The sequence below is a fragment of the Periplaneta americana genome, chromosome 14 (genome assembly GCF_040183065.1).
Source record: "Periplaneta americana isolate PAMFEO1 chromosome 14, P.americana_PAMFEO1_priV1, whole genome shotgun sequence".
Classification (NCBI taxonomy): Eukaryota; Metazoa; Arthropoda; class Insecta; order Blattodea; family Blattidae; genus Periplaneta; species Periplaneta americana.
Window position 1 is genome coordinate 115116455 of NC_091130.1, and position 288358 is coordinate 115404812.

The 288358-nt window shown below is 36.0% G+C and overlaps 1 long non-coding RNA gene and 2 other non-coding genes across 3 annotated transcripts; 1 reads left to right on the plus strand and 2 right to left on the minus strand.

Annotated features, from left to right (window-relative positions):
* Nucleotides 1–4691: 4691 nt before the first annotated feature.
* TRNAT-CGU (transfer RNA threonine (anticodon CGU)) lies at nucleotides 4692–4764 on the minus strand. The gene has a single exon. It is a non-coding gene; the product is annotated as a tRNA-Thr (tRNA).
* Nucleotides 4765–18302: 13538 nt separating this feature from the next.
* On the minus strand, nucleotides 18303–168779 carry LOC138712963 (uncharacterized). The gene is made up of 4 exons (XR_011335773.1): nucleotides 168082–168779; nucleotides 118527–118568; nucleotides 62182–62216; nucleotides 18303–18680 (listed from the first exon to the last, which is right to left on the minus strand). It is a non-coding gene; the product is annotated as an uncharacterized lncRNA (long non-coding RNA).
* An 88289-nt stretch (nucleotides 168780–257068) lies between these two features.
* On the plus strand, nucleotides 257069–257142 carry TRNAS-GCU (transfer RNA serine (anticodon GCU)). The gene has a single exon. It is a non-coding gene; the product is annotated as a tRNA-Ser (tRNA).
* The last annotated feature ends 31216 nt before the right edge of the window (nucleotides 257143–288358 follow it).

A 288358-nucleotide genomic window follows, 5' to 3' on the forward strand; every position in this document is an offset into this window, starting at 1 on the left:
TTGTCCCGACCGGGAATCGAACCCGGGCCACCTGGTTTCGCGGCTAAAAGCGCTAACCGTTACTCCACAAGGTGTGGACTATTTCTTGGTATGTTGGATAACTGTTTTATAGTAGCCTATCTTGTTTTGGTTGTTTTAGATAAGATTTTGGATTTGAAGATTTTATTAAGACGTGTAAAGAAGCATTATTGGCATTTGATATTCTTTGTTGACTTTCAGATTCCATTTGTTTTGCTATGTAATTTTGCAGCCAAGAAAAGGTAACATTTATATCTATATAAAAAGTAGACTATGCGCGTTTTAGGCTTCCACAGTGAATATGATCAGAATTAGGCTTTTCCACCGTGTCCTGGAACTTAACATTTTCGACGTTTCGGAAATACACAGAGGTTTCATCGTCAGGGGAAATAGTGGTTATTAGAGATGAACAAAACTAACTGCCGCTCTCGCTCATCATTCTCGAAATAGCATTTGGTCGGCGTGGAAAGATTTAGTAACTTCGAATAACATAGGCTACATCATTCAAATAAATAACATTATAAATGTTTAAATGAGACAAAAAGACAAAACAGAACAGTATCTTAGTTGTCAAAATGTTCTGGTTCTATTATATGAAATTATCTATGGTTATATAAATAGGAAAAAAACAATTCTCAAATAAATTTGCATTTCTAAGAAACATAAAGCATAACGTTAATATCTTTTTACTTGAAATTGCACGCTTGATATCAAACATATGAAAAGAAAATTCCTAATTTTTTAATAAGGGCCTAGTAATTAAATAAAGATTGGAGAACGGATTATTGTACACTGAAAGGTAGAGATGATATTTCAAATAGGCTACTTGATTGTTTATACATATATAACAATTGCCAAAAGTAGATAAAAGTTCAGTCAGGTATAAACTGTGGCGATTCAAGTCTTCTTGACGTTCGGGACTTCGGGAGTGATCAATCTCGACGTCTCGAAACACTCACAAGCAGTCTTTACGTCAACGACGCGACGTATACAACATTGTCGTGCGGGTTTTCGGCTTTGCGGGCGCTGTTAGTCTTGCTTTCTCGATCGTTGTTCATCTGTAGTGGTCATATCAATTTGCCCTAATCTACCTATAGATCTGAAACTTTATAAATGTTAAGTTCCAGTACACGGTGGAATATCGAAAATTCTTCGTATTCTCTCTCTCCTGGTTTAGGATATCACTGTCATCGCTCCACCACCAGTCCTTCCGAGGTCGTTTAGGAATACTGTATTTTATTTCGAGGTACACGCAGGACGTTCTCACTACATTTCGTTTTGTATTTAATTTTTTTCCTCGGACACGGACAGAACATCTTGTATGCTCATTTGTAAACCTACTCTACATGTAAGGTTTGTTCCAGCAAGCAATTAATAATAATAATAATAATAATAATAATAATAATAATAATGATTTATATATAAAATATATACAATATAATATAAGATATTTACTAGAATTTCAAATGAAAAAATTAAAAAAACATGCTGAAACTTTCCTTCTGGAGTGTCAAAATGGCTTTAGAAAAGGAAGATCATGTGTAGATCCATTATTTAGTATCAAACTATTGTTAGGAAAAAGAAGAGAATTTAATTTAGAAACCCATACAGCTTTTATTGATTTTGTGAAAGCTTTGATAAAGTCCGAAGAGATCTTTTATTCGACATATTACAAAATAAAAAATATTCCAAATTTGCTATTACAAAATATAATAGAAATCTACACAGACAGCAAAATAAGTGTCAAAATAAATAACTGTATATCCGAAAGAAAATTAGTTAATAATGGAGTTCAACAATGTTGTCCACTATCACCAACTTTATTTAATATTTATATAAATGAAATTATTTTAAAATGGAACCAAATCTACACATCAGGAATCAAAATAACCAGTGCTCTAACATTAAATACCTTACTCTATGCCGATGATCAAGTCATAATTTCCAATTCAGAAGATAATTTACAAAGAGGATTGTATAAATTAAATAAAATATTAAAAGATTTTGGAATGGAAATTTCAGCACAAAAATCAAAAGTAATGGCATTTTTAGGACAAGACCCAGTCAGAAGTAAGATAATACACAATAACCAATGCCTCGAACAAGTGCAAAATTTCAATTATCTGGGTTGTGAAATATCTTATCAAAATGAAAAAGATGTGAACAAGAAAATTACCAAATTTACACAAATTCTAGGAATAATAAACAATACATTAAAAGCTAAATAAGTACAAAAATCTACAAGAATAAAAATATACAATACATTAGCATTACCCTCCCTTTTATACGGAAGCGAGATTTGGACATTAAAGAAAAAAAACATGAACAGAATCAAAGCAACGGAAATGAAATTTTTCAGGAGGACAGCAGGATATCTCTTTTAGACCGAAAAAGGAATGAAGAAATTTTAGAACAATTAGAAGTAGTCGGTAGAAGAAAAAATCAGTAGATACAAATTCAATTGGCTAGATCATGTAAGAAGAATGGAAAATTCAAGAATCCCAAAAATTATGATGCAATATAGGCCTAAACCTAGAGGACATCATCGACTAGGAAGACCTTTAGGAAGACTGCTAGATGGGGCCGAAACAGGTCTAGAGAGGCCTAATTCGTGAAGGATGATGATGATTTATTTAACCTGGCAGAGTTAAGGCCATACGGCCTTCTCTAACACTCAACCAGGAATAAAAGTGCGTTACAAAAAACACTACAAATTTACAAAGTACACTACAATTTTACACACAAAACTGAATAAGATAATAATAATAAAATGTAAACAACAAGTAAGTAGAAATCAGACATAATATATAAAATACAGAAAGAAAGAAAAAAGCATAATAAAAGCAATTCAGAACGCGTTACGAATATACCGAACATCTTTCGACGTATACCCTAGCTGAGTACGTTCTCAGAACTTGTTCGTTATTTTACGTTGTTGGAACGTTTCTTGAACTGTTCTTTCGCGGCCTTCGAAGTTTCTTCTCATATACTAATTGTATTTATCTTCCGAACTTAATTCGTAATAAAATATAACACTATCATCATCCATGATCGACTATTTTTTAATTTTAAACCGCTCAGTCTCGAAGCATTTTAACCTCAATCTCAAATTAAGCCATCTGCGCATGCGTCAGCAGTTCAGAATTCCTAGCCAGTTCCTGCTCTTAATCGACAACCAATTTCATTCGTTCCGAGCGAATTCCAAAGCACGTCGGAACTGGAAACTGGGAGTTAAGAATCCGTTCAGATCAGTTCATATCTTGTTGAAAAGTACAGTAGTGGCAAAAAAAAAAAAAAAAAAAAAACCGGACCGAACCTTGCACCTGATTTCAGAGCCTTGTTCACTATATCCGACGTTCACTAAAACCGAAGTGTCTATTTTTATACTACTGATGTTGCTATACATACAGTATTAATGTCCTTTGGGAAAGACCACGTTCAATAGCAGCACTAATGTTCTCTTTATCTTAGCTTAGACATCTGATGTTCACAGTTCGAAATCTAAATCTAATCTGGCCATTTAGGTAGTAGGCACTGATGATTTCGCACCTCTTCCCACTATTACATATGCCAGTAAAAATTTTTATACCCTCCCTAAGAATGTAAAAAAAATCGAACTTAACCCCTTCAGGCCTGATGTACATTATAGTGTACATTATTTGTTTTTTTTTTTTTCTTTTTTGGAATGTCTTCGATACTTTTAAATTTTTTGAAAAATTCAGTGTGATAGAAATGGAGAATATTATTTTTGAAACATTTCTATACCTGAATTAAAAATAAAATTCAAATTTTGGGGCCCCAGGGGTCAAAACTGTTCCAAAATTTTGATTTTCTGTGAAGACTTGATTTGGGAATTTTGGATCCCCGGAATGAATATGTAACCTGTTTTTTTTTTTCATTTTTTTTTTAATATAAATTCAGGGCTTAAGAGGTTAAAACATAACATTGTTTATGGTCAAATTAAAGAAGTGCCTAATATTTCACGCTTTCTATTCTGTAGGTGAATTTATGACATTCAACAATGGTGCATGAATATTTGTCTTGTATTAAGTACACATACTAACCCCTTGTGTTGTACTAATATATTGTAAAACTTGTGTATTTCAACTAGACTTTGACTATGAATTAAAACTTTGTAGTAGGTACTATTATTTTTTTTTTACATGTTCCATATTCTAGCTGTGAAACAATGTATGTATACCATGGAATGTAAATAAATACTATACAATACAATAAAAAAAACTCAGATCTGACCAGGAGTAGAGCCTGAAACACCTGTGCCTATATAATGAAGGACTACATTATGTTTTCAAAATGTTTAGGACATCATTGAACATAATTATTTATTATTTATTTATTTATTTATTTACTCTGGTGAAGTTTTTTTTTTTTTTAATTTAGACCTGCCAGAGGCCGTTTACCAAAGTTATCTTTGTTTTCTGTTTACTTTTTTCGTTTGTTTCCTTTGTTTTACTAACACTAATACAAACACAAACACAACACCCATGCCCGAGGCGGGACTCGAACCCACAACCCTTCGGACCAAGCGATAGAGATATGCCGTGCCCCTACCGCTTGAGCCATCCGGGCCGGCAAGTTAAGGAATACAGTAGAGACCATTTCAGTTTCAATCTGATATAATAAAACATTGATTATTAGAGGATAAAAATTCGCTCCGGCGCCGAGAATCGAACTCGGGTTCTTGGTTCTACGTACCAAGTGCTCTAACCACTGAGCTACGCCGAAGTTCAATCCACAGCACCTGATCGAATCCTTCTCCTCTTGTGTTTTTCCCTTTGGCAGTTGACTATGTCAACATATGTCGAACTTGGAGTCAGACAACAAAGGAAAAAACACTAGAGGAGAGGGACTCGATCCGGTGCTGTGGATTGAACTTCGGCGTAGCTCAGTGGTTAGAGCACTTGGTACGTAGAACCAAGGACCCGGGTTCGATTCCCGGCGCCGCAGCGAATTTTTCACCTATAATAATCATTGTTACCGTAACATATATTCTGTAGGATCAAAATTAATCTTTATGTATAATAAAACATGTTTGCAGCAGACCATTTTGAGTTATATCAGGATCAACGCCCTCGAAACCAGAATGGAGTTTAAACACGTCTCGTCTCTTAAAAAGATTCATGTCATCACACAAAACCGGAAGTCATAAAACTGGTGCACTTACATATCCGGTCGGAAACGTCGAGTAATGTTTACAACCTGAGACTTTATGAAAGCTGCCATATATAGATCAGTAAAATGTTTAAATATAAACCTTCGGACAAACTGAAGCATTTCCCAGCGGAATGTTCGCTGTATGCAAGCCGTTGTCCCCTTCAGAAAGAGGAGAAGTGAGCTATCTGACGTCAGAACTTGGCACGTGTGGCCCGTGACATCATCAAAGAAGAAAAAAAGCGAGGTGAATGAAATAAAAGATTGACACTCGATGAAGGATGGCTTCTTAAAACGTGAGACGTCTGTCTGATGACGTAGCGGGCGCCGATGGCTTGCATGCTAATTCCTATTTTTCATTATGGAATAAAATGTAAGTCGCGACTGAAATGTACGAAGTAGATCTAGTTATTACTGGATACTGCCTTCTCGACGTCACTGCCTACGCCGGGCACCGTGGTGGAAAGAATGTTATTTTCAGCCTAATTAAGTTAGTTTAATTATTGCACACCATTTTTTGGGATGTTCCCGTTAGCTTAGAGTTGCCAGGTCTAAAGGCTGGTTCACAATAAACCGGGAACGGAAACGACAACGAGAACGATAACGGAAATAATCTATACTAATAATAAATCTGTAGCCGAAAGTTTTCTGGTAATTTTCGATTTTCCAAAAACAATTGGTGTTAACATGTATAATTAACCATCCTGAAACCGAAAATCGCTTTTTTGAAATTTTTGTTTGTATGTCTGTCTGTCTGTCTGTCTGGATGTTTGTTACCTTTTCACGCGATAATGGCTGAACCGATTTATATGAAAATTGGAATATAAATTAAGTTCGTTGTAACTTAGATTTTAGGCTATATGGCATTCAAAATACTTTATTTAAAAGGGGGGGTTATAAGGGGGCCTGAATTAAATAAATCGAAATATCTCGCTTATTATTGATTTTTGTGAAAAATGTTACATAACAAAAGTTTCTTTAACAATGATTTCTGATAAGTTTTATTCTTTACAAAATTTTGATAGGACTGATATTTCATGAGATAAATGAGTTTTAAAATTAAAATAACGCCATCTAAGACGGTGCAATGAATTAAGAACAAATTACTTCGTCTATAAGGGGTCTTGGACAACAACAATTGAAACAGGGGCTTTGGACATCAACAATCGAAAGCTATTAAACATAGCCTACAGAGAATGCTTCTGTGTTTGTATGAAGTAGTATCAGAAGCTAAATTAACCGATTTGTATAATTAATTATTATTTCACCATTGGAAAGTGTAGTTTCTCTAGAGGGACATATTGCTATAATGTTATTACAGTAACGTCTGAGTAAATCGAGGACAGGTAAGATTAAAATAGCTTCTTATGCACAGAAAATTTGATAGGCTATTTTGTACATTCGTTTTCTGTATTTCTTAAAATAATATTTATGTACAGTCATTTTAATCTCAGAGAATTAACGAACAACGAGAGTGTATTGATTTAGTATGCAGTAATAGTACGTTAGCTTAGCAATCCATTATTTTATAATTCAAATTTTAACTATGCTCAATTGAATCGTGTTAAAATACATAAAATATATATGTAATAAATGCAATGCAAAAAGATGAGGTAATGAGCGAAGCAGATTATCTTGCGCTGTTGTAAAAGTTGTTCCCTGGATCAAACGTCCTATTTTAATTATGTAATTACTTTATATTTATTTCTAGCAGGTGCAGCGGAGCACACGGGTACGGCTAGTGTTAAAATAAATGTATTTAAATGTGAGCATTCACAATTAACTATTGTTACAAATACACCTTGTTCTTTCGGAGAGTATTCCACGAAAAGTGGCCATAAAATCCATATATTTTGAGTTATATTTTGCGTGATCAACTTATCACATTCACCGTCTTATTCTTACAAGGAAAGAGAACAAACTGAGAGATAAAATTCGTAGTGATTCTTTAAGTTCATCCAGTAATCTGTACTATTTTGTTAGTTAGCATTTCAGGGGAAGATTCAAATAAGAAATGAGAGTTTTTCCCCACTCTTGCAACCAATCTCCGACGCGAAACCGGCCGGCCAGTGACTGAGCTTTCTTTTTCCTAGTCGACAAATGACACCACACCCAAGCACCTGCTCCTTCAAAGGCGCTGAGTTACTAGCTTACCCTAACCTCTTACCCCGCAAGGACCATTCTCCCCTCACAGGGATTCTATTGTTAAACTTGTACGTACATTAGAACTATTTTACTGCATCTCTTTTTTGTTTCTAGGTATAAGTGTGGCATTAAAACTATTCACTGTAGAGAGAAATTGGTGCAAGATAACCGATTGATTCGTTACCTCTGACGAAAACTTTTAAGGACAAAAAAAATTAAATCATGGCACAGAGCGCTTTTCTTTTCCGTATAGAGCTGCAGTAAGTTTTCAGATGTATCTGCTCTCTCAAACAAACCCTTCAAACTTCCTTACCAAAACGTGGTAAAAATCTTCTATTGTAATGAACGGTAACTTATGTTATGGAGAGACTGTCTAATTGGTAACGTAAAAAAATGATATTCCCATCTCCATTCCAACCAGAGTGGCTTGTTTTCATTACCTACTATGTTCACATAAATAATCTGATCCCTGAATCAGAGCTAACAATTATGTGCTAAATTTATCTTCTAGATCTTCGCTTCTGAGTTACATTTAGAAAGTCGCCCTGAGTGGCGCAGTTGGTATAGCGCTGGCTTTCTGTGCCGGAGGCTGAGGGGTACGATCACGGCCCAGGTCGATGGCATTTAAGTGTGTTTAAATGCGACAGACTCATGTCAGTAGATTTAGTGGCATGTAAAAGAACTCCTTACAACTTACTTACTTATAATTGGCTTTTAAGGAACCCGGAGATTCATTGCCGCCCTCACATAAGCCCGCCATTGGTCCCTATCCTGTACAAGATTAATCCAGTCTCTATCGTCATATCCCACCTCCCTCAAATCTATTTACCTCTCGGCTTCCCCAAAGGTCTTTTTCCCTCTGGCCTCCCAACTAACACACTATAAGCATTTCTGGATTCGCCCATATGTGCTACATGCCCTGCCCATCTCAAACGTCTGGATTTAATGTTCCTAATTATGTCAGGTGAAGAATACAATGCGTGCAGTTCTGTGTTGTGTAACTTTCTCCATTCTCCTGTAAGTTCATCCCTCTTAGCCCCAAATATTTTCCTAAGAACCTTATTCTCAAATACCCTTAATCTCTGTTTCTCTCTTAAAGTGGAGTCCAAGTTTCACAACCATACAGAACATAAATATAAAGTAATTACATAATTAAAATAGGACGTTTGATCCAGGGAACAACTTTTACAACAGCGCAAGATAATCTGCTTCGCTCATTACCCAATTTTTTTGCATTGCATTTATTGCATATATATTTTATGTATTTTAACACGATTCAATTGAGCATAGTTAAAATTTGAATTATAAAATAATGGATTGCTAAGCTAGCGTACTATTACTGCATACTAAATCAATACACTCTCGTTGTTCGTTAATTCTCTGAGATTAAAATGACTGTACATAAATATTATTTTAAGAAATACAGAAAACGAATGTACAAAATAGCCTATCAAATTTTCTGTGCATAAGAAGCTATTTTAATCTTACCTGTCCTCGATTTACTCAGACGTTACTGTAATAACATTATAGCATTATGTCCATCTAGAGAATATAACTGTTTTATAAATTCTAACTTTCAGATTTTTTGACAGCATACTAGATGATAAAAGCTTCTCAACCGAATAATAACACGCATTTCCCATATTTATTCTGCGTTTAATTTCCTCCCGAGTGTCATTTATATTTGTTACTGTTGCTCCAAGATATTTGAATTTCTCCACCTCTTCGAAGGATAAATCTCCAATTTTTATATTTCCATTTCGTACAATATTCTCGTCACGAGACATAATCATATATTTTGTCTTTTTGGGATTTACTACCAAACCTATCGCTTTACTTGCGAACTCCTGCGGGACAAAATTCCGGCACACCGACGACGCTGATATAACCTCGGCAGTTGTGAGCGTCGTTAAATAAACCATAATTTAATTTAATTTACATTTAGAAAGTCCACTTCAACAAGTCAATGCCTGACACTCGAAGAACAGCAGAGGCTGCGTTTCCTCCTCATCACTACGTCTTCTATCTTTTCTATAGTTACCCTCGCAGCTGGTGTTTTCTAAGAGGGCACTGTCACGTGTAATCACTCCTGTCACTAACCTGATTTATGGTCTGGTATGATAAGAATTCCTGCAGTAAGTGATCCAAATGTTCCTTTTATCGTACGTTGACTATGATCGTATTCTTCTTCTACCGGAATCCAATACTTTGGTGTTAGTTTGATCTGCATAGTCTTGAATCCTTTGGTAGCAGCTTCTGAAGATGTCAAGACAGTACTCACCCACTTGGCAGTCGGAAAGTTGCTAATGTGTTACGTATTAGTTAGACACGAACACGTCCAAAGACTAGAGAATTACAGAGGACAGAAATTAGCATGAATTATACCGTACTACAGCCCTAGCTACAACGAAATCGGGGACATTCCATGCACCAGTGCAGAGCAAATTTGTTAACTGAATTTAATGGTACATGTTCCATCATTACTCAAAGAGGAAACGATTATTTTAATCAACAGTGGAGTAGCATGAAATTTTGAGCAGGGGAAGCTAACTCAAATTGTCTTCCATGTAGGCCTACATATGAGATAATGTATTGGAAAAATATAGTCTTAAAGTAAATAGTAGTCAATGTCAAGTCAGCAGTCCGAAGATTGGCTGGAACCTCGTAAGTAACACCAATAAGGCATCACCTCAAATGGTACGTAGTAAATTATGATTTCATGGTTTACACATATCTCTAACAAATAGACACGTATATGTATAATTTAACACTAGCTCACTCTCTGTCATATTTAGAGAAATCACAATATTAAAGGTCAATAAATAGTAATTACGTAAGTATGCGTCTGTCTTGGTTGTGTCCTTCATTGACAGCAAGGGAGTCGGTCGTTTGTTTTCTAAATCACACTTTTGTTCATAAGTCAGTCTTGATAATGGAATTGTCCTAAAAATTCAAGTAAATTAGTGTCAGCAACAGTTATTTCACTCATTATTTATTATATCAGCCACAATGCACACTAACACTTCAACTGAACACAACTCGCGAAAGGGATAACTCGGAAACTAAATTCTTTTCAATGTTAAAGCTAGCTTCTTGAGAACCTTGCGACCAGGGTAGTTTTGTTAGAAAGAGATGGAAAATCTGCGGGATGGGTTACAGAGAAGAATGAGGGGATTGGAAGCTGGTGTGTGCAGGCTTCATGTTTACTGCTGCATCACAAATCATCCTGAGCTGCCGCATCACAATATTTAACGCGTAAATATAAATTGTATTAAAACTAATAAATAATTTTGTTCATAAACTGCAGGTTTGTTATGAAATTATTATTAACTGGGGAAGCTGAGCTTTTTAGCTTACATTGACGCTACGCCACTGCTGATCAATGCAAGTTTTAGCAGCCCAGCGAACTTTCGCGGTTGGATAAAAGGTTCTTAGATTAACATCTGACGTAAAGTACGGCGATATATTTTAAGGACAATAAAAATCTTCGTCCTCAAACTGGAGAAAATGGGAAAAGCTTAAGTCTTGCTTTCAATGAAGGGAAATATCCTACGGCACCTCCACGTGGTGAGATATGGAAACAAATTATTGATCTTATGTAGCTCTGTAGACCAGTCCTGAGATCCACTCCTTAGCAACTGTCTATCAAGGGTGATGAATAGAGACTGGATTTTAAAGGGAAAAATTTTCATCAAAAAAGGACAAAAAAAGCGGGGGAAGTTATAACCCCCCCCCAAAAAGGGCTTGAAAAGGGACTATATTACTCCCCAAAACACACTTCAGCACATTCATGGAAATACGTGGCATACACAATCTTACATTTATCTCTTCACAACATAAGGAAAGTGTTGTATTTGATATAGTCAAAAAAGGATTTCAAAAAGGACTTTATTACTCCTTCAAAAGGGTGCTATTTTAATGGAAAACACACTTCAGCACATTCATGGATACACATAGCACACACAATCTTATATTTATCGCTTCACAACATAGGGAAAGTGTTGAATTTGATCACATTCAACATTTCAATATGTTTCAATATGATTCTGCCTCTTTGGATGCAGAATGTCTTTATAAACAGAAAATGACCGCTCAACATCAACTGAAACGAGAGGTGAAAATTTTATTTTTATCCTGAACTCTAAATCAGCACACTTTATTAGTTTTTTAATGTGTGGAATCAGAAGAAGGATATTTATTTTCGCTTGCTCAGGAAGTTATAGGCCTATAGGAAAAACTGTAGGAAAATTATCTAAATGATTGCGATAATCTGCCATAAAAGGACCAAAATAAGAGATGTTTTTAAAAAAGAGGATAAAAGGGACAGTAGACTAAAAAGGGGAAAAAAGGGAAGCCAAAACCACATAATTTGGTCAATGGAAGATGGTTTTGAATATCGTAATTATTTCATGTTTCGTGTTGAAATAATAATAAAAAAGGGATTCCCTTAAAAATCCGGTCTCTAGTGATGAACAAATTAAATGTTTTCAAATACGGAAGCTGGTAACGGCTTCTGAAGAATTCAACAACAGCGGAAAAGACAGCCCTCTGCCCGGTGTTATAGTAAAGGCAGAAGCTAGTTGAGATAGCAGTCCCCTCATTCAGTTATCCTTGCGAAACGGTAGCGTCTCTAAGGGAACATGAATTAATTAATTAATTAATTCACTCATTCATCTGCATTCAGGCGAGTCAAATGGGATTTGTAGTGTCTGAAGTAAACTTCCTCGGGTTATTCTTGCTCCTGGCATTCTATCAACAGTAAGGTTTGCTTATATCCTTATCCGTCGCATTACCTGTCTTCAGCGTACTATATACCCAATGTGTCCTTAACTTCAGTCTTTAGGTAGCTGGAATACGAAGTCTAGTTATTATAAAGAATAATACATTTACTGTGCTCGAACTCAGGAAATACTGCCCTCTTTCCCCTCTCGAACTCTGGTCAGGCTGTGTCGTCAAAGATTCCATAGATGAAACACTAAACGTTTGCATCATAACTGCCGCCATTTGGTATGTTCAGCTACTGCGAAATGTACGTGCTAAACTGGTGTAAGTACTGGGTGTTCATTTCAAAGTGTGTCATGACGTCACTGTTGATGAGTCAGCGATTTGAAGCGAGTTTCAGCTTTTATGTCAGAGAAGTTGCCTATTATTCATGGCGTTCAATCTCAACTTGAGAACGTGTACGGTATAACTTGAACGTCGCGTCGTAGCAACAGATGGCGGTGTATACGGTCTGCGTGCTACCATAACCTATTTCGAACTGTGTTTTGCTCGCGCAAGTCGTACGCAGGGTATTTGTTGTCATCGGTTGCGTACGGCAACATTCCACAATAGAAATCAAATGCTCCGTGTCTATGTTGACCGTCGAAGTTAATATCAACAAATACGTAAGTAATCGTCTTAACCCTCTCCCCATATCTCGACAGTAAGAAAAAAAAACTCACCTCAGAACATGTTTCGAAACAGTTCACATTCCTGCCACTACCGGCGTTACCGTACGTATCGGTAAGTATTCTTTAGAATGAACGCCGTACTTTTTAGGCAACTTCTCTGGCAAATAGGTAACACACCTCTGCGGAAGTATAGGAAGATTGAATTCTCTAGGCTCATCGACTAGCCACATGACGGCATACAGCGAGTCTTGACACACTTTGAACTGAACACCCAGTATATGACACTGTTAGTCACTAGCTTTATCTATGTTGTAGCAATATTATTAGAAATGCCTTGAAATAGAAACTCACCTTACAGAAATTAGCATCCATCTCAGCATTGAGAAAGCAAACCAACTTTTAGTATTACTCTTTAGTCACCAAATATGTGCAAATCTATATATTGCTTAACTCACGTTAATATGGCGTCATTTGACGTAAGATTGCGTCGGCGTCTAACGTGTTAGCAGACATTTGTTGTAACAGATCAGATAACGCTGACTAGAAAATGAAATACGTTCACAATATGCAGATAATAACCATAAAAAGTAGGAACCGTTTTTTGCTGAGGTCCGCATTGTCGTCAGTGTGACGCGGTTTATCTCATGGCGCCCCAACACCTGCGTCGCTCGTCTATCTACGCGATTTGTCTTGTACGCACCAAAGGCATAGACAGACAGTCTCAGTTACGCCAACTCTGGCACATTATTTTCCATTGTTTCGTTCCACTTATTCAAGATATTAACAGTTCTATTTTAGGACGCCATTCAGTCTGCTAGTTCATGCATAAAATATACATTTCTTTTGTTTTCTTACAGTATTCAACAACATCGGCCGTGTTATTACAGACTTATAGAGCGATTGGCTACGGATCCAAACGTCGGGAATTCGACACCACGGGGTCAATAACTTCGATAAAATGGATGATTAACAGTCTATTCCTTCAGGAAGTGGGAGATGTGCGTACCATATGTGTCCTAAAACAAAATTAAAGTTTACTTTCTCGTAGAATTGTAGTTAACTTAATTGTTTATAAACAGCAACAAAAGAACTACAGTCTTACTAATAAACCGTGTATAGTTTTTATACGAGACTTATGCAGAGTTGAGACAGAAAACGTTACTAATAAACCGTGAATAAGCTATGGACGTATAAACAGGCTGTAACTATACAATGGGAATTGCTTTGCAGTAGTTATATACACGAAACCCCTTGTTTAAGCGTTGTATGTAGAGAAAAAATGGCCGCCCCTCTAACAGCTGTTCGTATCGACTGTCATTTTATGATGATGGTTACCTTGTAACCACAGAAGAACAAACCAAAGATCATAGAATTATTAGAATATATTGCTGTAGCTTGTACTCTTTGACCAAAATGTAGTGTGGTAATCGATTAGAGCCAGTTGTACTATCGATATTTAACACGCCACACTATAGCGCTCTACCGGATGCAATAGAGAACCTCAGATATTCTATTACCTTTCGTAACGAAGTAATGACGAAACTATGATGTAGCTGTGTAACAGTCATACTGTTATACACGACGTATGTAGTGATTATTAGTAAGGAATTTACACACGACTTATAAACGAGCTACTCATTGTATAAGTATAAGACAGTTAAACGTCTGTATATAGAGTTTTTATTAGTAAGACCGCTACAGTAGAACTTGGTTATAGCGACCTCGTTTTGTGCGACACCTCGCCTATAACGTCAAATATTCTGTGGTCCCAACTAATTCCCCATAAGACATATGCTTTTCTACCTTGCTTAATACGATAAACGCATATGCGTCTATCTCGCATATAACGTCATTTTCAACCTCAGTTTGGAATACAATTTTCTAAGTACCAAAGTATTTTAAGAAATATTTTGCTGAAATCTGACAAATTCTTTACTGTTCCTTTCTATCATAGACCTCTGGAATGCAGGCAGATTCCCCATCCCATTGTAACCTGCCCAAATTCATGCGGTATTAATGGTACCTGCATGCGGTCAGTTTCGACAGGAAGTTTTCACTAAGTGCACGCATTTTAACGCAGTATGGTCACTAAAAGAAGTGAGTGACACTTTAGAACCCTTTAGAATTGTGAACATTTCTATGAAGCTAGAGGAGGGAGTATGGCGCTAGGAGAAGGAGCAGTGAAATTGCAACTGAAATAATGAACATAGAATTTAATTTAGAAAGTGTATATTGGGCAAGTAGGAGACAACAGAGTAAAATGACTGATTACTTCACTCCTCAGTAAATAAGTTTGGTGAGTAATGAACAAACTGTTTTAATACAGAATACTGTATTTGTAATTGTACATGTATTTTATTGTGTTCATGGTATGCTTAAAAGTGAATACATAAATCTAAAATAAGCCTAATTATGTTTATCAATTTTTTATTTTCCACCTCATTAGACTGATAATATGAATCTTGGTTACTACGACACTCGTTTATAACTACATAATTTTCAAGGTCCCTTGGATGTCGTTATAACCAAATTCTACTGTAATTCTAAAAAAACATAGGCCTATGGCACAATTTATTGTAAGTACAGAATGATCCAAAAAAGTAAAAGAAGATCGTATGCAATTAATATTTACCGAGTTAACGATGCTGCAGTGCTACGTAGCAGAACGTTCCTATGCCACTGATCATTACTTTCGCAGCTCTGATGCTGGAAGAATAATAATGGACCATCACTGCAAATTGTGTTGGAGTATTTTGAAGAGGAGTTTCAAAAACTACCACTGGAAAAAAAAAATCTCTAAAGGGTGGAAATGTTTAGAACAAGTCTATTAATAGCTTTGCTTTTAAGCTACAGAACGAGGTACTGCTCGCTTCCGTATTTCAAGTTAAGCTGATGCAATCGGCCCTGACTGAAACCGAGGCGCCGCGCCGAAATCGCTAAGACGGCCATTTTCGCCACGTCTCCCCTCGCCCCCATAAGCATCTGATCCAACCAGTTTACATATCATTAAGAAGCGATACCTAACCTCTATCGAACTGTAACTAAATCATTAACTTAACTCTTATAATTTCTGTACATTAAGCGTTTTGATTTTTGCTCTTTTTGGGGCTTCCGAATCTCCTTACATACGTACTCCCTCACCCACACTTAGGCAAGAACGCAGTTCTACGTTAAACGATGGAACCAGATTAACATATTCTACACAAATCCGAAGGCTTATCTTAGAGACCATGTTTTCATGGTTTGAAAAGTTGCATGTAACTAAAACAGAATATCAGTTTGCTATCTTTTATGAAACGTGTACCATTTGCTAAAGGGTACTACTGCTGTTTCTACTGTTATGACTATAATCCAGATGTTTAGGCTTTTATAACAGTTAAAATGGGCAGGGAAAAAGGCAATAAAAATGTAAAAAAAGGCACAATAATCTTTGAAAAAGGCATTATGAATTTTAAAAAGGCATGATATATTTTAGCAATAAATTTAAATTATATCAAAATAAGTCACATATTTACTTCGCAGGTGACACATGTTTACTTATAAAATACTTTTTTTTCGTGATTAACTGTCTTTTCACAAACCTTGCATAACAAAACTGTTTCATCGGTTGAAAACACATGGGCACCAAAGTCACTAACGTAAGCAAGAAGTTTACTTTTCAATGGTTTACTGAATTTAACCGATCTTATACCTTCTGTCACCCGACAATAACTGACTGTTACTCCACTGTTGCCAACATATCGCTCTACAATCTCGCCAACTTTTCAACAAAAAGCAGCTAAATCTCTCCAAAGTTTGTTAAAAAATCCCCAGAAATTTCGCTAAAAATTAATAATAAATATCACTAAATAAAAATAAGAGAAACATACATATACGGAGAAAAATATAATTTCCTCGTCGCACCCTCTTCAGCGGAGTCTGGTTGTGTTGTTGACGGCTGTGATGTGGTGGAAGGTGTGGGAACAGCTGATTGTGAGTACACTGCACTTGATCCAATCATTGACACTACACTTTCTGGCAAATTGTAAGTGTGGAATTTTTCACTCAAGCGTTTGACCACAATTGTTTTTGTGAAATCTGATATTTTTTAAATCTTGTATATTAAAATATATTAAAATCAGCAAAAACTACTCTCATTTGCTTCACACGAACTGTCGGCACAAAATTCCAAAACTCAATTGCCTGGGGTCGGTTCGCAGTGGAAAATCTCCGCGTTGCGGGGAAGAACCAAGAATTAGTTACAGCTCGCGACTCGTCACGTGACAAAGTTGCCGCCGTTTATCGGTGTTGGAGCAGTAGCATTGAGAGAGAGACCTAACCCGTGAGCATCTTTCACCCTGATCACGGATCTCAAATATATGAGATCAGGACTTTCACGTATGAATCATCAGACTACTCAATCTTGCACCCATGCCTCTTCTAAAACTAAGAAGTTCATGACTTCAGTTGAATGTTTTAACTTAGAAGAAAGGAAAAAGTGGGAGAATATAAAAATCAGCAGAAAAGTCGCTAATCGTATTTTACAAAATTTGTCGCCGGACTGATTCAAAATTCCCTAGATTTAGCGACTTATCACTAAATATGGCAACACTGTGTTACGCACTCAAATTTCTTTCTCCTACAATAATAAACATATGTAGCACAAAATTGTAAAGTAATATTCGAAGATATGAAAGCAAACAATTAAAAATGCTACGTGACACCTTCTATGAGAACGAGTTTAACTGCTGATCCGGAGCTGCGTTCGGGCTTGGGTTGGGTCCCCCTTTGGTCTTTGGTTTCTTCCGAGGTTTTCCCCAGCCGTGGGACTGAAGCCGGATGGTCTATGGCGAGTCTATGGCGAGTCCTTGGCATCAACCCCTTTGATTTGATTACCCCCCTTTGATGTGATTACCTGGTTGGGTTTTTCCGAGGTTTCCCCCACCAAAAGGCAAATGCCGGGTAATATTTTGGCGAATCCTCGGACCTCATCTCATCTCACTACATCTCGCCAAAATGTAAAAAAAAAAAAATTTAAAAAATTGCACAAAATTGTAAAAATTGTAGAAAATTACTAAATTGTAAAATTATAAAAATTTGTAAAAATTGTAATTGTAATATTGTAAAATGTTGACTTGTTCCACATCTTAAAGCTTCATTGCTCATGTAAGATCTATGGAATAAAATAAATGAATGAATGAATGAATGAAATTTAAAATTATAAAGCTGATTGTTGGTATCGTGAAGACATGACAATATTATATTTGTAACTGTGGATTGTCGATTATTATTCATATTACACTAATAGTATTAAAACACGATTAAGCACCGAAATAAATTACTTTTACTTACTATTGTTAGTAAAGTTAGTCATTGTTTCAAATATTTAAAGTTCATACACATTACATTACAATAATTAATTATAAAATTGCAAATAAACAAGAAATATTGCTTTAAAATAACAAAAAAAAAAAGGCATTTATGAGTAAGACACACCTAAAATAGGCAAAATAAAGATTGGCCCTATCACTCTGATTTACTCCAAATCACATTTATATCTATGCAAATAATGGTTTACTTACACCCAGTAAAAAAGGCATTTTGTTAAACATCCGGGCTCTAGTTATGACTTTGCACATAATATGAGGCAAGTACAAAACGCTTGTAGCTACAGTGGACATAGAGCCGAGAAGAAGATAGACCAATATCAGTGGAAGTTTCAAACTGTTCAATCCAGAGAAATGTACATCATTTAGGGAATCACATATAGGCTTATATAGGCTATATTACAAATAACTGTTGCAAAATCACCAGAGAAAGCGTAGCTTATACTCGTACAACCGGGTCTTTTAAGCAAAGCCGCTCTAACTGTAATAATTTCTCAAGGCAAAATGCTCATTTATACAATCTAGAAAATAAAATTAAGAACTTACCTATTTTCCTTACAAGATGTGCATTCAGCTCGCTCGCAATCTGTAACAATAATAAAACAATATTATTACAACAGTATCATGTGCATATTTTCAGGACGTCATTTTAACATTCAAATAATTCCTCACGATTTTTCACCGTCCATACAATCATCCACGGCTCCATTCATACTTCTTTCAACTCTCAATAGCAAACGTCTCTCCCACACTCAAACTACGCTTCCGACTGGCCGTGCACCAACGCGCGGCATTGGATGCTTGAAGGGAGCCGAAATCAACTCCATTTGCCCTTTGTGTTGTCATCATGATCTCTTACTGTATGAAAACTAATGACTTCATTTTCCTTGCGATTGCAGTATTTTCTAAATAAAGCAACAAATGGAAATGACGTCCCGGTTTCTACTTCCGAAGAAGAAAAGGAAATTAGACGTAGCCTATATTCCTTATTTTACTATGACCATAAACAATACATTAGAAGACCTCCAACTCAATGTATACGATTGAGGGATTACTGAAATTTTAAGTGAATGTTATTGCCAAGCCCCTACAGTCTCGGCTGCGCGAAACGAGGAAACCGGGGCAAATTGAACGCTGCGCTTGCCGCCATATTGTTGGAGAGCAGACAAATAATAGCAGTGCGTAAATCACGCAATTTAACGCTGTGATGATCTAAAATTGACATATTATGGCCATTTTCGACGTTTAACGTAAAATTAGGACGAAATAAACATATTCAAAGTTTCATTGATATGTGTTAGAACATTAAAGAAAAGAAAATACGTATGCAGCAATTTATAGAAAACATACTGATACATCCATAAATAGGCCTACACAATACACATTATAGATTGTATAATTTTACGATAATCAGCAAACTGTTAGGTTTCAGAGAATCTAAAATTATATTAACATATTAACTCTTAGATCACAAGACATAAATATATGCACCTTGATTACACAAGTTCTTGTTATAATCAAATTCCTAAGTGAAATAAATATGCGATAATCAGTATAGACTTGTTAAGTTTTAGAGAATCAAAAATAAATTATATTACCGGTACTTTTAGACCACAGGACATAGGTAATCTGGCAAAATATAATGTGCGAAGGTAGCCAAATTGCATTGAATTCATTCTTCAATTAATAAAGGGAATGCTATCAATTATAAAAAGTATCGGTACCTAATACATTGCAAACAATAGGTAACGTGAAGACCTAAAAACCAAACAATCACTTTATGCAAGATAAAAAAAACACATACTTTTTATGTGTGGATTTTTTACATATTGTATTTTTATTTTAAATAAATAAAATAGATATATTATCATTGCTTGCGGAGTGATGGTACATAATTTTTATGCACATATGCAATATCAATAAGATGCCATTCCTTGCTTTTGTTAATAAAATATATCCGGCAAAATGTAAAAGAGTTATTTATAGGTGAACTCTGAATCATAAATTCACAAAGGAGGCTTAGCTATTATAGCTATTTATTTATTTATTATCTGTATATTTATCTATCCATATATGGATCTTGAATGAAAGTTTATTATCTTGCAGATAAATTCATTTACATAATAAAAACAAAAAGTTTTCTTTCCACTAATGTTTTAACATCTGCTGTGTAAGTCTAAATAATTCACTCAGTGGGATTTCTCTAGTCTGATATACTTGTACTAACAATTAAGTATTCTTTATTGTCGTAAACTACTGATTGATTTTTAATGATATTGATATTGTAACAACAGAGATAATATTATATCGTACCTTTTGCAAATAGCTTGGAAAATTAAACAGGGATGGTATTATCGCCGCGCTCTCATGGTTAACATTCGGCAGGTCTTTGAGCGGCCTCATGCGTTCGGCAGGTCTTTGAAATTTAATTGTATTATTGTTTTAAATTTCTTGTGTCGCCGCTCCAATCACTCGCCTCAATTTCAATAATGCAACCAATAAGCTGCTTCAATTATTATTAAATGACACTTACTTGTCTAATCCACGTAGACTAAACCCGAGGTTGCAATGTCTTGTGCTGAGGACGAACATTAAGGTATGTGATTAAAAATTATTATTAAAGAGTTATTAAGAGTTAAGAAAGCCAACGTACTCGTATATATAATAATAATAATAATAATAATAATAATAATAATAGCCATTTAACAATATAACAAACTAGTGCTTATTCTTATCGAGAAAGTAGACGTGACAACGTGACGCTTAGAGTGAAACCTACAGAGCAACAATCGGTTGGCAAAATTATTTTTTTAAACCACACCGCACGTTATTGTATGATGCCGACATGTTAAGCATGAGTCCGCGGCGATAATATATCATCTTTCAAAATTATATTGCCATTACTTTCACACTATTCACTAAAAACACCCGAGACAAAACAAAGGACAAGTATGACAATCGTGTTTACCGCTCTATTTCTACCAGTAGCATGGCGGCGTAAACATGCGCAGACTGGTTTCAATTTTGGACAGCACACCAGCGCTCTGTGTGAGTCTAGTATACTATTATAACGTCTTTGGTTATTGCCAGTGGTGGCAAAAATCGGAACTACCGGCACGTCTCATGTTACAAAGCCCGATCGGTATTACAGGTATCTAGTATATCAACAATATATTATTAACTTATTATTATTATTATTATTATTATTATTATTATTATTATTATTATTATTATTTTATTTGGTTATTTTACGACGCTGTATCAACATCTAGGTTATTTAGCGTCTGAATGAGATGAAGGTGATAATGTCGGTGAAATGAGTCCGGGGTCCAGTACCGATGATTACCCAGCAGTTGCTCGTATTGGGTTGAGGGAAAACTCCGGAAAAAACCTCAACCAGGTAACTTGTCCCGACCGGGATTCGAACCCGGGCCACCTGGTTTCGCGGCCAGACGCGCTGACCGTTACTCCACAGGTGTGGACTATTATTATTATTATTATTATTATTATTATTATTATTATTATTATCTTTTTCCAGCCTGAATCCCTTTTAATGTTCTACTATAGTCTACTGTTCTCCAACCAGGAGATAAACCGTGAAAGGAATGTGCTTACTATTGCGTCATCTATTGGAGCGAAGTAGATAATATTACCGTTATAACGTCAGTTAATATGCGCTCTCCTGCATATATTATTTCCTTTATGGAGGGATTAAAAGACCAGGAGATAAACCGTGATCTAATTTTGTAACTAGGGTAGTATAAACATGTGTATATCAGTGTTATCGTTTGTGCTTTAAGAGATAGCCAATAGAGATACGACCTTATGACATCTTATGACATCAACATTCATTCACAGCATCACCCCGCTCCGTCTCATTCCCTGGAGACTTTTTCGTGGTTGGAGTACAGTACACTGTTGCGATCGAGACTCGAATACGCATCTGTAGCTTGGAAATCGATTAGAACTACAGATTCGGCAAATTAGAAAATATAGAAAGGAAATTTATACCTTTATGTTCATTCAGATTTCTGCCCATTAACTCCGGGTATAAAAAATTCGAATATTTTAATTGTCAAAACCTATATGCTAGACGCCATGAGCTCGATTATCTGTTCTTTTGTAAGGTCCTCAAAGGCGATATAGCTTGTGACTCCTCCTTAAACAATATTACCTTACGTATTCCGTCGAAAGATATGAGAGCCCACAAACTTTTCTGTAATAGAAATTCAAACTTTCTTTCACCAGTCACCAGATGCATTAAAAATGCCAACATACATAGCTGCGAATTCGATCCTTTCAATGTACAGACTTTGATTACTATTTGTAGTGACTTATCATTTATGTATTCTTTCAGAAATTATACTTAATTATCATTGTATCATCACTATTATTCTCATAGTATAATATATCATAGATTAGAGGAAGATTCTTCGTTCAAGATTGTTTATGTTTATTTTATTTTTTTATTGTTATTGTTATTTTTATTTATATGCATCCAGTGATTAACATTACTATTTAATTTACTTATTTAAATTTTTTATTATTATTGTAAATTAATTGAATTCAAATTTAATTCTGTGTATTCTGTATTATTATTGTATCACTTGTGCTGGGTTATCATTGACTCTTGGCTGTTGACCCGCCCGGATGATTAGGCATTTATTTTGGTTAAAATAGACAGGCATATAGGCACTAAAGTAGGCAGTGAAATAGGCATTATTCATGGAAACAGACAAAAAATAGACGAATAATAAACTATCCCATACGGTACTCACTTTCCTTGGTTACATGTCACAACAAGATGCTTTTTCAAGTTGTCAACTGTCATAGTGAGCCGCCTGTCAGAAAGAACGTTTTTCATGGCGAAAAAAGATATTTCTACTTCTACTGAAGTGATTGGAATAAACTTAAAACAACTTATTTCAGAAGGACTGTCTGTACTTTCTTTCAGAAATAGGGAAAAACCGACTGTGTATTGTCTCAAAAAGAGGGGTGTGAGAAGGGATTAGAGACTTCAGAGTACGCGAGACTTGTGCGTGCAAGCGATAACAGTAACGGGACTTGGAGACTTGCTTTTAATACTTCCCTCATCCCCTTTCTTTCGCTGGTAAACCCCGAAGCGACCTGAGCACTGAGGGTTATACTGTTAATGGCGAAGTGCATCAACATTGATTAAAAATGCAGTAATCATAGATTACGAAACGACGGTTAAACAGTAGCCGTGGTTAAAATGTAATTTATGTGCACCATTCATAATCACCGATTACTAAAACATGGCTAGCTGACACCTCATTTAACCAGAGTAAAGTCTATAATGGTACATTGTTTCTACAAAATGACTAAAGGAGAGCATCCATACCGCTGCAAAGATAATAGTCAACGTCTAAAAACGACTGCGCTCACTATGTTCTACATCGAAATGAACGTATCTTACATTTTCGCGTTTCATTTGTTTGCCTTTGGGCGCTGTTATATTTGTGAGTTCCATTTCTTTGTTTTTCAGTACTGTTAGGTTAAAATCGTACAAAATGGAAAATTGAATCCAAAAATGATTATATCCCAATGTTAGGTTGAAGTATCGATAGACTTAATTACTAGATTTAAGTGTATTATATAAAAAAGATGGAATATCCATAAGGAAAAGGATGCAGAAGATTGGTAGGAATGTGTGTACGATCTTGGACCCCATTTACACCACGGAATTGTGCATTATCCTAAGATCCATCCATAACCTCTCTTTGTTCAGCCAGTAACATAGAGAAAGAGATACCGGTATTCGAGTATTCCCTCTTAAAATACAGAAAATAACAGTTACATAGAATCGTAATATAAGCAGCCGATCCGTAGGAGAAATATGATTGTTCTTGTGTTATTTCAAGTAATCCATTTGTAGATTTTGATAAACGAAATCCCTCCTGAAATTTTCTGTCACCTAATTCCTCGTAAGAATTCTCTCTTTCCACTAAAGAACCTTCACGCTCACGCTCTATCCAAGTAATTCAAGTACTGCACAATAATAATCGTCTTCGAAATAATCACCTGTGGTTCTGGCCGCCATTTTACTTTACTTGCTCTACTAATCGCTGGTTATCTCCTTTAACCGCTCATATTTGGCCGGTCAGAGATTACTGTGGTTAACCTCCTATTTAAGTCGTAACCGAGGTCGATCCACCGTAAAAATGCTTAATCAGGGATTAGGTGACAATTTTAACCGATGGTTACACTAACCGACGTTGATGCACGTGGGCATAAAACATGTTTGTTAAGTGACATAAGAGGTGAATATATATTTTTAACTTGTACAACTGTTTGCATTAAAAATATAGAAAATGTACAATAACGACGTAAAAAGGCTGAAAAAAGGGGGCATCTAACCTTAAAATAGGCGGCAGGAGGTAAAATAGGCAAAACAGGCAAAATAAAAATTGGGCTTATCGTCCCCAAATGTGTGGAAACGTGTTTATCTCTAATAGGTCTTTCATACATACACTCAGGACAAAAAACGCATTTTGCCTAACATCCGGGCACTAATTATAATACATAAATAAAAATAATATATTATTATTATTATTATTATTATTATTATTATTATTATTATTGAATTCTTGCAGGCGTTTATTGAAACCACAGATACAAAGAGGGTTGCCAGATTCTCTAGTCAGGAATCCAGGACAGGTGATGGTACTGCGTACCGTAACATGACTACGCATTTAAATTAATTCAATTTGTAGGCCTAATACAACTGATTTCATTAGTTTTATGTATTTAAACTAATTATATAGAACTTAAACTTTATAATTTTGTTACATTTTCCTGGATTATGAAATTGCCTTTGAATTATTAATCAAATCTGGAAAAATAATGTCACATTACAGCCTCATCTATATAGAAAGAATGCATGATAGTGTGTTTAAATCCTATCAATAATAAATCAGCTTCCAAAAAGACTACATAATAAAATTACTGTATAATACCCAATAAATACTACAGTATTATACTGTAGTTTTTTACTTCAATACAACCCGATAGGAGGCGCCAGGGGGAATTGACGACGACGTTGAACATAGGTTGGACAGGGTCTTGAAAAAAATGAATAAGGAATTTTTAAAATAATTTTACAGAAATGAGCAAAGAATTATATTTTTCCAATCTTTTTGACATTCCGGAACAAATATAACTCAATCCAGGACACAGGACACACCATTAAAATCTAAAACAACCCTAGGAAATCAACGACGTCTTGTCCACACCTGTGGAGTAACGGTTAGCGCGTCTGGCCACGAAACCAGGTGGCCCGGGTTGGATTTCCGATTGGGACAAGTTACCTGGTTGAGGGTTTTTTCGTTGTTTTTCCTCAACCGAAAATGAGCAAATGCTGGATAATTTTCAGTGCTGGACCCCCGGACTCATTTCACCAGCATCATCACTAGGGACCGGATTTTTATGTAATTACATATTATATTCCTTTCAACCTAACCGTATATAAATAACAAATCTTTGCGAATCTTGTAATTACTATTAATATATTCAAATTTGATACTACATATTTTTACATATTTACCCCACATTACATATTATGGCTTGATATTACATAAATCTATATTTAGAGGGTTTATTCATTTTTACTTCTCTAAAAGGAAAAGAAAAAAAATACTTCTGTTAGGGAAGTTTACAATTTGAAATACACATATTTAAAAAGCCTTTCTACCTACCTAAGAAAAGATATATTTCGGCACGAAACATAACTTCCTTAGTTCCAGGCAAACAACAGTTTGTAAATGCCTATAATTTGAGGTTTCAGTAGGTATTTTGTTTCTTACAGGAAGCAGCTCAACTGCATGTGTCCCACATCTCCTCTGATTTTCTCCTAATCCAGTAGGGCGAAACAGTGCTTGCAGTACTGTTGTGTCATTCATTTCACTCAGTTCTCTAGTTTTAGTACTTACAGTATAAAGTGCAAGTGAGTTTATCTACTGCTTTTAACTAACTTGATAAGTTGATGTATTTGGCTTGGAAAGGATTTTCACCCTTATCATTAAATTATTTATTATTTTTCTTGGGTGTTAGGATTTATTTATTTTTATTATTGGTTTAGGTGTATTAATTTAAGTAAATTTAATAGAAGATTTTAATTTCTTATTAAATGGCCCTTGTATCTTCAATCCTAACGATAAAAATAAAATCATGGATTGCGATGAACGAAGGTTTCACTACAGATGGAAAAATTGCAATGTGTCAAGTATGCAGTAAAAAGTCGGGTGCTCTATGAAATCACAACTGGAAAGTCTTATCTATCCTATACCTGCCACATATTGATATTAAATATTTTCATGATTTAACATATTTTGGTACATATTCAGCTTATTTTTCTTACATAAATATGTACATATTTCACACCTTGATATTACATAAAAATCCGGTCCCTAATTATCACCTTATTTTTCTTACATAAATATGTACATATTTCACACCTTGATATTACATAAAAATCCGGTCCCTAATTATCACCTTATTTTTCTTACATAAATATGTACATATTTCACACCTTGATATTACATAAAAATCCGGTCCCTAATTATCACCTTATTTTTCTTACATAAATATGTACATATTTCACAAATTGATATTACATAAAAATCTGGTCCCTAATTATCACCTTATTTTTCTTACATAAATATGTACATATTTCACACCTTGATATTACATAAAAATCCGGTCCCTAATTATCACCTTATTTTTCTTACATAAATATGTACATATTTCACACCTTGATATTACATAAAAATCTGGTCCCTAATTATCACCTTATTTTTCTTACATAAATATGTACATATTTCAGACCTTGATATTACATAAAAATCCGGTCCCTAATTATCACCTTATTTTTCTTACATAAATATGTACATATTTCACACCTTGATATTACATAAAAATCCGGTCCCTAATTATCACCTTATTTTTCTTACATAAATATGTACATATTTCACACCTTGATATTACATAAAAATCCGGTCCCTAATTATCACCTTATTTTTCTTACATAAATATGTACATATTTCACACCTTGATATTACATAAAAATCCGGTCCCTAATTATCACCTTATTTTTCTTACATAAATATGTACATATTTCACACCTTGATATTACATAAAAATCCGGTCCCTAATTGTCACCTTATTTTTCTTACATAAATATGTACATATTTCACACCTTGATATTAAATAAAAATCCGGTCCCTAATTATCACCTTATTTTTCTTACATAAATATGTACATATTTCACACCTTGATTTTACATAAAAATCCGGTCCCTAATTATCACCTTCATCTCATTCAAACGCTAAATAACCTAAGATGTTGATAAAGCGTCGTAAAATAACCTACTTAAAAAATCCACGGCGTCTGGCAACCCTGGATACAAAACTAACCAAACTGGAGTATTTTAAATACCTATTGAAATACGAAACAAGCGTCTTTGAATGGCAGACACTAATCGATATAAATCGACCGCTAACTTACCAGTCTTCCTGTTCTATTGTGCTGTGCAGTTTCCTCTCCCGTAATTATTCCGAGCCGTCTCGTTCCCATCCTGCTACGCGCCACCCTCGCATTCTCCCACACTGTCTCTGCGTTTAACTCGCGATAAATTCATTTATTCGCTATCAAAATAAAATAAAAAGGACAATAACTCTGATTAATGAGAGGAAAGAGATGTTCATTGTTCTAAATCTCGCCCAATAAGTCACACTTCCGATAGCTGCCATCTCTAGGCTCGACGGTTCTACTTACATCATTAGCAAGAACTAATTCCAAACTGTCGGGCGGAGGATCTGTGACGTGGCTATATGACGCAACTCCAGAGTGTCTGTACTCCATCTTAAAGAGGATATACAATCATATGTATAATATATATTATATTTCACGACTTTTATGAATCGAATTTACTGTAGAGTTCCCATAATGTAATTTAAAAAACTGGGACATTTCCAATTTTTTTACTTAAAAACCTCGGACATTTGTAAAAAAAAACGGGACACAATAAAAAACTGAAAAAATTCATCCTAATGCCCATTCGGCAAAACCAGAAATTATTATTATTATTATTATTATTATTATTATTATTATTATTATTATTATTATTAAAAAGTTTCTGTCAGATGCTTTTCCAATTCACTGTGGGCTAAAGCAAGGAGATGCATTATCACCTTTACTTTTAACTTTGCTCTAGAGTATGCCATTAGGAAAGTCCAGGTTAACAGAGAGGGTTTGGAATTGAACGGGTTACATCAGCTGCTTGTATATGCGGATGACGTGAATACGTTAGGAGAAAATCCTAAAACGATTAGGGAAAACGCGGAAATTTTATTGAAGTAAGTAAAGAAATAGGTTTGGAAGTAAATCCCGAAAAGACAAAGTATATGATTATGTCTCGTGACGAGAATATTGTACGAAATGGAAATATAAAAATTGGAAATTTATCCTTTGAACAGGTGGAAAAATTCAAATACCTGGGAGCAACAGTAACAAGTATAAATGATATTCGGGAGGAAATTAAACACACAATAAATATGGGAAATGCCTGTTATTATTCGGTTGAGAAGCTTTTATCATCCAGTCTGTTGTCAAAAAATCTGAAAGTTAGAATTTATAAAACAGTTATATTACCGGTTGTTCTATATGGTTGTGAAACTTGGACTCTCACTTTGAGAGAGGAACATAGGTCAAGGGTGTTTGAGAGTAAGGTGCTTAGAAAAATATTTGGGCTAAGAGGGATGAAGTTACAGGAGAATGGAGAAAGTTACACAACACAGAACTGCACGCATTGTATTCTTCACCTGACATAATTAGGAACATTAAATCCAGACGTCTGAGATGGGCAGGGCATGTAGCACGTATGAGCGACTCTAGAAATGCATATAGAGTGTTAGTTGGGAGGCCGGAGGGAAAAAGACCTTTGGGGAGGCCGAGACGTAGATGGGAAGATAATATTAAAATGGTTTTGAGGGAGGTGGGATATGTTGATAGAGAGTGGATTAACCTTGCTCAGGATAGGGACCAATGGCGGGTTTATGTGAGGGCGGCAATGAACCTCCGCGTTCCTTGTAAGTAAGTAAGTAAGTAATTAAGTAAGTAAGTAAGTAAGTATTATTATTAAAATACAACTTGAAGATAAGTACTGTAAACAAGAGTGAAGATAATATTTTAAGATGCATTCAAGTATATCTCTGATTTATGGACATGGTTGACTATGTCTGATCGACTACCATGTGAAATGCAAAATCTAGCATTGCACAATGTACAGTAGTGGCAAAGAAAACCCGGACCGACCCTTGTAGCTGATTTCAGAGCCTTGTTCACTCCAGAGCACGATAGACTGGTAACTAAAGGTACGGTCACACGTCGCTACTTTTGCAGCGCTGCAGTACAAAAAACTGCGCAACTCTTGTACTGCGACGTGTGAAAAACTGTGCAACCCGAAAAGTAGCGGCTGCCGAACCTGCTGCCCGCTACTTTTTCATGCTGCGAGCAGCTTAGAAGTAGCGACGTGTGAACAGGGTTCTCAGGGTTGCAGCCACAGCATTTTTGATATCGGTTTTGTTGCGGTTGCGACCAGTGTTGCCACCCATATGTGCCAATGATACTTTTATTGTTTGGATGTATTTTAATGTTAGATGTGATGAAAATAAATTATTTGTAACAATTATTAAATGCACAACACAGTCTGAGCATATTTGCTGACGATATAATTCATTTTTTTTAATTTTCCGTAGCGTAGTTTCAAACAGGAGGGTTGCCAACATTGATTACGTGAGTATGCTGTTGGTTAATATTTAAGTATATAGGCGTTTTTAAAAGCTTTATAGTAACAATAATGCCAATTTCTGAATACTGGTTAGGACAGAAAAGCAAATAATAGATAAGTAAGCTTTCGCATGAGTTTCTTAATAATGCGAACATAACCACAAAATGTACATTGAGAAGTCAACACGGAGATGGAAACCTGCAGCATGACTGCGGCTGCAAAAGTAGCGCCTTGCGTGTGAACAGACTCGCAACCTCCAGTTGCAACTTTTGCAGCACTCGGGTTGCGCAGCACGGAAAGTACGGTGCAGTGCGCTACTTTTGGCTTACGTGTGAACACGACACGCAACTTTTGCAATATTGGGAATAAATTTGAATAAGGAACAAAAAAAAAAAAGTTTCCTTCCCATGCAGTATTCGAACCACGAAAGTCTTAGTTACCAGTCTATCGTGCTCTGGAGTGAACAAGGCTCTGAAATCAGCTACAAGGGTCGGTCCGCTTTCTTTTTGCCACTACTGTACATTCCACATTTTCATCCGCACCTTTGATGAATGGAAATTCTCTTCTGATGCTTCGTTTTATGCACTTACGTTTCGGCATGATACAAAATTATAACACGCTATATAACCCTCAACTTTCAGCAATGATGCTATGATACTGGATGTAATCGGAAACGGAAATTATAACTAATACTGCCAACATAAGCATGGAGAGAGAAGAAAAGAGCATCGCTCTAAGTATCACCAATATTGCAATAAAAATAATGTTCTATGAATTAGTCACCAGGAGTGCTACTTATTGAAAAGAGAACAACTTTCGTAACCCATTTTTTAGGAAGGCTATTCAAAAGCGTAACTTTTGAAAAAAAGTCGGGACACCGGGACGAATGATCAGAAAAGGGGCTGTCTCGGGAAAAATGGGACGAATGGGAACCCTAATTTACTATCACTGCGTTTAATGAACACGAAAAATCTACACTACAAGCCGTAGACCCATCCCTATACAAAACATTAAAACTTCCTAATGATGCTATTGCAAGCATTTCCTTTCAAATGCGCGCAAAACAACGCATTTTAACATGAATCTTTCCTTTTCGAAACTTGTTTTTGGCGCTTAGCTCCTTTGGAGAGATGTCACTGTAATAAATGTGATGTCTGGCAATGACTTATCGAGTGATGATGGGACAATGGTAGGATAACAGCAAGATAAAAAACATACCCAGAGAAAATGTGCGCCATCATTTTGTCTATAAAAAATTCCATTTTAGCTAGCCAGGAGGCCATCGGCGTAGCTCAAGCGAGAATGTGTTTTCCTACTGATTGGAGGCTGCACTCAGGATTAGGTTCGAATCCAGATTGGGATTCCCCGCCCCCCAGGTTTATACCAAATGTACTGCGAATATTAGGTAGAGCAATCCCATGGTGAATTCTTGGGCTTATTTCGTAAAAATACCATCTCGCAGTCATAAATTTCATCAACGCTAAAGAAATTAGCAGTTGATACAGCATCGTTAAATATAAGCTAAAAAGAGCTAGCCAGGAAAGCCGGAGACTGTTAAGGCTATCTTTGAATCTGTGAAATTTTTCTAACTCCTATATTTTTACACCAATTAATCCGACACTTTTATCACATATTTCTTACAATGTGGACATGCAGTACACAAATTGTCACTTTGATACTCCAATTAGTTTATTTATAATTAATTTTTGTTGTTTTTTAAAATATTGAATTATAATTGTTCCAATTTTCAAAGTTTACATTTATATTAATTTATACCCGATAGATATATGTAAATATGTAGACGGTATAACGCTGGCCTTCTGTGCTCAAGGTTGCGGGTTCGATCCTGGCCCAGGTCGATGCCATTTAAGTATGCTTAAAATACGACAGCCTCATATCAGTAGATTTACTAGGATGTGAAAGAACTCCTGCGGGACGAAATTCCAGCACACTGGCGACGCTGATATAATCTCTGCAGTTGCGAGCGTCGTTACATAAAACATAATTTAATTTTTATATAAGTATGACACATGTTTTTCATATTTTTCCAATTCATTTTTGAGAAAAAAATATTTACTCTCTTAGTTATTAGTTTTCAATATTTTTAAACTTATCAAATTGTCAACACATGGTGATTTGAATACTTTCAATAACAGAAGAAAGGATATGTGTCAGTTTACTTCACACACTTTCGTGGACCTATGTGCAAAATTTCATTGAGATCTGAGAAAAACTGCATTCATTAGAGCATTTTGAATGTTACAAAATGTTGAAAATTGGGAAATCGAGAAAACGAGTATCAGAGTACAGCATGTATATGATATATACTATCGATATCCCTCCTTCCTAAAGGTCTATCACACACATTTTTCTTCTACATAACAGAGCGGAATATGAACTGAATTAAAAGTAAAATTAGTTAGCATTAAGAACAAAGTCTGTTAGAATGACAGTTGGGCGTCAGTTTAAAGGGCTGCAGCTCCACACACGCGCTGGTCCCTTTAAATTCGTCCTGAGGGGCTTTAAATTTGTCAAGGCCAAAATAAGTACAACTTTAGAAAATTGAAACATTATTTTATTTTTTAAGAGTTAAAAACCAACTTTCCATTTTAATGGTTTATTCGTTATTTTCACTGACCTATAGCCTTAACAGTGCCCCGAAAAAACAAAAACAAAAACAAAATATGAATAAAATCTTGCAAATAGGCATCCTGCCTGGAACTCGCGTTACAAAATGCGCGCTGGTTCGAGTCCTCATGGAGGAATAAATTTTCTCATGAAATTTCCGCCAGTGTATGGAACCGGTACCCACCCAGCATCGTGTTGCACTTGGGGAGCTACGATAGGTAGCGAAATCCGGTTGCGAAAGCCAGCTATAAACGGCTGGGGAGACCATCGTGCTAACCACACGATACCTCCATTCTGGTTGCATGATCGTCCACCTCTGCTTCGGCATGTGAACGTTAGGCCAGCAGCTGTTAGATCGGTCTGGGCCCTTCAAGGGATATGGCGCCACGGATTATTACCAATATTTAAAACCGTGTTAGCCACCGGCGTAGCTTAAGCGGTAGCGCGTTTGCCTGCTGATCAGGAGTTGCACTCAGGCGTGGGTTCGATTCTCGCTGAGATGATTACTTCGTTTGGTTTTTTCCGAGGTTTTCCCAACCGTAAAGCGAATGTCAGGTAATCTGTGGCGAATCCTCGGCCTCATCTTGCAAAATACTATCTCGCTATCATCAATTCCATCGATGCTAAATAATCAGGCAGTTGAAACAGCGTCGTTAAAATAACCAAGTAAAAAAACCGTGTCATCGTGTTCAGAAAGGCTAGAAATGTGTTGAATATAAGTTTGTAAAAAGAGCTAAGGATAAAAATATGACAACATATAAATCCGAGCTCGACTTATATGAGAGCATGGGCAATGCTCAATCTTGAGCATAGGCGGAGTTATGGAGGCATGGGGAGGCACTGCCCCTCAAACTTCTCTGAACTCTTTCTTCCTATTAACGTTAGGAAATATTGGATTAATCTTGCACAGGATAGGGATCGATGGCGGGCTTATGTAAGAGCGGCAATAAATGACCTTCCAGAATTCATTAAAGCAACAACAATTATGTATGCAGATGACACTACTTTCCTATGTTCTTCCTCTGCTCTAAATCAATTACATGCTCTCAACAACGACACTCTATCACAGATGGCTTTATGGTTTGAATCTAATGGTTTCTTGCTTAATCAAGGAAAAACTATCAACTTAACTTTCAGCCTAAACTATCTAATAAATAAGGACAACAGACTCAACTACACAAAATTTCTGGGACTTTTTATAGACTCCAGTTTAACATGGGATAAGCACATCGAATACATATGCACAAAGCTGTCAAGAATTTTATATTTGTTAAAGAAATTAACGACTTGCGTTTCTCAAAATTATTTAAGATGTGCCTACTTTTCTTTTTTTCAGTTTATAATTCGATATGCCCTAATTTTCTGGGGAAATGGAACCAAAATTGGAAGCGTCTTGATTTTACAAAAGAAAGCCATTAGAATTTTATGTAAATCAAACTATCTGGAACATTGTCGGCCACTTTTCAGACAATCACGGATTTTAACAATCATAAATTTGTATATATATATATATATATATATATATATATATATATATATATATATATATATATATATATGATCTAGTACTTTACACTCGACAAAATATCGACAATAATTACTCATTAGTTGCCAATATACATGATCATGAAATTAGAAATAGTGAAGAAATTAATATTCCATATTGTAGATTACACAAGAGCAACAAACTTTTTAATTATGGGGATGAAATTATATAATAAGCTCCCAAGTCAATATTATAAATTACCAATCAATAGTTTCAAAACTAGATTTTACAATTGGTTATTAAATAATCCTTTTTATTCTGTTGCTGATTTTTTTAAACACAAATTTGTATGAAATTGTATTTTAATAAATAAGTTTAATTGCAATTTAGTTAGTTTTCTTCAATTTAAAAATTTCAAATTATTTCACGTTTTCATTGTATTACTTAAATTTTACTGTTTCTGTTATTAGTGTTTTTTAAAATATATTTATATGTTTTTTCAATGTATTCTGACGAAGCCTGAAACTGTATGTCTAATGGCCAAATAAACTGAATTGAATGAACCTGCGGGTTCCTTAAAAGCCGTAAGTTGTTAAGTCCTGTCTTTTGAAGCTTTGTGTCTTCTTTTTTTATCGATGTGAATCTGATTATCCAATGTATGTATTCCGATATATCAAGCTATAACGGGGGAAGGAGGTAAATGATGTCCCCCATAACCCCGTTATATGGGGATTCTATGGTTTTGCTTCCCCCCCCCCCCCTCCCAAGGAAACATTCTCTCTGCGCCTATGATGTTGAGCTATAACGAACGATATTGCTCTGCTTCGCTAGCTGGACGGAGCAACAACCCGCTGTCAGGACTCACGCTTCAGAAGCGGCGGGTCCCTCCACCACGTTCATTGTTCGAAGGAAGTCTCCTGTGTGAACCACATTCCCTTTGCAGGTTTCACGGGCAATGTCCCGAACGGGAACTGATCCCAGGAACATCCGGTGTGCCAGACATTTAGGCGGCACGGCGAGGTTAAAGACCCGACCGACTCTTATTTTGTCTACACTGTATAGGATCGTCAGTGCGGTGCGTTATGGGCTAGCCAGGGGTGCGTAACAAGCTCCACAGCTGTCCAACACACCAGCGCGAGCGTGCGCAGACCTCAGAACTAGAGATGGCCGATATTTTGTCACAGGTATTTTTTGTCACAGATAAACCTGTGACTGGTGACGCGAAATATCTGTGACAAAATATCGCTATCGAAATCTGCTCCGTATCCAGTACTCTGTGACTGATATTTTCTCCTCTACGTCGTAGGTTTGCGCGTGCGCATGATACAATAACAGCAATCGGGCGGTAGTTTCTCCATCTTATTATAAATGATGTAGTTATTACACGATTTAAATAATAACACCGTTGGTTACCAGTACTTAATCTTGTGTAAAACCCTGTCTGAACAACTGTTTTGTTTTGTAATTATTTTCCAATGATTTTCCGAATACTTATGTTTCATTAATTTTTATTCTGTGACTCAATATTATAATGTTAATGCACGACTTAAAATATTTTATCCATTAGGCCTATATACAATAAAAAGGATCAAGTTTTAAAACGATTAGGATAATCATATAGCTAACCTCAATTTCTCCATACCCAACTATATTTAAAAATGATCAACTGGTTCAATATCTATAATATAACCTCTTGGTACATGAGGTTAACTTTCGACATGTTACTGTTCAGTTAGGTAAGTATTTATTTGTTAATGGTACATGTACATAATTTCTTTGTTGGATTTTCCCATATAAATCACTGATGAGTGGTGTGTATAGAGAAATCGTATTCATATTTCACTGCTCTTCAATATTTCCTGCTATTTTTTATCGGTGTGACAAAATATCGGTGTAATTCATGCTACGTATCGATATATAATATCGGTGTGACAAAATCACCGATAAAAGTCACAGATATTTAATTGTCACAGTCACAGTTGTCACAGATACTTGAAAATATCGTTTAAGCTCATCTCTACTCAGAACGACAGGTCTTCCTTTTACATATTTTGCAGCGAGTTGCTTGACGTATCAATTTACAATCAATACTGATTGCTCACTTAAGCTCGTTCACATTTTTCAAGTAACTTGAATTCAAGTCACGTGATTTCAAGTACAGCAGAACCCCGATTATCCGTCACTCTATTAACCGATTCATGGATTATCCGACTGTCTTTCTCTTGCCTTCTCCTTTCTTTTCTCTCTCTCTCTCTCTTTGCTGCAGAAATATATGAAGTAGGTACTGCACACTATATTAGCACGTTTTTTCTAGAGTGTGTTATTACAAGCATTTACTCTTACACAGTATGGTTTGCTGTTCGAGTTGTACCTTATAGACCCTATAACATATATATGAATTATTTTTCACGGGTATGAAATGAAGTTGTGTTTTGTTTAGTATCGAAAAATGTGCAAATCATTAAATGGTTTGGGAAAAGAGAAACTATGGTTCATCTCGCATGAGAATACCAGAATTACAACTGGGTGCAATTTAATACGAATTAAGGATAAGTGTATAAAGTGTTTTCAACACGAGACTTCCACTATTCCTATCTTTCCAGATACAGTCATTACAATGAATTTCCTTGCCCCTTAAAAACTCGTTGACAACCTGACTTAAATTAGTGAACTTCTGATCCTCTACCTAGCGTGTTAATGGAGAAAAATACGAAAGTGTAAGCATTATTTACTAAATTTACGAAAATCTTTTATGGTACGGATTATCCTATTTTTTCGATTAACCGTTCAGCCCATCCCCTTGATTACGACGGATAACAAAGGTTCTACTGTACTTGAATTCAAGTCGCTGTTCAGACATATTCAAGTTATTTTGTTTTCAAGTAGGATAAAATGGCGTCCATGGATGTTGTGCAATTAGGAATTTCTGTAGTAGCAAGTCTCCGTGCCAGGGAAATGATAAATATATTGAAGAAATGGAAAACGCGTTGTTCAGTATGGGTTAGGAATTAGATTAATAAGAGAAATACACGGCCACTGACCATTACAAATAGAATAAGTGAAATCTTCAAGCAGATTTAATATCTTATCGCAAATGTAATAAAACATAAGCGAGTCTAATTTACCATAATTGAAAATGATTACCTTGAAGCTGTTACAGTTCCCCCACAAAAATCTATCAACCACATTGAACCATGCCAGTTTCGGCGATAAATATCATCCCTTCAAGCAACGCTCTTCTCTTCTTAATCCCTCATATCTTCCTCACTTCTTTTCTATCTACAGTTTAATTGTTTTGTATTATTTTTCATAGGCTATCTCATCTGTGTCCACGTTAAAATCTCTGCTGTTCAGTTCTTCAATGAACTCTTCCTTTCTTTGCAGCTTCCTTTGCATTTCTATTACGAAACTTTGCAGTTTCTATAATCCGCAGGTCTTCGTGAATTTTATACAACTTCAGAAACTCAAATAGTTGGTCATTATTTCACTTACTGCTGTTTGCTATTATTTTTACGTTCCTAGTAGAACTGAAAAACAATCAGCTCTTAATTTAACGGTCTTGAAACAGTTGTTAATTTAAATTCCTGCTCTTTTCTCCTTGAATTCAAGTTATCAAGTGACGTTCACACTTTTCAAGTCAAGTAAAAAGTAGAAAGAGATCCAACTTCACTTGAAATTTGAATTTAAGCCGTTAATTGATTTCAAGTAAACTTGAAACTTCAAGTTCGTCTTTCAAGTGACTTGAAAAGTGTGAACGAGGCTTTACAAAAAACAGAAGGGAATTCATACTAATTACTATGTACGCGAGAGTAAACACATTCACCTGCAGCATTACACAATTACAGTAAAATTTCGTTGTAACGAGGGGGTGGATGTCTATGACCTAAAAAAATATGCATGCATTTATGACCTAAAACATATAAATATGATCAATAACATTCTATGATTATCAGTATCACATGTAAGTTAGATTTTTTTTTTTTTAATTCTCGGAATTATACAGACACATCATTTTATTTTTACTAACATTTCTAATATTAACTGGTTATACCTTTGGATTAACGGTTGAGAACCGGAAACACCGTTTGCTACCCCCTTGCACGACTGGAGTTCGATGATACTGGCGTAAAATACAAACAAATCACTTTACTAGGTATAGGAGGGAAGAAAAGTAGTTCATCCATTTACGTAAACTAGGAAACATCGCGATTTTGAGTTTGATCATTTTCATTAGGTTTTTCTTTAATCAAAATACAATACGGTATTAACAATAAGCGTTTTTACTCAATAACTGAACTATCCATGCGGACGTATTCATTATGCAGTGTATATTATACTGTCTACAGCACATTAGCGTACAATTTAAGGGGACACTCAACTTAAAAATTGGAGAAAAAGTGTCATAGAAATGAAAAATTAAATTTCTACACTAATTTACGTGACAGAACTAAATCAATACGCAGAATTCTTCCCCTATTCATTGAGAAGTCACAGTCAAATGCACAAAGCCAAAAAATAAAAAATGATAATTAAAAGTGATATTTAAATTAATGATTGATTAAAAATTGAAATATTTTCTATTTTGAAAATTATTGGATCTAATGAGCTGAGATTTTGCATGTTACTTTCCATGTGTAATATTAAACTTTTTCTCCAAATTTGAAAAAGATTGGTTAAATAGGAAAAAAGTTCCAAAATATAGTTGAGTTTCCCCTTAAAGAATGAAGTTAAATTGAAAAATAATAACAATATGGATATTTAAACACATTTTTGAAAATGGTGGCTTCAGTTCTTTTGTGCATATTATCGCACTATAGACTATCGTACCTAATTCCAATTATCAGTTTCGTCCTTCGTACTAGTAACTCATGTTGAAATAATTCTGCACCTACTCTATAAAAGAATACCTTACTGTAAATTCAATCTTCACTTCTGCCCGATCCGAAAAGATAAAATTACTCAGACATGCTATCTACTGTCCATCCAAGTAGTTTTGTCGCAGGGTCGTAGAAAGGAGGGAAATCACGTGACAATTAATTAACGAGGCTCTTTTATTTAAGTTATTTCAAACAGTTGTATAATATTACGTAGATGTCCAATTCCTAACAGAAATTAATGTTTCCAGAAAAGAGCTAAGACAGCCCAGCCACTAGCTTTATAGAGGGACGGGCAGAAGAGGGTGGGGGAAACCGGGATGCGACACAGGCAAATGGACGACAGTACCTGTGCGAGAATATGGTTCAATATTGAAAGCGAACATATTTCTGGAATGTACTATACTCACTAACTCAGTACTGTTTACTATGACCGTAAGGCGACTTTGACCGTCTACGCTTGTTTCTGTGTGGAGAATGCTTGGATGTTTACTGGTAGAGGAGGTGGGAGTGAAATACATTAAAAAACTCAGGTACAATAAAAATTGAAGTAAAAATAAAATATCCCTGTACATTGATTAAAATACAATGTCTAACCAGTTGGACGTTATATTTAAGCACATTATTTCAAACGTCCGCTGTTTTTAGAATAGCATGTTGGAAAGATATGATGGATCTTAGAATATTGCATACTTCCCTGGTATAATTAGGACCCTGTATTGTACACACATTCCTACTAACCTCCTTCACCTGTTTCCTTTATGGATATTCCATCTTTTTTTTTTTAAATAATAACGTATTAAGAATTCCTCATATTTTAATCTAGTAATGAAATCTGTCAATATTTCAGACTCACAGTGAGGTATAATCATTTTCGCTTTTAATTTTCCTTTTGTACAAATCTAACCCAAAGGCAAATAAATGCAACGCAAAAATACAGGATACGTTCGTTTCGACGTAGAAAGGAGTAAGCGCAGTCGTTTTTAGACGTTGACTAATGTCTTTGCAAAAGTATGGATGCTTTCCTTTCGGACATTTTTTAGAAAAAGTGTACCATCACAGACTTTACCCTGATTAAATGAGGTGTCAGCTAACTATGTTTAAGTAACCGGTGGTTATGAATGATGCATAGAAATTATATTTTAACCAGGGTTTAAGCCACAGTCGCATTTTGCTATTCGACTTCTAAAAATGCAACAAACTTTGAATGTAAATGTGCAAAAATGCGACAACCACATTGGACTTCAGAAACGAAGATGATAATGGAGGAAATGAAATCAGAGATGTTTCAACTAATCAATTATGGAGAATCTGAATTCAAATGAAATGCTAATGTAATAGATGTTCAGGAATAGATTTCAAAGAGTTGTACAATTCATGTCAGTTAAGTGTACAATTTCTTCTAATTGATTTTTATAATTCCATCGCATACTGTAAATTGTGGGCGAGGATTTAGTTGTGTGAATCTTGTAAAAACTGTAATTAGAAACTGCCTTTCAGTAAAAAAAGAGTTAGCACTACTCGTAAAGAATTTCAGTGTTTAGAACGCCCATAAAATAACGTATTTTAATGTTATGTAAATTCAGCAATAATTGATTCTAAACATACCAACGTCTAGTGATGTACTTACATAAGTATATCTAGAGTGCGATGAGATGGATTGAAAGTAATAAATAGGGGGCGGATGTTGATGACCTAAAAATCTACTTAAAATGATCATTAAAATGCCTTTAAAGTAATGGAAAAATGACATAAAATTAAAAAAAAATGACATTTAAATATTATTCACCGTACTCGCACCACAACTTCTTAAAAATTAGTCACCTTGTTTCAATGACTGCCCTGCAAATCTCGGAGAGAGGAGGCAACTTCCTGGAATTTGGCTAAGATAAAGGAAAATACTTCACCATAAACCAGATAATTGAAAAAAAAAAAAAAAAAAAAGAATATAACTTAGAAACACACTTATTATTCATCGATTATGAGAAGGCTTTTGATAGAGTGAATAGATCAAAATTATGGAAAATAATGGAGAAAAGAGGATACCCACAACATCTGATAAGAATATTACGTAGCATGTATCTTAATACCAATATTTGCATTGACAAAGGGAAATGTCCAGGTAAATTAACAACAGAAGTTAATGGAGGTGTTAGACAAGGGTGCCCACTATCACCCACTTTATTTAATATATATCTTAACGAAGCCATTGATGACTGGCTGAATATTTTAAACTGTGATTTTATCTTAGATGAAACACCTGTAAATTGCCTACTTTTTGCAGACGACCAAGTGGTGATTGCTGATACAGAATACAACCTCCAAAGTGCAGCTTATAAACTGAGTCAAATAACCAAAGGCTATAATTTAAAAATATCACACACTAAAACAAAAACAATGGCTTTCATAGGGACCCAGCATAAAAGGTCGAAAATAGTTATTGACTCCAAAATTATTGAGCAAGTTAGTAATTTTAAATATTTAGGATGCAACATTTCTTATATGGAAAAAAGAGATATGGAAGAAAAGATGCATAGATTTCAAGGTATATGTGGAACAATTAGACGGAGCTTAGGAAAAAGAACAACGAAAGAAACACAGTTAAAACTCTACAAAACAGTAGCCCTACCAGTACTACTTTACGGAGCAGAGACTTGGACCTTAACAGAAAGAGACAAAAGACGACTAGAAGCCTCAGAAATGAAATTCCTAAGATCAGTGGCGGGATATTCTTTATTACAACACAAGAGGAATGAAGATATCAGAAAAGAATTAGGGATAGAGGGAATAACACAAAAGTTAACAAATCACAGAAATAGGTGGATGGAACACCTAGAAAGGATGGAGGATCACCGAATCCCCAAGAAAGCTTTCCAGTATGCTCCAAGAGGAAGGAGAAATGTTGGCCGTCCTAGGTTTCGTTGGAGAGAACAATTCTAATGGGGACGGAACGGGCCTACCGGCTCAACCCGTGATGTTGATGATGATGATAAAGGAAAATAACATGCAACAAAATGAAGGTTTTAAGGGAAAACTATAGACTTGAATGAGGGTTTACAATGTGTTTCAATCAGGAGTGTCCATGTCAGTGTCTTCATTCTCCGTCGCCTTCTCCTTCCGCGCTTCACTTTTGTTACCAGATCTTCCAGATGAGGGAGTGTGAATGACAAAACAAATTGTGGGCGCATCGTGCATTCTTGCAATTTTTCTGTTAAAAATACTGTCTACTACAGTAGACATCCCTTCCGAACCATGTTGAGGACACAACGTCCTGTCCAGGACATGGTGAAAGTTTCCCCCCTTCCAAACATAAATTCTAAAGTCCTCACTTAAACTAAGCTCTTTCAAGCATTTTATATTACTTTCGTTGTGTGAATGAGGGATGGACTCTAAGAGTCTGTTCCAAACTATAAAATTCAAACTTCACTGTTATTCACTTATTCAGTACGTAATTACTACTGATCTATTTAGGTTAGAAAATGATTTAACAGACCTATCGGTAAAGAAGAAAGTAAAATGCATTCCAAATGTCTAAAAATTCTTCAAAGTGTTAAAAATAACCAAAAATGCCGAAGAAAATATAAAAATGACCCATTAGTTCAAAAACGTCAAAAAATGCAAAAAAAACGATATAGGAAATTCCTCTTTTTTATATTAACATAGAAAGGATTTCTATATTAACAGGCATCGTCCTAATGTGAAAAATAAGAAGATAACTTTTCATCAACATCCGCCCCCTAGTAATGAAACTCCAAGAAACAAATTACATAACTTTTTGTTTCTGCATATTTTATTAATTTTATCTTTCTGCACAATTATTTATAATATTGCACAAGCATTTCGCAATTTGCACAAATCTAATTTTTCATTTGTGCATTTTTGCGACAATTATTTATTTTCTAGCTTAAATCCTGTTTTTAACCAAGGTTTCTTTTTAACCATGGTTTCGTAATCCATGGTTACTACATTTTTAACGACGTTGATGCACGTGGCCATAAGGGTGGTTTGTATTCAGAAATTACATAAAGACGGGGAAAAAACTGTACCTAGAGCAAAAAAAAAATGTATATGAATATTTCTAATGTATTAGTAATGAAAAGTTCATACTCCTTGACAGGTCCATAAACCGCAGACTCAGACTAGAGGCTCTTAACGCCTGTGTATTCCCGGTGCTAACATACGGTTGCCAAACCTGGGCCCTCACAGAGAGGCAAAAGACGAACATCTATATATGCCATAGAAAAATGGAGAGGAAGATAGTTGGCGTTTCACTGAGAGACAAGGTCTGCAACACGGCACTGCAGAAAATTACAGCTTCTGAGAACATCACAGAAAAAGCCCTCATAACGAAGTGGAAGTGGGGTGGTCATGTAGCAAGGCAGCAACAAGGCAGATGGGCGCGAGAAACCACCATGTGGGACCCGTACATAGGAAGGAGAACACAAGGCAGGCCAAGAAGAAGATGGGCAGATACATTCAAGCAGCAGCTGGGAAGGAACTGGTCAACCATCGCCCGCAACAGGAACGAGTGGAGACAGATAGTGAACAAACTCATATAGATCTACAATTTGACAAACTCTACTGTATCTTACATAGTGAATGTGAATGTGAATATGGTTCACGTGAAATAGCTCATCATGTGAACCACACCAACCGAGCTTCCCCTCCTATAGGAGGCCCTAGCCCTTCAAGGGACACAGTGGCTTCATTCATTCATTCATTCATTCATTAGTGATAAACCATAACTCACTTGGTTGCATGATATGTTCTTCAGAGTTATTTATTTATTTATTTATTTATTTATTTAACCTGGTAGAGATAAGGCCATCAGGCCTTCTCTTCCCCTCTACCAGGGGATTACAACTACAATATTAAGACTACAATTACAATTATAATTACAATTAATATTGAATTTACAAATACAATAAAAATCAAAGTACTAAAAGATTAACAGACTAATAAAAGCTAGATAGTTCATTGTAAAAATTAAGAAGAGAGAAACACAAGTTTTTTATTAACTAAGTAAAAATTAAACCTACTCTACGCAGTAAGAAAATGCTTAATAAGTTTGCTTTTGAACGCTACTAAATTCCGACAGTCTCTGATGTCACTGGGAAGGGTATTCCACAAGCGCGAAAGCGAGATTGTGTATGATGATGAATACGATGATGTCTTATGTGTTGGTATGGCTAGTATGAGGCTATTTTGCGTGCGTGTGAAGAGATTATGATATGATGACAAGTAACTGAAACGGGAGGCAAGGTAGGTAGGTGTAGAGGTGTGAAGGACTTGGAAAAGGAGAACAAGAGAATGAAAATTTCTATGTTCGTTAAGCCGTAGCCAGTTTAGAGTTTGGAAGGATGGGGTTATGTGGTCAGCGCGACGGACATCGCAGACGAAGCGAACACAAGAATTATGAACACGTTGTAATCTTTGCGACTGGTTGACATTGAGGTCGGCCAGTAGAGAATCACAATAATCGAAGTGGGGCATTACTAGTGTTTCCACTAGTATTTTCTTGAGTGATAGCGGGAGGAATTTTCGAATGCTGTTTAAGGACTGTAGTATGGAAAGCACTTTTTTGATAATATGGGTTACTTGGTTATTCAAGTTTAAATGCGAGTTACGTTCACGTTTACATGTAATGAATGACAGATCAGAACTCGTTGAGGTTACGAATCGCCACATGGTCAACCCTGTCCCAGACGGAAGGCCTGTGGCCCGTAAGTCTCCATGTAACTATTGTAGAGGAGTGACTGAAAGGTAGCAGTGGAGAGAGGGAACGGGCGAGAAAGAGAGAGAGGGCGTGCAGTTGTGTCTACCGCGCAGAGGTGATGACTGGCGGTGACGTCATAAAAACACTCGTGTAAGAGAGGGGCGCAAGAAAATTACAGCATATACTTTTGGGGTCACAAGAGGTCAATCGCGAGAATGCACGCACACATACGCACATGCACAAATTGCTTGGCGCATGGCAACTGGCTGCCGCCAGAGCGGGATGACAACAGCTCCCACAGACAAGTATACGTACTTAACCGAAAAACCCACATAATGAAACTACAGTACTTCACTTAATTACGACTAGAAATAACAAGAAAGTTCAGTGCGCACCTCAAATAGCTGTTCGAGAAACAAGCAACTGACGGCTTTCATATTTCATACAAAATCATCTTAAGAGAGCATGTTTACGAAGTAAAGTACTAACAAAATCCTAATTTTGAACTCCCAAAACCCAAGTTGTTAGTAGAAGATCTCAATTTTTAAGCTTCCTTTTTTTTTTCTCTCTCTCTCGTTACATTCACAAGACAAAGAGAAACATTTCTATGCATTCATTTTATGGAATATCTCATTTATTCACTTTAATTTTTTTTTAAATATTTTTTCGTGCTAGGTTTCTGCCCTCAGGGCGAATTACTGCGAATAGGTAGACATAACGCAGTCCGCTCAATAATTGCTAACAGATTAAGGGAACATGGTGAATACGAAGTATATGAGGAAGTTCAATATCTTTCTACGGAAGAATCTACACGACGTGCTGACGTCATAATAATTGACCGAAATAAAAGAACTGGTCTCATTCTTGACCCAACAGTAAGGTTTGAAATTAATGAAGATCAACCAAAGCAAATACATGAAGAGAAGCGTGCTATTTACCTTCCATGCTGTGATGATCTCAGTCATAAATATAATATTCAAGATTGGAATGTTATTGGATTTATGTTTGGTGCGCGAGGAACAATTCCCAAATTTAAATTAGAGATCCTCAGAAAATTAAAGGTTCCTGAAAAGACTCTTCAGACAATTGCATCAACCATTTTAAAATCTTCATTGAACATCATCAATCACCATCTCTATTCATCTTTATAATATTCAGTGTATATTATTTATTTTTCAATAAATTTTTATCGTTTTGATAGCTACCACATCTTGTCGCAGAATATTATTTTTTTAAATTTTATTATATATTTTTCTAACATTAATTTACATTTTCTTTTTTTTTTTCATTTGAATTTATTAGGATGCCGATATTTTAAATCTAAGATTTGGACGGCTATCATTTCGATACACTTACTTCAGGACAAAAATATTAATAAAATAAACTAGCAGCATTTTTCACAAAATAAATGCATATAAACATGCAGCTTCCTCATAAATACTTGCAGTAAAAATTTCATCCGGATTGATTAATATTTGGCATAAAAAAGTTGGTGTTGAATCAAGAAAAATAAACTTACAGAAAATTGGATTTGAAAGTAAAATGAATATTTATGTAACACATACCTATTAAAATTCTCCTCCACTACATTCATCTAGTAACTTCAGGGAGCCAACTTTAGAACAAAAATGTATTAGATTTGTAATCAGAAATTTATAAAAAAGAATTCTTTGATAAAAAATTAATTTTGACAGCTCTTTAAATGCCACGTAGCCTTACAGCCTTAATTAAAACAAAAAATAAACATATTTGTAATCAGAATTGAACTAAATCCATTTGGGATATGAAAATATACCTTCTAAAGAAGTGAAATGGCCGATAATTTTTTTGGAAAATTTTCATAATTTTTAGTGGAGTTTCCTTTAAGTTTTATTAGTGTAATATATTACTACTCAGTGATATATTATGCAATGAAGGGGGAAAGGAACTGGCCATCATTATCTCCTGGCTAAGTTGCCTCATAAATGATGCCTTACTGTTGTCACTTATGAGTAGGGAACGGATTCTAGGTGCTAAAAGAAAGAGAGATTTAGGACTTTATAAAATCCAATTCAGGACTTTCAGGAGTTTATATAAAATTAAAAATTGAATCGATTTTTTATTGAAAGGTCACGTGTCCACTTTTTTGACAAATTCAGTTATGACCGCCATCATATTCGTCTTAGTGTAGCGCACCGTTTGCTAAAAAAAGGGCACAATTACTGTCTGAATGCCAGCTCTGAAACCGCGGCAGGAATGCGGCGTGTAACCCGACAGGCTGTACTACACTCGATCAGGAAGGAATCTCCGCTCCCCACTTCCTCACACGGCGCGGTTTCAGAGCTGATGCTCAAACAGTATGTGCACTCTACCGATGTTACAGTGTAAAGAAGTTTCCGTTTAGTATTGAAAGGGCACGTGTCCAGGACATGTGACCTTTCAATAAACTCTCTTCTTCTCCCATCATTCTTTGCATGATGTACAATATAAAACCCCATGATTCCATTCTTTGTTTACAACAATTAAAAATTGCGAGCAGTTGAATCATTAGGGAAAGGAGTGCCTAAAACATCAGAACATAGTAGTAGTATTTAGTATTTATTTATTTAACCTGGTAGAGATAAGGCCGTCAGGCCTTCTCTGCCCCTCTACCAGGGGATTACAACTATAATATGAACAATAAAATTACAATTAACATTAAATTTACAATTACAATTACAATAAAAATTAAAGTACGACAAGATTACCTGATTAATGAAAGCTAGACATTTTATCATAGAAGTTAAGAACAAGGAATATTTTTGTATTTACTGAATTACAAATTAAACCTACAATAACAAAAATCTATAGTAATGAAATTACCGGATATTGAAATATTTTGTGATAGATTAAGAGAACTATTTACAAGAAACCATGTCTGAACGAGTCTCAATTATTGACCAAGTGCCTAGTAAGTTTGCGTTTGAATTCAATTTTATTTCGACAGTCCCTGATGCTAGCAGGTGACGAATTACAGAGTCTTGGCAGGGCTATTGTGAAAGAGGATGAGTATGAGGAGGTGCGATGGGATGGTATTTTTAGTATTGTTTCATGGCGAGAGCGTGTGTTCAGATTGTGGTTGGAAGAAAGGTAAGTGAAGCGAGACGACAGGTACGAAGGAATAGAAGAGTTCAAGATTTCGAAGAGAATGAGAAGTGAATGTAAATTTCTTTTCTTATCTAGCTTAAGCCAACCTATTGTTTCCAGGGACATACGTGTATACCTCAAATTTCACAGTATTCAATAATGGTTTTTGATGCTAATTCCCCAGGCATATGAATACGATGATTATACGAACGTATATTGATGGAGTAATGACACACAGATTTAAGTTACTGCTTAGAACCAATGCGATGTATCCTAATGACTTGAAACTACCTGAAAGTCAAGCGTATTATGGAAACGTCCCAATAAATAAGAAGAAAGTTGAAGATGTCAGCAAAGTTATGCAGTATGTACTTCCCGACTACCTTCAATTTTATGAAAAAATTCTCCAGTGGTCGACAGAAGAAAGAAACAATAAAGATGACTGAAAACTTCAGAGGAAGTGTTTAATGAAGACACTTAAAAGTTTTTATGCTTTTAAATCGCTTTATTTCAGAAATAAAAGAGCTTGCCTCGGCAAAATAACTTTCTTAACAGTTATATTCTTAAGTATTTGTAGTCCACACCTGTGGAGTAACGGTTAGCGCGTCTGGCCGCGAAACCAGGTGGCCCGGGTTCGATTCCCGGTCGGGACGAGTTACCTGGTTGATGTTTAAATGGCGATCTTACTCGTGTTAATTATGTAAGCATGTGCGGCTTACAGCTGTTTCGATGCTACTTGACACTATCCTCAGAGCCTTCTGTGTCTCGGCGTCATCTCAACTTCTCTGCCTGTTGTGTGGGTGCGTTCGTGTGATGAAGAGTTGAGTCAAATAGTGTGTGTGTTCTGAAATTGATGTGTGTTGAGTATTTGATTACACATACAATAACATAAATACAGACATGAAAATCCTACACATACAACCCAAAAACCAAAACCTCAACACACTAGAACAATATGAAATATACAGACACACTAAAACACACCCTAATCAAATCCTCAACACACAGATCAATTTCAGAACACACGCACTAATTGAATCAACTCTTCATCACACGAACGCACCCACACAACAGGCAGCGAAGTTGAGATGACGCCGAGACACAGAAGGCTCTGAGAATGGTGTCAAGTAGCACCGAAACAGCTGTAAGCCTCACACGCTTACATAATTAACACGAGTAAGATCGCCATTTAATCAATTATTTTTAAAAATTTATTTCATTATGTTTTACTTACTGTTTATTATTAAAAGGGCACAAATCCATTATAAATCTTAATTTTTTACACTTATGTTTTCGTGATGTTACCATTAGTTTATACATGTAAATGTAACTTTACACCTCTGTCGTCGAATAAAAAATATCTGATTACACTACAAAGTACCATTAGCAAAATAAACAGTTTTCTGCGTCTCCTGTAAAATTGACGAACGTGGACATGTGACTTTTAAAAAATAATCGATTCAATTAATAATTTTAATTTTAGTAAATATTCTATTTCAGGTGGGATTTATGTACAAAGAACTGGTGATAACAATGAGTGCTATTGAATTGTAGACTCAAATTTTATCAACAGTAATCTCACTAGAGGTTTTGATTATATCGATAAATCTGCGAGTGGAACACGAGCAGATTTATCTAGAGAAAATCGAAACTCGAGTGGGATTTAATTGACTATTACACGATTAGAAGAAAGTAGGCTATATAAAGATTAGAAGTAACAAAGTGTACAATAAAATATTAATTGGCTTACGAAAATACAACTGTCTTCAAATGTATTATTGTACCATCTCAACATTACGCTAGATGGCAGTAGTGTTTTATGATGATGTTTTCTTGTTACCGGTATCAGTTGTGCCAACTATGGAATCATCATTGAACTCTGTGGACTGTTACTAGTCAAGAAGGCTTTGTTGATTCAGTTTCATTTTTATTAAAACATTTGCATTCCATTTCAATCATCCGGATCCCAGTAATCAACGTCACTTGACAGATGATTTTCAATAAATTTTAGTATTAAACAATCTCTGATACGTGACTACCCATAATATATAGCAGATTCTATAACAAACATAACCTAAATAATATAAACAAGTGTTAGAAAAGTTTTAATTAGGGATGATGAAATAAACAAGAAACGTTTTAATTAACGATGATGAAATAAAAAATAAACATGGATAATTTTAAAAGAAACAGCTATTGAAAGTACAATTTTCAAATTTAAATGTTTTGGTGGTTGGTGGTTCAGTTGATGTTATATTGGACGTGTTCGTAAAAGAAGTGAACTCGTTGGTGTACATGGTGTATCCCTCAACTCATTCAGGATTTCCGAATGGTGCTCTTCATATATGACCAGTGATCTTTATTAATTCTTGTTCTTGAATGCCAAAATGCGAGTCATATTTGAAAGTGATGTGCATCGACTGGAGTGGTTTGTAATTTTCTGTTTTTTTGACGGCCAGACCAGTGCAGTTTGAAATGTTGGCAAACAAAGAAACAAATGCTAGGGTAGTGATAAAAATAAACAAATGCTAGGGACGCGATAAAATTAAACAAATGCTAGGAACGCGATAAAATTGTGCGATAAGCAGCCATGATTGGTTGAAAGACGTCCTTTCGTACCGTTTTATTGGTCGAAAGTAGTGTGACGTAGTAAAAGTGTAATAGTCAGTGAAAAAACTGCTGACCGGTAAACTTCATTTCGCATAAGGGGATGCATTGACGTGAAAACTAATTTCTAAGCTATCGCCTAACCTGAACAACCTACCACCCCTTTCATGCTAGGATGGACTTTTCCATACGAACTCGGTTCCATGAAATGAGGTGCAATCTTCTTTGCTCCCTTCTAAGAGCAATATGGAATGAACTTGCCAGACCAGAGATTTTTTTTTTTTTTTGTAGCTGTATGGGCATTTTTGCATTTTTAGTACTGGTATTTTCATTTTAAATATACACAAAATAATTAAAGGCGTTTTTCGGGCACAAACATAGTTTGTAGGAATTTATAAGAGCTTATGGTCCATTTAGGCGTTTTAGGTCCTAGGCTATAGAATTATAATAGGAGGATCCTGTGTACATGAAATGCAGAGATATCTGTATAACACAGACTACACCTAGGACCCTAGATCATAATATATCCAGATTGCTCTACCTTATAGGCTTTGACTGGAACTTTTGTCAGGATTACTATGCTAGTTGTTACATAAGGAGTCACGTCATAACTCCCATTTGAATTGCATTAGGGACTGCACTGCCATCTCGTGTTCGTTTACGGCGGAGGGTGGCGATCCTGGCGGTTGTTCTTTTCAAAGTGCTACCGATTTTAACATAGGGATGAGCAATCTGTCATAATGTGATCTGGGCTAGGACGCAGCAAACAAAATAGATCCGAACTAGAAATCTGTTCCCTACTTATGAGATTCCAACCTGGCTTCGGACAGTTTACTAAACAACAGCAACATACGAAATTAGAGTAGCTGCCTTAGAATAGGTTGTTCATGCCAGAAACCACGGTTAAAATGTCTTTGGATGATGCAAGTGGAATGTATGAAGGAAAAAAAAATATTATATCGTGTCGACATTTCTCCGAAATTCATACCATATTTCACAGATATGAAACATATTGTAGCCATCGGCGTAGCTCAGGCGGTAGCGTGTTTGCTTGCTGATCCAGAGTTGCGCTCGGCCGTGAGTTCGATTCCCACTTGGACTTATTAACTGGTTTGGTTTTTCCGAGGTTTTCCCCGACCGTAAGGCGAATACCAGGTAATTTATGGCGAATCCTCGGCAAAATACCATCTTGCTGTCACCAATTCCCATCTACGCTAAACAACCCAGCAGTTGATACAGCGCTGTTAAATAACCATGTAAAAAAGTATTGTAGAAGAGGAAACTATTGCAACGCAGGATCTTCTATTTCCATGCGACTCTCACGGAGAACGATCTACTGGAAATTTGGGTAGGAATCCACGCAATATGGTGCTGATGCCCGTCTGCCAGTAGCAAGCTAATTCGTTTAAATGCCAATACGCAAGACCCATCTTGGAATGTGTAAACACTCAAGCAGCAGCAAGTCATACAAAATGGAGTAGTTGGACAAAACGGGAACTCAAGTAAAGCATTGATTACTGCTGCCACTGTACGGCTGATTGTTGAACTGCATTCCACAGAGCATTGACGTACAGTATTTCAGCTGGTAGCAAGAAAGTTCTTTTGTTTTATATTGAGTGTTTGTGTTACGAATTTACGAGTCAATATCTTTCAGCAGTGAAGATTATTTTTTCAACGTCAAAGTTAATCTTAATCAAACTGATCTGAACTGAATTTTCAAAATGTGAGTAAATTCTTCCAATAATTGGTACACTATACTGACAACAATAAAATTAGGTTTATATGGAGCGTGTGAAGTGGGCAGAGAGAATAAGAAATAAAGCTTTGTTGGAAAGAGTGGGTGAAGAAAGAATGATGCTGAAACTGATCAGGAAGAGGAAAAGGAATTGATTGGGTCACGGGCTGAGAAGAAACTGCCTACTGAAGGAGGCACTGGAAGGAATAGTGAAGGGGAGAAGAATTCGGGGCAGAAGAAGATAGCAGATGTTAGACGACATTAAGATATATAGATCATATGAGGAGACAATGAGGAAGGCAGAAAATAGGAAAGATTGGAGAAAGCTGGGTTTGCAGTGAAATACCTGGCTTGGGCAGAACATTAAATGAAATGAACCACTTAAGTCACTGCATCTCGTTACATGAAAAATAGCGTGGTTGTATTTGAGTAGTAAATGGTTTTCTAAAATTGAATGCGCCGTTTTGTTCTTTCTTTTTCACTCAAAAAAGTTTATCTATTCAGATACATAAATTTATTATCATCAGACCGCGTAACTTTATGCTATTGCATATTTTTTTTATTGATTTGGCATATTGGAAAGGTAATAGTGAATCTTTGCCGATCATGGTTTTTACGTTCCAAAATAAACCTGTTTTGCATAAATGCATATTTTGAGGGTGTGCCTTTTTAAATGCATATAATGTTTTTATTTTGCATATTTAAATTCATATAATACATGAACATCTTTTCTTGGTTTTCCGATTTATTTTCTAATTTCAAATCTGTCTCATAAAAATATGGATTATTTTCGTAAGAATATAATGTGTCTCATATTAATAATCACTGAATTGTAAAATAAAACAGCATTTAATGAGAGTGCAGAAGCCGCCACTGCAAATCAAACTGACAACCCAGAGTAAGAAACGACGAGCGAAAGAGAAGGAGAGTGTCTAGAGGATCGACCTATTTATGTGTCGCTCCAAGAGCTAAGAATAGACAAGACTTTGATCCAAACCCTCAAAAAAGGACCGACCAAGAAAGGGATGACCAATTCCCTCACTCAGCATTAACGGACTTCGAAAGTTTGAACGACTGACATATCAGAATATAATTTAATATAGGGATGAGGTAATATCTCATAGTTAACTGTTATTCTAAATAGTAGCCTATTTCAAAATATCCTCTGAGTACGTAGTACAATTACTAGAGCAACAGCTACCTTTCAGACTTTCCCCACTACCAGATACAGAATGTTTGCACTAGGTACTTTCAATATAGGTTAATTTTACAATCTTATTTAACCATATGAACTATTCGCATTTCTACCAACCCATGTAGTAGTAGTAGTGATGGCAGTAGTAGTGGTGGTAGGAGCAGTAGCAGTAGTAATAGTAGTACCAGTAGTAGTATCAGCAGCGGTAGTAGTAGTTTTTATTGCAGTAGGTTATTTTACGACGCTTTATCAACATCTTTGGTTATTTAGCGTCTGAATGAGATGAAGGTGATAATGCCGGTGAAATGAGTCCGGGGTCCAACACCGAAAGTTACCCAGCATTTGCTCATATTGGGTTGAGGAAAAACCCTGGAAAAACCTCAACCAGGTAACTTGCACCTGCCGGCAATCGAACCCGGACCACCTGGTTTAGCGGCCAGACGCGCTGACAGCTGCTCCACAGATGTGGACCAGTAGTAGTAGTAGTAGTAGTAGTAGTAGTAGTAGTAGTAGTAGTAGTAGTAGCAGCAGCAGCAGCAGCAGTAGCAGTAGTAGTAGTGATAGTAGTAGTAGTAGCCTAGTAGTAGTAGTAGTAGTAGCAATAGTATTAGTAGTAGTGATAGTAATATTAGCAGCAGTATTAATAGTAGTAGCAGTAGTACTAATAGTAGTAGTAGCAGTAGTAGTAGCAGTAGTAGTAGTGATGGTAGTAGTAGCAGCAGTAGTAATAGTAGTAGCAGTAATAGTAGTAGCAGTAGTAGTAATAGTAGTAGCAGTAGTAGTAATAGTAGTAGTAGCAGTAGTAATAGCAGCAACAGTAGTAGCAGCAGTAGTAATTGTAGTAGCAGCAGTAGTAGTAGTAGTAGTAGTAGTAGTAGTAGCAGCAGTAGTAGTAGTAGTGATAGTAGTAGCAGCAGTAGCAGCAACAGCAGTAGCAGCAGTAGTAATTGTAGTAGCAGTAGTACTAATAGTAGTAGTAGTAGCAGTAGTAGTAGTGATGGTAGTAGTAGCAGCAGTAGTAATAGTAGTAGCAGTAGTAGTAATAGTAGTAGTAGCAGTAGTAGTAGTAGTAGTAATAGCAGCAACAGTAGTAGCAGCAGTAGTAATTGTAGTAGAAGTAGTAGTACCAGTAGTAGTAGTAGTAGTAGTAGTAGTAGTGATAGTAGTAGCAGCAGTAGTAGTAGTGGTGGTAGTAGCAGTAGTAGTAGTAGTAGTAGTAGCAGCAACAGCAGTAGCAGCAGTAGTAATTGTAGTAGCAGTAGTAGTAATAGTAGTAGCAGTAGTAGTAATAGTAGTAGTAGTAGTAGTAGTAGCAGTAATAGTAGTAGTAGCAGTAGTAGTAGTGATAGTAGTAGTAGCAGCAGTAGTAGTGATAGTAGTAGTAGCAGCAGTAGTAGTGGTGGTAGTAGCAGTAGTAGTAGTGGTGGTAGTAGCAGTAGTAGTAGCAGCAACAGTAGTAGCAGCAGCAATAGTAATTGTAGTAGCAGTAGTAGTACCAGTAGTAGTAATAGTAGCAGTAGTAGTAGTAGTGATAGTAGTAGTAGCAGCAGTAGTAGTGGTGGTAGTAGCAGTATTAGTAGTAGCAGTAGTAGTAGTAGCAGTAGTAGTAGTGGCAGTAGTAGTAGTGGCAGTAGTAGTAATAGTAGTTGTAGTATAAGCAGTAGTAGCAGTAGTAGTAATAGTATTAGTAGCAGCAGTAGTGGTAGTAATAGCAGTAGTAGCAGCAGTATTAGTAGTAGTAGTAATAGTAGTAATATTAGTAGTAGTAGTAGTAGTAGTATCGTCACTGTGTACATTCTTGACATTTGTAAGTTGAAAGATTAGTGTTTTTCCTTATGTTTCTACACTTACCATGTAAATACCTCTTACAATATGAATATAAAAGCAATGAAAGTACTATTAAAAAATTGAGGACTATCGTTATACAAATGAGTACCGTACTAACATAACCTAAAATTTTATCTGTAGACCTTTAACGCCTGTTTCTCTAACATTTTCAAATTGTATAGATAGCAAATTCTTTCTCTGCATAGAAGAATGTTTAAGGATCATGAAAATATATAGTTTAGTATAGTTATTATTTGCTCACCACACAAAATAAAATATTGCCTCTTATCCTAATACAAGAACTAACAACACACAACAGCAAAATGGTGGAATATCATGTCACTGGTATGTGTCAGCGGACAGCTAGTAACTCATTTCATCACTACATGGCAAGAGAATGTAGGCAACAATAGTGCACTACCGAAATATGGTGTCGTTAACAAGAATTAATAGGGTGGCGTTAAAGATATACATGGCGTTACATGTCTCAGGGACCTTAAACCAAGTTCTTTACAGTGAATTATTGATTGAACTGATATAGAAACGATGTAATTAAATTTAGTTAATAACAAATTCATTATTATATCAAATGCTATAATTATATTAAGCATTATATATTGCCTCACTGAAGAGAATAACATGCGTTATATTCATTTTCAACGAAATGTTGACTGTGTTATATTCAAAAAAGTAACTCTATGGAAATATTGCATGGAATAATTTTGTGTGAATATATATTTTTAAGTTGACTATTACACTTTTACTACGTCACACTACTTTTGACTAATAAAACGGTACGAAAGGACGTATTTCAACCAATCATGGCTGCTTATCGCACAATTTTATCGCGTCCCTAGCATTTGTTTAATTTTATCGCTTCACTAGCATTTGTTTAATTTTATCGTTTCCCTAGCATTTGTTTCTTTGTTTGCCAACATTTCAAACTGCACTGGTCTGAACGTCAACAAACAGAAAATTACAAACCACTCCAGTCGATGCACAGCATTTTCAAATATGACTCGCATTGGCATTCAAGAATAAGAATTAATAAAGATCACTGTTTATAGCTATGCATCTTCCCTGAAACCCTATTTACAAATACATGAAGAGCACCATTCGGAAATCCTGAATAAGTTGAGGGATAAACCATGTATAACAAGGAGTTCCACTTTTTTTTAAGCACACGTCCAATATAACATCAATTGAACCACCAACCACTAAAACATTGAAATTTGAAAATTGTACTTTCAATAATTGTTCTTTTTAAAATTATTCATGCTTATTTTTTATTTCATCTTTAATTAAAACTTTTCTTATTTCATCATTCCTAATTATAACTTTTCAAACACTTGTTTATAATATTTAGGTTATGTTAAAGTTTCTGCTGTGTGATATTATGGATAGTCACGTATCAGAGATTGTTTAATACCAAGATTTATTGAAAATCATCTGTCAAGTGAGGTTGATTACTGGGATCCGGATAATTGAAGTGGAATGCAACTGTTTTAATAAAAATGAAGCTGAATCAACAAAGCCTTCTCGATTAGTAGGCTATCCTCCACAGGATTCAATGAAGATTCTATAGTTGGCACAACTGATACTAAGAAAACAGCTAATCATAACACACTACTACCATCTAGCGGAATACAATGGTACAATAATACATTTGAAGACAGTTCGTATTTTCGTAAGTCTATATTTTATTGTATTAGAATACTTCGTTACTTCTAATCTTTATATACTTTCTTCTAATCGTGTAACAGTCAATTAAATCCCACTCGAGTTTTTATTTTCTCTAGATAAATCAAAACCTCTAGTGAGATTACTGTTGATAATCCGATACACAATCATTGGTAACAGATAAATGACGTAATCTACCACACTGCAACACTTTGTGATTTGTATCAGCTACCTCTCCATCCCTACTCCTCAAACGTAGATTGAAGTGTTGTAGCTGCATTCAGCAGTGATTCGGCGCTACCTATTGCTTTGGATAAGCCTGCATTTTATTATATTACCCAGACGAAGAAGGTAGGGAGAAGGAAAATGAAAGGAGACTAAGAACAAACAAGATGAGAGAAAAGTCAATGAGGAATGAGGAGAAGAATAAGAACAGTGACAGAATAAAAAAGAGAAGAGGAGGAGAAAGGATGATCAGTAAGGGAGAGAGGAACAAATATAGTAGTATCACAGTCTAGTATATACAGTCACGAAGCTTGAGTTGTGAGGCTGCTAGAAACAATAGACTGTGCAGGTATTATTTCGCATTGTCTGTAATGAGGCGATAGTAGCGATCCTAATGGATAGCAACTATCTATGGATGCATATTTACTACGTATTGAGCTTCGTGACTGTATATGCTAGACTGTGGTAGTAATAGATTTATTTCTACTGGCAGAATTAAGGCCATAAAGCCTTTTCTTCCACTCAACCAGTATTAGAATAGCAGAAATACATGAAAAATATTTAACAATAATAATAACAAAATGAAAACAAATTTAGTTTCACGTAATTCTAAAAATCAAACAAATTATAGTAATGTTAATCGAATAATGTTAAAATGATAAAGATGTTAAAAATGAAAATCATATATTAGAAAAAATTATATTTTAGGAAAGCTCACAATCTAAGCAGTCTATTTGACAACCGGTTTATGAAATTATTAAATGTCTGACAGCCCCTTAGGGAGTTCCAATGACAAAAAATTGAAACTGAGAATGATGAAGAGTATCAGGAAGTATTATGATGAGCAGGCTTGGGCCTAGGGACACAGAGTAACCATTATGAGTACACGGAGTATAAATGACGTCATGACCCGTGTGAAAGGGTGACTGCAACAGCACAGGTAGGTCCGTAATGTGCATTACCGTTGTGTGTATTGCTGCTTGGCTGCGGTACGTGTAACAGGCTTCAGCGTAGGGACACCTGATTGAAGGTTACAGCTCACGTTAATACTTTAATGGTAGACATTTATTGTCTACACTAGGGATGTACTTTATATACTGCATCTGTATAGGGTGAAATATATTTTGTGACGGACTGTTTACATGTCGAGACACGAAGTAACGGCGCGCTCCATCTCCCACTCCATTCGACCAACACAACACTATCGGCTGTGCGTTCTGAACTTCATGCGTTTCTATGCCCAGGACCGAAGCGTGATGATGAGGTATACTCAATGTATCGGTGATCTGAGATCGAGTATTTAGGTTATGGTTGGAGCATAAATACACAAGACGAGACGACAGATAAACTTGGGGCTGAGGTACGCAGAATTTGAAAGAGAAGAGAAAGACAGTGTAAAGTTCTGCTATCGTTGGGCCGGAGCCAAGATAAGGATTCGAAAAATGGTGAAATACGGTCGTATCGTATCTTATACACATATTATGAACACGTTGTAATTTTTTCGAGAGTTCGTTGCTTAAGTCAGTGAACAACACGTCGCTATAGTCAAAGTGCGGCATTACGAGTGTTTGAACTAATGTCTGTTTCAGTGGCGCGAGAACGGAATGCTTGAACCGACTTAACGAGTGAATAGACGAACAGATTTTGTACAAGTGTGCTTTACTTGGTAATTCCAACTTAATTCGTTATCAAAATATTCCTAGAATTATAAGGACTCTTCTTACTACTTGAGATTAACATTCAAACTGTAGTCATCATCATCAATAACAGTCTTGGATTAGGCCTCCTGGCCTGTTCCGCTTCCAGAAGAAAGTTAATCTTTCCATCTCTTCCTTGGTCTTCTGGTGTCTCGTTTTCCATGAGGTGTATAGTCCAATAGTCTCTTGGGTAACCTATTGCTGGGCATTCTTAATACATGTTCATACCAGTTGTTGCGGTAAGATTCTATAGTATCCGTAATGGCGGTGATATTCAATTCTGTTCGGATGTCAGCGTTCCTTTTATGGTCGAGAAGAGTATATCCTGCAAGAGGTCTTAGCAATCGCATTTCAGCAGCTTCTATTCTTCGAAGTTGCCCTTTCGTTAATGACCATGTCTCTGATCCATATAATAATGCCGGGATCTGCCATAACTTTATAGAATTTCAAAATTGTTTCAGGTTGAACTTTCTTTAATAGAGTTGATTTGATTGTCCTTAACAGTTGCTGAAATTTGGCAAGTTTAATATCTAGGTCCCTGGAGTTTATATAAGAAAGATTGCAGCCAAGATAGTTGAGTGTGTTGACTTGTTCTATACAATTATTATTGACTGCAATTTTGGATCTTACATGATTCTTTCCTTGGAAGGCCATGATTCTGGTTTTATTTATAGAGATTTCCAAATTATGATTTTTTGCTATCTTGTATCGTGTGTGTATTGCTCTTTGTAAGTTGTCTTCAGAATTTGCTAAGATTATCTGATCATCTGCGTAAAGTAATGTGTTAAGTGAGAAGTTGTCAATCATAAAATTTGTGAGCAATTCGTCTTCCCAATTTTTGGTAATGTTATTTATATAAATATTAAATAAGGTGGGTGACATTGGGCAGCCTTGCTTTACTCCTTGATTTATTGTTCTAGCTTCTTTGCTTGAAGTGTTATTTACTTTTAATTTGATTTAATTTGAAACTGCAGTATTATAGTTAAATAAAAACCAAACTTGACATTTTTTTTAAATTATGCTATTGCCTTCTTAAACCGTTATCGCGTTCCTCGGTCGTCCTATACTTATATTTAGTGATTTATCAGGTGCTGTTTCAACGATTTGATATTGTCCATTCGTGTTATGTGCTCATCCCATCCATTTATTCTTCTGATAATCCGTTCGTAAATTTGTGTAAGTCTCCTTTCCGTATATGAACAAATCTTGTTTCCAATCATCAGTGCTCTCATTTCAGTTGTTTCATTTATCTATTTAGATTTACTGGTTTCTGCGGCGTACGGTATATCAAAATGGAACGAACAACTGTTTAGGTATATTCTATTTTCTGTAACTGGGTCTTTCCCGGGGTAAAAGGCGGTCGGAGCGTGGGCGTGGTGTCGACTACACTAGCGCATTCTAGTGCCGAGGTCATGGAAGCATGGTGCTCTACTTCCAAAGCGCCGCGTCGTCATGGCGTACAAAGGGGATACCTTTACCTAAGATATTTATTATTCCAGCATATTAGTTCTTAACCACTTAATATTCTTAATGTTATATCTAGAGTCCTGGGTTTGGTTACCTTAAGCCTTCTAGCGACTCGCAACAGTATAAGTATGTATGGAATATACAGGGTGATTCATGAGGATTTATCGTCCTTTACGGAGCTTATTTCTGAAGACATTCTGAGCAAAAAAAATGTCATATAGGCCTAATATTTTCAGAGTTACACTAATTTAAAGTTGTTTGTAAAATACGTTTTTTCTTTAGTTTGAAGGTAAAAGAATAATACAAATAGAAAATGAACCATTCAGAAGTATAATTTCTTTAATTGGCAAGTATTATGAAGCTAAAAATGTGCTTTGAACTACTTAGTTGCTTCGCTCAGACATCTTTTTCTATTTTTAACAAGAAAATTACATTATTCTTATGCACTTATCACAACAATTATTAAAAATCACACCACTTCCACCGACTTAATTATTTGAAGTTTAATTTTGCATCCTAATTTACAGTCTTGGAGAGTTTACAACACATTGTTAAAAATGTCGCCGTCCGCTTGAGTACACTTGGCCGCACGCTTGTGAACGGCACTCGTCGCGCTACGTAACTGCATACGGCTATCTTTGATTTCCGTAGAGCTCGCGCTGGCTGCTGACTGCACGCTGACCAAGATCACGCGTTCACAGCAATGCGTTCCAATAACGAAACGTAACTCTGTAAATATTGAGAATAAGACTCATGTTTATATGACATTTTTCGCTCAGAATGTCTTCGGAAATAAGCTACATAAAGGACGGTAAATCCTCGTGAATCACCCTGTAGATCGGCGGCACTCGACCCTATTATACGGTTCAGTGAATATGCAAAAACAAGACAAAGCTGGGCGCTTGAAGATCAGTGCTATAATAGAAGAATTTGGTAGCCAGCACTTCATGGTAATGTGTGGAGACTCGTAAAGAGTGCACTAGTAATTTGTTTTATTTTCAGTTTGTGCTGATATATATATATATATATATATATATATATATATATTTTACATACATACATACATACATACATACATACATACATACATACATACATACATACATACATACATACATACATACATACACATATATTTCCCATTTGTTAATTCCAACCGTTAATCAAATCTAAAGTATCTTAATGCGTTTTACTTATTGTAAAAATCAAGGGTAGACAAATGTCGAGCAGCATGTAGCCATGGCGATTAAAAATTATTATGTAGTGCCTGGTTTATTTATTAAGTTCAAAATTGTTTAAGACTATGATTTCTTTTATACGACTAATACATAATGTTAACAAAAGCGGATGAAGGAAGAAATTCTAATGTGCTTCTTAGATTAATATTGTTACAGTTGTTGTGCATCTCAAGATAGAGGGATATATTTTGCGAAGTTTTACCGTTAGATTGCAGTAGCGTTCCATGCGGCAGGTAGGACTATTATGCTACAGTTGATTACGTTCTCCACTTTTTGGTTTTGTATTCGAGTCAAAATTATATTTATAATTATTTTGTATAATAGTATAATTTAATATAATTCAATATTTTCTTGCCTGATAATCTAATTTAATTTACAATAAATATTAGCGTAAACTTGTATAATACTGAGCGATTCCCCTTAAGAGATGGATGGGGAAATCTACAGTATGCAGAATATAGATACGAATAGGCCTATATGGAATGTTCATGAACCTAAACGAGAACTTTGAAAACGAGGTGCACGAATTAAATAAATAAATAAATAAAAATAAAAATAGGAACTTTGTCGAAGGTGAATATTGCCTCTTTAATCATTAGTATTGTAAGTACCGTACGCTGAAAGCAGGATATGCAGCCAACAATGTGTTTTTTTTTATTGGGAAGGGACTATCGAGATTGAATTCCTCGTATTTTTTTCTTTAGTTGAAGGAAGATAAAATGTAATGTTTAACACACACGCACGCACGCACACACACACACACACACACCAGATCAATGAAAGAATCTATAATTCACTTACCGATTACGGTGGACGATGGTGCCAGTGGACGCGACCTGAAACACAAGACAACACTATCATTCCATATACTACATCTGTTATAAAAACTACAATAATTATCATCATTCAGCAGTCGTTACAACATAGAACAAAGGTGAAGTAAACATTACAGTCCACACAAAAATTACACAAACAGGAATATAGTCATAACTCATATTGTTTATCTGTGACATTCATCTGCGTGAAAGTGAAGTAGAAGGGCTCTCTGAAAAAAGAGGGTGGCTCCACTTTTTTGGTCAAATTAATGTTTTGCTTATTTCATACCTTAAAAAATAGAGTGTATATCAGTTGCGCGCGAAATGATTAAAAATTAATCATTTGCGCGCTGTTTCGACGTAAACAAATCAGTCTCGCGCGGGCATTCTCCATGCAGGCACATCAGTTGCGCGTGGAGAATTTCGTATCAATGAATCAGTTATAGTTGGGTGGTAGCGTCGAACAGATTGAAAGTTTTAATTGAATATGTTGGCTACACTGTCCCGCGCCGTAGCGTCGTGGTCTAAGGCATCCTGCCTAGGACTCGAGTTACGAAATGCGTGCTGGTTCGAGTCCTTATGGGGGAAGAAATTTTCTCATGAAATTTCGGCCAGTGTATGGGACCAGTGCCCACCCAGCATCGTGATGCACTTGGAAAGCTACGATAGGTAGCGAAAATCCGGTTTCGCAAAAACCAGCTATACCGGCTGGGAGGTCATCGTGCTAATCACACGATACCTCCATTCTGGTTGGATGATCGTCCACCTCTGCTTCGGCATGTGAACGTGAGGCTAGCAGCCAGCTGGTCGGTCTTGGCCCTTCATGGGCTGTAGCGCCACGGATTTTTTTTATGTTGGCTACACTAATCAGATTGAATCTGGAGCTGTAATATCGATTAGTTTGAGAAGTGTTTGTTGAACATGGTGACACTAATTTTATGCAATGTGTGGCAGTACTTTAAACGCTTCGACGTTTGTCATTTGTTCTGGAAAATAAAACTAAGGAATTGTTGTAATGGTTAACCACTCTTCGCGTGTTACTTACTCACGATGGATTTTTACGCATCATTACAGTATACAGTAAGCGAGAAGGAAGCGTTTTATAAGGAATTTTCTCTTAATTTTAACTCTGCACATCCACATATTTATAAATTCGTAGACGCTACCACTCAGGCACAAACAATTACATATACCTATATTACAATGAGTGACAGAAATAATATCCCTAGGATGATTCCTACATATAGAAAACGGAAACAGTATATTGAAGAATTCCTTAAAAATACAAACATGGGAACATTAGTAGAATTGATTTTTTAAAGAGCGTTTCGTACTATTATAAGAGAATATGAATATAATTGATAAGATTTTCATTTCTTTGACGGGTGCCAACTTCATGGTACGATTGAAACAAACATTTTAAAACATACCTGCCAATAACGTACAGAGAGTCCTAAGTCTCTATAAAATGGGAAGGAAAATTATGATAAAATATAATGACCGCGCGCAACTGATGAGTACTCACTAATAACCACCGCGCGCAACTGATGCACAAAATTCAGGTAAAACTTTCCGTGCGCGCAACTGATAAACTCCCAAAAAAAATACACCCGATCTTTTGCTGCAAGAACGGTGTGATTTCGAGCATTTGGTAGTAAGTTACAGTGGATTTGGAGCTGAGCTCCCAATCGTTTCATTGCAAAAAGGAGTTCAGGACTATCAGCCTAATATCGCAGTCGAAGATTCTCCTGCGAATACTGAATCGGCGTTTATATTCTAAGATGAAAGGACAGTTCGAAGAAGAGCAGTTTCACTTCAGGACGGGAAAAGGTACGAGAGATGCAATTGGATTGCTGCGAACGATCGGTGAAAGATACCTAGAGAAGAATAAATGTGTATGTAGTATTTGTGGACTAGAAAAAGGCGTTTGACAGAGTGGATAGTACTCTTGAAGAAAATTGGTGTGGATTGGAAAGGCCGTTCTGTAATCTTTAAACGAAACGAATCAAGGTCAGAATAGCAGAAGAAATGTCTGACGGAAGTGAAATATGGAGAAGAGTACGACAAGGATGCCCTTTATCACCTACCCTTTTCAACATCTACATGGAGGATTAAGTGAAGAACTGTTGAACTGTTTTCAGAACATGGGAGGGTGATAGGATGAGAAATAATAAAGTGCATAAGATATGCTCATGATACCGCGTTGTTAAAAATAAATTTAAATTATGGTTTATTTAACGACGCTAAAGGATATGCTACTGGAAATATGCATAGCTGTGAGCAGTATGGGATGAAGATAAATGCAAATAAGACGAAGAACATGGTCATAGGAAGAAAAATACAGAAGATAAACTTGCGAATTCTAAATGAGGCAGTAGAGCAAGTGGACAGCTTCAAATATTTGGGGTGTACTATAAGCAGTAACATGAGCTGCTGCCAAGAAGTCAAAAGGAGGATAACAATGGTCAAGGAAGCTTTTAACAGAAAAAGGAGCATCTTCTGCAGATCTCTGGAAAAAGAACTAAGGAAGAGAATAGTGAAGTGGCTTGTATGGAGTATAGCATTGTATGGGACAGAAACATGGACAATACGACGAAGTGAAGAGAAGTGAATAGAAGCATTTGAAATGTGGATATGGAGAAGAATGGAACGTGTGAAATGGACAGACAGAATAAGAAATTAAGCTGTGTTGGAAAGAGTGGGTGAAGAAAAAATGATGCTGAAACTGATCAGGAAGAGAAAAAGGAATTGGTTGGGTCACTGCCTGAGAAGAACCTGCCTACTGAAGGATGCACTGGAAGGAATGGTGAACGGGAGAAGAGTTCAGGGTAGAAGAAGATGTCAGATAATAAACGACATTAAGATATATGGATCATATGCGGAGACAAAAATAATAATTCAACATTAGTAGAACCTAAATGTTTCACATCTGCTGATCTAAAGAATAGTATTAATTTTAGTTCTCGGTTGTATAATTCTTTAGCTAAATTACACCCAGAACACTAACATATAACAAGAAAATCAGAAACGTGTTAATGTCTTCAATTTGTATTAATTAATATGTAATTTGAGGAGAAAAATTCGCTCCGGCGCCGGGGACCGAACCCGGGTCCTTGGTTCTACGTACGAAGCGCTCTGACCACTGAGCTACGCCGAATTCAATCCACAGCACCGGATCGAACCTTCCTCCTACAGTGTTGTTTCCCTTTTTGTGGTCTGACTCTAAGTTGGGCATATACTCGTACGTTGACGTTTAGGCCTATATTTCAAGTCAACTGCCATTATATAAGGAGCGCACTCAGCTGAGTGACTAATGGCTGGGATTCCGCAGTAAAGTGCACAACAATGTGTACAGAATAATGCACTGCTAGCTAAACATCTTTAGTAAATTCTTCAGTTTGATTAAATAAACTTATAGCCTGTGTGTATGAATTAATCAGCCTATTTCTGAATATATAGGCCTATTCTTCATAAACGGTTGTACTTTATTCACGTACGATATTATTCTTCTGTATGTTAGTATATTATATTATATTATATTATATTAATTCCATTGTAGCTGTAATTTTAATTGTAATTCCTATTTTATTTTATTTTCTATATTCCTCTTATTTTAATAATACACTATCTACCAAAAAGTAATTGGGCACTGTTTTTTGCCCCTTTAGAACCTCGTGGTACCACCTCTTGTTGCTATAACAGCAGCCATCCTGTCAGGCATGCTCTCCATTAGTTTGTGTAGGATATCCACTGGAATGCGTCGCCATTCCTCTTGCAATATGGCACTCAGTCGGACAATGGAAGTTGGCCGAATTTCCCGAAACCTCAATCGCCCGCCGGTCCAATTCGTCTCAAAGGTGCTCAATGGGATTGAGATCTGGACTCTGTGCAGGCCAGTCCAACCGGTGAACATTATTGTCTGCATACCACTGCATAGCAGCCGCCGAAACATGGGATCTGGCACGTAAAATCCTGGGTGCCCAATTACTTTTTTTTCTTCCGATGCATTTGAAATTCGAAATAAACATTTTGAAATTTGAAACTCTGGAATCCCCATTTGCTGTTGATTTTATTGTTTGGGTCAGTGTAGCTCCCACAAAAGATTTTATCTGCTGCGGAAATACGTAGGTCTATATTGGCATAATGAATTATTTTTGTTGTGTGATGTTTTCAGCCCTTGGACAGCTTGTTTAAGTCTAAATCTTACTTTTGTTACTTATCCTGACTCAGAAAGTGACTCCCATTACTCTATCAGACAGGTGGGCTTAACAAGAACAAGAATGCCACAGGTCGGATTCGAACTCAAGACGACGCAATACTGAAGCTGTATTTTCCTGTTGCGTACACCGCAGACGACTGTAATAAATTAATTATCGGTGCTGTGTAAGACTATATTAACGTGGCTTGCTTTGAATTGCGTTGCACCTGGCACCTACGTGTACATTGCATGCGTGGGAAAGTTCCGTATCTAATTCTATATCAACAGATCTCCTGGGAGTACATTCAGCCTCAATGCAGTGCATCACTCTTTACAGGCAGACATTCAGTCTCTTGGTATGCGATAATGTAAAATATTTACTTACTTACTTACTGGCTTTTAAGGAACCCGGAGGTTCATTGCCGCCCTCACATAAGCCCGCCATCGGTCCCTATCCTGAGCAAGAACAATCCAGTCTCTACCATCATATCCCACCTCCCTCAAATCCATTTTAATATTATCTTCCCACCTACGTCTCGGCCTCCCCAAAGGCCTTTTTCCCTCCGACCTCCCAACTAACACTCTATATGCATTTGTGGATTCGCCCATACGTGCTACATGTCTTGCCCATCTCAAACGTCTGGATTTTATGTTCCTAATTATGTCAGGTGAAGAATACAATGCGTGCAGCTCTCCGTTGTGTAACTTTCTCCATTCTCCTGTAACTTCATCCCTCTTAGCCCAAAATATTTTCCTAAGAACCTTATTCTCAAACACCCTTAATCTCTGTTCCCCTCTCAAAGTGAGAGTCCAAGTTTCATAACCATACAGAACAACCGGTAATATAACTGTTTTATAAATTCTAACTTTCAGATTTTTTGACAGAAGACTAGATGACAAAAGCTTCTCAACCGAATAATAACAGGCATTTCCCATATACATAATTTAATTGACAATGAAGTCTGGAGTCGGTTGAAGATCAACAAACTCGTTATGTTCCTCAAAATTAATTCCGATTTAATAATTGTCTTTATTTTCTGTACTAAGGAATTAAGAAGTTTAGTTTTCCGCTTATATTTAGGCCCGGTTTTATAAATACGATTAATCTAAAGATTGTGTTAAACCTAATCGTGAGTTTAACTCAGTGTGCCGTATTACAGAGTCTCGGTTAAGTTAAACCGTAGTGGAATACGATTGGTATTACTGCTAGAAAAGAGAAAAAAAAGACGTTTGCAATTGTTTAATTATATTATTGATTTAAAATAGCCGACGCTCGTGGAGAATTTTCATTAAGAAACATCTTTGTTCTTCGATATCAGAGAGAGTATCATAATAAAAACTAAAGAGGACCAATACCGCGTACTTCAGTATGCTTGTCAGACTTAACCTCAATTTCTTAACGCTGGCTACCAACATGCCAAACACAAAGCGACCAAACTAAACCTTGCATTATCATCCGCGACTTAACTCCATAGAAAATCAACTGAGTAATGAAGTAATAATATTAGTGTGCGTATTTTATGTGTTGTCTAGAATATTTATGAAACAGAATTCAGTCAAACAATAAAATTATTTTTATGAGTCCAGTAAAATTAGGTAATATTATTAGTGTTTATAAATCGGACCCCACAGTAAATCTTACTAGGAGACTCTGCCACACATAGTAAAATGCGCAATAGGTTTATAGTAGATCTATGGACGCCTTCGAAATCTTCCATCGTTTTCAGTATGTCTACTACCAGAGGAAAAATAGCGCATCGCAACTAGTAACTGATGCAGAGATTCAACCGAATGTTTTCAAAAATAAAAAAGAAATCTAAAAGGCAAGATGGGACCGATAAGCTAATTTACTATTAGTGACAATTAAAATTTATTTCATGTGCCGTCTATGCTTATCCTTATTTAACAAGTATATTGGTTATACAATATTTTGTTACATAATATATCAATTGAACGTTTTCGGCTTTATGGAGCCATCATCAGAAACAAGTAAGCCCATATGTATGATGTAAGTACACTGTATGTTGCCGTACAAGTAAACTCAATTAATATTAAATAACATGTTTCTGTATAAAATCGATGATTATATGGCAATAATTACATTATAAATACAAAGAGGCTCTGTGGGCCGTATTAGAATGTTAAAATTGTTAATGATAAAATTACATAAAATGCTTTAAAATTATTATAATCAGGAGTAATATTGTATAACCAATATACTTGTTAAATAAGGATAAGCATAGACGGCACATGAAATAAATTTTAATTGTCACTAATAGTAAAAAAGAAATCATTTATCTTTCAAAATAATCTTTAAATTCAAACCCTAAAACACATATTTTTACACTTTCTCGTTTTTTAGTTGCATGTTGTATCCGAGTTTAAATTTTTCGAAACAAGGTTAGGACTGTAAGACTAATTCTGAAAGGTCCGTTTCGAAAGCCTCAATCTGTTTTAAAACTTACGTTCATTTATGTTTATTTCAAAGTGGCGCACTCTATTTCGAAAAATTCTCCGCTGCCGTGGTCGTTCAGTAATTTTGAGCACTCACTTATCGTCATTCATAAGTTCTTGGAAAACTTCTGCAATATCCATATGTAATGCGGGAGCCGCCATCTTGCATTGTTGAGCCTTGAACTACAGTTTAAACGGCAGAGAACTGCCGATCAATTTAAACTCGAGTTAACTCAAGATTAACTGGTAGTTAAGGTTTATAATACGAAGCAGAACGAAAAACTTCAGTTTAAACTGAACGTAAGGTTTAAACGGCGTATATAATACCGGCCCTTAGTGATCCAAATGATCTATTAGGACAGCGGTGACCAAAACTCGAACTGCAGTGATTCCATGCGACAGACAGTCTATGAAGTAAGGAGACGGAGGAAAGGTACTTGGCATGAAAACTACAACCAGTAGTGGTTCTTGTACTAACATCTTGATCAATCCCGCGTATAAAAATCTCAAGCTTTGCTGTATCAGCACAGAACATCCTTCTATTCATCATCTTTCAGCATATCTATTCCACGCCTCTGGAACTCTCTCCCTGACCAAGTCAGAGACTGTCGGACAATATCAAAATTCAAATTTAAATTAAAAAACCACATTCTAGTTCATGGAATTGCTTTTTGAACACCTGTCAAGTTGCGCAACTTCGGCTCAACTCATGACATTAGTAAATATTGTAACTATGCTATTGTAAAATTGACAATTGATATGTAATGTATTTATTATTATTATTATTATTATTATTATTATTATTATTATATTATTATTATCATAATCAGTTATCACTATCATCATTGCCATCTCTGTTTTTCTTTTTTCTTTTTTTTTTTTTTTGTATTAGCTCGATGAGAGCTCTATAGTGTTCTTTTGACCCTGTTGACCCTCTATAGGGCTTTAATTTAATTTGTATTATTTTCACCAGCGTCTGTATTTCTTTTTTGTATTTATATGTGCTATCTGGTGGGATGGAAGAGAAGGCCTTATGGCCTTAATCCTGTCAGATTAATTAAATAAATAAATAAATAAATAAATAAATAAATAAATAAATAAATAAATAAATAAATAAATAAATAAATAAATAAATAAATAAATAAATAAATAATGTCACTGTTGTCATCAAGAGCCAGTGGATAACATACGATTTTTCTTGCTTCATTTTTTAACCTCCCTCTTATATAATCAGGAATTTTCTGAATTCTTCTCTCGATACTTGGTCGAGAAATTCGTAGTTTTTCAAAATTAAAAACTTCTTATGGATAAGTTATTTAAGAGATTTTAATCATTACTCTTTTGAGAAATTCTGTTCTATTAAAAGGCTTTAGAGCATGAGATATTTCAAACACATTAGGTAGCTGACTTCCTTACATTTATTTATCTCGTCTTTCTCTTACTGGCTATGATTTAAGACATGTCAATTCCTGACATTTTACTACAGTACAGTATAGGTTTCACGACTGTATACGTTCTCCCTGTGTTGGACATTCTCTTTTAAACTTCAACTTGTCTTCTAATAACATTGGACTTGCATTGAAGTTCCAGAAAGACCAAAATAAGCCCCCTCCAACTCTAGTCTAAGGGTATTGAACTGATGAAACTATGTAAAACAAAAGACCTCAGTGGTTAAGAAGGATTTATAACATCAAAATAATAGTGACCTCTCCCTGAAAGCTTGTTTACAGGGAATGCGGTATTTATTGTTTCTTAACATTTTAGTTTTTGCGAACGTTTTTCTTTTCTTCATTGAATAAAGACCACAAATCACAGTGCCTAGTATGTCTTCAAGTGTTGTTTACTTTTAATTGATTATTTAAACGACGCTCGATCTGCTACTATGTTATTTAGTAGCCTATAGATGGAATTGGTAACAACGAAATTTTATTTTTGACGATGAGACCGAGGATTTGCCATAGATTACCTGACAATCGCCATGTTATCACAACCTCACAATTAGATGTGTGTTTTAAATTATTGGTTTCCCATATTCAGAAACCTCAATTTTATAACTTAACAGCGTGTGAACAAGGATTTAGGTTTAGAAGGACTTCAATTGAGACGGTCAGAAGCAAAGGGGTGTAAGTGCACTTACGTTATTTTCCATAAAATATCAGTAAAAGTTACTAAGCATTCGTAAATTCTGTGAAGTTTTAATTTTAAGTGTTAAAGTGTGATGTGATTAAAAGATATATCCTTTTACTTACTTACTTATTATAAATGGCTTTTAAGGAACCCGGAGGTTCATTGCCGCCCTCACATAAGCCCTCCATCGGTCCCTATCCTGAGCAAGATTAATCCAGTCTCTACCATCATATCCCACCTCCCTCAAATCCATTTTAATATTATCCTCCCATCTACGTCTCGGCCTCCCCAAAGATCTTTTTCCCTCCTGTCTCCCAACTAACACTCTACATGCATTTCTGGGTTCGCTCATACGTTCTACATGCCCTGCCCATCTCAAACTTCTGGATTTAATGTTCCTAATTATGTCAGGTGAAGAATATAATGCGTGCAGTTCTGTGTTGTGTAACTTTCTCCATTCTCCTGTAACTTCATCCCTTTTAGCCCCAGATATTTTCCTAAGAACCTTATTCTCAAACACTCTTAATCTCTGTTTCTCTCTCAAAGTGAGAGTGCAAGTTTCACAACTATATAGAACAACCGGTAATGTAACTGTTTTATAAATTCTAACTTTCAGATTTTTTGACAGTAGACTAGATGACAAAAGCTTCTCAACCGAATAAAAACAGGCATTTCTTATATTTATTCTGCGTTTAATTTCCCCCCGAGTGTCATTTATTTTTGTTACTGTTGCTCCAAGATATTTGAATTTTTGCACCTCTTCGAACGATAAATCTCCCATTTTTATATTTCCATTCAGTACAATATTCTGGTCACGACACATAATCATATACTTTGTCTTTTCCGGATTTACTTCCAAACCTATCGCTTTACTTGCTTCAAGTAAAATTTCCGTTTTTCCACTAATCGTTTGTAGATTTTCTCCTAACATATTCATGTCATCCGCATAGACAAGAAGCTGATGTAACCCGTTCCTTTTATCACTGAAATTTTAAAAGCTTTAATTTACCCGGATGGACTTAAATCATTTTTTTAGAAATGTCACTTACACCCCTTTGCTTCTAACCACCTCAATTATTTAAGGAAATTTTCCATAAGATTTTCATACTCATTTCTGCTCAAAGATAAAGAATTTTTTTCTGTTACTATTTGTGATGAGTAGGGCTAGGATTTTGATGAAATTGCATCTTTTTTCTAGTAAGCCAGAAACATAGCCACTTTAGTATTTATATGTTATGTGATAAACTGAGTGTTTAAAGACATATTTGTTAGAGCATTCATTTTTTTCATTTTTTTACCTGTTTCAACTCATAAGAGCATCTTTTGTGTTATTCGGACATTTTTGAGGCATTTTCATTAATTTTGGACACAAATCCCCATTATTAATATAAACTGTTTATTTCCTTTGATATTTTGTCCACATATTTTGTCCATTAATACCCTTTATTTTTTACTTGGTTATTTAACGACGCTGTACCAACTACGAGGTTATTTAGCGTCGATGGAGTTGGTGATAGTGATATGATATTTGGCGAGATGAGGCCGAGGATTCGCTATAAATTACCTGACATTTGCCTTACGGTTGGGAAAAACCTCGGAAAAACCCCAACCAGATAATCAGCCCAAGCGGGAATCGAACACGCGCCCGAGCGCAACTCCGGATCGGCAGGAAAGCACCTTAACCGACCGCGCTACGCCGGTGGCTAATACCCATTATTTTCTACAATATTGTAATCGTTTTTCTACACAAATATTGGCCTTTTAACGTAGTACACCCCATGTAATGGATCAGTCCAACCATACCTTCAATATAGACTGAGTCTATTAGACTCCTCTACACTTGCTAATTCCTTGTGATGGGCTACATGAAAACTACATCAGATAAAATAATTAATTAAAGTGTACCACTTAGAAAAATTATGTAAAATTAAATAAACTTAAATGTTGGTACTAGAATTTAATTACTAGTCTAAATATTAAGTAGCACAAAACTCCTTTTCCTAGTAAGCCAATTTTAGAATGTAAGATCAATTTTTAGGGTATTTTAAGGGCATTTTTGAAAGATTTTTAGGTCATAAATGCATTGTTTTTAGGACATTTTTTTTATGATTTACAGGTCATCAATATTCTAGCCCAGTGATGAGTAACGACAAAGTTCCAGTCATATGATCTTTGTTTATTGAAGAATACATGCATTATAACTTGTGTTTTTCTTACCGCATGGATAAAACTAAATATGAAGCATGATCTGACCCTGATGAAGTTGCTTAATTAAATTTGGCCTCCCAAGAGGTATTAAATTGGCCAACTCAGATGCATAGTACATGAATATTTTGTTAATCTTGTTAGAATCACCTACTATTGTTATAATAGAATTTATATATCTTCTCACCATTCGTGAGCTGCCACAAGGGACAAAGAGTACTTAACCATAGAAATTTTTACAAGTTCATGAAAAACCATTGATTTTGTTTTAACAATGAAATTCCTACAAGTACATAACTGCAAATAATTTTTTTTGAGATTAGTGGAAATATACCTATTTTTAGAAAGGTGTTACAAAAAAAATAATTAATACTAATTACGGATTATTACATTGGTGTCGTCTGCAGTAGCAGCAGCAGTGAAACCCGCAAATGAAAACGTTCGCTGTTTCCCTTCACCGCACTTCTTGGTTTTGAAGATAAACCGCAAATTCAGAATAAACATAAATGACAATTCATTCATTCACAAAGGAGACGTGGACCCATGACTGGTTCCCACATACAGCACCTCTTCCCGTTCGAATCTTTCCCAGAATTAGGTAGTGACAAAAAAATATGAATTTCAAAGAATAGAACAAGCTCACACATCTCGACTGGTGTTTCCCATGGGAACCGTACTCTGTGACCTTCGCAAGGCTTCATCCCCCATTCAAAGTAGAGCAGTGAGAAGAATGGAACTGCTGCCGAGATGAAACCCTTACGGACAACTTTCCCACATCCAGGTGGCAGCACCTTACAACGACTACTGTTTCCATGTTCAGAATCTCTCTGAATGGATATCGCTGGTAAAATTTTGTGTCTTACACAGTTAACAGCATATAGATGATGTAGTAATCCGCTGTAAAACTGTGTATGACGTACAGTCAGGCTTATCTCTCCGAGCATGTGTAGTTATTTGCAAATAAAAGCGGGCTAAGCAACTGCAGCGTCAACTCACTTGAAGGCTAAGGTGAAACGCGACGTTGCCACATTAACAGATCATCACAATGAAAATGATGGTATACGATTCCTAACAAATAACGTCACTGATATGATGTTGTCAAACATGATGAGTTCTCAACGAATTCATTTTCATATTTACTTGCATGTTTTGTTCATTAGTTTAATTGTTATTTTGACTGAAATCAGTGGCGTACGCAAAATTTTGTCAAGGAGGGGTCATTATTAAAATTGTTTACAATTTACATTATCGGTACAGTATTTTAAATTTTGTGTATTATTATTATTATTATTATTATTATTATTATTATTATTATTATTATGTCACAGTGTATTTATTAATATTATAGGCTACTATATTCTAATAGAATATATTCATGAATATCCAATAAAATCTTTGAAACGTAATTTTTTCACAGCCATCCTATTTTAAAAAATTTTAACTTCTGTTCAATTTTGTACAATAAAAATGTTTGTGCGAGATCGTGCGTATTTGCTGGTTTTCCGCACAGAATCAATACGCGGTAAGTGTGAAATACCACATTCACTATTCCCAACGTAACACACATAACAATTTCCCTCTTCTTACCGCTTAAGCGCGACATTCATTTTACTGCTTTAGGCTTTTAACATATTATTTTTAGAGACGTTTAACATAGTAATAATTATAAATTGGAAACTTACCACTGCAATTTCACCTAAATTGCAATGTTAATTATTGTTTTTAAATATTTGCAAAAATTAGGTAAAGTCTACTACTCCACGAAACTTATTGCATTCCAGATACAAGTAACATTAAGGAAGCCGTGAAAAAATCAACAAGATTCCAGATGCCGATGTTATTACTGCAATATGTTATATAAATAATATTGTTAAAATATTAAAATTGAAAAATAAATCATTACATAACCTTACCGTTTGTTTTAAGTTCGCATTTATAGACTGGGGGGGGGGGGAAGACAGACGTATATCACGGCCTGCTGGAGTACAGTAAACACAGAAAACATAGAAACATAGTTGAAGAAAGATATTTTGGTTTTCCGAAGTTGCAGTCATTAAACAGAAACCAACATGGAGATTTCATTGCAACTAATTAGAAATTCGTCTTTCAGGTATGTAATAAACGATCTTCGCACAAAATAATGTACGATACACGAGCGGTATGTTTGTTTTCATGTTCTCGGATATTAAAAAAGCTCAACTACGTTTCGCTTTTTCAATCTTTTCCTCGACCATGAAAACGTCAACATACCGCTCTTGTAACGTATATCACTATTGTGTCATTATTACACTTACACAATTATATATAGTGAACAGTTATTTGTATATTTCGTTTTGTCATTTGTGAGACACTTTACATAACAATATTAGGTCCCCTAGTTTTTCTTACTTATACTTACTGGCTTTTAAGGAACCCGGAGGTTCATTGTCGCCCTCACATAAGCCCGCCATTGGCCCCTATCCTGAGCAAGATTAATCCAGTCTCTATCATCATATCCCACCTCCCTCAAATCCATTTTAATATTATCTTCCCATCGACGTCTGGGGCTCCCTAAAGGTCTTTTTCCCTCCGGCCTCCCAACTAACACTCTATATGCATTTCTGGATTCGTCCATATGTGCTACATGCCCTGCCCATCTCAAACGTCTGGATTTAATGTTCCTAATTATGTCAGGTGAAGAATACAATGCGTGCAGTTCTGTGTGGTGTAACTTTCTCCATTCTCCTGTAACTTCATCCCTCTTAGCCCCAAATATTTTCCTAAGCACCATATTCTCAAACACCCTTAACCTATGTTCCTTTCTCAACGTGAGAGTTCAAGTTTCACAACCATACAGAACAACCGGTAATATAACTGTTTTATAAATTCTTTAAGATTTTTGACAGCAGACTGGATGATAAAATCTTCTCAACCGAAGGCATTTCCCATATTTATTTTGTGTTTAATTTCCTCCCGAGTATCATTTATATTTGTTACTGTTGCTCCCAGGTCCCCTACTTTTTCTAGTGTTCATAAATGATCTTGCCCCCCTAATAAAAGATGCAGGTCATCCCATATTATTTGCATATGATACACAGCCAATAACTCCAACACATTCCAATCTTCAAAATATGTGACTGGTTCTCAGTCAATACATCAGTATTAAATTGTAACAAAATTAATACAATTCAATTTAAATCCTGTTTGGTTCTAGTAAATAGAAGTTAACGAATTTTTCTTATTCCTCAGGTATAGCTAAACTTGCTGTAATAATAGTTTTGATGTATAATAAATTAGACTATATTACAAAATAGTATAATACATTATTAAATTGAAAAGGTGGATTTCAAACTTCCAAACTGGCCTAAGTCCAAATGAGAAGTTATGAGAAAAATGACAAAAACTGATAAAATAAATTTGACGCCCTTAGATCCGTTTGAAAAAAACATAAGCAAACACTAAGTCAAGATTTAGGAAAGTCTGTTAAATAAACTTACACAGTTATATATAGGCTTGAAAAGAATAAATTAAAACGTGAATTAAGCAAGTTAAATCTAAAAAAAGGACTTAGGACAATTTGGAATCCACCTATTCAATTATGTATCATATTTATTTAATATCTATATACAATATATATATATATATATATATATATATATAGGCATATGATCATAGGAGATTTGTTTTTCCATTTTCAGTGCTATCAAATCATTACATAGGCTATTTTAATTGTTAATGGGCTCATAGACATTACATCTCAACTCTCATTATAAAGGGACTCTATAGAGTCTGGACATTACATATTATGAGGGATTTATTATTTCATCGAGACAATTTATTTTTATTTGAGTACATATGTGTACCTAGACTTATTAATTACATGCTAATGATTATCATGGTTGAATCTAACTCTCTTAACTCTTATATTCAATTATTATCTAGGAACTCTAGCTAGAATCCATCACCACTGCCATCTACCTATTATTGGGCAAACCACGAGAACTCACTACGGTGGACGATCGTTTCGGCGTCACGAAAACACAACTGAGTCCTATTTCTCGAGACGGGGATGATAATGAAAGGGGAATTGTGGATAGTTTTGTTCGAATGAAAAGGGAAAACTGGAAGAACTCGAGGAAGATCCTCACGATCTTGCTTTGTCCACAAAAAAACATAACTCTGGTCTGCGGTCATTACAAGCCAGCGCACTGTTAACTGAGCTACAAGGTGTGTTTTCTAAAAGGTATGCTAACGTCTTACGTCAATGATAGAATTAATTCACTTTTGCAATCGTATAAAAATACTCATGTCGTAATTCTGTACTAAATAAATTATTTTCATTCAGGATTGAGAACAATGGGATTTGGAGTAACTGTAAATTAGGGAGAGGAAGGCCGACCTCGTTTCTCGAACACTGGACTCACGACTGGGAAACATAGCGAGATGATTTCGCCAAGTGGAATGCAACTATGTATCATTTATGTCCGCGGATCTAGCGATCAAGAGACATACAGACATGGTGGTATTGAAGTCCACCTTTTCGAGAAAGTGGGATCATGAAGCCATGACATCACCGTCCAGTCTGTCTGCTGCTCCAAATAAAGAACATTTTAACAAATAGTCTCATTTTATGAGAAGCAGCTACTCGAGCACCGTTGAGCGGACGAACAAAACGCCTCCTTTTCACGCTGGATACTCGGGTTCATATACCGACGAGGCAATCTGTGGTGAACAAAGAAGTTTTCGTGGGGTACTTCTGTCATCTCCGTCGGAATTCTCCAACAATCTCCACCTCTATCATTCAGATGCAACGTAGATCTTCCTCTCAAGTGCACAAAGAATAAAGTATATGACAACTGAGTATTGTATGTTCAACTAATAAATGCGATTCTTACAGAGGATATCATTTGAAATCGGCTGAAGGCAAATAACACTGGACAAAAATTTTAACTTTGTTTCTATCCTTTAGATGAAACTATGTAATTTTAACTAAATGAGAGGTGCTGAGTTCATTTCTGAAAACCAAAATTTTCTAACACATTCCATACAGACTTGACAACTGAACTTTCGAACAAGCTGCAGCGTGTGCACAATATGTGTGTCAGATTCATCAGCAATGCTCACAAATTTTGACCATATTACACTATCGTTCAAATCTTTCTCCTGGCTGCAACTTAATAACCGTAGAACACTTCATTCGCTCTCTTTTCTGTTTCGAGTTCTCCACACTTCTACTCCAAATTATCTCCGTTCCCGGTTTAACTACTTATCCTCCAATCACAACCTACAGTAAACACCAGGTCACAGGAGAGCCAAATCCTAGCAATTCCTGCCCATAGAACATCCCACTATTCATCCTCTTTTACTGTCTCAGTCCCCCGTGAATGGAATTCTCTACCTCAGAAGATTAGGGGCTGCAAGACAATAACACTTTCAAGAAAAGGCTAAACGATTTCTCACGGGCGCAGTCAAATTGAAGTTATATTGTGATAGAGTTTAATAATTTAATTTAATTTAGGTATGACTATTTTTATTATTATTATTATTATTATTACATAATTACTTTTTTGTTGTTATGAAGATAAAAAGAATTGTAATTGCATCATTTTAATTATGTATTATATTGTATTGTATTGCTTTGTATTGTATTAATTATGTTATATTCATAGCAATGTAGTAATTTTCTATCATACTGGTTGAGTGGAAGAGAAGGCCGAATGGCCTTAACTCTGTCAGTTAAAATAAACCATTATTATTATTATTATTATTATTATTATTATTATTATTATTATTATTATTATTATTTTCATGCTACACGCACTTCACTTATTTACACAAATTTGTTACACTAGCACATAAAGCAATCTTTGTTTGGCCAAAATTCAAAATTTAAATGAATTTTTTTATCTTTTATGTTTGTAGACAGCTTCTGCAATCTCTCTGATAAGTGATCAGTAATATTCAGTCAGCATACTTGCATTCCACCTTCCACTGAAGCTCTTCCCGAAGGCAGATATTTTTTGATGAAATCTCTCCCCGTATTCATCGCTTACAGCACCAAGGTTTTTTTTTTAAGAATTACAGGTGGCTGTCAAGAAAGTGTACTTTCAGTGACATGTTGCATCCCATAAGGTGAAAGTAGTGCAATATTTCACTATCATTAAATAACTTTTTATTTTGGAAAAACAGTACGTGCTGGACAAAAACTAACTGCAGATTCATTTTTGCGACCACAAAATACATCTAATACACATATTTTTTTTTATAAAAAGGACAAATTTTATGTTGTACAGTGTAATCCTTCGCTGGAGAAAGAGAAGTCTTCATGTGGTCTTTAGATTCAATTTCGCACTATTTTGTCACAGTCTACGCATTGTACAGAGTCGGGCAATTAACTTTTCCCATTTCCAAAATACCGTAACTGATTTATTGTTTAAAGAAATTACAAACCATGGACACTGTTAGGCACGTTATAGTCTTGGATTTACAGATTATTATCTTTTTTTTAATTACGTCGTTAAGATGTCCAGCATTAGCGCCAATACATTATTGTAATCTTCTTTGTACACTGGTCATTATTCTCTACAAATTGTCAAGCATGACACCAGCAATTTCCTCACGAATTGCATTCTTGAGGCTGTTGATATTTATTTATTTTATTTATTTATTTACTTATGTCTATAACAGGGTAAAGCCCCAATTACAATAGACAGTACAAATATTTGCTTAGAACATAAAATTGGGAGATAATATGAAAAAAAAGAGATAAAACAGATACAAATGTAAAATACAAGTGAAAATACAAATGAAAAAAAAAAACAGACAAGTACGTAGATACTACCTAATTAAAGACACAGATGTAGATATAAATGAAAAATAGATAAATATAGATATCATAACCAAAAGATGTAAAATGTAACTATAAATCGCAAATTACAGAGTAACAAATAGATAGCAATATTATTTAGAATCCACTACCTCCAGTATATTAATAAGAAAATGTTTGTATTTCATGTAAGAAATGCTGAAATCTAGATCCCATGTTTTACATATTTCATTGAATTTTGAACACATTTTTAACACTGGCGAATTTTTATGTGCAGAAGTGTTTGGTTTTTTTATAATACTTATTAACAATTGACGATTCCTTAAATGTGAGTTAAGCTGGATTTGTGATAACATTTCGCTATTATCCAGTAGACCGTTGAATATTTAATATGAGTAATAAAAGTTGCTCAGCCAGTAATCTACGACTTGCAAGAGACATTAAATTAAATTCAGCAAGTAGATTGTTGTACGAAATTTTGTTATGGAAGGCCTAATAATGATATTAAAAAAACAGCTATCTTGAGAATCGTTTTTGAATTTTTTCAATTTGATTGCTATATGATTTGCAAGTGGGTGACCAGATTACTGAGGCATATTCCAATTTAAAACAGGGAGTCTGCGAGCGTAGATCTTAGCCTTCAGATAACCCCACAAAAAGAACTCTGAAGTCTGGGGATACGGAGGACCATTGACAATAATCGAACCTGGAGAGAAGTCGCCAGGGGAAACCAGCACGCAGTGTTCATTGAAAATATGTGCCGAGGTTTGTTTTGAACAGATCTGATTTCACGTTACTGGCTCATCCATCGACTGATTATTTTTCGTGACGTGCAATTCCACGTTGTCGATTATCGCCAAATATCCGCCAAAACTCGCGATGTACAGCCACAATTGACTTGCTTGATAAATAATGTTCTACGCAGAAAATGTGCTCCTGCGAAGACCAACATTCCATCACAGTCTAGTATGTACAGTCACGAAGCTTGAGTTGTTGAGGGTACTAGGAACAATAGACTGTGCCGGTATTATTTCGAATTATCTGTGATGAAGCGATAGTAGCGATCCTAGTGGTTAGCAACTATCTATGGATGTATATTCCTTACGTATTGAGCTTCGTCACTATATATATTAGACTGTGATTCCATGGCTCCCTAAATCCAAGGCCATGCTAGACCCAATCACAATGATCAAAGCCTCCTCCCTTAAATAATGCATGCATAATTATCAAAAGTAATCTCACTAGAGGTTTTGATTTATTTACAGAAAATCAAAACTCGAGTGGGATTTAATTGACTATTACACGATGAGAAGAAAGTATATAAAGATTAGAAGAAATAAAGTACTCTAATACAATAAAACATTAATTGACTTACTGAAATTCTATTTCACTAATGTTAGCTTCACCAAAACGTTTGAACGGAGCCCCCATTTTCAGTTGACTGTCCATATTGTAAACAAATGATGATCGCAAAGCATGTTTTATAATACCGTAAAGAATTTACAGTTTCAAATGTTGACAAACAAAGAAACAAATGGTAGGAAGGTGACAAAAACAGGAGAAAGCATATAAAGATTAGAAGAAATAAAGTACTCTAATGCAATAAAATAGATATTAATTGACTTACTAAAATTCTATTTCACGAATGTTACCTTCACCAAAATGTTTGAACGAAGCCGCCATTTTCAATCGACTACCTATGGGGGAAATAAATTACGATCGCAAAGCATGTTTTATAAAGAATTTGCGGTTTGAAATGTTGGCAGACAAAGAAACAAATGCTAGGGTAGTGATAAAAACAAACAAATGCTAGGGAAGTGATGAAATTAAACAAATGCTAGGGAAGCGATAAAATTGTGCGATAAGCAGCCATGATTGGTTGAAAGACGTCCTTTTGTACCGTTTTATTGGACAAAAGTAGTATGACGTAGTAAAAGTGTAATAGTCAACTTAGAATGGGAAACGTTAAATGCCGGACCCTATACAGTATATCTAGTGCCGTTCTAGTATTTCCCACCAGTTTCTTCTACGTGTTCTTGATTTCCTACTTTCTAAATGGCCACAACTGTACTTTTTGTAATATGTACAGTGGTGTGGTGTGATTTGAAGACCTGTAAATTTGTCGTTGTGACAGTTTTGTCGCTGGTTCCGACTGTGACTGTAGTTTCAAAATCACAGCTCTGAGAAATTGCCATCTCTGGCCGATGTGACTCATGGCGATGGCTACTGTGTACAGTACGATTATTTAGTCCTGACAGTCACTGGCAATGTGCGCCTGGGTCAGGAGAGTCCATGTAGTTACGCCAAAGGGTGTTTGGGTTAGTCACTCGCTTGCCTTCAGAGCGATCGGATGTCATGTGTGCGGTAGAGCGGTATGTTTCTAATACAGTTAAGCTGTACTGCATTTCTCCCCACTACTATTACTTCCACTCTTTCGCGTCGTCGAGCTGTCAGGTCGGTCGGTATCGGTCTGTATAAATATTTACAGAGAATTTAGTTGGCGTAAACCGATTTCCCTAATATACAACCGTATTCCTCAATTACAAACAAACAACAAATCTGTCGCAAGCGCATTGCACCCTGACCACCTGCTCGATGACTTGAAGGATGATCCCTTCCGGTTCTTCAGTTACTTTCGCATGAACTAAGAAACACTGGATTCAAAGCACGATTTCGTTTTGTTTGTGGTTGTAACTGAGAACGTACCATTTGCTCAAGTTCTTTCACTACAAATTTTGGTAACGAAAATGTAATTTTAAATTGTTTCCACCGAACTGAATGAACGGATTTCCTCGCTTGAGGAAAACACAAGGAACACGGTGAAATTCCGTATACTTCGTCAGATGAGCCTATCAGAATAATCAGAAATCCGGAAACAAATATGCTATAGGCCTACTAATTCATAATTTATTGTAACCTAAAAAAGTATTAAATTTAATATGTATATAACATTATTTCACCACAATCGGAGCTTCAAAATTAACAGAAGTCGGTAATTTGCTAGGAGACGTCGTTGCATATAGACCACTTTTACACTAAACCTAACCTTAGTGTATACAACGTATACTAAAACACTAACCTAACCTAACCTAACCTGTCACAGATTAAGGAAAAGGTTAGGTTAGGTCAGTTTAGGGTTTTAGCATATCTTGCAAAAACAAATTTTAGGTTTAGTGTAAAAGTGATCTATATGCAACGACATCTACCAGCAAATTACCCAGAAGTCTGTCTAAATGCAATGAAAATGAATTTCACTCAATATTTTACTGATAAGGAAAAACTTCTATCTTCTTTTATTTCGGAAATAATTTCCATAAACTTCAGTTAATATGATTGACATGAGAAGCTTCCTCAATTATATTTAACTTAAAATTAAGAAGAAACAAATATTTAGGCCTACACAAACAAAAATTCGCAGTTAAGTATAACTGAAGATTAACTTGGTGTCTTATTTTGAGGTTAATTATTTACAAAACTGGCCGGAATTGAAATAGAATCCACAATATTGGATATTCAATAAATACATAAACAAATAGAAAAATAAATAAACAAATTATAAAGTATTGGTCGGTTGCTTAGTGTAAAAGTTCTTCCGGTACTATGTTACGAGATCTCTCTTTATTGAGATGTAAGTAAAAACCTACGAGAGTTACCTTCATATAACAAGTAAACAAAGTTTCCAGCATTAAGACTATAAGATATGACGAACGAAATGACAAGACATACGTGACGAGATGTATAAACCTATACTAACCGGAAACCTGCGTCATGGAGGCAAACAGTCTGTTGTAGTGGTTGACCTCCGAGCTGAAAAGTTCTAGACCCACCCAACCGGATCCCGGAGTGCGAACTGTGGACCATGGTGTGATGTCAGACAACAGCCTTATTAGGAACTATATTTTATAAATATACTTTCTGGAATCCTCTATCTAGCATCTAAAATTTGAGGGTCGCCTAGTGCTTATTTAGTTCATGGATGGATTCTTTGGTACCGGTAACGTCATTCTCATAGCATAGCTGGATCACGGACTACGTAAGTTACGAAGTGCTGATCAATGCCAACACAATAAATGAATCACATCACGTTATTCTTATTAATACAAACATGTATGTTAATCAGTAATCTTATTTTCTTTCACAAACAAGTTTAATTTTAAATACAGCGTGTCCCGTAGAATCACTACCACAAAGAAACCTGAATATCTCCTAAATCAGTGATGTCAACGAGAGAGTAGGCGTGCCTCATCGCCCGTATGCGCTGTCCAGAGCACGCAGGTACAAGTCACTGGTGAACACAAGGGTTGTATATATTATTTTTAATGTACCGAAGTACATATGATATTTCCATGCAGATATTCTGCGTCATCATACGATGAAAGAGTAATGGAACAGAGAAAAATTCTCTCCGGCACCGGGATTTGAACACGGGTTTTCAGCTCTACGTGCTGATGCTTTATCCACTAAGCCACACCGGATACCACCCCGGCGTCGGATAGAATCGTCTCAGATTAAGCTCCAACTCTTGGGTTCCTTCTAGTGGCCGCCCTCTGCACTACGTCATAGATGTCTATGAATGTAGGACTAAAGTCCACATATGTGCTGAGATGCACTCGTTATGAGTGACTAGTTGGCCGGGATCCGACGGAATAAGCGCCGTCTTAAATCACGCATATCATATATATTATTTTTAATGTACCGAAGTACATATGATATTTCCATGCAGATATTCTGCGTCATCATACGATGAAAGAGTAACGGAACAGAGAAGTGCACCTCAGCACATATGTGGACTTTAGTTCTACATTCATAGACATCTATGACATAGTGCAGAGGGCGGCCAGTAGAGGGAACCCAAGAGTTGGAACTTAAACTGAAACGATTCTGTCCGACACCGGGATGGGTATCCGGTGTGGCTTAGTGGATAAAGCATCAGCACGTAGAGCTGAAAACCCGGGTTCAAATCCCGGTGCCGGAGAGAATTTTTCTCTGTTCCATTACTCTTTCATCGTACAAGGGTTGTACATTACACATTGACGATGGAGCGGAAGGAGTCGTGGACACTTGAAATATCAAGATCTTCTCAGATTTTACAAACCTTTATATCCAGCGGTACGAAAATTTGCGGTGCAAATGATTTCTATATTTTCAGTACGTATGTACAGTCCATGAGCAATTTTTCTCACTTATGTAACATCAGAAAACCAAGATTAAGATCAGGATAATCAGTTGATAATATGAGGACAAAGCTAAGTATTGCTGCAGGAAACAACATTTCCCCGGACATACTAAGAAGATTGGTGTTGGCTAAAAGCAGGAAGAGCGATTCTGAATTAGTCGAGAAGTCAGGAATCTAATTTATTTCTATAAGTGTTATGTAGGCCTACATATAATAAGTAAATGATTATATAACAATTACAGAACAATTAATGAGATAGACTTTATTATCTAAAACTCGTAAGTAATACAGAATATATGTTTATTTATTTTAGGCTATTAAATATTTTTTAGAAATAGTCTATAGACCGTCTTACGATTTTTTTTACATTTGTAAGTTTAAAACATAGAAGCAGGCTTATGTACTAATAATTATTTTTATTATTTGTTGTAGGCCTATTACTTAATTTTATAGGTGCAGAATGTCATACGATTTAGTTTACTTTTATATTAATTTGAAACACAACATCAATGTTTATGTACTAATAATTACATAATTACATAGACCTAATCATATAACAATTAATTAGACACTAATTATTATCTGCAACTGTGTAAGTTAAGGGCAGTCTATGTTTATTATTTGTTGCACTATTTTATAATTAATTACATTTATTACTGAGGCACCTACTGCAAAACATGCTTTGAGATTTGTTGTCTTTTATGAGTATGACATGTTATCGACTGCTTAATAGAAGCAGTTTAATTCACCTGGAAGTGGAGACCAATAGAGCTCATTTTTCGCACCCATTCTTGTTCACCGCTGCTGCCTGCTGAATAGATTCATTGCAACGAGTCAGCGCTTGATCGCACGTAGAGTCAAGTACGTGCTTTGACCTTGACATCGCTGTCCTAAACTAATAGTGACAGAATAAATGGACTTAGATTTTATGTTAGAAAACTCATCAAGTTTCAATATATCTCCACATGTGCACCTCTGGTGGCCAGAACAATAACCAGACGGTATTCTATCTCCCTCCATGTGTTCCGCAGCATTGCAGGTGTCTGGATTTATCATTTCGCTGCAGCTTTGACACAAGTTCGATTTTGTATATTCCAAGTCGCAGTCTTTTATGGACAATGTTGTGAACACTCGACTTCGGAATACCCAGCTCTGAACTGGCCAGTCGAATGATTTCCTTGGACTGCGCTGAAATGCTTGCCTAATATCTTCAACTTTAGCTGTGGACACTGCTTTTTTGCCGCTTCCCTTCTTCCTTAACACAGAGCCTGTTTCCAACAGCTAATTATACCATTTCACAGTGGTATGACGCTCTGGACCATTTGCACCATATTCCTGCCTAAATCGTCTTTGCACTGCAATTGAGAACTTCAATTCGACTAACCAATAACATTTCACCACAGTCTACTATATACAGCCACGAAGCTTGAGTTTTGAGGGTGCTAGAAACAATAGACTGTGACGGTACTATTTTGCATTGCCTGTAATGAGGCGATATTAGCGATCCTAGTGGTGAGCAACTATCTAATGTTTGCATATTTACTACGTATTGAGCTTCGCGACTGTATACAGGGTGTTTAAAAAATACGGGGCATAATTTCAGGTATGTATTTCCCACATGTAGACAATCAAAATAGGTCATTACAACGTGTCCGGAAATGCTTTATTTCCGAGTTATGGCCTTCACAACATTGAAATTCACCGGAACCATACCTCATGTTTTAGAAGACATTCCACTGATCAATCGTCAACACATTCACTTCTTGCATGATGGCGCTCCTGCACACTTCAGTCGTACGGCTCGCCGGTACTTGGATCGAAGGTTTCCTGATCGATGGATAGGTAGAGGTGGCCCAATTGCTTGGCCTCCACGCTCACCTGATCTGAACCCTCTCGATTTATACTTGTGGGGTCATTTAAAATCATTGGTTTATTCGTCTCCGGTGCCTGATTTGGAATCCCTTCGGAATAGAATTGTGGCATGTTCTGAGGACATACGCAATACTCCTGGAGTTTGGGATCGTGTTCGCAGGTCAATGAGACATCGATGTGAGGTCTGTATTCAAGCAGGAGGTGGACATTTTGAACATCTTCTGTAATGACAACGACCTGCGGAAAGAAAAACGTTCCGGTGAATTTCAATGTTGTGAAGGCCATAACTCGGAAATGAAGCATTTCTGGACACATGTTGTAATGAACTATTTTGATTGTCTACATGTGGGAAATACATACCTGAAATTATGCCCCGTATTTTTGAAACACTCTGTATACTAGACTGTGATTTCACTTTCTGCTGTACCGTGAATTCCGCCATATTAACTCTATATATGGTCATATCCCACGCATGCGCACTAGAGTCAATGTTACCAAACTTGGAGAGTTTCTACATAATACCTGATTAACATGGGGATAGTTTACAGGAGTCAAATGCTTGAAGCCTCTAAACTTGACACCATATTTGTGATGTGATCACACGGAGACACTAAACTTGAAACCATGTTCCACACGCAAAAAACCCATGCTGAATGTTGTATGCTTGGAGGTACACTGTTTTAAGTTTTTTTTTCACCTTTTTGCGAACCACTTCTACATTAATGTTATGGACATCTTGTTATTTAAGTTTCTTCACAAGTTTCTAAAATAATTCCCTCTTGTTCAATTTTAATTTTTATTATTATTGAAGTATTTCTCGTGCTGTATATATTCCACGAAAGTTCGTACATCTCATGCAATTCTAAAAATGTTACAATAAGGTGTATATATACTGTATATTTCTTTTATATATTTATTATGACTTACGGAGAAGTACACAGGCTAGATGCCCATCAAAGCACCTTTTCACATAAATATACACGAACAATTTAAATTATAATTTATTATTGATAATGATTGACATGAGCAGCAGTTATAAAATAGGTATATGCAACTCATTAGCAATAGAAATAAAATAAATGAAAACATGAAAGAGATGTAGCTTATAATTATTCAGTATTGACAAAAAAATGAGAAATTTTATAAATTAAAAAGTTGTGATCTTTTTTTTCGATCTAGAGATATTAAATACTAAATTTATTCTATACATATTTTGAGGGATATAAACTGGAATTATTTTGAATATTTCAGCGGAATCAGTATTATTTTTGTTCATAATTTTCTGAGAAATATTATCGAGAAAATCTTTCTTCTATCATTGAACGTATGGAAACCAAAAATTCATCTCAATAATCTAAGTAGTTTGGATCTGGAATGGACAAGGTATTTTGAATATATTATAATATAGGAACCAAAGGAATCTATTCTGCATCAAATGGATAGAATGAACGTTGTTTTTGCAACGAGGATACCACATTATTGTAGCACATTCCACTTGCTTCTAACCAGGTGTAGGCCTAACCTAAAAACAGGTGGTTGCTTGAATAATTTCGAATTACAAATACATTGATTTGCAAGCAGAATTAGTAATTGTTAAAATGTGGGGTTTGAAAGTTAAATTAATCTCAAATTCGATACCTAAATTAATCAGCTATTAATTAAAACAATTTCACACTAAAAACAATATCTGCTTGCAAGTTGCTACACTGTAAGTTAGCATTCACACGAGGAAAGTGGTGGAGTCAAGTTGATCACGTGATGGGAAAGTGGACACAAAAGTTGACGAGTCGTCAACTCAAATTCTGCTTGACCGCCAAGTTACAACTTAACTGTCTCGACCAAATCACACGGGGAAAGTCGAAGGAAAGTCTACTTGCTTCAAGCACTTGACTCTCGTAAACCATCCCCGTATGAATTGGCCTTAAGACAAGATGAGAAACATATTTCTACATTCACTGAGTGACTAGATATTTATATTTCTTTGTGGTAGTGATTCTACGGGACACAGATGTTGATTAACTTCTTACAGCTATGCTTCTATGCAATTTATTCTTTCCTTAGTACACTACTCTACAAAATTTGACTCACTTTGTGTTTATCTGGTATTTTTAATGTTACTTTATTAATTTGGTGATGCTGATCATTAATAAGTTACCATACCTATTCGTTTCACTGAAATGCCAATATTTTGCAAAAAATCATAAGTATACGTTTTTAGTCATATTGCAATATACATTACTCTCAGTATTCATAAAATCAAAACAAATCGTCGGCTTAGAATGTAAACCTGCTAACTAAAAGACAATTTTACAGGGGAAGCAAAAAACTGAGTATAAATTAACTCAAACTTTAGGTCCAAATCCAAAGTACAAGTGGTATTACCACCATGTATGCATGACCATGTCCAAAACAATTAATTGACATGGAATTCATTGAAACTTCTGTGGTGAAGTAGCTGAAAAAATGTTCTAAATACCTACTTACTTACAAATGGCTTTTAAGGAACCCGAAGGTTCATTGCCACCCTCACATAAGGCTACCACCAGTCCCTATCTTGTGCAAGATAAATCCGCTCTCTACCATCATATCCCACCTCCATCAAATCCATTTTAATATTATCCTCCCATCGACGTCTCAGCCTCCCCAAAGGTCTATTTCCCTCCGGCCTCCCAACTAACACATTATATGCATAGCCCATACGTGCTACATGCCCTTCCCAACTCAAATGTCTGGATTTAATGTTCCTAATTATGTCAGCTGAAGAATACAATGCGTGCAGTTCTGTGTTGTGTAACTTTCTCCGTTCTCCTGTAACTTCATCCCTCTTAGCCCCAAATATTTTGCTAAGAACCTTATTCTCAAATACTGTACTCTTAATCTCTGTTGAATCTTTCGTACACTACTTTTAACACTTGAATATAAATAATTGATTAAATGGCGATCTTACTCGTGTTAATTATGTAAGAATGTGCGGCTTACAACTGTTTCGGTGCTATGCAGACACACTAAAACACACCCTAATCAAATACTCAACACACAGATCAATTCCAGAACACGCACACTATTTGACACAACTCTTCATCACACGAACGCACCTACACAACAGGCAGCGAAGTTGAGATGACGCCGAGATACAGAAGGCTCTGAGGATGGTGTGAAGTAGCACCGAAACAGCTGTAAGCCGCACATGCTTACATAATTAACACGAGTAAGATCGCCATTTAATCAATTATTTACCCTTAATCTCTGTTCCTCTCTGGAAGTGAGAGTCCAAGTTTCACAGCCATACAGAACAACTGGTAATATAACAGTTCTAAATACCTACATGATTTTAAAATAATTAAACAGTCCAGGCGCAGTATTATCAGATGTTTTAGTCTTTCTGACCAAGTCTATTAAAAAAAAACTTGGAAAGTGATTTTGTTCTACATTTTCAGCTCGAATTAATGTAAATGCAAAGTAATACGTTTTCTTAGATTAAAATTAAAATTTCACGGAATTTACGAAAGCTTAAACATTTTCAATTTCATTTCCTCAAAACTAACTGAAGTGCTCTTATACCGCTTTGCTTCTGACTCCTCAATTGTTTTGATTTGTACGGTACGGAAAGACTGATACGAAGAGACCGGCACTGTAAATCACAGCCCCATCTCTCGGCGTTGGGGGAAGTTTCGAAGTACTTCCGGTTCGCGAACCAGTAAATGCCCATCCATAGTTTAGAACATTTCCTCCTTTGGTGCGTCTTTCAAGTTCTTTTTTGTAACATTTTCCTTGGCTTCTTCAGTGCAGGTGGTGTCAGCCTTCTTTCTGGTTCCTTACTGAACTCACTGAATAATTTATTATTTTCTTCCCCGACTATGGTAGACTAGTAAAGACACCAAAGGACAGGTTGTGTCTCTGACAAGAGTGAAAATTTACATTTTGTTATTTTTCTAATAACCTGATCTTTTGTCATGAATGTGTTACATATTTTTCCGTTATATATCTTCAGAGGCTTGAAGAAAACTCTGTCTATAAGGTACATTCTGTCTGTGGTATGGCTGGGCACAGACATGTTATACCGTTTTTTTTCTTCCCCCCCCCCCCACAAAATTATAAGGCTGAAAATGTATGGTCACATTCTGAATAAGAAGTCATGCTCCTTGAATTCTTTTACAATTCATTTTCTATATCAATATGCCTGGTAAATTATTAATAAGTATTTAATGAATTTCAATCTTAAGGCATATAAACTTGCAAATGTTTATTTGCTATTTAATAACAATATATGAACGTTTTCGCCGTTTAGGGCATCTTCAGATATAACAAAACATATTATCTGGACCTATGATAACAACACATCAACACCAGTACACACAAATTTATAGAACTTCTTCATTTATACTTCAATAAACCTGAGAACACGTAATAGGATGTCATCACATCAGAGTAGCCATTTCAAAGTCAATGACCTTTAAGTGAAACAATTACAAAACACACAACATCAACTACGAAAACTATCTTGAACTTACGACAATTCCCAGCCATGATTACTCTAAATATTTTATTATCTTCATTATAAAATTTTAACTTTGGCTAATTTAATCACTGTATATCAACTGTAAAGTAGTCATCAACGTAAAACAACATCCACTGAAATGCCAACGGCCTCTCTAAGCGAAATAGTTACAAAATACAAGAACATTAACTACGCATACTATCTTGTAACTTACGACAACTTTCAGCCATGATTACTTTAAATATTTTATTATCATCATTTTAAATTTTAACATTGACAAATTTTAAACATTGTATATTAATTGTAACATGAGCTATATGTATAAAATAAAACATTCGTCCAGTCGAAGTTCAAATTCAAAGATTATCTCAATATTCATCCTGTTTCATGTTATATCTACATAAAGCTCATGAATTTCATGTACCATATATATTGTTCTCTATTTTCCTTGTTATTTGCATAATATGTTATCATAGGTCCAGATAATATGTTTTGTTATATCTGAAGATGCCCTAAACGGCGAAAACGTTCATATATTGTTATTAAATAGCAAATAAACATTTGCAAGTTTATATGCCTTAAGATTGAAATTCATTAAATACTTATTAATAATCCTTGAATTCTGTTGGCATGGAAGTGTTTCATCCATTCGAGGAACAGATCTTCGTCCAACCACAGTGATTCGGACACAAACTTTAGTTCCTAGAGGGCACCCTTCTTCCCATTCTTCATTTTTTTTTTCCATTGAACGTCATGGGTTGTACATAATGCCCGCTACCACTGCAGCATGCGACAATGGTTACAAGTTCACTTCTTTATACTGAGGTTTGTTTCATAACCAACTTGGAGCCGGTTTTCGCAACAACTTTTTGAGTTTGACGGTTGTTCAAAACTCGGCCTGTTTCGTCAGCGTTGTATACAAGCTGTGAATGATTCAAGACATACGTTTCTCTCATCGTTGTCAACTTTGAATAATCATTCATATCGTCCCTGTTGAGACTAACTGAAGCTACAGTCAGAACATCCGGTTTTTTCAAACTTAGTGGACGTCTCTTCAGAAAACCGATAAACAAATCTTTTCCTGCTCTCTATTTGTCTGGACATATTGCTCTTCACGTTAAATTTTTCTTCATAATAGAAAGCGGCTTTCATTACGCAATTTCATCTCATAGCAAACTCAAGTTCACAAAGCCTAACTGGCCTATCTTTCACTTTACTCTCATCTCACTCACTGCACTGGTACTATGACACATTTCAGTGACACTTTGGAACACATTTCACTGACTCTACAGAAAACATTTCATCGCCACTATAATTTATCACTGATCGAAACTATTCACTGCACTGTAAAACCATAACTTCACTGACTCACCACACTTCACTGAGACAACAATTCAAATAAGACTAACAATTACACCCTTATTCATACTTATAAACAAAACCACATTTAAACTAAACATTTGTAGTCTAAGACCCTCTTACAAGTTATTTTAAAATAAGTTACAATTCAAGCCAAGGGAGTAACTCGTCAGGCTAAGTAAATACATGTCACCTTAATTTTAATTTATACTTTATACGCAACTTAAGTTATTCTTGAATCTCCTTAAGGAAGGACAGCCCTCAAAGACCGCTGCAGGTAGGTCATTCCAATCATTTATAGTTCTATTTAAAAATGAGAATTTACCTACGTCCGTTTTCAGTTTCCTACATTTGATTTTAAAATCATGATCATTCCTACCATAGTACGTTAGCTTCTATAATCGAGCCGTTATGTCTACTCATGCTTTCTGACCTAGATGTGCTCTATACAATGATGTTATTCTAGTTTTTCTACGTCTGTTTTCCAATGTTTCCCATTTAAGTTCTTTTATCGTATCATTTCCGTCTTCTCTTTTACCTTTAACAAATTTAGCTGCCCTATACTGGATTCTTTCTAAGGAATTTATCTGATACATTCTATAGGTTAGTAGGTTATTTTACGACGCTTTATCAACAGCTTAGGTTATTTAGCGTCTGAATGAGATGAAGGTGATAATGCCGGTGAAATGATTCCGGGGTCCACCACCGAAAGTTACCCAGCGTTTGCTCATATTGGGTTGAGGGAAAACCCAAGAAAAAACCTCAACCAGGTAACTTACCCTGACAGGGAATCGAACCCGGGCCGCTTGGTTTCGCGGCTAGACGTGCTAACCGTTACTCCACAGGTTTGGACTATATTCTATAGGGATCCCAACATACAGTTCCGTATTCCATTAACGGTCGCACTAACGTTAGATATGCTATTTCCCTCGATTTGGGGCTAGCCTTTTTCAAGATTCTCATAATAAAGGAAGTTCCCTCCACGCTTTACCCGTAACATTATCAACATGCTCTCCCCAAAAAAGTTTGGAGTTTAAATATACTCCTAGGTATTTACATTTTTCTTCGGAATTACACCACCACTGAATTCGTAATTTAGACGAGTAAGGACATATAAAGAAATAACGAAAACTCGTCAAGTTTATAGTAGATAGCAATAGTCGGTGGTAGTAGTAGACAGTAGTATGTAGTATAGTAGTACTACGCGCCCAGTCGTGATGGTAGTAATACAGTAGTAGATAATAATAGTGCTCAGTAGTAAGAAGTGGTGTTCATAGTGTAGTAGATGATAGTATGTGTAGTAGTAGTAGTAGTAGTAGTAGTAGTAGTAGTAGTAGTAGTAGTAGTAGTAGTAGTAGTAGTAGTAGTAGTAGTATTTTTTCACTCCGAAAAGCATAGGACCTCTACGAAAGCTCACCAACGAATTCTGTAAAACGTCTCTTTGATATCATTCCATCTTTTTTCCCCATTTGCTCAGCTCCAGTGCTGCGTTACGCCACGTGATTCTAGACCAGGCATGTCCATTTAGTGAGTTGTGATGCAAACGTGAGTTGCGATCATCGAGCATTGTAAGACGTAATATTTCCTTCCCTCAAACCCCTTCCACTGCACCTGCATGAAAGAGGTATCAGTGCGCATGTACCTTGGCAAAGTCTGTATCGAAGTCGTGTCATTCCGCGTCGAATGCGACAATCAGAGAATAAATTTTAGTTTCTCAGTATGAAAGAAATTAAATGCCTCATTTCCCGCAAGGTTTCAATATAAAAAGCCATTATACTACGTGTTACTCCACACATTCTGATTTAAAAGGTAAGCTCCACCTACAGTAAATTATTTTATTAATATTATTATTATTATTATTATTATTATTATTATTATTATTATTGACAAAACCATGTATTGTGGGTCTCTATCACCACGGCATGGCGCTTCCTCAGGTTGCGGATAGAGGAGACGGCCTCCAGATATGGAGGGTAGCTGTGAATATATTGAATAAGCAGTCACGGACAGCCGATGAGGAGTGGTCCTCCAGCTTGGGGGTTGGACGAAGGGCTAACAACCCATCACAGTAAAAAACAGCTTGTTACGAATCCTTCAAATAAGCCTCGGAAAGGGACTGATTCTCTGGCACGACCACAGCAAGAAAAAGACCTCTAGGGAGGCAGAGACGTCGATGGGAAGATAATATTAAAATGGATTTAAGGGAAGTGGGATATGATGATAAAGAATGGATTAATCTTGCTCAGGATAGGGACCGATGGCGGGCTTATGTGAGGGCGGCAATGAACCTCCGGGTTCCTTAAAAGCCAGTAAGTAAAGTAAGTATTATTATTGACAAAAAGATGTTCAACGTATAACTGCCAACGAAATGAAATTCATGAGAAAATCGGCGCGATACACACTTTGGGATAGAAAACGAAATACAGAAATTTTGGAAGAATTGAACGTTGAACCTATATTAAATTTTCTTAAAAAACTATAGAGTTAATTGGAAACAGCATGTAGTGAGAGTGCCAACAGAAAGATGGCCAAAGGCAGTGCTACATTACCGCCCTTCTGGAAAACGATCTGTTGTAAGACCTTTAGAAAGATGGCATGAGACCATTGAGACCGCACCAGACAATTAGGTCTAGTACTTGAATTGCATGATGATGATGATGATGACGATTATTATTATTATTATTATTATTATTATTATTATATTAACTTCTTTATAACATTTCTACTTAACCCTTAAGTAGTCGCGCGGGTCGTTGTGAACACTCCAGTCAGGTATTACGGAGCTCGGAACTACAGATTCAGTAAGCCTGTACTTCTGAAACTTTCAGTACCTTTATTGGAATTGATAAGGCAACAAAAACCGTAAACATTTTTTACGGGGTTAGGTATAGCTTACAGCAGTAAAATTTTGGAAAATATTCAACATTTTTTTCCTCCATTACTGTATCTTGTACAATAATTAAAATTAGTATGTGTAAAACACTGTCCTTACGCTATATGAAAAAAAATATATATATATATATTTTTATGATTAAAAAATATTTACATTTTTTTTTTCAAAATTCTGTTCACTGTGCAGTGATGAAGCGTTTCAGTATTGTCTTCTAACACAAAATAAAAAAAATATATATATTATTTATTAAGGAATGTAGTTGAAAGATCATGATATTGTAAACATGAGTTGCAGCAATAAAATAAAAGAGAGAGAACATGAAAAAGTTAACAAGTTTATGAGTTAAGAAGGAAACACTTCATCATTGCACAATAAACTGCCACTATTTTGAATATTGAAGAAAACATGTAAATAATTTTTCTTAAATCTTAAAAAACTTTTTTCATATAGCAGAAGGACAGTGCTTTACACATACCAATTTCCATTATTGTACAAGATACAGTAGTGGAGGAAAAAATGTAGGATATTTAAAAAAAATTACTGCTGTAAGCTGTATCTAATCCCTTAAATAGGAATTCGCATACTTGAGATAACGGTTTAAATGGGTGGGATGGTTACGTGCCACTGCTTAAGGGTTAACTGCTGTGGAGTATGGATTATTATTATTATTATTATTATTATTATTATTACAGATCCTTCGCCTGTTCCTTGAAATCTATGTATGCGTCAACCTAGAAGTGTCATGAACACTATGAAATCAAAATAGAGGATATGTATAGCCTATTGGACAAGAACGTTTGGCAGAATTACGTGTGGTTGTATCAAATATAACATCAGATTTTCAGGTTGTTTCTGCTCGAGTCGATGAAGAAGAGTAGGGAACAATAATATTACAAATAGGCCTATGTACTGGGTGTTCATTTCAAAGTGTGTCATGACGTCACTGTTGTTGGGTCACCGATTTGAAGCGAGTTTCAGCTTATATGTTAGAGAAGTTGCCTATTATTTAAGGCGTTCCTCAATCTGAACTTGAGAACGTGTACGGTATAACTTGAACGTCATAGCAACAGATGGCGGTCTGTACGGTCTGTGTGCTATCATAACCTCTTTCGAACTGTGTTTTGCGCCGGCAAGTCGTACGCAGGGTATTTGTTATCATCGGTTGCGTACGGTAACATTCCACAATACAAATCAAATGCTCCGTGTCCATGTTGACCGTCGAAGTTAATGTCAACAAATACATAAGTAATCGTCTTAACCCTCTCCCCATATCCCGACAGTACGTATTTCCAAACAGTTCACATTCCTGCCACTACCGGCGTTACCGTACGTATCGGTACGTACTCTTCAGAATGAACGCCGTACTTGCTAGCCAACTTCTCTGCCTCTTAGATTATACACCTGAGCTGCGGAAGTGTAGGAAGATTGAATTCTCTAGGCTCATCAGCTAGCCACATGACGGCATACAGCGAGCCAAGACACATTTTGAACTGAACACCCAGTATAAACCAAGTTCTTTACAATGAATTATTGATTGGATTGATATAGGGACGACGTAATTAATAATTAGCTAATACAGTAACAGTTCATTAGTATATCAAATGCTACGTAAGAAGCATTAAACATTGGCTCGCTAAAGAGAGCAATATGCATTATATTCATTTTCAAACAAATGTTGATTATGTTGTATTTAAAAAAAGTAACTGTAGGGAGCATCGTGATGCACTTGGGGAGCTACGATAGGTAGCGAAATCCGGTTGCGATTGCCAGCTATAACGGCTGGGAGGATCATCGTGCTAACCACACGATACCTCCATTCTGGTTGGATGATCGTCCACCTCTGCTTCGACATGTGGGCGTGAGGCCAGCAGCCGGCTGGTCGGTCTAGGCCCTTCATGGGCTGTAGCGCCCATGATTATTATTATTATAACTGTAGGGAAATATTTCAAGGAATAATTTTGTGTGAATATGTATTATTTATGTTCACTATTTCGTTTATATGACGTCATTCCATTTTCGGGCAATGAAGTGTATTGAAATTTTGAATTTCAACCAATCACAGTCATACATCGCGATAATTTCTGCAGTTCGATTTATCACTATCAATTTATCGCATTGTCGTTCTTTTGTTTAGTCAGTGTCGTCAACGGTTTCCACATAAATCAATTAGCATGAATCCACTGTACTGAATAAAGTGCGAAATCCTACTTCCACTCTACATCATCTTCTAATTCCATGTTCATTGTATCTAAAGAAAATGCCACTCCTTCATTACAATTGTTCATTTAATTAATGTATTAATCAGGTTATTTGTAACTATACTATAATATGTTTAAATTAAATTCTAATTTCAGCAGATAATGGAAACATATTTCTGTTATAATAACAAGAGAAAAGCGCTGTACATGTAATTAACATTTTTAAACCTGTATTTCGCTTTTTTCAATTGGCATTACTGAATAACATTCAATTTCTTTATTGCAGTAACCGTTATTCATCTATTTCGACTTCACAATGTCTGAAACAGTATTCATAAATATACAGGGACATCATTTTATTTTCACTTCAATTTTTATTGTACCTGAGTTTTTGAATGTACTTCACTCTCACCCCTTCTACTAATGAAGTTTCAACTGTGTTCCAGACAGAATCAAGGCCGCTTATAGTAAACAGCACTGAGTTACTGAGTATAGTACGTTCCAGAAATATGTTCGCGTTTTCCAGTGACGAAAGAACTTTTAATATTGAATCATATTTTCGCACAGGTACTGTCCGTTTGCCTACGTCACATCCCGATTTCCCCCACCTGCTTCTGCACGGCCCTCTGTAAAAGCAGGGCTGTCTTAGCTCTTTTCTGAAAACATTAATTTCTGTTAGGAATTGGACGTTTACGTAATATTATAAAACTGTTTAAAATAACTTAAATAAAAGGGCCTCGTTAAGTAATTAACTGTCACGTGATTTCCCTCCTTTCTAAGATCCTGCGGCATAACCACTTGGACGGAGAGTAGATAGCATGTTCGAGTAATTTTATCTATGCGGATCGGGCAGAAGTGAAGATTGAATTTACATTATATAAGGTACTCTTTTATAGAGTAGGTACAGAATTATTTCAACATGAGTCACTAGTACGAAGGACGAAACTGGCAATTGGAATTAGATGCAATAGTCTATATTGCGATAATATGCACAAAAGAACTGAAGCCTGTAGGCTATCGAAATGAATGGCTACCATCTTCAAAAATGTGTTTAAATATCCATTTTATGATTATTTTTCAATTGAACTTCATTATTCTCTATATTGTACGCTAATGTGCTGTAGACAGTATAATATACACTACATAATGAACACGTTCGCATGGATAGCTCAGTTCGTGAGTAAAAACACTCATTCTTAATACAGTACTGCATTTTGATTAAATAAAAATCCTAATGAAAATTATCGAACTCAAAATCGCGATATTTCCTAGTTTACGTAAATGGATGAAGTACTTTTCTTCCCTCCTATACCTAGTAAAGTGATGTGTTTGTGTTTTACGCCAGTATCATCGAACTTCAGTTGTGGAAGGGGGTAGCGAACGGGTTTTCCGGTTCTCTAAAGGTATAGCCAGGTTAATATTAAAAATGTTAGTAAAAATAAAATGATGTCCCTGTACAATTATTAACATATACCCTATATTACTGGGCGGCCGGGTAGCTCAGTTGGTAGAGCAGCTGGCTACGGACTGGAAGGTCCGGGGTTCGATCCCAGGTGGTGACAGGATTTTTTCTCGTTGCCATACTTTCAGAACGGCCCCAAGGTTCACTCAGCCTTCTATAAAATTGAGTACCGGGTCTTTCCCGGGGGTAAAAGGCGGTCAGAGCGTGGTGCCGACCACACCACCTCATTCTAGTGCCGAGGTCATGGAAAGCATGGGGCTCTACCACCATGCCCCCCAAGTGCCTTCATGGCAAGTTACGGGGATACCTTTACCTTTTTTACCTATATTACTTACATTACTTACATTTTTAATTTATCATGAAATAGTCCTAATAAATGTCACTCGAGATGTGAAATTACTATAGATAATTCAATAAATAAACAGCCATTGGCAACAGCTAAACGACGTAATCCACCACTGTCACACTTTGTGATTGTATTAGCTACCTCTCCATCCCCACTCCTCAAACCTAGACTGAAGTGTTGCGGGCTGCATTCAACAATTATTCGGCGCCATCTATTACTTCAGACACGCCTGTTCTAGACCTACCCTTTCTTCTTGTTCATTGGAGATTCCATTCCATAGCTCTCTTGGTTATATTTAGACTTTCCCTTCTCTATGTGACCAAAACACTTCCATTTTCCCTATTTTATCTCCCTGCAAATTTCATGTTGCCGGTCCGCCTACACAATTCTTTGTCCGAAACAGTCGTTGGCCACTACACCAAGCTGAAGATTCTCTTTAATTTTACTTTTAACATGATAAATTTAATTTGACTATAATTATGTGTGTGTATTCCGCCTTTGCTTATCATACAATTAAATGAATAAATTAATTAGTCATAATTTATTCATTTAATTGTATGATAAGCAAAGGCGGAATACACACACATAATTATAGTCAAATTGTGATAGCTTATCGGTATACCTTCAACATGAAATTGATAAATTTAAATTAACGCAAAGCAGTATCACATGTAGGAACATATTCACATTCGTAAGTTAGAAGTATGAAAACATACTAATAATTATTTCAGTCACTGAAATGAATTCCTATTCGAAACTTAAAATAAAAAGTACAAAATAAATTAAACAGCAGCAGTAGTAGTAATAGATTTATTTCTACTGATAGAGTTAGGGCCCCGTCTCTTCCACTCAAGCAGTATTACAACAATAGCAATACAATAGCAGAGATACAGGAACAATATAAATTAATAATAATAATAATAATAATAATAATAATAACAAAATGGAAACAAGTTTTGTTACATGTAATTCTAAAAATAAAAAAATTATAGTAATGTGACAATGGAATTGTTAAAATAATAAAGAAAATTTATATGTTAAAAATAAAAATTACATATTAGAAAAAAATCTATTTTAGGAACGCTCACAGTCTAAGCAGTCTATTTGACAACCGGGTTTTGAAATTAGTAAATGTCTGACAGTCCCTTAAGGTATGAGGTAGGGAGTTCCAATTACGAAAAACTGAAACGGTGAATGATGAAGAATATTGGGAAGTATTATGATGAGGTATACTCAATGTACCGGTGAGCTGAGATCGAGTATTCAGGTTATGGTTGGAGCATAAATACACGAGACGAGACGACAGATAACTTGGGGCTGAGGTACGCAGAATTTGAAATAGACGAGAAAGTGTGAAGTTCTGCGATCGTTCAGCTGGAGCCAAGATAAAGATTCGAAAAATGGTGAAATATGATCGTATCGTCGGACATTGCACACATATCTTATACACATATTATGAACACGTAATTTATTCGACAGTTCGGCATTACGAGTGCTTGAACTAATGTTTGTTTCAGTGGCGCGGGAAAGAAATGCTTGAACCGGCGTAACGAGTGAATAGGTGAGCAGATTTTTTCACAAGTGTGCTTTACTTGGTAATTTTAACTTAATTCGTTACCAAAATATATTCCTAGATTTTTAATGATAGGTGAGTAAGCAATTTCAATATTACTAAGCGTAATGGCCGAAATTTGACTATCGTTCAAAGTTCAGCAGTCATTTTTATTTGTAAAATAGTGTTTATCTTGGGATAATATAAGTGCACCGCGAGATTTTAAATTAGAATTATAGTGCGTTACGTATTGAAGAAGATTAATATAGTCCTAAAATGCTTTAAAACCGGTTGACCACATGATCACGAATATATTATTGCTGTGCTGGTTCACAATAAGCAAATAGCAGATCAAGGATTGTTGAGAGAAAGAAATTATAGGTTAAATTCATTGTAGTTGGCATTATTTTATATAGCCTATTGTTTTCATTATTTCGTTTAACAACGTACACGTTATTAGCGATAATAAAAACATGTAGGATCATGATCAGAGGATTAGGACTTAAAATGTATTTTTTCGACGACGAGAAATTGTCGTGCCAAAGTCTTTTTTTTAACACCATAAATCTAAAAGTCGGAATCCCCAGCTTTACTTCCCTCTCGAAAAAAACCGCGCTAAGGATTTTGATTACTTATTCCCCATGGCTGTGTTTGGGACCACAAAACTCGAAGACAGAGACCGGAAGTTTGGCAGAATACTTTTTTAAATGTGTTAAATCTATCTTCATTTTGAAAGTATATCTGTACAAATTATACCTTTGTGATTGAAACGTCACAGTTTTATGTTGCCCTTTTCTGCCTTTTTTAATATAAACGCCTGATTTACAAAATAAATGCTTTTTTTTGCCTTTATTTGCTTATTTATCTATTATTTATTAATTTATTATTAAAAATTGCCTACAGGTATATTTTAATTTATTTCTATAAACGCTACAATGAAAGTGACTTCACCGAATGTATATTATTGTCTTCCAATCAGTTCATATTCTCTTTGCAACAATGAGTGCTGCCGTGCAAAATTGTATAACATTAAGCGTTTTAATTATCGCTTGTGTTTATTTGACAAGGCAACAATGAGTGCGGGTCTAACGTTATTTTTAACGGTTATTTTTCTTTCAGTTTTCATTGCGACGTTATTGTAGCTTGCTAAATATTTCATATCGCAACATATCAGTACAACCAAACACAAAAATGTACTTTCCAATGCTACTGGGAAGAAGATTTCTTTGCTTCCAACAGTAATTGCAACATCGAGTCGAAAATCTCAATTTGCATTCGACTTATGTAAAGCTTTTCTTGCTGCCGAAATCTCTTTGTGGAAAGTGCAAGGTTGTGGGTCTAGTGCAAGGTTTTTGTAATTGTCTTTTATCGAGTATTTTAGCTATTTATAATGCCTTTTTGCCTGCCTATTTTAGCTATTTGTGATGCCTTTTTGCCTGCCTATTTTAATTATTCATAATGCCTAAACTTCCGGTCTCTTCTCGAAGATATTAGTAAAAGCATGGCAACCCCGGACGACATACGAGAAGGCGATCGGAATTGTAGCAGAAACCGAAATATTGGGAAAAAATGTGAACGATCTTTGCTTTGTAAACCAGACAGTACTGAACATGCAAATGCTGATCTGTAGTATAATATAAGAGTAAACCTACCCAACTTCGTGATACTAAGGATTTGTTATGGAAATTATCACACATGGTTAAAATGAATACCGTTTTAATTTTTTTTACTGCTTATATACATTTTGACCATTCTAAAATCTGATTCCCAAAGTAATGAAGACATAATTAAACAAAACTAAAAATATGTTGCTTGGAGCTTATTTCGTGATAGCCTATCTTACTTCGTGATAGTGTAGGGGCCTATGCCTATTTTCGTGATAGTCAATGTTCCACCCACAATATTTACTCACTGTCATTGCCACGTTGTTCTTGACTTAATACGTTGACGCAAAAAACCGATCTTCCTCTCGCTCAGTAAAATTGTAATAAATTCTCAAAAAGAACTATCACAATATTACTCTTATCACAATATTACCAACCTTTACCCTACTTCTAGACGAGTTCAGAAACGCTGACATCACAGTCCAATTCAAGGACAAAAGTCTAAATGGAACTGCTGAAGAACACGACGTGGATTTAAATGCACATTCAGGACTGACGGGTGACGATACCGCCCCACCACAAACATCACCTAAGTGACCTAGGACGACCAATGGCATAAAGAGGAATAAGGGAATAAGAGTCTTACGTAGGCTTACCAACTTCCGTAAGTAAAAATTAAGGACACAAACGTTACTGACAAAATTTTATTACACTAATTTCCACCTTCAACATTAATACTCTTATAACAGTATAGGCTATGTATATAATAGAATCACCTCATTTCATATGTAAAAAAAATTCAAGAACTTGCCAAAATGACCACAAAACAAGTTGAAAAACAGTACCAATTCTTTAATGTTAACTCATTGGAAACTAGGAACCAATCTTATTGATGTAATTACTAACCTAACATAAACTAACCTAACGTAATCTGAACAAACCCGAACTAACCTAACCTATTTACACAAAAGATTTCAGCCACTCTTCTCGGAAAAACAGAGACGTTTACGTGATTTATCACCAGAGCTATCAGATCTTATCACACTTGAGGAACTAAGGTATTTTACATCTTTGTTGTTGTCCTCGTTGATGTCTGTATTTGTCGTAGAAGTGGCCGTATAAATCTTTCTTTTTCCACTTTACCGCCGAAACCAATGAATGACGCATCAAGTGGAACAAAGTGGAGATAATACTGAATGGCGCCAAACTAAAGTCAAAGTGCATAAGATGAGCAGAGAGAATAGATGATTCAGTAAGTATCCTATAGGCTGTGATCAAACCTGCCCTAACTTGTGTATTATGATTATTGCACCCGTCACTCAGTTGACATATCAACAACAATTAAATTTCTGCCTTGGACATACGCAGGCCTACTACAGTCAGTTCTCTATTTCGTCACATATTGGAAGCATATCTGTATGAGACTACGGAAACATATTCCAATTCAGACTAAATTCAACAATCTGATAGGAACGAAAATCAGCTGAAAATATCTAATATGCCATGAAATCGGGACATTTTGATATTTGTGCAAATTATTTCGGAACGCTGGACGCAATGGTTGAAATCGGAACTGCCCCGGAAAAAAACGGGACGATTGGCAGGGAGGCCTTGAATATATGAGGTTCGGTAAAATAACCTTTATGATTAGGGAGCGGATTTTAACATATTTGCATGCTTTATTTCTTAGTTGCAAATCATATGCTACCATTATATAAATGCATTTCAAGTTATTTGTAATCGAAGGTAGTGCATATATGTGCATATTTAAGGGGTTAATGCACATTTCAGTTTTAGCGCGTATAAAAGCACATTTTGTTATTCCATTTAGCAATTTGGTGCTTAAACCAAGATTAAGAATATGGAAAATAAGGAAAATGGAATACAGAAGAAACTCAGGCATTGAAACACATTACAGGAGTTAAATGTTACTTATTGCAATCTAACAAGAAGCAGACAGTGCGTTGTTTTCGACGAATCATTTTGGACAAATCCTTGGCAATCAACAAAGCACTCAATTAATTAAGTACATTGCTGACTCTGCAAATTTACAATATTGAGATGTTATGATGGATGAAAGTTGTGATTAAAAGAACAGTTATTCAAAAAAGAAGCCACTTACTATCTACTCTGCACGTGCATAAGATTTTGTCACTAGAATGCTGCAATTTGATTGGAGCAGAAGTTATAGAAAGTGTTTATAGGCTTCTTTGCGCTCGCAAAATTCGAATGTCTGTTTTTTACTAGCCAAAGTGGCAAATAATAATATTTAATTTCATTTTAGTGACAGGTCTTAGAAACTTCGACTGTGTATAATCCATTGTATTTTAGAACAAATTAGCTGCAAGGAAATCATTAATTTTGAATTAGTTTTACCAACGATGCCTAACGAAGGTAATACGTATAATATAATTTAAACACAATAATATCGATACACTAAAACAATAATAAAACCACACAATATTTTTAATTCACACAACGCACGCGCTAACGAGCCAACTCAAAGACATCCCAGGCATTGTATGCACGTGCAACTCGTGAACATAGACACGGCAACACCGTCCCTTTACCATGGTTACGCGTCTCTCGTGATTGGTTGATTTGAATGGTTGCCATGGTAACATGCTAAAGGCGCCATTTGTCAGGTCGGAAGTAGTTTTAGACACACCATAATGCTATTTATAACATTAAAAAACTGAATTGTTGTGATATGCGTAAAACATATATTTCCAAAGAGTGACTGTTTTTTTTTCCTTAGGCCTATTAGCTATAATTTGAATCATTGCAGTTACATTCTATTTTTGCTTTATGTGTATACATTACGGCATCAATCGACCCTACAACAACTTTACAGTGCCCAAAATTATCCGGTGAAAGTAATCGAAGTCCGTGGATATATATTTGCAGTGACCTGCTTCATTCATTCAGCACCTTGAACAGAGTAGACCGAGTTTGGCAGAGTGTACACGCAGCACGTGAATGAGATGAGATAGCCCACACAGCGAGGCGGAAGTGCGCCGTGGGAACCTTCCTGTCGACCCCTCACACTGCGACCTTCAGCATCGCAACTCTCAATGTGGGAAACCTTCTCATATGATTGTCTGGATCGATGCTTTATTTAAAGCAATTTCTTTTAACAGTGGAAAAAAAGACCACTGTTTGGAACACTTATCAGTTGTTATCTCGAGATATACAGGTTGAACCAGCTGCGCCTTATAATTCTGAGATATATGCAACCTGTTATGATAGAAATGGCGAGATGATCGATATTCCTCTGCTTGCCCCTTATACTAGGCCTATTTGGTAACAACGCACTTGGCGCCATGAGAGTAAGACTGTCCACCGCTGTGGAGTAACGGTTAGCCTGCCTGACCGTGGAACGAGTGGGCTCTGGTTCAAATCCTGATTGGGACAAGTTATCTGGTTCATATTTTTCCGGGACTTCCCTCAATCCATTAAGAACAAATGCTGGGTAACTTTCGGCTTTGGACCCTGGACTCATCTCGCTAGCATTTTCACCTTCATCTCACTCAGACGCTAGATAACCAGGACAGTTGATAAAGCGTCGTAAAATAAGTAAGTCTTTCATACGATGGAGTTACGAGATCTTGCCAAAGTGATTAGATATAGCAAAATTTTCAATTAATGCTTAAACCAAGATACAGCGCGCAGTTGGAATGTAGGCCCACATTTTCTGTTGTGCAAAGGATCCATTTCTTAGTAATAGGGATATCTTATGCAAAGTTTTACCATTAGATGGCAGGAGCGTTCCATGCGGCACAGGGCTATATTATGTCATATGCTACAGTTCATTACGTTGTACCGCTTGTTGGTTTCCTGTTCTCGTCAAAATTATATTTATAATTATTTTGTATAACCTAGTATAATTTAATATAGGCACCTAATTCAGTATTTTCTTACCACATAATCTAATTTAATTTACAATAAATAATAGCGTAAACTTGTATAATATTGAGCGATTCTCCTTAAGAGATAGATGGGGAAATCTGCAGTAGGCCTATGCGGAATACAGATACGAGTAAATTGAATGTTCATGAACCTAAACGAGAACTTTGAGAACGAGGTGCACGAATAAAAAAAAAAGAAAGAAGGTTCTTTGTCGAAGGTGAACATTGCCTCTTTAATCATAAGTATTGTAAGTAGGTACCGTACGCGATAAACAAGATATGCAGCCACCAATATCTTTTTTTTTTTTAGGGACTAAGGAGCTTGAATTCCTCGTACTTTTTTTTCTTTAATTGCAGAAGGAACAAAAGCAATTTTTAATAGGGTGATCTAATATGATCACAGCAGTATCACGATTATTCGTGCGTTTTGTAGGTTAAGGATATGCAGTTTTGAATACTATGTATGATGATTTTGAAAATTTGAAGTTAAAACATGGTTTCAATAAGTTACATAGACTATATTATTTATAGGCCTATATATTTCTCGTCCTAGATAATAAATATCCCAGTTCATCGAGAGTTTACTGTAGTATCGCTCCATTGTAAAATGCAGTCGTAAACGTCGGGGCTCCTACAAGTACTGCATGCAGTATAAGCTAACATAGCTTGCTGTCGAGGTTATATATTTTTTCTTTGCCCTCTTGCAAACTGAAACTGTAGCCAGCAATTCCTTATTTGAAGTAGTTCTTTTTGTTTAATAGACGCAATTTAATTAGTTATATATATTTTTAAGATTGAAAGCATATATTTATAATCTTTCGGGACCTGATTGAAGGCAAAAAGCTTTCCCTGGTTTTTAGATCTAGGAACACAACAAAAATTTGGCATTTTGAGTTGTATTTAAGGGTTTTTTAAGAGTTTTTTAAGGTTGAAAGCATATATTTAGAATCTTTTGGGACCTGATTGAAGGCAAAACAGCTTTCCCTGGTTTTTACATATAGGAACACAACAAAAATTTGGCATTTTGAGTTGTTTTTAAGAGTAAATATACTAATACACTACATAAGTTCTCAATATTTATATATTGGAAAACAAATGCACACGCAAAGCGCATCCCTCAAAGTACATGCACTATCTGTTGGTGCTAGTTCAGGATATCCCTATTGCGTACCATCAAGGATAGACGTTTTTAGCTGGTGTATAGATTGCAAGTTGGATCAGACAAATAAATAAGAGCCAGCAAGTTCAACTTTTATATAAAAGATGATTCAGGAGAAATTGTAAATATGTGCTTGCATATGAAAAGGAACCAATTATCGGGTAATGATTTACTGCTTTTTTAACTATACGATGTCACTGTGCACTGAAAGAATTAGTGGATTTAAGATAATATCTGTAAAACTGAAGCCATTTTCCACTATACAGGTTTCTAAATGTATTATATTTCAGCATTCGTATGACTTTAGTTACATACATCACTTACGCTGATTATGCTATTTTCAGTTTCATTGATGTATTTTATTTAATCATTCATCTCCAAAATAGATGGAAATATAGTTTTATTCACAAATTTTTCACAAATTTCAAATTTATTCACAATTTAACATTTGAAATGATACATATGAAAAGATACCCGAAATGAGCATATGCTCGTGCTCGGGTACAGTCCAGTAGTCTACATAAATTTTACAGAGATCAATGATAATGTTGATGATAGAAATAATAGTAATAATAATAATAATAATAGTAATAATAATAATAATAATAATAATAGAATAATCGTGACGGAGATGATATAAAGATAGTAATACAAATTAATTCAATAATAATAATAATAATAATAATAATAATAATAATAATAATAATAATAATAATAATAATAATAATATTTACAATAATAAAATAAATACTAGGACGGATAAAATAAAATATAAAACCATTTAGCGAGAGTTAACACAACTTAAATAACCAGGAAAAAAAATGAACTCGAAAATCAACAGAAAAGCTTGTTGCATCGCAGACGACAGCAACCGCCGTATTGACATTGTATTATGTATTATTGGTAATAGGGAGGAGCCGAAGGTCTACGTAACTGCCGTTCTCTTCCGTCTTATCATCTACTGCAGACCTGCAGAACTGTAGCTCCTCAGAGCGACTGCCTTCGTACCCCTCCTAACCCACCCACATTTTCTACCAGTGTGGTCATAGCGTTCTAGTTGCGCTCAACATTATTTTATTCTCGCGGCGGCAGGTACATAATACGCTATAAAAAATTACAAATGAATAATGAACAGATAATAAAATTCTTAGGAATATACCTTTGGGAAGTAAGAGAAAAACGAATGAGGGAAATAAATAAGTTAAAAGACATGTAAAATAAAATTTAAAATGTTTGCGTGCATATAATGTAAGAAGGTCTACCTATGTGTGTGTGTATGTGTGTGTGTATCTATGTTGATAAGTGAGTGATAGCTATATGACCGGAGGTCAATGCTGTCATTCAACATTGTAACGCACTGCAGCCAAATGAATGAATGAATGAATACACAATACGAGTACTGCAGTTTGAAGAGAACTGGAACATGGCAAAATATGAATCCGTGAAGAAACACTACTTTCAAAATAAATGGGAATATGATTATTTTGTTGTTGAAGAAGACGAAAGAATTATTTATTTACTGTGTCCCATCCAATTTATTTCTACAAAATTAAACGACATTTGAACAAAGCCCGTATTAAGAATTATGGAATAGACAAACTTTCGGGTAAGTTTATTATTACGAACTGTATATTGAATATTTATTTATATAACTGTTAAATTAAGGACAACACTCGTTGTGTTCATTTTGTACTGAAATGAATAGTGACATTTTTATTAATTTCAAGGTTCATTACTTAATTGTTTCAAATGTATGTTTCCGTAGGTGATAATAGGAGGAAAGTTTTGGAAAATCTAAAGCAGATTAGGCGCAAAGAAATCTCAAAGAAACTACCCACAGAAAATCTAGCACAATCGTAAACCTTGAAACGACATAACGCATTATAAATACAATGACTTTATTACAATCCTTTTTGAAAATTACAGTGCCGCCACTGATGGATCTTCCACACGTAAAGAATGTCAACAACTCTATGCAGAAGTCGATCATCCCCAATAAAAGTGGAGTGAGGTTGACGTCATATTTCCCCTACTTAAGGGTTCTGTATTAATTCGCACTATCGTCCAGATTTTCCATCTCACTTTGTTTTATATACATTCATATATTAAACGACATATTTCCATTGATCTGTTGAATCACATATGAATATGTCTATTGCTCTTCATCTCTGCGTTTGGACAAATTAAGACTCGACAGGAAAAAGTTTCTAAGTGCCAATATCTCTTAAAATTACTTAAAAAAGAGCCTATGTCCCTGCTCAATCCACGAACAAGGGAACCGTCCCAAGGTCGTGGAGCTTGAATTTAATGAAAATACATATTTAAGCTAATTTTCGTTCGTAAAGAAACGTGGTGTTTCGCTTTTTCCTCGTTTACAAAATATATTGAATTGAAAATAGTTGCTACTTATGCCGCTTCTTGCGCGCATTCGGATCCTCATAGCTCCGTGACACTCTATCACAGCAATTGCAATAATGCTCTAGTCTATTTTTCTTCTCTTAATTCGCATTAATACAGTAGTAATGCAATCCATGGCATCTGTCGCTCATTCGTACACCGTCCAAATCCAAAGGAATGCAGCTTGAAGTCTAGAACAAGACTGTACATACTATGCTTTCAAGAACAAAAAAGGGAATTTGGACCTAAAGTAAAACATTGTGTAGACAATGATAAGCCATTTAATGTCGTGGTCGATGCAAGTAGTTCGGTAAACTGACAAAAAAAAAAATCACGTGAGAAGGTGGTTAAGAGATATATTTCTTCCGGATGTTAAGAAAGACATACTACTACTTCTGGATTCGTGGAGTGGTCAGGTAGATTATACTATATTTACTTTTGAAAGAGTAAATAGTACTTCATATGGTAAGACATTTTAAAACACAAATTATCCCTTCAAAACTACTAGATTTGTGCAACCCTTGAATATGTATTTTTAGGCAATATAAAATTATAATTCGAAGGCTAGAAGAGTATTTCAGACATACAATTATCTGTAAAAACATTCCAGAGACATTGCACGATAGGGACTTCATAATGACATTACATTCTGTTGTGTATCAACAGTTTCATTCACCTGTCCTCAAAACATGCCAATAAACGTGTGGCACGGAGAAACGTGTGAGAAAGTTTGATACTGTTCTTTCAACAATGTTGCATGTTGGAAACCATGTGTGTGTAACAGAAGAATGTGAAAAACCAGCCTGTGTAAAATGTTTGTACTGTTCAATGGCTCTTTGTTCCGACCACTTTATTTCGAATCGAGACTACAGAGGTGTGAAAATTATTAGAATAATCTTAATTTTAAAGGTTTTTTAATAGTTCCTTCACAAATATTAATTGAATTGATGAATATTGGTATATAATACTATACTGATGTAGGATATATTTACTACTAACAATGCCGGAAAGCATTGTTGTACATTGGTATTTTTCTTATTTTACAATTGTTATGGGAATTCAGAAATTATTATATTATGTTGGCGGAATTGGAAACAAAAAAAATTATATGCACAAAACAGATGTATACGTTCATTTGAACCTTCAAAACAATGTAAACGCAAAGAACAATTTGTTTAAAGCATTTCTTAATTTTTTATGTTTCCATTTCCGCCAACATAATATAATAATTGCTGAATTCCCATAACAATTGTAAAATAAGAAAAATACCAACGTACAACAATGCTTTCCGGCATTGTTAGTAGTAAATATATCCTACATCAGTATAGTAATATTATATACCAATATTCATCAATTCAATGAATATTTGTGAAGGAATTATTAAAAAACCTTTAAAATTAAGATTATTGTAATAATTTTCACACCTCTGTATCATATTTAAGGTAAGTTAATACATATTTTTAATTCAAACTGAATTTCTATTTCAGCAAAAGCACTCTATTGATGTGAATTAAGAGAAAAAAAAAGAATGGAGCATTAATGCTAGAGCTGTGATACGATGTCAAGGAACTCTAAAGAACCGAATGCGCTCAAGAATCGGTATAAGTAACATCGATTTTCAAGTCGTCATATTTCGTAAACGAGGAAAAAACTAAACGAACGACTATCACCACGTTTTTTAACGAACGACAATTAGCTTAAATATGCATTTTCATTAAATTCAAGCTCCATAACCTGGGACAGTTTCCTTGTAAGGGAAATGGTAAGTCCCATTGTCATTTTAATTTATCACCTATTTTCGTCTCTGTGCTCCCACTTAAGGTATACATTCGGACAAAATAACGTCTGTGATCCGAAACATTCCATATATCAATTTTTAGTAGGTTATTTTACAACGCTTTATCAACATCTTAGGTTATTTAGAGCCTGAATGAGATGAAGGTGATATTGCCGGTGAAATGAGTCCGGGGTCCAGCACCGAAAGTTACCCAGCATTTCCTCATATTAGGTTGAGAGAAAGCTCCGAAAAATACCTCAACCAGGTAACTTTGCCCCAACCGAGAATCGAACCCGGGCCACCTGGTTTCGCGGCCAGACGCGCTTTTTTTCAGTAGGTTATTTCACGACGCTTTATCAACAGCTTAGGTTATTTAGCGTCTGAATGAGATGAAGGTGATAATGCCGGTGAAATGAGTCCGGGGTCCAACACCGAAAGTTACCCAGCATTTGCTCATATTGGGTTGAGGGAAAACCCCGGAAAAAACCTCAACCAGGCAACTTGCCCCGACCGGGAATCGAACCCGGGCCACCTGGTTTCGCGGCTAGACGTGCTAACCGTTACTCCACAGGTGTGGACTATATCAAATTTCTTCGATATCCTTACGACATGAGGTTTCTCATCCCCTTCTGCCTCCTCTCCAGTACTTTAGGGGATGATATAAAACAATTCTCAAAAACGTTTAACCCAAATTGTAGAAATTAATCTTCATTTTAAATTTTAAGGCTCTGTGTCGGCTAGTTCAGAAGACATTGATGAATTTTGAAAACTTCAACCTTCTTTCCTCTCCACTCCCTTTGGGGATAACAAATTAACCCCCAAAAGTCTAACCCAATTCTAGAAACGAGCCTTTGTTTTGAAATTTCAAGGCTGTAGGCCTGGTGGTTCAAAAGATAATGAGTGAATTTTGATTATTAGTACCTCCCACTTTCCATTCCCAATATGCTCGTATTTCGACAGTAACTATCATTAAAAAAACCGAAAGTCGACTGTAATAGTTGCACGCATGCATTAAAACGGAATGTTCGGCATTTAAATCCCGGTCAGCTATGTGTCACAGAGGTATTTAAATTCCGGCGCCAAATGGTTAAATCTTACATACGCAGAACGATGGACAGACGCAGTGGTTACGTGCATTGACCACCAAGGTCCCCAGAAATTACTACTGTCGATTTTTGTCTATGGGGGTGGTTAAAAGCCGAAGTCAACAAATACAAAACAAACATAAGAAATGAATTCAATAGTGCTGACTTCATAAGAACAACACTTCCTGTTTTCAACAGAGCGGAAATGTATTGAACTGTTGAAATGTATTGATAACAGTCATGTAATAAGCGATAATTTTATCGTAATTATAAACAATTTATCTTTCCTTCTTGCTACTTGTAACGCTTGTTATGCGTACCATTCAAACAGCTGTACTTATCCCCACATGCACTGAAAACTGGACTTGTATGATTTCTTTTTTACTTAGACTACTTCATACTACTACCCCTTAATATTTAATATTTAAATTTCAAAAATGATGTTTTTTAAAGACGCTCGTAACTACAGAGGTTATATCTGAGTCGCCGGTGTGCAGGACGTTTGTCCCGCAGGAGTTATTTTATAGGTTTGGAAGTAAATATTGGCATCGGGACGCCTCTGATAACAGTGATTAAAAATTATACAAGAAGAGTCGAGCTGTAGTGAAGGTAGGGAAAAGGCTGTCAACTCCATTTCCAACAACAAAGGGTCTGAGGCAAGGATATGGCATGTCCCCATCCCTCTTCAAAATATATATTCAGCAAGTTTTAGAGAGATGGAATCGATCGTGTAAAGGTATGGGAGTTCCAATTGGTCATGAAACAATACATTCTCTCCTATTTGCAGACGACCAGGTATTAATTGCTCAGTGTCGTGAAGATGCTAAGTTCATGTTGAGGAGGTTGATGGAAGCCTTTGATATAGGAGGTCTTTGCATTAATATGAATAAAACTGAATACCTCGTTGTGGGCAATAGTGGAAGAGATATTATCCTACCGCAAGGAACAATTAAATCTGTGAGACATTTTAAGTATTTGGGGTCTATCATCCAAGAGTCTGGGAGCTGTGCAACAGATTAGATCACAGAGTGCAACAGGCAAGAAGGGCAATAAAGATGCTGAATGGGGTACTGTGGAGCAGATCCATTTCCAAGCAAATGAAGAAAATGATTCTACAATCTATAGTTGAATCTATACTAACATACGGGGCAGAGGGATGGGCACTTGTTGAACGTCAGAAATGTAAGATACAAGCGACGGAGATGGAGGGAATAAGAAGAGCTGCTAGAGTATCCAGATTGGAAAGGAGAAGGAATGAGGATGTGAGGCAAATGATGGAGATGGAAGAGTCGGTAATTGAAAGAATCGAAAAACGAACTCTTCAATGGTATGGCCACGTAAAAAGGATGAAAGAAGGAAGATGGCCAAAGATTATTCTGGAATGGTCACCTCAGGGAAGGAGGAAGCGTGCGAGACCAAGAAAAACATGGAAAGCCGGTGTCATGCAAATGATGAAGGACCGACATATGCAGGAGGAGGATTGGCGGGATCGAGAAGGATGGCGGAAGGGAATTCAGGGCAACCGCTGAAGAATGGAAGAGCCCACAAAAGAAAGAAAAGAAGAAGTAAATCCCGAAAAGACAAAATATATAATTATGTCACGTGATCAGAATATTGTAAGAAATGGAAATATAAAAATTGGAGATTTATCCTTCGAAGAAGTGGAAAAATTCAAATATCTTGGAGCAACAGTAACAAATAAATGTCACTCAGGAGGAATAAATATGGGAAATGCCTGTTATTATTCGGTTGAGAAGCTTTTGTCACCTAGTCTGCTGTCAAAAAATCTTAAAATTAGAATTTGCAAAACAGTTATATTACCGGTTGTTCTGTATGGTTGTGAAACTTGGACTCTCACTTTGAGAGAGGAACAGAGATTAAGAATGTTTGAGAATAAGGTTCTTAGGAAAATATTTGGGGCTAAGAGGGATGAAGTTACAGGATAATGGAGAAAGTTACACAAAGCGGAACTGCACGCATTGTATTCTTCACCTAACATAATTAGTAACATTAAATCCAGACGTTTGAGATGAGCAGGGCATGCAGCAAGTAGCTATGGACGTATCCAGAAATGTATATAGTGTGTTAGTTGGGAGGCCGGAGGGAAAAAGACCTTTGGGGAGGTCGAGACGTAGATGGGAGGATATTAAAATGAATTTGAGGGAGGTGGGATATGATGATAGAGACTGGATTATTCTTGCTCAGGATAGGGACCGATGGCGGGCTTATGTGAGGGCGACAGTGAACCTCCGGGTTCCTTAAAAGCCATTAGTAAGTAAGTAAGGAGTTATTTTACATGCCTCTAATCTACTGACATGAGCCTGTCGCATACTAAATGAAATCGACCTGGGCCGGGATCGAACCCGCAACTTCGGGCATAGAAGGCCAGCACTCTACCGACTCCATCACCCAGGTCGACCAATATTTACTATTCCTCCTGAATAATACTTTATGTATGCATGTATGTACGTAGTTGTATGTATGTATGTATATATAGACCAAATAGACTATAAAATCGGTTTTTGACGTGTAACAACGTCTTACGAATTCCCAATCTCCAGGTAAGCCTACCTATGGTCCGTCCCAGGTACCTGTAGAGTAACTTCGCGCATATGGGGGTGGAGTCTATTTGTGCCGGAGTGTATTGCGGGCAGCATCAGCTCGAGTCCGCTAAGGGGTAAGATGCTCTTGGTAGAGATGAGTAGAGTTGAGATAGTAATTATCTCCTGCAAGCGATTGCTCGCTTCGTTCAAGCAATGCCTCCCCCAGAGCAGTCTCTGTCCCTAGCCCTCCCACATACCACTTGCGCAGAGATCTTATTTCGTCTTTCTACTCCACAGATTCCTGGGGCGAACCGTAGATCCTCCCATAAACCACAGAGCATATCCCTCCTCTCCATTTCTTCGTTTATACCAATCTGCCATGTTCTTTTCGGTCTTCCGCGTTTATTCCTTCTGGGAAGTTTCCAATCGCATTCTTTGAATATGAACATGATAAAGTCCACACCTGTGGAGTAACGGTCAGCGCGTCTGGTCGCGAAACCAGGTGGCCCGGGTTCGAATCCCGGTCGGGGCAAGTTACCTGGTTGAGGTTTTTTCCCGGGGTTTTTCCTCAACCCAATATGAGCAAATGCTGGGTAACTTTCGGTGCTGTACCTCGGACTCATTTCACCGGCATTATCACCTTCATTTTATTCAGACGCTAAATAACCTAGATGTTGATACAGCGTCATAAAATAACCCAATAAAAAAACATGATAAATTAGTTATTTTGTCATTATTCCTTCCCTTCTTCATTGCTTTAGCCCCATTTCTTCCTGTATTTTTTTCATTTCTAAATCTACTCTTGTAGCTCTTTTAACCGCTAAAGGACGCGTCGCCAAGTGGAGGTTAGGGGAATGCCTCCCAAAATGAGTGGTAGGAGGGAAATGCAATATCTCCCTCGGATCAACAGGTACCGCTGCCTTGCAATTCGGCATTATTTTGTCAAAGATTAGACATTAGAGGAAGACATAGCCCTCCAGGTTGGGGGTTGTAGCGATAGGTCAGCTCTCTATCCTACGAAAAGCATCCCAATACATCAAGATTATGACTTACGTATAAGAAACAGTAATCAGAGACAGAAAACATAGATAGGAATATTAGAGGTCTCGTGTTGAAGATTTATGTACTTATTAAATCGCACACATTTGTAACGCCAGTCTCATATTCTGATGTGAGATGAGCCACAGTTTTTCCTTTCAGAAACCGCTTGTTACCTACTTAGGACAACACGTTTTCTTTTTACACACATGGAGAAGACATTTTGCCTACAAGTTATGCAGAACTGCCACATGAACAGTAAGGACTGTTCTTGGGGTCATATTTTTGAAAGCATGAAGCGACTATTTTTACATTTTATTGTGATGTACCGAAATGATATTTTCTTGCAAAAATTTTGTATTACCATATGATGAAGGATGGGTGCAATGGAGAAAAATTCTCTCCGGCACTGGGACCTCGAACTCGGGTTTTCTGCTATACTTGCTGACGCTTTATCCACTAAGCCACACCGAATTCCAGTTCCGATGACGGATTGAATTAAGACAGCGCTCATTCCGTCGGATCCCGGCTACTTAGTCACTCGTAATGAGTGCACCTCTGCACATAGTGTGTTGGACATTGTGCCTCTGTGACACAGTGCATGAGGGTTGGCCACTAAAGGGAAACTGAGAGATGGAACTTAAACTGAGAGCTTAAAATAATCACTTAGTGATTTAAGACGGCGCTCATTTCGTCGGATCCCGGCCACTTAGCCACTCGTAATGAGTGCACCTCTGCACATAGTATGTTGGACATTGTGCCTCTGTGACACAGTGCATGAGGGTTGGCCACTAAAGGGAAACTGAGAGATGGAACTTAAACTGAGAGCTTAAAATAATCACTTAGTGATTTAATACGGCGCTCATTTCGTCGGATCCCGGCCACTTAGCCACTCGTAATGAGTGCACCTCTGCACATAGTGTGTTGGACATTGTGCCTCTGTGACACAGTGCAGGAGGGTTGGCCACTAAAGGGAAACTGAGAGATAGAACTTAAACTGAGAGCTTAAAATAATCACTTAGTGATTTAAGACGGCGCTCATTTCGTCGGATCCCGGCCACTTAGCCACTCGTAATGAGTGCACCTCTGCACATAGTGTGTTGGACATTGTGCCTCTGTGACACAGTGCATGAGGGTTGGCCACTAAAGGGAAACTGAGAGATGGAACTTAAACTGAGGGATTCAATCCGGCATCAGAATTGGAATCCGGTGTGGCTTAGTGAATAAAGCGTCTGCGCGTAGAGCTGAAAACCCGGGTTCGAGTCCCGGTACCGGAGAGAATTTTTCTCCGCTCCAGCCATCCTTCATAATATGACTATTTTACAACTTGTAAAAACATACGTGTGTTATCTGTGTTACAATATAATATGTGAACGATATCACTTCTCTCAGGAAAAAACCGACATCGTTGATGGAATACAGTTTAGAAATATTTTTGTGCGCATTCATTCTATTAAAAACACACCCTCTAACAAGAAACTGTTTCTGTTACTGGCAGCGGTAGAATTCCTGCTACATAACTTACTGTGTACCAGTAAATGCTTGTAATAAATAGCCTTCTTTATAGAAAAAATATGTACTAGAGAAAGACAGTCGGATAACCCGCCGATCGGTTAATAGGGTGACGGATAATCGGGGTTCTAAGTAGTAATAGTATCAATAATATAATACTGACCTTATGTTCTCTTTTGTACAAACACTCCTCCACACATCAATCCTGTAAAAAAAAAGAAAAAGCTTAAATTATTTTACTAGTAAAAAGTGAATTCATTTCAAATTGTTGTACCAACTAGACTAAGCAGGCGTTAGTGTTAACCAACCCCGGGCCATAAGCTTGAAACAGTGGAACCAAAAAGGTGTACTAGTATGGCCGTCAAATTACCCATAGTTCATCTCTTTTTCCAGTGTGTTTATCAGCTGTTTTATGCATATTATTACGATTACAAATTGTTTCGTGGTGTTTTGAATATTTCAAAAGTGTAGTCAAGTTCAGCAGGTGTTCTTTTTTATGAATAAGCTAATATTCTGATCGGCTCAACTGCAGAATATGTCCGTTGATATGTCCCCCTATGCTTTAACACATGAAGGAGTGCCAACATCCTTCTTGATAAAAGAAAAAATGTGGAAATGAAATGTTCAGTCCATGTCACAACCATAACATTTTAAATAATATATAGTGAAATGTACATTGATATAATCTGCTAATACTTCTGTTACCTCCACATCCATTCTAAACCTTTTATGTATGACCGAAACCGATAATAGCAATTAAATATTTGGCAATTGGCGGTATTTCGTGGAGGATTATGGGGCATAGAAGGTGTAGTTTGACGTCATATCCATTGTACTGATTTCAAACATATTTGCTTGGATTGCTCTCTTTTTTTTTTATCCTCTCAGATGTCAACTTTGCTTTGGAAATTCCTTACGGCCGAGTGCACCATTCTTGATCAAAACGTTACCACGGTTAAGTCCGCATTTTAATCTGTTCAACCTCAGTTCCCGGTGTATTAATCACGATCAAAATTAAACGTGGCGGTTTACCGGGGTAAAACTCAACCGCCCGTGATTATGTGGAATTTATCAGGGTAAAGTTCCAGCGTGATTCGATTTTCTTGATAGAATTGAAGGCGAAATGATGTACCTGAATTATTTAAACAGAAACCAACGTCAAATAGGTATTATTGTGGAAAGAGGGAAATGCGAGGAAAGATTTCGTCTGTGCAAAGAAATCTTGTGATAGTGAATGAAATGAATGAAAAACTGGAATTTTCGTCTAATCGAAATAATCCCGTCTCATCTGGGGGGAACACGTTACTGATGCAGCGGGAAAAGCATGGGGAGCGTTACACTTTGTGATGAGGGTACTAAGAAATTTTAGTAGGTTATTTTACGACGCTTTATCAACAGCTTAGGTTATTTAGCGTCTGAATGAGATGAAGGTGATAATGCCGGTGAAATGAGTCCGGGGTCCAACATCGAAAGTTACCCAGCATTTGCTCATATTGGGTTGAGGGAAAACCCCGGAAAAAACCTCAACCGGGTAACTTGCCCCGACTGGGAATCGAACCCGGGCCACCTGGTTTCGGGGCTAGGCTCGCTAACCGTTACTCCACAGGTGTGGACGGTACTAAGAATAGGTTCTGATAAATCCAATGAGATTGCATATAAGTCACTAGTTCCAGTAATGGAATATGGTGTTGCATGTTGGGATACTTACAGATTACAACATATTAAGACATTGGAAAATATTCAATAACGGGCTCTCAAGCTTGTCGTAATAATTCACTATTAAAATGGGACACACTCACGGACTGGAGAATGGGAATTCTATTATGCGCAAAGTTCAAAACATACAGAAGTGAGCCTGTCTGAAGAGAAATAAAAAATAGGTTGCAGCCGCTAAATTACTCTTCAACGAACGACCACTCATATAAATTGAGGGAAAGAAGACAGAGGACGGACACTGGAAAGTTTTCTTTTCTCAACCGTACTATAAGGGACTGGAATGCTTTACCTCCAGGCTTACTAAAGGCTTTACCAATAACCAAAAATGTATTTAAAAATAGGCTTAAGGACTTTATCTAATAGACAGTAATATATACACACTATTTAAAGGGTGTAATATTTTATTGTTTGTAGTGTTGTATCAGTGAAGAAGTGTGTTGTGTCAGTGAAGTGTGTTGTGTAAGTGAAGTTTTATAGTTTATAGTAGCAGTGCAAAGTATTTGAACAGTGAAATGTTTTTGAAGTGTTAGTGAAATCAGGATAGTATCAGTGAAATGTGTCGTAATTCCAGTGCAGTGAGTGAGTTGACAGCGAAATAAGTGTAGTGCTGAAAGGTATTTGTGCATGTATGAACATATCATACTCGTGGGTGTTAGTTCTAACTTAAGGTTAAGATATAAATTAGATTTACTTTAAATGTTATTTTAAGTAATTGTGTTTCATTTAATTTAGGCTGTTCCTTATTATTATTATTATTATTATTATTATTATTATTATTATTATTATTAATTTATTATTAATTGTATTTATTATTGTCATTATTGAGTGTAATTAGTTACCACTGCCACCGGTTATTTACCCAGTTGCAGTGTGAATAAATACATACACACATACTTCTATGAATAGAGTACTAACAACGTTAAGACCGTACGCTGCAGGGACATTTAGGGCCTAACATTGTCATGGATAATATTTGTAATATTCATCTACCACGGCACTAGTAAGCCTATTAATCATGTGTCTTTCTGCCCACGCTATATTTTATTTCCTTCAGGGACAAAACTATGACCTGTAATGGATGAATTCCATCAAATGCATGGATTTCCGGGTCTTGTGGGAACGATAGGCTGCATTCACATCAGAATTCAGTCTCCCGTCTTGGTGTAAGAGCCAATCAGCTCAAATTGAATCCCTATTTCATGGTCTGAAAAATTCGGAGTTCTCTTTTACTTCTCCATATTCTTTTTATCTTTCTGTGGCGTTATAAACAAACGAATTAAGCAGAGCGGTCTAACAAAATCGAAGCGCGCAACAATTGGATATGATCTGTTTTTATATTCTCTACTAAGGATTCTTTCCTTTTTAAAAACAGCATGCATCTCCACGTAAAGGCTGGTCCACAATAAATCGGGAACGAGAACGAGAAGTGAGTATTTTTTATTCACAATAAACCGTGAACGGAAACGGCTATGCATATCGATGTGTGTGTCAATAACGATATACAGTATGTAAAGCCTATATTACGCAGTCTGATATTATTTGTGTATACTTGATCAATGGCATTCTCTCATGAGTACAAACCAGCCAACATAAACATAGGTTAACCAACTTCGAAATTTAAGACACGGAATATTTAAGAATTTAAAGGCTGGTTCACAATAAACCGGAAATGAGAATCAGAACGGAAACGAAAACGGTAAAATTGTTAAAATGTGTAAATTGAAATGTGAGCATTCACAATTAACGAAAAGCTTGCCGGAGCCGGGGATCGGGAACGGAGAGTTGGCCAAGTTTCAACTTTGGCATTCACGTTTCCGATCACAGCCCACTAGATTCATTCTATTGCTATTTTGTCGTCCTATATTTTGTAGCAAGAAGACCGTGACATAACCTATGCATTATTTTGTTCTGTGCTGTGCATCATGGAGCAAGTTTTATTTGATGAGATTCTAATATTGAGTGTTGAGGAAAATCCTCACGTTTACGATAAGCATTATATAAATATATGAAGATGAGAAAATGAAGGAGAATACGTGGCTTTCAATAGCTGCATCTTGGAACACAGATCGTAAGTGAATCATATTTTATTACTGAATTGGTTGTATGACACACTACATATTCATGCTTCAATTCAATAACTATTGTTGTGTTCATTTTTGTTCTATTACAAATGTTTCTTCTCTAATTATTTTACGTTATGGTAGACTTAAAATAGGTTGTGATAATAAAGATGCATGGGAATAATTTATAGTACAGTACCTAATGAAATGTTTCAGTTGAAATTTCGAATTTAGTTAACCTGTGTTTATGATGACTGCCTTGTACTCATGAGAGAACGCCGTTGGTCAATTATACACAAATAACATCAGAATGCGTAATATCGACTTTACATATCGTTATTGACATGCATATCGATATGCATAGTCGTCTACGTTCTCGGGTTATTGTGAATCAACAATTTTCATATTCACGTCCTCTGCTTCTCGTTTTCATTCTGGTTCTCGTTCCCGGTTTATTGTGAACCAGCCTTAATTCACGTGGTAGTCTGACCACATAATATAGCCTACTCGTAGCATATACAGTATGTAAAGTGATTCTACTGAATTCTGCTTTAGTTAGTTTACAAGCATTGAATGGACAAGATATTATGTCATGTTCTCCTTGCTAAAAAAATATACGACGACAAAATAGCTTTAGATGAAAACAGAATGAATCTAGTAGGCTGTGATCGGAAACAGCAAAGTTAAAATTTAGCCAACTCTCAGTTTCCGTTCCCGGGCTCCGGTAAGGTTCTCGTTAATTGTGAATGCTCACTTAATCCGGGTGAAGAAAGCGGTCAGAAGAACGGGTTTCTGTGACCGAGGATCATTGTTGGTGCAGCGCAATCGTATTTTGACCGCGATTTTCTTTTTAGCGTTTTTCCATGTCTCCTGATCATTACGTTTTCTGACAGAAATGGTGCACTACGTCATTAGTGTTAACTTTGCTTCGGCAATTCCTCTAGTTACATTACTTGCTCCGTCGGACATTATTCACAAAAAATGTAACGGCCGTCCGCTGAAACGATGGAATGAGACCGTAACAGGCCACCAGGCTTAATACGTGATAGGAAGAAGAAGAAGAAGAAGATGATAATAATAATAATAATAATAATAATAATAATAATAATAATAATAATGAAATATAGTTACAAAAAATTGCACAGAAAATAAAAAATTGTAAAATTTTATAGCCTTTCGAGGTCGTTTTAAAATTATGCAATTGAGATTAAATTTTACACGCAGTAATTTTTCGTGGGTTGGAACAACTTTTGAGGTTGGGAGATGAAAAACAAATAACTTCAGAAAATTATATATAACTATACGAGGGCCACCCTAAGTCCCCCTTGATAGCCATACTTCTTTACTATGCAACGTTGCTGTCCTCTGATTCGCGGGTGTCTTGAAGCCGTTGAAGGTCATATGCAGGAAATTTTCCGCTGAGAACATGAATTGCAGCCATATTTAATAACTGTTTTAACATTTTCCGAAATAAGTATTGTTATAATCAGTTTCAAGTATTATTAGTTATGAATTAATGTAATTACGAAAGAAGAAAAAACAATCTTAGTCTATGACGCACACAAATTATTCGACATTTATGAGTTTCATTGTTGTAAAAATAGCGGGAACCTATTTTCCATCATGTTTCATGATAAATTATGAGAAGAAAAAAAATTATTTATCATTTGGACAGTTCTCTTTCAGCTTGACAAAGAAAGTAAAATTAAATAAATGGAATGAACTCCACACATGTTTAGTCAATTTGATTTGGTACACTGACGTTCAAAGATATCTGACCATACTAATCGATAGTGAGCGATAATTTTTTGATGTGTCGATTCTGTAGTTGTTACTTTTGTGAATAGATGGCGAACACAATAGTCACTGTTGCCAATAGTAGATAAATATACCCGTGTTATAGAATTCAATTTTTATTTCCACGATACTGATTGTAAAACAACATCGAGTTTGACTGGAAACCGCTGATTTTGTCTATTATAAAAATAATTTATGCTTAATCTACATAATCATTTTCCCTGACACTTTTTAGCGAGTTCCAATAATGGTGCCATCTATTGAGAACTAGCGGAACTTGTCGGATACCTTTGAACGTGTACCACCGAATAAGGATTCGTAACATACGCGAGAAACAATATGACAGAACTTTAGGAAGAGAGCTATGGTATGTATTTACATATTATAGGCTATTATCTTCCAAATTAATATTATTCATTTTCATATTATTTAAAAAATACAGTGCTCAATCACTATTGAAATAGTTTTCTCTTAGTTTTAAAATGTAAAATCCTTTGTGTTGCAGAACGTAGCTGAATAAAGTTTTGCAGTATTTTCTCAAGTTTAATTCTTGTTATGCGAAATCTTTCTTTAGACTCTTGAAAATCAATATTTATTCTTTGCCTAAATGTTCTTTTCCACCTTTGAATGAATTTTTCTCCTCTGTCAGTATTAGAAGATGAAATCACACTGCGTTAAAAATGTTCTACACTTTTAAGAAAGTTTACCAAGCACAGAGGATTAGAAGAAAACTTGCTCGCGATTCTATTTTACAAATGACAATTTTTTTTGCAACAATTCATTGATGAAACAAATTAAACTGCTAGTATTTACTAATGATCTTCTGCGGACCTCTGGAGAACTAAAAAAGAGACTAGTGAAGTGCTTAATGTGGAGTATAGCATTGTATGGAGCAGAAACATGGACATTATGACGAAGCGAATAGAAGCATTGAAATGTGGATATGGAGAAGAATGGAGCACGTGAAATGGACAGAGTAAGAAACGGAGCTGTGTTGGAAAAGAGTGGATGAAGAAAGAATGAAGCTGAAAATAATCAGCAAAAGGAAAAGGAATTGGCTGGATCACTGGTTGAGAAGAAACTGCTTACTGAAGGATGCACTGGAAGGAATGGTGAACGGGAGAAGAGTTCGGGGCAGAAGAAGATATTAGATGATACGCGACATTAAGATATATGAATCATATGCGCAGATAAAGAGGAAGGCAGAAAATAGGAAAGACTGGAGAATGGTGGGTTTACAGTGAAAGACCTGCCCTTGAGCAAAACACTAAGAATGAATGAATGAATGAATGAATTAATTAATTACTAATGCTTGTCGTAACTAATTTACCAATACAGATCTATGCTTCGGAAATGACTGGTTTTTTACTTCTTTACTAATTTGTCGGCAATAAATAGTAATTCTAACTTTATACAGTACCCCGCTTATATTCGACGCTATTAGCAATCATACAGTAGGCCTACATAGCAAGTAATCTAAGTCGATTTGTGGTTTAAATACCTGAAATTAATTTCTAGTAACAACATATGTAATGTAATACATTGCAAATAATTAATTTCTTTTATTTAGTTCTATGTTAGTGGATGTCCGTTAAATATACAAGTAAACTCTTAACAAGCATAACAAAATCACTACCATTCCTAACGCTGAGGATTGAGTTCTGTAGATTTCTTTGAGTGCCAGACAAGTTAGACAGTTGAAATATTTTAAGCCATTAAAATGTGTTTCTGCACCGAAACGAGGCATGATGTCACCATGACAACGGAATTTGGTTGATAATTCGCGTTCCAACGGGCGTGGTAGTATTACAAGGACTGGAACATTGGCAGAAATACAAAAACTCACTCACGAAAACAGCTTCATGTATAAAATATGTCCTTAAGACGCACATTCTTCTTGCTCTTGTAACTTCAGCAATTTATTACTTCAGGAAATGTGAGGAAAGCTATACAAGATCCAGTAAGGCCCTGACTTTACGTGTAGGATGACCCATCTACAATAATCTTCCGTGGCTGCATTTCGTCTTGGCCAATTTCGCCTTTAAATTTGAATATTACTCAACAAATGCGTGAACAGTATGCATAGCTTTATAAATTTTCACTGAAACTACCAATTCATCTTGTGTTTGCAGTAACTAAGAATCAGTTTTGGTTCATAGATTCGAATCAAATATAAGACTTTGCTGTTTGTTCTTAATGTGATGTTTTATTTATAATAATAATAATAATAATAATAATAATAATAATAATAATAATAATCATCATCATCATGAAACATTTGATATATTGTAATTAGCGGTCTTACTTCCCATTACAACGTCGTTAAGTTCTGACCACAGTCACTTAATTTTGCACATTTGGTTAAATGTATTTATTTATGATTAGCATATTCGAAGACACGAAAGTGAAACCATAATGACTAGGGGGAGAATGTTGATGACCTAAAAATCTACTTAAAATAATCATTAAAATGCCCTTAAACTAACGGAAAAATGACATGAAATTAAAAGAAAATGGCATTTAAATATTATTCACCGTACTTACACCATAACTTCTTAAACATTAGTCACCTTGTTTCAATGACTGTCCTGCAAATCTCGGAGAGAGGAGGCAACTTCCTGGAATTTGGCTAAGATAAAGGAAAAGAACATGCAACAAAATGAAATTTTTAAGGGAAAATTATAGATTTTAATGGAAGTTTACAACGTGTTTCAATCAGGAGTGGTCCATGTCAGTGCCTTCATTCTCCGTCTCCTCCTCCTTCCGCGCATCACTTTTGTTACCAGATCTTCCCGATGAGGGAGTGTGAATGACAAAACAAATTGTGGGCGCAGCGTGCATTCTTAGAATCTTTGTGTTAAAAATACTGTCTACTGCAATAGACATTCCTTTCTAACCATGTTGAAGACACAACGTTCTGTCTAGGATATGGTGAAAGTTTCTTCGCTTCCAGTCATAAATTCTAAAGACACCTTCGTACCGATAAAGGAACAGTAATGGTCAAAGTCCTGACTTAAACTAAGCTGCTGTCAAGCATTTGATAGCCTATTACTTTCGTTGTGTGAATGAGGGATGGACTTTAGAATCTGTTCCAAACTATAAAACTCAAACTTCACTGTTATTCACTTATTCAGTAGATAATTACTACTGACCAATTAGGTTAGAAAATGATTTAACACACCTATCGGTAAAGAAGAAAGTAAACTGCATTCCAAATTATCTAAAACTTCTTCAAAGTGTTAAAAATGACCAAAAAATGCCGAAAAGATATTAAAATGACCTATTAGTTCAAAAATGTAAAAAAAAAATGCAAAAATGCAAAATAAGAAATTACTTTTTTACGTTGATATTAACATAGAAAGGATTTGTATATTGATAGGCATCGTTCTAATTTGAAAAATAATAAGATGACTTTTCATCAGCATCCGCCCCCTAATAATGACTATTTCATTTATATGACGTCATTCCATTTTGGGAAATGAAGTGTAATGAAATTTGAATTCCAACCAATCACAGTCATACATAGCGATAATTTCTGCAGCTCGATTTATCACTAACAATTTATCGCATAGTCGTTCTTTTGTTTAGTCAGTGTCGCCAACTATGTCCACGTAAATCGATAAGCATGAATCCATTGTACCAAATAAAGTGCGAAATTCTATTTCTCTTCATCTTCTAATTCCATGTATCTAAAGAAAATGACACTCCTTCATAAAAATTGTTCATTTAATTAATATATTAATCAAGTTATTTGTCATTATACTATACTTACTTACTTATGACTTTTAAGGAACCCGGAGGTTCATTGCCGCCCTCACATAAGCCCGCCATCGGTCAACTTATTCCCTCCGGCCTCCCAACTAACACTATGCTGTGGTCGTGCCGGAGAATCAGTCCCATTCCGAGGCTTATTGTTTGGTTTCGCAACAAAATGCTTTTTACGGTGATGGGTTGTTAGCCCTTCGCCCAACCCCGAAGCTGGAGGACCACTCCTTATCGAAAAAAAAAATCGAAAAATTGAAAGAGAATTGAGAGGACAAATTTAAAAGGTACGCAAATCGCGTCCTTGCAAGTGGGGTTTGGGGTCTGTACAAAACTAAATATGTGAGCTCCAAGCCTGTTGGCCACTAGTCTCACTCCGGGTTACGCTGCTCCTTTGAAGGAGCTCTAGAAAATTTTGAAGGGGAAGCCGAAATTGGACGTAACCTCTTAGGTACCACATACGCGAGGGGGGACGGAGATTTGATCAAGTGATCACGGAACGGGGCGAGGAGGAGATGGCTGGTGTTTGCCTTATCGGCTGTCCACGACTGCTTATTCAATATATTCGCAGCTACCCTCCATATCTGGAGGCCGTCTCCTCTATCCGCAACCTGAGGACGCGCCATGCCGTGGTGATAGGGACCCACAATACATGGACTGTACCTTTTATCTATTGCAAATTTAAATCTATGTAGTTATTTATATCAAGACAAATTTTATTAGATAAAATGTTAATTGTTACAATAATTTATTCAAACTACAAGTACAAAAATTTCGAATCTTATAAATTTTGATAAATAGACCCTACTTTGGTTCTTGAGAAGGTCAGTCGTGGTCCATGTTGCTTTAATATATATATATATATATATATTTTTTTTTAAGAATAACTGTAAGGATAGGGGAGAGTTGGGTAGTATCGGACATCGGGTAATATCGGACAGTGAGTTTCTTTCATCTACCACCAGATGATAGTACCTGAATGACATGGTTACGTTTCTGTAATGTCGCATACAGAAACATAACCATGTCATTCAGGTACTACCATCTGGTGATACATGAAAGAAACGTACTGTCAGATATTACCCGATGTCCGATACACTACCCAACTCTCCCCTACATTTTTAACGATCTGGCAGTTAATGCGACCCCTTTCACAGGTTGTACACAAAACCTAAAAAAAACCTATTTCACCTATTCCAAAAACCTAAAATGGTCTTATAAAAAAATCCGCTACCTACTTATGACTGTAGCAACCGATCCAATAGTCTTTCGGCAAACGGTAAGTCCACAGAATAATCAGTTTCTTCCATTTCAAATGTGAAACGAGCCCTATTTTGAGCTCCAATTGATAGAAAACGTGGCATTTATACGAATCCCAGATGACAGTTTCCTCGCTGCAGCGTGGTCGCGAAACTTTATCTGTATCCTCCTCCAGTAGGTTTCCGCGCAGATTCCGTATCACGCTTCCGTGAAGGTTAGGGCCACGGCGCAGTTCCGGCGGTCGGCGAGAGAAGTGCAGAGAACCGTCCATTCATAAGCGTCAACTGAACGCGGCCCACACCTACAAATCTGTTAACTTACTACACCCTCTTCATTTCGGCCAGTGATGAATTCAGGGAGCTGCCGGGAGAGAGTGAATCCCCCCCCCCCAATCTAGGATGTGCCCCGGAGATTTCAAGCTTTTTTAACTACAGAATTACAGTTAATTTATACAATACTAGTGACTTGTGCAGCAAATGCTGCAAACTAAGTTCATTAGACGTTCAAATAAAAATTTATCAGATTTATTTTCAATGAAGAATACCAGATATTTTCAAAGTTATTTGCTTCCATAATAATGAAACATACTGTCTCTGAATGGTTTTTTTATGCCATATACTTTTTCTTGAACCTATCCACCTTCAGTTTTTGAGTTTAAACGCGAAAACGCAAGTAACAATGTCAGGACGATCAGTGGGTTTTTCATGTGGGAATAAAGCAATAGCTATTTCAGGTCATTGTGGATTGTGGGTGAAAGTTAAAAAAAAGTCAGGTTTGCTATGCTTTCGAACAATAGACATAGCATCTTGGTATAGCTGCTGCATGTTTCGTAAACTACTTTGAAATGTAGAGGGTAAAATCGTTTTATCCTGCTAAGAGATCTTGCTGAAATGATCGGGAGACTACAAAATGTTGTAGGCCTCTTATTTTGTCAGTAAGTACTACCTTTTGGTCTTTCCTTAGGCAATATAATTGTTGCGATCTCTCGGCCAATACTGAAGAGAATCACGCATATAAATATCAACACCAGCACCGCCATTAAATATATGAAAAAGACCCAACCCCACTTGATTAATAACTATAAAAATATTTGATTTTTAATAACAATATTATTATCTTACGTATAGTTTTCAGTAACATATACTATCTATACTATACAGCCGCCACTCAGTAAATTATATAAATCAAGATCTAATTTAAGATATTCTCTACATCTGCTTACATAACTTCAAAAGGTTTTAATTTCATATCATTAATATGTATAATTAATGAAAAATAGTCGCAGCATGGCATTAACTATAATAATATTTCATTTATAATGGTAATAATGTCATCAAATCACCTCAAGTTTCATAGATTTTAATATCCAATACACAGCTGTACTCAGAAAATTACACACCGCAGAATCAGACCTGTAAATTATTTTTAGCAAGTCGTGAAGTTTTTAATAACCAATTTCATTTGAGCTCTAAATATGTCAGCATTCTTGCAAATCATGGCCTTCGTGTAATATTGTTTACTGTAGTGTGTATTTTGTTTTATTCTGAAATGCAATTAGTGACGACAGATGGATTTTAGAAAATAGGAAAATTATATTGAAAAATTGACATTTCACTCAAAACTACTATTTTTCTGAAAAACGTTGGGTTCCAAGCTTCAAAATGAGGGGTCATTTATTAAAATACGTTCAGCCGTTTTCCCGTAATTTCCATTACCAGTTCAAATTATATATATATACAGTAGATTATATTTCAATTTGATAAGACTTTTCTTCTTACTGATATTATATTATAATTTTTTCTTTACTAATTTCGGCATCGCAGCCTGAGGCTTATTATAAGACAAACTTGGCTAATTTCGCAGTACGCCTAATTTCGCAGTGTCTCATATATTAATTAGTTGCGGAGTTATCCGTGTTCGTTTGAGGTTACAAAAAATACGGATAAATGTCAGAACCTGTCGGGGATGTTTCATGCAGAAAGATCCCATTGCAACGCATTCTGGCGAAAGTTACACATCTATCTGCTTTAGTAGGTGTGTGTTTGCTGAGATATCGTGAGTGAATTTGCAGTACTGTGTTTCTGGACGTTTTATCGTCGAGATATTCAGAACTGTACAGTAAGTAGCACACTGTGATTAATGAATTCTCCACATTCTTATCAATAATTTGTATCCTTGCTTGTTGTTTTATCTGATATAGTTTGTTCGTAATGTGCTTTTGCCGGTACTCAATTTCTTAATTAGTTTCCGCTAGTTGCCGGCAGAACAGTTCGAGTGCCACGCAGATTCGAACTTCTTTTAAGAAGCGCTATAGGCTAAGTATGCGCCAGCTAAAAGATCTGTCCTACCATAGAGTAACAGCCTCAACTCGCTCGAATTTGAACGATTTTTTTATGATGTGCTAGGAAGTGTATGAGAAAGCAGAACCGAGTACCAAGCCTAATCTCATTTGGAATTTAGATGAAACGGAGTTTTCACTGTTTACCAAACCTAACAAAATTGTGTCCCCAAAAGAAGCAAAGTCTGTCCACCTTCAAACAATGGCAGAGAAAGGAAGAACAATTGCCTTGCTAGGGGAAGCGGATTCGGATTAGGCCTAAATAGTTCTCATAATGATTATTCTATCTTTGGAATAATGTTTAATGCAGATTTGTGTTAGATAAATTTATTACTTTACAATTAATATGCAAGCCTTTTCTGTCATTAGTGTTAATAAAATTGAAGACCAGTTCTTCTATATTTATTGTCTAGTTTTTTAATGTAGGGTAAAGTTGCCTAATTCCGTGATACATTTTTTTTTTCACTGAATGTTACGGGATTGGGTATCTTGCTAGGAAGTTCACCAATGTCTCAAAAGTAGGCGAAAGATGCACTCTTTCGAGAAAGATGTCTGGCGCTATGGTCGAACGCAAAGCTTTGACTGACATTCAATTTAAAAAAAAGTGTCACGGGATTAGGAGTATCACGGAATTAGGCAACTTTACCCTATGTTTCGTTCATGTGTATAAACATGTACTGATGTTTAGATTACATTAAAACATGGTTTGAACTAAAAAGATTATTCTTGAATATTGCACAAGTGTTACTGCGAAAATGCCCGAGCAGTATTGCGAAGTTACACGAGTTCCTGAAACACACATATCATTTCATGTTTTAGATGGATCTATTTCCCTGTTCGGATACACTTAAAAATATAATTTTTAAACCAACCAATAAAATATGTCTAGTGATTAACTGCTGCATGAAGAAAGTTTTTAAAAGCATTTTTGAATATAACTACAGACAGAAAACCTTAATACTGCGAAATTAGCCGTGTTTGCCTTACCTAGGCCCACAAATCTACTGAACACACGGACACACTGCAGGACAATCCCGTTTAATGCGACAGAGTATCCGGGGGTCAATGCGAGACACCACACACAGAAAAATGGACAAAAAACCAGTCCCCGTGAAGAGGTCAGAATTAAAATTCCCCTGACTTTACGACCGGAATCGAACCCGGGCCATTTTTATCAGGAGTCCAGGACGCTACCTCGAGACCAAGGAGGCGCACAGGATTTAGGCTTAGTATTGCCCGTTCCCATGAAATTCAATAAGTAAAATAAATTATATATTATTATTATTATTATTATTATTATTATTATTATTATTATTATTATTATTATTATTATTCCAAAATACGTTTAATAACAATAAGGAGATAATGGAACAATGTGGAATAAGAAAAGTAAGTAGCTACCTGCGAAAATATCGTCTGTTTACAAGCAAAACTCATCGAGTAAAAAAATGTAAAAAAAAATAGCCATAGAAAGTCATTAAAACATGCGCTCCTGCATATATAACATTCATAATAAAACGAAAGTCGTAGGCATTGACGATAAAAAGGAGAGTTCGGGCCGGCGCTGTGGATCTCAGATGAGAGCACTCAGCGCGCCAAGCTGAGTGTTTTGAGTTCAATTTCCGATACTGGAACGAATTATTCTCCATTAATAAGTATCTACGAGATGATTACATAAAAGTCATTTGATTATACAATATTCAATAGAGGACGGCGAGGTTCTCAATAAGAATATATACAAAAAAATATTACTTTTGAAAAAAGGCGTCTGAAAGTTCTCGACAGAATTTAATCCTCAAAATATTGTTTTTAGTAAGTTTTTTTTTTTCTGTTTATGTGCATTACATTTTCCAATCTTAAGTTTATACACACATTATGTAGCCTACATTATATACGTCTTTATTTCTCAAAGTAATATTTTTGTCAATGTGTTTTGCTTATAAACAGACGATATGATCCATGATAGCTTCGTTCACCGTAAATCTCACAATACATGCCTCGAGGACAGCAGTTCTAACATCCCGAGCTAAGGCTGCACCATTTATTAATTAGGCAAATGAGCAAGAGAGCTGATAATACGAGAAAATAAGTCCAATAACAAAGAAAAATAACGAGAAGATGCCATTTTTTACTAATATGGGCCTGAAAGGCACATAGGCCTATTACTATGATGTACCCGAGTACATAATATGGAGTTTCATTGCAGTAGTTCTGCGTTTCTATATGATGAAGAATCGATAGAACGGAGAAAAATTCTCTCTGGCGCCCGGGTTTCCACCTTTGCGTGCTGGCGCTTTATCCACTAAGACACACCGGATTCAAGTTCCGATGCCGAATTGAATCCCTTCGGTACATCATAGTACAGTAATATGAAAAAGCGTAAATAATCACTTTGTGATTCAAGACGTTTCGTAGAACCCGGCCACTTATAGTCCGCCCCAGGAATCTGTAGAGTAGAAAGACGAAACAAGACATGTGCGCAAGTGGTATGTGCGGGGGCTAGGGCCAATGAGTGTCCTGGGGGAGGTATTGCTTGAACGAAGCGACCAATCGCTTGCAAGAGGGGATAATTTCTATCTGAACTCTACTCTACCTTCTACTACGAGCATTTTACCCCTTAGCGGACTCTAGCTGATACTGCCAGCAATACATTCCGATACAGATAGACTCCGCCCCCAAATGCGCGAAGTAACTCCACAGATTCCTGGGAAGGACCACAATCACTCGTACTGTACTCCAACCACGAGAAAGTCTGCAGGGAATGAAATGAAGCGGGCTAATGCTGTGAATGAATGTTGATGCCATAAGGTCACACACGTGGGTACTCATATCTCTATTGGCTATCTCTCAAAGCACAAACCATAACATTGATATACACATTTTTATACTACCCTAGTTACAAAATTAGATCACTGTTAATCTCCTGGTCTTTTAATCCCTCCATACAGGAAATAACATATGCAGGAGAGCGCATGATTTTTAAACTGACGTTATAACTCTAATATTATCTATCTACTTCGCTCCAATAGACGACGCAATAGTAAGCACATTCCTTTCACGGTTTATCTCCTGGTTGGAGAACGGTAATGAGTGCACCTTTGTATTTGTGGTTGGAAATTGTGTCTACGATCACACATACTGTGACACGGTATACGAGAGTAGACCAACAAAGAGGAACACAGTAGGTAGAATTTAAAATGAGAGCGATTCAATCGTTATCGGAACTTGAATCCGATGTGGCTTAGTGGATAAAGCGCCAAAACGTAAAGCTGGAAGTTCGAGTCCCGGTGCCGGAGAAATTTTTCTCAGTTCTACCGATTATTCACTAAAAGGTACAGTTAGAAATTATAGTTTCATAAAAAATCTCGAACCAAGTGTCTTACAATATATTAAATCTTTCCCAAAATCATAGCGACGAAGATATAGGCTAATTAATGAAACAACTTTTAGACCGGGGACTTCATACAGTAGACTACACTTTATAGACCTATTATGTCTTCCAGGACGATCTATATCAGCTCTATCTTGTAAACCAGAGGTGTTCAGTTCCTCTCGCGGAACATCTAATTCTACCTAATTAACTGCTTTGAATCATAAGTTACACACCTTACACAGCTCAATTAAACTGGGAAGGAGAAGAAACGACCTCAGTAACAAGAACTTGCTTCGGAGGGCCGACTACAGAACTGCGGACATGTTATTAAGGTTAGACCTATAAACATTTTGTGAGATTATATTCGTGCTAATAAAGCTACTCTTTTCGATCAGCAACATTTATATTGGGTGTGCAGTGTGTTACAGTGAAAGTGCAGTGAGCTTCAAGCAAATTCTGAGAGTTGTAGTGGCAGAGAAAAGAGATTGATTTACAGTGAAAGGGTGTGAGTTATAATGAACGTGCTGAAATAACTTGCAATAGAGCCTAGGCTAGCGATTTCGAGGTTAATATAGTAAGTACGATTCTAAGGAATAATAAAGATGTAATTGATGTTTTGTTATTTGAAGTGTTGTATCAGTGAAGAAGTGTCTTGTGTCAATGAAATGTGTTTGTATCAGTGAAGTTTTATAGTTTATAGTGGTAATGCAAAGTATTTGAACAGTGAAATGTTTTGAAGTGTTAGTTAAATCAGGATAGTGTCAGTGAAATGTGTCGTAGTTCCAGTGCAGTGAGTGAGTTGAGAGCGAAATGAGTGTAGTGCTGAAAAGTACTTGTGCTTGTATGAACATATCATACTCGTGGGTTTAAGTTCGCACTTAGGTTTAAGATACAAATTAGATTTACTTTAAGTGCTATTTTAAGTGATCGTGCTTCATTTCATTTAGGATGCTCCTTATTATTATTATTATTATTATTATTATTATTATTATTATTATTATTATGATTAACTGTCATTATTGAGTGTAATTAGTTACCACTGTCACCGGGTATTTACCCATTTGCAGTGTAAATAAATACATATACATACATACATACATACATACATACATACATACATAAACTTTGTGTCAATAATGTTAGGAACTTAACAAAAACAAATATGGTATTCCATAATACCCGAAGTTTCTCTAGTGACAAAGAAATCCCGTCATCACTCTGTCACAATCCCAGAACCTCCCAGTCCGCAGTCATCTGCTCTACCACGTCTTCAAACACTAAACGTTTAAACCGCAGCTAGAATTAGCATAATAGATAATAACATCAATAGGTAGGCTAAAATAACGTACAGTGTTTAATTTTTTTTAAGAATATGATGATAGGATAGGATAGGATAGGATAGGATAGGATAGGATAGGATAGGATGAGATAATATGATATAATATGATAGGATAGGATAGAATATGATATGATAGAATAGGATAGAATAGGATGGGATATGATATGAAATGAAATGTATGATATGATATGATAGGATATGATATATGATATAATATGATAGATATGATATGATATATGATATGATAGGATAGGATATATGATATGATATGAAATCTATTATATGGTATGATATTATAGGATAGGATAGGATGGGATATGATATGATATGATGATAGGATAGAATAGGATGGGATAGGATATGATATATGATATGATATGAAATCTATGATATGATATATGATAGGATAGGATAGGATAGGATATATGATATAATATATGATATGATATATGATAGGATAGGATATGATAGAATAGGATAGGATATGATAGGATAGGATATATGATATATGATATGATATGAAATCTATGATATGATATATGATATGATAGGATGGGATAGGATAGGATATATGATATATGATATGATATGAAATCTATTATATGATATGATAGGATAGGATAGGATGGGATATGATATGATGATAGGATAGGATAGGTTAGGATAGGATATGATATTATAGGATAGAACAGGATGGGATAGGATATGATAGGATAGGATAGCATATGATATGATAGGATAGGATAGCATAGGATAGGATAGGATAGGATATATGATACGATATGATATATGATATGATATGAAATCTATTACATGATATGATATCATAGGATGGGATATGATATATATGATATGATATGAAATCTATGATATGATATGATATGATAGGATAGGATAGAATGGGATATGATATGATATGAAATCTATGATATGATATAAGATATGATAGGATAGGATAGGATAGGATAGGATATGAAATCTATGATGAGATATATGATAATTATGATAGGCCTATATTCATTCATCTATCATATATCTGTAAGACAGACCTGTTACAATTCTATATTACCTCAGATCTGCCTTACTTTACAATTTTATTTACCTATGCCAAGTCTCACAACTAAAACAAACAAAAACAAAAAAATAAACACACACACACACACACACACACACACACTACAAGATCAATTTAATACACCATTTATTTTAACTTTCTCTTCCCATTTCATCTTCACTATCATTAAAAATTTGCCCAATTTATGTAACTCTCTTATATCAGTTATAGTATTTATTTTCTTACACGCTACATATCTATTCATACTTACTTACAATGGCTTTTAAGGAACCCGGAGGTTCACTGCCGCCCTCACATAAGTCCACCATTAGTCCCTAAAATCAGTCCCATTCCGAGGCTTATTGTATGGATTCGTAACAAGCTGTTTTTTTACGGTGATGGGTTGTTAGCCCTTCGCCCAACCGCCAAACTGGAGGACTACCCTTATCGGCTGTCCACGACTGCTTATTCAATATATTCGCAGCTACCCTCCATATCTGGAGGCTGTCTCCTCTATCCGCAACCTGAGGACGCGCCATGTCGTGGTGATAGGGGCCCACAATATACATGGCATATCTATTCATACTCAACAATTTTTATCTATCCACTTTTTCCTTCTATTGTCTGTTTCTTGACATTCTAATAACATATAGAACGCGTCTTCTCTCATGCCGCAAAGGGGGCAGATATCCTTCTCTATGGTACCCCTCCTGTTTTTTAATTTCCATATTCCTAGTCTCCACCAAGCTAAGCCCATCCTCACTCTCCTATTATTTATTCTGACATATTCTTCTTGTTCCATGACGTTTTAATGTCCTTATAGTTAGTGTTCTTAATTCCTTGAGAATTTGATATAATTCCTGTCTCGTAGTGTCATTACCTCTCGTTTACGATTTTACAAATTACATTTAAATTCATTACTCCAATTTCCTCCCAAAACCATCTTAGACCTAATCTACTCACCTCGTTCTTTATAGCTCCTAGCCAATTGGATTTCAAATTCGTATCCCGAAGAAATTGCAAACACTTCTTTTCAATGGCACTATCCTCCTTCTCCATAATATGACCTAAAGAATTTTATTTTCCTTACTAGTATCGTTCCCATAATAGAAATTTCTTACAAAATTTAGATCTAAAGCCTTGGTTTTTCTGAACCGACGCACAAATCCGGACTACACGAGAGATAGTGAGTTGCTTCTATAGCTGCGAGATGCGAGGTCTGCGTACCTCGCAACTATATAAACCACTCACTATCTCTCGTGTAGTCCGGATTTGTGCGACGCGGGTCTCGCACCTCGGATTTCGCATGCGTCGGTTCAGAAAAAATCAAGGCTTAATTCTATCAATAAGCTGGCTAGATAAATCATTACCCCTAATTTCTGTATTATAAAATATTTTCGATTCTACAATAACTCTATAAATATTAAACAGGTTTTTAATCTTTATATTGTCATTTATTCAAGCACTTATCTATCGCTGTAAGTGCACTATTACCTTTGTTAAAAGCCACTTCATTTTGCGTCATCCATTTACCGTTCCCATCTAATATCTTTTAAGTATAAATAAAATTATCCTTAACGCTACCGCTAACTTTTTCTTTCGTGTAATATTCAAATGTTTTCTCAAAAAGCTAACTGAATAGCGTAGAGACATTCAAAGACCATAGCGGCTACATAAATGATACTTCCAATTCGTTACATCTTTTAAATATGTAGTAACTATTTCATGGGTGTCGATGGCTGTGACATCCAGAAGTGGCAAGCTGTTGCGAAAATGCAGTAGCCCCGTACAGGGAGAAACATACGCCGATTAGATATCTGTAAAGATTCACAAACTGGACCACAGGTAGTTGAGAACACATTCGAATCTTTTAGAGATTCTTGTGTTTCCAAAACGTACCGGGCTAGGCTATTCAGAATTGTGGACCACAGTTCAAATTTTTATTTCAAACAAGCTGTCAAAGACGCAAACACATTGTTTTCTTTTATCAATCTGGTGCTTAAACCAAGAGTAAGAATATGGAAAATCGGAAAAATGAAATACAGAAAAAACGTAGACATCGAAACACATTACAGTAGGTTATATTTTATTTATTGCATTCTGACAGTATGCAGACAGTGCACCGTTGTCGGAGAATCATTGTAAACAATTTCGCGGCAATCAACAAAGAAAGCACTCCAGAATTAAACGCACTGCTGACTCTGTGCAAATGTACAGATGAAAGTTGGGATTAAAAGAACAGATAATCAAAACAAGAAGCCGCCTTTTTGGCTTCAGGGAGGGCAAAGGTACGAGAGGTGCAATTGGACTGCTGCGAACAATCGGACAAGAATAAAGAAGTATATATAGTATTTGTGGATTTAGAAAAGGCATTTGATAGAATGGATTGGAATAAATTGATGGGAAGCCTGAAGAAAATTAGTGTAGATTGAAAGAGAGAAGAGTGTTCTGTAACCTTTAGACCTATATGAAACAATGACTGTTCTGTAACCTTTATATAAACAACAAGTCAAAGTCAGGATAAGAGAAGAAATGTCAGAAGGAAGTGAAATAGGGAGAGCAGTACAAGGATGTCCTTTATCACGTACTTGGAGGATTTAGTGAAGAATTGTTTTCAGAACATGGGAGGGGTGATAGTGGGAGAGAGAAGAATAAAATGCATAAGATTTACGGATGATATGGCGTTGTTAGCAGAAAAGGAGACGATACTAAGGGATATGCTACTGGAGCTGAATGACAGCTGTGAGCAGTATGGGATGAAGATAAATGGAAACAAGAAGAAGACCATGCCTATCGGAAGAAAAATAAAGAAGTTATACATGCGAATTCTAAACGAGGCAGTAGAAGACAGCTTTAAATACTTGAAATCTACTGTAAGTAGCAACATGGGCTGCTGCCAGGAAGTCAAAAGGAGGATAGCAATGTCAAAGGAAGCCGCTTTAACAGCAAAAGGAGCCTCTTCTGCGGAACCTCTGGAAAAACAAATAAGTAGTGAAATGCTTTGTGTGAAGTGTGGCATAGTATGTGGGCAGGAACATGGACATTACGACGAAGTAGAGAGAAGCGACTACAAGCATTTGAAATGTGGATATGGAGAACAATGGAGCGTGTGAAATGGACAGACAGAATAAGAAATGAAACTGTGTTGGAAAAAGTGGGTGAAGAAAGAATGATGCTGAAATGACCAGAAAGAGAAAAAGAAATTGGTTGCGTCACCGGCTGAGAACGGGAGAAGAGTTTGGGGCAGAAGAAGATATCAGATGATAGACGACATTAAGATATATGGATCATATGCGGAGACAAAGAGGAAGGTAGAAAATAGGAAAGATTGGAGAATGCTGGATTTGCAGTGAAAGACTACCCTAGGGCAGAAAACTGTGCATGAATATCCTGGTTTTAAATGCATATGTGCTTGTAATTGAATAGCTATTTGTTAAAAGGACCAAAGTCACATTTTTACGAAAGTCACTTTCTTAGCTTATAGCCTAATGTTCTTTGAACACAGGGACATTGATTTATTTTAGAAGGACCGACAAATGTCCACCGTAAGTGGCAACTAGACGGCATACAATATCGCGATTTTTGTTAAAAGGGCAGAAGTGTAGGACTGAACAAAAACATTATGCACTTGGAAACTTAGATGTTGACTAAACTTCACCAATTAAATTATTTCAGTTAAAGCTAATAATGAGGCTTGTGGTCATTGTTGCAGTACATGTGTTCCAGTCAACACATAGCTTTATAAGACATGTACAAGCTATTATGTTTAATATTTCATTACAATGAATTCTGATAGTGAAGTAGACGCTGTAGTTAATACTAATATTTAAAAAGGAAAGGGGCTTGCAAATCCAGACATCTACACACTTAAATAATGCTTCCAAAAGAGCAGTAGCTACAGAACTAACTACTCATGTCACGAAGTGTCAAATCTGATGCGAAATCTATCAGAGGCCACAGTTTGAGCCTTGTGACAGATTATTAAACGAGCTCTACAAAAGCATGATCGAATTTACAGCATATGGAAATTGATTTTAATCATTATTTTTAGCAGTTCTTCGCTCAAATTTTCCGTCGTGGAAGTGCACCAAATCTGTCGAAATGTATAATTTTAAAGCCTGGTGGCAGAAATATTACAAGAAAAGTCTGTGGAGAAGCTAATGTCGAGCGTCATAAGAAGATGTTCCTTTGCTATCGGTAATTTGTACTACTTTATTTATGGCAAGGAGCGTCCAGGAGTTATTATTGCCTTACCATTCACCATTGGATTTACCACTAACATCTTTGTTTTGCGTCATAATTATTGAACTGTGTAGTATTATTGCATATCCAGAAGGAAAACTTTGACTTAGAAAGCAAAAACTTAATGACGCAAAGAAAGTAAAATCATACATTGAGGTTAATGTTACAGTATTTTATGAGCAGATTGAACAGTGGATCCAGCACTGATGTGAAAAAATCAAACAGATCAAATCTTACTTACTTACTGGCTTTTAAGGAACCCGGAGGTTCATTGCCGCCCTCACATAAGCCCGCCATTGGTCCCTATCCTGAGCAAGATTAATCCAGTCTCTATCATCATATCCCACCTCCCTCAAATCCATTTTAATATTATCTTCTCATCTACGTCTCGGCCTCCCCAAAGGTCTTTTTCCCTCCGGACTCCCAACTAACATTCTATATGCATTTCTGGATACGCCCATGCATGCTACGTGCCCTGCCCATCTCAAACGTCTGGATTTAATGTTCCTAATTATGTCTGGTGAAGAATACAATGCGTGCAGTTCTGTGTTGTGTAACTTTCTCCATTCTTCTGTAACTTCATCTCTCTTAGCCCCAAATATTTTCCTAAGCACCTTATTCTCAAACACCCTTAACCTATGTTCCTCTCTCAAAGTCAGAGTCCAAGTTTCACAACCATGAAGAACAACCGGTAATAGGCCCTATAACGGTTTTATAAATTCTAACTTTCAGATTTTTTGACAGCAGACTGGATGATAAAAGCTTCTCAACCGAATAATAACAGGCATTTCCCATATTGATTCTGTGTTTAATTTCCTCCCGACTACCATTTATATTTATTACTGTTGCTCCCAGGTATTAGAATTTTTCCACCTCTTCAAAAATAAATTTCCAATTTTTATATTTCCATTTCGTACAATATTCTCGTCACGAGACATAATTATACAGATCAATATAATATTATAGTTTCATATTACAAAAAAATTTATTTCAAATTGCCCAAATCCATGATAAGAAAGTTTTGTATACAGTAATGCATATTAATAAATCTTGTTTTCATTCAAACCTCGTTTTTATTATATTTAAACAAAAGAATTTCTGTTAAAAATATTAGTTTAAACTTCTTGTTTATAAAGCCATACTAAAACCAATCTGGATATACGGCACCCAACTGTGGGGAACTGTTAGCAACTCAAACATTGAAATACTGCAGAGGTATCAGTCTAAAACTTTACGTTCCGTTGTCACTGCACCATGGTATGTCCGTAATGATGTCATTCATTGTGACCTCAACATTTCAACTGTGAAAGAAGAAATCTCTGAATTCAGTAAAAAATACCTGCACCGATTAAATCAACATCCCAATCATCATGCATTAAATTTACTGGCTAATAGTCAAACAATAAGAAGACTTAAAAGGACCAATGCTCTTGACCTTCCATTCATTTTTAATACAGCTATTTGAAACATTATTTTTCTTTTGGAGTGTTGTCATGAGATAACATCTCCACTCATATCATATTCTTTTATAATATTTACTTATTGTCTCTTGTAGACAGATTATAAATGTGGCATGTGTTAAATAATATATATATATATATATATATATATATATATATATTAGTTGTTAACCGGGCATATATCCAGCTAACTTAAGTGCCCCTAGTATGGACATGATTGATTTTATTTCCAAATACACTTCTCATGCATGTGAGTTAAGTATAACTTCTTAATTTGAATGATTCAGAAAATTAATAAACTTAAATGATTAAGCAGGAAATGGGTTTTTGTTTCTCCTGTAAAATTTGTCTTTCTGGACTTCGGTTCTTTTAACAGTTATTCGTATGTATTTTGCCGTTTTTGGTGCATGTGAATCCCGCATTTTAAAGCTAATACAACCAGAATAAAGCAGAAAAGTGTAAGAAAACGAATAGACGGAAGATAAATAGAAGTAAATAAATTACGACAATAATATGAATTATTGAAACAGCCTAGAACCCCGAAATTTATGTTGTGGACGGAACAATTGATGAGTCCGTGTTAGGTACGTACATAGCTGAGCTCGCCGGGCAGGTGTCGCACGAAGCGTGCACTGATAAAGTGTTATTTTGCAACTTCTTTGAAACAAATCAGCTGGACGTGGGTGTAAAATTATTGCGAAGTGCCCTCCCCTGCAGGACGAGGCCTCATTGCCATGCTGCGTAGTTGTCAGGCGCGCTCTTGACCGTGCGCAGTGCATGTACAACCTTGCAGCACGTGGACGTCGCCGCGCCGCCAGGGATTGCCTTACTTAATCTTAGCCTATTGCAATTTTGTTATTACTGTCTTTCCCTTTATTTTTTAAAGATTTAAATATATAGTTTAAGTCATGAACATGCACATTACTGTTACGAAAATTATACTTAGGCCTAGTCAACATTTTTTCTAAAGGAAAAAAAAAATGGTGAAGCTCTGTGGAGCGAACGGGAAGATTATTAAAGGCTGGTTCACAATAAACCGGAAACGAGAATCGGAACGAAAACGAAAACGGTAAAATTGTTAAAATGTGTACATTTAAATGTGAGCATTCACAATTAACGAAAAGCTTGCCGGAGCCCAGGATCTGGAACGGAGAGTTGGCCAAGTTTCAACTCTGGCGTTCACGTTTCCGATCACAGCCCACTAGATTCATTCTATTGCCATCTAAAAGCTATTTTGTCGTCGTATATTTTGTAGCAAGAAGATCGTGACATACTGTAACCTATGTATTATTTTGTTCTGTGCTGTGCATCATGGAGCAAGTTTTATTTGATGAGATTCTAATATTGAGTGTTGAGGAAAATCTTCACGTTTACGATAAGCGGCGCGCCTCGTATAAAGATGAGAAAATGAAGGAGAATACGTGGCTTTCAATAGCTGCATCTTTGAAGACCGATCGGAAGCGAGTCATATTTTATTACTGTATTGGTTGTATTACACACTACATATTCATGCATCAATTCAATAACTATTGTTGTGTTCATTTCTGTTCTATTACAAATGTTTCTTCTCTAATTATTTTACGTTATGGTAGACTTAAAATAGGTTGTGATAATAAAGATGCATGAGCATATTTATAGTACCGTACCTAATGAAATGTTTCAGTTGGAATTTCGAAGTTGGTTAACCTGTGTTTATGTTGACTGCCTTGTACTCATGAGAGAACGCTATTGGTCAATTATACACAAATAACATCAGAATGCGTAATATCGACTTTACATATCGTTATTGTCTACGTTCTCGGTTTATTGTGAATCAAAAATTTTCATATTCACGTCCTCTGCTTCTCGTTTTCATTCTGGTTCTCGTTCCCGGTTTATTAAAATGGTCTGTTGACAAAACGTGCCCAATCCCCAAGTGAGTTGTGTGTGCTGAAAATCTCAGTAATGCTATGGTTCCCAGATAAATTGAAACGACATTTGGTAACAAAAAATTCTTTTCTGTCAAACAAAGATGTAGCCTGTATTATTATCATCGGTTGTTGGAACGAAATTAAAAAACAAGCGACGCTCATGAAGATGTCGGTACAGGTTCACAAAAAGTACAGGAAGCTAGCTATAAGATAGTCGAGCTTATCGTAAAGGGAAAAAAAAACGCACACACATAATAACTGAAACGTTGTTAATGCCTAAAAATCGGTTGTTTCAGATGTTCTCAACTGCATGGCCCCTTGCTGACGATAATAAAGTGTTGATGGGCTTAATTAAAGAACATTTAGTAATCTTGCAGCAGAAGTTCAAGAATTATTTCGGAGAGAGTGTTCAAGATTTTGACTGGGTTCGTGATTCATTCATTGTGAATTCAAAACATCTTCCGAATAATATACTCGTACAAGAGGAACTAGCATACTTAAAAGAAGACAGAATATTGAAATTAAAAGTCCCGAAGTGCCTTTGGAAACATTTTGGTTGTCAACTGCTATCTCCGAGATGGCAGTTAATATGTTATTGCCATTTTCAACTACATATATGTGTGAACTGGACTTCTCGACGTTAACTGAAAATTAAAACTTCAAAGAGGGAGAGACTCAAATCCATCGATGAAGAAATGAGGCTTGCACTGTTAACGATTCCGCCACAGATCAGCCACTTGTGTGTAGCTAAGCAGGACCATTCAAGTTATTTGCTTTAATATTAGTAATAAAAATACGTATTTTCTACAGTGAATTAAAGTTCATACATTCTTAATAAATGCAAGAGTCGATTTCTGTTTATAAAACAATAATAATAATAATAATAATAATAATAATAATAATAATAATAATAATAATAATAATAATAATAATAATAATAATAATAATAGGGTAATTCCGGGGGAGATAGCCATGCGGGTGAGACGACCAACCGCTCTTATTTTTATTCTAATCATCTGTTTCGAATTAAAATCGGTTTGCCGCCAGATGCTAATTAAACGAAGTGATTGTTGCACCTGCGAAAACGTAAGGTTATTATTCCGCGTTTTGCAGCCGTTCGTTAGTCTATGAGCAAGCAATAATTTTTCACCTTCTGAAATAACAATAGAGAAATACTGCATTTTGTGAGGAAATTTGCTGGAAACATTATTAAAGAGGTAAGGCATCTTTAAACATTCTATCTTAACTGTATTTCTTCTCTTCACTGTTGCCAGTTTTTATTACGCGGTATGGCCATCTCTCCCGTAAAAAGGAGAGATGGCCAGCATTTTTCCGGGATAGATGGCCTACAATTGAGGAATATTATTATGTTAAAAGTATCGTTATTCTAGATTCCGATAAAATATAAAGCAAAGCCCGGCAGCAACCGCGTCTTTGGAATGAAGATGACTTAACACCGTGCTTTTGAAGTCATTAAATATGGCACTTCTGTACGTCAAGCCTTCATTACATTTCATATTCCAATAAAAGCCCTGGAAAGTAGAGTTAAAACAGACAATTCTACAAAGGGTGCAATGGGACCAAGTGACACATAGGCAATGACAATGGATGTAGGTTTGTTCGCCATATTAAATATGCAGGGACATGGATTTTCCCTTACAGGGACCGATGTCTATAGTCTCGCTTACATTTTTGCTGAAGAACTTGTCAATATTCTCTGACTGGCTGACAAGCAAGCATTCTGATGGGAGCAGATAAAAAAGTTATATTTTTTCACCATGTTAATAACGTCAAAAGAAGTGCTTATACAAATTTTGGCCACTTGACCGCAATTACGAGGGCCGTAAAAAAAGTTCGCCAGGGGTCGTTAACAGAAAGAAAACACAATTTAATTCATAAAATTTATTGGCACAGACACAGCAATTGTTGAGCTATTTTTTTCAACACATTCCACACCGGAATGAGACATTGTCATATCATGGGATCGGTAGAGAGGTGCAGGCGGATGTCCAACGCTGGTTTCGATCCCAGGAAGCCGACTTCTACGACACAATGGTACAAAAATTGATCCCATGGTATGACAAATGTCTCAATTCCAGTGGGAGATACGTTGACAATTAGCGCAACAATTGCTGTATCTATTTCAATAAATATTTCCATGTAATTGTGTTTTTTTCTGTAAACGGCCCCAGGAAAAATCACTTTCTGGATGGCCTGGTAATTACGGTCGAGTAGCCAAAACTTGTACAAGCACTTCTTTTGACATTATTAATATGGCGGAAGAAAAATAACTTTTTTATCTGCTCCCATCAGAATGTTTGCTTGTGAGACAACACTTCCTATCCCGGAAACCAACTGGAAAAGATACTGTTACTTTGACCTTTCAGGATTTTGTTTCATTAACATGTTCATAAGGTCCCGCGTCGTGGCCTAAGACATCCTACCTAGGACTCGCGTTACGGAATTCGCGCTGGTTCGAGTCCTCATGGGGGAAGAAATTATCTCATGAAATTTGAGCCAGTGTATGGGACCGGTGCCCACCCAGCATCGTGATGCACTTGGATAACTACGATAGGTAGCGAAATCCGGTTAAGAAAGCCTGCTGTAACGGCTGGGGGATCATCGGGCTAATCACACGATACAGCCATTTGGTTGGATGATCGTCCACCTCTGCTTCGACATGTGGACGTGAGGCCGGCTGGTCTATCATGGTCCTTCATGGGCTGTTGTGCCTCGGATTTTTATTATAATGTGTTCATAAGCGTTTCAATTTATTTCTGTGTTGTTTTAAGGAAAATTCACTAAAAGAGGAAAAAAACAAAAAATAAAGTTGTTGAAAAATTTCAAACAATCATAATTATGCACTTAGACACTATATTTATGTGTCCAGTGCATATAACCTAATTGTTTTACAAAAAATTGTTATGAATTTACTTAAAAATAATGGTGACCATCTATCCCTATATCCTATGGCCATCTCACCCATATATGTTGGGTGAGATGGCCAGTGGCCTATTATATTTCAAACGTATTTTTTTATTACATCTATGAATTCTATGCGCCCTGAGGCACTGTAGTGGAGAAATATAACCTAGAAGGAACGTATTTGATTTGTTTCGTATTTCTTTTCCAATCGGTTACCCTGTTCTAAGTGATTTAAAAAACTATGGCCATCTAACCCGGAATTACCCTAATAATAATAATAATAATAATAATAATAATAATAATAATAATAATAATAATAATAATAATAATAATAATAAATTTAATTACATTACGTAACTATATTAAGAGAGTCACATCATATGTTTTTGAGGGGATTAATATTTTGGTGTGCCGTGATGAGTCCATGCCCATCTAGGGTGTGCCGTGAGTATAAAAAGGTTGCGGAACACTGGTCTAGTGCACCGAGATTTCAAGCCTAAACGTAATCCAGAAAAAAATCACGTTGAAAACATAATTAACGCTTATTTATTTTCACATCTTAATGGAAGAACAGATGGAAGAAGGGCAGTTTGGCTTCAGGAAGGGAAAAGGTACGAGAGATGCAATTGGACTGCTACAGACAAACGGCGAAAGATACCTAGAGAAGAATAAAGAAGTGTATGTAGTATTTGTGGACCTAGAAAAGGCTTTTGACAGAGTGGATTGGAATAAACTGATGACATCCTAAAGAGAATTGGTGTGGATTGGAAAGAGAGAATACTGTTCAGTAATCTTTATATGAAACAACGAGTCAAAGTCAGGATAGGAGAAGAAATGTCAGAAAGAAGTGAAATTGGGAGAGGAGTACGTCAAGGATGTACTTTATCACCTACCCTGTTCAACATCTACTTGGAAGATTTAGTAAAGAACTGTTTTCAGAACATGGGAAGAGTAATAGTAGGAGGAAGAAGAATAACGTGCATAAGATTTGCTGATGATATGGTGTTGTTAGCAGAAGAGGAAATGATACTAAAGGATATGCTACTGGAGCTAAATGATAGCTATGAGCACATGCAAATAAGACTAATATCATGGTCATAGGAAGAAAAATACAGAATATAAACTTGCGAATTCTAAATGAGGCAGTAAAACAAGTGGACAGCTTCAAATACTTGGGGTGTACTATAAGCAGTAACATGAGCTGCTGCCAGGAAGTGAAAAGGAGAATAGCATTGGCAAAGGAAGCTTTTAATAGAAAAAGGAGCATCTTCTGCGGACTTCTGGGAAAAGAACTAAGGAAGAGACTAGTGAAGTGCTTTGTGTGGAGTGTGGCATTGTATGGGGCAGAAACATGGACATTACGACGAAGTAAAGAGAAGCGAATAGGAGCATTTGAAATGTGGATATGGAGAAGAATGGAAAGCGTGAAATGGGCAGATAGAATAAGAACTGAAGCTGTGTTGGAAAGAGTTGATGAAGAAAGAATGCTGCTGGAACTGATCACGAAGAGGAAAAAGAATCGGTTGGGTCATTGGCTGAGAAGAAACTGCCTAATGAAGAATGCACTGGAAGGAATGGTAAACGGGAGAAGAGTTCGGGCAGATGAAGAAGGACCTAAGTGGTCTTTAAAATTTAAATACCACAGCGCGACGCAATCTGCCACTCCCCCCTTGAGTAGTCATTTTGGAGTTTCTGTTTTATGGACATTTTCTTGGAATCTAGACAGGCAAACTCTCTGACCAGTGCTAGGAAGGCCGTGGGTTACTACTTATGAATATGGAGAACATTGAATGCAATGTATGAGGTAAGACAGTAGATAAATAGTAGGCCTACTGTAACTTAAAACGTAGTTTACCGTAAATTACATTTTTCAATGCAACCATTAGAAGTAAAAATATGAAATTTTGCACACACGCTTAAAACTGTGTTATCTATAATTCCCTTCAACAAAATTTTGATTTGTTAATATTTGTCAGTTTTAAACATTATAAAACTTAGAAAAAAAAAGTGTTTCATACCTAATATTTTTTTAATGATATAAGAACCTAAATAAAATATTTGGTTGCAGGGAAATGTTACTTTAAGTATTCGTAACACATGTGCAAAGTAATAGTTTATTGGTTTAGCAAATTTTTAGAAAAAGATACGATATTTTTTTATTTTTTAAATGAAAAATTTGAAAAATAAAAGCTATTATCCATAAAATTCTGAAAAAAAAAAAAAAAAAAAAAAAAAAAAAAAAAAAAAAAAAAAAAAAAAAAAAACTGAAGGTACAGAAAACTCTGTTTTAAACTAATATTTGAAATCTCAAGGTTCCAGGTCCAAAAATGTGAACGTTATAAACAATTCACTAACATGTTATTTATCATCCGTCCCCCCTTAATCCAGCAATGTGCTCTTTCAAAATCATCACCTGTACGAAGCCTTAAGTCTTGGTTTTTCTGAACCGAAGCATGCTACGTGCGAGGTGCGAGGCCCGCCTCGCACAAATCCGGACTACACGAGAGATAGTGAGTGGTTTCTATGGATGCGAGGTGCGCAGACCTCGCACCTCGCAGCCATAGAAACCAGTCACTATCTCTCGTGTAGTCTGGATTTGTGCGAGGCGGGCCTCGCACCTCGCACGTACCATGCGTCGGTTCAGAAAAACCAAGGCTATACCGAATTCAAAACGATGTATTCTATTGGGTTCTGGAACGAATCTTGTTATCTCTGGGAATAGCCTACTCATATGTTATTTGCAACGGCAAGACGAAATAGAGCCCACATATTTTCATCGGATAATCTTGATTTTAAACCTGGCTTTGTTAGTTCCATTAACGAAAAGAACTGTTCACATACATAGCACCCAAAAAAGAAATAAGCTCTGCTTCAAATTTTCGAAGTTCTGGGTACTTCGTACGATTCAATTATTCACTGAAAAGCTAACAAGGTCGTTTCCCTCGACTTCTTTATATTTATCGGTATGAAATATTTCGTACTGTCGCCTGATGCTGCTTTTCTTAGTACCGGTAACAATTTCTTTTTGCATATTATGCACATAACATCGTATCCGTGTTCTATGCATAATAAATCAACAGTCCAATCGGACTGGAACTTACTGTACGACTTTTTGCTTGCCTCTATCATGACTGTAGCCTATGTTATGAACAGAGTCCTGATTTTTATGCAATTACATATTTTTTCCTTAATATGTATCTGTATGAAAATTAAAAATGTTGGCGAATTAGGCTATCAAGACCATTATACTTAATTTACATACTACATACTTCTTCAGACGTTTGAGATGGGCAGGGCATGTAGCACGTATGGGCGAATCCAGAAATGCATATAGAGTGTTAGTTGGGAGACCGGAGGGAAAAAGACCTCTCGGGAGGCCGACAGGTAGATGGGAGGGCAATATTAAAATGGATTTTAGTGAAGTGGGAAATGATGATAGAGACTGGATTAATCTTGTACAGGATAGGGACCGATGGCGGGCTTATGTGAGGGCGGCAATGAATCTGCGGGTTATTTAAAAGCCATGTATAAGTAAACTACATATTTTTACCCATTTTGCACAACAGTAGGCCTACATATTTTAAGATAATTACAAATTTTCACATAAAATTAACATCGAAGCCAAATGTCGTTTAATTAAATGCATTGCAAAGAAAATTAATCAATATTTCAGTATAAACTAAAACGAAATTATACAGGGTGGTCCAAAAAAAAGGTAACCGAAATGATATAATAGCGTATAATATGTAGTTTGTACATTATCTTTTTACTGTTTCTGTTACAGATTATTTCAATCAATACAGTGGACAAGAAGCAACAGATTTAACAATGCCCCAGTACACCACACAAGAGCGCTCCTGGGCAGTTGAACGTTATTTTCGCTCCTATGGTACTGGAAGAAATAATGGGCCATCACTGAAAATTATGTTGCAGGGTTTTGAAGGTGTGTTTCATAAACCACCACCACCTAAAAAAACAATTCTGAAATGTGTGGAAATGTTTCGAATGAAAGGTTCTGTTACCAATCACAACTGCAGTAACTGAGGACGACCAAAGATCACAAGAACAAATAATATTGGATTCGTACTGGGCAAAACCCTAACTTCTCCAAAGAAAAGTCAACGACGCATATCACGCAGCAGTGTTCAACGAATGTTACACGATATTGGAGCACACTCGAAAGTCAGGTGTTGCATAAGTGATCCCGACTTTGAAACATGCGCGCTTTATTGTCAACGTGTTCTTGCTCATTGTTATAAAGATCCTGCCTATATCCGCAATGTGTGGTGGTCTGACGAATGTGATGTTTTGTTAAGTTGTCACGTTAATAAACAAAATTGTCGTTTTCTTGGTTCGAAAAAACCACAAGAATATGAACAGAGAGCATTACATTGTGAAAAAGTAACAGTGTGGGCTGCTGCGTCCAGCCATGGCATCATTGGTCCATACTTCATTCACGATGAACATGGAAATAGGATAAATGTCAATGCAAACGTGTTTAGACAACAAGGTATGGAACGTTTTCAAGGGGATTTGATAACATTTTGAGAGTTAAATAATCTTGATTTTGGACAGCAAGTGTTTCAACAAGATGGGGCAACCGCCCATACTGGTAGGTCAGGGCATAGTTGCGCCCCACGGTCAGATAAGATGCAGCAGATAAAAAATGGTCCCTATTTTGTGGGCATACAATAGTTGCGCCCCGAGGAAATAGGTAGAGAAAAAGACACTACGGAAACTCGAGTCTCATAATCAACCAACCTTATTGATTTCTTATTCGATTTAATATTTATTAAAATGAACACCATGAAGTTGGCAGTACTTTATTAACTGTTTTTCTACTGTTTATGCAGTGATTATCAATAGCCTACCGTTAAAATAAACACCAAAAAGTCCACACCTATGGAGTAACGGTCAGCGCGTCCGGCTGCGAAACCAGGTGGCCCGGGTTCGAATCCCGGTCGGAGCAAGTTACCTGGTTGAGGTTTTTTCCGGGGGTTTCCCTCAACCCAATACGAGCAAATGCTGGGTAACTTTCGGTGCTGGACCCCGGCCTCATTTCACCAGCATTATCACCTTCATATCATTCAGACGCTAAATAACCTAGATGTTGATACAGCGTCGTAAAATAACCCAAGAAAATAAATAAATAAAACACCATAAAGTTGGCAGTACTTTATTAACTGTTTTTCTACTGTTTATGCAGTGATTATCAATAGCCTACCGTTAAAATGGACACCATGAAGTTGGCAGTTAATAAAGTACTTTATTAACCGACATATTCAAATGAGTGCGCCGTTACCATATGGGGCCTTAGCAGTCTTGATATTTTATTAGTGATTTTCACACCGTCTGTGGCGTATAGTAAGGTTAATTTAAAATGAATGTTAAGTTCAGTGAAAAGGGTAAAGAGTTAATAATTCACAATGGTTCTGAGTTCCAATTTTCGAAACCTCGTACCATAGAGTTAAGACATCGATGTACAAACAAAAAAATGTAGTTCATTTATTGTGTGTGATCGTTAAAAAAGTGTTATTAAAAATAACAAAATTGATCATATGCTAGGCCTACCTGATTTCAATGCAGCTATCATTGTAATATTTTTAAGTAATTTTTTTATATTATGACAATCACTTTCGTGTGTGCAATGCCCAACGGGGCGCAACTCTTATGCCATGTCCCTTCTGCTACCTGATTTCTTCGGGGCGCAATTATGCCATGCCTAGGCCTCCCAATTGACCGCGGGGCGCAACTATGCCATACCGTACTGGTCATGGAAATCTACTGCAAGAAATGTTTTCTGGTCGAAGGATTAGTAGGGGATCACACTTTCCGTATCCTGCACGAAGTCCTGATCTGTCCTTTTGTGATGCGTTTCTGTGGGGAATATTGAAATAACTGTGCTTCATACCCGTCCCACATACTCTAGACCAGTGGTCGTCAGCACTCACTGAAATGTGCAAAGGGTGAGCGGAGCCGTCCCGTGTGCCCCGTCGTGCAGCAGGAAGAGGTAGAGAGCATACCCACTAGCAGCTACGAGTGCAACATGGTGCACTATGTTCTCCACGGCTAAGAGACGCTAGCCCCAGGGTGCTCTGTGCTGACGACCGCTGCTCTAGACGCTCTACGTGAAAACGTCAAAAGAATTATGTACAACCTAATAAGAGAACAGTGTGATGCTATGCTTACCAGGATGGTAGAGCGCATGGAAGAAGTCATAGCCAATGACGGAAGACATGTAGAACACTTAGTTGTACGATAGTTATGATATTGTGAAGTAGAAGCATAGGCTCCATGTTATCTTTTTTTGGGCCACCCCGTACAAATACTTATACAATTTTAAAACTCAATGTTGTCAGTACATAATGGGATACATATTTCAGCATTCAGGACAAGTCAACCACTTAGGTAGTTGTGAAGAAATTGGAAACAGTCCTTGAAATCGGGGTTACGCCAGTTTATTTACTGTTATCCAGATCTTCGTCGGAAAAACTCGGAACCTTCCAGAAGACATTGCTGTCAGCCACGTCCATTTCTTTAAATATGCACCAGTAACCTCATGCAATGTCGAGAGATCGTTTTCGGTGTATAACAACATACTGTCCAATCACTGACGAAACCTCAACTCCTGAAAATACGCAGGAATATCTTGTAGCAAATTGTGCTTCATGCTTTGATTAACTTTAAAATCTCAGAAAAATTACGTAGATCGTGTCACATGTAATTTGTATAAAATTAATCTTATTTAGTTAAAATAAAACTACTTTTTAAAATAAATAATTTATTTTTACCCTCTATGCAATTTTGATATTACATATTTAGTACATATTTTTAGGTATTAGTTACATATTTATGTAAATATTTTTAGGGTCAATATTAAATATAAATCCGGACTTTACGTAGTTATGAAGATGTTCAAACTAGACATGAACAAAACTAACTGCCGCTCTCGCTTGCTGTATTCGTTGCATTTGTCTTTCGAGTCTCGTCTAGTCATACTCGTGCGCTTCGAGTCTCGCTCATCATTCTCGAAACAGCATTTGGCCGACGTGGAAAGGTTTCGTAACTTTGAATAACATACATCATTGAAATAAATAACATTATAAACGTTTAAATTAGTCAAAAAGACAAAAAAAAATCAGTATCTTAGATATCAAAATGTTCTGGTTCTATTATATATTACCTATGGTTATATAAATAGAAAAAAAAAGACAATTCTCAAATAAATTTGCATTTCTAAGAAACATAAAACATAACGTTAATATATTTTTACTTGAGATTGCACATTTCATCTCAAACATATGAAAAGAAAATTTCTAACCTTTTAATAAGGGCCTAGTAATAAAATAGAGATTGCGGAATGGATTATTATACACTGAAAGGTAGAGATGATGTTTCAAATAGGCTACTTGATTGTTTATACACACATAACAGTTGCCAAAGTAGATAAAAGTTCAGCCACGTATAAACAACTGTGGCGTTTCAAGGCTGCTTGACGTTCGGGACTTCGGGAGTGATCAATTTTGGCGTCTCGAAACTCTCACAAGCAGTCTTTACGTCAAGGACGCAACGTATAGAACACTGTCGTGCGGGTTTTCGGCTTTGCGGGCGCTGTTAGTCTTGTTTTTTCGATCGTTGTTCATCTCTAGTCCAAACCCTTCCTTTTCTCGTTCTTCACTATAACCGCAGTGCTCCGTGTGTGATATAAACGCACGGCGTACATTCGGGCACGTATGCTGGGTTAATTATATCCCTGATAGAATCCATCACTACACCAATACATTCCACCTTTCCACGGTGGTCACAAAGAGCATCATTTTTAATTCTGATTATTTGAAAGATCATTAATATTATTATAAATTTTACCAACATTCAGTTTCTGCATTTTAAAAAACAATAAATTGTCTTCAAAAACCACATTTTTCGCATCATTGTGTATTGACCTCCATCAGGTTTTAATTGAGCCTAAAAAAACATAATAAAAAGTTATGCTCATCTTAAAAGTCTACTCTTTCCAACACTGTATTCGTTATATATTAATATCATGTATTTCCGAAAATTGAATATTTCTAATTTTGTGGCTTTTTTTTGGCCTACTGTGTATGTGAAAAGGGCTTCCCGTCAATGTTGTTGTTGTTTAGTTAACTGTACGAAGACAGGTTTGAACCACATAAGTGACATCAATAAGGCACCACTCATGAGGCAACTAAATCAGGAGATTACCAATTCCTTTCCCCTTCCATTGCATACATCGCTGACTACCAACATATATTACACTAATCAGACTTCAGTTGTACACAAACAATTCTTCTTCTGACACATACTTATCGTGAAGTGATAATTAAGTATTGCTTGATAATATATGTATAGATACGGAAATAAAATTTGGAGCTCCCTTATTGTATAAGTTTCGGTTACAACATAGTGCGCATGCGCAGTAAACAAGAGCCCCTGTATATATGCTACTTGTGGACACTTATGCGAAATTGTTGCCTACATAGGCCTACACGTGGACTCCCATCAAGACTTCTCTAAATTTTAATTCCATATAATTATGTACTCGTAGGCCTACATATCAGCCAAAACGTCTATCAGAGGTAATCCGTCTATGGTAGCATTGAAAAATAAATACAGAAATTCTTCTATTATCACTTGCGAACAATTTGATATTATGTGTTTCTGATATGGATTCACGTATGGACGAACTTTTAAATAAAAAAAAAAACGAAAACATCATATTTTAAAGGATTGGACTTCGTACTCTTACTTCTAACAAATGTGTTTTAAAAACTGTATACCTAATATTCGTATTTCAAACAAATATGTTCGTGTTTCCAAGTAAATGTGTTTTGTTCATTTTGTACAGGTTAACTACAGGGTTGTTTCCGATCTCTGATAAAGAATTTGAATGATATCATGTGCGTCAGGAATCACACCGACAGCTGAATTGCGACGAAAGTGACAGACCAGTAGTGAGTAATTTCATAATCAGAGTGCACGGTGTATCACAGTAGCAATGCCCAAGAAAATCGAGCCTTTTTGGGAGGGGTACATAACAACTCTTTCCGATGCCAAGTACAGTTACGTGAAAATCATAGGAGCCTGCCAAAAACGTGGTTTCGTTATTTCCAAGAAAGGCATCTTGTGTGTACCTAAAAGACTGGCAAAGTTCGGATGGGATTAATTCCAGAGTGGAAAAAGCAAGCAAATCCACTCCCCGTCACAAGTCGCCGCACCCCACGAGATGATACAAATTAATTTCATTCGAGCTTTACCAATCTTATTAAGTACAGTAAGTATACAGAAGATGCCTTTCTTCGAAATAACGAAACCTCGTTTATTGCAGGCTTCTTTTATTTTCACTTAACTGTACTTGGCATCGGAAAGGGTCGTAATGTACCCCTCCAAAAAAGGCTCGATTTTCTTGGGAATTTCTGCTGTGAGTCGCCGTGCACTCTGACTATGAGATCACTCACTACTGGTCTGTCACCTCGCGCCACAGTTCAGCTGTCGTGTGACTCCTGACGCACATGTCACTCAAATTCGTTATCAGAGATCGGAAACAACTCTGTATGTTTATTTCGCGACACCCTTAATACCACGACTTCATTCTCCCCAGTTTATAGACGTTGCTATAAGGCAGGCATGTTCAGCGCGGGCAATTCTAGCCTTTAAACGAGGTGTAACAGTGACGTAGAATCTCAGAATCGCATGCAGACACACGCTTAAAATATATTCTACGTCACTGCAATGGAGCATAAGCGGAAATCATCAAATGAAAAAACCATAAAATATTCTGCTTGTTTCTTAGTTACGGTTTCAGACAACACATCTCCAAGCTTCTCCTTTAAAAATATACGAAACATCCCATACCTAGCTCTTTGTGATTTCTGCTGATTTATTTCATTTCGGAAGCTTTATTCTATTATACCTAATAAGTTTTCAATTCTGCTCCAAATCTTAACAGTTGCTCTCTATGACTGCAAATTCATTTTAAATATCATAGTCTGTATAATTTCTCTTAAAGAAAATATTTTCAACTGAACGTGAAAATAGGCAGTCTTCTTCAAATTAAAAACAATCCGGAACTAATTATGTGGGCCTACTGTTTTCTTTATAATCAGCTAAAACGGGCAGATTAATTAACTTTTTCAGGAACAGCAGCGAAGAGCGTAAAACAATATTACTGTAGTAAATATTACTTAATTAAAGCATGAATCGTTTTAATTACTTAAGCAATATATTAATTCCGCTGTAGATCTGCTTCCAAATTTATTTTAAGATTTTGATCACGAAACTGACCAGAACAAACTTTTGATGGCACCAATTATGAGGAAGAAGGACGCCCATTATTTCCGTCCGTTGTCTTTGAGAACGTTTACGTTTACAACGAAATATCAAATCTTGCTTCCTGCTACACTGGTCAACAGTCATTTTGCGCCAGACATAAAACTAACAAATTATTACTAATTTTGACCTTCTGAATTAAAAAATAACAAGCAAAATGTTCCATCAGTTAGGGTTTTCGAGATGCACAATATCATTCATTTTCTATGCATTTCATTTCGTGAAAAATCACCGTATTTCGTGTGTAACTATTTTCTTTTACAAATGTGAAGACCCATTATATGAAAACAATATTAGTATAAGTAGACCACCATGTTAGAAGCACTTGTAGAAACGGAAATTATTTTATTGCCCTTTTACGAGTCTATTTGGAGGGGATGAAACAAGTTCGCGATATGAATTCGCTTGAGTTTACTTGATTTTACTTGAGATGTGTATTTCTTTCACTGTGAACTTTAATGACATATTTTGCAATAGATCACCCTGTCAAAACCACTTCTAGAAGCGGAAATTGTTTCATTGCCCTTTTCAGTTCAATTTGGAGGGAGAGAAACAGGTTCGCCATATGAAAACGCTTCAGTTTACCATGAGATTTCGGTGGTGTTAGTATTCTGTGTAAGACGTGTATTTCTTTAAAACGTGCTTTAAAGATAATATTCAAAGTACGGATGGTTTACATGTGCGGATTTGAATGTTGTAGCATTACTTCTTGGAATGCAATTAGGCTACACAAAATGTTGCTGCTTTCTGTGAGGACAGTCGCGCTCGACGTAAGCATTATAAAATAACAGTATGGCCAACACGACAATCACTAGAGCCAGGGAAGAAAAATATTTTACATCAACCTCTTGTACCTCAAATAAAGTAATTTTACCCCCTTTACACATTAAGTTAGGGTTAATAAAAATTTTGTTAAAGTGATGAATCGTGAAACTGAAGCATTTAAACATAGCTATCCAGGAAAAATTTCCTCCTATTAGAGACTCAAAAATAAAAGAGGGCTGGATTGCATTCAAAGAGGTTGTATTACATTTTCTGGGTAACCGTAGAAGTCAGAACTATGAAGAACTTGTGCAAAATTTACTATTGGCATATGAAACTATGGGTTGTGACATGTCCCTGAAAATTCACTTCCTTCACTCCCATCTTGACTTTTTTCCCCGAGAATTGTAGCGAATTCAGTGATGAACATGGTGAGCGCTTTCATTACAAAATTTCAACTATGAAAAAAAGGTACCAAGGACAGTGGAGTACCAATATACTAGCAGACTATTCTTGGACTTTAGCTTGTGAAGTACCTGATGCACAGTGTAAAAGAAAATGCAGAAAAGGAAAGCTGTAATTTTCTGAACAGTGAGTATTTAACCTTATTGTCATTATATAAAGCAGTATTTTGAATAGATATAAATTCGAAAATTTCTCAAAAACCGTAGGCCTAACCATTAACTGTTTTTATTGTCATATTCGTATTCAGGAGGTTCAAAGTAGCCTATATACAAAACATGTATCACATGCCCAGCGCAAAAACAAAAAAGTTACAATTTGTTACGCATTGCTATCAAAAAAATTATTTTCAAAAACATCTACAGCGCACAACCGTCATGCAATGATTAAGCCTAAGTATCTGACTCATAAAATCCAAGGATAATTACATTAAGATTTATTCAAGTCATGTCGAAATTTATGTTGTTCTCGAACGATGTAAAAATAAAAATTAAACTTAGGTAGGATATTTCCACCGACGTTCTATTTAATTTTGTGTAGGGCCTACAAATGAGAGCACTTAACAGTCAATCATACCCTCCTCCCCAAAAGAAAAACCTTCTCTTATGTTAATACTCATATGAAAGATTAACATCAACTGTCGAAACTGTATTTTCTTCTTACTGAAGATGGAGATGAAAACACAATAACACGGAAAAGTGTTACACTTATGCAGTGGCTAGAAATCTGATCCTGGGGGGCAACTTGCTATGAGACGAGGTAATGTAGCCTACATATAAAAGAGCTTGGAACTATGCTGAATACTTCCTTATTGGGACTGATGACAGATAACTGGTAGGATGACGGCGGGGTAAACTGAATACTCCGAGGAAAGCTCCTCCGACATTCTTTGTCCACCATAAATTTCACGTGGATTCGCTAGGAAGGCTGAAATTTCAACCGTTCGGCTTAGCTATATGCATCTAATTTGTATTATCATTTTTGTAGACAATTCTCGACATCCAACATACTAGTGTGGTTATCTGCAATGTCGTGTTAAAACCGGCGATAAAAATTAAGTCAATTTAAGTCAATTTATTCATTCCTTCAAGCCACTTTCAGATAACGCACTTCTGTCCTTTTTGTTGTATACATAATGCCATTTTTGAAATTGCAAGTTACGGGTCTAGGAATTCACGTCACCGGAGATGTCGTCATTATACCTTCTTGTCATCGTTTACATTTTAGTCACCGGTGTTCTCGTCACCGATTACATTTAATACTTTATTAATGTTTTATTGAAAAAATTTAATGAGATTTAAATTTGATTGTAAGGTTTTCATGGTTACTCATATAATTTAAGTATGAGATTTAAATGGCATTGTAAGGTTGTTTCCGTGGTTACGTATATAAATATAATGATATTTAAATGTCACTGTAAGGTTGATTCCGTGGTTACGCATAACTTACAAGTAAAATGAGAGTTAAATGCCATTGTCAGGTTGTTTCCGTGGTTACACATATAAATATAATGATATTTAAATGTCATTGTAAAGTTGTTTCCGTGGTTACGCATATCTTAAGTAGCCTATAATGAGATTTAAATGTCATTGTAAGGTTGTTTCCGTGGTTACACATATAAATATGATATCTAAATGTCATTGTAAGGTTGTTTCCGTGGTTACACATATAAATATAATGATATTTAAATGTCATTGTAAGGTTGTTTCCGTGGTTACGCATATAAGTATGAGATTTAAATGCCAATTGTGGGGTTGTTTCCGTGGTTACGCATATAAATAAGATAATTATTTAAATGCCATTGTAAGGTTGTTCCCGTGGTTACGCATATAAGTATAATTGAGATTTAAATGCCAATTGTGGGGTTGTTTCCCTGGTTACGCTATAAATATGAGATTTAAATGTAATTGTAAAGTTGTTTCCGTGATTACACACATATAAGTATTTGGCAACAGAAATTTAAGTGTAAGGTGACGTTCTTACTTATTTTAGTTATTATCAAATTTATTGTATTGATAAAGCATCACGAAAGGAAATTTCGATTCAATCGAAATATTAGGGGCTTTATGGTTATTGCGAAGGTCACTCCCCACCCCGTGAAAAGAAAAAAGTGGAGGATTTACACACGATTAGTAGGACCGCAGAAAGATACCCTGATTATAAAGAAGATGGTGATGTTCTCACATACCTCAGAGCCATCGGACAATTTGGGTGGCAATTTTGAAACATAAATCATAGGCTATAACATTTTATGCTGTGTGGAAATTTTGAAACCTTAATCACATAACATTTTATACAGTGTATCTATGGTATGGTATCAGTGTACGCATAACTGCACGCATTGTATTCTTGACCTGACATAATTAGGAACATTAAATCCAGACGTTTGAGATGGGCAGGGCATGTAGCACGTATGGGCGAATCCAGAAATGCATATAGAGTGGCCGGAAGGAAAAAGACCTTTGGGGAGGCCGAGACGTAGATGGGAAGATAATATTAAAATTGATTTGAGGGAGGTGGGATATGATGATAGGGACTGGATTGATCTTGCTCAGGATAGGGACCTATGGCGGGCTTATGTGAGGGCGGCAATGAACCTCCGGGTTCTTTAAAAGCCAGTAAGTAAGTAAGTAAAAATGTGCCTCCTAATTGACAGGTCTTTCAATAAATGTTAATGGCAGGTTACTGAGTAGTAAAGATTTCAAAATCATGAATTGATTTTGCCTCATCTTGTATAAGTATAGTGATTCGTTTATGTTTTTATGAAGCTTGCACTGTGGACGTTATCAGTTAGGAAGCTGGCGAATAGGGGGGTGGTTTAAAGTCGCTTTGGATGAGTAACAGTTGATGCATTTGTTTTGCCGATGAGGTGAGCCCCGTATAATATGCTTGCATGATTTCAGTACGTAATATTATAAACTTAGATAATATCTTTCACTGCATGAATCAAAGAAAAGTCTTTTTATAGTGCCGCAATCAATATTAACAACATTTTCTTCATGTAGGCTAATTTATTAGAGCTGTAATTTGAAATTTTTCCATTGCTGACAAAGTAATAAAAAACTCTCAAGTGTTAAAGATTCGATATGTCTGCGTTTTCAGGTGAACAATACAAGATGGCAAGAAGAGTATCCTACACTTCGAGGTGGTTGTACCCCAGGGTATAAGTCACAGTCGCATTTGTCGCATTTTGCTACTCGACTTCTAAAAATGCAACAAACTTTGGAACGAAGATGGTAATGGAGAAAATGAAATCAGAGATGTGTTTGAACTAATCTGAATTTAAATGAAATGCTAATGGCATGGGCAATGTTAAAAAAGGTATTGAGCAATAGATATTCAGGAATTGATTTCAAAGAGTTGTGCAATTCATGTAAGTTAAGTGAACAATTTCTTCTATTTGATTTATATAATTCCACCGCATACTGTAAATTGTGAGCGAGCATTTTGTTGCGTGAATCTTGTAAAAACTGGAATTAAAAACCGTCTTTCAGTAAAAAGAGTTAGCACTCTGCTAACAATAAATCTTGAAGGGTCTACTAGTAAAGAATTTTTAATGTTTAGAGTGCCCATAAAATAACATATTTTAATGTGATGTAAATTCAGCAGTAATTGATTCTAAACATACATACGTCTAATGATTTAGGCTACTTACATAAGTATAACTTATCTAGAGTGTGATAAGATGGACTGAAAGTAATAAAAGTACAAGGAACAAATTACGTACCGTACTGTAAGTTTTTCTTTCTGCATACTGTAGGCTATTAATTTTATTTTCTGCACAACTATTTATAATATTGAAAACGCATTTCGCAATTTGCACAAATATAATTTTTCATTTGTGCATTTTTGCGACAATTATTTATTTTCTAGCTTAAACCCTGCTGTACCCACATAACTGACCACCGTCTTTTTTACCTCAATAGGATGGAAAATCCTAAGCTGCAACTTTTCTCAATAATGAATAGTTGCTTATATTTATAAACTTCTTTGCCTGCTTAATAAACACGTATTTTCAATAAGAAACATTGCATGCAATGTAGCTACAATATGTTTCCAGTAATATTCGAAACTGACTGTAATGCGATTTGTACAAACGTTAATAGAATCTATAAATTTCAACCGATTGTGCTAATTCTTTCAGAAAGTGTTAAATTCGTATGTCTACACCAGTATTATCATAGGTTTCGAGGTTCGATGCATACTTACTTACACATGGCTTTTAAGGAACACGCAGGTTCATTGCCGCCCTCACATAAGCCCGCCATCGGTCCCTATAGTGTGCAAGATTAATCCACTCTCTATCATCATATCCCACTTCCCTTAAATCCATTTTAATATCATCCTCTCACTACGTCTCGGCCTCCCCAAAGGTATTTTTTCCTCCGGTCTCCCAACTAACACTCTATATGCATTTCTGGATTCGCCCATACGTGCTACATTCCTTGACCATCTCAAACATCTGGATTTAATATTCCTAATTAGGTTAAGTGACGAATACAGTGCGTGCAGTTCTGCGTTGTGTAACTTTCTCCATTCTCCTGTAACTTCATCCGTCTTAGCTCCAAATATTTTCCTAAGAACCTTATTCTCAAACACTCTTAATCTCTGTTCCTTTATCAAAGTGAGAGTCCAAGTTTCACAACCATACAGAATAACCGGTAATATGACTGTTTTATAAATTCTAATTTTCAGATTTTTGGACAGCAGACTGGATGATAAAAGCTTCTCAACCGAATAATAACACGCATTTCTCATATTTATTCTGCGTTTAATCTCCTCCCGAGTGTCATTTATATTTGTTACTGTTGCTCCAAGATATTTGAATTTTTCCACCTCTTCGAAGGATAGATCTCCAATTTTTATATTTCCATTCCGTAGAATATTCTGGTCACAAGTCATAATGATAAAAGTTACTTTGTCTTTTCGAGATTTACTTACAAACCTATCGTTTTACTTACTTCATGTAAAATTTCCGTGTTTTCCCTAATCGTTTGTGGATTTTCTCTTAACATATTTACGTCATCCGCATAGACAAGAAGCTGATGTACCCCGTTCAATTCCAAACCCTCTCTGTTATCCTGAACTTTCCTAATGGCATAAGCTTATTTTGGAGCAAAGTTAAAAAGTAAAGGTGGTAGGAGGTTCGATGCAAAGAAAAGAAATTATGAAAATTTATTTTTCGCGTGATTTTCCAATATGAAAACATGAATAAAAATTACAAATCCCAACAGATTCTTCTAATTCCTTAAAAAAGTGTTAAATTCATATGTGTGCAAGCATATCTATGAAAAGTTTCATGATCCCATGCAGAGAAACATAAGTTTGTTAGTGTGTAACTACGAAATGGCTGTCAGCAGGAAACAAAAAAAATATGTAATCATGATCTAGGCTACCACTTACAATAATATACCCAAAAAGATTATGACTAAGGCCCGGAAGCTCATGTCCTAAAATATTACTAAATATGCACTCAAATAAGCCCTTAAAAGTGCAAAATACTTATGTCAATAAAAATACACTAATAAGTGAATGGAAATTAAGTTGCGTGTAACAGTACATATGCTAATGAGTATGAACTTACAAAATGCCTTAGATTGAAGCAGACAGAGTGGTTCCGTTGCCTAAAATCAGCGAAAAGTTGCAGTTCACAACCAAAACGTGGCGAGGTTCAGATACTGCGTCTGTCACCTCTGAAGATGCTTTTGTATCGTGACACTTCTTTCAACTTCACACAAGGAAATTGGGGCTTATTCAAATGAAGTTAATCGTCCCGAAGTTATTCTTTTGGTGCGTTGGAGGATTTTTCTTCGAGAATGTCTGAAATATCGTACAACTGTTGGTATCCAGAATTTTTCTTTTAATGTTAGTCACTTTTTCCTTTACTTTTGGCATATACTGCCAGGAACAGAACTCAGACTAGATTTCGTTTCTTGAAAACCGGCTAGTGACACATGTAAGGGAGTGCCAACAATTTCCAGCACTGTAATTGCTTTTGGGGAGTAAACCATAAAAATGCGCAGGTAGGCTATATAAATAAGATTCCTCTCCAACTATTGCCAGTATATTTTCAGCTGTCTCAATAGACGAAGCATTACTAGAATCTAATAAATTAACTAGTTCTTTAACTGCTTTCAGATGATAATGCATTTGTAAAAATGACGAAAATGTGCACTTATATGCACATAAAACCATGCTTAATAAAATAAAAAAATATGTAATAATCTAATAGTTATACCTCCCTGCAAGCATGCACATATTATATGAACTTCTAAGCCCTAATTATGACACCTATTGTATTTGCTATGATGTTTGTCAAGGTCGGTGCTGTCTTCACCATGCCTGCAAATCTAATTAGCTTTTGGCGCGAAAAGTATATTCTTACAGCAAACATAGTATAATTCAAAGTCAGTATTTTACGACTATAATATAAGGGCTTTCAAGCACTAGCTGTCATCCCTGCTTGGAATGTGATTACGGTCTTCAATTGTGGCAAGAGTTATTTATCATATTTGATTCAAAAATGTGATTCTATCACCTAACTGTTCTATATGCTTTAAATTGAATAGTAATCTGTATAGCTCTATGTTTGTAATTTGAAGTAATTTGCATGATATGTATTACCAATTTCTGTATATCTCAACCAATTGAATTGTTTATGTCTTAATTTGAAGTAACTTACTTGCTATGTATTATATTTTATAGCTAAACTGATGAATAATTGTTTGCGTTTGTAAATTTAATAATCTGATTGGCTATGTACTGTATATTTTTAGTAGAGTCATCGATGTAGCTCAGTCGGCAGACTCGCTGGCCTGCTGATCCGGAGCTGCGCTAGGGCTTGGGTTGGATCCCCCGTTTGGTCTCATTGATTGGTTTCTTCCGAGGTTTTCTCCACCCGTCGGACTGATGCCGGGTGGTTTATGGCGAGACCTCGGTCTCATTTCATTTCACCCTCTTTGGTCTGATTACCTGGTTGGGTTTTTTCCGACGTTTTCCCCAACCATAAGGCAAATGCCAACAACAAATTCACAATTTGGGACATCTGGCCGAAATCTACGGCTGACTACTAGGATCCAGAATACAAAGCAGAGGTTAAATGAAAAATAAAATATGATTGCGGAGAGAATACGGAACAATGATACATTTAAAAATAAAGTACAATTTGAGTTCGGAGAAACTTGAGATGAAAATACATTGAAGAGTAATGAAATGAAGTGAAAAAAAATTACATAGTATTATACAAGTGATTGTGTAAAATGGATAATGAATCTCTCAATACCATTAGACACATTTTGTTAATGTCCTCATTAGAAAATTTAAGAGAAAGGAGAATGGTTTTGGTTAACTTAAATGAAGTTCCCCTAGAGCCAAAAAGAAGTCCTTTCACTTCCCATGTATTAATATTCATTTTGTATCTCTCACTGAAGTGAGGAATACATGGGTTGTAAATAGACTTCTTTTCATTGTTAACGTTATTGGCTTGTTGATCATCATCCTCGAAACGGACAGTGGGGTCAAGAATCTTTTGGCGAATCCTCGGACCTCACCTCATCTCACTACATTTCGCCAAAATATTGTAAAAAATTGTAGAAAATTGCAAAATTGTAAAATAATTTACAAAATTTGTAAAAATTGTAATTGTAATCTTGTAAAATTTTGACTTGTTCCACATCTTAAAGCTTCATTGCTAAGTAAGATTTATGGAATATAATACTGTAGATGAAATGAAATGAAATGAAAAAAGGGATATTCAGAAAACAGTAGGCTACTGAACTTAATACTTAACATAATGGCTATACTATTGGCTGCATATGACGCAATGAACTGTGAATGCCATAGACGATCTGGAATCCACGTGACATTATCCTCCGTAACCACAGGGCGGGATAGAGTGCTTAGAAAGTGATTTTTATGAACGCCATGAAATTATTTAGCTACATTGGTGGGACTTCTGGAGAGACGTCGAAACTCCAGACACATTTATTGCTTGCTCAATACGGACGGCTCTCATGTGACGTACTTCCTTTTGAAAGAACCAATTACGTCATGGCAGAAAAGATATGAGCAATGAAGCAATGATCCCCTCTTGTATAAGAGCGATACGAAGATAGACAACTGGAATGTCATTGGCTAATGGAGAATACATTATATTAATTATAATTACTCAATGCGTATGAGGTACAGAACAAAATGGCGGGCAACGTCCTTCCGAATCATTCGCCCACGAGGGTTATAAGAACAGACTGTCTGTATGCCAGAGGCATTAATGGTAATATTTTTGATAAAATAATGAAATGTTTATGGTAACTTTGGTACCTTAAATTTTAATTTAGACATAAGTTAAGAGGGTTCTAACAAAAGTAGTTTGTTCATAGGTGAGGACTTTTTTTTTTTTTTTTTGCTGGTGTATAAATGTGTGAAAAACTTCGTATGCTTTCTTAAAATCAGCGTACTTTCCCAATCCTTGGTTATCAAAACTGAGAGCAATGGGACAAATGTGCAGCAGGGCAGGGCCACGCCTGTCTCGCGTGGTCAGGAACGAACTGTTGCTAAGGGACTTTGACGGATGTATGTCGTGTTTATCACAGCCATGTCTGCTAATGTTTGGCCAGATTTTAACATGAAGACACTAATTGCGCAATAGTTGGGGTTGTCTGAGTTACCCAAATCGGAATTGTACCGGCAAATAAAATAGCCCAAGCATAAATAAAAGACAGTCTCTCGAAAAATCTACCCGAAACATGCGCCCTAAGTCTGAGGAAAGTACAACAGAATGCTGGAGGTTTTTTTGTGTCTTCGTAATTGCATAAAATAAAATCGTCATCAACTTATTATGTAATTTGTGCACAAAAGAAAGCAAATGGTCCATTTCAAAGCGAATTATTACGAGCAATTTCTTTATTCTTACCTTGTAATAGGCTGCAGTTCCATGTCGTGTTGGGGGTTTGGGTTGGTGTGATACAGAGATTAGAGGAGACAGTCAGAGATCGGGATTACACCAAATCTTGAGATTTTTATAGAAATTGCAACCCGAGGACTGTCCCGCGCTGTGGTACACTGCATGGTAACATAACACTACAGTACGTCATAGCTAGGCTGTTGGTTGCTTAGCGATTGCGAGCGGTGGGAAGCGAGGGGGGACTGCGACCTTCAACGAAGCGAAATCCTCGCTTAATACATATTTACGCGCAAAAATTCCGACTCATTATATCAAATACGCGTAATAAACCCCCATTGAAAGTACAAGTAGCCATAAACAAGTAACATTGAAAGATGCAACTAAATGAAAAAATTAACTGAAAGTGAAAAAGTCGGGATTGTCGGAGGAGTGGAGGGGTGGGCGTGCGATCAACATGGCTGGCCTTGCAGCAGTGGCAGCGCTCCTAGTGGATATTGCGCGAAACAGAATCAGCAAACTATGATGCCATGACGTGGTGGGGAGGGAGGACGGACTGGATACAAAATGGCCGACTGCCGACTTCACGGCCAAGCGACTCCGTCTTCCATACTTTGACGAAGTTTTATGGACTTGATTTACGTATTCTGTATATATTAATAGCTTCATTTTATATAATTTTCTATAGCGAAACTGTTAATAATATAAATCACTGCGGCCGAACTCGTTTTTATGCCGACAGTTTCAAAATTTTATTTTAATAATTTCGAGAAATTTATTCGCAAAGTCAGTTAAAATTAAGCATATTTTAAGCGATTAGTACACAGATGTCCAGAATATTTAAAAAATAATTACAATTTAATGCAAACAAATAAAATACACATGATATTCATCTCTTACAATAAGTTATATTTTTGCAAAAGTCAGGTCAAATTTTATTTAGTAATTATTATAAAAATGGCATAGGAATGGTAATCAATCTCTTTCATTTAAAATAAATCTCATATTAATCTCAAAAATGATAAATTATTATGATTAAAATGCGACACAATTTAATTCAATCAAATTAAATACACAAGATCTTCGTCTCTTACAATAAGTTACATTTTTGCAAAAGTCAAGTTAAATGTTATGTAGTAATTATTATAAAAATGGTATAGGCCTATTCAATCTTTCGCATTTAAAAATAAATCGAATATTCACCTCAAAGATGATAAATTATTATGATTAAAATGCCACACAATTTAATTCAATCAAATAAAATATACAAGATGTTCGTCTCTTACAATAAGTTACATTTTTACAAAAGACAAGTTAAATGTTATGTGGTAATTATTATAAAAATGGTATAGGAATGGTATTCAATCTTTCTTATTTAAAAATAAATCTCATATCCACCTCAAAGATGATAAAATATTAGGCCTAAGTTATGATTAAAATGTGACAGTCGCAAGATTTATATTTGGGCTATTAAATTTAACATCATACAGCAAAATTGATTAAAAATCATTATTTAGAGAGAAAATATAAAGGTTCAATCTGTGTTTTTTGTTGTTTATTCATTTTTTTATTTTTATACTTATTAATAAAAATTTTGTGGAATGGCCCCAGAGCACAAGTAACTTAGGGTGCTAGAGAGATTAAAAAAATGTATGTAGGCCTATCTTTGTTCTAGTAATAAATATATTACGCCTATTATACAACAGGACCTGCATAGTATCTTCAACATAATGCAACAGAATTTCAAAGAATGGCATTCAGGTATACGACTAACCTTCAGGAAGACATTCCATGTGACGGGTACAGATTTGGTCTCAAAATTACTTTCATTGTTCTGTGTGACGCATATTGAGAATAAGCTTAAAGGCCTACTCAATTAGGCTATAACTACATAAGTTTTATGATTTCAAACTTCATTGACTACTTATAAAAATGCTAATAAAATTTTAAACATCCGAGGTTTCACAGCAATGCTCAGCTATTACTACAACTAAGTAAGGTCTATGTGAATTTGAAGCAATATTAGCAAAGTTTTCTTCTAAAGCAAACAATAATGTCACAAGCTGATAGCACATTGCTTTTACTTTATTCGGTATTGAAGGCTATGTCCTGACTGACGTTCGGTTTTCCAAAATATTGTAACTAATTAAAAAACCCCTTTTGAGCACCTTCAGTAGTGTGAAGTAATGTTACCTAAGCACTGTAGAAGAGGTAGAAATTAAATTGCTGTAATTATGACCTCATATATTTATTCTACATCTACACTTAGCCTACGCAAACTTTATTCCATTTGCTACTTGAGAAGGCAGCACGAATAAGTTTAATGTCTATATTTTTTTCAAAAATAACTGTATTAATTACATAGCCTACGGTAAAAATTATCTTCTGTATAATTAAAAATTATGTTCTCCATAATTCAATGATAACTCAATTCGAAGTAATAAATTCTTCGAACTTAAAATCAATGTCTGGCAAAACCTTCAGCAATTCAGTTCATGGAAGGTGAATGAACTGAAGATGAGTCATAGGTACTATGACATCATCTATTTAAGCGTACTTGTTTACAAAAATTAATTGTATCAAGTCATATTAATTGTTAAACTACAAACATTTTCATTACGGTACATATCACTATTAATTAAAGTAGCCAGTATCACAATGTGATATTTATTTTTTATGATAAATTATTTTATTTCTAAAACTCTAATTCGGTTATGGTTCACCATCACATCTCTGTATTCGGGCTCTCCATAACCTTCTAATTACAATTTAAAATATGACTTTCATTGACGTGAGCTGTCTGCTTATTTTTTCTCTATTGACTATCTACTCTCCTACTTTGAAATCTTTCACATCTTTCCAATGACCGTCTGAACACTTCTTTGTCTATTTACATTTAAGTACTTACTCTCCTTAAAATGTCCCTGATTGCAGAGCGTTCTTTACTAACACTTTCTATTTTAGTAACCTTTCACTTCCATCTCCAATTTACAGTCACTTCTAATTCCCCCTGTCATCTCCCTTATCGTCCAGTACTTCACTAGTGACTAATTCACTTCATCCTCTGATTACCTTCTGTTAGTCACTATTATAATATGTTACCCTCTATTGACCATCTCCTCCTATCTTGAAATCTTTCACATCTTCCCAATGATCGTCTCAACGCTTATTTCGTCTATTTACGTTGAAGTACTTTCTCCCCTCCCATCGTTTAAATTTTCTCTCATTGCACACTATCCTTTACAAACACTTCCTATATTAGTAGCAACCTTTCATTTGCATCTCCAATTTACAATCACTTCCAATTCCCCGTCACTTTCCTTACCGTCTATTACTTCACTAGTCACTAATTCACATTTTATTAACTTCATCCTTAGATTACTTTTTGTCAGTCACTAATATTGTTTGTACACTTATAATATATTACCCTTTATTGACTACTTCCCTTCTACCTTGAAATCTTACACATCTTTCCAATGATATCCTCAAAGCTTCTTTTGTCTATTTACATTGAAGTACTTCCTCTCTTCCTAACGTTTAAAATTTCTCTAATTGTACACTATCCTTTACAAACACTTCCTAATTATATTAGTAACCTTTCACTTCCATCTCCAATTTGTATCACAATATAACAAACAGATGTAATAATTCATTAGTAAGTTATTGATTAAAGTATTATCAGTCTAGGTCTGGAAACAAAATACCTATTAAGTTATATGTGGACTACATTAATTTCAAACGTAACAGAATCTATCAATAGGCTGCGTATCCTAAATAAAAGGTAAAAGAAAATATATACTTCACCATTAGAGCTCCTAGAGTTGGATGAAAGGAAAAAGTTAAAGTACGTATTCCCTTGATTTTCAGTTATGTGTAGGAAGATTATGTTGATATTTTAGGTCATTTTGTAACGTGACAAGTAATGCTATATCAGAATTAATAACATTTGAACACAGAAAGCGCTATTAGGCTATTTGTCATTCAAATTATGCCGTGGAATGTTGGTAATTCTAAAACTAAAATAAGTACAAATTTGTATCACAATATATTCTAACAAACAGATGTAATAATTCATTAGTAAGTTATTGATTAAAGTACTGTTAGTTTATGTCTGGAAATAAGATATTAAGTTATATGTAGACTCCCTTAATACATTTTAAAGCAATTTATTACGATTATATTGTTATTTATAAACATACTGCATTAATTTCAAACATAATAGGATCTATCAATATGCTACATACCCTAAATAAAAGATAAAAGAAAATATATACTCCAACATTAGAGCTCCTAGAGGTGAATGAGAGGCAAAAGTTAAAGTACGTAACTTATTCCCTTGATTTTCAGTAATGTGTAGAAAGATTATATTGATATTTTAGGTAATTTTGTAACGTGACATGTAATGCTATAACAGAATGAATAACATTTCAACACTATTAGACTATTTGTTAATCAAATTATGCCGTGGAATGTTGATAATTCTAAAACTAAAATAAGTACAAAGAGAATTTCACAGAATTTTGTACAGTAAATGCATTTAATGTTATAAAGGAACATAACATTCAAGGCAATGATCTGTTGTTTACGCGACGGAAAATGCATTAGTTATTCCAGAACTATGAAAGCGATCAGAAAGGCAGATATGAACTAAGTTGTACCTCATCTATATTGGGAATAGGTTATGAATGCCGCTCCCATACCAAGGAATGGAATTCAGACGCAGCTATTTAAATTGTGTCACTGAATAAGAGAAATAAACACGCTGCTAGTTTAAAATGAGGAGTTAATTTAAGATTCAACACAGAGCATGGATACGAAACATGTTATGGTAGGTTACTGAAGTCTGTAGATCTATTCCAGCGGTGCCACGAAGTCAATAAATAGATCCTAGCAAAGTCGGATTCAATACAAAAAACAGAATATCAAACTGAAATATATATGACATGAATAATCTTATACCTATAAATACTGAAGACGCATGGTCACTCGTAATATACTAAAAAAATTTGTTTTAATATAATTTGTAGCATATGTTTGTGTAGGATATGTTGATATTACACTGAAGTCCAAACTACCTTTTAAAATAAGAAGAGTAGTCCAGTATTAAAAGACACTAAAGAAGGAATCTTTTAGATAAATTCCACTGAAACAAAACACGAGTCGTAAATTGCTATGGATATGGAATGAAGAAGTACAGTTTTATTCTGTTAGTACACGTTTAATTCTAAATCACTTAAGACATAAATGTATTGAAATAGCAATTGCCTTTTAAACGTCCCAAAAACCGAGGAAGATGCAAATACAATGGATTTAAATAAAACATTGGAAAATGTTCGTGTATTTTCAAAACTGTGAATTAAACGAGTTTCATATAGTCTATTATCCTTGTTAAAATTGTAGGTTAGTGATGAAAATTACTGCTATTTAGAGCATCTACTTCAATTGTGGATTCGAACTTTCTCAATGATCTAGTATTTCGTTGTTGTTCCTGCAATAACTCCTACTGTGGACCATCTTTTGTTTCATTGTCCAGTATTCGGAAACAAAAGATTTATTTTGGTCGGAAATTTATTACATTTTTGTAATATAATATATGACAAACCACTATTAAATTTGTTCACAAAAACGTGCTGTTATAAAGAGTTTTGTAATTTTATATGTAATATATTTAAGAACTTGTAAATAATTCAATGATTGTAGTAGATATAAGTAAGTGTTAATTTTAAGTACCAAGACTGGGGTACCCACGTCAATGTAATTCCATATGTAATATATTTAAGAACTTTTAAATAATTCAAATTATTGTAGTAGATATAAGTGTTAATATTAAGTAGCAAGACTGGGTTACCCACGTCAATGTAATTCTATATGTAATATATTTAAGAACTTGTAAATAATTCAAATTATTGTAGTAGATATGTGTTAATTTTAAATAGCAAGACTGGGTTACCCACGTCAAATGAATTATCATTATAATAATATAAACTCAGGCTATAACTATAACCCTAATGTACTTTCGGGTAAAATAGGGTTCAAGGAATTGTATATTGAAATAAATAATTCCTATGTGCAAAATTAAAAATTTTCAGTAGGAAGAAAGAACGCATTTATTCAACCCATGGCAGCCGTACATAGGAGACTGTGAATTCTTACATTTTCGAAACAAAGAAATATAATTACATATAGGAGATTTTTATTGTTTGCTGTATCACTATTTAAGTTATTTGATAGAGCAAAAATCTGAAAATCGGTAAATGTCACATAGGAGTTATTGCAGGAACAACGATGATTTACGAAATGTCAAAATACAAGTAGAAATGCAGAAAATATAAAAACGCGACATGATAACCAATAATAATATTGAGAACTATATTATTACGCGGTTTAGCGTAACATCTCCTCGAAGCTCGCAGTCCCTCTTTTCGCTTTCATAAACTATTTGACGATCACAAGAGAACTGACGCGAGGTCACAATTTCAAATGCCTAGGTTTTGCTTAAAAATTAGATGGCTGGAAGCATTTTCCGTGTCGGGGGCAGCAGCTATTAGTAATTTGCAAGCAAGCAGTGTTATGCCCATGCCACGATGTAATTGTTAGTGAGTGCTGTACCTACTGGCCGGGATCCGTCGCCGCCACCGCTGCTGCCTCACTACTGTTCACAGCAACTTCTCGCCACTCACTCTCGCTTATGGGGGCACAGAATGGGGGAGCCCGGGGCCACCGTGCAGGGGGCTCAAAATTACAACAGACCTTCGTCTCTTTTCTCAGGTTCTACGCCCCAGATATTAAATTTTCGACATGTTCCCTAACAATAAATCGAAGGGCTGACACTATTTTCCGCTTTCCCACAATATATTACCCATTACTTTCACTGTTTTACATACAGATCACAAAATTCGATAAAGAGAATAATTAAAAATGAGTCAAGTAAGGGGTAGCTAAGTAGTAATTGTGAATAACTTAAGTTAAGGCAGTTATTATTCACTAGAATTCAGAGGAGAGCCAAAAATGAAATCGGTAACTTTCTGAGAGCCACATTGCATTTCATAGTATTAAATTCTTAACGATTCTTAATTATTATTAAATTATGTGACCTATTATTATCATTATCATTATTACTTCAATGTAAAGTAACAAAACTAACACATATTACTGGTATTTTGAAGTTGAAGGGCGGACCCTGCTACTCTTCTGCAAAATCATATCAGTATGAGCAGGTCCATTTGCTGTTTCGGATTTGGAAATTTAGAAAAAGTGTTCCATACAGCTAGAAGACACTCCTTAAGAAACTAGGCATCTGTAAACTGCCTAATTTTTGTTACGTGTTACGATGCTTTTTCTGTCAATTCGTTTTCATGTACAGTGAAATACGCTATATTAATTTCTTTTCCGATATATTACGGACATTTTGAACATTTTCAGTTACTCTATCCTTGACTGAAGTCGATGGATGGACTCTGATACTCTTCTCCAAAATCATATCACTACGAACGGGTAGATTTGTTGTTTTATTTACCTGTAATCCGTTTCGAATTTGGAAATTTAGAAAATAAACTGTTATATACAGCTAGAAGGCACTCCTTAACAAACCAGGCATCTGTAAACTGTCTAATTTTTAGTTTCATTTTGGAGATGCCGATAAGCTCACTGTATTATAATATCAATTTTTGTTTTCCACCTGTGCTTATCTTAATATTTGGATTTATATTAAGATAAGCACAGGTGGAAAACAAAAATTGATATTATAATGCCTAATTTTTGTTACGTAGTACGATGCTTTTGTTGTCTATTCGTTTTCATAGGCTATATTACTTTCTTTTCAGATATTACGGGCATTTTGAACATTTTTAGTTTTTCTATCCTTAGCGGAGAATGTTTTGGATACTTGTTATCAAAATTAACTGCACGGTACCGTAATGTCTATTAAGATAAAAACGTTTATAACCCATTATTATATAAGACATAACAAAGACATGAGACATGACACTACCTTTTTAAAAGATAACAAATACATGCCGTTGTTGAACACCTTTACTGGCAGTAATGATGCAAGGTAACCAAAGTTTTATCCAATTACACATCATTACAACTATTAAAAATAATTTTCAGAAAAAGAATAGTAATTTAACAGTAATATTAGTTCAAGATCCGCAATAAATGTCTTTGAGAGCCGCATGCGGTCCGCGGGCCGCGTAATCAGCACCACTGAGTTAAGACATAGATTTTTGTTAAGTAATGCGAGGATAGGAGAAGTGAATGGGATGTGAAATAAGTGGTTATAGAAATCAGAGAAAAAGAATTGAAATTGGATAGTAGGAAGAATGATGGGAGGCCGGAGGGAAAAAGACCTTTGAGAGGACCGAGACGTAGATGGGAAGATAATATTAAAATGGATTTGAGGGAGGTGGGATATGATGGTACAGACTGGATTAATCTTGCTCACGATAGGGACCGATGGCGGGCTTATGTGAGGGCGGCAATGAACCTTCGGGTTCCTTAAAAGTAAGTATGTAAGTAAGTAAGGAAGGAAGAATGATCTAGTAGGGAGTAAATAGATTTAAATTAGTCTATTAGGTTATAAATGAAGAGTACAATAGAATATGTTTAATGAAGAGAAGAAGAGATACACAGTAAAATGGATGGCATTAAGAAAGGGTGTAATTTAGGATTAGTTCCTGAATAGTAAGGAAAAAAATGATAGGATAAGTATAGTTTAATGAACTTAATAATAGCGAACTGAAGAAGCAAGTATTTCGAAAATACGGTAGCCTATTGTATTGTGTTATTTACATTTCATTATATTCGTACACCGCTTACCAGCTAGAATATGAAACATGTCAAAATATTCTTAATAGTACTACAAAGTATTAATTATAGTCACAGTCTAGTTGAAATAGCTTATATAGGTCTAGGCCTACAGCGGATCTTCACAATATATTAGTACAACACAAGGGGTTAGTATCGATACTTAATACAAGACAGAAATATTCATGCAATGTTGCTGAATGTAATAAATTCACTTGCAGAATAGAAGGCGAAAGACATTAGGCACTTTAATTCGGCCCTAAATAATCGTAAGTCCATGTAACTGGAACAATTGGTAATGGTGGCACCGTATAAAATGTGAGGTCCACCATGAGGCCTACATGTAAAGAGTTGCTTGACAAACATATATCATATCATATCATATCATATCATATCATATCATATCATATCATATCATATCATATCATATCATATCATATCATATCATATCGTATCATATATCGTATCGTATCGTATCATATCATATCATATCATATCATATCATATCATATCATATCATATCATATCATATATCATATCATATCATATCATATCATATCATATCATATCATATATCATATCATATCATATCATATCATATCATATCATATCATATCATATCATATCATATATCATATCATATCATATAAGTTATCATATCATATATCATATCATATATCATATCATATCATATCTCTCATAGGCCTATATTATACGTGTATATAAAAAATGTGAGGTCCACCATTACATGTAGAGAGTTGTTTGAAAAATTGATATCAATTACCATATTATATAGACTAGTTATATCATATATCATATCATAAATGTGAGGTCCACAATTACATGTAAAGAGTTGTTTGACAAATATATCTTATCAATTACCATATTATATAGACTAGTTACGTCATATATCACATCATAAATGTGAGGTTTACCATTGCATGTAAAGAGTTGTTTGACAAATATATCTTATCTATTACCATTTCATAAAGACTAGTCTATCATATCATAAATGTGAGGTCCACCATTATATGTAAAAAGTTGTTTGACAAATATATCATATCATACACTAGGCCTATATGATGATATAATATATCATATCATATAATACAGAGTCCGCAAAAAAAAAAAAAAAAAAACGTATAGGCCTACACTCTTTAAGGGACGAAAACTATTTATTACGTGTTTGTTTTACATTTAAATACTGATCACACATGTAGTACTGTCTTCAGTTACTTTAGATGTTCAAAATGTTCGCTTAAATGTGTGATCAGTATTTAAGTGTAAAACAATCACATAATAAGTAGTTTTCGTTCCTTAAAGAGTGAATACATTTTTTTGGCGGACTCTGTATATCATATCATACCATATAGGCTATAATAGGCCCTACTCGTATATCATAAACTATCATGTCATGTCATATCATATATCATATATCATATCATATCATATCATATCATATCATATCATATCATATCATATCATATCATATCATATCATATCATATCATATCATATCATATCATATCATATCATATCATATATCATATCATGTCATATATCATATATCATATATCATATATCATATCATATCATATATCATATCATATATCATATCATATATCATACCATACCATACCATATCGTATCATAATCATATCATATCGTACCATACCATATATCATAAATGTGAGATCCATCATTAATCTAAAGAGTTGTTTGACAAATAGGCTATATCTAATCAATTACCATATCATATAGACTAGCTATATCATATATCATATCATAAATGTGAGGTCCACCATTACATGCAAAGAGACAAATAGAGAGACTAGTGAATGCTTTGTATGGAGTGTGGCACTGTACGGGACAGAAACATGGACATTACGACGAGTGAAGAGAAGCGAACAGAAGTATTTGAAATGAGGATATGGAAAAGAATGGAACATGCGATGTGTACAGACAGAATAAGAAATGAGGCTGTGTTGGAATGAGTGGGTAAAGAATGATGCTGAAACTGATCAAGAAGAGGAAAAGGAATTGGTTGGGTCACTGGCTGAGAAGAAACTGCCTACTGAAGGACACATTGGAAGGAATGGTGAACGGGAGAAGAGTTCGGGGTAAAAGAAGATATAAGAGCATAGACGGCATTAAGATATATGGATCATATAAAGAAAAGGAAAGCAGAAAATAGGGAAGAGTGCAGAAAGCTGGATTTATAGTGAAAGATCTGCCCTTCGGCAGAACACTAAATGAATGAATGAATGAATGAATGAATGAATGAATGAATCATATAGACTAGTCTATCATATCATAAATGTGAAGTCCACCATTACCTATAGGCCTACATAAAGAGTTGTTTGACAAATACATAATATATCATATCATATCATATCATATCATATCATATCATATCATATCATATCATATCATATCATATCATATCATATCATATCATATATCATATCATATCATATCATATCATATCATATCATATCATATCATATCATATATCATATCATATCATATCATGTCATATCATATATCATATCATATCGTAAGTAAATTTACTGGACTGTAAAATAACTCCTGCGGGACAAAATTGCGGGACACCGGCGACGCTGATATAACCTCTGTAGTTGCGAGCGTCGTTAAATAAACCATAATTAATTAATTAATCATATGTTAGGCTATCATAGCCTACAGATCACAAAATGCCTGTGTTATTAAATTTGAGTTTTAAATGTACGCGCAACAGACAAACTGAACCGCAGATGAAAGTTCAAAACTCTTAGGGCCGTATTCATAGACATTCTTAGCGCGGGCTTTCGGTGGATGATCAGCGAACTAACGTTGTTCGTATTCATAAACCAGTGTTAGCGATATGATATGATATGATATGAATCCTGTTTAGCATGCTCGTAACGCGGGCTAGCGAAATGTCTATGAATAGCACCCTTTAAGATTTAAGAGAAAATCACAATGAAGTTACGCTACAGTTTGCCTTCACTGCGTCTGTAATCAACAAGAGTTTCCGAAACTGGAAGTTTTTTCAACGATTTTCAATGTTTCTATCTCAGACGACAAGCAGGCCTACCATATCCTCAGCACGAAAGGAACGTGCACCAATTGGGGACTTTCACATCTTCCAGGACGTTAATAGTCACTTATTACTCCGATCAATAGACATGTATTTCATTGAATAATTCCAAGTTCATTTCTCACAATTAGGAACCTAAATAAAACTAAATTGATTCGTTAATGTAATGATTAATTTTTACGTAGCCGACTTTGCAAGGAGACAGAGGGACCAAATGTTTGAGACTCTCACTAAAATCTTTCCATTATAAAATGCAATCATTCAATTAGTTGGATGCTGGCCGGAGATAAGACTGGTTGGCTGCAGTAATACTACTCTCTTCATCAGAATTATCAGACATCGCTACACATTGCAGTTATCGTAAAATAGACCGGTTCTGCTAAATTTCTCGTCATAAAAAGTATTTTCTCATTAACATGCCATTGCCACTCACGCCATAAGTTCCGTGGCTAAACCGTTCCTGTTCGAAGATCATGACGTAGGTTAACAGAGAACGTTTTATATATGCCTAATAAATTAAATAAAGGCCATTGTTTACCAATGTGGGTCGCATGTCACTCTTTATCTAGCTGAAATGCACGCATATGCAAAAAACACTTTGGAACCTTCATATTTTGTGTAACCGACGCCATTGCACCGAAATTTACAAATGATTCAGTAGCCGTACATATTTACTTACAAATGGCTTTTAAGGAACCCGCACGTTCAATGCCGCCCTCACATAAGCCCGCCATCGGTCCCTATCCTGTGCAAGATTAATTCAGTCTCTATCATATCCCACCTGCCTCAAATCCATTTTAATATTATCCTCCCATCTACGTCTCGGGCTCACTAAAGGTCTTTTTCCCTCTGGCCTCCCAACTAATACTCTACATGCATTTCTGGATTCGCCCATACGTGCTACATGCCCTGCCCATCTCAAACGTCTGGATTTAATGTTCCTAATTATATCAGGTGAAGAATACAATACATGCAGTTCTGCGCTGTGTAACTTTCTCCATTCTCCTGTAACTTCATTCCTCTTAGCCCCAAATATTTTCTTAAAACCTCATTATAAAACACTCTTAATCTCTGTTCCTCTTTCAAAGTGAGAGTCCAAGTTTCACAACCATATAGAACAATCGGTAATATAGGCCTAACTGTTTTATAAATTCTAACGTTCAGATATTTTGACAGCAGACTAGATGACAAAAGCTTCTCAACCGAATAATAAAGAACATTTCCCATATTTATTTTGCGTTTAATTTCCTCCCGAGTGTCATTTATATTTGTTATTGTTGCTCCAAGATATTTGAATTTTTCCACCTCTTCGAAAGATAAATCTCCAATTTTTATATTTCCATTTCGTACAGTAGGACTGGTCACGAGACATAATCACATACTTTGTCTTTTCGGGATTTACTTTCAAAGCTATCGCTTTACTTGCTTCAAGTAATGTTTCTGCGTTTTCTCTAATCGTTTGCGGATTTTCTCCTAACATATTCACGTCATCAGCATAAACAAGAAGCCGATGTAACCCGTTTAATTCCAAACCCTCTCTGTTAACCTGAACTTTCCTAATGGCATATTCTAAATACTGAGAACTGCGAACATTTAATATGAAAATCATAAAGAGGATTATTATTGACTGTCGCTTGTTACACTCATTCTCTAAAAAAAATTCCGATATCTGGGAATATCTGTGGGTTGCTAATAAATTGGAAAGTGATAAACGCAGCTATAACTTCCAATATCACAAGCTGCGAATGTTTTAGAAACTCGCACACGTTGCAACAAAACAGTTCAAAATGCGGTGAGATTAAAAGAAGGCCAACATTATGCTGTAATTTTCCCTCACATGCTTGTCGGATAAGTTATTGGATTAAAAATGTCTAAATACAATGAGGAGCTCGATTAATCTGGTAGTCCATATGTAAAAAGAAATCAAGCTTTGTCAAAGAGCAATGACGTGTCAAGTGCATACGCTCACATGATTCAGATTAGTCACTTTCCGCATTACTGAGAACTGACTGCATGTTCGCAAAATGAAACTTACGTACCCTGCTTCACTTAGTCAGCTCCAAATATTGGATTTATCCGTCACTATTCCTACACTGGCGCTACGGCTAAATCTAAACAGACCAACGACACCCTATATTGCGTCTTCAGATGGCATATTTTCGCACAGAAACAATGTAAGGTGGTTCTTGTTCACTGCTGGGGACTAACGGTTAGCACGTCTGATCGTGAAACGAGCGGGCTCGGGTTCAAATCCTGGTTGATACAAGTTACCTGGTTTGGGGATTTTCCGGGGTTTTCCCCTCAACCAAATGAAGCAGAATTGCTGGGTAACTTTCGGCGTTGGACTTTGGACTCATTTTTCCAACATTAATTCGCATATCATCATCAATACCATAGCCCGGTGTGTTCACGGTGCGGCGTGCTGTACAACTGAGGGGTGCTCTGCGATAACAAGGTATGTGTACGAAGTGGGTTTTTGGCAGTAAGTAAAAATAACATTGTTTTCATTAACAAAAAAAGGCCTTTGCAAATCTGCGTTTTTGAATTAGTATTAGGCTATTGATAGTTTATATGTAGGCCTATAAGTTTCATGTATTATTCGTCAAAAATCTCGTTAGTGAAAGATAGAGAAGAGTGACTGAGAACATTATAGGAGGCGAAGGTCCGTCTTGGGCTGTAGAGCCGTGCAAGAAGAAGAAGAAGAAGATATAATCATTGCTAATTCAGAAGGTAATTTACTGAAAATAGAAATATTTTCAATACAGAGTACTTATTCATAGCAAAAGATCTTGGAATGGAAATACCGACAGAGAAATCCAAATCAATGGCATTCCTAAGGCAAAATAGTAATTAATTACAAATTTTTAGAGCGAGTATCAAATTTTAATTATCTTGCGATATATCATATGAAAATGGAAAAGATATACACAAGAAAATCACAAGTTCACACACATTTTAGGAATACTGAATAATACTCTGAAACATAATTTAGTAGAAATCCTTATATAATTTATTATTATACAATTGTCCTTACTATAGGCCTACTTGTATACTATGGTAGTGAAATTTTGATTCTCAAACAAGAGGATAAATAGGGGTGAAAAAGTGTTGAAACAATTTTTTTTTCACAAGAACAGCGGGGTTGGCCTATACTCTTTTGAATTTAAAGAGGAACGAAGACATTCTAAGGGACTACATTGAAAGCTGAATGTTCTGAAAGCAAAATTAAGAACTACAAATCTAAATGGCTACACATTATCTCCAGAACGGACCAGAATCCCAAAGAACACGATCTCTTACATAGGCCTACCAAGAGGACATTGAAGACCAGACAGACCTCTTAACAACTGTTGGATGGGACCGAAACAAATCTACAAAGATCTAATTGGTGAAGGATGATGATGATTACGATGATGGTTTGGCGACGTAGTCAGCAGTCATCAGAGACAACTGTTCCAGATAATGAAAGACGAACAGAAGACAAAGAGACGTAGGTCTATGCTCAATCCCAAAAGACAGAAAACACGTTAGTGTGGGGCTTAACACACCGGCCCCGGCCGGAAGGGACCATCACAGGGGAAGTTGGGAGTGGGAATGTAGTAGAACTGATAAGAGGTGTTGACAGGCTAAAGGTTTGACCATTCAGCTACCGCAGGGGTTAATACAAATATGATGATTAGTTAATGTTTTTTATTAAGTTTGTGTTGTGGACGTTATCAGTTCAAAAGCTTGTGAATAGGGGAGTGGTTTCAAGTAGCTTTGGAGTGAGTAATAGTTTATGCATTCCTTTTGCATTCTTCACAGTGCCGATGATTTGATTCCCGTATAATATAGATATGCTGAATTAGCACCAACAGATAGTGTGCGTGTACTTTGAGGGATGCGCTTTGCGTGTGCATTTGTTTTCTAGTATACGAGTATAAACACTGAGGATTTCCGTACTGTATTAGTACATTAAATACTATTAAAAACAACTCAAAATAATAAATTTTTGTTGTATTCCTATATGTAAAAAGCAGGGAAATCTTTTTATCTCCAATCAGATCCGGAAAGATTCTGAATATATGTTTTCAACCTTAAAAATGTAACTAATTAAATTGCACCTCGAAAATGCTAGCTAATAAACAAAAAGAACTACTTCAAGTAAGGAATTGCTGGCTATAGTTTCATTTTGGAAGAGGGCAAAGCAAAATGAATAAAAACATAGCAACCTCTACAGAAAGCTATATTAGCTTAAATTATATTCAGTACTTGTAACAGTCTCCGAAGTTTATGCCTGCATTTTACAATGGGGGCGATACTAGGTCTACAGTAAATCTTGATTAACTGGGATGTTAATTATACAGGACGATCCGTAGTGAAAAAATATATAGGCCTATGAATAATATTATAGTCTATGTATAAAATAATAATTCGTGAATAATACTTTTAATGTACTGTAGACTAACTATTAAAACCATATTTTAACTTCAAATTTTCAAAATAATCCTACGTAGTATTCAAAACTGCATGTCCTCAACTTACAAAACACACGAACAATCACGATACTACTGCGATCATATTATATCATCCTATTAAAAAATTGCATTTCATCTTTCTGCAACTAGAGAAAAAAATACAAGGAATTCAAGCCCGATAGCCCCTTCCCTATAAAGAAAACATATTGGTGGCTGCATATCCTGTTTTTATCGTAGGCCTACGGTACTTACAATATTGGTACTAATGGTTAAAGAGGCAATATTCACCTTCGACAAAGTTTCTATTTTTTTATTCGTGCACCTCGTTCTCGAAGTTCTCGTTTAGGTTCATGCACATTTAATTTATTCGTATCTATATTCTGCATACTGCAGATTTCCCCATCCATCTCTTAAGGGGAATCGCTCAGTATTACATTCGTATAACTTTACGCTATTATTTATTGTAAATTAAATTAAATTAAGAGGTAATAAAATACTGAATTATATTACAATATGTTATACAAACTAATTATAAATATACTTTTGACATGCACAGAAAACCAACAAGCGGGAGAACGTAATCAACTGTAGCAAATGACATAATATAGCCTTACAACATGTTGGGCCGCATGGAACGCTCCTGTCATCAAACGGTGAAACTTCGCATAAGATATCCCTATATGAGTAGTATTGCAATATATATAGCTCATCAATTGCGCAACCTCATCCCAGATCCCAATCAGTTAGCATCCCAGGTTCCAATCAGTTAGGTAGTCCGATTTAAGTAATTAACTAAATTAAATCACTGAGTGAAGGTGCTGAACGCTCTTTTATTTTTGAGAAGTGATTCTCAAAAGCACGTATTCTTTGAAGAGTAAAGCCTTGGCTTTTCTGAACCGACGCATGCGACAAGCGAGGTGCGAGGCCCGTTTCGCACAAATCCGGACTACACGAGAGATAGTTAGTGGTTTCTATAGACTAACTGCGAGATGAGAGGTCTGTGCACCTCGCAGCCATAGAAACCACTCACTATCTCTCGTGTAGTCCGGATTTGTGCGAGGTGGACCTCGCACCTCACAGGTTTGAGAGTTTCGAAGACGCACAGTAGAGTACAGAAGTCTCATTTCTCTGTAGGCACCTAGTATAAATTGAGATTACCGTTTTTCCCGTTCTGTAAAGGTGTTCTGATAAGAGCAAACATTTTCCCTTCTCTGAAGAGAGTCCTACCCGAGGTGCTGAATTTGTAGCGTGAAAGCTAACATGTAAGCCACAACAGGGACGGAAAGGTAAATAAATAATAATAAAATGGGCGATAACAGGCTGAAACATGTTAACGAGATCATCATCAGCCACATGGTTTAAGCATTGTTTGGCTCGTTCCGGTCTCATGAAGTATATAAATTTTAAAATTGTTGAAGCCATCTTTTCCTGGGTCTACCTATGTTTCGTTTACCACTTGGTCTGTAGTCCAATATTAATTTAGGAATACGGTCTTGAGTCATTCTTTCAACGTGTTGCTTCCATTTATTCCTATATTCTGTGAGTTTTTCAATTAAATTGAATATATTCAGTTCTAGTCTGATCTCTTCATTGCGTTTCTTCTCTAAGAGAGTATAACCTGCTATACTCCTCAAAAATCTCATTTCTATCACCTCGATTCTTTTTTCTTCGGATTTAGTAGGAGTCCAGAATTCAGAGCCGTACAGCTACATAGGGACTGCCATAACTTTATAGAATTTTAATCTTGTTTCTTTGCTAGTGCATTTTGAAGTTCCTTTTATTACCCCACAGAAATAATTAAATTTGTTTATTTTATTTTTAAAATCTTCTTTTCTTGCATATGAGATATTGCAGCCCAGATAATTAAAAGTATTAATTTGTTCTATCATTTTTCAATTCAACATGATTTTTGCTGTAATTGTTTCTAATCCTCTAAAGTCTAACACTTTTGTTTTAGTAGGCGATATAGTTAAGCTATTTTCTTTGCTAATTTTGTTTAATTTAAATATTGCCATTTGTAGGTCATCTTCGGAAGCACAAATTAAAATCTATTAACGAGGTAATGTAAATTTAACACGAGAAAGACACATAACACGTTTTCCGAAGTGATATAGTGTTAAATGTTGTGTAATCAACATGAATAATAATAATAATAATAATAATAATAATAATAATAATAATAATAATAATAATAATAATAACAACAACAACAGAGATTAAGAATACATTTCAATGAAGAAATACTATGAGAAAGGAAGGAAAGAAACGTAGTTGACTTCAGTCTTACCTTCTGATTGGATATCACTTTCAGACAGCAGCAGCATCTATAAAAAAAAAGACAGGAAATTATTTTCAACATTTAGCAGCAGTATACAAAACTTTACGTATTATCCTAGTTATTAAATAAAAAATACATAAACACACAAATAAATAAACAGACAAATAAATAAATAAATAAATAAATAAATTAATTAATAAAAGGTGCGTATTCATAAGATCCTAGGATAATCTTTCTTTAGAAAGTTACGCATATTCTAACTTTCGCATTCGGGACATGAAATACAGCAACCATTCATCTGTCATTTCTTCTACTCCCCACCCCCGAAACTCGCAGGATATGAGGAATGGAGAGTGGGCTTTAAATCCGGCCGGCTCTTTAACAACTTTGCCTCTTCTTCCTGACGCGTGACACAATAGCCAGTGTTTGCGCTATTCAAAAGTCTCAACACATGCACATAAATACAGTTACAAATTTCAAATACGCATTTTACTGCAATGAAATGAATAGCGAACATCTTAATGATGACCACCACCACCACCACCACCACCACCACCACCACCACCACCACCATTATTAGGCCTATATCATCATTCATAATTTAATAACTTTCCATTAGAACCTGGGTTTAAGCCACAGTCGCATTTGCCGCATTTTGCTAAAAGACTTCTAAAAATGCAACAAACTTTGAATGTAAATGTGCAAAAATGCGACAACCACATTGGACTTCAGAAACGAAGATGGTAATGGAGAAAATTAAATCAAATATGTGTTTGAATTAATCTGAATTTAAATGAAATGCTAATGGCATGGCAATGTTCAAAAAGGTATTGAGCAACAGATGTTCAGGAATTGATTTCAGAGAGTTGGTGCAATTCATGTATGTTAAGTGAACAGTTTCTTCTAATTGATTTACATAATTCCAACGCATACTGTAAATTGTGAGCGAGGGTTTAGGTATATGAATCTTGTAAAAACTGGAATTAGAAACCTCCTTTCAGCAAAAGAGTTAGCACTCTGCTAAGAAATAAATCTTGAAGAGCCTACCAGTAAAGAATTTCAATGTTTAAAGTGCCCATAAAATAACTTATTTTCTTGATGTAAATTCAGCAGAAATTGATTCTAAACATACCTACGTCTAATGATTTACTTACATAAGTATATCTAGAGTGTGATAAGATGGTGAGCAGACATAATGTCCATCGTAGAATGTCCAATGCACAAAAATGTCAACACCATATTGTCCTGCACTATAAGTATCGTGCAACCCAAAAGGTCCATCGCCGGAAACGTCCGCAAGGCAACTAGTCCATACCAAAATGTCCACATAGTCTAAATGTCAACGTAGTAATGCAATTCGGTATGATACTGTGAGCAAAGAACCTGCTGCAACAGTACACAAAATAACATGCAAATAGCATATGCAGGAACTATTAGTCATGTTGTTCATTCCTCTTCCAGATATACAAGCCACATTTGACATCCTGTATGAGGACATCTATGAGGATCTTCTCGAGTTTGCGGATTTTATGAAACATGTTTATGTAAAGCCTTGGTTTTTCTGAACCGACGATGCTACGTGCGAGGCCCGCCTCGCACAAATCCGGACTACAAGAGAGATAGTGAGTGGTTTCTATAGCTGCGAGATGCGAGGTCTGCGCACCTCGCAGCCATAGAAACCATTCACTATCTCTCGTGTAGTCCGGATTTGTGCGAGGCGGGCCTCACACCTCGCACGTCGCATGCGTCGGTTCAGAAAAACCAAGGCTTAAGGATAGACGTGCGCAAGAGAGATGAAGAGCTGTTGCTCCTAGATTTCCACCAGAGGAATGGAATGTTTATGAATCAACTTTCCATGGCCACCATCGGACGAAGAACACGTAGTTGAAGGGTTTCATTCGAGGTTCCAGAGGATAGTATCTGTATACCATGTTAGTATTTGGTGATTTCTCGACACAAGTACAAAATGAAACAGAACATCAGATACTGCAAATACAGGCTGGTCACGTGAATGTCAGAAGCTCAATAAAAACGAAATACGAAACAAATCAACGAAGTAGTACGATCTTATCAGCAATACAAGGACGAGGGGAATATGAAGCTTTACCTCAGAGCAATATCATACCACCTAAAATTAAACATTACGGTTTCTCTTGAGCAGGAATGATGTAATTTTCTTAACTCAATGAAATCGTGTAGGCTAAATTCTGTAGCTCCCCACTTACTCAATGATGTCATTTTCTTAACGTTATCAAATCGTGTAAATTCTGTGACTCCTCACTAATTTGCATACATTTAGTAATAATTTTTATTAATATATTTGTGTCGCAACTGCTATTAAAATAATTTAATTTTCTGATAATTGTATGTTAATATCAAATTGGTTCAAAAGATGGACATTGATGGACATTATTGCGTGGACATTTTGGCATAAGAAAACTGGACATATTTTTAGTGTGGACATTTTTGTCTTTGGACACATATTTATTGTGGACATTTTTGTCACTGGACCTAATATCGATTGGACATCAATGTAACGGACATTCTACGATGGACATTATGACCTGCAAGCGATACGATGGATAGAAAGTAACAGAACTCCAAGAAACCAAATTATTTATACTTTATCAATTTTATCTTTCTGCGCAGTTGTTTATAATATTGCACAGGCATTTCGCAATTTTCACAAATATAATTTTTCATTTGTGCATTTTTGCGACAATTAAGTTATTTATTTCCTAGCCTAAACCCTGATTAGAACCGACAAAAAATTCTTAGCACATTATGTCCCTTCGCAAGTGAAGTAAAGGCAAGTTTCTGCGTTGTAAGATTTCTTCCTCCTAATCGGTGCGTATGTAGCCTATGTCTAGTCAACGGTATGAATTGAATTGAATTGAATTGAATTGAATTGAATTGAAAGAGGGGAAATTCCCCATATTTTCCCGATCTTGCGCACTCAGATTTCCATCTTTCCGTTCTCTATCCAACAATCTTCAAAGGAGCTACTTTGATAACGAAGATACTTTACCAGCTTGGTTTGAAGACTTCATTAACTCAAAACCAGCAGATTTTTTCAGACGCGGAATCGAAAAAAAACTACATCAGAGAGTCCTAGATAATGTAGGAGAATGTGATACTGATTAATTTACGTCTTTTATTCATCTCAAATGAAGACTTTTGCCACAGCGAAAAAACGCTACGAACTTTTACTTTAACCAAATATATCTAACTTCCAGTTTAACTTATTAATGGTTATTAGAGGAGAAACATTCGCTCCGGCGCCGGGAATCGAACCCGGGTCCTTGATTCTACGTACCAAGTGCTCCAACCACTTAGTTACGCCGAAGTTCAATCCACAGCACCGGATCGAATCTCCCTCCTTTAGTGTTTTTCTCTTTGTGGTCTGACTCCAAGATCGACATATATTGACATATATTAAGTCAACTGCTATTATACAGGATGTTTCCGAGGTAGTGTTACAAACTTTCAGGGATGATGGGGAAGGGCACATGTATCGATTTGAGATAAGGAACCCTGGTCCGGAAATGACCGAGTCGAAAGTTACAAACAAAAATAGTTGAATAGTTGTGTGGAAATGAAACAATTTTATTCCCCTGTACACCTTATTTATGTGTATTTATCTGTACATCTTACACATACTGTATTCATCTGACGTTGTTTACGTTGTCTACTTACAGTATTCCATTCAGTGAGCTATCTGAGGGATGGGGACAGGAAACTACACTAAAGCAATGCAGATAGCGTAATGTGTAACGGACATGGTCGGTCCTGATATGTACGTCTGTAGACAGCAGTGTATGTGTACAAGTTGCAGTGTCCAGTCGATCAGTCCTAGTGAAATGGAGGAGTATACGACAGCGGAATATGCAGACCTGATTTTCGAATACGCATGAGCCAATGGGAACAGTAGACAAGCTCACAGATTGTATCGGGACAAGTACCCACGTAGGAGACATCCGGCCCAGACCATCTTTCCACGACTGTTCCAAAGGTTAAGGGAAGGAGGGCACGTGATGACAAATTACAATTCCATTTCCACAGAACTATTTTTGCTTATAACTTTCGACTCAGTCATTTCCGGACCATGGTTCTTTATCTCAAATTGATATATGTGCCCTTCGCCATCATCCCTGAAAGTTTATAACATCACTTCGGAAACACCCTGTAGAAGAAGCGCACTTAATTGAGTGACCTGGTGACCGAGATTCCACAGTATTATGCACTGTTGGACGAAGAATCTACGTAGAGATTAAATTTTTGGTCCTAAAGAATATATCTGTTGTGGTGACAATGGTTATTGACAATGTGGTTTGAACTCCGGCATAGCTCAGTGGTTAGAGCACTTGATGCGTAGAACCAAGGAACCGGGTTCGATCCCCGGCGCCGGAGTGAATTTTTCTCCTCTAATAACATTGTCACCATAATATATATAGGCCTATATTCTGTAGGACCAAAAAATTAATCCTTACGTAGATTAACTTATTTAGCTCCCTCACCTTATTCCTGACATTACTCTACTAAATGACTTGCTTTCTTGTCCCCAGGTTCTATTTCTTTATCGCGTTAACAAAAACACGTTGCCATTGTTTACATGTGTGAGCTGTTGTGTAAGAAGTCTGGTGTTACGAGTGTGAAAGCCTACACGTGCAAATTGCAAACGAAAAGTTGCAAATGTTCACTCTTAAGTGTGTAGCTTGCATACAGACTCATCTCAAGCTGGTGTTAAATGGTTTAATTATAGGCGTATCAACTGTAAATATAATTACAGCGTAAATGCAGGTTGTTACTGAAATGCAGCAGTTGTATGTAATTTTGAATTATGCACAGTTGCAATATGAATATACAGGGCTACTACAAAAGAATCATTCGTTTTCAAACTGCTATATTCTCCAAAGTATTTACTCGTGTATTAAAGAATCACGATACCAAGTGAATCTCTACTTACAGACCGTTAGACACTACGCGACTTTGCGAAGTACAAAAAAATTAATTGAAAGGAATAGTTTGAAGATTATTTGAGATTCCTGGTGAATAAAAGTCGGTTTCTGCTGTTTTCTTTGGTTTCTCAAATAATCAGGACTAGGGACCCGATTTTTAGGTTTTTAAAAATACTATTTTAGGTTTTTGGAATAGGTGAAATAGGTATTTTTATCCATTTTGAATCTTGCGTACACTACTTTTAACACTTGAATATAATTAATTGATTAACTAGTGGACTTACTCGTGTTAATTATGTAAGATTTGTGCGGCTTACATAATTAACACGAGTAAGTCCATTAGTTAATTAATTAAGGTATTTTTAAGTTTTATGTACAACCTGTGAAAGGGTTCACAAAACCTGCCCGATCATTAAAAATGTATCCTTACAGTTATTCTTAAAAAATAAATATTAAGGCAACATGGACCACGAAACTACATTTTCAAGAACCAAACTACATTACCAAACCAATCTACCAAACTACATAAAATTTGTAAGATTCTAAATTTTTGCTCCTTCTTCTTTGACATTATTTGTAGTTTGTAACAATTAACATTTTATCTAATATAATTTGCCTTCATATAACTACATAAATTTCGAATAATTTCGAGGGAGTTATACCTGAAAGCTTGATTTCCATAAATTTCAATTGTCAATAGACAAAAGGTAAGTTCAAGTACACACACAACTTTTGAATTAAATTTGTTCGAACTTGATCAAGAATTATTTTAAAAAGTAAAAAACAAACATACAAACAAACGAGATAACATTATTTACTGGTACTATTCCTGGTTGCAATATAGTATAACCAAATATTTTTCAAGATTCTCGACTGAGAAGACTTTTCTATTGTCTCTCAAAACACTTTTGAAGGAGGAAAGGTTCTTTTGGCAGTACATGACGTCATATGTGCAAATTTCATCGCTGCCACTGCAGAAAATACCCACGGTAACTGACAATTGAAGCTTTCCCCCCCTGGAGAATGGAGCACACATTTTTCATTTTTTCAAACCCTGGATTCTTCTGCAATACTTTCTTCAGTTTTAATGTGACGGCTTCACCCACGGGTCCTGTAATTGTTATTGTAGAAGCGAGTCAATGATACCAATTTATTGCATCTTTAGTTGTAGCGCTGAAGATTCCAAGTACTCAATATATTTCGGAAGGTCACTGAAATGTGCCTTGAAGAAAGCAAGGGAGCCATAGATGTTATCAGTGCTAAGTATAGATTTTGCTTTTAGGGATTGAGGCAGTCTCCTCTACGTCTAGAGTGTTCTTCCCCCCTCCCCCCTTTCTCTCTCTAGAAATGTATTGTTATTTCTCTCAAAAAAAAAAAAACAATATATAACGTAGTAAATACATGATAACCCATATTAACAATGATTTAGTCTTTTTTAGGTACCGGTATTAACAAGGGAAGGGTTTCGGCTCGAACAGGAATTTCGTATCCAAAATTTGTATACAGGCCCATCTTTACATCTCTGTAAAGCTCCCAAAAGCATTCGTTTGTGTAATGTGTGGTTTGTCTGTTAGAGCACTGTACAAGTTGAGGGGTGGGGAGAGCATTGCACAAGTTTTAGTAAGGGGGTGGGACACCTTACCCGTAAGTCTAGCCTAGCCTAGAAGCTAGTGCGAGTGGTAAAATGTCTAAAGCCCATTTAAGAATATTTTTCTCCAACGTTGTCAGAAAATATTGCACCTAATCAAAAGTGTACACTGTTTTGTGATTCATTGAATGCGCACAAGGACACAACCTTAATAAATGAATCATTCCAAGGCTAGGACATCGAATTTATGATCATTTCACCTAAAAAAAAACTAAATATATCCAGACTCTGAATATCTATTTCCTTAGACAATACAAAATATATGGTCGGAGGTTAACAGATTACATAAGGACTCTTGCTGAGAATCCAGAACTTAAATTGGAAAATCGAGTGTTTATAATGAAAATGCACTCTGTTATTCATAACCAGTTGTCTGCTCCAGTATACCGCCCTGTGCTTCAGTATTCCTGGCAGTCAGCTGGTTACGTGAATCCTGAACAAGTTCGGAATTCAAAAATGTAATTCAGGTGGCATTTGATTTTTCAGCACTGGAGTGTGGTTCAGAAGATTGTTCAGGTGTTGCTTCTGCGTGTTGTGCTTATTGCTCTGCTCCATGCTGTTTCATGCATTTTATAGAGAATCCTCATGTACATTTTTAAAGAAGTGTATTGACCAATACCAACCAAACAGAGAGTTACACAAATGAATGCTTTTACGGTCTTCATCATCATTGTAAGACAAGCCTCTGTAGAAAGTTTTAACCAAAAATTCCTGTTCGAGCCGAAACCCTTCCCTTGTAAGATCCAATTTAGGTTTTTCTAGGTTCAATAAAATTCACATATACGACTCTTACGATCGTGATTCGGAAAAGTATTGAAGAAATCAGGAGTTCAGAAGCAAGGAAAAAAATAGGTAAAAACCTACAAATTCGGTGCTTAATCATGACCAAGATTTCACTCTTTCCTCGACTTTACAACCCAGGACAGGCCTAAATCCAGTGATGCCCACAACAGTGATTTCCACACAGTGTTAGACATAAGTTATTGTACACTCTTCGTAAGCAAAGTTCATTAACAATGTTAACAGTCACACTCGGTAACAGTGCTTGTTAACAAGGCTTACTTAATTTCTTTCTGTCCACACTAAAATTAAATGTCAGAAAAATTTACACGAGTACAAGAACTAATTCGATAAAATATTACTAGCTTACTCTAAGGCCCGGTTTCTTCAACCTTTATTAAAATGCACCTAACACAGCGTTAATTAACTGTAAGTTAAAAGTATGAATTGCTGTTAAAAATATTGCGTTTCTTCAACTTTATATTTCACATTTTAACATTCTGTTTGTTAACTCTGTTAGGACCAGAGATTCTAGAGTTTAACCATAACCTTTAACCAAGTATAGGCTCACTTCTGTTTTCTGAACTCTGACAATTGCGATTCTCGCTTGCTTCCGTTGTTTGATTCAGAGAGGATAGAAGTCTTTCTATTCTCTCAGGTTTGATTTCTGCTTCTGTATCGCAATAGCGTGGAACGGCGTATTGGTATCGCTGTTATGAAATGGAAAACACTGGAACAAGAAGAAATTGTGGGACTAATTTCGCTTTGATCGAAAGAAACCTCCTGCTGGAAATTATTTCGCAGTATAAACCAATTATTGAGAATAAACAAAGAAACGGATCTAAGTTGAAAGCGAAAAGTGAGGTTTGGCAGAAAATAGCCTATACCTTTGTATGAACTTCTGGTCTGTCAAATCACAGAAATCATCCCCTCTGTTTATGTATTCATGGATATCATTTTCTAAATAATCCAGATATATAAGTTAAGCATCTAACGCACCAGCCATATTCGATACTTCTATGCTAACAGAGTTAAATGATTTAACTGCATGAAATTGGGCAGTTAAATTAATATAGGTTTTAACAGCCTGTTAGTACTAACAGTAGTTGAAGAAATGCTTCAACTGTTAAGTTTACAGTTAAAATGGAATAATACACTGTTATAATTTAACAAAGGTTGAAGAAACCAGGCCTAAGAAAGAAGAAAATGCGGTAGTGTCAAATGCTGCATTTAATATTGTTCTTGTCCACACCTGTGAAGTAACGGTTAGCGCGTGTGGCCCGGGTTCGAATCCTGGTCGGGGTAAGTTACTGGTCGCCGCCTCGCACAAATCCGGACTACACGAGAGATAGTGAGTGGTTTCTATAGCTACGAAGTGCGAGGGCTGCGCACAAGCGAAATTTTGTTTATATTAGTTGTATTGTTATTAGGCTAATTTAGCAGCCATGCCATTTCTTAATGTCCGCAAGTTCATAAAAGATGGAAATTAGACTAATGTTGTATACTTATTACTAGACTTCGTGGAATTGCCACGAGAATCGTAAGGTTTACTACGCACGCGATATAGACTGTATGAGAAAGGGCGTGCAACGGATGGAATATGCCTCTGATGTAAACACTGAGCAGTATAGCTACTGCGGTTACAATAAAACCTGTATCCTGCATTCAAGAAATATAATGAATGATCATTGAAGTAGGAAACGTTTAAACATGTAAATACATAATTATTTTTAGTGAGATATATTAACTCTTAAAGTTTAATGTAACATACTCACATCATCCTTGAATATGTGCAGTGAAGAGTTACGTGCATTTTGAGCGACTGCAAAGTAATCCCCTCCGATGGTTACTTAAACAGTTTTTATATTGGGAAAATGTACGTTCAACAACACACGATGTAATACGTGCATATTTGAAGAAAGGAAAATCACTACTTTTTAGTACACCAACTTCAGATGTCTTGTCGTGACCTGATGGTATATTATTTATAATATGAAGTTGTGAATAGGCAGAACTTTTAGCAATAATGTTTCTCAACTTACATTTCACTTTTTCTGAAATTAGTGAATTGTTACTTTGGATAACGGTTTGTGATACTTTATACACTATATTAAGGGCTTCTGAGAGTTGTAGTTTAGACGATTCTAACAGGGTGATGCTTTTGGACACGATTTTAAAATTAGAATAAATGAACAGAATATCTTCCAATAGCTGTTCAGAAGGCAATGATTTTACAGCTGCAACAGCGGAACTGTCTGTGCTATCCAATGCATCAATTACCTCCATTATTTTGCCATAATATTTTGCATAATAATTAACAGCATCCAACCACGTTTTCCAACGGGTCAAGACTGGCTGCGGGGCTAAGGATATTCCAGGGGCAATTGTTTGGAACAGCAACACACTCATTGTAGTATGTTTGATTGAATTCTTGTCTGCACTGAACAAATGTTAAGTTTTGACTACTCCAACCACAATGATGTAAAAACAAGTGCTTACATAGGTATACATTAGCTGTAGCTGCTATATATATTTGGACCGGTCACATCTCTTAATATAAACTGCTTATACTACGAGACCGGGCGGTCGCTCCCCTCTTCTATACTACCGTACATCGGCAACCTGATTGCATGCTGCGTGTGGCAATTCAACGAAGTCTACTAATTACATTATTAAATTAAAGAATTAGTGATTCATATGTAGGAATAATACCAAAATTTCCCTGTCTTGTATGTCTGCGGTAGTGCCTGCAGTGTTCGGACATGAGAGAGGCAACCTAGAGAATACAAACTTCGTTTTATTTCATATGAGAAAACTAATCGCAAAATCTGTCCTAAAATCCTTAAGCGCTTAAAATGGGAGTGGAGGACAGCGAATATTTTTATAACAATGTGGAACAAACACGGAAGAGCAAACATCGGCGAATATCGAACTTCACTATACTCGACAAACTTGAACCGAGCACAGCACCTGTAATGCACGACGCTAGTCTGCGATCTGCGGACACCTACTAATAAAGAAGTTGGAATAGCCTTTGTCGGTGACGCGCCCTAGGGACTTACGTGGATTCGTGGTGGACAGTAAAACCTTGGTTTTTCTGAACCGACGCATGCAGATGAATATGGACATTTCAGTTCAATTCTAAGTTTTCTAGAAAAGGATATCTGAAAACTGAACTTAGAATACCTTAGTTTAACACATCAGTTCAGTTTTAAGTTTTCTAGGAAAGCATAACTGAAAATTGAACTTAAAATACCTTAACTTAACATATCATATGGTGAAGGATGGGTGGAACGGAGAAAAATTCTCTCCGGCACCGGGATTTGAACCCGAGTTTTCAGCTCTACTTGCTGACGCTCTATCCACTAAGCCTCACCGGATTCCCATTCCGATGCCGGATTGAATCCTCTCAGTTTAAGTTCCACCAGGTTCCCTCTAGTGGCCAACCCTCATGCACTGCGTCACAGATGTGTGACAGTGGCACAATGTCCAACACACTGTGTGCAGAGGTGCACTCATTACGAGTGACTAAGTGGCTGGGATCCGACGGAATCAGCGCAGTCTTAAATCACTAAGTGATTATTTTCGCATATCATCTTATTACGATATTTCCATGCAAAAATTCTGCGTCATCATATGATGAAGGATGGGTGAAACGGAGAATAATTCTCTCCGGTACCGCGATTTGAACCCGGGTTTTCAGTTCTACGTGCTGACGCTCTATCCACTAAGCCACACCGGATTCCCATCCAGTTCAGTTTTAAGTTTTCTAGGAAAGCATAACTGAAAACTGAACTTAGAATAACTTAACTTAACACATCAGTTCAATTCTAAGTTTTCTAGGAAAGCATAACTGAAAACTGAACTTAGAATACCTTAACTTAACACATCAGTTCAATTCTAAGTTTTCTAGGAAAACATAACTGAAAACTGAACTTAGAATACCTTAACTTAACACATCAGTTCAATTCTAAGTTTTCTAGGAAAGCATAACTGAAAACTGAACTTAGAATACCTTAACTTAACACATCAGTTCAATTCTAAGTTTTCTAGGAAAGCATAACTGAAAACTGAACTTAGAATACCTTAACTTAACACATCAGTTCAATTCTAAGTTTTCTAGGAAAGCATAACTGAAAACTGAACTCAGAATACCTTAACTTAACACATCAGTTCAATTCTACGTTTTCTAGGAAAGCATAACTGAAAACTGAACTTAGAATACCTTAACTTAACACATCAGTTGAGATTTTAAGTTGTATTCAATCTGCTGATGGAGGAAAGCGGAGCTTAACACGAAATACTTGAGTACATGAGCATTGCAGTTAAGCATAGACTTACAACTAGCAAGTTTCGGGTTTTCAAACACTTCGCTGAGCCTGTTGTATTACCATTGCTTAACATTGCAGATTATATTGTTTGCATAGCCGCTTTGATCTTGCACGACAGCAATCCGCCGTTCTCTTGTTCAACAACCTCATTCCTTCTGGGACAACAAGCGCAGCATTTTTGTAGATAATGTCTCGGAATAAGTACTCGTAATTTCCTGGGAAAGTGCACCCTTAAGTTGCTGTAGATCTGTTCGGTGTCCTACGAAAACTTTTTTTTAAGTAACACCAACAACTAAAAGTCGAATTAAGATCTTGCCTTGTGGAAGTCAGATTGTTGGAAAAGTTCCTGCTGATGATACGATCACCAAATATCTCCCTAATTAATGGGTCAGGTTGTTGGAAAAGTGCCAGGTTATAGTAGTGGAGTATGATTTGAAAATCTGTGATAGGTTTGTCGCTGGTTCCGACTGTGACTGTGGTTCCAAAATCACAGCTCCGTGAAATCGCCATCTCTGACCATATGTAACTCGCAGCATTGGCGACTGATGTACGTAGGCCTATATGTGACAGCTCCAAACAACTGTAGTCAGAAGATTCATACTAACTTGAAGAGCAACATAATTATCGTCCCACTCAAAAGGTTAACGTCGGCAACCCTTAGATACTCGAAGTTAAGTTTACACAAAGCTAGCCGAATGTACCCGCTGTATTCTTCCACGATGAATCAATCATTCGTAAACATTCTTGAGCGCATATACGCGCCCACACATCGCGATAACACAGTTCAGCGCGTGCTTTATATAGGGAGCGGATCTTTATGTGCTAAAATATTTAAATATATTTATTTTTATGTGCTAAAAAGTATGAAAATATTTGCAAAAAATAAAAAAAAAATTCTTTTAAATATGACAAAAATACCTTACTTAGCATGGGAAAAAAATGTTACTAGGTACTCACCAACCACACTTGAGTGCTAGTAGTTGGCCGAGAATTGCAGTGAACAACAAAGGTCATCTCCAAATTCTCCATCACAAATGCATGCCGATTATCTCTGAACAACGACTTATACTGTGAAAACGATCTTTCCACATCACAGGACGTCAGACGTGCATATTTAAAGAGAGGAATGTCACAAACACAAACACCGTCAATTTCACCCTCCAATACTTAAGCAACTTTACACATTTTTTTTATATCTACTGTTTTTCCCAAACACATTCTGGAATTTGTCCCTTAGTATTTCTACTTCTGAACCTGGTAGCGAGTCTAGTTTAATTTCCACGGCACGCACCTCCCTGTTTCAGACAACAGGTTTTTGGATGTTTCGAGTATTTTATGGTGTCAAAGCTTAGATTTGCTAATAGGAAAGCCAAATCGTTTTTAAATAACCATCTTTTAGTATATTTTGAAGGATATCGATTGACAAAGCCCGATAACAGGGAATCACAACAAGACGTATTGCCTTACTTGATGGACATGAGCGAGAGGGGAGAGATTTGTTTAAATTAAATAATATTCATACCCGAGCTCTTATCTGTTGTGTTTCACAAACAAAGCGTGGAATGAAATCATCTTCAGCAACAATAAACATTCCTAATTATGTGTTGCAAGATCTCTCCTCCTTGTCCATGTTAATTTATTCTCTAATAATAACACTGATATGCTGCCTAGCAGTTCTCAGAACTTGAGGTGATACTATTACAAAAATGGGTCACGGATACACCACACAGCGCTTAGAAACACGAAGCAACCAAGAATTCTTAAAAATATAACGTACTGCTGAGTGACATAATTGATTTAGTTTTAAAATATTTAAAAGTTCTTGTAAAAAATTATTTAAGTAAATAAACCCCAAGATTTATGTGTTTATAATAAATTTCCTGAAAATATGTATTTACATTTTTTTTTGGTGAAAATATGTGTTTTTATGTGAAATAAAATTCGGGTTTTAAACTTGAAACTTCATGTTCGGAATTTTTAACTTTGTTAATTGTGTTTTATCACACGCAAAAAGAATATTTAATTACATAGGAATCCGCTCCTTATTTATAATACACGGCGCGGTAATCAGTATTGTTGGTAATATAAGGTGAGCCAATGAAAGAGGCGATTTTAAAACTTTAATAATTATTGCACTGATTACTTTGAAATGAAACTTTCACTTTACATTTAAAGTATATAGCCTACAGTAGCATTTACCTGTACCTCATGAAATTCTTATTTTCTGAACACTACATCCCGCAGGTGGGATCCATTTCGTTTCACACATTCTTCAAGTCTACGTCGCACCATCCTGTTGAAAACACGTGTGTCTATTGATGAGAGGATTATTGACAATTTGTAGAGACAAAAATTCTTGAATCATTCGGACATATTGCTGTGATGTTACAGTAAAAGATGTCCCATTATCGTCCTCAAAGAAATAGCCGATGATCAGTATATTGTGGGCAATGTCTTCGTTAACATTTAGATCAAAGAATTGTTGGTAAAATGTCATACGGTTTACTTTATCAGCATCTTTTAATGTCTGCATTACTTGAATTTTGTATGGATGCATATATAAGTCCTTATCAAGAATTCTTCGTATAGGTACTGATGTTTAGACTTCGTGGAATTGCCACGAGAATCGTAAGGTTTACTGCGCACGCGGTATAGACTGTATGACAAGGGGGCGTGCAAAGGATGAAGTATGCGTCTAATGTAAGCACTGAGCAGTATGCTGCGGTTACAATAAAACTTGTATCCTGCATTCAAGAAATATAATGAATGATCATTGAAGTAGGAAATGTCTAAACATGTAAATACACAATTATTTTATAGTGAGATATATTAACTCTTAAAATTTAATGTAAGATACTCACATCATCCTTGAATATGTGCATTGCAGTGAAGAAATACGTACATTTTGAGCGACTGCAAAGTAACTTCCTCCGATGGTCACTTAAACAGTTTTTATTTTGGGAAAATGTACGTTCAACATCACACGATGTAATACGTACATATTTGAAGAACGGAAAGTCACTACTTTTTAATACACCAACTTCAGATGTCTTGTCGTGACCCGATAGATAGTACATCATTTATAATACGAATTTATGAATAGGCACAATTTTTAGCAATAATGTTTCTCAACTTACATTTCATCTGAAATTAGTGAATTGTTAATTTTAATAACGGTTTGTAATACTTTATCCACCATATAAGGGCTTCTGAGAGTTGTAGTTTAGACGATTCTAACAGGATGATACTTTGGACACGATTGTAAAATTAGAATCAATGACCAAAATATCTTCCAATAGTTGTTCAGAAGGCAATGATTTTACAGCTGCAACAGCGGAACTGTCTGTGCTATCCAATGCATCAATTACCTCCATTATTTTGCTGTAATGTTCTGCACAATAATTAACAGCATCCAACCACGTTCCCCAACGGGTCAAGACTGGCTGCGGGGGTAAGGGTATTCCAGGGGCAATTGTTTGGAACAGCGACACTCTCATTGTAGTATGTTTGATTGAATTCTTGTCTGCACTGAACAAATGTTAAGCTTTGACTATTCCAACCACAGTAATACAAAAACAAGTGCTTACATAGGTATACATTAGCTGTAGCTGCTCTGTCTATTTGGACCGGTCACAACTCTTAACATGAACTGCTTATACTACGAGACCGGGCGGTCGCCCACCTCCTCTATACTACCGTACATCGGCAACCTAATAGCATGCTACGTGTGGCAATTCAACGAAGTCTACTGATGTTTAACAAGCAAAGTGAAATTGCTATGACGACGGGCAGAACATTTAGGACTACGGATGACAGCAACTCTTACGGCGTTGATGTTTTCCGAGTTACAGTATGCGCCAAAATATACAGTACTGGAACAGTATGTTACTGTTATTTGTTGTTGTTAGATATAGGAATGATAACGTAAATGTTAATGTTCTCCATTGCGCTGTAGACAGTGTTCATAGCGATCACGCAGAAGACTTCGCTTTGGTAACAGCAACACCTGATTGAGGACACGTCCATGATTGTCATTTGTGGACACAGTTACTGGCCTACCAGATCTTCCCTCCCGTTGACACAATACACTACCCGTACAACGAAATTTTGTAACGATAGACAGCATAACTGTGTTGCTATAATATTTCACTGAGCTCCATACACTGAAATAGAAAACCCGAACAAACATTACGGCCTGATCTAGATCGAAAAGGCATTGGCTGTGCCGTAATTCGCATTTTTGTGAAAAGTTCGTTATCGGTTGTAATAACTGTAAATGGCTAAAATACAATAATTTGAATAATAATATGGGACAAGGAGACGTTTGTAGTACTATAAATTGTAAGAAAAATAGGTTAGAGTTATCCTTCTTCCGAAAGATCCAGGAAGGTGAGTTTATAGAATATAATATATATTTTATGAAAATAATATATAAACCTTATGTATTTCATATTTCAATAGTAGAAGGAAGGTGTTAATTTTTCAAAAGAACACGATATCGAAAGTACAATACATTTTATGGTCTGCTAGGGAAAGAGTCTGTGATGAGGCGATAGTAGCGATCCTGGTGGTGATCTATGGATGCATATTTCAACTGTTTATGTTTGCATATTTAGTAAGTATTGAGCTTCGTGACTGTATATACTAGACTGTGATAATACTCCACTATGAACACTTTTTCCTCCGTCGCGAGACCCATTGTCAATTGCAACCACACAGCACAACGTTCGTTACACAACTACCAATACATAATGGTGATGCAACAAGTTACAACACGCGGACACACAAGCATGCACATGCGGGCTGCGCGAAATCCAGTACTGTATATTTTGGCGCACACCTTACGTACAGATCTTTGCGTGCCTGAAGACTTCTTCTTCAACACAGAACCAGTTACTTCGAAGTTCTGAATCCAGATTTTTATTGTATGGGCTGATAGTATTGGGTCATTGCGATGGATATTGTAATGACATCGAAATAGCCGTTGTGTAGTAATAAAACTATCATTATTTTTGTAATATGAATTAATAGCAAAAGCACGTTGTTCACCCATCCAACGATCTATTATAAACAAATGCCATCGAATGGAGAATAGATTGTTGCATGTAACAATTAAAATATCCGACAAGAGCCGAAAAAATACGAATCTGAAAATCGCCCGTTTCATTGGCTCACCTTGTACTCATAGCACCGGTACTTCGCAGAAGAACGATAAACGTAACATCTGTCGCCTCCTAATGAGAAACATTTACAATCGACAAGAATCATCCCAATATAAAAATCACACCAAGACAAAATCTATATTATCTTAATATAATCACTGCCCATGTCTCACTTCCTGAGCTGTTTCTTTGCGGGGCGAGACGCAGAGGGGGAGAGTGGGAGGTCCTGGGTACCGCATGTGCGAATGTATAGGCTGTCCCCTCACAAAACAAATTATGTCCTACTCATCAATTCCTGTAACTAAACACTAATACCAGTGGTACACTACAGTCTCTACTCGAGATTATCGACCTAATCGTCATTTCGGTTGTCATGTGTACACTTCCGTAAACTCTTTCCTCTATGGCAGTGTTTCTCAAACTTTTTCCACTGCGAAACTCTTTTAATCTAAAGTGTAACTGCGGAATCCTTGTAATATGTTATTAGTATTTAATAATTAACAGACAAGTGAAAGCTAGTATCTCAATAATTCTGTTCAGTGGGACGAATGTATTTGTTTTTTTAAGCCAGCAATCTGGTTTTATGGCGGAAAGTTGTAGTCTCATTTCTACTGCATTTTGTCCTTTCGGTACAGTACCGGTATTTTGTTTTAGTGTACACATACGCAGAGAATTCAGTGATGAAAGTGATAAGTATTATTTTCCGTTTCAGATGTTCATTAAACATATTATTATTATTACGCATATTATTGCAATATTATTATTACCCATATTCTTGGATTATTATTATCATCATCATCATCATCATCATCATCATCATCATCATCATCGGTGGTTTCATGTTATTATTGATTCGTATTTTCGTAACATTTATATATTTTTATAGTATCCACTAAGTATAAAATAGTCACCGGAGCAGCCCAGTCGGCTAAGGCGCTTGCCTATCGATCCAGAGTTGCGCTCGGGCGCGGGTTCGATTCGCACTTGGGCTGATTACCTGGTTGGATTTTTCCGAGGTTTTCCCCAACAGTAAGGCGAATGTCAGGTAATGTTTGGCGAATCTCCGGCCTCATCTCACCAAATACCATTTTGCTATCACCAATCCCATCGATGCAAAATAACCTAGCAGTTGATACAACATCGTTAAATAACCAAGTAAAAAAGTATAAAATAAAATCTAAAATCATATAGAGCTCACGGAACTCCGGAATATACTTTGAAACGCTGCTCTATTGTAATTCAGCAGTTGTCCAGACTGAACGAAGAGTGGCCTAGTGTGTACATACATTTTCGGAAATCGCCATCAGAGATAACAGAGATAGTGGTAACCACGATTAAAGTCTCCAGTATTATAAACAGTAAAGATCCCTCGAATGACATAGGATAATGTTTTCAGAACATATAATATGCTACCGTGCCGCACGCTGCAGCTGCCGTGCCGGTCCGAGCAGACCTAAGAGGCGTGGTTATAAGCACTAGGGAGCTCTCGGTTCAGGACATGAGGCACGGGCAGTATGTCGCAGCGATTTTCTCGGAGGTGTAGCGGCAAAACACTGTTACACCCTACCTTCGCCACGTTATTGGAAAGTGTCTGCTGATGTACGATGGGTAAAGATTTTTCTAATTAACTGCTTTTTAAGGAGGTAGATGAGGTGCGGTGCGCCATCTTACCACGATTCCTCACTGTGGGGATGACGAAGTTCTGCAGCATACTGAAGTTTGACTTCCCGTTTATTGTAACAGTGAATTATGTTTTCTTCGAAAAAATATGGACTAGCGAACGGCAGTTACGTAGACCTTCGGTTCCCCCTTATTACCAATAATGCATAACACAATGTCAATTCGGCGGTTGCTGTCGTCTGCGATGCAACGAACTTTTCTGTTGATTTTCGAGTTCGTCATTTTTTTCCCTGGTTATTATATGCTCATTTAAGTTGTGTTAACTCTCGCTAAGTGGTTTTATATTTTATTTTATCCGTCCTAGTATTTATTTTATTACTGTAAATATTTTTGTTTTATTACTATTATTATTATTATTGAATTAATTTGTATTACTATCTTTGTATCATCTCCGTCACGGTTATTCTATTATTATTACTATTACTATTATTATTATTATTTCTATCATCAACATTATCATTGATCTCTGTAAAATTTATGTAGACTACTGGACTGTACCCGAGCACGAGTACATGTTCATTTCGGGTATCTATTCAAATGTACCATTTCAAATGTTAAAGTGTGAATAAATTTGAGATTTGAAAAAAAAAAATTGAAAGCGGTGAATTCTAAAGTGACGCCACTTCACATCATGACTTTCACACAATAAAATATATATAAGTAAATATAGTTATTTTTAAAATTGTATTATTGTTTTTTTTAGATAGCATTGTTATAATTCGAACGTACCACAGCACCAAGCATAGGGATTATATTGAAGGAGGGAAAAGAAGACTATGCATTATGTCGATGTAGATTTTGTTACTGTGACAGTGAAAAATTAGAGAAGGGAAAATGATTATGGATAAAAAGAGAAAGGTTATTTTTTTTATTTTTATTGGGTTATTTTACGACGCTGTATCAACATCTAGGTTATTTAGCGTCTGAATGATATGATGGTGATAATGCCGGTGAAATGAGTCCGGGGTCCAGCACCGAAAGTTACCCAGCATTTGCTCGTATTGGGTTGAGGGAAAACCCCGGAAAAAACCTCAACCAGGTAACTTGCCCCGACCGGGATTCGAACCCGGGCCACCTGGTTTCGCAGCCAGACGCGCTGACCGTTACTCCACAGGTGTGGACAAGAGAAAGGTTAAAACCCGATAACCCCCTCCCCTTGCGTACGCGCCTGCCCGCACACAATGTGGAAATAACCCTGACGAGAAATAGGCCAGGTCTTCATTACTTTCTAATTACGGTTTATATTTTCTGATGTGCAGTTTACTAGTTTCACACTTAATAGGTGAGGCGTAAAACGCGGAATTTACACCTTGAGAAATAAACTATAGGCCTATCCTAGTACCTTCATACTATAACTGCTAACCATTATTCACTCCCAATCCTTAGAACTGTGGCCCGACACGTAGCATTTACGTCATACTCGTCTCTGTGGTGGTATGGTTACATCGACCCACGTTGAATTAATGTGTTTTGCCTAGCCAACTCCCCGTATTGTTCCTGAATTATGTTTCCTGTGATACGTCCCACCGCATTCCCCACGACTGCTGGAAAATGCCTCAAGTACAATGCAAGTGCAGAAAGTACACAACTTAGCGGGATAATTACAACCTGTATTAAATTAAATCTATTAACAGACGGGTCAGTGTCGTAGGCCATAATACAGCATGGCCCATATCTCAACAGATAGTTGTTTTCGGATACCAGTGCTATCTCCTGTAAAAATATGCGACACTTTTTTTTAAACAGTCTGTAGATGTGGTTCGAATAAATGAAGTGTTTTTTCCTTGAAGAATACATTCAGGAACTTTTCATGTTGTACAGGGACATCATTTTATTTTTACTGACATTTTTAATATTAACTTGCCTATACCCCTGGATCAACGTCGTTTGCTACCCCCTCCCACGACTGGAGTTCGATGATACTGGCGTAAAAAAAAAAAAAAAAAAAAAAAAAAAAACACTTTTCTAGGTATAGGAGGGAAGAAAAGTAGTTCATCCATTTACGTAAATGAGGAAATATCGCGCTTTTGAGTTTGATCATTTTCAGTACGTCTTTGTTTAATCAAAATACAGTACAGTGTTAACAGTAAGTGTTTTTACACACGAGCTGAGCTATCCATGCGAACGTATTCATTATGCAGTGTATATTATACTGCCTACAGCACATTAGCGTACAATATAGAGAATGAAGTTTAAAAAATAATCATAATATGGATATTTAAACACATTTTTTAAAATGGTGGTCGTTCATTTCGATACAGGTTTCAGTTCTAATGTGCATATTATCGCACTATAGATTATTGTACCTAATCCCAATTACCAGTTTCGTCCTTCGTACTAGTAACTAATGTTGAAATAATTCTGTACCTACACTATAAAAGAGTACCTTACGTACTGTAAATTCAATCTTCACTTCAGCCCGATCCGAAAAGATAAAATTACTCAGATATACTGTCTACTGTCCGTCCAAGTGGTTATGTCGTAGGGTCGTATAAAGGGAGGAAATCACGTGACAGTTAATTACTTAACGAGACCCTTTTATTTAAGTTATTTTAAACAGTTGTATAATATTACGTAGACGTCCAATTCCTAACAGAAATTAATGTTCTCAGAAAAGAGCTAAGACAGCCCCGCCACTAGCTGGCGAATAAAAGCTGGTGGGGAAAACCGGGATACGACGTAGGCAAAAGGACGACAGTACCTATGCGAAAATGATTCAATATTGAAAGCTCTTTGATCACTGGAAAACGCGAACATATTTTTGGAACGTACTGTTTACTATGACCGTAAGGCTACTATGACTGTAAATGCGGTCTTGACTCTGTGTGGAAGACGGTTGAACTTCATTAGTAGAAGGGGTGGGAGTGAAGTACATTCAAAAACTCCGGTACAATAAAAATTGAAATAAAAATAAAATGATGTCCCTGTATCTACACCCGAACAGCGAATTCTGTTATCTACATATACTGACAAAAGTCTTCCGTAAACCACGGCCGTAAAATAGACGACATTGTTGCGAAGACATCTTCAATGATTTTTCTTTATTGTGCCAAGATTTTTCTAGCTTTACTTCAGACTTTTCAGTTGCTCACCGACGACGCTTTTCAGAAATATTTCTACTGAGTTTTCAATCCCTATAAAAATGATGTTTAAGCCAAACAATCGAAAACCAAATTACGCATTGCCTCATTTATGGGCTGGGCTCCCCTAGTATCCTGAAATGTTCACATCTTGCGCAAGACTCTTAGAGGTTTGTCAACTTAACATTAGCGTGTTAGGAATATTAATAACCTAAACATGCAAAGATACGTGATAATTTTGAAAAGAATTAAATTATCTTCGAAAACATGGTACCGTCACTTCTGGACGTAAAACTAAACACATATTTCCTTTTTTAAACTTATCTACTCGGTAGTCTGGGCAGCTGTAGTTGACAGTTATGGAAACTGCTCTCTGAAGACTTTATTAATTTATCAAATATGTCGTATGCACTTTGGATGACTGAGTGCATATTACATGGAAGGAAAAGGGGATTTGTTAACAGTGGCGTAGCATGAAATTTTGAGCAGGGGAAGCTAATTCAAGTTGTCTTTCATGCAATATGAGGAAACGTATTACAAAAATACAGTCTTAAAATAAATAGTAGTCAATGTCAAGTCAGCAGTCGAAGATTGGTTGGAACCTCGTAAGTAACAGCAATAAGGCATGATCTGAAATGATACGTAGTAAAATATGATTTCACGGTTTACACATATCTCTAACAAATAGACACGTATACGTGTAACATTCGCTCACTCCCTGTCATACTTAGATAAATCCAATATTAACGGTCAATAGATACAGCATTAGTATCATTACGTAAGTATGCGTCTGTATTTTGAGTGTGTCCTTCATTGACAGCAAGGGAGTCGGTCATTTGTTTTTTAGATCACACTTTTGTTCGTAAGTCAGTCTTGATAATAGAATTGTCCTAAAAAATTCAAGTAAATTGGTGTCAGGAACTGTTATTTCACTCATTATTTATTATATCAGCCACAATGCACACTAACACTTCAACTGAACAAAACTGACGAAAAGGGATAACTCGGAAACTACTTATTTTCAATGTTAAAGCTAGCTTCTTGCGAGCCTTGCAACCAGTGTAGTTTAGTTAGAAAGGGATGAAAAATCTGCGGGGTGGGTTACACAGAAGAATGAGTGTAAGAAATCAGTCTGCTCGGAAGCTGGTGTGTGCAGGCTTCTTGTTTACTGCTGCATCACAATATTTAACGCGTAAATATAAATTCTATTAAAATTAATAAATAATTTTGTTCATAAACTGCAGGTTTATTATGAAATTATTATTAACTGGGGAAGCTGAGCTTTTTAGCTTACATTCACGCTACGCCACTGTTTGTTAATAGAAACATTTAGAATTATTCAGAATGGAATACAGAATTAAATGACTGGTAGCAAAGATTAAATTTTTAAGTTCCGTACTGTCAGTTACAACGAATTAAAGTTTGGAAATAAGTCCACTCTAACGTCCACCAACAAATATTACTACCAAGTTACTATCCATCTGTAATTACTACTGCCGAACATTTAATTACATATTTCTAAATCTTTGATTCGATAACTGATAGTACCTGTCAACATATCACAGATGTAATTTTAACAAATACAACTAAATCATTCTACATATGTTGTTCAATTGTTTTAATTGCATTTTAACTGTTTTATAATTAAGACATATCTACTGTACATAATACTTTATAATCTGGTTTTTCCAAAATAGACAATGATGTACAAATACTTTAAAAATCACATATGCGTTCTGATATGATTCTAAAAAACTCATCTGAGTTTCTAGTTTTTTGCGGTAATGGCACAATTCATGCATGTTGTAAGTTCTCAACCAGATATTCTATATAATGTGTTTTTGTCATGTTGAGATAAGACCTGATGATGCCGTAAGGAGAAATCGCTCGTCATAAAATAAAATATATTTTTATACTCAATGATATAATTCATTGTTTTAAGTGATAAGTATTGACTGAATCTAATACACTATCAACCAAAAAGTAATTGGGCACTGTTTTTGCCCCTTTAGAACTTCGTGGTACCACCTCTTGTTGCTATAACAACAGCCACCCTGTCAGACATGCTCTCCACTAGTTTGTGTAGGATATCCACTGGAATGCGTCGCCATTCCTCTTGCAACATGGTACTCAGTTGGACAATGGAAGTTGGCCGCATCTCCCGAGACCCCAATTGCCGAGTCCAATTCTACCCAAAGGTGCTCAATGGGATTGAGATCAGGACTCTGTGCAGGCCAGTCCAACCGGTGAACATTATTGTCCGCATACCACTGCATAGTAGCCGCCGAAACATGCGGCCAACTTCCATTGTCCAACTGAGTGCCATGTTGCAAGAGGAATGGCGATGCATTCCAGTGGATATCCTACATAAACTAGTGGAGAGCATGCCTGACAGGGTGACTGCTGCTATAGCAACAAGATGTGGTACCACGAGGTTCTAAAGGAAAAAAAACAGTGCTCGATTACTTTTTGGTAGATGTGAATAAGTGAAGTTATTTGGAGACAAGATATGTTCAGATGACAATTCTCTGGTGAGCGGGCAAAAGGACTTAAGTCACTCTATGTAAAATTTACGGGAGGAACTTTCACACATTTAACCCTTTAGTGCTCGCACCATAATTTGTGACACCAGTAATCGAGCGGATTATATTTGTAATCCATATTTTTCTTTAGGCCTATATTGCAGGAAAAAATTAACTACTGAAACAATAGAAAATACATTTAAAAATTTCTTATGAACGGCTTATAGGAATAAATCACATTACAAATCAGGAAAACGATAATTCGCGTTTGTATTCTTACCTATTAAAGACACTGGCGTCAGCATTAGCGCGGATTACACTTGTAATCCACTCTAAAAACATATATATTGCTACACAGAAATGAGTCACAATTACATCCAAATACTTCTGACATCAGAGCTAAACTGTAACAGGAAGGTAGGCCTACTGAAAATTTGATGCTATCAGCATTGAAAACGGAGATGTGTTGATCGGTCTATACGTCCAGTAATCTCTATTTTCAACACTGAAGATGGGGTGGCAATAGCCCCGAAACATGTCTGTTGTTTTTTAAAAGTTTTAATACATTTTAACATAACGTGATCATACAGCTGTATTATTGATTGTATGCATTATAATAAAATTTAACCGATGAGAATAGATAACGACTGGAGCTACGAAGTGAGAGGTAGAAGTAGAGTTTTAATCCCTTTTCTTAAGGGGTTAGGTATAGCTTACAGCAGTAAATTTTTTTGGAAATATTCAACATTTTTTCCTCCATTACTGTATCTTGTACAATAATGAAAATTGATATGTGTAAAACACTATCCTTCTGCTATATGAAAAAAAAAATATATATATATATATTTACGATTAAAAAAAATATTTATATATAACTTTTTTTTTTTCAAAATTCATAATGGTGGCAGTTCACTGTGCAGTGATGAAGCGTTTCCCCCATAACTCAAACTTGTTAACTTTTACAGGTTCTCTCTCTTTTATTTTATTGCTGAAACTCATGTTTACAATATCATGCTCTTCCAACTATATTCCTCGATAAATAATAAGGCCTACATATTTTTTTTTTATTTTGTGTTAGAAGAAAGTACTGATATTTGATTTTTTTGTAAATCAATTTATTTTTTATCAGACAATCTATCAAAGGTAGAGAAGTGATCTTGCATCATATTGTAGATATGACATGCATAAATACACACAAAATATTTCATCACAGAATGTTGGATAGTTTTTTAGTTATGTGGGAAACGCTTCATCACTGCACAGTGAACTGAATTTTGAAAACAAAAATGTAAATACGTTTTTTAAACGGTAAAAATATGTTTTTCATATAGCAGAAGGACAGTGAATTACACATGCTAATTTTCATTATTGTACAAGATACACTAATGGAGGGAAAAAAATGTTGAATATTTCCAAAATTGTACTGCTGTAAGCTATACCTAACCCCTTAAAGCAACACGAAGAAATGAGCAATTCGCGATATTTCTCAAGGACAATTTGGTTTTTAGTGTAGAGGCGTGTCTAGTAACATTAAAGGAACCGATTGTAGGCTCAGAAGAAAAGGAAAGGAACAGAAAAATTTTGAAAGAAAAAATCAAGAATATCTTATCTAAAGGCGAGGCTAGTGTCACAAGTGTGGAGAATGTACGCGAGGCAAATGCAAACGTGTTAAACTCGGCGAAATTTTCCGGAAAGCAGGCAGTGACGTCATCTGAAGAAAAAACCAAGAGTGACGCGAACTGGTATTCAGCAAGTACAGCAGAACAAGACCTCAGTGCAAGCGAATGGAAATAGTAGACATCAGATGGGAGCAATTCCGAAGCGGGTGAAAGAACTAAGATCTAAATCGAGGCTGACGAGAAGTAGAGTAACGCAAGTAGGAGATAGTTCAGGGAGCAGTGATGAAGGAAGAGGGGAAAACAAGGTGAAAGAACAGTATGACTTAAGGAAATGGTGTGGAGGGGAAATAAATCTTGAGAAAAGAACACTAAGACCTAAATAAAGTAGCAATGTGAAAAAGTTAGCAGTGAAAAGTGCAAATAGTTAGAGGTGTAAAGTGAGGGGAAATGTGTAAAAAATTAGAAGTATAGTATTTTGGGTATAATAATGGATTAGAAGTAAAGTAGTGGAAGAATTGATGACAGACAAGTAAAGACTAGAGGAAGAATTGCAATAATAAATTAAAAATAAGTAACGACCTAAATGACTTGTAGAGAGGCGTTGTAAAACGGGGAGACGGCACTGTATACTAATAATGTGAAGTGCCGCCTCGCCAAAAGGTACATATTGCTTAAAGACAAATATATACATTGATTCATAAAATTTTTCGAATTTGTTAACGTTTTAACATAGAAATTTATGTTATCTTAACAGTTTCAAAAATTGTTGATGTTAACGACATTTCATGAAACAGTTTTTGTTTTAAATTTAGTGTTAAATCAGTAATTATAACGGTTTGTTAAGTTTTAATATCTGTTGGTGAAACCGATCCCTCTTATTAAATGAATTTCGAATATGAGAATCCACTAACTAGCCAACTTTGAGGAAAGCCATGTTTGAATTTTCGGCTAGTGTAAAAACACAGATGTGTATTAAGGCTGGTTCACAATAAACCGGGAACGAGAACCAGAGTGAAAACGAGAAGCAGAGAACGTGAATATGAAAATTTTTTATTCACAATAAACCGAGAACGTAGACGATTATGCATATCGATATGCATGTCAATAACGATATGTAAAGTCGATATTATGCATTCTGATGTTATTTGTGTATAATTGACCAACGGCGTTCTCTCATGAGTATAAGGCAGCCAACATAAACACAGGTTAACCAACTTCAAAATTTCAACGGTACTATAAATATGCCCATTCATCTTTATTATCACAACCTATTTTAAGTCTACCATAACGTAAAATAATTAGAGAAGAAACATTTGTAATAGAATAAAAATGAACACAACAGTAGTTATTGAATTGAAGCATGAATATGTAGTGTGTAATACAACCAATACAGTAATAAAATATGATTCACTTACGTTCGGTGTTCAAAGATGCAGCTATTGAAAGCAACGTATTCTCCTTCATTTTCTCATCTTTATAAGAGATGTCGTAAACGTGAGGATTTTCCTCAACACTCAATATTAGAATATCATCAAATAAAACTTGCTCCATGATGCACAAAATAATGCATAGGTTATGTCACGGTCTTCTTGCTACAAAATATAACGACGACAAAATAGCTTTTAGATGGCAATAGAATGAATCTAGTGGGCTGTGATCGGAAACGTGAACGCCAAAGTTGAAACTTGGTCAACTCTCCGTTCCCGATCCCGGGCTCCGGCAAGCTTTTCGTTAATTGTGAATGCTCACATTTAAATGTACACATTTTAACAATTCTACCATTTTCGTTTTCGTTCCGATTCTCGTTTCCGGTTTATTGTGAACTAGCCTTTATACGTCAGACGGATTTCGTAAGTATTTTATTCATCGGTAATGAATTTGCGAGTTCTGAAAACGAATTACAAGATGACCGACTCTATAGAAAACCCGGCAAGACATTCGTTCTCGTATTACAAAGGAACCTGCGAATTCTCACGAGCTTACCGCAGACGGCAGACGATCAGAGATACGTGTTCCACACTGCAGTGCCCCGTTAGTTCCACTATCACAGTTCGCAGGGTGTCACTCCCCACGATGTCCGACCCCCGATAAGCAGAGCTCAAGCATTACTGATAATGAGCAGCAACGTGACAGTCACAGTGTGGGAAAACTTGCAAATCAAAATTAAAACTGCAGTCGTATGCAGTTTCATTAGTCATTACATACCGTCAATTAAAGCTACAACTGAATCGGTTTTTGGGAAAACCAAATAAGTCAAAATTTCAAGGTTTGCAGTACAAAGGAAAAAACTGTTTATTCCAATTTATACTAACTGCATGCAAATGATTAAGCTTACAATACTTTAAAGCATTCCTGCTTCAGTTACCACTGCATAAAAATTCGATATTAACTCTAGATTTTGATTTTAAAAGTATTTTCGAAAATTAACTTATTCTGTTTTAACAAAAAAAAAAAAAAAATCCGAGAACTACATAGGTCCTACATTCGTTTAAAGTACAGGGACATTATTTTATTTTTACTTCAATTTTTATTGTACCTGAGTTTTTGAATGTACTTCACTCCCACCCCTTCTACTAAGGAAGTTCCAACTCCACACAGAACCAAGACCGCAGATAGTAAGCAGTACTGAGTTACTGAGCATAGTACGTTCCAGAAATATGTTCGCGTTTTCCAGTGACGAAAGAGCTTTCAATATTGAACCATATTTTCGCACAGGTACTGTCCGTTTGCCTACGTCGCATCCCGATTTCCCCCACCTGCTTCTGCTCGCCCCTCTGTAATAGCTGGGCTGTCTTAGCTCTTTTCTGAAAACATTAATTTCTCTTAGGAATTGGAAGTTTACATAATATTATACAGCTGTTTAATTTAACTTAAATAAAAGGGCCTCGTTAAGTAATTAACTGTCACGTGATTTCCTTCCTTTCTACAATCCTGCGGCATAACCACTTGAACGGATAGTAGATAGCATGTCTGAGTAATTTTATATTTTCGGGTCGGGCAGAAGTGAAGATTGAATTTACAGTACGTAGAGTAGGTACAGAATTATTTCAACATGAGTTACTAGTACGAAGGACGAAACTGGCAATTGGAATTAGATGCAATAGTCTATAGTGCGATAATATACACAAAAGAACTGAAGCCTGTATCGAAATGAACGGCCACCATTTTCAAAATTGTGTTTAAATATTCATATTATGATTATTTTTCAATTTAACTTCTTTCTCTATATTGTATGCTAATGTGCTGTAGACAGGATAATATACACTGCATAATAAATACGTTCGCATGGATAACTCACTTCGTGAGTAAAAACACTTATTCTTAATACAGTACTGTACTTTGATTAAAGAAAAACCTAATGAAAATTATCAAACTCAAAATCGCGATATTTCCTAGTTTACGTAAATGGATGAACTACTTTTCTTCCATCCTATACCTAGTAGAGGGATTTGTGTTTTACTCCAGTATCATCGAACTCCAGTCTTGGAGGGGGGAGCACGCGGTGTTTCCGGTTCTCTACTATAGACAGGTTAATATTAAAAATGTTAGTAAAAATAAAATGATTTCCCTGTATTTATTTTCTACTGACGTTTTTAACAGTTTATTATTTCTGGTAATCTGCAGAAACTGGAACATTTATGTTGTCACTTTAGAAAAAAACTAGTAGCCTATATTGAATGAATACTAGGAAAAATGAATATGCATTAGATTAAAAATAACAATAGTAATACAGAGTGATTCAAAACCTCTGCGACAAACTCTGAGGGGTGAAAGATCTAACAATAAGGAACACTTTTTGTTAAACAACCGATGTCTTTTGCGCGTCGTTTCGAAGTTACCGTTGAAAATGTTTTTGCGCGGGCGTACGTCAATGTATGCGCATATGTGTACCCCTGTTTGTTGAGATGTTTGTAAGAGACGAGAAGGGTTGTTGTTGTTTGTTTACGTTTAATGTTCAATACCTTTTCCTTTCAGTTCAGTCTAATCATCAATTGAGAATGGATGTCTACGCTTTTCCCGAGTTAGCCGACATGGTAATGTGTTATGGGGAGGCTCGCGGAAACGGAAGAAGAGCTCTCCACATGTACCAACAACAGTTTCAAAACAGAAATCACCCTCACCACACAACGTTTGCTCGACTTATCAGCGCCTTCGAGACGATGGGGCTCTTCGTCCCCGGCGCATTGGTGGAACGCGCGTAGACATTGTATCATATTCTGTGACACAGATATTTGATCGTGTAATGTAGGTCTAGTCATTCTTGACAATCGCAGAGCGCATGTAACATCAGACCTGACAACCTAAGAGAGTTGAACTGCGGAAGGTGGGAATTTAGTAGGGGGTATCCTTTTTAATAATAATAATAATAATAATAATAATAATAATAATAATAATAATAATAATAATAATAATAATAATAACAATAATAAAAGAAGCAATGGAACGAAAACATAACATTAAATACGCAAGTTATGCGATCATCTCTAAATCCCGTAGGTTATCGTGTCAATGCGGGAAGGGGAAATCGTGAGCTAATTGCGGTTGACTCTAGGCATTATGCATGAAAGTTGGTAGGTCTGTAATTTAACCACAAACTAATGACAACAAACCTACAGCAGCGACAGCGATCTGCTTCCTATACAGCTTGCCGCTCGTCCCTTAGCCGCACAGTAGTATGAAGCCGTTACTGCCTTATATTACACTATACCATTTTATACATTAAATATCGAAAATAAGCTGGTATTTTTTAAATAAATATATTAATAAATAATACAGTAACAATTTTATTAATAAATAAAACAGTGTACATTATGAAATGGTATTCGGCTTCGGGGTTCATACGTACTAATCATTTCATGTGGTCAAACAAAATACATTTTTAGATAGTTTGAGGTCTCATGAAGCATATAAACTGTTTAGTCAAACCAGTGTAGGGTAAAGTTGCCTAATTCGTGTTATCCCTAATCCCGTGATACTTTTTTAAACTCAATATCAGTCAAAGCTTTGCCGTTCGATCACAGTGCCAGACATCTTTCTCGAAAGAGTGCATCTTTCGCCTACATTTGAGACATCGGTGAACTTCCTAGCAGATACCCAATCCCGTGACATTCAGTGAAAAAAAGTATCACGGAATTAGGGGTATCACGGCATTAGGCAACTTTACCCTATTTCAAGTTGCCAGATAAAATCATTTTAATAATAGGCCAACAGCTTTTTAGGAAGCGATCTTACGTGAACTTCACTATACAGTAGCGGAGAGCTAAGTTGAGAGGTTTTTTCAGTCCTTGTCTGGAATTGTCAACAAGTGTGTGATAAAAACACTATCACTACCTCTCTTTAAATTCTTAGAAATACCATACTTTTACACACTCTCTCTTAGCTAAATTGTTGTGGTCCGTCCCGGGAATCTGTAAAGTAACTTCACGCATAATGACGGCGGAGTCTATCTGTGCCAGAGTGTATTGCGGCTAGCATCAGCTCGAGGCCGCAAAGGGGTAAGATGCTACTATATACAGTCACAAAGCTTGGGATGATTTTTTGCATTTCTCGCGATAGTTGTTAGCCGCTTGGAGCGCTGTGAGTACTAGGAACAATAGACTGTGTCACTGCCATCGTGATCTAATAAAGACCGTAAGGCAGACCATGTGACTCGCTTATCCCGATCACGAAGGGCGGCGTTTCAACCATATAAATTAATTGGAATGCATATATTATTATTATTATTATTATTATTATTATTATAAAGAGTAACATATATTTCTCTAAATTGTAGTGTAATTGCATTAATAAAATTTAAAACAATGATTAGGAGACACTTCAGACATAATTCCTTGCGAGTTAAGGTGTAATATTATTTTTGGTGTGAAAATGACGTTGTTCGTATGTGTAATACCTGCCTTTATTTCGATTAAATATTGTAAAATTCTTGTACATTCATTTATGCACGATTCAATAATTTTCAGTTGCACCGTACGAATAAAAAAATGATATGTTTTATTTAACGACGCTCGCAACTGCAGAGTTTATGTCAGCGTCGCTCCCTGTACGAATATTTAAATATGTTGAAATTATAGGTTATGTTTACTGTACCAGTTGCCCCTTTCAGTCTAATTTTAGTGGTCTCCAATGCCCTGCCACTACATATGTATGTTATGGCATATGGAAATTATACATTATAATTAAACATAATGTCATGTATGACACCCGTCACATTCTATTTGTCTGTATTTTAATACTACAATTGAGTACTGAATTATTGTATTTATCTACTATCTAAGAGACGATGTAACACAATCGTACGTACACTAATTTCATAGGAGTGGAATGGTAAATTTTCTTTCTACAATTAAGGAAGGTAGATGTGCTAAATTAAAATCACAATATAAATTCGTTTTTATTGAACCTCAAAATAGCTTCCATTCTAAACTATGTTGATGCGAACCAGATTGTGTTAACACGTAAAATTCTCTTCACATTAAAATAACACAGTTTTGTAATTATTTCTGCAACATATTATGCGACAAGAAGTAAAGGGAACTTAAGGACACATTACACTAAATAAAACTTAGCAATGATACGCAATAAATTTATATTATAATATTTCACTGAGCTACATACACTGAAATAGAAAACCCGAACATACATTACGGACTGGTCTAGATCGAAAAGGCATTTCACTTTGTTGTGAAAAGTTATGTAAACTGTGAAATGTTCGTTATCGGTTGTAATAACTGTAAACGGTTAAAATACAATAATTTGAATAATAATATGGGACAAGAAGACGTTTGTGGTACTATAAATATTGTAAGAAAAAGAGGTCAGAGTTATCCTTCTTCCGAAAGATCCAGGAAGGTGAGTTTATAAAATATAATATATGCTTTATGAATATTATATATAAACCTTATGTATTTCATATTTCAATAGTGAAAGGAAGGTGTTAATTTTTTCAAAAGAATACGATATCGAAAGTACAATACATTTTATCGTCTGCTGGGGAAAGGGTCTGTGCTGAGGCGATAGTAGCGATTCTGGTGGTTAGCAACTATCTATGGATGCATATTTCAACTGTCTATGTTTGCAGACTTAGTAAGTAATTGAGCTTCGTGACTGTATATACTAGACTGTGGTAGAAGGTAGAGTTCAGATAGAAATGATCCAATCCCTGCAAGCGATTGCTCGCTTCGTTCAGCCAACACCTCCCCCCAGAGCGATCATTGACCCTAGCCCTCCCATATATCACTTGCGCGGAGGTCTTGTTTCGTATTTTTACTCTACAGATACCTTGGACGGACCATAGCTATAGTCGTAATGGCAATGGAAATATCAGAGGTGTGTATTCTGTGAGAAAGTGCGGTTGCATGCGAAATTCGACTGTATTCAGATTGGACAGCCAACGACCGTGGAGACGACCAACAACTGAGATGGAAGAGGAGCAACTTAGCAGGAAGAGACATCTACTGTAGACCAGGACGGACGTGAATCTATAACCTTAGTAAAGGTAAAAGCCCATTCACAATGAAAACTAATCGTAAACCTAAGAACATAAAACTTAAACGCGTAAAATTACTGGGATGTAGGCTCATCGCTCGGGAAAGTTGCACGTGGCTGTTCTTATGCCGCATCCAAAATACAGTAGATTAGCGCCTCTCTCGTTTCTCCCTTCCTTTGCTACACCAAGTCTTTCATCCAACCCCCTTAGACAGTAAATACTCTTCGATATGGTACCCTTCTGTTCGGAAAGCGTCGTTCACATTCAGCGACGGCACGCAAGGAATTTCCATCGCACAAACCATAAACATACACAATATCGACGTATTCTGCAGTCGAAAATTTATAAGGCATCTTGAAAAACACAACTTAACACTTCCAATAACTAATTGACACTAATGGCGGACGATGAAGACCTTTCAGTCAAATTCATTTTTAGTGACGAGGCAACGTTCCATTCAATGGAAAATTAAAGAAGCACAATGCTAGGATTTGGGGGAGCAAGAATCCACATTTCATTTTGGAGGTTGAACGTGACTCCCCTAAGCTACATGTGTTTTGTGCCGTTTCGAAACTGAAAGCGTATGGCCCATTTTTCTATCAAGAGAACACTGTCACCGGTATGAGTTATCTTGGTATGCTTACTGAGTGGCTGTTTCCACAATTGGAAGAAGGAGGCAACGAATTTCTTTTCCAACAAGATGGAGCACCTCCTCACCGGCATCGTGATGTACGGAATGTTATAAGCAAACAACTTGTAGGAAGATGGATTGGGCGCGCTGGGAACCAAGATAATATCTTCTGTAGCTGGCCTCCAAGGTCCCCTGACTTCACCGTCTGTGACTTCTTTTTATGGGGTCACATAAAGAATCTTGTCTTTATACATCCACTACCTCAAATTCTGCAGGAGCTCCAACTTCGTATCACTGCCGCCATCGAGTCCATCCCTATAGATATTATGTTGGAACGTGTGTGCCTTGATGTCTGCAGAGTCACACGTGAAGCATACATCGAGTGTCTTTGAGGTAGGTACAAACATTTTTAGTTTCTCTTTCTAATGATACCAGTTTCGTATAAATCCGGCAACCGACAGCGACGCTATAGCAGTTGATAATCCCGGAATGTTTCTGCGGACACACTGTATTTTCCATAACAAATTCTTATTATCAAGAAATTGGGTAGGTTTATGTTACACATAATTGAAAATAACAAATTTATTGTAAGTTGTTTTATAGATGCTAGAAAGAACATAATGGAGAAAAGTCATATATTTAAAACGCTATTTCCTCTGTTAATGTCTAGCAAGCTTGAAGACCGTCGTGGAAGCTTGAAACACGAGTAGTGCCCGTCGTACAACACAGAAGGTCAATACCCTACGCTAAACATGAAAGTGCTTACTTATAATTCCTCTGTAGTTAATTTAATTAGAGCGAGATTTCTTGACGCGGTTTTGTCACGATAGTTTTTATTAAGAATTGCACGTTGAAATGCCGGTAGACCTGCACAAAAAGGCTGAACTTCAGGATATTCCATACAATTCTCTGTAGCAGTGGTTCGCAACTTTTTGAATGCCACGGATTCCTTAAAGTTCCTACTTTATTTTAATAATAATTATTTATTTATTTAATCTGGCAGAGCTAAGGGCAGTAGGCCTTCTCTTCCGCCCAGCCAGACTCTAATTCTAATTGAATACAATTGCTTACATAGTTATTACATTAATATCTAGACCATAAAAGAACATGAAAGTAAATAATGAATGTTGGAGAAGTAATGTTAGTGTGACAATAATAAACATTGGTAAGAAATAGTGATAAAAAATAATAATAATAATGAGATAATTTAAATATTTATTCTGTGATGTACATATGACCATTAAACATTGAGAAACCTGAAACAGCTATTATTGTTAAAAGAATTGTTAGAAAAATATTTCGTTAGTCTATTCTTAAATTGGTTTGATGTCTGACAGTCCCTGACATTACTCGGTAGGGAATTCCAAAGCCGAGGAAGAGCCACAGTGAAAGAAGATGAATATGAGGATGTTCGGTAGGAGGGAATGGATAATATTGAGGAGTGTTGTGATCGTGTGTCTAGGTTATGATGGGTGGATAAATTTTGAAAACGAGACGCAAGATAGACAGAAGTGGAGAAATGCGATATGTGAAAGAGAAGGGAAAGACAGTGGATTTTTCTACGATCTTCTAGACGGAGCCAGGACAACATTTCGAGGGATGGTGATACGTGATCAGCCCGGCGAATAATGCAGACGAAACGGACGCACATATTATGAACACGTTGCAGTCTCTGCGCCGAAGTAACGCTTAGATCAGTAAACAGAATATCACAGTAATCGAAGTGGGGCATCACGAGTGTTTGCACTAACATTTTTTTCATGGAAAAGGGTAGAAAATTCTTCAATCGCCTAAACGAGTGGATTAATGAGAATAGTTTTTTGCAGGTTTCTGCAACTTGAAGGTTCCAATTTAAACTTTTATCCATATAAATACCTAGATTCTTTACTGATTCACTGAACGGAATTTCGGTGCCGTTTATTTTAATCGGGGACAAATTTGGCTGACCCTCAAAAATATTTTGTATAATTTAGTCCCAAATATTTTCCTAAGCACCTTATTCTCAAATACCCTTAACCTATGTTCCTCTCTCAAAGTGAGAGTCCAAGTTTCACAAACATACAAAACAATCGGTAATATAAACCTAACTGCTTTATAAATTCTAACTTTCAGATTTTTGGAAAGCATACTGGATGGCAAAAGCTTCTCAATCTAATAATAGCAAACATTTCCAATATTTATCCTCAGTTTAATTTCCTCTCGAGTGTCATATACAGTATACTAATTTGTACTGTTGCTCCAAGTTATTTGAATTTTTCCACCTTTTCGAAGGATAAATTTCCAATTTTTATTTTTCCATTTCGTACTATGTTCTGGTCACGAAATATAAACTTGTACTTTTTTTTCGGGATGTACTTCCAAATCTATCTCATTACTTGCTTCAACTAAAATTCCCGTGTTTTCCCTAATAGTTTGTGGAAATAATCGCAAGTTCTGCAGCAGAATCTGCCGAACGCAGTATGTCATAAATACGTAGTATATTCAGTAGACAATTACATCTTCATCGTTTTTGCTGTCGAAACAATAGGCTCCTGGTGTAAAGAAGCAAAACACCTGGTTCCCGAAATTGGTAGAAATTTGGAGTTTGGTGACTGTTACTGGAAACCCTCACTGCACCAATTATCTACGACAACCAACAGGCATAGCCATCCAACGTGGAACCTTTCCAGACTCCAATTCTCTGGATGAAATTTCCTTTACTTGAATATCTGATGTGATTGCAGTTTTCTTTTCCTAACATATTCGTACTGTAAAAAAATCGGGAGTCGCAATTAAATTTTCTATTTATACACATTTAAACTGAAATTATACATTTTTATAATGAAACATCGGTATTATATGTGGAAGACATAATGTTAATATTGATGTGTACTCTATTTGCCAGTGTATTCATACATTGAAAGTAGGTCTGTTTATATATTGTATTGTATTATATATTATATTATATTATATTATATATCATAACGTATTAAAATAATAGTACATTATGCAACGAGCCTATAATGAAGGTAATTAAGAAGCAAGTATGGATATTTATGAAACGAGCGCAAGCCAGTTTCATAATTTTCATACGAGCTTCTTAATTACCATTATAGGCGAGTTTCATACGATTTTTTATGCTCGACCATATTTCTAACTTGATATTATTAATTTTCTTTGTATCTGACCTTGACCAATGTCCCGTATGTTGTGAGATGTGCGCAGACGCGAAAGTATTGATTTTTTCCGAGGAACAGATGTCCACATTGACCTTGCTAGGCCATAAGAACCTACAGAGATAACATTGAAATAAAATTAGACATTGAAAAACGAGATGACAAATTGAATTTATTTGAATATTATTTACAATTAACGCTAATTATTATAGTAACAGAACATAACCTTCTGCGACAGTATTGGATTTCCAGCCTCCGTGACTTTTCGCTAATTCTCTTTCGATTGCATATCCGAGAATAATCGATACTTGCGGTTTTATAACGGTAGAAAGCTGACCTGTCATTGGCTGAACAGTTGTAACCTGAGTCTTCATTGGCTCAAAGACCTGACCTTTAATGAGTAGGTGTACTTTAATGACATGCATTAAAGGTCTGCTACCAGGTGTATAATTACTACATTTCGGCATGGTCGAGCATAAAATATATTATACATGGTGAAAGGTGTTTAATGACAATACTTTTAAGGAACGAATCCTTAGCATATGATTTTGTGAAACAAAAGTTAGACTTCGGTTCCAATGGAAATGTTTAAGTCATATCCGTGAAACTCAATGAGTCCATTACTATATTCAAGGGGAGTTCGTATAACCTATGTGGAAGAGTTTATTATAATTCAGTGAGGTGAGGGATTGCAATAGATTTTTTAAAAATAATGTTATTCAATTGTGCTTTGACATGGAAGCGCAAAAGACGCGATGTACAGTACGTGCATAGGGGAGAGTTGGGTAGTATCGGACATCGGGTAATATCGGACAGTGAGTTTCTTTCATCTACCACTAGATGGTAGTACCTGAATGACATGATTACGTTTCTGTTTGCGACATCACAGAAACGTAACCATGTCATTCAGGTACTATCATCTGTTGGTAGATGAAAGAAACTCTCTGTCCGATAGGCCTATTACCCGATGTCTGATACTACTCAACTCTCCCCTAACTATAGAACGTTAATACGAGTACAAGCTTCACATTACTGACATACAGATGTAGAAATAAGCTTAATAATAATAATAATAATAATAATAATAATAATAATAATAATCCGTGGCGCTACAGCCCGTTAAGGGCCTAGACAGGCCAGCCGGTTGCTGGCCTCACGCCCACGTGCCGAAGCAGAAGTGGACGATCATCCAACCAGAATGTAGGTATCGTGTGGTTAGCACGATGATCCCCCCAGCCGTTATAGCTGGCATTCGCAACCGGATTTCGCTACCTATCGTAGCTCCCCAAGTGCATCACGATGCTGGGTGGGCACCGGTCCCATATACTGGTCGAAATTTCATGAGAAAATTTCTTCCCCCATGAGGACCCGAACCAGCGCGCATTCCGTAAAGCGAGTCCTAGGCAAGATGCCTTAGACCACGAGGTCACGGCGCGGGTTTCTTATTTCTTAGAAAAGGCAAAAAGCCTCATCCTTCCAGCCATTTACGAGTACTTGAAGGGACTGACGCTCACACCAACAAAGGAACAGTAGCGACCAGATCCTCAAAAGCAAAAATGCGGTGTTGAGAAGGGCCGTATTCATAGAGCGTATTCCGAATCTCACCGGTGAGCAATCCGATGGCATCATGGTGTTCCGAATTCCACCGATGACGTCATTGATGCTCCACCGGTGTCACACCGGTGCCATCAGCTTGCAGAGATGGTGGCAATCTCCATCAGCCGCCATCAGTGAATCTGATTGGTTCTTGTATAGGGCGGGAATTAGCAGACGAATGACATCGTGCACTGTTGTGTCATGGCGGTGTGTTCTGCTTTGGTTCTGCTGTATTGTTTGTAATGAGCACAACGTAAAAACAATATGTTAATGGCTTATGAGCGAACATGTCAACGGACCAGTTATTACTACCGGTTCAAGAAATCAGTTGTTTATGATCTCTTTTCTTTGAACGAGATGGCAGTACGGAAATTTCGCAAAATTTTGCTAGCGTAGCACAGACAACAACTTTTACAGTCGCCATGACAGCCATCGATACTTCCACCAGTTTTGTTCCTTCTTTCGCTGCAACGTGACGTTATTGATGCCACCGGACCGGTGAGATTCGGAATACGCTGATAGACATTCCTAGCGCGGGCTTCCGGTTGAAGATGAGCGAACTAACGTTTTTCGTATTCATAAACCAGTGTTAGCGGTATGTTATGATATGAATCCCATACAAGTAACCAGTCGATAGCCGGGGCTAGTTTAGCACGCTCGTAGCGCGGGCTAGAGAAATGTCTATCAATAGCACCATAAGAATCTAACCTAAAACAAATTTCTCAGTTTCTATCGGTCTGCCCAGTGCAGTGATCGACTGAAACCATGTCTCACGTTGTTTGGTCATAGTTAAGTGGTGTAGAAGTTTACGAGGTAAGAAGTGAACAGCAAAATCCAAATTCTGACCCTTCGTTTCAAGGAATTCGTACGAAAGATTATTTGAACCCTGGTCCTTCGTCTCGGAAAGGTAAAAGAGCTTGTTATTTTAAAAAGGAACTAAATTGCGGACACAGACTGTGAAGATGATTAAAATCAATTTCAAAGAGTGCGTGATCCCTTACGTCGAAGGGCAGAGGAATGCATTGCCATGAATGGACGTCACATTGGGCACCTTCTATGAAGAAGTGTTCAGATCTTAGGAAGTATGTGTTGTAAGACCCATGTTTATTAAACATTATTTTCTTGTTTTGATGCATATTAGTACCTCGTAAAACATTGGATACTTTTTTTTAACACCCTGCATATTTATTTCTATTTAAGAGATAGCTTTCCTTACGTTATATAAGTTGGATAGTTATAATTGCTAATAGTGCTTAGAAAATACAATAAAATTAATAAAATAACGGTGAAAAGGTGCAACAAATATTTGTACTAAACGAGCGCCGTGGAAGAAAGAAGCACACAGTCCAACTGAGCGCTCTTGCTGCTTTACAAGTGCAGGCGAGATGAGCGTCTCTGCTTTAGTTATTTACTTAACAGCAAGATTAATATCTTTTATAGTTTAAAACTAGATCATTTAATACTTTGTAAATTGTTGAGTTTAATTAAGTTTACACACAGTTATGTATAATTTGAATTAACAGCTTTGGGGGTACAAGCTTGATTGAAAAAGTGTCTCTAAGAGAGATTTATTATTTTTTTTTATTTATTTATTGGGTTATTTTAAGACGCCGTATCAATATTTAGATTATTTAGCGTCTGAGTGAAATGAAGGTGATAATGCCGGTGAAATGAACCCGGGATCCAGCACTGAAAGTTATCCAGCATTTGCTCAGATTGGGTTGAGGGAAAACCCCGGAAAAACCCTCAACCAGGTAACTTGCCCCGATCGGGATTCGAACCCGGGCCATCTGGTTTCGCGGCCAAACGCTCTGACAGGTGTGAACCGGTATGGGAAGAAAAAAGGTTGATTACCACCGTTTTAGACAATACTTTGCACTTAATGAGGGGAGAATTTAAATAACTGCAGTGTACAGAACTACAAGAGGAGCTTTCTAATGACACTGAGTCGGCATGACGTTCGTCACTTGTTTTCGTTTGTCGCCATCACAACGTGTTCCGTCTATGTCGCACGTCATCCGTCTAATTATTTTTTATGTAATTAACTTACCAGACAGACAGATGGCGCGATAATACTTCGTTAGTCTTCTCTGTTGCATCGGAACGCTGCCAACCGAATATAATACTCATCAAACTGAGCGTTTCGTTCATTAAAATGGGAACTGTATGCGGATTGAATAATGCTAGAGAACGGAGAACGCCAGCACACATTCTGAGTTTTATATAGGTAGTCTTATATGAAGGGTTCAGAGCCATAGTGGGCCAAGCGCCATTTATTAAAAACGGAGAAAGCAAGGGTTAAAGTTAAGTGAATACCATAGTTTAATGAAGATTGACATATCATTTAGTTTTAATGTGTATACTTTATATTGTGCTATATGTTTCCATTGAATTAAGGTAATAACTTAATTTTAACCCTTGTTTTCTACGTCTTCAATAAGTGGCGCTTGGCCCACTATGGTTCTGAACCCTTCATATGAGCAGTCAATGAGTCAATGTTAATTATTCCGATAGTAATGGAACCAGTAATAAGAACCTTCAAACTCATTGATTCATTAAGCACCTAGTGTTCATAGTAGTTGTGTCTACCGCTGTGAAGCAACAGCACCGATAGGGCACGGGTTTAAATCTTGGTTGGCACAAGTTACTTCATCTATCATCTTTCAGATGGCATCTGTATGACGGAGCTGTATAAGTCCCAGGAGGACAGAGATGCTTTCAGGGCGGACTGCGTCGGACTTGGATGATGTGTAGCTGAATCGACAGAGGGCACTATAGTGAATCACGATACGGTACGTAAAATGTTACATGTTATGTTTTATTTAATGAAGCTCGCAACTGCCGAGGTTATATCAGAGTCGCCGGTGTGCCGGAATTTTGTCCCGCAGGAGTTCTTTTACATGCCAGTAAATTACAGACATGAACATACTTAAATATCATCGACCTGGCCCGGGATCAAACCCGCAACCTCGGACATAGAAGGCCAGACAGCGCTATACCAACTGCACCAACGAGGCTAACACGACACTTACAGTAATGCGATCATAAAGTCTTATAGGATACAGCAGGAGGTAGTAACGTGATTTGCGATCACAGCTAACAAAGAAACAGGTTGCCAATTTGGACGAGTTCCGTTAAAAAGTGTGAATATAAGGTCTCACAAGCAGGGAATACCGACGGAAGGAATGCGAATGAAACCATGCGATAAGAAAGAGCGGGTGACAGGAAAGGTCACCAATTAGCTTGAATGATATTCAAGAGTACAGACCGATTATTTAGTCCTGACAGCTCAGCGATGCGAAAGAGGGGAGGTAATAGGAAGAGTGGGGAGAGTTCCGGAGTAGAGATAAGGGTGAGCAGTCGGTAAAGGAATGCAGTACAGCTTAACTGTATTGGAAACATACGGCTCTACCGCACGCATGACATCCGATCGCTCCAAAGACAAGGAAGTGAATAACCCAAACACCCCTTGGCGTAACTAAATGAACTCGCCTGACCCAGGCGCACATCTCCGGCGACTGTCAGGACTAAATAATCGTACCGTACAGTCGGAAGAGAAATGACATCGATAGAATCAGTCTTGCATTGTGATAGTTACATTACAACTTTAGTTTGTTCCATTGCATGTGAATACGTGTCTTGCATCGCACGATATTATTATTTCATTCGTAAACATACGTTGCGCGTTTAATAAGCTTCGAATTTTTCTCTTGCTACGTTCTTTATTTCCACAGCGATGTCCTCATTTGTTCATCTTCTTGGAAGAGACAGTACTTCGCCCGTACCTCTCGCTTCCTCGGCGTTCCTACATACATACGTCAAAACAGACAGCAACCTTTTCGGTAATCGTTTCTTCCGCGAGCTATACTGTCCATTCACTTATGTTTTAGCTAGGGGGTAGGGAGCACTCTTCCCAGCAGGCAGAGTTTTAGCTAGTGTAAGGAGTAGCGTTTACTTAGTCTGAAAAAGTGAAGACTAGCTTACCGGTAGTCTGAAATGTCAAGACTCTATTCTATACAGCTGTACAGCCTATCCTAATACAGTTGCTTTATCCGAACCTTAATAATAACTTACATTATCGTGACAATGAATTTTATGTCGAAATTGATATGTACAGATGCGTGAAAATTATATATATATATATATATATATTTATTATATATGCCTATATTGTTTAGGACAACGTTGGAGAATTGAATTTTAATTAACTGAACCATAAAAAGTTAAAACACTTTCACTTAATATAGCTATACGCACGATGCCGCTGCACATTTCTTGTATTTAGCAAGCCAGTGATACTTAATGGCACAGCAAACACCTAATGTACTCCTCTTCGTCACAAAAATATTATTCATTCTTTATGGAAATAGCATTTCCCTGCCTTCTTCGATTCACTTACTTCCTCCGAAAGGGACATAGCCTACTTCCTCATTAAGCCGTCGCTGGTATTTTCACTACTGAAGCACGTCAATAAATCCTGCCGGTACAGGTGGACTACACTGCGTTCCATGATATCTGACGTAAACATTGCCGGAAGAGGGCGGGAGAAAGGTAATAATTGCTATTCAACCAATGACAGAGGTCACATTCCAGACTTAGCTTGAATTTAGGCGGCCTGAAGCGTTCTATCCCCATCCAACTTCAAGATACAGTAAGTCCGGGATGTATCCTCTGCCATTACTTGGATAGCAAAATTATTCTTTTCCCTTTCTCTGCCGGCAGTGTTCACGTCGCCTGTCCAACATTAAAAAACGCAGTGTAGAGGATGTGGGTTGAAAAGTCGTGTACTACGAGTTCTAATTGTACTACATTTGTCAACCTCCAGACTAAAGATAAAGCACGTGAACCCTCAATTCTTTTTTCTTTTCTAAATAACGAAAACTAGCACGTGCATTACTAATATGGTTATTAGATTTGATACTTGGAATGTAACTTCATATACAGAGTGTAAGGGGTGTAAGTGCCGTCCTTTTCACAGTCGTCGGGGACGGTCTACAGGATCAAAAAATGTCCATACAACATATGGGCAAAACTTGATAGTTTTCCCAGAAAAAATATTTCTTCTCTAATTTTATTCGCGTCAAACTGCTTAGGCCTATATCGTTAGTAAAACTATGAAAACAATTACATCAGTAGGTATATCTAGCAAAGAGTTAATATTAGTTTAAATACATATGTGTGTTCTGTTAAGTTTTCGTGAAATAAAATAAAATTGCATGCTTAAATTTGTTAATATTCTGGCGTGGGAGACGTGGCAACGTGTTAAGCAGGCAGTACTCTGCACAGACAAAAGTACGAGTCAGCTGAGTTCAAGCTCCCTGTCCATAGGTCTACTGCCGAGCGGATGACAGTTCAGTACCAGGTATTCGATAAACAACTTACAATGTCATTCACAGTTTAGGAATATCATATGTTATTAATTTATGGAGAAAGTCGTAGTAATTCAAGTGAGGCAAGAAGATGTACCGTCAATGTTTTCCACAATGAAGGTTACCTCATCGGCGAACTTCTGTAGCGGTTTCTCAACGATTATTAGAAACTGGGAGTCTCTTAGCCAGTTTCGAAAGTCACACAAACAGAAATTCCTTGAAAAATGGTACTGCCTTATGGAAGCGAAAGACATTAAAATGTTGCAATTAAAAAAGTTTGTGTCATTTTGTGCAGTAAACCATTATTGCTTATTGTTTAGACGCACAATAAAAAAAAATGGACCAATATTGCCAATATTGTTAAATGAAATTGAAATTTACCATAAAGTTCTATTAATGAGATTGAATAGTTTGTAATTTGCTGTTCCTTTTATGTAAACAACGGTCCGCCCCTGCGTTAGAACAGAGCATCTGTTTTGTACCGGTATGCCTGTATCCGCTTGAGCTGTAGGCCCTACTGTGTATTTGTAAATCCCTCCTCCCCATCCATCAACGTTCCCAATTGCCTAATATTGTAAACTTTAATAATTAGTTAAATATTGTAATTAGAAAAAAATTGTAAAGACATTTTTTCTTCCTTGTGACATCATCAATCATCAGTTAAAATAATGACACTTATACCTCTTACACCCTGTAGAACAGGAGGGATAACATCAGTAGCAAAAGAACTAGGTAGACATACTGTAGAATAGACTGTGGGAGTACAGGAGGTTAGGTTAGATGGGAATGGCATATCACACATAGGAGATTATTTGTTGTATTATGGGGAAGGAAACAATAATTACCAATTAATAATAGGATTCTCTATCCATAGAAAAATAAAATCAGCAGTAAAAAAGGTCGAATTTATCGGTGACAGGTTATGGCAGCGGTCGGCATTTCATGCGGCATCTTACGTCATACTTATGCAGGCGCAGTTCACTAATGTATCCCTCCACACACACTCACTCCACGTAGGACAGGCAGAATACATACGTTACTAGTGTCCAGCATGTCTGTTTCCAAAACATTAAAAGCAAACAGTGCAGCAAAACGAATATTTGTAGAAGAATGGGAAGAGAAATTCTTTTGTTGTGCACAGGAAGAAAATGTAACATGTTTGTTATGTTCCAAACTACTTAAACGTTTCACATTACCACCATAAAGAGACATTATACAAAACTCCATTGTCACGTGTACTTTGTCATAATATTAACACTGATTAAAGAAAAAGCGCTGCCGAATATTATTTCCTGATATGATAAAATTTTGGAACTTTGCAAAAAAGCCTAAATAAGGGAAAATTTCTCGGTTTTAAAATTTTCCCGAAAATGTACTACAATTCAAAATTTCTAACCCTTAGGTCATTTTGTGCTAAGTTTATTTCAATGTTCAGCTCGACATATATATGTGAGCAATTTCTTTAAAAAATGAAACACGTTAAATATAAAGCGCGCTTCTGATTGACGGACCAACATTCATTTGACCAAATAAAAATTGAAACTTATGATGGAGAACCAGATTTCACTTCACTGATTAAATTACCTGGATAGGCTGATGAGTAACTTCAAATCCATCAGAAGGATGCTAAGACATGATAATACAGCTCGCCTACTTATTTTCAGACTATACGGGCGAGGTTCAGTCTTCTCCTCCCCCAGCCTACTGCTTTCTACCACTTCTCGTCTGCGAGCTGCGTTTTATATGACGTCATCTATGTTGAAGTTCTGCCGACCCCTGGGTTATCGTATTTAGTATTTAAGGGTAGATAGTGCGATATCATAGTTATAAACGCTCACGCCCCTACAGAAGAGAAAGACCACATAAAATGCTCAGAGAATGTTAGTTGTGAGGGCGGAAGGAAAGAGACCTTTGGGGAGGCCGAGACGTAGATGGATATAAAAATGGATTTGAGGGACGTGGAATATAATAGTAGAGACTGGATTAATCTTGCTCAGGATAGGGACCGATGGCGGACTTCGGAAATAAACCTCCTTTAAAGTCATTTGTATGTAGACAGATGGATTTATTGATCAATATTATACGCTACATACAGAAGTACTATATTATCATAATTTTCTCTTAAATCCATTGCACGTAGCCTAAGTATTGTGTAAAACTTGTCCTACTTTCATCATATCATTCTAGTACCTAAAAATCTGTTTCCTATTAAATACTAAGTAAAGCTAGTATTTTAAACGCACATATATTCTGTAAATCTATACTAATAATAAATCTGTAGCCGAAATTTTTCTGGTAATTTTCGATTTTCCAAAAATAATTGGTCCTAACATATATAATTAACCACCCTGAAACCGAAAATCGCTTTTTTGAAATTTTTGTTTGCATGTCTGTCTGTCTGTGTATGTTTATCTTTTCACGCGATAATGGCTGAACGGATTTCGATGAAAATTGGAATATAAATTAAGTTCATTGTAACTTAGATTTTAGGCTATATGGCATTCAAAATAAGTTATTTAAAAGGGGGGTTATAAGGGGGCCTGAATTAAATAAATCGAAATGTCTCGCTTATTATTGATTTTTGTGAAAAATGTTACATAACAAGAGTTTCTTTAAAAATTATTTCTGATAAGTTTTATTCTTTGCAAATTTTGATAGGACTGATATTTAATAAGATAAATGAGTTTTAAAATTAAAATAACTGCCATCTAAGGCGGTGTATTGAAATAAAAAACAAATGACTTCGTCTATACGGGGCCTTGGACACAATAATCGAAAGCTATGAAACATAGCCTACAGAGAATGTTTCTGTGTTTGTATGAAGTAATATCGGAAGCTAAATTAACCGATTTGTATAATTAATTATTATTTCATCTTTGGAAAGTGTAGTTTCTCTGGATGAACATAATGCTATAATGTTATTACAGTAACTTGTGAGTGAATTGAGGACAGGTAAGATTAAAATAGCTTCTTATGCACAGAAAACTTGATAGGTTATTCTGTATATTCATTTCCTGTATTTCTTAAAATAATGTTTACGAACATATTCATTTTTATCTCAGAGAATTAACGAACAACGAGAGTGTATTGATTTAGTACGCAGTAATAGTACGTTAGCTTAGCAATCCATTATTGTGTAATTCAAATTTTAACTATGCTCAATTGAATCGTGTTAAAATACATAAAATATATATGCAATAAATGCAATGCAAAAAAATTGGGTAATGAGCCAAGCAGATTATGTTGCTCTGTTGTAAAAGCTGTTCCTCCTGAGATTCAAGAGCTCCCACAACAAATTAAAAACTTTCTAATTCGAGTACATCCGTTATCAACACACTTTTTACATAATATAATATAATATAATATAATATAATATAATATAATATAATATAATATAATATAATATAATATAATATAATATAATATAATATAATATAATATAATATAATATAATATATGTAGCCAAAATTTTTCTGTTTATTTTCGCTTTTCCAAAAATAATTGGTAATAACAATTAAGAAACCTGTTAAAGGAATTGTCATTGCACCAAATGAGTGGTCTCTGGATCAAAATGATCGCATTTTAATATTTTAAATACAATTTAAATTAAGTAACATATTAAACGATTTATCCTTCTATCATACACGAATGTTCCCTGGATCAAATGTCCTATTTTAATTATGTAATTACTTTATATTTATTTCTAACGGGTGCAGCGGAGCGCACGGGTACGGCTAGTTAGTAAATATAACAATACCTTAGCTGAGAACAAAAGAATGTGACTTACTGCAATTCAATTAAAATATTAATCCCGATGATCATTTCTTTCTAATATCGACTGTTTACAAGAATAAAAATCGATTCTAAGCTGCGTTTCCATATATAAAGCTCGGTTTCTTCTCAAGCCGCATCTCGACTTCGTTTTAGAAATCGCATAAGGATTCAGACCTCGATCACGGTTTAAAAGCCGAGGTTTGGAACCACGATTTCGTCCGTGTTTTAGAAATCGACCCATTGTTTTGGCTGCGATGTGCTTAATCAGTAATGCATTTTCACAACAGAGCCTATGTGGTGCGTTGCCTGGAAACGTTCCTCAAATTATAATAGAGAAAGGACCGCTAAGTTTATTGTACGTACGCTTGCGAAATCTTGACCAATACGGGGACCGTCACTAAACTGGCCCCTCCGGGATATGACCAAACTATATATCATAAAACCAGATAAAGATGGAAATAGCCCCCCAGGTACAAGTGGACAGTGATCTGGCAAAAAACATGACAGTGGCGGGAAAGGTAAGAAAAGAAAACCTGGGAGTGATGACACCGAGAACAAGAATAAAGAACCTGCAAAAGATGACACCGAGAACAAGGATAAAGAACCTGCAAAAGATGACACCGAGAACAAGGATAAAGAACCTGCGAAAGATGACACCGAGAACAAGGATAAAGAACCTGCAAAAGATGACACCGAGAACAAGGATAAAGAACCTGCAAAAGATGACACCGAGAACAAGGATAAAGAACCTGCAAAAGATGACACCGAGAACAAGGATAAAGAACCTGCAAAAGATGACACCGAGAACAAGGATAAAGAACCTGCAAAAGATGACACCGAGAACAAGGATAAAGAACCTGCAAAAGATGACACCGAGAACAAGGATAAAGAACCTGCAAAAGATGACACCGAGAACAAGGATAAAGAACCTGCAAAAGATGACACCGAGAACAAGGATAAAGAACCTGCAAAAGATGACACCGAGAACAAGGATAAAGAACCTGCAAAAGATGACACCGAGAACAAGGATAAAAACCTGCAAAAGATGACACTGAGAACAAGGATAAAGAACCTGCAAAAGATGACACTGAGAACAAGGATAAAAACCTGCAAAAGATGACTCCGAGAACAAGGATAAAGAACCTGCAAAAGATGACACTGAGAACAGGGATAAAGAACCTGCAAAAGATGACACCGAGAACAAGGATAAAGAACCTGCAAAAGATGACACCGAGAACAAGGATAAAGAACCTGCAAAAGATGACACCGAGAACAAGGATAAAGAACCTGCAAAAGATGACACCGAGAACAAGGATAAAGAACCTGCAAAAGATGACACCGAGAACAAGGATAAAGAACCTGCAAAAGATGACACCGAGAACAAGGATAAAGAACCTGCAAAAGATGACACCGAGAACAAGGATAAAGAACCTGCAAAAGATGACACCGAGAACAAGGATAAAGAACCTGCAAAAGATGACACCGAGAACAAGGATAAAGAACCTGCAAAAGATGACACCGAGAACAAGGATAAAGAACCTGCAAAAGATGACACCGAGAACAAGGATAAAGAACCTGCAAAAGATGACACCGAGAACAAGGATAAAGAACCTGCAAAAGATGACACCGAGAACAAGGATAAAGAACCTGCAAAAGATGACACCGAGAACAAGGATAAAGAACCTGCAAAAGATGACACCGAGAACAAGGATAAAGAACCTGCAAAAGATGACACCGAGAACAAGGATAAAGAACCTGCAAAAGATGACTCCGAGAACAAGGATAAAGAACCTGCAAAAGATGACACCGAGAACAAGGATAAAGAACCTGCAAAAGATGACACCGAGAACAAGGATAAAGAACCTGCAAAAGATGACACCGAGAACAAGGATAAAGAACCTGCAAAATAAAGTCTGTAAATATAATAACTATGGTTCGGATAAAGTATCTCTATCAGGATAGGCATCCTTGGTCCATGAATTTTGTTTACAAACATTAACTAGTTGTCGCGTGCGTTTCAGACGGTTTTGGTCTCTCCTTTCAGGTCACGAATCTTTACGGTCGTACGACATTTCGATCAATACCACATTACGGTACAACGATACTCGGGTATCGTTTTGGTCATCCGATTGTGTTGGCTGTATCGTAGTAATATCCATCATTCGATTGTATTGTCTGTATCCTAGCAATGTAGGCTACGTCATTCGGTTTAGAATTACTTTAATTCTCATTCCGTCACCACTTTTGCAAAATCCTGAATTATAACAAAATTACTATAGCGAAAATGGCACATAACTCAGTGCAAGAAGAACAAACAATGCTTGTATTAAATGACTCCTGTTACCAATTTTACGCGTGCAACAAACAGAAAGCCTGACGTTATTGGCGCTGTGAGGACAGGGAAACCTGTAGACTTACAGCAAGATGTACTACTGGTATTAGTCTTCATAGCATAGAGGTATTCGATGCTGGAACAGGGAAAGACATCCTTCGGGGTGAACACTGAAGAAACTAATAGTGAAGATGATCATGAATAACTTTTATATATTATACCACAAAAATTCTATGTATTTATATCACAAAAATAAAATGCAGTAAAAAAATTGTCTTCCTTCATTCTGACCGAAGAAATGAGTTACCGATTTCAGTGACCGAAAAATCGTGACCAAAATGTGCTGAGTGACCTAAAAATTCTGACCAATATCCAGTGACCGAAATACAACTTTGAGCGAAAAAAAGTGACCCAAAAATCCGAGACCAATGTATCTGTGACCTGTCATACATTGGCCCATAAACATTGACCAAAGTCGCTGCGAATCGTCGCGTGTCCCCCAGCCGACAGTAGTGACGACGTGTATTCAGTTCCTATCGGCTGCAAAGGTCTCGTAAGCAGGGAATGCCGACGGAAGGAATGCAAATGAAACAATGCGATAAGGAAGAGCGGGCGACAGGAAAGGACGCGAGATAGCTTCAATGATATTCAAGAGTACAGTCGGAAGAGAAATGACATCGATAGAATCAGTCTTGCGTTGTGATAGTTACATTACGACTTTAGTTTGTTCCATTGCATGTGAATACGTGTCTTGTATCGCACGGTATTATTATTTCATTCGTAAACGTATGTTGCGCGTTTAATTAGTTTCGAATTTTTCGCTTGCTACGTTCTTTATTTCCACAGCGATGTCCTCATTTGTTATTCTTCTTGGAAGAGACAGTACTTTCATCGGCCCGTACCTCTCGCCCCCTCGGCATGCCTACGTACACACGTCAAAACAGACAGCAACGCCACCATTGCTTTTCGGCAATCGTTCCTTGCGCGAGCTATGCTTCTTGTCATGTACGTCTTCTGTCATCAAATCCCAAAATCATCATCATCATCATCATCATCATCATCATCATCTTATCAGGATCTCAATTCTCTCATTTTCTGTTAAGAACTTCATGTTTATTACTTGACCATTTTGTTTGTGGAACGACAGTTGCTTGTACTAATATATAGCGCGCCGCTGTTACGTAGATAGCTCTGTTAAGCAGAGCGCGCGCACGCACGCACACTCTCTCTCTCTCTCTCTCTCTCTCTCACTCTCACTCTTGATTTAACTTTTGAATGCGCACTCCAGGTGTGTGAAGCAAAAGTGCGCGTGTATGTAGGCCTACGATATCGACCAGTATGGTGTGGAGTGTGGATTGAAGTGTGGAGTTTCAACCTATTGTAAATCTTGAGTGTGCATTCCTGAAGTGAACACGGCAGAAAATCGGCAAATACCCGATGAATTGACGCGTTATTTTATACAACTCTATCAACAACACGAATCTTTATGGAAAGTGAAACCTTCAGCTAATGCCAATAAATAATTACGAAATGAAGCAACAACAGAAACTTGTTAAGCACATCAGACAAACTTTTTCAACTGCAGACAAGGAGAAATTTGTGATTAAGAAAATAAACACAATAAAATCATAGTCTACTATACACAGTCACGAAGCTTGAGTCTTAAGGGTGCTAGGAACAATAGACTGTGACGGTACTATTTTGCATTGCCTGTAATGAGGCGATATTAGCGATCCTAGTGGTGAGCAACTATCTAATGTTTGCATATTTACTACGTATTGAGCTTCGCGACTGTATATACTAGACTGTGATAAAATGGTGTTTCGGAAATAGTTCAAAAAGTGAACGAGTCTAAACGAACTAGTTCTGGGGCTCAAAGCATATCAAAGCCATCATTGTGGTTCTTCAATTTAGTCTTATTCACAATTTATCTATTCAGATATTGAATACATAATTACTGTCCTTGTTAATCTACTACCGCAAGATACAAACTACTTATACATAAATTATTTGAATAATTATATAAAGGAAGGTAAAGTTTTATTATATGCAGACGATACCTCTATTACTGTTTGTTCGGAGTCTTCCAATGATTTGATAAGTAAAGCTGACATAGCTATATCTCAGTTCAAAACGTGGTGTGATTATAACAAATTAATTGTTAATATTAATAAGACTATGTTAAAAATTTGTTACTAGACCTATGAATATAAATTTCCATGTCAATTCGGAGATATATTGTCTCAAAGCCAACACAGTAATAAATTTCTTGGCATAATTATGGATATATTGACTTGGAATGAGCATTCTGATTTTATTGCTAAAAAACTTTGTTCTGCTAACTTTGCTATTTTGCAATTGAGAGATATACTAAACACCAAAATATTGATTTCAATTTACTACTCACTTGCTTATGCATATTTCAGTTACGCCGTTTTCTTATGGGGTAACTCTACACACTCTAATAGGATATTAATTGCACAAAAAAGAATTATACGATCCATTTTTAAATTAAAGAGTTTTGACTCATGCAAACCTTACTTTAAACAATATAAAATTTTAACATTTCCATCCATTTATATTTACAAATGTCTAATCTTCTTAAAACAGAATGAGAATAAATAAAATAAGAATTAAGATTATCATAATTTTATTATAATACACGAAAGGCACATCTGTTTAACTTTCACTTTAAATTCTATTATTCATTGTAAAGGTTCACATACTGAATAAAAACTTTGATGCGTTTAATACTTATTATAATCAGAATCACAGTCGCAGAGACTTCAATGCATCAATGAAAATAAACTGACCAACAAAAATTTCCAGAGTTACAGCCGACTGAAGAAAGCGGTTTGAGAAAGAGGGTGTAAGAAAATAGTAGAGCATATTGTAACTGTTTATAGGCTTAAGCACGCAGGTAAAGGACTGAATAAGAGGGTGGGATGTCGTATATAAGCTTAAATGTGCAATTAAATTCTGTATTATTATTATTATTATTATTAATATTATTATTATTATTATTATTTATTAGTAATGCCGCTGTTATTATACATACTATTAATCTATACTTACAAAATATGTACAAAGTTGAGTAAGAAGCAAGTAAGGCAATTATCATTTTAAAAAGTAAAAATAAAGAAGCTGCTCTAGAGTACGCCATTAGGAAAGTCCAGGATAACAGAGAGGGCTTGGAATTGAACGGGTTACATCAGCTGCTTGTCTATGCGGATGACGTGAATATGTTAGGAGGAAATCCACAAACGATTAGGGAAAACACGGAATTTTATTGGAAGCAAGTAAAGAGATAGGTTTGGAAGTAAATCCCGAAAAGACAAAGTATATGATTATGGCTCGTGACGGGAATATTGTACGAAATGGAAATATAAAAATTGTAAATTTCTCTTTTGAAGAGGGGGAGAAGTTCAAATATCTTGGAGCAACAGTAACAAATATAAATGATACTCGGGAGGAAATTAAACACAGAATAAATATGGGAAATGCCCGTTAGTATTCGGTTGAGAAGCTTTTATCATCCAGTCTGCTGTCAAAAAATCTGAAAGTTAGAATTTATAAATCAGTTATATTACCGGTTGTTCTGTATGGTTGTGAAACGTGGACTCTCACTCAGAGAGGAACATAGGTTAAGGGTGTTTGAGAATAAGGTGCTTAGGAAAATATTTGGGGCTAAGAGGGATGAAGTTACAGGAGAATGGAGAAAGTTACACAACACAGAACTGCACGCATTGTATTCTTCACCTGACATAATTAGGAACATTAAATCCAGACGTTTGAGATGGGCAGGGCATGTAGCACGTATGGGCGAATCCAGAAATGCATATAGAGTGTTAGTTGGAAGGCCGGAGGGAAAAAGACCTTTGGGGAGGCCGAGACGTAGATGGGAATATAATATTAAAATGGATTTAAGGAGATGGGATATGATGATAGAGAATGGATTAATCTTGCTCAGAATAGGGACCAATGGCGGGCTTATGTGAGGGTGGCAATGAACCTTCGGGTTCCTTAAAAGCCAGCAAGTAAGTAAAAATAAAGAAGCAGGACGCACCCAGTTTGAAAAAAAAGTACCAGGGCGGCGCCCTGGCCCGCTCTGGTATTACTAGACCGAGGCCAGTGGAGTCCTGCAGCCCGGAGCCGTGGCGCTACTGCTCCTGTGTTCGTAATAGACTACCGCATCACGATAGTTCACATTACGCCCGCGGCTCCACTTGCCTCGGTCGAGTAATACGACTACATCCCTGACTATTACATAATGAAACCTGGGAAATGAAAAATAGTGGGTAAGACAGACGATCTCCAGTGTTTCTAAAGACGAGACAGACCTGAACGCCTAAACCATGATAGATAGGCTACCGTTGATACCGGGCCAAGTCAGGGTGGAAGTATTTGTGGAACACAAAAGAGACATTGCAGAGCGATTTTCTCGGAGTACTCTCGTTTCTCTCTTTAATTCCATAAACACTCTCCTTTTCTCCCCTCATTTCTCAGCTATCAGTACAATAGCAAAAATAGGCTAGGGCAGTGGTTCCCACCTTTCTTGACTGACGACACACTTTACTAAACTTCCACGATATCGCAACACACTTATTTGATTTTATTATTATTAATAATAATAATATTAATAATCATAATGATAAAATCAAATAAGTGTGTCGCGATATCGTGGTCGTTCAGTAAAGTGTGTCGTCTTTATATAATAACCACTACTTTTCTTCTGGAAAAAAGGTGGTCGAACTCTGTGTAGAAAATTTTATAGGGGACGGGAGATAGGGTGTCAAAATTTTCAATATTAGTCCTGAACTGTGTGTGAAAAATATTAAACTTCCGCTCTAATTTTAGAATCAAAAGAGGTTAGGCTACTCTTCACTGCACGGGAATTTTGTCGTTTTAACCTCCTTTTCGTCAAACTAAGACCTCCAAGATCTAAGCGGAATTCAAAGAAGAATTACATTAAAACATAGTTATTCACACATATTTCAGTTCCATGATGAAAAATACAAGAAAAAGGTGCTGTTCCAGCGCGTTCCGTCAGGAATAAAGCACTGATAACAACTTCTATGTAGTGTTGGACATCCAGTGTTGTAGATAAATCGATGTTAACACGCAATCGAAAATTCTACAAGAACAAGCAGCAACTTGAGCAGCATTAGAAAACAAACAAAGGTATGTGTAAAAAATCCCAACCTATTATGCTGGATGTCCAATAAAAGATTTTTATTATCGTTTTTGAAAACTCACCTATTTAAATTAATGTGAAGTCTGCGCTTGGTGGGTTGCACAGAGTTTCTCTATACGAGCTATTCCATATGAAATCGATCAGTGAAAAACCTCGCATTTTTTTACTCTAATTTTTTCCCTACTTATACAAGGTGCTGAGGGGAGTGCATTTTCAAAAATATACTATCGAAAGTCAAACGGTTTTCGTATTATTGAGCGACAAATTTAGCGTATTTTATAAAAACAAGCCTCTTTCAGCGCTCAGAACTCTGGAACCATTTACTGCAGAACATTGAACAAGAGCTTATTTTGAAGCTGACATTTGGTAGGTTATGTTAAGAAGTAATCCTTATTTTTATTGTACACAGAGAGACAGATAACCTGATATTACTTGTCTTTTAGGCTTTTTGATTATTTGTAAAAATGTAAAAAAAATATTGAGAAAAAAACCTTGCATTATTAAGAGGGATTCGGCATTGTTTGCTTAGTGGTACGGCAATAAGTTTCGAAGGTATTAAATAAATTATTTTCACACGCCTAGACTTGAACGGCGCAGTACCGCTCGCACTGGCCGAGAGCTGAAGATAACTGAGCCTTTGGTGTCATTATACTCCTGTGTTTATGAAAACCTGTGATAAAGCTAGCCCAGCTATGCGCTACTAGACGAAACATCACGTGTTTGTCTCCTGGCCTTGCTTGTCTCGGCTAGCTCCCGTTTCACAGTCAGCTGGTTAGTTCACGCGCGTACTATTTATTTTCTTTATTTGATATTTTCAATACTTTTTTATCAACATACCATCAGTAAAAAATATGTGTTTATTTGTACTTTCAATGCGGAATCTAGCTATATATTTTTAAAATATTTGTTCCTAGCCAAAGGCGTCATAATGAAGAAAAATCTAAATTTCTCCATTTCCATAAAAAGTAAGAAAAACTGTTTACATGTCAATATAAACTTTAATTTCTCAGCATCAAAATAAACCATGATTTTGATCATTGGGTGAAAGGGTTTCGGAGCCACAACAGTTTAAAGTTGCTAATTTTATGAAAATACGATAAATTTAAATATTTTTAATTTAAACACTATGAAGTTCTGATGCCTCAAACTTTCCACAAAGCATTGTATCACAGTTGTCAACGAACAGAAAAAGTTTCATTGTATTTAAAAATTGCAAGGTCAATTTTCTCTCTATTTCGGTCGATTTGAGATGGAATAGCCCATACGTGGCCTTATGGTTGAAAAACTGAACTGAGCACTGCTGTAGGTGTTCACGTTTCATTGCTAAAGTCTGTCTTAAAATAAAATGCACTGTATCAAAGACTTCGTTGCAAATAAAAAAAAATGTGTAATAAATAGACTTTCTGGATGCAATAAAATTTATTTTTCAATTACAAAATTTCGCAACACACTCAATGGAGCTACACGACACACTGGTGCTTCTAAAAACGTGGCTTAGGAGTCAAAATATTATAGATGTCTCCTATCGCCATGAAGAATAAGGGGAAGGGAGGAAATGAGATGCGACAGGTTGAAAGAGTAAGCTACAGAAAAGAGAAAGAAAAGATTAATGAAGCGCAGAATAAAAGTGATGGATAGATAGATAGATAGATAGATAGATAGATAGATAGATAGATAGATAGATAGATAGATAGATAGATAGATAGATAGATAGATAGATAGATAGATAGATAGATAGATAGACCGACGGACGGACAGACGGACGGACGGACAGACAGACAGACAGACAGACAGACAGACAGACAGACAGACAGACAGACAGACAGACAGACAGACAGACAGACAGACAGACAGACAGACCGACGGACGGACGGACCGACAGACAGAGAGACAGAGAGACAGACAGACAGACAGGTAGATAGATAGATACATAGATAGATAGATAGATAGATAGATAGACAGACAGACAGACAGATAGACAGACAGACAGACAGACAGACAGACAGACAGACAGACAGACAGACAGACAGACAGACAGACAGACAGACAGACAGACAGATAGATAGATAGATAGATAGATAGATAGATAGATAGATAGATAGATAGATAGATAGCTACTTTATTGCTTGGACATAAGTACTTTATGCATAGCAACGTCAATATAAATAAAATCATACAAAATTATTTGCCAAGTTAAAATATTCGTTAATGCTATACAAACTGTGTTCATACAATTTTCTTTTAATTAACGATTTGAATGAATCATAATTTAAGTTTTTATTTGAATTTGGTAACCTATTATAAAACTTCAGAGACATATAATAACTGTTTTGTGTAGTCTTGTATCTGCATAAATCAAGTCTTATATCGTTACAACTTCTCGTATGGTGTTCGTGAAAATGCAAGTTCAAAGGGAAATGATCTATATTCATTTTGGTATATAACAAACACTGCAATACATATAGCGATGGAAGAGTGAGAATTTTACAGGATTGAAATAAGAAGATGCAAGGAAGAAGAAATGAGTTGAAAAGGAACAAAAATTGTACGCTATATATCGCCTCATAAGCCTACTGAGGAGTAGGCTAGGATTAGAAACAAGTCTGAGAACCCTATGTTACACACACAATGGATTCCAGTTATCATTCGAAGCGAATGTCGTTCAAGTTGTAACTGTATATCATTAACTGACAGACATAACACGTGCAAACCCTGTATTAACATCAACTACCTGGTATTACGATGTTTACTCACAATTTTTTCTGCATGCGGTTACTTTAGCTAGCGGCCTAGAATTGTGTGAACTGCAGCTTTACGAAACATAAATGTGAAGCGCACAGTAGCGACGACAACAATCATGCCGTAATGGAAGAACGACTCATGTCAAAATTAGAAGAAAACGTAAAACAAAATGCTGTAATGAAACTTGCTATCTATAAGCAGAGCATTATTATTATTATTATTATTATTATTATTATTATTATTATTATTATTATTACTATTATTATTATTACTATTATTACTATTATTATTATACTCTTACTTTTTAGTGGAAAAACTTGAATTGATGCTTATTATAATGCAAATTGTGGCTTAAAATTAATGAAAAAATGGTTCGATTTAAATTCACTTGTAATTAATAAAGATAAAACAATAACCATCCTATTTTCTTTAAATAATAAAAGTAATAAACCAATTTCACCTACACTAAAAATTAAAATGCATAATTTTGACTGTTCCGATATAAATTTCAATTGTTCAGTTATTAATGAAGTAAATGAGGTTAAATACGTAGGTATAATTATTGATAATCATTTAAAATGGAATAATCATATTAATTGTATTTGTAATAAATTACTTAAAACATTATATTACTTTGTTGTTCTAAGAAATATTTTGTCAATTAACTGTTTACGTATAATTTATTTAGCATTATTTCAATCTATATTATTTATGTATGGTATTATAGGTGGGGTGGAAGTTATAAATCCAACCTTTATGCGTTAATTTTACTACAGAAAAAAGTATTAAACATTTGTTTAAAACAACATAAACATTATTCAATTGAATTGTTGTTTAAACATTTCAAAGTTTTCGACATGAAACAAATTTATTATTTTATTGTATTAAAATATTTTCACAAAAATTTTAACAACTTTGAAAGGCATATACATAAATATAGAACTAAAATATGAATTCTCTGCGTTTGTGTGAACCGAAATGTAAAACCAATGCAGGTTTTTATCACAGCATGAGTCAAGGTTCCTGATTATTAAACAAATTTTATTCTAATATAATTTTAAACCACGAATCCTCTCCAAATTAATAAAAAATTTAAAAAAATTGTGTTGGATTTATAGTTTGGTTTTAAACATAGTATTAAACACTTTTTAATCTGTATTCACTCCCAATTTTAAAGTTATTTTTGTCTGTATTGAAATCCCCTCCTGAGAACGAGTCTTACTCATTCAGTAGTGGGCTAGTTTATCTTTCATTGTATTAACTTGTATTCATTTCAAACTTACTAGCAATAAAATAAATAAATAAATAAATAAATAAATAAATAAATAAATAAATAAATAAATAAATAAATAAATAAATAAATAAATAAATAAATAAATAAATAAATAAATAAATAAATAAATATATTATTAAACTATTATTATTATTATTTATTTTTTGTTACTAGCGAAAACCTCGAAAAATGATTCTTAGTTGTAGTTACAGGTAGTACTACATGTGTGACTATTTTTCACGCGAATTTTTAATTTTCTTGCGAACGTCTTAATTTGCGTAATAAACATGAAAATTAGTGCATTTTATTAAGTTTATCTTTATTTATACTTAATATTATTTCAATATGTAATTATGTATGGAATTATAGGATGGGGTAGCTTATTTAAAACCAATTTTATTCCATTTTATTTATTACAGAAGAAAATAATTAATACATGTCTTCATAAACCTATTGATTTTCCACCTCAAAAATTGTTTTTAGATTTCAATGTTCTTAAAATAAGACAAATTTATTATACTGTAATAATAAAATTCCTACATAAAAATTGAAATAACTTTGAATTGTACTCTCATCGTTATGAAACAAAAGGTATGAATTCTTTAAGATTGTTTAAATCAAAATGCAACACTGGAACAGGTCTTAATCATAGTAGTAATTTAGGCCCAAGAATATATAATAAATTTATATTTAAATATACTAATCTTGTCAATTCTAATAAATTCCAATAGTTCTAGTATTAAAATTAAAAAGTTATGTATGGATTTTATAAATAATGAAACATTGTAAATTTAAATTTATATATTCTTGTGTACTAGACATGAGACAAATTGTGTTATATACTTCTTAATTTAAAATCAGGAATCGGCCCCTGAGCAGGGCTTCTACTCTTTCAGGGGTGAGCTAACATTTTATCTGTGTATAATATATTTTAATTGATGAAGGTGGAAAACTGGACACAGATAGTTGGAAGCCGTAAGGAATGGAAGAAAGTTGTTGAGAAGGCCAAAACTTTCATCTGAGAGTTGTAGAGCCTGAAGAAGAAGAAAAAATATTTTATGTTACAAGTATTAGCAAAATAAAATAAAGTTAAAAAATAGGCCTATATATTATTATTCTAGTTGGTACATTTAACAGTGAAGTCTATGTCTACTACTCAATAAGAATATATAAATCTGAATTTACAATTTTTCAATTTTTATAAAATACATACATGCCTTTTTTAATTTAATACTAGAACTATTAGAATTGACAAGATTAGTATATTTAAATATAAATTTGTTATATATTCTTGGGCCAAAATTACTACCAAGATTAAATACTGTAGCAATGTTGCATTTTGGTTCGAACAATCTTAAAGAATTCATACCTTTTGTTTCATAACTATGAGAATACAATTCAAAATTATTTCGATTTCTATGTATGAATTTTATTAATACAATACAATAAATATGTCTGATTTTAAGAATATTAAAGAACATATGTCAGTACACATATGCTACTACAAATGAAATCTAACAAAGTAGGCTCGTATGTCTACTATGCAGTCCCGCCTGATTTTGGTGGCCATTCTCATCATCTTGTTACGATCTAAGACGTTTACTTCAAGAACTACAGATTTCTAAGATTCCTGGACAGTTCGTCCCACAAATCCCATATACCGATGAAAAGGATAATTCTGAATTGTGGTAAAATAATTGCACTGAAAACGGCATTATCCCAAGAAAAACTATCAACAACTTACTTCTTCTATTAAAAAATTGGCTTTGACTTACTGATATTTTGAACCTGGGTTTCCGGAGTGAAAAATCATTGCACTAACCATTTGATTAACAGAATTATAAACCACTGGGCGTCGTCGTCAAATCCTTTCACAACTTGCTGAGATGTATAGACCCTATATACTGGGTGTTCAGTTCAAAATGTGTCATGGCTCGCTGTATGTCGTCATGTGGCTAGCCGATGAGCCTAGAGAATTCAATCTTCCTACACTTCCGCAAAGGCGTATTACTTAAATGCGAGAGAAGTTGCCTAGCAAGTACGGCGTTCATTCTGAAGATTACTTACCGATACGTACGGTAACGCCAGTAGTGGCAAGAATGTGAACTGTTTGGAAACACGTACTGAAGTGAGTTTTTTTTTCTTACTGTCGGGATATGGGGAGAGGGTTAAGACGATTACTTACGTATTTGTTGACATTAGCTTGGACGGTCAACATGGACACGGAGCATTTTGATTTGTGTTGTGGAATGTTACCGTACGCAATCGATGGTAACAAATACCCTGCGTACGACTTGCCCGCGCAAAACACAGTTCGAAAGAGGTTATGGTAACACACAGACTTTACAGACCGCCATCTGTTGCTACGACATTCAAGTTATACCGTACACGTTCTCAAGTTCAGATTGAACGCCTTGATTAATAGGCAACTTCTCTGACATAAAAGCTGAAACTCGATTCAAATCGCTGACTCTCAACAGTGACGTCATGACACACTTTGAAATGAACACCCAGTATACAGAGTGAACTATAAGTAATGTAATTAATTTCAGAGGGTTATTCTTTGAGATACGATTCAAACAAAAAAGTTTAATATAGTTTTGCTCACTTTTCTTCCTTTTCGAGACGAAAGTTGTTTTACGTTAAACATTTCATAGCGTGTTTTGGGAAAGTCAATTCCCAATATGCTCAATAAATTTCAAAGAGCTGTGTATTTTAATAATACATGATTGAGAGAATTTTAGTTTTGTGCTTCAAATACGCAGAAATATGAAACGAACAAATGTAACATTGTAAAATGCCTTTGCAAAACAAAAAGTTACATTTCTTCGGATCAAACTTTTGCACAATTAAAGGACAAAACTAAAATCATTTCAATCATTTGTTATCATAATACCGTACACAACTCTCTTAAACTGACTGAGCATGTAGGAAGTTAAATCAATGACTTTTCCAAAACATGCTATTAAATGATTCATATGAAACAAATTTTATGTCGAAAAGGGAGCAAAGCGAGCAAAATTATATTAAACTTTTTTATTTGAAATATCTCAAAGAATAGCCCTCTGAAATTAATGACATCTCTTACGTCTTAGCCTGTACGTGTATGTATGTGTATATAAAGAGTGCGTCAGAAAGAAGGGATGGATTTCACAGGGCAAGAAAATTGTAAGGATTCATCAAATCAAAAATGTACTGTTATCAACAGATTCAACAATACATGCAGTTTATTTATGGTATACAACATCATCCATATGATGTCCTTGGCTTTCAATACAGGCATCCGGGCGTTTTCTGAAGTTCGCCATCACTTTCACAGTCATAGTTGGTGGGATTGCCGCGATTTCTTCACGAATCGCCGTCTTCAGTTCGTCCAGTGTATGTGGTTACTTACGCCTTCAAGTGGTCCCAAAGAAAGAGCTCGCAGGGCGCGAGATCTTACCGTAACGTCGGACAATCTCAGTGCAATAGCATGTTTGCGGGCTGATCGTTGAGGTGGCCGGACAACCTACTGTCTGTCTCCACATTTGCAGGTGTACACGCGCTCCGTGTTCGTCCAGGTGATTTCTTCTTTAATGTTGAACCTGTGGTACGAAATGAAGCCACCCACCGCAAAACTGTATTCCGAGTTGGAATCCTAGCGTGACGTCCGATGTCGAAATGCGTCCTGAGTAGCGATCACAGACTCTTCATTCTTCAAAAATGTCTCTGCGATGAAAGCACGTTGTACACAAGACCAACACCATGTTCTCAACTGAAACTGCATTCCCTCGCTGACCCAACAGTCGTGGTCCCCCGCACTCTATCCTTCCCCTCGCTGCGTATCGATAGTTTGAAATCCATCCGTTCTTTCTGATGCACCATATATATATATATATATATATATATATATATATATATATATATATATATATATATATAGGAGTATCGGAGTACATCTTTAAAGACATATTCAATAGAACTTACTTCTAAACTATCTTACAACTAAAGGAACGTACTCATTGGAGCAATAAACGATAAGAGAAACGACCTAGCGATGTTTTGGTATTGTCAAAGAATTAAGTGTTTATATCGGAGCAACGAGAACGCGGGAAGCAAACATTTTGATTTATCAACAGTAATCTGACTAGAGGTTTTGATTTATCTAGAGAAAATCAAACTCGAGTGGGATTTAATTGACTATTACACGATTAGAAGAGAGTATATAAAGATTAGAAGAAATAAAGCACTCTAATACAATAAAATATTAATTGACTTACTAAAATTCTATTTCACTTATGTTAGCTTCACCAAAACGTTTGAACGGAGCTGCCATTTTCAGTTCACTGTCTATGCTGTAAACAAAAGACGATCGCAAAGCATGTTTTATAGTACCGTAAAGAACTTGCAGTTTGAAATGTTCGCAAACAAAGAAACAAATGGTAGGGAGATGATAAAGACAGGAGAAAGTCTAGGCCTATAAAGATTAGAAGAAATAAAGTACTCTAATACAATAAAATATTGACTTACTAAAATTCTATTTCACTAATGTTAGCTTCACCAAAACGTTTGAACGGAGCTGCCATTTTCAGTCGACTATCTATGCGGGAAACAAATTACGATCGCAAAGCATGTTTTATATAGTATCGTAAAGAATTTGCAGTTTGAAATGTTGGCAAAAAAAAAGAAACAAATGCTAGGATAGTGACAAAAAAAACAAATTCTAAGGATGTGATAAAATTAAATAAATACTAGGGAAGCGATAAAATTGTACGGTAAGGAGCCATGATTTGTTGAAAGACGTCATTTCGTACGGTTTTATTGTTCAAAAGTAGTATGACGTAGTAAAAGTGTAATAGTCAGTAGAAGATATCCTACACATCCACTTAGTGAAAGACGATATATAGAAAATATCAGCTGCTATGTTCAAGGTTAACATAGGCTTAACTTAAATACGTATAAAATTGAACCCGTTTCTCATTCCAAACCGTATCTAATATATATCCTTTGCGATGTCATTGATTCTTCTGATTTCATAACGCATCACGAATAAATACGCAACTGATCAGTTTGTCAGTATCTACGATAATTAATTTAATATGGCGCAATAATCATAAATCGAGTAATACTATGATATATCGATAACTACTGGTCAATATAAAGTTTAATATGGTCTTAATCAGAGATCATATGAACGATAAGAGCGAAGAAAATGGAATTTTTCTTTTTCGTTGCTTTTATCTTTATCTTCGCTTTTATCGTTACTCCAATATGCACACCTCAATTATAATGCATGAGCTATTCCATCTCAAATCGACCGAAATATAGAGAAAATTGACCCTACAATTCCTAAATACAATGAAACTTTTTTGTACGTAGAGAACTGTGATACAATGCTTTGTGCAAAGTTTGAGGCATCAGAACTTCATAGTGTTTAAATTAAAAATATTTAAATTTATCGTATTTTCATAAAATTAGCAACTTTAAACTGTTGTAGCTCCGAAACCCTTTCACCCAATGGTCAAAATCATGGTTTATTTTGATGCTGAGAAATTAAAGTTTATATTGACATATAAACAGATTTTCTTACTTTTTATGGAAATGGAGAAATTTAGATTTTTCCTCATTATGACGCCTTTGGCTAGGAAAAAATATTTTAAAAATATATAGTTAGATTCCGCATTGAAAGTACAAATAAACATATATTTTTTACTGACGGTATGTTGATAAGAAAGTATTGAAAATATCAAATAAAGAAAATAAATAGTACGCGGTGAACTAACCAGCTGACTGTGAAACGGGAGCTTAGCCGAGACAAGCAAGGCCAGGACACAAACACGTGATGTTTCGTCTAGTAGCGCATAGCTGGGCTAGCTTTATCACAGGTTTTCATAAACACAGGCGTAAAATGACACCAAAGGCTCGCTTAACTTCAGCTCTCGGCCAGTGCGAGCGGTACTGCGCCGTTCAAGTCTAGGCGTGTGAAAATAATTTATTTAATACCTTCGAAACTTATTGCCGTACCACTAAGCAAACAATGCCGAATCCCTCTTAATAATGCAAGGTTTTTTCTCAATATTTTTTTTACATTTTTACAAATAATCAAAAAGCCTAAAAAACAAGTAAAATCAGATTATCTATCTCTGTATACAATAAAAATAAGGATTACTTTTTAACATAACCTACCAAATGTCAGCTTCAAAATAAGCACTCGTTCAATGTTCTGCAGTAAATGGTTCCAGAGTTCTGAGCGCTGAAAGAGGCTTGTTTTTATAAAATACGCTAAATTTGTCGCTCAATAATACGAAAACCGTTTGACTTTCGATAGTATATTTTTGAAAATGCACTCCCCTCAGTACCTTGTATAAGTTGGGAAAAAATTAGAGTAAAAAAAATGCGAGGTTTTTCACTGATCGATTTCATATGGAATAGCCCGCATGCTTCAATTGTCTCTGATATAGCATCGCTGCTTCTTTTATCGTTTATCGTCGCTCCAACGTTTACGTATCCTTATGCATGCAAGAATGTGAATAACAAAGGTCCCTTAAGTTATTTGTAATGTTTTCCTTTTCCAAGCCTGCACATTACCCGACGGTCTTATCTTGCATAAGCGCACCGATGATAACGAGCAACCCACTTCCTGCTTTTATACTTTGAGCAAATGTTACTATACTACTACAGTATTCCTATATGTTGCAGTATCAAGATTTCTTTCAGCCATAATTATAGCCCGTGAGTGTATTTGCGGGCAGTTAGATTTCGCTGTAAACCGACATCAGAATGTTCCAGAAGTCATTGAACTTTCATTGCAATTACAATTATATTAACAGCGATAGACGGTATGGAAATAGGTGAGATGGGACTACTAAGTAGGTCTATTCTTATACCCTTTATAAATTCTTGCAATGTTCTCATTAATTACGTAATTTGATTACTTATTATTCGTACGCCTCTTTTTATTACTTCCTTATTCTCGTAAAATTGGCCGACATGAAACCATGTCTATTTTTTTAGTTCGTTATTTAACTACGCTGTATCAACTACAGACTGGTTTAGTCCTGACAGGTCGGCGACACGAAAGAGGGGAAGTAATAAGAATATTGGGGAGAGATAATAATAATAATAATAATTTATTTATTTAATCTGGCAGAGCTAAGGCCAGTAGGCCTTCTCTTCCACCCAACCAGACTCTAATTATAATTGAATACAATTGGTTACATAGTTATTACATTAATATCTAGACCATAAAACAACATGAAACTAATTAATGAAAGTTGGATAAGTAATGTTAGTGTGACAATAATAAACATTGGTAAGAAATAGTGATGATGATAATAATAATGATGATAATAATAATAATAATAATAATAATAATAATAATAATATAATAATAATGAGATAATTTAAATATTTATTCTGTGATATATATATATATATATATATATATATATATATATATATATATATATATATATATATATATATATATACATTGAGAAACCTGAAAGAGCTATTATTGTTAACAAGAATTGTTAGAAAAATATTTCGTTAGTCTATTATTAAATTGGTTTGATGCCTGATAATCTCTGACATTACTCGGTAGAGAATTCCAAAGCCGAGGAACAGCCACAGTGAAAGAAGTTGAAAATATGAGGATGTTCGTTGGGAGGGAATGGATAATATTGAGGAGTGTTGTGATCGTGTATCTATGTTATGATGGGTGAATAAATTTTGAAAACGAGACTCAAGATAGGAGTGGAGAAATGCAATATGTGAAAGAGGAGGGAAAGACATTGGATTTTCCTACGATCTTCTAGACGGAGCCAGGACAATATTTCGAGGGATGGTGTTACGTGATCAGCCCGGCGAATATTGCAGACGAAACGGACGCACATATTATGAACACGTTGTAGTCTCTGCGCCGAAGTAACACTTAGATCAGTAAACAGAATATCACAGTAATCGAAGTGGGGCATCACGAGTGTTTGCGCTAACATCTTTTTCATGGAAAAGGGTAGAAAATTCTTCAATCGCCTAAACGAGTGGATTAATGAGAATAGTTTTTTGCAGGTTTCTGCAACTTGAAGGTTCCAATTTAAACTTTTATCCATATAAATACCTACATTCTTTACTGATTCACTGAACGGAATTTCGGTGCCGTATATTTTAATCGGGGACAAATTTGGTATGGTAATAGTGCTTAACAAACGTGAATAGCCCACAGTGATTGACTGTGATTTCTCTGGATTTAGTTTAAATCGGAATTTCCGTGTCCATGTCCAAATTGAGTCGAGATCGTCATTAATTTTAGTTATTGCATCATTTATTTCGTCAGTGTGGAATTTTATGTATATTTGAAGATCGTCTGCATAGGGACGGAATAGAGATAAGAGCGAGCAGTCAGTAGAGAAATTCAGTGCAATTTAACTGTACTGGAAACACAACGCTATACCTCACGCGTGACATCCGATCGCTCTGAATGCAAGCGGCTGATTAACCCGAACACCCCTAGGCGTAACTTAATGGACTCGCCTGACCCAGCCGCACATTGTCGGCGACTGTCAGCACTAAATAATCGTACTTTACTTTGTTATTTAGCATCAATGGGATTGGTGATAGCGAAATGGTATTTGGCGAGATGATGCCGAGAATTCGCCTTACGGTTTGGAAAACCTCGGAAAAACCCAACCCGGTAAGCAGCCCAAGCTGGAATCGAACTCGCGCAACTCCGAATCGGCAGGCAGGCAGGCGCCTCAGCCGACAGAGCTACGCCGGTGACTGAAATCATATCTCTAGCACGCAGATTTCGTACGGATAAGGTAGAGTATTTCATCATCATTATCATGGCTGCATCGGTAGCGGCTGCAACTGTTCAAATCTTCACTTCCTCTAATGACCCATGGCTCTTCCAATGGATTTGCATTAGTCATTACTACATGGCGGGAAAATGTAGTTATCACACGATACAGGTTAGTTCGGTCTGAAGTATGGATGACGTCACAAGTACAAGCGCAATAACATAAATGCACTACGAGAGGGAGGCAGTACAAGTAGGAACCAACAAATGATCTTCAGTTTCAACTTCTGCCTGTATGGGGAAGAAAGCCAGGTATTTACAATATTGTTTATTGCCTTTGTGCAGGTGGAAGTGTTGTGTAAAAGTGATTTAAAATACTTAAGTCGAAGGATTTGGAAGTACGAATGGTTGTATCTCTATCTCGCCAAAAATACATTAGAAAACTAATAGGCATAATGCTCTCGTAAATTGGTCGAATGTTTTCAGTATGATTGTACTTCCTTCCAGACTGCCGCTGTCACTGTTCCCTCCCACTCCAGTACCGCGCTAGACTAGTCGGAACCGCATTCCTCTCAGCACTAAACTCCTCAGAGGATGACAATATTAGGCAAGATACATTATTGTATCTTGACACCATACCTATAACGAACCACGAAGGGTCGAGTTTCTTACTACACTTGGCACGTGAACGGTCTTCAAAGTTGTTAGATTCCTCTTATCTCGATTTCTTCTTATGCGATCATATGAAGGCCTCCCTCCATGTACAAAATCAGGTCTGATAAGAAGGAAAAACCGTACCGACTGCATTCTGCTAATGCAGACAGCAACTGAAAGACATTCCAAGAAATTTGTGTAAAGTCAAGACTGTTTAGTTTGTTTTGGTGTGATGAGTTTTAAACCCAGTACAGTAAATTATACAATGTTTAATAGAAATCAATCAGTGCAATAAATACCTAACTGTAAAATTCTAGCATTCCATATGCCGTACATCTAAAAGGGTGAATAAGAGGTCCGTAACATATTGTGATTAATTTCTTTTGTTACTTTGTAATTCTGTGGTGTTCGGGGGATCTTTTTTTTTTTGTGCAAATGGAATTTTGTTCCCCAGATGAATACACAAGTTAAATTACACACGTGTGTAAAAATCAAAAGAATACTAGCATTTGATGTGTTTTATTTGTGTAGAAAATTATTTGCAACAAGTGTTCGAAGTTTAATTTTCATTTATTTCCAACCTCATTTTTATGACTTATCTCCCTTTACCCAAACTCCACAGATATTAGTATAAATAGTGAAATTATGTCTTTTAAACGATGTATGCCCTAGTTCAGATACTATAAATAGTTTATTAAATATACGAGGTCACTCAATTAGTCGCAAATTGAAAGGACAGGGACCTCTCAAATTGCAGATTTAGATTTCACGGCGCTTCTTCCGACGGTCTTCACATGCTTTGTCATCGAACAACAGATGACGGCGTCTTGCCGTCCTAACGGCAAACACCAGCCAACTCCTCCTCGCCCCGTTCCGTGATCACTTGATCAAATCTCAGTCCCCCTCGCGTATGTGGTACCTAAGAGGTTACGTCCAATTTCGGCTTCCCCTTCAAAATTTTCTACAGCTCCTTCAGAGGAGCAGCGTAACCCGGAGTGAGACTAGTGGCCAACAGGCTTGGACCTCACATATTCAGTTTTGTACAGCCCCCAACCACTTGCAAGGACGCGTTTTGCGTACCTTTTAAATTTTCCTCCCAATTCTCCTTCGATTTTTCGATTTTCGATTTCTTCTGAATTATTTATCATGTTAAAGTGGTTGGGGTATATTATCCGGTTGTATCTACTCTATAGCAAATATTCTCCTACAAAAATATATGCTAACATAACTTGACATCTGATGTATTATTTCAGCTTAAATCAAAGTAAATTTATTCAAACAATACACCGTGATTGAAAATGAAAGAGCAGATTTCAATTTTGTATTACAGACAAACTATCAAAGATAGAAACACATAATGAACGGTGTATTTCCCTCTATACCTATACACAATACTATACCTATATTGTAACAAGTTGCTTGAGGAGATCAGATCTACTTAAAAGGTTGTGAAACTCTTCGAAACATTGAAAAGTAAGATTTAGATACACGAAAGTATGAACATTATTGAATTCATTGTTGAGTTCTGGCGTCTTGTCAGCTCATTTGAGTTGTGTGGATATAAAAGGAAAAATTGTGACTGTGTCGTGTATAGTTCCTGGGGTAGCTCAGTCGGTAGAGCGTTCGCGCGCTAAGCGAAGGGTCCCGGGATCGATACCCGGCTCCGGAACAATTTTTCCTTGCAATTATTCAAACCTGCTTTACAGGGAGCTACTACCTGAAAGCCAGATTTGTATAATACATTCGTTACTGGAGGTACGTTAACAGAAAGCCACAAATTAAGTCACACAGTATTGTGTGCACTCATAGTTGAGTTCTGGCGTCTTGTCAGCTCATTTGAGTTGTGTGGATATAAAAGGAAAAATTGTGACTGTGTCGTGTATAGTTCATGGAGTAACTCAGTCGGTAGAGCGTTCGAGCGCTAAGCGAAGGGTCCTGGGATCGATACCCGGCTCCGGAACAATTTTTCCTTGAAATTATTCAAACCTGCTTTACAGGGATCTACTACCTGAAAGCCAGATTTGTACAATTATTGAATTCGCTAAAACACGGGGTTCATTTAGGTTGGTAATCGGAAAAAATACGTAATATAAAATGCAGCCCGCAATACACAGCAAAGGGGGACGTTAGGAGGGGGAGGATATTCAAACTGCTTAATATTCAATGAAGAAGTGATGGCTAAGGGGCGGGAGATCATGCCTTACCCCTCCTCTCTGCTTGTGTATTATGGGATAGACTAGCGAATCTAAAGATGCCGACCATTGATTTAGGCCAGGGGTCGTCAGCGCAGAGCACCCTGGGGCTAGCCTCTCTTACCCGCGGAAAACGCAGTGCACCATGGCGCGCTTGTAGCTGCTAGCGGGTATGCTCTCTATCGCGTGCTGCTGCACGACGGTGTACGCGGGACAGCACCGCTTACCCATTGCACATTTCAGGGAGTGCTGACGACCACTCATTTAGGTTATATAAAAACCGAATAATTATAAATGGTGATATATATTTCATTCATTGGTCACAAATAGTCTCTCTCTTCCATATTCTGTGCATCTTTCAGAAGTAAATTCTGTGTAATGTTCGTATTTCTTATTCCAAATTCTTTACCTCATTCAGAACTAAATTCTGGATAATGCTTTTGAATCCACCTTCCCGTTCATTACCTCATTCAGGACTAAATTCTGGATAATGTTCTTGATTTCCTCTTCCAAGTTCGTTACCTCATTCAGAACTAAATAATGTTCATGATTTCCTGTTCCCGGTTCTTTACCTCATTCAGAACTAATTATCTTTATTTCCTCTTTTAGAACTATATTCTGGATAATGTTTTTTAATCCTCTTTCTTGTTATTTATCTCATTCAGAACTAACTTCTGGATAATGTTCTTGATTTCCTCTTCCAATTTCGTTACCTGAATAATGTTGGTGATTTCCTCTTCGCGGTTCTTTACCTCATTCAGAACTAAATTCTGGACAATGTTAGTGATTTCCTCTTCCAAGTTCTTTACTTAATTCAAAACAAAATTCTGAATAATATTCGTGATTTCCTTCTCGCGGTTCTTTACCTCATTCAGAACTAAATTCTGGATAATGTTCGTGATTTCCTCTTCCAAGTTCTTTACTTAATTCAAAACAAAATTCTGAATAATATTCGTGATTTCCTTCTCGCGGTTCTTTACCTCATTCAGAACTAAATTCTGGATAATGTTCGTGATTTCCTCTTCCAAGTTCTTTACTTAATTCAAAACAAAATTCTGAATAATATTCGTGTTCCTTCTCGCGGTTCTTTACCACATTCAGAACTAAATTCTGGATAATGTTCGTGATTTCCTCTTCCAAGTTCTTTACTTAATTCAAAACAAAATTCTGAATAATATTCGTGATTTCCTTCTCGCGGTTCTTTACCTCATTCAGAACTAAATTCTGGATAATGTTCGTGATTTCCTCTTCCAAGTTCTTTACTTAATTCAAAACAAAATTCTGAATAATATTCATGATTTCCTTCTCGCGGTTCCTTACCTCATTCAGAACTAAATTCTGAATAATGTCCTTGAATTCTCTTTCCGGTTCTTCACCTCATTCAGAACTAAATTCTGGATAATGTTCTTGATTTCCTCTTCCAAGTTCTTTACTTAAGTCAGAACAAAATTCTGAATAATATTCGTGATTTCCTTCTCGCGGTTCCTTACCTCATTCAGAACTAAATTCTGGATAATTTTCGTGATTTCCTCTTCCAAGTTCTTTACTTAATTCAAAACAAAATTCTGAATAATATTCGTGATTTCCTTCTCGCGGTTCCTTACCTCATTCAGAACTAAATTCTGGATAATGTTCGTGATTTCCTCTTCCAAGTTCTTTACTTAATTCAGAACTAAATTCTGAATAATATTCATGATTTCCTTCTCGGGGTTCTTTACCTCATTCAGAACTAAATTCTGAATAATGTCCTTGAATTCTCTTTCCGGTTCTTCACCTCATTCAGAACTAACTTCTGGATAATGTTCTTGATTTCCTCTTCCAATTTCGTTACCTGAATAATGTTGGTGATTTCCTCTTCGCGGTTCTTTACCTCATTCAGAACTAAATTCTGGATGATGTCCTTGAATTCTCTTTCCGATTCTTTACTTCATTCAGAACTAAATTCTGAATGATGTTTGTGATATCCTCTTTGAGAACTAAGCTCTGTGTAATATTCTTCATTTTCTGTTCCAGTTTTTTTTATATTATTTAAAGCCTAATTCTGCGTAATGTTCTTGATTTTCCGAGTTGTCGACCTCTAGAATTCTTCAGCATTAAGAAGGGCTGCATTTAAATTCCAAAAAACAACTTTGAAGGGGGATCGGACTGTTGACTAAAACATAATTTTGCTGCTGTCTGAGAATTCGCTATACCAAGCCTGAGGTATTGCAGACTACATCTTAACTCCCCAGTTCACATTCCCCGGCAGAGACAGTTAAGTATCGGAGCGAGTAGACCTGAAGGCAAGCATTGCTGAGTGACGGATTATAGTCTTATAAGGCACGCATCATGGCTCTCGCTAGTCGCCTAAAATCCACCACTGTTGCACATGCTTTACTATATGTTCGTTTCTAAAACGGTGAGGCGGAAAGGACATGGACGGAGGTATCTTCTTTCCCTTCCCCTTAGGATAGGTCACGGTGGCTACGGGCGAATTAAGACGATCCTTTGCACGTCGGCCTTCCTTCTCCTTTATGCCCAGAGCTGTGCTATATAGCCTACTATTGAGTAATTCATCACTTATCACTAGACAGTGGATGCGGGATGTCTTATCGTTGAATGTAGGTGCACATTTACTGTATGTTACATTTTTTTCATTCAGACATTGGCTCAACAGGTTTTAAACGTAAACAGGCGACGTCAACATGCTACTGTATGTCCGTACAGTCAGAAGGAAAAGAAAAATAACGTACTGTAGTACATACCTTGCAAGTTCAGTCCTCGTCATCATTGATGCAATTACCAGCATTGCAGTAAACGAAGATATATTCTCATAAGTTGTCGAAGCTGAATCGTCTTCGCCCATCGCTTAAACAGTCTTTGTATCGAGAGAATTTCTGAAGAAAAACTCTAAAATGGGGATCACTCAATTTCTTTAGAGGAATATTTGCACTGAGCATCATGTTACACGTGTCGTTTAGACCCGCACAACTAAATGATGATGATGATGATGGTTCCTCAGATTTCATTTCAACGCATTTCTTGTGCGATGTACTGTTGCAATGTTTCTCTATAGCCTGAGTTATTCTGGTTGTTATTTCAATTTTACATACATTACACACGATATTTTCTTCGTTAATACATAAAATGTCACTCTCATACTTCTTAATTGCATTTCGCATCTCTAAGCGAATTTAACGTTTTGACTTCGACATTATGGATGGATCAGCACTACACTATTCAACTCGTACTAAATACTTGAGCAGGATAACACATGGTTCCTTCGTTATGTACGCTGCTATACTCGCCAGGTACACAAAAGACGAACGACGCGGCACGTGCCATATACTCCGATACCAAACAACTTCACTTTTCCTTAAGTCATCCTGTATACACTGTCTGCTTATCAGTAGGGTACGGATTTTTAGGTAATTAAAATTTAATTTTAGGTGCCTAAAATAGGCTTAGAAGTGTAGGAAATAGTCTCTAAAGAATTAAAAAAAAAGGGATCTAAGAAAAATTGACGTTTTCTTTAGAAACATGTTCCAAAATATCAGGAATTCACTTCTAGAATTTAATAATCAAATGCTTATACACCGTTACCACCACTACTACTAAAAGTACAAGAACAACAAATATCTAACTAGTTATACATAAACTAAACAATTAAATGTGAAAAATATGTTTTAGACATAAATTCAGTACATAAACAAGCCAAATATAATCAATGTTTACCAAGACTTGTCTGTTAATGTCCGTAATTAGCTTCAGAATAAATTACTAATAGGTTACTTTTTCTAAATTTTCAACTGAAAAGCAATGCCGTCTGTCACTCAACACAATTTGTATGCTGAAAATGAACGCACTACATCCACTGAAGTAACAGGAGCGTATTTCAATTTTGACATTAGTTGGACAGGAATGTTACATTGTAAATCCGTGTTCTTCCCTGCTAGGATATCTGAAGCAGTACAGGTCCTTCAGTCCTACATTTCTCTGCAGAACTTGCTCCAGATTACCCCGTTTTTCCAACAGAACCAGCAACACATTTCGAATTTAAAATACAAATTTTCGGAATAAGAATGGATGTTTTGACCTATTAGAGATAAAACATACTTAATAGGTCAAAATAGGCTTTATCTTTCAGATGTCTTTCCAAACTGAAATGACGAGTGAAGATTGTGTCACAAAGCGTACAGTTAAAATTACTTTTACTTCTAGCAATATCCTTTGTGAATTCCATTTTGGACGTTGTCTTGATTAAATTCAAATAAAGGCTCCTTTACAGCGATTGCACGTGTACTTAAAAATGTACAAGTTACGAAATGTAATGTCAAGGAGGCCGTGACTAAGAGAGTATACATGCAACGATCATAATAAGGAGATGTGCAAATGTGCTGTCCCGATCCACTCCTTGTTTTAGAGCTTAAAATTGCACATTTCTATTTGTTACGTATGTACAGACCGATTATTTAGTCCTGACAGCTCAGCGACGCGAAAGAGGGGAAGTAATAGGAGGAGTGGGGAGAGTTCCAGAGTAGAGATAGGGCGAGCGGTCGGCAAAGGCAAGCGAGTGAATAACCCAAACACCCCTTGGCGTAACTAAATGGACTCGCCTGTTTCACGCGCACATCTCCGGCGACTGTCAGGGCTAAATAATCGTACTGTATTTTTAAATTTTCGTGTAATAGTGAAAGAGAAAGTTTTCAATGTCATGGGATGGATATGGTTAATATCCTGTAATAGTTTGGTTGTAGGACTGAATAAATTCCTGGAAGGTGTCTGGTTTTGTTGAGCACTGGAGCAGGCAGTAGGAATGTGATGAATCGGGAGGATGTAGTTCTCCCTAAAGAAATCAGCATGGCAAATATTGCTAGATTTAAATATCTGCAGTGCTCGGGAAAAGTGACATAAGTCAGTTTCCACAAACCTTTTTTGATAATTTATTGACAACTTACACTGGTTTATGTCGATTTGATTTTTTTCGGTATGAATTATTGTATGGGAGGAATACTTATGTATTTTTTTCCAAGCGAGCAGATGTTCCGTAAGTTGTCAATAAATTATCAAAAAAGGTTTTTGGAAACTGACTTGTGTCACTTTTCCCAAGCACTGCAGATATGCATCCATTGGGAAGAATTTTTTTTCCGCTTATAGAATGGTTCTGTCTAATAAAAGGCAAAGTTTCACAACAGAAAATTATACAAAACTGTTGTAATGTATTGCAATGTCAATTATGAATAATGTATTAATTGTAAATTCATTAGTAAATTAATTAATTTAATTGTACAATGAGCACTTATGTGAGCCTTTCAGAGCAGAAGTGGTGTAAGTCAAAAATGGGTAATGAGGGTTAAAGTAAACATTCTGTAAAATACAGCGCATAGTAGCAATTAATATTCAATTTATTTAAACTATTAGTAGTCGGTGGACAGTAAGAAGGCCATATTAATTGCTACTTTGCGCTTTATTTTACAGAATTTTTACTTTAAACCTCATTACCAAATTTTGACTTACACCACTTTTGCTCTGAACGGCTCATGTATTATAAAATAGCAGCCTTAGAGCAATGAGGCCGATGAATTCGTTAAAAATTACGTACCGGTATTCATAATCTAAGACTTAACAAAAATAAAGTTTCTAACCGCAATATTGTTTTTTATTATTTTTCCACTGTATACCATAATGCTTAATACCCACTAATTAATTGCATTTTTATAGTTACTGTAGTTTGTGTGGATAGAAATTGCATTTAGCTGCATAAAACAGTATTTTTAGCTGCTTAAAACTGTATTTTTAGATGCTAAATTTATGTTTTAGTGCCCATTTCGATTAATTCAGAGAAAGTTAGTTTTTAAGGGTGCTATTCATAGACATTTCGCTAGCCCGCGCTACGAGCGTGCTAAACTAGCCCCGACTATCGACTGGTTACTTGTACAGGATTCATATCATATCATATATCATATCATATCATATATCATATCATATCATATCATATCATATCATATCATATCATATCATATCATATATCATATCATATCATATCATATCATATCGCTAACACTGGTTATGAATACGAAAAAAGTAGTGCGCTGATCATCCACCGAAAGCCCGCGCTAGGAATGTCTATGAATATGGCCTTTAATGCCTAAAAATTCGAGGTCTATAGCTGACGAGTAGACTAAACACAGTAAAGCAAAAAGACAAGCTGGGTACGAACAGTGGACCTCTGGCTTATTGGGTAATCCAAACGTGGCGAAAATGAAATCGTGCGCCGAGCCACTGTGTAACCTGCAACGTGCATAGCACCTATGGAGGGAGGCGGACACCCGAAGGGGAAGTGAAGCAACTGTCTGACTTATTAACGGATTTTCATTTTCCTTAAGTCAAGCACTTAAATACTGTATAATTTTATACAGTACAAGGCTACAAACTAATGTTTAGTACGTGTAACGAAGAAAGAAATGAACAATAAATGAACAATATCACAACCTAAAATTAACTGTCTTCAGAATGTCTCTGCGGCAGAGTTTCAAAATCAGGAATTATGTCACTTACTGCCAGTCGTAGTTGATCACGAAGGTGTTTGTCTATCAGTCGTGATCTAAATTTGTTTTTTACTATTTTAATTGTTGAAAATAATTTTTCACAAACGTAAGTTGTAGCGAACATGGCTTCAACAGAGCAAGCGAAAGAACGAAGCTTCGGATATTTATTTTTTGGCAAAGATTTGAAAGTTCAACATTTGTCAAGTCCTTACATCTAGCTTTCATTTGACATCACATAGTAAATCAGTGAGTTCAAATTGAAGAGCTAATCGCATTATTCGTACATCTGCTGAAAAAGGGTCAACGTACAGAGATGATTATGATGATGATGATGATGATAACAGCAACAATAACACTTAACCTTTTAACGTTTCATAAGTAAAATGTAGTATAATGCCGTTTTATGTTATATTGTCGGACCATCGGATCTGTGCCCCTTCAGCGCTGTCGTCGTTCTTGGAAAAGTTAACGCCTCTACTCACCCCATTTCACCCGTTTCTCTCCCACTACGTGAAATAGCAGGCCACGAACCTTGCCGAATAGGGATGTTGCCAAACTTCCGTCAAACAGTGTCATATCGCTTGAATATTGCTTATAATAATGTAAGGTTAATTATTACTTATTCATAATTTAATTTAAGTAGGTCTGATGACGCTGATTGACTTACGCAAACTGTTATTACTTGCTTAATGATATTTCTTTCACCACTCCGTGCTACAGTATTCATGTTGAGTTGACAACACTGGACTGCAAGTGCAAATAAACTGTCCCGCAAGAAGGCTCAAAATTGTGAGTAGTGGGGGAGAGAAAGAGAGAGGGGTAGAAAAGAGAGAAATAGGAATACAGGGAGAGAAATGAATTGCCGAGGCTGAAAAGGAATTAAGGTTCAGTTCGCATATCTTACGGGGGCACAGATCCGATGGTAGGACTATACAACCGTTTTCCTCGTAATACTTGTGGACAAATCATACATTTAATATTCTCATCATATTGACAGCAAAAAAATACGTCCTCCCATCCTACTTGGAACATTCGTACATGGTTTCGAGAGAGACATATGCCACTCGCAGGTCAGAGACAAATACAAATGGAACGGAGTTTGACTCCAGTGAGTGAGAGGGTGGGGGTTGGCGGAGGTTAGAAGCAAGCGAAATGCACAGCTATCACTGCGAGCCACAATGTCTCGCGAGTCACGTTCTCGCCACGTCTGGGGTAATCAATTCTATAAAACATTGTTAGAAAACACTCATACGTCATGCGTCGTATCGACATTTGTTCAGATACATTAGTCGTTCGCGCACATGCAAGTCAAATGTTTTTGTTTCTTGTCATTGTGCGTCGCGCGCGATGATCCGAGGGTGTGAAGACTACATGCCAACATTCTTCGACCATCGCAGTCATTGCCCACGAACTTCGCGAGTCTCCCCCACCCCCAATGCCCGGGTCGTCGTGAGAACTACTCATTGCCCGTCGCCCCTCCCCTCCACTGCCTTCACTCAAGTAGTGGCTACTTCCGGTGGGGTGCCCTGCTTCGTTGCTTCACGGAGTACACTCGCTTTCAACTGCCAACAGACGTCCTGCCAAGAGCTGTAGATTTACATGCAATACACAAGTGCTTTGCGATCTGATTGACGACCAGCACGACTTGAGATTTATCCTCATATGTGTATCTTACGGCTACTTATGTTTATGCATTAAACAGGGGTGTATTTCACGCCTGGCGACTCCAAGGTACTATTTTTCGAGGTCAGGCGGCGTCAGAACACTTTTCTGATTTTCATATTACCGCCAAAATAATTTTGCATTTATGAAAAGTCTTTATTCATATTTAAACAATTTCGTAGTAAGGTCTCCTATGCAGAACTAAAAACCTTTTTATCTAGATTCGAAACCACGTATTTTCGTCTGACAGTCTACTAGTGTTCCTGCAGAAATGTTTATTATTATTATTATTATTATTATTATTATTATTATTATTATTATTATTATTATTATTATTATAGGCGGCCGGGTAGCTCAGTTGGTAGAGCTGCTGGTTACGGACTGGAAGGTCCGGGGTTCGATCCCAGGTGGTGAAAGGATTTTTTCTCGTTGCCAAACTTTCAGAACGGCCCCGAGGTTCACTCAGCCTCCTATAAAATTGAGTACCGGGTCTTTCCCGGGGGTAAAAGGCGGTCAGAGCGTGGTGCCGACCACACCACCTCATTCTAGTGCCGAGGTTAAGAGACTTGGCATAGGTGATTAAAATTGTAAAGTAAGACAGATCTGGGGTAATATAGAATTGTAACAGGTCTGTCTTAGAGATATATGATACGTACTTACTGGCTTTTAAGGAACCCGGAGGTTCATTGCCGCCCTCACATAAGCCCGCCATTGGTCCCTATCCTGAGCAAGATTAATCCATTCTCTATCATCATATCCCACCTACCTCAAATCCATTTTAATATTATCTTCCCATCTACGTCCCGGCCTCCCTAAAATTCTTTTTCCCTCCGGCCTCCCAACTAACACTCTATATGGATTTCTGGATTCTCCAATACGTGCTACATGCTCTGCCCATCTCAAACGTCTAGATTTAATGTTCCTAATTATGTCAGGTGAAGAGTACAAGGCGTGCAGTTCTGTGTTGTGTAACTTTCTCCATTCTCCTGTAACTTCATCCCTCTCAGCCCCAAATATTTTCCAAGCACCTTATTCTCAAACACCCTTAACCTATGTTCCTCTCTCAAAATAAGAGTCCAAGTTTCACAACCATAAAGAACAACCGGTGGTAATATAACTGTTTTATAAATTCCAACTTTCAGATTTTTTTTACAGCAGACTGGATGATAAAAGCTTCTCAACCGAATAATAACAGGCATTTCCCATATTTATTCTGTGTTTAATTTCCTCCCGAGTATCATTTATATTTGTTACTGTTGCTCCAAGATATATGAACTTCCCCACCTCTTCAAAAGATAAATTTCCAATTTTTATATTTCCATTTCGTACAATATTCTCATCACGAGACATAATCATATAGGCCTACTTTGTATTTTCGGGATTTCCTTCCAAACCTATCTCTTTACTTGCTTCCAGTAAAATCCCCGTGTTTTCCCTAATCGTTTGCGGATTTTCTCCTAACATATTCACGTCATCCGCATAGACAAGCAGCTGATGTAACCCGTTCAATTCCAAACCCTCATACAGATATGTGATAGATGAATAAATATAACATATCATATCATATTCAGTACCTCAATCAGAAAACATCGGATATTTAAAATTTCCTGTTCCACAATAAGAATAAATTGTGCAAACTTTTTCTTTCTTTGTAGCTTTCGTCTAATTGTAAAAGTCTTTTCATTAAACCCAAAATGTGTAGGCCTACAACTTTCAGCCATTTTTTTTTTATTTGTTCTGAAGGCATGGGCTAGGGATCTCGCAGACTAAGGGCGATTATGGAGTATTGGTAAAATGATACCAATAGTGAGGAGAAACGAGAGAACCCAGAGTAACCCCCCCGCCGCCTGATTTGTCCACCACAAATTCCTTCATGACCCAGACGCGAATTGAACCCGGGTCGCCACGATGGAAAGTAGAGAGACTAACCATACGATCACGAGCGAACTACTCTAATTGTACGTCAATATCTATCTACATTGACATCAAAAACCTTTCCTTATATTTTATTAGGCTTTGTTTTTCGACTATACCATGCAGGCTTTGCTTAATCGTAAGTTTTAGTTGCCATAGTAATATTTTAGACTGCATAGGTACAATCAGGACATAGTTAAAAATGCAAGGAAAAAGTTTTTGATGTCACTTTAGATTTTATTTTTTAAGATTAACACATTTCTATATTGGAACATGATAATAACACCATTCCAAAGGGTCATCACAAAACATCGGTTATGCACATAATATTATTTTATAATGAAGAAACATCCTTGTACCAGAAGGGATACGAATACACAACTGTATCTCCAATGAAAGGCTTTTGGTGTTGAGTACGTCATGGTCGGCACTGGCAAATGCATCTTCCTATAATTGCAATTTTTATTCGTCACTCTGAAACTTAGGGACCAATGAAAGACAATGAAATGTTACAGCAAGAACAGACACCGGCAAAGAAACGGAAACACTCGGTATTTTTCCAACGACAACCATTTCATCCTTTGGTAAACGCCAACACCCCTGCTAAACGAGACAGATTGTTCACCAAATCCATGAGACGACGATGACGCAAAGAAAAATAGTGCAGTCGTGGCATTACAACGGCAGGGGAAACATTAAGTCCTCAGAACAAACCCGCAGTGTTTTGTCCACCACAAATCTAAAGAATGTACTGGAATTCCGTCTCTTTTAGAAAGCAACAGTCAGCCACCCGACTGGGCTACGACGAGGCCCCTTCAGGTGCAGTTTCCATCCTTAACATTGTTGATTTTCTTCTACACATGCTGGGAAGGTCAATGTTTGATTCTCTGATTCTATTGTAGTGTATTACTCTCATGTTTTGTGCTAAAAATGCAAGAGATTATGTTTAAGTTTGGTTATTTATTTTGGATTTCCTTTCCTTAGAAATATTTCGGGGTTAAATTAAGTTTGAAGATAACTGGATTCGCCAGCAGTTAAGTTGCCTAAACACAAATGACAGAAGAATGTTAAGAATAAGACAAGATTGTTGCTGGTCGGTCTCACCTTCACCTTCTTCACCCCTCCCAAATATGTGACACTTAAGAGGTTCCAACCCCTCTACTGTCAGGTAGTAATTAATAAACAGTCAATGACCCTATTAACATAGCTGCAAAAGAATAGGTCACGCAGAAGACAGACGTTGAACATTTTCATTGCTCTTTCCCCTTTATATGTTTATACACTGAACAGTCTGCTATGGCGAATGCAAGAAGTTAATTCACCAAAACAATTTTGTAGGATGGTGAATAGAAAGTTTTCTAAGTAATTTTTTGGACAATATCTAACTTGTTTCTCAACATGTTTCCATGTTTTTATATTATATTTTGGAATTTTCAAAAGACATAATTACATGTATAGTTCCGGAGTTTTAAGGGCATAAATATCCGAGCCCTATTGTAACATATATAGGCCTATGTATGTGTGTATGTCCAATAGGAAAGTCCAGGATAACAGAGAGGGTTTGGAATTGAACGGGTTACATCAGCTTCTTGTCTATGCGGATGACGTGAATATGTTAGGAGAAAATCCACAAACGATTAGGGAAAACACTGAAATTCTACTTGAAGCAAGTAAAGCGATAGGGTTGGAAGTAAATCCCGAAAAGACTAAGTATATGATTATGTCTCGTGACCAGAATATTGTACGAAATGGAAATATAAAAATTGTAGGTTTATCCTTCGAAGAGGTGGAAAAATTCAATTATCTTGGAGCAACAGTAACAAATATAAATGACACTCAGGAGGAAATTAAACGCAGAATAAATATGGGAAATGCCTGTTATTATTCGGTTGAGAAGCTTTTGTCATCTAGTCTGCTGTCAAAAAATCTGAAAGTTAGAATTTATAAAACAGTTATATTACCGGTTGTTCTATATGGTTGTGAAGCTTGGACTCTCACTTTGAGAGAGGAACAGAGATTAAGGGTGTTTGAGAATAAGGTTCTTAGGAAAATATTTGGGGCTAAGAGGGATGAAGTTACAGGAGAATGGAGAAAATTACACAACGCAGAGCTGCACGCATTGTATTCTTCACCTGACATAATTAGGAACATTAAATCCAGACGCTTGAGATGGGCAGGGCATGTAGCACGTATGGGCGAATTCAGAAATGCATATAGAGTGTTAGTTGAGAGGCGGGCGGGAAAAAGACCTTTGGGGAGGCCGAGATGTAGATAGGAAGATAATATTAAAATGGATTTGAGGGAGATGGGATATGATGGTAGAGACTGGATTAATCTTGCTCAGGATAGGGATCAATGGCGGGCTTATGTGAGGGCGGCAATGAACCTCCGGGTTCCTTAAAAGCCAATAAGTAAGTAAGTAAGTAAGTAAGTAAGTAAGTATGTGTGTATGTATATCAGCGTTATAATGTATATAATATACATACACTGTAGAGCGAAATCACAAAGGGAATACAATTTACTGAAGAATGTATGCTCTAAATTTTCACTAAAATGAAATATTAAGGGAGCAGAACCATGCTTCATCTGTTATTTTGAACAAATTTGTATCATATAGTGTTAACGAGGTAAATAGGCCTATGAGCACTTCCAGCACAAATTTAACGTCTTCAGAAGTCAATGGTCGAACCCTTGTGGACTATGGCACAGAACAAATAATTTATTTATTTTAGTAGCAAGAAATATTAATTCTGATGTATAACCTATTAAAAATACTGAATAATTCAATATTTCGAATTTACGCAAGTATCTAGAGAATAAATATCGAATTCCCACATGTTTGAGATGCGGTACTGAATATCTACGAGACCACCAAATTCGTGATGGACAGATATTGTATTAGGAGTTCTCTCTCGGTATTGTGTAAGTACTGGATAGGCTGAAAAAATCTTATCTTACATTTTTTTATAGAGCAGATGTTTGTAAGCTTTTCTATCAAAATTGTTTGTGACACAGACTCTACAAGAAGATGATGACCACTCATTTTCATCCCCGAAGAGAGTACAGGTAAAACAATATAACTTTGTCTCAGAGCAACCTGTTAGCCAAGGATATTCCTTATACAATGACAATTGAAAATTCCTATTTTGTCTTCCTCTATCCACTATTTCAATATGTAAACGTGATGTCGATCTCCTGTCTTTGTCGGCACAGTCATACGTCAAACTTGAAAACGGTTTCCCTTTTAATTCTACAAATAATGACCTCAATATTCTCTCAATATGAGCCATTTTGTACTAAATTAATATGTAACGCACACGCATGAAGTTTTGATTAAACTAACATTCAACAACGCAGCGCATTCGCAGAATACCAATAAAGCGCGATGTATTATTGTCACGGAAGGCTAGCTTCCTTTCGTACGGAGATGTGGCGAATCGATACTCCGTCCCCGGTCCTCTCTCAAGCTTACGAGTCAAGCCTCGCAATGAACTCTACATACTGAAATGACTGCCAACAGTGAAGTTAATATATGGAAGGATCGGAGTGAAACCAAATGTTGCGATACATCTTTATTACGAGCTTATAGGATTACTGTTACTAGGAATAATAACTCAAATTTTTTGGATAAACTAAGACTCAAAAGCCTCCTAAGAGCTTCTCCTGTCATAATTTCTCCATAGTCCACATTCTTTATCATTAACGGTATGGAAAGTATCGAAAAACTACTTCACAGCAGCCTTCTCCAAAAATAATAACTCCACGAAAATTATTATATGGCGAAGCATTCCACGGGACGAAGAACCACAGACGATTGTGTCATTTAACGCATGAAGTCACAAGGTGACAGACATAGAGACAGTTAGTCTGTCTTGTCACGATTAGAGGTTACATTCATGATGTTAAATATACCTTCTATTTAAAGTAAAGCTTGAAAAGACAAGTTTGGAATTGCTCAATTTCTTGACGTTAAAACTACGCAGTATTGTTGCCTACTCACGATTCACGCCAGAAGTAATACTGAAATATATTTATTAACAGGGTGCGAATTAACGGGGGAGATGGGGGGATTTCCCCCACTGTTGGGAAGTTATCCCCCTCTCATAAATTCATATTAACATCCCTGCCAGGGATAACGTCTATGCCCCCCTTACAAAATATAATTGTTTTAATATGAGTATACTTTATAAAGTATAAAGTAAGCAAAGAAAATAATATTGATGTATTATCATCACCAGGGAAAGGATTTATATGTAAATACATATTTACTTATAAAGCTAATATAATTTATATTTTGCATTATCTTTATGTTTCACAATGTGTAGGGTTGAAAAATCCTACTTTTATTTTCCATATTTTTCCATATTTTAGAGTTTAGTACATATTTTCGTTAATTTCCATATATTTTCCATATTTCATATAAAACAGTCCATATTATATTAGGTTTAACAATAAAACAAAACAAAATTCCATTAACTTTTAAAAATACATTTCAACAATAGAGATTTAAACACATGTTCAGTAATCCCTTTAACATCAGAGTTATTTGAAAATTAGCAGTCCTATCAACAATGGGAAAGTAAGTTACAAAACTGTATTAATTTAATTTAAAATTTTTAACAGACTTCAGTTGTGCAGCTCAACAGTTAAATGCCAGTCAGAGTACACATAGGTTCAGTTTTGTAAATCATACTATAAAGACGGTAAATATGCCAAAAGTACGTCATTCAGTCAATTTAAAATCAAAACTAACAAGTTACATTTCAGAATTTAAAGAAGATGGTTTATCAACTGACAATAAAATATTATTTTGTAATTTGTGTCAGTGTGCAGTATCATCTACACAAAAGTTCCTGGTGCAACAACACATTACAACTAGTAAACATCAGGCCAACAAACAACTAAATTCCAAGCAGAGACAATTGTTTTTAACACAACCAACAACATCGAATGTAAGATCTGAGTTTAACATCGACCTGTGCCGTTCTCTCATCTCTGCTGATATTCCTCTCTACAAACTAAAGAATAAGGTCTTCAGGGAATTCCTTGAAAAATATACTCAACATACAATCCCGGATGAGTCAACACTTAGGAAGACGTATGCTCCATCCATCTACGATGAGACAATACAGAAGATAAGAGATGAAATTAAAGATAGTTCAATTTGGGTTTCCATTGATGAGACTCCCGACAAAGAAGGTAGACTTGTTGGTAATGTAGTTATCGGTTTGTTAAGTGAACAATATTCTGAACGAATTCTTTTACATTGTGATGTTCTAGAAAAGTGCAATAACAAAACTATAGTTAAACTGTTCAACGAAGCTATGGGTATCCTGTGGCCAAAGGGTATTATGTACGATAATGTGTTATTCTTTATTAGCGATGCTGCCCCTTATATGGTCAAAGCTGGACAAGCATTATCTGTTGTATATCCTAAATTGACTCATTTTACTTGTGTGGCGCATGCATTTCATCGTGTGGCAGAAGTGGTCAGAGACAATTTCCCTAAAGTAGATTTGTTGATTTCATCAGTGAAAAAAGTATTTCTCAAAGCTCCCAGTAGAGTTAACGTGTTGAAAGAAATGTACCCTGAAATTCCATTGCCACCAAAGCCAATTTTAACTAGATGGGGTACATGGCTAGAAGCAGTTGAATATTATGCCGAACATATAGACTCTATTAACAATGTTCTCCTTGCATTGGACTCTGAAGATGCAGTCTCAATTGATACTGCGAAAACAGTTACCTGTGACATAAGTGTGAAGAATGACTTAGCTCACATTCAGCATACATTTTCATGCATCATAAAAACGCTCAAAAGTCTCCAAAATAGGCACCTTTCACTATCTGAAAGTTTTGAAATTATAAATAGTACTGTGGAACAACTGAATCGTGGTAGAGGTAAAGTTGCAGATGCAGTAAGAGCTAAGGTGGACACTGTACTTTCAAAAAACCCTGGATATGAAGAACTACAAAAGGTTGTTGCTGTGATGAGTGGTGAATCAACAGTGAAGATTAACTTGGACTTATCCCCAGCAGACATTGTGAAATTGAATTATGTACCAGTTACTTCTTGTGACGTCGAACGCTCTTTTAGTCAGTATAAATCTTTCCTCAGAGACAATAGAAGAAGATTCACTTTTCAGCACTTGAAAGAAATGTTTGTAACCTATTGTTATGGTAACAGACAATAAAAATTGTGTTTTCTTGAAACTACATTGGAAGATAAGGTACGTCCATTATATTTTTTGTTTAGTTTGATTAAAATGTACCAATATTTAACGTACATAGTCATTTTTTTATAATTTTAAGTCCATATTTAATTCCATATTTTGGTAAAAATCCATATTTAATTCCATATTTTGGTAAAAATAACTACATATATATTTACATATTTCATATATTTTTAGTCCATATAAATCCGTTCCCTGATCATCACCATCAAGCTGACAACAATCAATAACTTAGGAATTACACATCTTATTTTAAGCTGCTCATGGATATAATTATTATTATGATCAAGATGCAAGACAAGCAACTCAGTGCGACCAAGCGTTGAGCAGTATTGAATGAGATGAAGGTGATAATGCCGGTGAAATGAGTCCGGGGTCCAGCACCGAAAGTTACCCAGCATTTGTTCATATTGGGTTGGGGGAAAACCCCGGAAGAAACCTCAATCAGAAAACTTGCTCCAACCGGGAATCGAACCCGGGCCACCTGGTTTCGCTGCCAGACGCGCTAACCGTTACTCCACAGATGTGGACTGTATGTATGTATGTTAAAGGAGAATGGAGAAAGATACACAACGCAGAACTATACTCATTGTATTCTTCACCTAACATAATTAGGAACATTAAATCCAGACGTTTGAGATGGGCAGGGAAAGTAGCACGTCTTATGGGCGAATCCAGAAATGCATATAGAGTGTTAGTTGGGAGGCCGAAGGGAAAAAGGTCTTTGGGTAGGCCAAGACATAGATGGGAGGATAATACTTGTAGTTATTAAAATCGATATGAGGGAGGTAGGATATGATGGTACGTACTGGATTAATCTTGCTGAGAATAGAGACTGATGGCGGGGTTATGTGAGAACGGCAATGAACCTCCGGGTTCCTTAAAAGAAGCCATATATATATATATATATATATATATATATATATATATATATACGTATGTACATTCGGTATGTATGGTATGGCCTCTTCTCCCCCCCCCTCTCTCTCTCTCTTACTGGCAATTTAATTTAAATTTTTGTTTATTTAACGACGTTCGCAACTGCCGAGGTTATATCAGCGTCGCCGGTGTGCCGGAATTTTGTCCCGCAGGAGTTCTTTTACATGCCAGTAAGTCTACTGACATGAGCCTGTCACATTTATGCACACTTATATGCCATCGACCTGGGCCGGGATCGACCCGCAAACTCGAGCATAGAAGGCCAGTGCTATACCCACTGCGCTGCCGAGGCCGACCCCATTGTCAATGATTCAGTAATAATGTGCAACAATAGGCCTACTTAAAAAAATCAATCAAACCATAGAGAAACTGGGCCATTTTGCTGTTTTATATCCTTTTCCTAAATTAATTGCATTTAGAGAGGGAGCACTACGACCCAGCACTGCTACCTTTAAAGATCTACACGATTTAGTATCGCATGCGTATTTTACAGTAATTTCCTACAAGCTTAGTGATCTGAATTATGTATTACTTACTGCATATGCTTATTTATGATTTGGTTTGTAAAAATACACACAAATGTGTTAAAACGGCACAATTACGCTGTTTCCAATTATGTATCGTGTTAATATAATTTATTTAACCTGTGTACCTGCGTATATTCTGCATCTTTTGTAGTAATACTTTCTCTCGTGTAAATCTCGGCAACCGGTTATAGTTAAATCGATGAAAATTCACACAAACCTCATATTTTGGACCATTGTACTTTCTCTCTAATAGATCTATCCCCTGGGTGAGCGATAGTACTACTGGTCAGTTACAATAGTAGACAATTTTGTGATAAGAAAGATCTTGTAGTGAAAAGTCTCCTGCCAGTACTTCGTCCTCCTCCGGCACTGCTTCATATTCGCCATATCTATTATTAAAAACTGTCAATAAATAAAGTCGGGACGAAATTGAAATACAAACTGCTGAGCCATTTATACCCGAACCCAAGCTTTCAGAAGTCGAAATTTCGATATAAAATCTGAAAAAGTACAAGTCTCCAGGTATCGATCAAATTCCAGCAGAATTAATACAAGAGCGTAGAAGTGCATTATATAGCGAAATTTATAAACTTGTACTTGCTATTTGGGAAAAGGAAATTGTACCAGAACAATGGAAGGAGTCCATAATTGTACCTATTTTTAAAAAGGGGGACAAAACCAACTGTGGTAACTTTCGAGGAATATCACTTTTGTTGACGTCGTACAAAATTTTGTCCAATATTCTTTTGAGAAGATTAACTCCGTACGTAGATAAAATTATTGGGGATCATCAGTGTGGTTTTAGGCGTAATAAATCGACTATTGATCAGATTTTTTTGTATTCGACAGATAATGGAGAAAAAATGGGAGTATAAGAGTACAGTACATCAGTTATTCATAGATTTCAAAAAGGCATATGACTCGGTTAAGAGGGAAGTATTATATGATACTCTTATTGAATTTGGTATTCCCAAGAAACTAGTTCAATTAATTAAAACGTGTCTCAGTGAAACATACGGCAGAGTCCGTATAGGTCAGTTTCTATCTGATGCTTTTCCAATTCACTGCGGGATAAAGCAGGGAGATGCACCATCACCTTTACTTTTTAACTTCGCTTTAGAATATGCCATTAGGAAAGTTCAGGATAACAGGCAGGGTTTGGAATTGAACGGGTTACATCAGCTTCTTGTCTATTCGGATGACGTAAATATGTTAGGAGAAATCCACAAACGATTAGGGAAAACACGGACATTTTACTTGAAGCAAGTAAAGCGATCGGTTTGGAAGTAAATCCCGAAAAGACAAAGTATATGATTATGTTTCGTGACCAGAATATTGTACGAAATGGAAATATAAAAATTGGAGATTTGGGCTATCCTTCGAAGGGGTGGAAAAATTCAAATATCTTGGAGCAACAGTAACAAATATAAATGACACTCGAGAGGAAATTAAACGCAGAATAAATATGGGAAATGCGTGTTATTATTCGGTTGAGAAGCTTTTATCATCTAGTCTGCTGTCAAAAAATCTGAAAGTTAGAATTTATAAAACAGTTATATTACCAGTTCTTTATGCTTGTGAAACTTGGACTCTTACTTTGAGAGAGGAACATAGGTTAAGGGTGTTTGAGAATAAGGTGCTTAGGAAAATATTTGGGGCTAAGAGGGATGAAGTTACAGGAGAATGGAGAAAGTTACACAACGCAGAACTGCACGCATTGTATTCTTCACCTGACATAATTAGGAACATTAAATCCAGACGTTTGCGATGGGGAGGGCATGTAGTACGTATGGGCAAATCCAGAAATGCATATAGAGTGTTAGTTGGGAGACCGGAGGGAAAAAAGACCTTTGGGGAGGCCGAGACGTAGATGGGAGGATAATATTAAAATGGATTTGAGGGAGGTGGGATATGATGATAGAGACTGGATTAATCTTGTACATGATAGGGACCGATGTCGGGCTTATGTGAGGGCGGTAATGAACCTTCTGGTTCCTTAAAAGCCATTTGTAAGTAAGTAAGTAAGTCAATAAATAAAGAAAGATACCTAGAAAGTCATTTGCGCTATGCGAGGTTCTCAACACGAAATGGTGTATTTTGTGAGTTGACTGGGAATCGAACCGCCTCCACCCGAGTAAAGGAACTACAAGTAGAGCTTCGCTTCACTCCACCACGAGGAGACAACCCTCAACGATTTAAGACAATGGTATAATCAAAAGCACGGCAAAGATGGGCAGCTAGAGGTGTGCTAAATCGACAATATAGTTTCCTTTTAAAATTAAACTACTGAGACATGTTTAAAAGGCAGAAAGCAAACCAGTTTCCATTTAAAGCTATTTCTCTGCTGTATGTTCCACTCCACACTGCGTCGCGTGCACATGTGGAGGGTACAATGTTCTTATATCCGACAGTACACAAGGAAGAAATGCGCTGAGAACAAGAAGGACATATGTCAGTTTTACGCGACTGAAAACAACTTTAAATTCAATTCTCAAGGAAGATACGGTAATACACACCAGTATAAATATGTCGTGAAGTGAGTACTATCATCGACTATGAGATTTACAGCGAATGAACTAAACAATGGAAGATAAAAACCGCCAGTCAGTACCACAAATGTTCTGCAGCCACCGGCGTTGCTGCACTGGGTCGTCGGTTCGATTCCCTCTTGGGCGGATTACTGATTAGCAGGCTTCGAGACTTCGGACCCAATAGAGCAGTTCAGTTCCCTCCGCATAACGTCGTACTGAGTATAGTAGTAAAGCGTACAGTGGGTGGGGGTACTGTAGAATGAATGCCAACAAATACGCAAAGGAAAACGCTCTGGATTTGAAGGTTCTGAGGAATAATTTGGTTTCCATACAAACTGTGTCTGAAACTATTACACGGTTTGAAAAGTCAGAGCAAGAGATACCGGAAGCCCTCAAATTAATTTAGAAAATGATGCAGAGAAGTAATGAGACATCAAGTACACCGGTTACTGAACGTGTAAAACAGAAGTGGAAATCAATTTTATGTAAAAATAACGGATATGGAACATTGTGTAACATAAACAGCAAATTAGTGGACATAGAGTCACCCGAGAATAAAGAGACTGCAATGATGTTAGGTTTTTTCGTTTTGCTCCTATCACGTCATGCGACGTAGAGCGCAGCTTTCTACAGTAGCTACAAACTTTGGCAGATAACCGAAAAAGATTTACGTTTGAGACACTGAGAATGTATCTTGTAGTAGGTACATTGCAATTCGGTACTGTAACTGCACTTCCTAAAGACGACCAATAGGATAAATTGAAAAATTAAAATTGCTGCATCCTTATTTCCACAATTAACACTGTGTATAATTAAACATAAATGCTTATAAAAGATAGGAGAATAAATGCTTTTCACATTCTTTTGACATTATCATTGTGTAATGTATATTTACTTTTAGAAGGTACATATGTGTGTGTTTCCCCATACTACCGTACTCTTCTCTAAATAGCAACGTTGTTACTTGAACACATCTCTATCTACCTGCAGCGAGTCAACAACCTATAGTGCATGCATAGTAAACTTATTGTATCGCGTCCAAAGTCTCGAAGCCTGCTGATTAGGTTTTTTCGGTGATTTTGTTCAACTGGGAGGCGAAGACCACCTAATAATAGCGTAGTTAAATAACTAATTACCACAATCTACAGAACATAAGAGCTTCATATTTTATATTAGATCCATCTAAATCTGACTAGTGTACCCGTAATATGTAGCTAGTCGGCGATGTATGCAATAGAGGGGAAAAGGAACTGGCCACCCTACCCCATTATCTCCTGGGCTAGTTGTCTCATAAGTGGTGCCTTCTTGGTATCACGTGTGAGGTTCATACCTATATTCGGACAGTTGAATAAACAACAATAATTTGAGTTGGGAACAAATGGATGGAAGAAAATAAATAGAAACTACTAAAAATAAAATTCTATAAACAGAATACAAAAATTATAGGCTAATTTATAATAATGATATAAATAAAGAAATACTGTAATAGCGCACAATCAAATTAGTATGTTCCCAAGTAAACACATAAATGCAACTATTTTTGTCACACATATTAGGCCTAATAGAACTTTGGATTTGCTGCTATAAATCTCATATACGTATTAGTAGATTACGGATTTTAGGTTAAATGCCTATTTTTTTTTCTGTAGGGATAAATTAAAACAAGTTTAATATTTTCATATTTCGCTATACAAAATATGAACGTTTGAAAGAGATTTTAAGGTGCCTAAAAATGCCTTTGTCCATTGAGACCTATTTTTTAAGGTTTTAGAGCCTAAAATTGCCAATTTCTATTTGTTATGTAGGCCTATGTGTTTTTAAATTTTCGTGTAGCAGTGAAAGAGAAAGTTTTGAATGTCATGGGATGAATATGATTAATATCCTGTAATAGTTTGGTTGTAGGAATGAAGACATTTCTGAAAAATGTCTGGTTATGTTAAGCACTGGAGCAGACAGTAGGAATGTGATGAATCGGGAGGATGTAGTTTTTCTTAAAGAAGTCAGTATGGTAAATAGGCCTATTGCTAGATTTATGTATGCATCCACTGCTTCGGTATCATTAGGAAGAACTTTTTCGCTTATAAAATGGTTCGAACAAAAGAAAGTTTCACAATAGAAAATTAAAGAAAAACGTTATGTATTGCAATGTCAATTATGGATTTGTTAATTGTAAATTCATTGGTAAATTAATTAATTTAATTGTAATATTAGCACTTAATGTATTAGCAACCTTAGAGCAATGAGGCCGATGAATTCGTTAAAAATTACGTACCGTTATTCACGATTTAAAACTTAACGAAAACAAAGTTTCTAACCGAAATATATTTTTTTTTTTTACTGTTTTGTCACTGTATACCATAATACCCACTAAATAATTGCATTTTTATAGTTACTTACTGTAGTTTGTGTAGAAATAAATTACATTTTAGCTGCATAAAATAAGTAGGCCTAGTATTTGTAGCTGCTTGAAAGGGTATTTTTAGATCTATGTTTTAGTGCGTATTTTGATCAATTCAGGGCCTATTTTAGGTGCCTAAAGTTACTTTTTTAAGTGCCTAAAAATCCTAAATCTAGTTATTAGTTAATTTTAAATATAGGATAGTAATATAAAAAGAACTTGATTAGATTTGCCCTTTGTGTTCATTGCGCCTATCTTTTTTACGTCAAAAGGGCGCATTCATTAAATAATCCTAAAACTTGGCTCTTAAATTAGTTCCAGAAACTTACTTACCGTTTTTCTCGTCGGTATTCTCTTCTAACGCTTAAAATTAGTGAATCACATTTGAAGAGATGGGTTCCAAAATGTCCTAAGTCATTTCTTCCTTTTTAGATTCTAACTTGTTTTATTCACGTTTTAATTTAGCGTTTTCAAACCCATATATAAACTGTGTAGGTTTATTTAATTCTCTCCTAAGTCTTGATTTAAGTCCGTAAAAAAAAAAAAAAAAAACATGTGCAGGCACTATGGGCGTCAAATTTGATTTATCAGTTTTTATCATTTTTCTTATATGTCATTTGGACTTAACTCAGTTTGAAATCCATCTCTTCATTTATAGATTAAATACGCTGGTGTCAGAGCTTTAAACACATCTTTCTGTCTAAGCGTTTCTAAGGATACAGTGCCCTGTGAATAAATCCACCATGATTTTAAAGTCCGACTCTTTGAGGTGCAAAACTTTCAGTTAGTGAAGTTCACAGAGGGTCTTATAAATTACCCCTTGAAATGACTTCTTGATTGTTGCGTAAATTGGTACAAAATAAGTTCATAAAATTCTAACTAATGCAAAAAATAAATACTTTGTCATTGCAATGCAATTTTGTAGGCCTACCTATTAGCTGTACTAAGACACCACAGTTAGGCTCAAATTATAAATTATTTCGGGAAGTGCTTTTCTATGTGAACTGTAATGAAAAATAAAGGAATATTTCATACATACGTAGGTCTACATTCTTAACATCAGACTTGCTCACTCGCTCTCTCTATTTAAGGAGGGGGGATATACACGTTTAAGCACTAAAAAAATTAGGGAATTTAATATATATATTTTTTTCTCAGCAACTAAAGACTCTCTCACCTTACAATTTGACATTCTCAGTATTCAATGCTTCTGCAATTATAGACTATTTTCAGATTTACTAAAAGTTTCACCATTATGAGTAATTATCATAACAAAAAAGTGGACTTTTTGTACACTGATGTGCCGTTTTTATGATAATGTCCACAAATATGAATTTTTGAGTCACTATTTTTATATTTATTTCTAAATATCAAACGAACAATATGAACTACAATCTTTGAAATGTCTACAATAGAAGTATTTTTTTAAATTTCTTATGAGAAGTTACATTTTTAATATTTTTGGGTGAAAAAAAGTAAAAAAAAAAACTATAAATGTTACAGCAATAATTGTAGTTCATCTTGTTCACAAGTATGAAAGACAGCTGCATGCAAAATTTTACTGCGGTATATTAAAAACTTACCGAGTTATCACAAAAACGGTTTTGAAAAATACAAGTTACGGGAAATGAGCGTTAAATATACCTTATGTGTGTAGAGCTAAATAGTGCACGCTCACACGTTTGTGGTCATATCTACCAGAATATTGTATACATCGTAAAAATTCCTTCACCGACAATGACAAAAAGATAAATGTCAGATCTTCATATAAAAATAAATTGAAAAATTATTTTTGACCCTCAAACCTGTATAATTATCCCCCCTTAAGGAACTCGCGATTATGCTATGCACAATTATTACGAACTTAGTTCCCAGCATATCAGTAACTTGTACAAAATGGAGTGTGTAGAATTAACAAGCTAGCTTCAGTAAATAAAATAAAACCGCATATAGTAAAATAACATTTTATTTGTAGATTCTAACACGTTCTGGCCAAGAAAATTGAACAAGATAGGCCTATAATTGAGAGAAGTCAATGACACAAATTCAATAGAAAAAGACTACATAATTTATCATAGTGAGAAATTGTGAAAGGTCAACATTCGCCTTTTTCAAGACAGTGTGCGAGCAGCCATCGATTAGTTCGTATGGGGAGTTGAAAGGAACCTACTCCACAGTAGCTATAGCCCACGATCACCCAGAATAACTTTCCGCTTTTAGAACACATCCCTCTAAACTTCTCCTCGTCTGGCGTCTCAACTTGTCTTACGTGATCACCAGAAAGCAAAGTTTTTACAAACCACCATCACCAATAAATAATTAAAAAAAAAAAGAAAATTCATTTTCAGGCATAACGTCTCAAACCTACTGAATGTAATATCGACACAAAAATTCCAATAGCTAGTTCAAATGAAAGTGTACAGGGAAATTTTGGCGAGCTAAAGTAATTAAAATGAATTAATTTGGCAATTCGAAGTTAATTGTAGTAAATGTTGAATTTCGTATTTTTGTGTTTTGTGAATCTATATTAATATAAAAATGTAATTTAAAAATTAGAAGGTACACAAGTATAACCATTCCTGAATATCGAACATGTGTAAAACTGTTAGAAAATAATCAATATGCCTTAGACAAATGAGGTGTACGAATCTGGGTTTTAAAAAAAAAACTAATATTCTAATATGTCTTGTTTCATTACGATATAAGGGACCCCCAAACAAACGGTGAAGTACATCTAGCATACAGAAAGAATTCTAGAAAGATGTAAGCCTCGTGAAATAACTACTTCAGTAGTATATAAATGTTAAATAGAGAACAAATGAAAAACAAAATGTAGCAGTACTTACAGATAGTTTCACAGTATCCCAAGTTACATGTGGAACATGCTGATCATCAGGTGTGCATAGTATGAAAAGATGACATCCTGCCTTCGATCACGAAGTACACGGGACTATTTTATGCTGTCCTCACAAATGATAAAGTCCCGCAGTCTACACTTATACGAAAACGTAGAACTCACGTCCATTTTGTCCAGTTTGTTGCAGTATGTGACACATTATTTTCTTCAGTCGTTATAAAAGTTGCAGTTACCACATTATCACTGTATAGCACACAGATATTTGTAGACGAAAAACAAAGCAACATTCACTAGTAAATAAATATTCCTGATCACATATCTCACGACTTGCGTTCCATTGTTGATAAAGTGGCGATCTTCAGTTTTCACATCATGTGTGCAATCGTTTCCAAGTTGTATATGCACATGCGGAAGTGTCCACATATTCGCACAGTGTTGGTATTGTGTTATTTTACGAGTGTGTGTAGAAATTGTGCACAGGTCAGCCAAGCAACCACCGCGGAACTAAGTCCAACAACAACTGGATAGCTCCTTACTGCAGCCTTACCCACTCATTGAGAAAAAGAAGAAGGACACCAGGCACGCGGGAAGGAGAAAGGTAGGGAGGGAGCGAAAGAGGGAGAGAGGATGTGGTGGTGGGAAAAACTCGCTCGCTATAACATTTCTCCTCTCTCAAACAACATGTCTGGGTTGGTGGAGACAAAAAAATTACATACTCGGAGTTTGAACCCCCTCCCATCTCTTATACGCTATGGTATTAAAATCTGTTTCCACCCTTCCCCCACCTCCCGGCTTTCTCTCAGTTCACGTCGTGTGTCATTCATGAAAGAGAGAAAAGTTGACTGATTCATCGACGTTAATTATTACGTTTTCATGCAGAATGCCGAGAGAGATTTCACATGGAAAAATGCGGGCTGGAGCATTCCTCTGAACATAACTGTACTGTGACGTTCTGTCAATTATATATATCTTTACTAATAAATCTGTAGCCAAAATTTTTCTGGTAATTTTCGATTTTTAAAAAATAATTCGTGTTAACATGTATAATTAACCATCCTGAAACCGAAAAGCGCTTTTTTTTTTAATTTTTGTTTATAAGTAGTAGTATTTAGTAGTATTTATTTATTTAACCTGGTAGAGATAAGGCCTTCAGGCCTTCTCTGCCCCTCTACCAGGAGATTCCAACTAATATTATGAAGAATAAAATTACAATTAGTATTAAGTTTACAATTACAATTACAATAAAAATCAAAGTACGAAAAGATTACCTGACTAATTAAAGCTATCTAATTTATCATAGAAAAACAAAGAATATTTTATATTTAATAAACTACAAATTAAACCTAGAATAACAAAATTGTATAGTGATGAAATTACCGGATATTGAAATATTTTGTGATAGATTAAGGAAACTATTTACAAGAAATCAATTACTGACCAAGTGCCTAGTAAGTTTGCGTTTGAATTCAATTTGATTTCGACAGTCCCTGATGCTAGCAGGTAGCGAATTCCAGAGTCTTGTGAAAGAGAATGAGTATGAGGAGGTGCGATGGGATGGTATTGTTAGTATTGTTTCATGGCGAGAGCGTGTGTTCAGATTGTGGTGGGAATAAAGGTAAGTGAAGCGAGACGACAGGTACGAAGGAATAGAAGAGTTCAAGATTGCGAAGTGAAAGAGAAGTGAATGTAAATTTCTTTTCTTATCTAGCTTAAGCCAACCTATTGCTTCCAAGGATGGGGTAATATGATCATATTTACGAACATTGCTTACAAAACGTACACACAAATTATGAGCACGTTGAAGTTTCGTTTTGTTGTCGCTGGAGAGGTCAGTCAGTAAAATGTCAGCATAGTCAAAATAGGGAAATACAAGCGTCTGCACAAGGGACTTTTTTAAGCAAGAGGGGAGATGAACATTTATCCTTTTTAGCACATGGATAATAGAATATATTTTTCTGCAGGTTTCTGTGATTTGCAAGTCCCAGTTGAGATTATTATCCATGTAAATGCCAAGATTTTTTACTGAAGAACTGAAAGGGATATGCACTGTAGGCCTACTTACTTTAACGGGGGAAATGTCAAGGTGTTTTACAGCGTCGGTTTGCCGTTTGTGTCCTAATATAATGCTTCTGTCTTTCCAGGATTGTCTGTCTGTCTGTATGTTTGTTACCTTTTCACGCGATAATGGCTGAACTGATTTATATGAAAATTGGAGTATAAATTAAGTTCGTTGTAATTTAGATTTTAGACTATATGGCATTCAAAATACTTTATTTAAAAGGGGGCTTATAAGGGGGCTTGAATTAAATAAATCGAAATATATCCCTTATTATTAATTTTCGTGAAAAATGTTGCATAACAAAAGTTTTTTTTATTATTTCCGATAAGTTGTATTCTATGCAAAATTTTGATACGACTGATATTTAATGAGATAAATGAGTTTTAAAATTTATATAACAAGCCATCTAAGGCGCTGTAATGAAATAAAAAACAAATGACTTCGTCTATAAGGGGCCTTGGACAACAACAAACGAAAGCTATTAATCATAGCCTACAGAGAATATTTCTGTATTTGTATGAAGTAATATCGATTAAAGGATATGCAAGACTTTTAAAATAACAATATAATACATTTTCACCGCCGCCTCAGATTATAGCGTTGTTGTTCCTGCAATAACTCCTATGTGCAAAATATAAAATTTTTGAGTAGGAAGAAAAAACACATTTATTCATTCCATGGCAAGGGTACATAGGAGATCGTGAATTCTTACATTTTCGAAAGAAAGAAAATATAATTACATATCATCATATATGCTGTATCACTATTTAAGTTATATGAAGGGTTCAGAACCATAGTGGGCCAAGCGCCATTTACTTAAAACGTAGAAAACAAGGGTTAAAATTAAGTTATTACCATAATTCAATGGAAACATATTATAGCAAGTAATATAAAGTATACACAATAAATCTAAATGATGTCAATCTTCATTAAACTATGGTTGCATGTAATAACAATTAAGAAACATGTTAAAGGAATTGTCATTGCACCAAATGAGTGGTCTTTGGACCAAAATGTTTGCATTTTAATTATTTAAATACAATTTAAATTAAGTAACATATTAAACGATTTATCCTTCTATCAAACACGAATATTCCCTGGATCAAATGTCCTATTTTAATTATGTAATTACTTTATATTTATTTCTAACGGGTGCAGCGGAGCGCACGGGTACGGCTAGTGTAAGCAATAAAGGAAAAACAGCGACATAAAATATTTAGGTCTAATATAATATCGAAACAATATGTTTCTGGACAATTTTTTCTCCCGTAGACTAAGGTGCTTAGGAAAATATTTGGAACTAAGAGGGAGGACTAAGGAAGAGACTAGTGAAGTGTTTTGTATGGAGTGTGGCATTGTATTGGGCAGAAACATGGACTTTACGACGAAGTGAAGAGAAGAGAATAGAAGCATTTGAAATGTGGATATGGAGAATAGGACGTGTGAAATGGACAGACGGAATAAGAAATGAAGCTGTGTTAGAAAGAGTGGGTGAAGGAAGAATGATGTTAAAACTGATCAGGAAGAGGAAAAGGAATTTGTTGGGTCACTGGCTGAGAAGAAACTGCCTACTGAACGATGCAATGGAAGAAATGGTAAACGGGAGAAGAGTTCGGGGTAGAAGAAGATATCAGATGATAGACGACATTTAAGATATATGGATCATAATATGAGGAAACAAAGAGCAAGGCAGAAAATAGGAAATACTGGAGAAAGCAAGGTTTGCAGTGAAAGACCTGCCCTTAGACAGAAAATTGAATGAATGAATGAATGAATGAATGGATGAATGAATGAATGAATGAATGGATGAATGAATGAATGAATGAATGGATGGATGGATGGATGAATGAATGAATGAATGAATGAATGAATGAATGAATGAAGTTACAGGAGAATGGACAAAATTACACAACACAGAAGTGGACGCACTGTACGAATATTTTTCACCTAACATAATTTGGGACATAAAATCCAAGCATTTGAGATGATCAGGGCACGTATGGAGTATTAGTTGGAAGATCTGAGGGGAAAAAGATCTTCGGGAAGCCGAGAACTAGATGGGAAGAAGTCCACACCTGTGGAGTAACGGTTACCGCGTCTTACCGCGAAATCAGGTGGCCCGAGTTCGAATCCTGGTTGGGGCAAGTTACCTGATTGAGGTGTTTCCCGAGGTTTTCGCTCCACCGAACATCAGAAAATGCTGGGTAACTATCGGTGCTGGACCCCGGACTGATTTCACCGACATTATCACCTTCACTTTATTCAGACGCTAAATAATCTGAGATGTTGATACAGCGTCGTAAAATAAAAAAAAGATTGGAGAATAATATTAAAATTGATTTGATGGAGGTGGGATATGATGGTAGGGACTGTATTAATCTTGTTCAGGATTGGGACCGATGGCGGGCTTATGTGAGGGCGGCAATGAACCTCCGGGTTCTCTAAAAGCAGGTTGTAAGTAAGCAATAAGAGAATGGGAATAACTGCACAAATCAGGCCTTAAACTAACGATAGGCTGTTTATCAAAGAACTGTGCGTTCATTTTCATTACTTTTAAAAGCGAAAAAAAAAATGTATTTTAAGGGCGCAAAATTCCCGCAAGAAATAATAATTATAATAGACCATGAAATCTTTATGTAAGAAGCACGTTCCAATCGATCACAAACCATAATCATGTTTTGGAAAAATCAAGATGCATAGGGTACATTAAAATTGAATAACTTCAATCATTTTCGTATATACGGATAGATTAGCAGAGGATTAACAATGCGAGAAAGGGACACGTAAGGCAGCGGAACATGGGCTCAGACCTGTGAAATTAAGGTTGTAAGAGTAGTTGAACATCATTTAAGAAGACATTAAGTAGTGATATCAGAAAAGATTATTACCGATTACTGATTGTCTGGAAGAAAATAAAAGAACTGAAAGGTTCATATGTATAGACTAAGCAGGACGGAAAATATTCGCATCTCCTTGCTTTAGCCCGCAGTGAATTGGAAAAAACATCAGACAGAAACTGGCCTATACGGACTCTACTATTAAGTTT